A 264083-nucleotide genomic window follows, 5' to 3' on the forward strand; every position below is an offset into this window, starting at 1 on the left:
GGGGTTTAGACTCCTTTAATGACTTTCCAAACAATCTCTCTTAAGCTGGGAAACATAACAAAACCAGCATTGCCCAGTGTCATGTATGTAAGCCAACTAAAACTTGAACATAAGCAAAATAGTGTCAGCAGAACTGGGGTTTTGGAAGCCAAAGGCCAAATTAGCTCAGGTGAGCTAGGAGACTTGATAACAAATACAATGCAAACCAGTTTTCAGGTGATCTGTTTTGACAAGGAAGACTCCTGTTGTTTCTCAACCAGGAAGGAGGGCAATAAACCTCTTGCTGTGCCAGTTCGTTAGGACTGGAATGCATTGTGATTAAGTAAAGGAAAAGCTGCTCTGACAGATGCAACTGAGGATTTGTTAATGGAAATTGCTCTTTCGACTTTAAAACGTTCAATAGATGTGTTGGGTGTGCAGGGCAGAGTGAAGGTTGCTTCATAATTGTAAAGAGATTGCAATATAAATGCAGACGAAGTTATGCGAAACCAGGAGAATGTGATAGGCAGAGTTAGTATGGAGTTATAGATAACTGCAGACATATAGGTATCTAATGAATATGGGAACTGGCTGATTTGGAGACGTGTGAGGGTGTTAAAAAATTGTTCCTTGGAGCTCCTTCTCAGGATCATGTTTTGACACTTCTTCTTCACCTTGTGTCTGCCATGACAAGCTTCCCCTAGGAAATCATATGATTTCTGCATTCTTAGCACTGGTTTTAATTTTAGTAATAGAGTTCATTTGAATTTTGTCTGGCTTCTGCTGTGCTAAAACACAGCCACGTGAAACCGACAGTTTTTAGTGGAGGAACCGAACAAAAAAAGATCAGCATTTCAAATATTGACATTTATAACGTTTTTAACATTTACAAGAAGTAGTGCAGAAACTTCAGCAAATATTCATCATTCTGCTCGTGATTATCTCAACAGTGAGTCTTCTGAATTAAAGCAGACAAGGAAGGAACCCTGAAGTAGCTGATGTCCATGACTTTGAAGAGCGATTAAAAATCTACTTGCCATCTAAAGTCCCTCTGAGTTTTATCCTTATTTTGTACAATCCAGTTTCTTAATTTGCATGGTAAAACCTACCTGAAGAAATAAAACATACAGGGGATAAATCGCTCTATATCCTAATGCTGAACTGGACTTAAAATCTCTGTGTTGAACTACTAAAGAGGTTTCTGTAAGACTGATGTTTCCCACCTCTGCTGACTGCTGTGGGTGCCGCCAGCCCGAGGGACATCTGCTCCAACTCCTGTGCCATAGGAGGGAACCAGTGGTAACCTTTGTTTCATGCAGCATTTTCCTTTATAGACAGGGCTTGCACAAGATGCAATGAAATGCTCTTGCAGCATAACACACTTGCCCACGGTTAGGAGAGGCAGTGAGCACCTCAGCAGGAGAGGAGGGGGGTCTGTATGTTAGAACAGAGGACAAACTGCCCTTTGACACAGCATGTAGAGAGCATGTAGCTGCCAAACTACCTGCCCTGAGGTGTCCAGAGCGAGTCCAAATGAAACGGTCACTTGTGGAGAGCTTGTGTGTCATGCTGGAGCATGTTCAAAGGGGAGGCTGAGGTGGCCCACCTGAAGCACAGCTTGGCCACTGCTTGGGGCTCATTGAACCGCTGCCACCAGGCAGTCCCATGGATGCTGCCTGCTCCCCTAGCCCCAAAGGAGCCCTGCAGTCCCACTGTGAAGAGGGGCGCCAGTGTCTACAACCTCGATGCAGCAGGAGGGCACAGTTGTAGTATGCATTTGGGGAACAAAAGTTTCCTTATACCTTGACAGCAGGGCTGCCTTCAAAGCCCTTGTTCAAATAGAGCTCTGTTTATCAAATTCCTCTGCACTGACTGTATACATGCCTGAGATTTTAATTCCTTTGAAACTGTTAAGCACTCAGTGATGTTTCTATCTGGGGCATCAAAGATGGGAATTACTAGATATTTGTGCAACTTTTGGACTGGGTGGATCAAGATTGGGCAAAAATCAAGTATGTGGGACTTCAGAGGCTCCCCAGGCAGAAGCTCAGGAGGAGGGAAATCTTCTGTCCCTAGTGGCCTGTTCTGTGACAAAGTGTGTCATAAAATTGCAGACACAGAATAGAGAAGCCCACATATTGCTTTTGATAACTACTCACCCCGAGGCTTTCTGAACAGATGGGAGCACTAAACACCAAAATTCTTCAGCTTACAAACTGGCAAAAGGCCCGGCAGTGCTGCTAACAGAAGGAGCTGTACGAGCTCTTCATTATTTACAAATTGAAATTCTTCTGGAAAGAATTACTGTAATATGTAGGACATGATCGCAGGGTTTTGGCAAAATGTATTAGAAACATGAGCTATTGATCCTAGGAATTAAATTAGATCTTGGAAGGTTAAAGTGTGATGTTGTCTAATGTACCGTGAGCATTACCTCTAATGGGAAGTTGTTTACACCTGTTGCGAGTGCTGCAGTTAGTGCATGGAATAGGTCTGAGCTTTGGGATCAGGCAGGCTGCAAGTCAGGCACGCATGGAGCCCGCTGGGGGTGTGTCAGTGATACCACTAATGGGATGTGAAGCCACTCTGTGGCTTAGGTTTTGTCAAACACAAGCTTCGGGTCTCCAGTATCTCACTGTGGAAAACTACTGCAAATAATTCAGAACCTAGAATGTCTGTATTAAGAAACAAAAACCAGAACAAAACAAAACCCTCTGTTTTTGCTTCCAAAATAGATTCCTATTTAGGATTCAAACATATCGAGTCTAACAGTCAACCAGCCACATAGCCAGATGGAAATAACATGGTGGTTAAATGGGGCTTAGTTACACTGAGTGGATCCTGTACCTTCAGAAGTCTCAGGGCCCTGGGCCCTACAGTGGATAAGAAGTGGGTCTTGCTGCTATGAGGTGAGGCAGGGGAGAGAGCTGCAGGACAGGGGCTGGATGCATCTTGTTTATTGAGAGGCAGCCATCTCCTGGTCCCCAAAGAGAAACTGCCAGCACATGGTGTCTCTGGCTCAGAGGGGAGGGTTCCATCTGGCAGGCCAGCTGAAAGCAGCACGCTCTGGGTGCGAGGCCTATGTGCAGAGTGAGCCAGGGGCAGCCTTGTCAGAAGGGAGACCCGTGCCACTTGTCAGTAACAGCCTCACCATGGGTCCTGAAGCAGATGGGTCTCTCTCTGAAATACCTTCCTCGTTCAACTTTCACCCCGACTCGTGTTGTTTCCTTTACATGTTTGGGTGTTGACGTGATGTTTTGTTGAATAATTCCAGTCCAGCTCTACTCAGTATCCTTTCCTTCATTGGGCTGTCAGCACTCTTTGATTTGCCAGGCTTATGGCAGTCACATCACAAGAAAGCTTGTGATCTGAATCAGTGATGTATAAGTGCTTCCCAGAGGATGCACATGATGGAAATCCCAGTTATTGGTTATTATTGGACCGGTGGGAGCTTGGGACTGGGAAAGAGATCATCTTACAAGTCTCACTGTAGTAAGAAGAGCCCCTTTTTTGTTCCCCTGAAGTCACTAATTGCAATGGCAGTGCTGTTCAGGCCCCAAGTTTGAAACCAACCGTAGAGAGCAGAGTAGCCTGTCTGAGTCATTTGCACTCTTCCGCAGGCTCAATTCTTTTTTTCCTGAGCTTTGGTTCTTTTTTTGGAGTATGAAACAAGGTCTCCAGGAGGCACTCAGGATAAGGTTATTTCTGCAATGCAATTCAGGAATATCCAAACCAGCTCTAGCTCTGCAAGGGTTGTGCAAGCTTCAGCCCAAGCCTGCTGTCACTGCTCTGTGCTCTGAAAGCAGCAGAGAAAGGAGGCTCAGGCACCACATCGCGGGACTGCAGCACAGGCGGAGTATTTGTGCAGCTGTGCATATGAAGGTGGGCAGGCTCTTCCCCCCTCTGAGGAGCTTAGTAGCTCTCTCACTGTTTTATTCTCTTCACTACAGAACACTACGCTGCATTTTTCTGCAGGAAATCTTACATTCCTGCTCCCACCAGCTTGCCTGTGTGGGGCATCAATAAAAAGCGGCTGCCTGAAACCTTCCATGCCTTTGCATTTTCACTTCTGTCAGATTGTGTCTAAAAAACATAGCCATGTTTGACCAGTGCTCTAACTGGGTGAAACCAGTTGTCTTCATTTGGCATAAACTCCTATGGTACACAAAACTCCAGCTACAGGCAGTTGGGCTGAGTTACCACCTCCTCCCCGCCGCCTTCTTCATTAGCTTACTTCTTTAAATATTGTTCTTTCCCACCGTAGTGAATGCAGTTGTCAATCACTTGCCAAGAGGCTTAGCAACCTGAACCTGCTTCCTGAGACCTGTGAAAGCTGAAGGTGCTGGCCCAGCTTGCCTTTACACCTGCTGCATGTGAGCACGTGAGAAACAATGCAAACAGAGAGGTCTTTATTAAGGAAAAGGGGATTTAGTAATTGGTCTGGGAAAACACAACATTGATTACATCTGCAAAGAGAGCCAAGTGCCTGTGCTTCCTTTCCAGTAACTGCAGTGTTCTCCCAGCTCCCACGGCTCTCATGGGCAATCTGCTCCTTGGACACAAGCAGCAATGACCCCACGTGGCATTAGCCAGCCTGATAGTAATCAGTTCGTGCAGACAAAACCCCATAGCAGCACCTCTCTGGGGAAAGAAAAAGAAGTGTTAAAGAGAGTGATTGGATTTCCAGAGCAACATCGATATTTCTGGAACAGGATTTGAGTATTTTTGGAAGGTGTTTTTCGCCTGCTGTGGAGCAGACACTCAAGTGCTTCATGTTCTCTGAAAGGAGACGCAGCTGTGGGTGCACACTGGGGGCATCCTGCAGCTGGCAGAGCAGGGCACACACGTACCAACGCACACATCAGCAGCAGGCTGATGGAGCTTCCTCTGAACTGTTCTGCAGAGTGTTTGAATTCCTGCAGCCCGACACATTCCAGCCATTTAATGAGAATCTGGGGACTTTTACTGAGATTGCATTTAGGGACTCGAGAAGAATATTTCCTGTGGGAACATCGGTCCTGTACCGTGCACAGAAATGGCACGAAGCCACCCTCCATTCACTTACTCTTTAAAATCCTGGATTTTGGAGAACACGGGGAAGTGAAACAAGGTGATAAATAACCAGGGGGAGAAAAGAAAGTGAAATTCTTTTCAAAGGCTTGACATCGAAACGCGTGCCTGACGCTCACTGTTGCGTGAGCTAATATCAAGAAGTTAAAAGCAAGTGGCTATGAATAGAGGCAAATTTCTCTTTGAAATATAAAGTCCACTCTACAATCAAGAACAGCTCTGTGAAGTTATTTGTCAGACTCTCTCACTGCTGGGGTATCATAAATTGATCTCAGGCAGAGGATCTGTGAAATTGTATCTGATCTGGCCAGATTCCAGTACCATTCAAGAAGTTACGATTTCCAGGAAGAAGTTATGAAATGCAGAATGAGAACACGTTCTCTGTCACCTGCAGAACCACGAATTCTAGGCCAGCAGCTCCCGACTGTTTCATAAGAGAGGCTCACCGGAGAAAACTGCTAATCATATATGCATGTACCACCACCACCACCCCTATCCTGCTGCTTTTTCCCCTTCCACTCACCCTGACTGCTGCTGTCGCTGCCTACCCTTCCCTCCCCTCCTCTGGTCACCCCCCACACCCCCCTCTCCCCAGCTTTTGTCACCACTGCTCTGTCCTCCATCCTGCTGTCACCTGCTGCTGGTGACTTCACAGCACTGCATCTTCTCTGTGCACCTGAAGTCACAGTGAAATGCTGATGGGCTTTTTCAGTAAGTAGGTGTGTGAGTTGAGATGCAGGCTTTTCCCGTGTAAGTAAATATGCACTTCCTTAACCACCGAGGGCTGCAAATAACATCTCTCAAGTGGGAATGTATCACTGTACAGCTGGGATTGCGCTGTATTGACACATACAGCCCTTCTTGACGTAACAAAATCACCAAAATAGTGAGGACAACGTGAGGAAGCAGGCTAAGAAAATCTGCAATCGATTAAAAAAAATCCGAACCAGCACTTTCCTGGTGACCACGAAGGAGCTGTTTGAAGTAATCCATGAGCTTTGAAATAGGATTAGTCGATCATTTCATCCCACTAACATTCTTTATGGGTTTGTATAATAGTGGAGTCGCATAGCTTATTTTCAATGGCTTCATCTGAAATCATATCATAAGAACCCGTATTTTTTTTTAACCCTTTTTATAAGTCCTACGAAGTTTATGAAATACCTCTTAAAATTCTTTTTTACATCCTTTTATTATTAATTCCACTCATCTATCACTTGCACACTTTAATAAAAAGTCACTCCTTTGTGCAGGAACATCTTGACTGCAGCTGAACGGAGCCCCGTTGGCGATGGCAAGAAGGTTATTGCACAAACCTTTGGACGGCAGGCAGCCCCGCAAGTGCAGCGCCACGGGCCGGGCTGTAACGATGAGTGCTGGTAAAGTTACTCTCCCCTATTTGCCGAATTGCTTCTGTCAACTGAATGGGTAGCGGCACCAAGTGGCTAAAATACAGACTGCAAGTATCACCGGATTTCCCAGCTGCGCGGTACCTGGCACGGCCGGATAGAAAGCCCGGCCTGCCCTCCTTGACTTAGATCCATCTTAGCAAGTTCCCCTCCTAGCCTGCTTCCAATCCATGAGAAAGAAAAGAATCTGGCATTTGGGTATCCGATTACCCTTGGAATATTCCCCCCCCTTTTTTTTTCTTCATTGAAACAGCTCTACATACATATTTTCCCAACATTATTTTCCTGTGCAACTGCTGCTGTTGCCATGGAAGTTATATAATTGTTTGTGGGAAGAGATGTGATCCACGTAATTACAAATAGGAAGCAAAATGTCTACAGCGAGCTCCTGCCTATGTACAGCATGTGCTGTAAAACAGGAGAAGCTCTGACATGACATGTATGCATTTATACATGCGTTTATGTTATTTATATTTATATATATGTGCACACATGCACTAACAGCATGTTGTGGGTGAACAAGCAAGCATATCCAGAATGCCTGGAGTCCAGTATCCATTGACCCACGTTGTGCAGTATTTAAAAGCTAGCATGGAGCCGTGTCGCGTTAGCATGCACTCAGAATGGTAGAATCACAGACTCTCCCAAGTTGGAAGGCGGCCTACTAGGATCACCGAGTCCTGCTCCTGGCTCCACACCAGACCACATGAACTTTAAGCTGTTATTCTGAGTGTGTTTGTGGAAGAAAGCTCCCTAAAACACACCCCCACACACAGGCATGAGGTGAGCTGATGCTCACACACCCTGCAGGCTCCATCCCTGGTCTGGGTATCAGCAGCAGTGTGGCTGCAATGGTGTGGGCTGAGAGCCAGGTCATCCAGAGATATGCAAAGCCTCCCTTAAGCACAGGTAGGAAGGCATCCACTGTTCTTCTGCTGGTACAACTCCCACAGAATTTCCTGATACATGGGTTTCTTGCTGCATGTTCTCAGCCCTTCAGACTCAGGGTTGAACAAATAAGGCAGACTACAGGTGCTTGTCCATAGAGGGGAGCGCATCTGCAGTACTACAGAGAGAGAACCTGTGTGTGGGAAGCAGGGAAACAGCAGGAGAAGGCATGTGCTGCTTAAAAACAGGAAATACTGATGGAGATGGGAAGAGAGAGAGCACCCACTGAGGGCTCCCCACAGGCCAGGCCTCGCCTGCCAACTTGTGCCCACAGCTACACATCACTGCTCCCCTCACTAAGGCAGTTGCCAAACACAGCCTACAGAGCTTAAAGTCAAGCTGCTCCATCCTTTATCCTCCATGACAGAAGGACTGGAGGGACAGCTTCAAAACCTGATTTCCTTTCTGCTTCCTTTCTCCTACCATACCAGACTTCAAGCACTGGGGAGAAGCAAACCTAAAGCTTAACTGGTTACAGACCCTCACTTTGTGGCATTGATCTTCATTTGGGAATGCTGGCCAAGAGGACATCCTGCTACATGAATGCTCACTTCTGAAAGGAAGATGCTGTCTCCAGCCCCCATCCCTCCAACAGTGTTTCCTCTACCGATAGCAGAAGTCATTTGTCTCAGCCACCTACCCTCATGGGTTCACAGCTTAGATAGTGAGTGTGGTGCTCTGGGGCTTTCTCCATATTAGCTCTCCAGCTGCTGGGCAGACACCTCAAACAAGACAGATCAGAAAAAAAGTTAACAGTCATTTCCCAGATAGCCAGAGAAAATCTGACAGATCTTACCCATGTGGGGTCAGTCCTTACAGTTAACAAAGTACAGGAGGCGGAGGACTCTCCATCACTGATGACTCTTACAAATTGGAGAGACAAAAAACTCTTGAGAATTATTTTCTCGGGGCTGTTCCTCCACTATGAGAGTGGGAAGGTGGACTAGAGGACCTCTTGAGGTACTGTTCAGCCTTATTTTCTATGATTTCTAGTTGTGGCTTAAATTTTCAATCTCTAGAGATCTCTGACTGATGTGAAGGGACTTTCTGCACTGATTGCAATACCTAACCAAAAAAAAAAAAAAAAAAAAAAACCACCCAAAAACCCAAAATAGAGCACAAAAGCTGCAGTATTTAAGGGCAGTGTTACTTCTCTGTAGTAAAAGTAAAATCCTATTCTGCCTTAAGCCCATTTAGAAATACTTTCTGATTAGTTTTGGCCAATTAATAACATTCTGATTAATGAACAATATATTGTGTATTATGAATTGTGCAAGCATTGTAAGTCTGCATTACATTTAAGCTTGTACTTGTAAACAGAATCAACATCCTTTTTTCATGCTTCAGTCGTTGCTGTCTCTCACATCTGAGATAATTCTTCTGTGTTTAATAACTGTTTATCAGTGAGATATTTTCTCCTCAGTTTTCCCAGTCTACACTTTGAAAACATTTGGTCTGCAAAATCTTGGTCTCCTTTTGCCTTGCTCAAGGCCTTTGCAGCCTTCATGTTGTTGGAGGCCTTCCCTTTTTCACAGCAATAATGAAGATGTCAGCAGGAGAAGGCTGGGAGGGGATCTCATCACTGTTTATAAATATCTAAAGAGTGGGAGTGAAGTGGATGGGGCCAGGCTCTTTTCAGTGGTGCCCAGCAACAGGACAATGGGCAATGAGCAAAAACTGCAGTGTAGGAAGTTTCATGCAAATGCAAGGAAGAACTTCTTTACTGTGAGGGTGTCAGAGCACTGGATTAGGCTGTCCAGAGAAGTTGTGGAATCCCCTTCTCTGGAGGTATTCAAAATCTACCTGGACGCTTTACTGTGCAACCTACTGCAGGGAACCTGCTTTAGCAGAGGAGTTGGACTTGATCATCTCCAGACATCCTTTTCAACCCCAATGATTCTGTGATTTCATGACTGCAAGAGCTCTTTCTTGTAAATCCCTGTAAAATGCAGGGTGTTCTAATAGGATGAGAGTGTGAGAGTCCCCTTCTCTATTCCTCCCCAGTCAAAAGCAATTTGAAGGAGGAGAAGAAGTAATGAATTCAAGAACAGATAAAACATGAGAGAGAAGCAAATAATATCCTAACATCTTATAGAATGTCACTAGTCTGATGTTGGGGTGTAGACACCAAACATGAATGCAGAATACACCTTCCCCAATACATAATGCCATCCCTATTCACATATGTCTCCTTCTTTCAGCTACTCATTGCTTCAGCTCCAGTTATTTTCAGCAAAAATGGAGTCAGGACATTAATCTGATTTGGTGGGATCCTGCAGAAAGTATCTTCTGCAAGGCAAGACCAACTCTGTCTTTCCTTACCACGATTTACTTTCTTAAATACTTCTACTGGTTGATGCTATGAAACTTCTCTTTATTAACGTTTCCTAATGTCAGACTCGAATCTTACAGGCGATAGTTTTCCTCTGAAGCAATCAACCACAGACATGGGGAACAAACAGTTTCCTTTCCTGTTGCATTGTTGAAGATCCATGCAACCCCTCCCAGCTTACCCTTTTCTATTACTCTCTGGAGAAAAATCAGTCCAAAACAGTTCTAACTTACCCAGTCCTGTTTTCAAAGGCCCATTGTCAATTGTGTGGTTCCTCTCCTCCTTGAAGGGTGATGCCCCAAAACTGGAGGCAAGCCTTCAGCTGCTGCCTCGCCACTGCTGAGTGGGGCGGAAGGATTACTTCATTCTCTTGCAGGCACTATTCCTGCTTGTGTCGAATTTTCCTCTCCAAGTGATTTTTCTCAAAAGCATGATGATGTTGACGCAAGTTCCAGCTTGTGATATGATACTCCATGAATCCTATCCTGTCAAACCTCGTTTCTCCCAACCTTGTTTCTAAAGTACTGGTTGTTTCACTTGAAAGTGGTCTGTTTTACTTTCAAGGAACTTGCTTCATCTTTCAAGCCATGGGTATTACAGCCAAACAAATTATGTGGGTTTTTCCCCCCTACTGAATTTCATCCTATTATTCCCCCAGGGTACTTCTCCAATTTGTGAAGATCATTTTGATTTATAATCCTGTCCTCCAAAATGCTTGAAGCCCCTCCCAGCCCAGTGCCTGCCAAAGCTCACTGCAAACAACAACCCCAGGAGACTTTTGAACACAGCTGTTAAATGTTGACTTTTATGCTGAGCTGCATCACCTTGGGGCAGTTTCTAAAAGTATTTCACCTTAGCAGATTAAGAGGCTTTAAGAACACTGAAAAAGGAGAGAGTTTATTTACTGCTTCTCTTCAAAGGGAGACTAATCTGGGCAAGCAAACCATGGTAATCCAGAGCAGTCCTGGCTAGACTGTATTTCTTGCCACTCATCCCTGTGTAAAAAAGCAAACTTCTCACTTTGCTCTTTGAGCTATTGTCTGGCTTCCACATAGTTCTGTAAAAGATGTAATTCTTGAACTGTCTTTCTGAATCCAGGCCTAACTGTGTATACCTTGTCTTCTAATTTATTATTATTTTTTTAACATAATGATGATTCAAAGGCTTTTTGTGCATGTTAGATGTTCTTAGAAATACTTAACAGAGGTGTGCCTGCAGAAAACTTGTACTTAGCAGTGGAAATGAGATAAAATGATACGCAGACAGAGCATATTGAAACAGAGAGAGCACTAGAATCTTTCAGGCACTGATTCTGCAGACAAAAAGAAAATGTTTTTGTTGTTTTTTGTTTTTTTTTTTTAATTCAGACTAGAATACTATAAGAATACTAGAAGCAATATACTGGTCCTCTCCCGGAAGACAAACATATCTGGTACCCTTTCATGCAGTCTAGGTCATGGAAGATTTTAATCACAGAGGTTGGAAAAGACCACTAAGCTCATCTAGTTGATACATCAGCCCATCCCCACCATGCCCACTGACCATGTTCCTCAGTGCCACATCCACACTGTTATTAAACACCTCCAGGGACAGTGACTCCACCACCTCCCCGGGCAGCCTGTGCCAGTGCCTCACCAGAGGTATGCTGTGAGAACATATTGTGGCTCAGTAATTAAAGTTCCTACAGCCTGTACAGGGAATATTTCATTCCATATAAGCGGTGTCATTATAACACTTAGAGAGTTGTTTACATCAGAGGTCATCTATTAGATTACCTGGCAGATTACTGAAGTTAGAGCATACGGAGAACATAGGTCATCCCTATGCATTCATGGACAATAGAAAAAGCCAAAGGTATTTGTAGCAAGACAAAAAAGAAATAAGGTACTTCTGCACATAGTAGTTAAGTTCAGTGTCTTTTGCAGTGGGGAAGCTGAGTGACCTGATGTACCCCAGATTTTCTTGCTTCCACTGATCTTCGTTCAGGATAAGAATCTCGTATTACCACTTTTCTCTTATACGCTCTGACTTCACATTCACAATGTGAGTTTCATTCAAGAAACATGAAAAATAGGAAATACAGCAAGGAACTGTTGCTCAGACCTTGCACTGAACAACATCCCAGATGAAAAGGAGAGGAATGGAGGAGGAAAATGTTCATTTGTTGGGGTATAAGCCACATCCACAGGAAGGGGTATTTATAAAGAAGCATAGAAGGAAGGAGGGGAGGCAGAAAGGGAGGGAGGGAGAGAGAGGGAGGAGGATGAAAAAGAAAAAGAGAAAAAAGGAGGGAGAGAAGGAGGAAGGAAGCATGGAAAGGAAGAAAGGTGGGAGTAGGGAAGGTCAAAACAAAGGGACATAGAGTAATCTGACTAGTAGGTTTGTCATTGCAAATGTGGACACAGTGAAAAGACTGGAAACTGGCTTTCAAAATGGTATTCCAGTTTGCCGTACTTGGAGTACATGCAGAAACTGCAGTCTCTTCTGGGTGAATTTGTTGCTGAACCATCAGAGAGAACATCAATTCAGGTTCTTCTCAGAATTAACACAGTGAATAGAAACAGGAGAAGAAAAATCTGCGTATTTCAAGCAAAATCCTTACAAATTAGGGGGATTGCCTCTGCTTCTTCAGAGCCACCGCTGTTTAATAGCATCCAAGAAAAGGCAAGCGCTTGTATTCAGTGCATGGAACTAATGAAAAACAATTAAAATCGTAATTAAAATGATTGATTCCACTGTTCTCAGGTGGCAATGTTATTGCACATCTTGGGTCTTTCTATCAGCCCAGAGGGGAAGTATTGAGGAGATAATTCAGCCAAAACTGTCTTTGTAGTCTCTGGACACAGACCTGAAAGTTGTCTTTGTTATTCACTAGGTTAATTAACTTGACTAACTTAATTAAACAGTTTTTTCATTAAAATGAATGAAAAGACAACTAAGTGCACCTTGTCACATCGACTTTGTTTTTTAAAAAACATCTGGTGGAAGACTGTTGATACTGAACATGAAAATACTAAGTAACATTCTCTATAGAAATTGCTTTTCTTCTTTTTTTTTTTTCAACATGACAAGTTTGTCTTTCCCTGTGTTGTCTGTTTGACTCCTCTTAGATTACAATAGAAGCAAAAAGTAGCAGCTCGCAAAGTGCAGTCCTTGTGCACCAATTACCCTGCAGCGCTGCACCAGTTTGTCAGCCCCTGACATCCTGTTTCCACGGGAAAGTCTCCAGGACACAAACAAAGAGGAAATGAGAGAGATGATAAGCAATCACAAGAACGATGACTAAGGAGGTAAGCTTGGGTCAGCTTTCACCTTTCCTGAAAGATGCGTTTCCGAAGACCAGCCATGGAGGCAGAGAGGTGAGAATGTCTATGGAAAGGTGCAGCAGGTCTATGGAAAGGTCCAGCACTGAGGGTGAGAGATCAAGGCTGGACTGAACGCCAGAAAATGTTCAGGTTACCCTCTGAGTGGAGCTGGCAGCTCTCATTGCCTTCCTACGCACAGCCAGTTGCAAAGTTATTCCTGATGCCATTTTTTTTTATGGTGAGTCGTAACTACGGTGAAACAGATCTTTAACTTTGAGAAATGATATCGTTGTTCTTCTTTCAGCAACAATACTTCAGAATTCCAAGGTCAGTACAGGAGGAGAGGCATGCATACCTAAACAGGCACTTGTACAGGAGGAGAGGTATACATACCTAAACAGGCACTTAGATACACAGACCCTTAAAAGAACAAGCATTTGTAAAAAAAAACATTTTGTTTTCGATGATGAAATCAACTTTAATTCCACATGTCTCCATGTATTAGTTTATCTAGCACTAGTGTATTGCTTACATGTTTAATTACAAAAGCCCAAGATGCTCTTTTGCAGACATGTTGAGTTTCTCTCTAACATAGATAAGAGTCTGTGGAGGCTGTTTTTCCAAGTGTCCTGGAGAAGCAGGACTAGTGTGCTGTCATCTCTGTGTCCACACACATTAAAGCATGTGATGTCAGTGTTACAGCGCAGAAGTGAGTACGTGGAATGTAATTGGAGGTTGATAGATCCAACTGATGTCAGTGTGTCTACCAGCAAGCAAAAGTAACAGCTCCTGTCATCCATGAATGTCAGGGTAAGCGAAGGAGCACTTGCACTCTTTGGAAACTATAAATAATTAAGGTCTGTTGCTTCGTGTGTAACAGCCATCGGCAACTTTCTCTTCAGGCTAATTCCTGTCTGCTACAGCAGAATATTTCTATAACCTGATGCAATTTCCAAGTGACATCTTCGTCAAATTACAAAATTCTGGCTGCGACCAGATTAGCAATTGCAACCAAGAGCCAGAGTTATAAATAAAAGCCAGCATGTTTACACACATCGGCAGCGGGGCTGCAAAAAAATTGATATCATTTGGAGAAATCAGATAGAAGAGCAGTGAGCATAAATAGTACTTGACCGGTTCAGAACAGGTTCTGAACCCTGAGCAGTTCCAGGTGTGGAAATGCTATTATGGCTCTTGCACCAACCCTGTAATTAAAGTGAAGATGACAGTTCTTTAAAGCAGCCGTTCATTTTGCTTGCTTCTGAGGAAGATTATAACAGCAGAGTGGCGCAGCGGAAGCGTGCTGGGCCCATAACCCAGAGGTCGATGGATCGAAACCATCCTCTGCTAGGGTGTATTTTTTGGGCAGTAAACTGGCTGGACTGATTAGCAATGCTATAAACAAGATTTAGTGGAAGAAGGGGGTGTACTTCTAAGTAACAGAGAAGAGACAGAGAACGCTGTCACTTTAGGAAGCAGCGGGGAAAACCTCAAAGCAGTTCCAAAGGAATTAGGGAGTGCTCCTCTACAAAGATAACACAGCTATCAGCATTCAATCACCGATGCTATGAGAGTGTAATTCTGAAGTGGCTCTACACCAGTGCACACAGCATGGGACAGAAGCAGAAGGAGTAGGAAACCACGGTGCAATTTGAAAGTTGTGACCTAATTGCTATCATGAAAATGTGGTGGGATGAATAGCACAACTGTAACACTTCAATCAAGGGCTAGAAGGCTTGTACAAGCAGTAGGCAAGGAAAAGAATGGGAGGGAAAAGTTGCCCTCTGTGTTAGGAAATGGGTTGCAAAATGCTGCCTCTGAGAAGCTGCTCCAAATGTGTTGAGAGCCTGTGGATTAAAATCAAGGATCAACCCAGTAAAGGGCATCTGGTGGCGGGAGGTCTACTACCCAACCAGGGGGAGCCTGTGGATGGAGGCCATCTTGCTTCATCTACAAGAAGCCTTGTGCTCTCATGCTGATGGGGGATTTCAACCACCCCAGATGTCTACTGGAAAAACAATGTGGTGGGCTGCAAGCAACCCAGGAGACTCCTGGATTCCATTGAGCATTAATTCCTGGTCCAGGTATTGCGCTGACTAATCAGAGGTGAATCGTTTCTGGACCTGGTGCTCAGCAATGTAGAGGAGATCAGCAAGGAGGTTATATTTGGGTGCAGTCAGTGCTGTAGTGACCAAATCTGGTTGATTTTGTGATCTTGAGGAATATGGCATCTTAAGACTTTTCCAGGACTTGAAGGTTCTTACTAATGGAATGATCCAGGCTTTTCAAATGCAACCAGATGAAATCTCTTTTAGTTCAGGTGCAAAATCTATATTTCTAAAAAGGTTTTGCTAGACTTATCTATCGAAGATTGTCTGTAAATCAGTTAAATCTGTAAGATTTGTTAGAAACTAATAGGTGAGGACAAAAGAGAGTGAGGAAAGCAAGTCAGAGGTTGGGAAATATTAAGGAATTAGGCAGACAGTCACTCTGCAAATATCTGTGCAGATGGAAAGCAGCTGTTATTGTGCTTCTGTGATGGGGCACTCAACAAAAGCTGAATGAGTCTTTAATATGAAGATAAATTAAGAAACAAGCAAGGCGCCTGTGAAATGGATATGCGTATTTCACTCAGCCTCCTTTCACATCAACCAGCATTACCAAAGTCCTATCTACAGTCTTTGGGGACGGTCACCATTTCCTTTACCACTTCTAGGCCCATACCATAGCTGTTACCACCACAACTGTCAGCCTGAGTTTATTAGCCCTCAAGATCTAGCAGCAGAAAAACTTGCAAAATCTCTCTTGTATCTGTCTCATGTGAATGGATGTGAATGGATCAGACTGATAATAAATAAAATTAAAAGAAAACACTTTCTAGATAAAACACAACTGTTGATATATATCAGCTAAGCAGAAAGCCCATTAAGTTATTTTCACTTGTGATGCTATCTGTATTGCATGTGTGCCCTTTCTGTAATCCCGTAATTTTATTTCCCGTGTATATAGTGCCTTTATTGGTGTTGACACACACAGCTTCCTTGAGAACTATCTGATTTTATTTATCTCATAATCACAGGAGACATACATGGAGTTCAGAGATGTTTCTGTTGTCCAATGTTCCATAGGAAGGTTGTGGCACAGATCACCCAGATTTGTGTTTCTGGCACAAAATCTACCTTGTCAGTGTCACTTTAATTTAGATTATAAGTAATTTTCAATGTAGAGAAGAGCAAACTGTATTTTCCCTGTGCGTATTTCCTATTGATTTTTTTCTCTGTATCATTGCTACTCTATCTCAAAGTACATTTGAAAAGAAAGAAAATAATGTGATATATTTTAAAAATAATAATAAATAAATAAAATCATTTTATTTATGTTGTAATTGCTTCTTGATTTCTTATCCAAAATGTTATAGTATTTGTAATGGAGACAGGATGAGAACATCCTTCCTTGCTTGCTTCCTTCTTCCTTCCCTCTCTCCTCCCCTTCTTCCCTCATTCCTTCCTTCCCTCCCCCTCCCACAGTACAGAAAGCATTAGCACCTGGGAATATTTCAACGTAGGCAAATACAAGTCATGAATTCAGGGCAATCTCCTCTACCTTCCTCTGTTTTATTTGCAGACCTGTCAGAGTTGATTGCTCATTTTTTGCAGTAGTGATTGGAATTTCCTCTTAAGGGTCACAAAGGAGCTGTTCATGCAAAAAAGCATTTCACCACCATGAAGACCATCAGCAAATGCAGAAGAGTCAGTAATTTTTAGATTAAACCATGCATAAAAACAAAACAAAACAAAATGGTCAGAACTGAAATCCAAAATTGCAAACTGAGTTTCAGTATTCAAATGCAGTCACTTTGCAAGGAAAAGAATCTCTCTCAGAAGAACTTTTCTTTTGCAAATCTGCTCAGCATTTCCTCTTTACTTAGTCAACATTCGGTTACACTGCAAAACTGACTTAACTATGCAAAGAGAAATGCAGCTATTTCAAGTATTACACCAAGGATGAAGTGCTTGTTAACAGTAACACTACCTGCTATTGCTTCATAAGCAGGTTATGTGTTTGCCCTTAGAGAAAAATCATTTCAGAACCAAGCTACGGTGACCCCATGTGTTAAACAGATCAAACCAAATCTTAATTGGGCTCTGAGTCCCGAAATAGAAAAAAAAAAACTATCAAAGTTAAGCTAAATAAATTAAACATAGAAAACCACGTTTCATTTATTGACTAATATTTTGTCAGGTCCTCTACAGAGTCATCCATTCTGAGAAGCTCAGCATGCAGATGAGAATAAGGGGGGAGGCAGGCAGCTGAGCCACAGTGGGAGAGGCAATCAGAAGTTAATTCAGGATGTGTTCTGCTAATATTGATGAAGATTTAAAAGAGAGCTCATTAACTCGTACACGTAGATCCAAGCCCTGGTGTGATTCATGTTCTAACTTCAGATCTCACGCGCCCCACTGAAATCAATAAAGCTTGCTTCAGAATGCCACTGTGCTCCCCCAGCTTTTTAGGAATGTCGGTTGGGGTGCAGTGTGAGGCAGTGGGCAGACACCTAAGTTTTCCATGTCTGTAGTGCCTGAAAAAGAAAACATAGACAACAGCAGTATAGAATTGCCAAATATGGGACTGGTGACCAAGACAGCACAATGCAATGTCTTTCCTTCTGCTTAGTTTTTATAAGAGTATCTCAAAATGATTGCACCATTTTCCGGTCTTCTGTATTAATAGTGAATGTTAGCAGCATTACAAAATACACCCGCAGCCTTGCTTTCTATTTCCATGACATCAGTAGAAATTCGTTTCTGCTGGTATCCTGCTGGCTGCCTCTAGAAGAATGGATCGAGGACAAAAGCTCCTGTTTACTTTGGGGGCTTGGAAAGAAATCGAGCAGATTTTGCTGCTTCAAGAACTGGGCTACTTATGGGCAATATTCCATGAACTGCTTCCCAGAGCACAGCTGCTTCAGTGGCTCTCTGAAGTGTACACAATATTCAGTGCTGCAAGATAAGGACCTGCTCCTAGATACTGCTTCCCTGGGAAGAGAGAGAGGGCAGAAATAGGAAAGTGCTGCATGTGGGGATGAGTCCAATTGCTCTGGGAACAGGTGGTGCCTCCTGCCCAGCCTTGGGAGCTCCTGTACCCCACACAGCTGGGCTCCTTCCTTATGCATGTGTGTACCTTATGTACTCAGATGCAACCTGTTTTTCCTGGGTCCTTTGCTGGGTGCTAGAATAAGCAAATGTGGAAGAAGAATGTTGCTGTTTGAGCAGATGGGGGAGTCTACAGAAGCCATCACTGTTGTCTAAGACCAGAATAAGCCTGGCATCACCCACTTCAGCGAATCAATCACTCAGTGATGTAAACATGACATATTCTAAACAAAATCCCAAAGAAACAGGTCGATTGATCAGTACTGAACCAAGCTCAGCAAATGCTGAAGTCCATGGTTTTGTGATGGGAGGGCTGTCCACAGAATAAATCACAACGGGATGTGTTCTGTGCTCTGTGCCCAGTACCAGGGATGTCTTGAAGGAAGGAAGCTGATTGGCTTTCCCCACAGCCTGAGCAAGATGTGGATCACTGGGAGCTTTGTATTTGCACTTAAAGAGCAACTAGAAGTCAAGGTGGAAGTCAAGGAGCTGCAGTCAGTGCTTGTTAGTAGTGCATCTTTGCATCTGTTAAGAATAAAGACCTGTGCAAGGATTCTCTCTACTTTTTCTGCTACACTGGGGAGATTTTGTAGTCACTGTATGTGAGATAAGCAGATGAGTTGTGCAGGGTTTTGAATGTTACGGTACTGTGTGTCCTGGGCCCTGATGGGTGCAAGACGGTACAATATTTTTGCTGACCGGAGCAACAGCACTTCTTGCACAATGACTGCTGCTGCGTGAAGCAATGGAGAAGGATAATACAAATTTGCTGACAAATTGTGCTTCCTTCTTGGAAATACTCTGCTCAACCCAGATACAGACACTACTTTTGTTCTAGCTTTTACCATTCCACTTAGCCCTGCCGTAAGGACACTTTACAGTAAAAGCAGTGCAAATGGAGGGTCGGCGTTAGAGAAACTGGCGTCAGTTTTGAACATTACACTCACTTCCTAGTAAGAGCGGCCACGGGCGCTGCGCCATCCTCATCCAGATGTACCAGAGACACCTGATAGAGAACACTAAAATGCATCTTTGCTACCTTTCACAATCCCGCTTTTCATTTAAAAGTCAGCAAAAAGATCACACTAGCCGAGCGTGCAGTCCACAGGTCTCATTTTGGCCAGTCCATCCCAGAAACGAGAGAGCCGAAGAGTGGGGGGGAGGGCGTGATGAAGGGGGAAAAAGGGCATCGGGTTGGAACTGGATAGATCTTTCATGTCCCTTCCTAGCAGTGCCATTCTATGGTGCTACTCTCCGACCGGCCATGCCCTCGGCGCCCGATCCTCGCTCCTCGGGATGAAAGCCAGCCTCCTCGAGGCAGCAGGGCCGCGCAAAGGAAGGGACACAAGGCAGGCTCTTTGTTCCACCTCAGTCAGGACCGCGAGGTTGTAAACAGAGCTCTGACATCTTGCTCCCAGCGGCAGCGGCCGCCTGGCTTACTGGTGTTGCTGTAACGCAGAGCGTGGTAACGGGCGGCGGAGTCCCGCGGGGCAGCCCGCAGGGAGGGCGCTGCGAGAGCTGCCCCTCCGCCGGTTCCGCTCTCCCCGCGGACGCTGAAAGCCCGGCGGCTGCACCCCACGCCCATCCCGCGCTATTCTCCGCTGTGATCGCCTGCAGCCGAGGCGGCGGCACGGCACTGCACGGCACGGCACGGCACGGCACGCCTTCCACCCGGCGCGCTGCCGGGGCTCGCCGCGCCCGCGGGGCGCTCGGGCTGCGGTCGCTCGGGACCCGCGGCCGGACACCTCCGCAGGGGCCGCACCCGCAGCGGGCGCCCGCTTGAGGCGAGGCAGCGGCGGCGAGGCCCGGCGCCACGCCTCGCCCCCTCGGCGGCCCCGTCCCGGCCCCCCGCAGCCCGGCGGCGGTGCCGCCTCCCGCCCCTCGTCCGCGGCGAGGCGAGGCGGGCCGGGCGGGGGAGCGGCGGCGCGCGTCGGCGAGGTGCCTGAGCTGTCCTCCCGGAGGAGCCCGGCCCACCTCTCCTCCCGCACAGGCACCCCCCCCTCCCCGCCCCGAACGAGGAACTGCCCGCCCGCGCGCAGCCCGGCCGCGGCGGAGAAGGGAGCGGCGGCGGCGGCAGAGGCGGCGGCGCCCGGCCCCTGGGCGCAGCATGGCGCAGCGGCGCCCGCCGCCCGCCGCCACCTAAAGCGCCCCGCGGCGCCGAGCGGAGCCCGCGCCCATGGCGGCGCCGCCCGCGCTCAGCTGGGCGCTGCCCCTCCTGGCGGCGCTGGCGGGCGCCGGCGGCCACCGCTCCTTCGAGCTGCCGGGGGCCCCCATCGACAACATCGAGGTGAGCGGTCGCTTCGTGCTGGTGGCGGGAGGCGGATGCCTCTACGAGGTGCGGTCCGACCTTTCGCGGGCTCGCCGCGTGGTGCCGCCGGGCGGGCCGGGCTGCGGGGAGCCCTCGGGCGTGCGGAGCAAGCTGCTGCTGCGGACCTACGCCGAGGACGGAGACGACGGAGAGCTGCTGGCCGGCTGGACGCAGGGGCATGGCAGCTGTGAGGTGTGGCGGCTACCGGACTACAGCCTGGTCCTCAACCGCACGGAGGTGGTCAGCTGCCTGCCCCGCGGCTCCACGGCCGGCGTGGTCTTTCGGCAGGAGGACGACTGGTACCTGGCGGTGGCGGCCACCTACTCCAATGGCAGGCTAGTGCCCCCCGCGGGCTGCGAGCCGTCGAAGTCGAGTCTGACGGTGGCGATTACCGTGCGCCCCGTAAAGACCCTGAAGCCTCACGGAGAGTCGGACATCATCAAGTACAACGAGGAGCCTTTGCATTTCGTGGACGCGCTGTGGTGGGGTGGTCGCCTCTTCTTTCCCTACTACCAGCTGAAGGCTGAGCTGGGCAAGGACCCGGAGCTGCCAAGCATGGTGGTCATGCACCAGCCGCATCGCACAGAGCACAGCTTTGGCCTACAAGGCCAAGTGTACCTGGACTGTGGTTGCAGGAGCCTCCTCATCTCCTCCAGCCTCGTCCGCCACGGAGAGCGGGGCTGGTGGGTGGGCGTCTTCCGCCACAACCATGGTGACAGGGCCTGGGACTCCACCGCCGTCTGCATCTTCGGAATGGAGGAGCTGCAGGATCCAACCTGTGTGTACGTCGCACACTTCTACGCGGGGATCAACTGCGTAAGTCTGGGCGTCATTTTGCTAGCCTTTCATTCCGCACGCCATTGCTGTTGTTTTGGTGCTCTTGTGCACGATTCACAGCGTGTCCCTGGCAGACAGACACAAAGCACGTGGAGTTCAGGAGAGCTGAAGAGCTGGGCCAGGCTCTGAGCATCAGCGTGTGCTCCATCAGCCCTGTGGGCCTGTGCAGTGCTTCCTGTTCCTCAGGAGCTGATCCCTTAATGGATCTTGGAGTGTGCGTTCCATCTATGTCATGGGAAAGACGTGTCTGAGGGAGCACCTGAGGGCATCCTGGGTCATGCCCCAGTCTCGGGTTTTTCACTCCACGCACCCCTTTTCTGCCAAGGATCATCCATCCTTCATTGTATTTCCCACAGAGCATCTCCTACATCATTCTGTGCATTCACATCTCATGTCATTGCAGCTACATCAGGAATGAAAAAAAAAGCCCATCAAGCCGACTCCTGTGCACTGGGCTGTGCGCGTTGCTCTGCCTGCTGCTCACGAGTTATTTATGGTTGCTTGTTCGGTGGTGGGTTGTTCTTCAGCCCTGCTGTGACTGGCCGTGTTCAGGAGGGCTCAAAGCCCCCAGCCGTGCTGCAGCAGGCTGCGATAGCCCTAGATCTTTGTTTTTGCAGTGGTTACATTTTCACAGGCAGCCATATCCCTTGGAGATCCCCTGGTCACCCACTTCTGCAACAGTGTTTCTTTGCTCCTTTTTACTTGCTTGTTCGTGGGGAGCGAGGCAAGGCTACCTGCTTCACCACAGCTTCTGCAGCTGGGCAAGAAATGGGGGGAAAAAGGAAATTCAGAAGGCATTTGGGACAAACAGGTGCTATTGCAAGGCCCATGCATGCTTTCAAGTCACCCTCAGAAATCTTTTCAGAGTTGTGGTAAAAGGAACAATGCTGAAAAGTCATGACCTATTGCAGCTTCCCCTGTGTCCACGGGGTCTGCAGCTTAACCCCTGGCTCCTTTCTCTCTTGTGGCAGGAGTTTGCTGAAAACTCCTTCAAGTGTTTTACCATCTCCTTGGCGACAAAATCTAGCTCACAGCAGAGCAGAGTGCTGAGATTCTCCCAGATAAATACCTGAGGGCACATGTGATTCAGTCTGCTCTTTTCCCTGCTGAACTGCAAAACCATGGCCAGGGTTAGAGAGATGTTAGAGTTATGAACAAAAACCTCATATGTGGATGAAATAAGTGTGCTGAAGTACATTGTGAAACTGTCACAACAGTGCCAGAGCCAGATTGTTGGTACCCAGTGCCAGTGTGTAACTTACTGCATGGCGGTGATGCTTTCACAAGGCCAACTTGCTGAATGAATGCAAAACCTTGTCCTCCTCCCAAAACATCTGGCTGCTAGTTGCATTTGTATTGCTTATTTCTAATTAACTATGGGATTTTTTCACAAGGTTCTTTCTGAGCCAGCAAAAGCAGAAAGAGAAACTTTCCTGGGCTGCAGATACTTGATAAACACTTTTCCAAGCCCCACAGTAGGAATTCTGGAAGAGTCTCTGGGAGTTCACAGAGTAAGGAGATGCATGTCAGGTGAGGCCAGTGTCTGTCTGACCTGTGTCCCTCTCTCCATTGCATCCAAGTGGCCAAACACAAAAAATGAACAACCTACATCTTGAAGGATTCATAGAATCGTAGAATGGCCTGGGTTGAAAAGGACCACAATGATTATCTGGTTTCATCTCCCTGCTGTGTGCAGGGCTGCCAACCACTGGACCAGGCTGCCCAGAGCCACATCCAGCCTGACCTCAAATGCCTCCATGGATGGGGCATCCACAACCTCCTTGGGCAACCTGTTCCAGTGTGAAAAACTTCCTCCTAATATCTAACCTAAACCTCCCCTGTCTCAGTTTAAAGCCATTCCCCCTTGTCCTACCACCACCCACCCTCGTAAACAGCAATTCCCCCTCCTGTTTATACGCTCCCTTCAAGTACTGGAAAGCCACAATGAGGTCTCCCTGGAGCCTTCTCCAAGCTAAACAAGCCCAGTTCCCTCAGCCTTTCTTCATAGAAGAGGTGCTTTAGCCCTCTGATCATCGTAGTGGCTCTCCTCTGGACTGTTCCAAGAGGACTGATTCAGATCAGACTCCTGTTACTCCAAGGTTACTATCCCAAAGGGTCTATCTTTCTCCTGGGAAAGCAGGTTATATTTGGGCACCAGGCTAAAGAATCTCAACATTAAAAATGATCAAAGAGGCTATTGGCTTAACACTGTGTCCCTGACTACAGTCAGATCATTAATTGTGGTGTTTTGGCACAACAGTAAATACAGTTTACCACCGATGAGAAGATGGTATTTTAATACTTTGTGAGATAGCGGGACATCACAGTGTTGTGTAATACTGTGACCTGTGACATTATATGACTAATTATATTCCCTATTTAAGCTAATGATATGTGCTCTTAGTTTATAAACACAGAAATAAAAGCTTCTAGTTCAGCTTTAATATGTTTTTTATAGTACGGAAGGTTAGGCGAGGCCGATGCAGAGTAATTTTGGAGATGACAGGCCCATATGCTGCTGCTTCTGGGTTGTTTTAGCCCAGATCCTTCTACCGTCTCTCACCAAATCATAAGTCCTTACAAAGCGGAACATACCCTTCTGTGACTCAGAAGCGTGCAGAGCCCAGAGCTGGCAGGCAGACAGTGTGCAGCACGGTATGCAGAAACGTGTGTGCCACAGCTGGCAGGGGATCTGGCCAGAAAGGAGTGCCTTGTAGCACAGTTTTAGAACAGCAGCAAGCACCAGTGCTTCTGTGTGCCTTAAGTCCAGACTTTTACAGAGGGTGTTTATACTGAGCAAATGAACATGTTGTGATGTTAGGATTGCCTGGAATGCAAGACCTATACAGTGTTTGTGACTGGTGGACTTTGTCCAACACAAGCCTTGAAGATGTCGTGTCTGTAGGGTGCTTCATGTCTTAGTCATCTTTGCCAGGTGCACTTGAGTTGCAGAGGTGAGACAAGATGTGATGAGGTATATGTGCACAAACGTGTCCTGACAGTTTGTGGAGGAACTGCAAATGCCATTTATTCACTGCAGAAATGAGGTTTATGGTAAGAGTATATGTTAGGGATTAGTGGCAGTTTGATTTCCTTCTGATTCTGTTATATTCTTCACGTTTTTGTAACTATTCTGATTACTTTTAGGAAAGATATTTAACTTGCCACACAGCTGCTTGTGCTTGCACTGTGTTGGCACTGTGGCTCTCAGTAGTATGCTCAAGGCTTACCTGAGGTATCTGTGCTCCTGAATTCCTTGCTTTGTGGTATCTGTGCTCACGAATTTCCTGCCCTGTTATTGGTTCATGTTTCACTGTGAGCTTGTTCCTATAAGGTACCAAGCTTTCTGGCCCTAGCCCAGTAAAGCACTTAAGGGCATATTTAATATTAGGCATGTAAGTACTTCCATCATCTTCAGGGCAGATGCCTATGCATTTAAAGTTAAGCGTGAACTGGAGTACCTTACTGGATTGGAGCCAAATTGCCTACCATCCTTTAGGATCTCATTGTAGGTGTGTAATCTCTTTGGTCTCGCATCAGTTCTCAGGCCAGTGCTGACATTTGCAGTAAGGTTTAATGCTGGATTTGAGTCTGTCATTCAGAATGAGTAATCTTTAAAATCCTTGCTTACTAGCTTTATCAAAAAGTACGTGACTGCTAAAAACCCTTTGGAATCTCTGCTCTTAAGGAGAAGCTAAATTTGCTTTCATTTCAGTAGTATGCACAAAGCATTTTGTCACAGTTGGCAGTATTTATTCTGGAGGTATACAATACTGTATTGCAGACGTGATCCATAACCAACAAGAGACAACAGAACTTGTGACCCTTTGAAAACCTTTTCCTCTGATCCATACATCTCTTCATTTTGTATACATCTACTTACACACACTGTTGATGTGTTAATGGTCTTGATTACATAAACTACATGTATGTAAGCACGTCGTCTTCAGGATTTCTGTACTTACTAAATCTGAATTAGCCAAATCTTTTTCTCAGTTTCTTTTCAGAAACTTGGCTGAGCACTAACAAACTTTTTTGGTGATTACCATTATAAAATAGAAGGTTCTTAGCCAGGACATGTGAGGCTTGCTGGAATCTGTCACAGATTTCTTCCAGTAGTTTGTGAGCTTTTAGAAAACCATTCCTTCTGCTCTGTAGCTGACCGGGAGCTACAAGAATATCAGATCTCTCCCGGAGATCCCAGGATCCAGTGGATCACAGATAAGCAGATGCATTGGAAAAGTGTTCAAGTGAGAGAATGAAGACAGAAGAGGGTTGTAGGAAATTACCTACCCACAATGAGAAATCTGAACATTAGGTTTGCTGTTGAAAAGTCTGCATGGGAAATGAAAGGCTTTACAATATCTGAGAGAGAAGATCCCCCTCCCTCCCCCCAGAAAAAGGCAAAGTGGCTGTGATAACTACCAAATGATAGCTCTGCTGAATTCTCATCTGCTCTTTGGAGCATGCAGATACATAACAGCCTGTTCACTGATTTTTTGTGTTGCTCGGTGGATGATAAACGTGTGAATTGATATATGCTACGTAATTTATCAAGCTTAGTTTAGAGTCTTGGGACAAATATTATCTGGTGGAAGATTGACTGAAATCAGGTTTTGAAGTCAACAGTTGCATCAGTTTAATCATGGCCATTAATTTGCAGAAATTATATTTGAAATTGTACAGCAACTCACTCCAAAATGATTAATGATCTTTTATTTAGGGAGAGATTTACAGACTTCTAAATATCATTTGATATCTAAATTGATGCTGCAATTAATTTTCCAGTAGTTAAGTCGTCTCCCATGTATTTCACCTGATGTTTGACAGACTTCTCAAATCAACATTTCTAGAGTTAATACTTTTGTTCAATTACAGTGAATTTTCATTTTCAGTGCCCATATTTGGTGTTGGAAATAAGTCACATGAAACCTGTGAGTTCTCACAGTATCTGTAAGCAGAGATGCCTTTAATCATCTGGCTTCCACAGATGTTCTTAATGGAAACTTTTGAGAGCCTGGGGACTCAAGCAGAGGATTTTCTTCCTTGGGACCACAGAGTCATTTAGGTTGAAAGGAGCATCAGAGGAGGTCTCCATTCAGCCTCCTGAATGCAGGGGGGTGAGCTCTGAGCTCAGACAGGGTTGCTCTGGGCTTGGTACTATTGGATCTCAAAACCTTCATGGATGGAAACTTCACAACTTCTCTGAACAACCTATTCTGCTTAATTGTTCCCATCATGATTTTTTAAAAGCGTCATGTTCACTTGAAACATCCCCTTTTTCATTCTGTGGACAGAATAGAAGCTCTTCTTGTTGCCCATAATATCTCTTGCCATTTTCAACACAAGGTGAGCACTGGCTTTGCTAGCTCCTGCTAGCATCTCCTTGCATCTCCTGCTATGCCTGCTTGTTTTCCTAAGTTTCGTGCTTGGAGAAGGTTATCTTGAAGGCCCTGCCCTTCAAAGCTGCCTCTTGGGGGATCCCACTAACCACTTCCCTGGACTAGCTGTAGCCTGGAGGTGCAGGATCTGTACACTGTTGTTGTTTCCTCGCTGCCCTCAAGATTCTGAACTCAGGGATTTCATAAATACTACAGAGAAGACTGCCATTGATTATCACATGTCCAGTCAGTTCTTCCTTGTTCATGAGTAGCAAATCCAGGACAGCATAGCATCACCTTTCATTGATGCTGTAGAACTGAGACCTGGACTCCTCCCTCCTCCAGAGCTCTGGTGTCCTCATTTTTTCTAGGCAGTATGTTAGATGTCCACGTGGGTGTGCAGTATTGCATGGAAGTCCAAGGGATGGAACATCATTGGCAATCTCTCTGCAAGAAACCTAAGAAAAGAAACCTGTTTTAACAGCATGACTGTTTAACAGATGTGTGCCTTCATCTCTCACAGAAGGGAATCTCCAGCCACTGTCACCCACCACTTCCTCTTGCTCTTTCTGTTACTATTCATTTCAAGCCCAGTTGCTTTTCAAGCCTTCCTTAATAGTGCTTGATTTCCCTCCTCATTGGTTGTTAGGGCACCTTACTGATCCTGTAAATTCAGATATGGGGGCAGAGGAGGAGCATTTCTTCTGCTACAAGAAGCTTCTAGCATCCCACATCTCAGGAGCCTCAATCAGCCTTTTCCTCAGGTCTAGCCTATGAGTGTCTCTCCTGCCTTGCATTGTGAAGGTCAGGATCTTGTGTCTACAGGGTCTCTGGTTAGACCCTCATTTCCTATTGTCCTCCCCGATGTTCTGCAGTCTGCTCACCTGGGATGGCTTGTTCTCCTAGCATTGCTACACTGTACACAAATTAAAAAAAAAAAAAAAAAAAGCAAACTGATGGAAATCCGATTTTGGAATGGATCAGCTCCTCATTCTTTAGCCATAACAAAGGCTCACAACATGCACCGATATATAAGTTTGTTACCCTCTGATGTCATAAAAACTGATGGAAGAGGTTGAAGGGCGGTCCCAGAATGAGGTCCCAGGAGATTTCTCCCACTGGGGAAGGTATTTATGTGTTGTTGCCGAGTTTACTGTTGCTGTACAGAGTTTACAAGTTTTGTGTCCTCTTGTATAGTTGCTTCCATTTGTTCACACTGAGTTCTCAAATCCTTGCTTTTTACTTTTTGGCCAGCTGCAATATGTTGAGTGCTGGTTGAGCTAGAGTGCTGCCCTTCCCTCTGAGGTGAGAGAAGCAAGAGGAAACTGAGACAGAAAGACGAGTGTGAATATGGTTGCTGCAGCTGGAATCATACGGAGAGAAAACTGAAAATGAGATGCAAAATATGAAAGGAATAAAAATAACTTTAATGCCAATAACCAAACAGCATAGAAAGCTTGATTTTGAAGGCAAAATGTAAATTTATTCAGGAAATCTGTAGGCTTACCTATGAATGTGAAGATTCTGGGGAACAATAGATTAAAATAGAAGAGTGCAACTGAAGAATTAAAAAGAAACCCAAAATGTTCTATAGCAGTATTTGTTGCCTTTTTATTTGCATTTCTTGTTTCTGTATGAGCCTGGAAGTGTTACAGGATAGATGATTGTGAAGATGAATGGCTCTTCAAATGTAAAAGAAGTTTTGACCGTAAATGTGTTTTAGGGCTGGGTTTAGCTGTGAAAGAGAAAAGCTTGGGAAGGCCCTACAGTGCTGTAACCCCATTAGTTACACTGGAAGAAGTAAAAGGGCTTGTTAAAAAAATAAGTGCACGTGGAAAAGGGATGACAGAAGGGTGAAAGCAGCAGCTGCACCCTGGAGGGAATGGACAAGCTGGAGAAATAGGTTGCAAAAGAGAGAAGACAATCTTTGTTGTGATTGCCCACTGTCTAAATTCCTCCTTATCTATATGATCTCAATGTCGCATTGACCCTCCCTCTAGCAAGCGGAGTGAGGGGAGGAGGCTTCCACACTTGTCAGTACTGGTTCCTCAGTCAGATGAGGAGGATGCACTGATATGACACTAGTTATTTTACTTGTATGTGGGTCAAAATAAAATCTGGCAGCAAAGCTTTTCAGAGACTGGGTGAGTCCTCCCCTTTTCTGTGATCCTATTGTACAGAGTCTGCAGGAAACCTGGGGTGGTTTGTCTTCCTAACACTGCTATACAGAGCACTGAGAGAAAGAAATCCTAATTCTCTTGGTAATCAAAGGCTGGAACACTTCATCTCCTCACTCCTTGGTCTGAGCAAGGGCTCATTGTGTGCACCAGTGCTGGAGTTTGTTACCCTCTGATGCATGCAATCACTTTTCCTTCCCTATATATAAAAGAGACCTCTGCGATACTGGAATCTTATGCCAAAGTGGGTTTTACTGAAATCCTGTGCCAGTACATGGCAGTTCCTATGTTTTCTTCCTGCTGCATGAAAAAAAAAAAAAGGAAAAAAAAAAAAGATCTTTAAATATGAAAGTTAATCAAGTCTTCTTTTACTCCAAATGGCTGTTCTTGCGAGCTAATTAAAATAATTCAGATGACTGAAAAAGATTTTAATTGACTTAGGATTGCAGTTCAGAAAAAATGTGTTTCTATGTGGAAAGGCTTTTGGGTTAAGCCAGCATTCAGGCATGCAGGAGTTGGATTCGGCTGTTACCATGTTATAGATCTGTTTCTTTTTTATCTGTTGTTGTTGCAAAACAAAGTCTTTTGTTGACTTCATAAGTTTAAGAAATGCCTTCACCTTTCTGCAAAATATGGATTTTAATAGTCCATTCTTACGCTTGGCCTAGTGCATTAATGCAGAATAGGTTCTTGCACTCAGGGTGTTCCTGTAGTTTTAGGAACCTGCCATTGTGGCTGAGATTCTGGGCATTTTAAACTGACCTATGGTGCTTATTCTCAAAGGCCTGGTCCTGCTTGAGCTCTTCGCCCAGCTTCTCACACAGGAGGGACTTCCTTTTAATGCTTGGCTTTCTGCAGTGAAGATCTGGGTTGTCTGCTATGGGATTTTTTTGTTGTTGTTGTTCCACAAGATGTAGGGATTTCCTACACAATGTTTTTCTTTCGTGAGCTTCTTACATGCATTTGTCTCTAAACTTTATCCAGCTCGGACAGAGAATTGTAGCTAACATTTGGTTTTGAAGTTTGTGCAAGTACATTTATGTCCTCCCTGATATGAACTTTATGCTGCTTTATATCATTTTTATGTTTATGTAGTATGCAGGTCTCAACTTCCTTTTAGCGTAAAGCAGGAAACCATACCAAGGGAGGATGAAGCTCTGCATTTTCTGGTGAGAGAAAAGAGTCTGAGTGTTTGAAGTACATCCTTTCTCCAGAACATTTGCATATCTTTTCATGTGGTTGCTGAGTGTATCTGTAGCCCTTATGGTAGGTGCTGTCAGGTGATGGAAAGAAAATGGTTGCATTGAGAAGTACTGGCAGTCCAGAACAGTTTCCGAGCATTATGTCCCAGAGAAGAGAAATTATATTGAAAATTAGCATGCAGCTTTTAGACCAAGTCTGTGTCCCACTGAGACCAGTGGTTTATCAGCAGTAGATGTATTCTCTATCATGGATGTGGCCAATCGCCCTGTACGTAAAAAAGGAGTTTCATGTGCCATCTCTAGTGATGTGTTGCTCTGAAGTATTGCCAGAATAAAAACTTTACCCACGCTATTTTCAACAGATGAGTTCTCTGAGAATCTGCCCAGGGATTCTTCTTTTTATAAACACTTTGTAGTACAGGTGAATAACTTTGTAATGATTTTCTCTTATATCTGATTTTCAGAAGGTACAATCAATCAAGAAATCACCCACCTTGATTCACTCTGGATTAGTGGCTGTTTATGGCACAGTTGTTTTAAATCAGATCGTTCTCTTTCTGGGAACGGATGATGGACAGTTACTGAAGGTAAGTAGAGCATGGGACTTCCTCCCTTCTGCATCGACTACTACTGTGTTCAAATATATATGTGTTTCGTATGGTTTAGGCACTGCATTATGAGCAGATATACCACCTGGAATCTCCCTCTCTTTTTTGTTTGTTTATGAAGTAATTGCTGCATTGCTACTTGAAGAATAAGATAACTTTCAAAAGCAATTATGTGTCCTGCTTAAAGTGCAGGGAAACATTTCATTAATCCGCTAATGCCCTCAGTAATCAATTTATGGACTGTGGAGTTCTCAGTTACTTTGTCTTTTGTTTATTACCCTGTTTTGATTTTCTGTTAAGTGAGGTAAAAAGGATGTCTGCCTTCTCTGGTCACTCCAGCCCAAGTTCACTCCTGTTTGACTGCTGGGGCCCTGCCCAATGCCTGGGGACCCAAGGGTCTCTGCCCGGATTGGGATGTGGCTGCTGCTTTCCCCTTTTCTGGTCCAACCATCAGTAAAGCCGAGTACATATCCCAGAGAGAGACAGACACTCCCAGAGACAGGACATTGACATGACCAGCAATGGGAAGCACAGAGTCATGGAATATCCTGAGTTAGAAGGGACCCATAAGGATTACTGAGTCCAAATCCTGACTCCACACAGGACCACCCAAAAGTTAGGTAATGCATCTGAGAGTGTTGTCCATACACAGTCCCCATCCAACTATTGCACCCACCTCATAACACCAGTCCCCCTCAGCAGCTGGTTTGGGAACACACAGTGTTCCTGCCCCATGGCATACATGTGAGAGAGTAAATATGCAGGGACAGCGTTAAGGCAACATTTGATGAGAACATGTGAGAAGACAGGGAGGGCTGCAGTGATCAGGCACAGGGCCTGGTCAGACAAGTGCCCTGATGGTCTCTGATTTACCCATGACCAGCCATTTCATCCCTTTTCTACTCTTTCCTACCTATTCCTCTTACTCCCTCTTTATCCCTTTTAGTCCCCTTCCTGTGTGCAGCCCCATGGGTTTGCAAAGCTTTGTAGTTTCTGCACTTTCCCAGTCCAGGGTCCCCTGGTTCACATCCTATGTGTAGTAAACACATTTTATAGCCCCTGACTGGGAGGTTTGTGTCTTGTGGTTGTCTCTGAGCTTAGAAGTCCTCCATCAGATAACCCAGCTGAATGATAATAATGGAAAAGGTCCTTTACCCTGTACCCTTAAAGGAGCAGACACTCTCCTTCTGAATTCCTTTACATTTTCCAATGGAAATACTCAATATTGGTAGATTTGAGGAGCACTGGAAGGCAGCACATTTATTGGTTTCTTAGCCTGTTTCATGTGAATAGTTTTCATTAGAAAATTCAAGGCCTGTCTTGCCTTGGTTTCTGAATAATCGACCTAGCTATCTTAAATCAGTCACACAGAAGTGAAAGTCATGTTATCTCACTCTCAGACTTCTTAACCATTCAGCAAAACATCTTTTATGCTATAATTTCTTGTGAGTTTTGCTATAATGTGTATTTCCTGTCTATGTTGCAAAAGATGGCTCTAATTTTATGAGGATTTTTTTGGGAGGGGAGTTGCGTGGGTTTTTTTTTCAGGCAGTTGAAAAGGAGTATAATAGCTTGAAAAGCTTTTGTCCATTTGATAAAGCTGTGCTTTTGATATTGAAAAATAAAGTCTTTCATCTCTCCTTAGCACAGTGATGATGGTGAACATGACCCTATTTAGTCATGTTTATGGAAAACAAAACTTGTATTTGTGTTAGTGTGCTTATTAACTTGCAAATTAAAGTTTCTGTGATCTCTGATTGCCTTGAATTTGGTGAGGAGGGTGATAGAAAACTAAGGTTGGGCAAGATATGATGGAACACCACCTTATATGTATACTCAAAAAAGCCATGAAGAAACTTCTGTTGAAGACAGTTGTCACTTACTAGCATAGAACCACAATTACATTTTTGGTGCCTAGATGTTCTTTTTTTTTTTTTCTTCAGAACAATAGCATTCTTCTCCACTCATAGAGGTAGGGAGGTGGTGGAGTCGCCAACCCTGGCAGTGTTTGAGAGGCATCTGGGTGAGGAGCTCCAAGATATGATTTAGTGGCTTGTGGTAACAGCAGTAATGGGAGGACAGTTGGATTAGATGATCTTGTAGGTCCTTTCCAACCTTGTGATTCTCTGATTTTGTGGTTCTGCCTAACACAATATGTCTCTGAGATATAGGTGTGTCTTCCACATTCAGTTTCTGCACCAATCTTGAACATACTCAGTGAGTGGGATGTTTCATACACTAAAGCAGTGACAGGTTCCATGCAAAATTTGTCTGCCATTTATGTTGTAGAAATTCTGTTCTGATGGTCTTTTCCTCTTTCTTTCTGCAGCGTGAGAGCCAGTGCAGTGCATGAACTGTATCAGGGCACAGTAAATCATCTCAGAGACTCTGATGTTGTTAGTGAAAGAAGAGAAATTAGGTTTTGGGTTAAAATACTAACACATCGACAAGAGGGTTTGTGAATAATTTCCTTCCATGTGTTTTAGGCTATTCTTAATGAGGATATGAAATCTAACTGCCCAGAGATTTTGTATGAGATTGAGGAAGAAACCTCTATTTTTCCCAAACTTCGACTTGATCCAGTAGATAGTAACTACATCTATCTGTCCTCTGCCAATAAGGTAAGCACAGCACTATAAAAATAAATAAATCCAAATGAACTGCTGCTTTAAGGACTTCTGCCATTTATAGATGAAGCATCAGTTTGGATCAGTCAGAGTCCAAACTGCAGTTACCAGCTTTATGCTTTAGATCGGGTTATGCTCTCTAAGTTCTGGTTGCACTTCTGCAGAGCAGAGCTCAAAAGAGCTTCTGTTTCCATGGTGCTGCCCACTCTAGCTCTGATCCAGCAAGGCTCTTAATCCTTTGATTATTTAATGCCATGCAGTCAAGAGAGTCAATTTTTTTTTTCTTCTTTTTTTTTCCTGGAGTCTGGCATTATACAGAATCAAGCCTGAAGGTAGCACACAAAACTAGATTCTTTGGAGACAGCTCCTCTGAAGTAATAATTCAGGTATTGGTAGGCTAGAGCTTGTTATTCCACTGGGGATTTTCTGATATGGAGAGATCTCTTAACTTGAGAGGTAGCTTAGAATTTTTATTATTGACTTCCCGCCAAAGTCAATAATAAAGTTGTCGTTATCTTCAAGTAGGCCTAGACTTAACAAATGAGCAAACAGATAAACAAACGAACAAAAGAACAACTGCATGATTAGAATCGTTTAACATAGTGAGGCTGTGCCATCCTGTAAACTTTTGCACATGGGCACTCACTTCAGAGCCGCATCCCAAGCCAAGAGCAGCTCCCAGTAGCTTGCACAGTCGTTGCAGCACATCCTGCAGCAGGGCTGCTGAGAATTAACTCAGCAAACTCTGTTGTCTCACCAGTAGCTGGGAAAATGTCAGGAAAAATGTAAGGGCCATCTGAACAGGATGGGATTTTACCCCAGCTCATGGCTACTTTATTCACAGTAAGATCACTTCTCCAACAGTGAACATAAATGTAAGCCTGCCGTCTGAGGGAGTGGGTAAGTTGGTGGGAGAACGCCTAACTGATACAAGCCATATATCACATACACAGAAACAGTTTTTAGGAGTACATGCTTCTCTAGTCATCTCCTGCAGTTTAAATAAGACATCTATGCTGTCTTTTTTTTTCTACTTGCTAGTTGTCTAAGATGTTGGCTAGTTTCTGAGTGTAGTATCTCACACACCTTCAGATAAATTGAATTGTACAGTTTGTGGTTGGAAAAAGGTAAATATCTGTATACATACCTGCTACATATCCTTGTTTCTGTTCACAAAACATAGGAACTTACAAATTTGTAAACAAATGGTTTGAATCAGGAATATTTTTCTTATTAATATTATTAATTAACATTGTTATTAATAACATTATTGTATTTGTAAACAGCTTTCTCTTTTTCTTTTTCCTTTCCTTTTCTGAAAATGGCTGACTAGGATATTCAAGCTGAATGTACAAGTATAGATACATACAATATAGCCACAATTATCTATATTTGCTTATTGAAATAGCATTTGCTTGCATGCATGCTGAGTAGTTGCATGCGCTTGTTCCAGTGTGCACATGCAGTTACCTGACATGTTGATGTAAACACAGAAGCATTTTGTTTTGAGCATGCATTTTTGAATGCACCTTCATCAATCATTTAAAAATTTCAGTTTTGATGAGAGGAAAATTATGCTGCTAAGCAGAGCATTGTTCATAATATAAACCTCCTTTCTATTGTTGCCTATAACTCACTGTGCTAATCAGACTTTACTGCATTACTCTGTCCATGCTGGCCTTTGAGTAGTAGAACCAAATTGTCATTGTCAGAGGAGTTTCACCATCTGATGGCAAAATGAAGCGTGTGTAAAATAGGCCACATATTTCTATCCAAAGGTCTTCTGGCAGAGGGGAGTCCATAAGGAAACTTCTCTGAAGGGATCGTGCTTGACTGATGTCAGAATTTTTATGGTAACCCTCAATTTCCTTGTTTCTGGAGGCTATTTTAATTCGGTGTATTATTGCATTCTTTGGTTTTAGGTGAGAAGAATACCAGTTGCAAATTGTGGTAGATATGTTTCCGAGCAAGAATGCTTATCTGCAAAGGATCCCTACTGTGGGTGGTGTTCTTTGAATCAAAGGTATTTTCTGGTGTTTTAGCCTTGCGTATAAAAGCAATGCATTATTACTCAGTGTATATTTTTACAGCCTTGGGGGTATTCAGCATCAGAATTCTATCTACTGAATTTTTATGAAATCAAATCATAGTCGTAAATGTGAGACGCTTTATTGTTATGTGAAAAGGAACTCTGCACCTCTTAAAGCATGTGTTAGCCCTCAGATTTTTGAGTTCTACTCATAAAATGTATGTTAAGCTAAAAAGAAGAAATATTCGGGTTTTAGAACACGTTTTCTCTTGCCGCTTGCATAGGAGAACAGGGAAAGAGTGCTCAGTTGCCTTCAGTATTCATAGTGCTTTGGAATCACTGTCTTTCATTTAGGCTAGAGGAGAATTAGTTTCTAGATGCTTAATCCTTGCATTTCAGTGATTAGTTTTGCTTATTTCTTGGAATCAAGTTTGAAAGCTACTGTGTGTCTTTGCCCTGGATTTAAGGAGCTCCAGGGTCTTCAAGCCAAGTCTTGACAGCTGCAAGAAATCATGTAAACCCACCCTCATCAAGCTCCATCTTAAATTTACATAGGGCCTTTTGTTCTTCCTGCTTTGACTGTGTGACTCTCCAAGAGTTTCATTTTTCTCCTGGTTAAAATTTCTCAGCTCATTTTCATCAGACACATATTGGTGGTTGGATTACTTGCCTGTTCTGTTGCCCACTCTGCTTTGGCTTCAGTAGGTTTTCTTTGTTCCTCACATTTATCTTCTCACTGTTTTTTTGAAAACAGTTCCCTTCTTCACTTTCATTTTGCTGTAAGGAAACAGCTAACTTTACTAAGCTGCTTTCATATAACTCTGTTGAAGTTCACCCTCTGTGAAGTTTTTGTGCATCCTTTTCAAATAAGGATGGCCAAAGCTATCAAACTATTCCACAGGAGATTTCATCTGTACGTAGCTCAGTGGTCGTCAATCCCTCCCAGTCTGACCAGGAAGCACCTTACTTAGTGTGTCCTGGGATCAAAAACGTCTTTTTCATGACTGCATTGCATTGATGGGCCACATTCATCCATGATCAAATAAAGCCCTCAGGCCCTTCTCTTTCTCTGTTTTCTTTCCAGCTGATGAGTTTCCAGTCTATAGCACATATGGGTTGTGAGATTTTTATTGCTGTAGGTACATGTTCTTGTACTTCATGCTTCAAAATGTCATCCCATTTCAAAGTTATCCAAGTTTTTCTGTGTAATAGTCTCATCCTACTCTGCACGGTAATGTTCCCAACATCATCAGCTGCTATCAGTATAGAACTACTTTTTATACCAGTTCATCACTGGTTAAAACATTAAAGAAAACTGATTATGAGATTGATTTGTTTTACCACGTTACCATGGTTTTTCTGAAGAACTGCTCCTTTGTGTTTCTAAAGGTGGTGATCAAAAGAGAGTAGGTGTTTATTCTGTAGTGGTTAGGTTGTTTTTTTTTTTTCCCCCAAAATCTCTTTCTCTCTTTTGCTACCTTGTTAGACTGTATGAATTAGTGTTAAGCTTCTCAGGCTTTTAGTTATCTTACAAAGATAACAGTTATCAGTCAGTAAATCCCCTCCTTATGAGGAGAATCACCATAAGTTTCCACCTAGTTGAAACAGAAATACCTTGAAGAAAAAATGGATTACTGTCATATGATTCCTCTTCAGCGCCTACGTATTTTCTTCATTGCTAGCACTTAGCATCATTAAATGCCTGTCTTTTTGGAGAGAGCTCTGATTTTATCAAGGTCCATACATGTCCACTAAAGCTATATATTACATAATATTTTTTTTAAGACAATGTGAACTCAATCCAGATTGATGAGAAATATGAACATCATCTTATTATTAGTGAAAACAAAATAAAGCAAGATGTTGCTACTCTGTTTCTGCTCTGTCTTCCATAGGGGCAAATATATACATATTCCTCTTTTCCCTTAAAATCATTCAAAACAATTAGTCATACAACAGCGTGATTTCTCTTAATGTTTGCCTATTTTCTAGATGAACCAGATTTATCCAAAGTGTGTTACAGTTATTCCAGTAGAAGGCACTGATGTTTTACCTGTATTTTCAATATGGAAATAACACAGTATGTCTGTGTGCCTGTAATTTGATCCTGAAGTTTATGGGGGTGTTGAAAGCAGAAAGTGCCCCTTTGGCTTCTATGAGGCAGTTGTGAGCTTTTGTGATGAGGGAAATCAGATCCTTTACTTCCCCATGTGGCTGTTTCCTATGGAATGACCATTCTCCATTGCACATTTTTGAATGTTACAGATCATCCTTTAGAGCATAAAAGACAAATTTTCCTTGACTTGAAGACAGGTACGGCCCTTGGTAATAAGTGATAGTACATTTTTGCCATGAAGCTCCTAAATTCTTCACTGTAAATGGGAAACTGGCTCACTTTTGGCAGCCTAAGAATATAGGTATCTTTGTACTAGGACAGTTTTGATTTTTCAGTTTTATCAACTGTTTCCTTATTTAATATTTTAGTATTAATGCCACTGAAATGCATGTCTTTATTTAGTGCCAAGTATGACAAGCATGTTGTCTTGTATGTTCAACAGTGTGATCCTCAGCCTATCAGAAACTATTAGATGTCTCTCTCCCATTCCTCATTGCCAGTTAGACCTACTTAACTACGTATAGCTGAGCATCTGGTTCATGGGCATCTGTTGATGACAGATCCCATCCATCCTTTGTGGTTCTAAAACAGTGCTGATGGACCTTTGCGATCTCAGTAAAGTGAAGAAAGATCTAAATGAGACTGAAATTTGTCCTGGTGAAGTCAGTTTGAAATATGTCAGACATACTCTCAGTAGTGTAGTTATGATCTGAATGCGTTCAGATGCAAGGCTCCACATGCTTCCTATGTAGCTGTTTCCTCAGTTAAACCACAAAGGAAGTGACCTTGTGTTTAAGTGCGTTGCTGTTACCAACATCTTGATGTGAAGAGAAGATGGCTTTATGGCTTGTATGGTTTGTGGGGTTATTCTGGGCATTTTCAAAAGTGATGGATGTTTTTTTGTTAAGTCTTTCAAGTGTCATCCTTCTGGAGGGTAAACACATTGTTCATGAAGTACCTTTGTGCAGTAAGCTCCAAGTGCAAACACTATATCAAGATCTACATGTTTCAAGAATGTCCACATTTCTAGTTTTTAGCAAAAGAACAGTTCCCTGAGGCACATGTCACTGTCACGTGATTGAAGCTAAACATGCTTCTACTTCTGTAGAAAAGTGTTGTTATTAAAACATTAATATTAAATACCACTTCTATTTATGAATATTCACTTTTAATATTAAGATATGTGCATTTAGAAATAACTTTACTTGCTTGCTTTAGAAAATTACTTGAAGTTAATCCATGAATTGTTCATTAGCTGTTCACACCAGGTAGTATTTTAGGGATTCATTTCTCAGACTCGGTGATCATCCATCTAATTTTTATGTCAGCGTCCTCCACTCCTTACTGCATTTTTTCATTTATAGTATTTACAGTACTTATATATCCTGGTGTTTCCTCACTCTTTCTTAATTTTGTGCTGTCACATAGTTTCTCCGTCCTACAATTTGGGATCTGTTACATTTTCATTTTCCTTTTTACCATCCTACTTCTGAAATTAATTTCATTATTGTAGATTGAGATATATTTTCTGAATTACCTTTGCAAAACAGGTGTTTATAACCAAAAGCAAAGATTACCATTCATATCAGTGGACAACAGAGTTGACTGGAAAGAAGGATTAATTCACCTTGGCTTTACATTTGAAGTGTAGCTCCACATCTGAGCTTCACCCCCATCTTCTCTTATTTACCTTGGAGAGAAACTGCAGCTTTCATAATGTGGTTCATTTCATTTTTGCATTAATGTCTAAAATAGGTTAGGATAACTTGACCCTGAAAGAGCGTATTGGGCATAGAAGGAAATGGGGGAGGTCAGATTCAGAGCTGTACAATGAAGCAGTCAAAAGTTGGGGTAATGAAATCTGTCCCTGGCTACTAAGTCTGCTGTTACTTACCAAGCATCTAACATTTGCTTGAGTCTCATTGACTTAATTAGATCCCTAGAGCATATATCAATGCATTGTAATTTATTTTGATAAGCAAAAGATTTTACTGATTGTTTCCCTGGAGCTTTTTGCAGTTATAACCATATTCCCTGTAAAAAATCAATAGCGTTCCTGTAAAAATCAATGGCATACTAAATAAGTTGAAGTAGAGTGTCTGAAATCAAAGCCACCGTAAGGAAGCCAGTATAATCTTATGTATAATTTTAGGTGCACATTAAAAGAAAATTGTACACGTTCAAACAGCACAAAGGGTTGGTTAAACATTTCACATGCACCTGATAAAGATCTGAAAATCCTGCTAAGGTTCCCTGCCAGATATCAGGTATGTACACCTAGTTTTATGCATGTTTATTTTCTGTGCCTTGAAATGTGTCATGTTGTTACTTATTGCAGCTTCCCTTCTTTGGTTGTGATGTTCCATCTATTAATCCCTCTTACCTCAACAACTGGCAAATGTATTGGAAAACTCTGTGAGTTGAATATATAGATCAGACAGATGTTCTCTTTCTCTCCTATAAAATATGTCTTGAAGCAATACTTCATGTTGTTGACTCAAAAATGTGCTATGCTGATAGAGACAACTTTTCCATCGTATCACTGTCTTGGCTATCTTCCTATTTCCATTGACTATGTATTGAGTTAGTTATGTAAGTTCTGAGCTCTGTAACAAGTTGTTAAGCATTCACTGGGACACATAGACTAGCACAAATGCGTCTTTAAGTGCTTGATATTACTGTTTGCTCAGTATCTGTTCTCAGCAAACATAGCCTTGAGCATTTGATTATCAAGTATTGTGACTGGCCACTTAATCTGCATGCTATTGTTTCTGGTTTCCTGATTGAATGCATTAATGTGCTCGTATTTGTAAAGCACTCTCAGCCAGAAACAAAGAATAATTAATTACAAGACAAATTCTGTTTCATAATTAAGTGCATTTTAGATACGGTTGCAAACGTTGGCTCTTTGTGAGGATTTATAATTCTTACTCAAATATTTTGAAGGAACTATAACAGCATGTAATAGTGCTACAACAAAATTCTTGTTTTAAAATCCCAAATAGTTTCGATTGCTCCCCTCACTTGCATTAGAGATCCATTTAATTTGTGCGAGTAAGCCATGCTGTTCCTTTCAGGACTCTTTGTATTGTTTCTCCAGTTGGGAGAGGTCTCCTTTGAGAAGATGCCCAAGGCATTGTATGCTGCTGCCACAGAAGATTATGTTTCTACATTTCATAGTTTGAAGTTTTCTATAAAGGCAAGGGGGCAATTTAACAACTACTACAAGATATCTATTGAATGTTTATGTTCTTACTGTTTTATAGATTTCTGTGTCTGCAAGTATAAGCAAAACCCTTACTTCCTGTACAATAAAAATTGTAAAACCTATTGAAATGCCTCATGAAAATGTAGTGCTGAAAAACTCGTCCTGTGTCTGCAGTCTGTCTACTCCAGTGACACTGGATAATGGTATGTTTTAATATTACATTTATTTAATGCTTATTCGCTGTCATTTATCACTAAGGAGAACTGTGCATAAATAGAAATCTTAGAACAGTAGGTAATACTTCATATTAAATGTCATTAAAAAAATTATTCCTGTTTTGTCAAGTGATTTTGAGTATACTTACAGTACTCTTGATCATTAACAATTTGTTATTATGGAGTCCCCTCTAGAAGTAATAAAACACATTAACCTGTAACTAGAAGCAGCTCCTTCAAATCAGCCTGTAGCAATGCAGTGTCTCAGCTTTGGGGGGTACATTTACGTGGTGCAGTTAGCAGATGTATAAGGAAACTTAGGGAAGCTGCAAGGACAGTCAGGCTGGCTGGAGCCATAGAAGCAGTGCTGGTGCAGCGCTCTGCTTTGACAGATTAACCCATTTTAGCCTTTTCTCACCTGCAGACAGAATTTGTTTTCAAAGCAAGCTGTACCAGCATAAAGATGAGGAAAATCTCAATGTCAATGCCTGTATAAAAAATGATCTCAACATTCAGTGAACTCTTTCAGCCTTGCTTAGACACCTTTGAGAAAGTTATTTTCTTTTAAAAGAGCAATTTCACTGATGTATCTGTCTGTATTTGACTGGATTTCTTACATCTTTATGAATTAATGGTTGAATCCTGTTGCAGTAGTTCTTGTGCTACATTGTTTACATGTTCTCAGAATTAGAGATCTGAGCTCTGATGGCTCAACTGTGGCTGCCTGGGCCACCGAGGAGGTTTACATTTTTTCAATGGGACTATGTAGTCTTCTAGATTCCACGTGTTGTGGAATCTGTTCTATGTGTCTAACTCCTTCCCTTTTAGGCGAGCATTGGAATCTCTGACTGTTTGGTAACTGTTTCTATAGTTGTAATAAGACCTGATTAGGCTGCCCACCAATCTTTTGAAATTGAACTCCTGCTCTAATCAGGTCATACAACATCTGTTTTCTTGAGACCCTGATGGGCCCAGATTGAATTATCTTAGGGGCAGGTCTCCTAGGCTGTGGTGTTGGATAGATGTCTGACTTTTCTACCACCATTCAGACACTGTACTCTGTGTCCCCCAGATCTGCCACCAATTGGGCAGCCTGTTGTATTATGTCCTCTGAGGCCACTAGGGGATCCAGTATGGATACCAAAGTACCATACTGATGTGCTGGAACTTGCTGCAGGATGAGGTTCCTCATTCCTGCTGAAAACTTAATCATGTCTGGGCTCTCAGAATCCTCCTCATAGATTGCCTCCTTCATGCCTAATTCTCAAATGTAGTTTTGCAAGTTCTCCATAGAGGACAATAGGCCAGTATTTAATAGTATTTCACTCTTGTTTGTCCATGTTGCACAGCATGCGGCCATTAACCATGTAATCAAGGAATGATTTTTGTCATTGTGTTGGATGGCTGCATATAGTCTTTGCCTGAGTACCACTTACCAGGGTGAGTGGTAATGGATGCCAGTTTTGAAATTCCAGTCCATTAACCACAAGGCTCTCTGTCCCCATGCCCTACAATCGCAGCAGCCATGCTGGCACCCTCTCTCTTGGTTTTTCTCTAAACCACTGAACTAAATCCATTAGTTCAGCTGCCGTGTATAGGCGAGCTGTTACATGCAATGTGCTCTGGGCAGGGGGCCACAGGTCAGGGGGCAGCTCTGCTGGCCTATCCTGTGGGGTTTTTTTGTTTGGTTTTTTTTTTTTGAGTTAGAACTGGTTGTATCTCAAAGGGATGTAGCTCTAGTGGGGCCTCAAGATCTGACCTTTTAGTACTTTCATTTACAGAGTCCATATTCTGTGGATTCTCTTGTACAGGGTCCCCAGTAATTTATAGAGATATTCTGGATTTTTATTTATTTATTTATTTATTTTTGGTAGGAGAATGATAGAATTAGGTTTTTTCCCCTCTCAAAATTGCAACCCAACTTTCCAGTTCTTCAATACAGTCACATAATAGTTGATTTTCATCAGTGAGAGCTGCTTCAGTTATATTTAGCTGGCTCAAGGCCATCAGCAGTGACCACGCCACTGTGGAGGCAGCTAACCATCCTTCTTGAGTAGTGAGTACATTTTTGTTTAGACTATTGAAATACTCAGCCAAGCGGGCTCGGGACTCCTGAACATTTCCTCCATCCCACAGGGGGCCCCATTTTTCAACCATGCAAACCATCCCATGATATGGGGATCCTAGGAATCCTGGGATGTGCTCTGGCAAAATTTCACTCATAGGGCTCGTCTTTCCCCATGCAAACCATCCCATTATATTGTTCAAAAATGTCATGGTAATTATTTAGGGTGCTGATAATTGGGTACCTGCAAAAATATTTGGCTATCTGGATAGCCAAAATGTAGAGCAAATGAGGGTAATGGTGGAGCCTTTATTTGAGAAATAGGCTCTATAGGAAAAGATATCAAAAGGAATCAACTCACCCCTCCTGGTAACAGTTAGGAGAAAGGGACAAGCTGAGGAATGTGACTCTTCCCCATTCATACAGCCGTGCAGAAGAGAAGTGTGGGGGAAAGAGGGAACCCACGCAGATTCAGATTGCATGGAATTAGTATGGCTTCAGACCCCCCTGCCACTCCAGGTGCTCAGTACTCATATAGCTCACCCACTGATTCAGTCTGAGGTCCTGGAATTTCACTATGCACAGTTAGCTGATCTTTAGAGTATATAGTATTATGGAACCTTGCTTACCTTGCCTGTGCTTTGTGCCAAAGATGAGCCCTTTTACTGTGTTATGCAGAAGGCTGCATGCTTCACTTGTGCCTGACAGTAGTACCACCTGCCACTCATGTGCTCCTATGACTTATGTTAGTGGATAATAGAAATATAGGAGTTATGTTGACTGTTATGGTGCCTCCTGTAAAGTGGCCTCAGTCTCACCTGAACATGAATTGCAAAACTCCTTCAGGTCTCATTTCCAGAAAGAAAAAAACAACAAAAAACCCAAACTAAGAAATATCTGCTATCTGCTATTCATTGCAGTCTGGTGGATTTCAAAAGGTCAGCCCAGGCCATGCAGAAAGCAGTGAGTTTGTTTTCTGTAAATTTCAATGTAGACAAATTCAGGAAACCATTTTGGACAATATTCTTTCTAAAGTATTTAGATAAACTTAGAAGAAAGCATTGCCAGAAACCGATACATTTCAAGCTTTTACTTATTACCCCTAGTAAAATACTGCATTTCAGTAGCTCGTGGTTTGAGCTCTCATATGATAAACTAGAGAAGTCATTTAGGCAATTTGCTGCCCAGCATGCCAGGTTTCTGCAGACATGTAGATTTCTGAAGAAAAAAAAATGGGTGTTTGGTGGAGGATTTCATAGTGTCTGTACATGCTCATCTGCATCTTCAGTTACTGAAATAACTTTAAAGTCAGACTCTTTGCTTTCCATTTAGTAAGGTATTTAAGCACACCAACAGTCCCAAGGGTTGTTTCTAACAAGCTGTCAGGTAGCCTTTGCAGTAAGCGCCCAAGTGCCATGCTGGCATGTGGAGCTAGCAGATACTACTTATTTAGCAATTTAAATGCAGCCAAAGCTGGTTTTCATCTGAACAAGCCAGCCTGGGATAAAGGCAAAGCTTTCTCTACCTTTGCAAGGTGAATATAGTTGAAATCTGTGTAGCTTTCCTGTATTAAAAAGCTATCTGCTTCTTAGCATAGGAAAGCTAGGAAGGTCTGCACACGTGGGTTTCATTTGATCTCAGACAGTCATTCATTTTGCAGACGTACACATCTGCAGGCACACAGATGAAAGAGACCATGGCTTAAGTGGTATATATCTAACTCTGTTTTTCGATGTGGTATTCTGCTCATGGGAGATCTTTCATTCCACAGCTGCCAGCGAATTGTCGGTGTAGTAATTACTAGCTGAAATAATAGCAAATTGACTCATGCAATCATAAAAGATTTAAATAGGATGAAAATTGCTACTGCATAGATTACAAAAGAAGACTCTGAACCCAAGTGAGACAGAAAGAGATAGAAGTACAGTATGTCAGGGTCTCCTGCATATGAACAGTCTGTTCTCTTGTGCTGGAAAGCTTGAATTCAGGGTCTGGTTGTGCCACAAGAAGCTTTTCAGGAGATGATTTTACATCCTTACTTCGTGGTGACATTTCCTTATCTGTATCTTGTCAGTAACATTACTTGTCTATATCATGCATAGGTGGTATCTAGCTCAATTAATGTGTGTGTAGTGTCTGAATAACTCAGCAGAGGGGTGCTATGGAAGGACAAAGTCTAGTTATTTTTATTAGACAGAAATGTGAGGAATATGTGTGTGAGGGATAGTGAGTACCCTGTAGAGAACAACTGAATGCATGCAAGTCTGCAGGCCAGTTATTTTTAACAAGTATTTTTTGTAATATTCAGCATTTGTCTAACACTCATATTTTTCCAGATTGTTTGGTCCTTGAAGCCTCGCTGTCCTCAAGCTCTTGGAATATCACAGAAACATTTCAGTTGAAAAAGTAAGAACCTGGTTCCTACTGCAGTTCTTTGGGGGGCTTAGTGTGTTTGCACTGGAAGTATGATCATTCTTTTTTTGTTATTTATTAAGGAAAAGCATTTCATTAAAGATAGCTGAATGCCTTTTCTTGGCCTGTTTCCTCCTTCTCTTTCTTCATTGCCTTTAGAAAGCTACTTCTTCTGATGACTCTTTTATTTAAGGGGACCCTGGCAGCTGTAGGAGAGGCATTACAATGACTGAATGATAAGTGCCTGAAGAGATAATAAAGGATGTCATAATGACACTAAAATCCTTTTTGTTCTTATGAAAAAGGTGGGTTCTGGTATTCAGGATGAGACCTAGGTCAGAGAAATCAAGAGAATCTGTGAAAGTCACCTTATGGAGCTGTTCTTTAACTGAGCAGGGTGTGATTCAAATGTGGTACATGGATAACATGAATACATTTTAACCAGAAAAAAAAAAGCATCTAATCTGTTAACAACAACAAATACCCATTGTTCTGTACATATATGTACTCAACTCATCATGTACTCATATATGTACTCTCACTCGTTGTTGAGAGCTTGCAGTAGAAATCATTTGTGTCCAGTACATGGCCAAAACCTTCATGATATGTGGTTGTTAAAATCTAGATCTGACTAACATATAATCTAGGTAGTTATAGTATTTCCCTTCAGAAAGCATCTCTTCTTTATGAGGAGGCTAATTCATAGGCACCTCGCATGAAACTGAACACCTGCTTTTTGGAAATAGGTCCCTGGAGTAGCATAGGGAAGAACCCTTTCCTCTAAGGCATAGCATTTCTCAGCATGCATCGAGCTGAGAAGAGCACACTGCTCTTGGCCATCCTCTACACTGATCAGTGCATCAGCTATGAGCTGGTCGTCTTCAATAGGCCTATTTTTTGGTAAGGAGAGGCAACAACAAACCAGCAATGCTTGCTAACACTTATGCGCACAGAGTAGAAGTTTGGAAGTTTGCCCTTTTCAGGATAGAATGTACTAACTGGCCACTTACATACCAGAGAAGATCAGAGTAAAATAAAATATCAAGTGCTCTGTCTGCTTCTTCTTTTTGGAAATGTATGGCATGCAGCATCTTAGCACGGATTCTATTTCATACTCAATTTGTCCTCAGAATAAGCAGAACAGAGCAGTATGTTTGGAGGGTAGGCTCAGGTTATGTTTTACGTATTTCATTACACGCTTGCCAGGTTTTCCTGTTGGATTTGTGCTTTTTTTTCCTGTCACTTGAAATTTCACATTCATGACTGAATCTAGATTGAGTCCCTTGGTCTTACAAAAACTCTTGTTCTGTGTATTAACAGCTGTTCACGGTGCATACACGACGGTGAGTGTGCCAGCTGTAATTGGACACGTGTCTCTCCTGCCACTGCCTGCCAGGTGAAGTTTGTTGAGGAGAGCTGGAATCCCCTGTGATACCTTTTTGTTGTATTCTTTACATCTGAGCAGTAATCTGTCTCTTTCTTGTTCTGACATGAAGAAATGCTGATTTTTTTTTCAGGATATTTGCAGTGTCCAAAATGCTTCCAAGGATATCACCACAGCACGGAAATCAGAGGTTAGTTAGTATTTTGAGATCAGCATTATTGAAGTCCTGTGGGTGGGGGGAGAAATTTTTGCAAAACGAGAGGACTTTGCAGAAGAACTCTGTTATGGATGAAGAACATAGAAAATTAATGCGTATATCAGATTAAAAGTGTTTCTCTTACTGTTTGGTTGATGTTTAAAGGTACCAGCAAAGTTTTGGGTTTCGGATCCAGGCATTGAGACAATAAGCACTGCAAATATCACATGCCTACCTCTAGATGCAGTATTTGCAGAATTACCTTAAATTCCATGTTTGCTGTTTTTAGGCACTTCACAAAAGCTTGTGGGCAGATGAAACTAACCTCCATCTATCCCAATCAAACTGGATCACCAGAAAAGAAATGTTACTGGTGGCACAGTACCTGTCTGAATCTGGTTGTTCAGTTCTCTCCTGAAATCACTTACCCTTTTTTCCTCATAGAACAGCCTGTTAACCACAAGGTTATCTCTTTATGCTCAAGTGGTTTTATTTTTTTCATAAAACTGAGCAATCTTGTCATCAGTGGTTGCTTATGACATGCAGGTACTAGGAGAGGAATGAGTAGTGAAGAAAAATTTGACTGATGAGTAAGTACATAGAGATTTTCTGCCTACCCATTTTGCTTTCTGCTTTTCTGTGAATGATAGCATGGTTGGTATAAATGGGCACTGTGTTCTGATCTCTAAATGTTTCATTAGAACTACACAAACTTTTACCTGTGGAGACAGGAATTATCTCCTAAATCCAGCCATTCAGCTGAGGCATCTTAAACAAGATCACAAAATTTGTTTTATTTTCCACAGAGTGTGATTTCAGTACTTGTGCTTCCGAACATTAATATTCTGGATTTGGTGTGAATACGAAGCATTATTGCTGGTGAAAGAACAGAGGAAATTCTTTGCTCTGCTTCCGAGCGCATTAATTTGACATTGGTAAATAGTTAGAATTCTTTGGGAGATGGCTTTCTTCCACATACCTTATCTGGAAAAGACAGTGATGGACAAGACTGTGAAAGCATGAGAGGCAGCCCCAAGACAGATGTTTATTTGGACATGATTGATCCTTTCAAAGGGCTTGAAATTGCATTTGAAATCCTGTTTTCCTTTGACTACTTGGGGCTTTAAGGAGAACATATTGGAGGGCTGAGAAAGAGGATTTGTGTCTTCCCGCAACCCCAGCACAGCATTTGTATTAATATACTTTCTTTTGGTGATGGGAGCTCCAGCCCTCCTCCTGATTCCAGCTGCTAGTTTCCATGCCTGCACCCTCCTCCCCTTCCACCACAACGACAGCAGGAGTGATTGTGCACGTGCATTTGACAGGGGAAATGATTTGGCTGGAGATCAATGTTTTCTTTCAGCAGATTGTTTTTCAGCTGGGTCGGCTGCATGATGCAGGTCTCCGTGTGGCCTTGGAGTCCTGTGCCAACACAGGGGAAAGAGTACAGGGACAGGCATGGCTCCCCGGGGAGGCAAAGGCTGATTAAATCAGGCCATTGCTGAGCATCTCACTGTGACCTGCAGCCGCTCTAACTGCAGCTCTGAGGATGTGGCTGTCACTGTTTACACAGCCCCAGGGAAGTGCTATGCTGTCCACGCAGGGGCTAGGTCTCCAAGCTCCAAGCTCTATTGGAGATGACAGGGCAGTGCTGATTTACATCACCTGAGGACCTGCTGCGCCCTTTCTGTGTGCCTCTCTTTCGTCACCATGGCATCAGCATGCCTCACAACTTCTGGTTTTTATAAATGACTTTCTGCCTCTGCTGTTTCCTTCCCTCTCACTTGCAGGGGCCTCTTCTGGCTGAGCAAGGGCTGTGTGTGTGTGCAGGAACTGAGGGGCAGCGGGTCCCTTGCTCAGAGGAAATAAGGACCGCCAAGCTAGCTGGACTGCAAGAAAGCCTTGCCTTTCCTGCTTTCAGCTTCTTTGCTGCTGAGGAAAGTGCTGCAGATTGCCACAGGCAGGTCTGAAGTCTGGCTCTCCAGCAGTGGAGGCAAGCTGGCCCCAGAGTTGCCCCTATGTGCCTGACACCATGCAGCACGGCAGGGTGCAGTGAGGAGGCCTGTGTCACAGCTCTGTGGTGAAAGCTCAGCTGGAGGTGAAGCTTCTCCTCACCCTTATTTCCACTTAGCTTAAAAACAGGGAAGAAGGCAAGCAAAGCATTCTGTGCAACAACCACACCATCTTTCTTTCTTTGCTTAGACACCCAGTGGCTGTGAGCTGCAGGGTGAAGAGGACTCATTTCCTGCCTGCACCCCTGGGCACCCTATGTTTCTGTCTGGTGCTTGCTGTCTTAGTGTAGCCGTGTGGGTCTTCATGTGCTTCTGTGATACTATATGATCCTTCTGGTTGCCTGTGGGAGCCCTAAGCATTTTTGGCTTCCTTTACATAGTGTTTGGCTGGTGGCTGTGTGTGACACCAGGACACAAGTGGAGGGACAGGGCAGGATGTAGCTGCAGTAAGGCACTGCTGTTTCGAGGGCTTCAGGCTCTCAAATTTCTGCCTCATTCATCTTCCTCACTTAGCAAGGGTTAATCTGATCCCCAAGTCAGGGTGGGACTGAACTTTCCCCTTCAGCGGTTTGTCAGGCATTTCCTTTGCCCTCCTCCATTATTCCTACCAAAAGTCACCTTGGAGCAAAGGAAATTCATTAACAAATTCCTTGCTTTTGCAAGCCCTTTGGCCCTGGCCTTTGCCCTCCATTGCTCATTCCTAAGGCACAGACTGTGGCTTTTAGTCAGCTGTGACAGGTCTCATGTTTGTTCTGCTTTGCTTAGACGTTTGATGGTAGCGTGTGGTGAAAATGCACTTTCTGAAGCAGGCAGCGGCTGTATTTTTAGACAACTGGAGATGGGACCCACATCATCCCCTCAGAAAATGAGCCCAAAGTCTTGATGCTATCTGTGTACACGAAAAGATTGGCAGGGAGAAAACTGCTGTGGCATCATCTCTAGCTTTCCTAAGAGGTTTTGCATTAGCTCTCTTAGTATCAGGGGCTGAACTTACCCAAGAATACATCCACAGGCAGACGTAGCAGAAATCAGGATAATCACAAAACTCTAAAAACTGAATTGAAACTGGTTGTACAGGCAATCTAAAGCCAAGCCAGAAGTCATTTGCCTGAGAAGGTTTCAAACACTTTGTGGTTTCACGTGTATTTTCCTGGTTTATCGAATGCTTACAGTTTTCTTTTGATGTCTGAAAGATGCATGGAGAGGAACCTGACACTGATTATCAAAATAGGGAAGCATCAAAACTGAGTAAACATGAGATGCTGTCAATCACATCAAGTAAATATGCTAGGAAAAAAAAATCTCTTGGTGGTGTTAGTAAGTAGGAGTAAATAAATGGAAAGATGCACAAAGAAAAACACATAGAAAAGCCCAGTCTAAAAACTAAGCACACTTATGGCAGTCTAACAGCATCAGCACAGACTAGGGTTATTCTTAAATGTGTGGAGATAGACTTGTGAGCTTCTTTGCGTCAAAATGGAATACCAAAAGATTTCTGCAGTTGTGCTTCAGGTAGTAAAGCTCATTCTGGACTATTTCTTGACTTTTCATTCTGGGATTTGACTCTGCTTTCACTTTTCAGGTCATGAGAAAAAGTATCTTCATTTGTTTCTCCAATCTCTTATAGTGACAGCACTGTGTTTTTTGTCTTGTGTTGTTTTGAAGTTCTTCAAGAGTCATGCAAAATGTATCATTTCAAACTGGGTTTTTATGATACGTACCTTCCAGCATGTCAGACTGTGATTCCTTTTGGCAGATTTTTTATGAGATAAATTGAAGTATAAATTATGTAGGTAAAAATAGTTGGCTTGTAAAGAAGTTGTGATTGACAGTACTTCCTTGGATCAAACTTAACGAGATTTGAAATTAATAAGAAAAATGTATCTCGGTGCCATCAAACCCACATTTCTGAGCGGTGGTTGTTTTTGTGCTGCTGTCTAACTGCCTAGCCTTTTTATAAACAGATTTTGTTTTGCTTTGTTTTCTAATAGCATATCAACATTCATTCCATCAAGCCTTTGTGGATTTCTACGTTGGGCAAAAGTGAAATAACAGTCAAAGGAGAAAACTTTACACATGAATCAGGCATAAAACTGATACTGACAGGAAGCAGTGGCTGTAAACAAGAAATGTGAGTTAGCACAACTCTGAAAAGTAATACTGTTTATTTTGCATGGTATAAATTGTTTGTTTATACCCCAAACCCAATTTTTCCTTAGCAGCAGTGTTGTATGAACAGCTGTCCTCAGCAAAGGGGGATGCCGTGCACTCCTTCTGATCTTCTGCATAATATTCACAAAGGATGGAAATGAGCGTGGTGTTTGGGTAGAGTACAAGGTGTGGGGTGGGTAGGTGGGCATTCTTCTCAACATTAGTTAGGGCATTTAGTTAGGGCATGTCTGTACGCGTGACCCTTTGGTTCTTGCATCAGGCAACAAGAAATTAGGTCACAGGAAAACCAAAAACCTCAGCTTTTGTTTGGCTCTCCTCTGCTTCAGATTATTCCCCACATATTCTAGGATTTGGCTTTTGAAGGCATAGACAAGACGCCAGGGAAGGAAATCTCTCATGCAACAACTTGTACTTTTCTCTATTGATGATTGCACAGTGTAAAACCCTAGGTAATTAGGCTATCTTATTCTCAATCAGTCATTTTCAGGAGCAGCTGCAATGGCTGCCTGTGATTACCAAGTCCTTTTTATATAGCTTGCACTTGAGCAAGTATTCGTATGGTACTGTTCAATTTTTACTTCAACCATGAATTTTCTGAGAAGCATGAAAAACAAAAGAGGAGAGAGGGAGGGAAGAACAGAGAGACAGAATAAGAGAGAGAAGAAAGAGAAGGAAGACAAGTGCAGGAAGGGAGGAGGGAGAAGGGGAAAGAAGAGAAGGAAAGGAGAGAAAGAGGCGAAAAAAGAGGAAGGGGAAATGGAAGGGAAGAAAGAAAGGAGAGAAAGAGAGGGAAGAGCAAAAGACAAAGAACAAAATGAGGAAAGAGTGAAAAAGAAGAGTAATCTGAAGATTGTCATTCTTGACTAGCTTTTGAACCATTTTGGTTGAACAACATATGAAATAACAGGAAAATCATTCACTGCATTACATAGCCTTGTCCCAAGGCCTCAAGACCAATATCTGTACCATACTGTGACACATCGTAGCAACTTCACTCAAAAGAAGCCCCACTTCCTCTTTTCCATTCCCTGCTCTGTCTCTTCACCTCCATCTGGCAGCTCAAAGATTCATTCCTTTCCTCCCTTCATCCTTTGCGCTAGGTTATGGGCTTCGTGTAGTAACACCAAATGAGTGACATAATGACATCTGTGTGAATGACATAAACAGCATCTGTGACTGTTTTCTTTCTCCTCCAGCATTAAAGTTAGAAATGTGATAAATGATACACAAATGACATTTGCTCTCCCACCAACGCGTAAAGAGGCCAAAAGTGTATGTGTACAGGCTGATGGGAGAAAATGTTCACCACCAGTCACCCTGCATTATGTTTCACTGCCGGCATGTTTTGGAATCACACCAAATACCTCCTGGATCAGGTAAAATGAGGCTTTCTATACTTTTTATTTATTTGTTAAAACGTAGTTCCACGTAGCCAATATAAGTGAGCATTCTCCCTTGGCCAGACTGCAGCTAATATGAACATGGATGACTGCAGTAATGTGTCATGGAGGATGAATTTCTGCCAGTGAACTGATGTAACATTTAAGGCACAGATAGGGTCACAATAGCTGCAAGAATGATTCTGTGACTTGTAGGATTCCATAAACTCCTTACTGCCTGTCTTAAGTCTCCATAGTAGAAGTTAAAAGTCATCTCTTTGTGCTAAAGTTAAATCCAAACTTTGCTAGCACATGCAAATTCAAACTTCAGTTAACTTTCTTTCAGACTCCAATGAATTTCTTGGTGGTCATATACATTTCATCTTTGAAACAATATAAAGTGTCTGTGAATTGAAAGGGAAAATACCCAGCACTGAAGTGGTAGGTGCAGGCTTGCCTTAGGGCGGGGTTCTTTAAAGCCAGAAGAGCTCCTTTCAAGCCTCTGCTGTGTTCTGCAGGAAGCTCTCAGCTCTGGTGTCAGACTTGCAAGGTGGTTTGAGACATTCTCAGGCACAGCTTTCCACCTGTCCATCTGCCTGTGCAGCAGAGTAGCAGAAGGGATTTTACTCGCTTTCATGTTCTCAAGCTGACATCTTGGCATCAAGCACTGCCAAGTGTGGGTTTGAGGTAATGCATTGGGCTGGCAGCTGCAGCAGCTGAGCAGCTATAGGATGTGTGTGCTTGCCTCCAGGTGAGGCACAGCACAGACAGCTGGAAATTAATAATACCTTAAACCACTCCAACTGTGTTCAGCAGAGATGATGAGCCAGACCTCGTACACAAGCACCATTGTGTGTGATGAGACAGATGGTTTGAACATTGACGAGCATGTTCCCTGCGAGGTGCCTGGCACCACTGGTTTGTCCTGAGGAAGGCGTGAATTAAGCATAGGCAGAGCTGCTTGAGGATAGAGAAATGCCATAATGTTCTTTCCTCAAGACAGAATATTAACTTGCACTCTAGTTCTTAGGCTGTGTGAAAACACAATAAGAGGGTTTTTTTGAAAAAGAGTATGTGTTCATATGCTTTCAAGCCATTTGTGTGCAAAAGCATTTATCATAACATTATGAAGAAAGGATGGCATTATGCTATATAACTCAAATTATCTTGTCCTGCATGTTGACTCTATTTCATAAGCTGCTACCAACGGAAAATGCATGAGTAATTCATTCACAGCTAAAGCTTTAATAGGGAGTTTATCTGTGGGAAAAGAGGTAATTTTAACGTTGCCTTCACCCACCTTTCCTTTTTTTCTTTCTTTTTTTTTTTTTTTTTAACAGTGGTGGTCGCAGAATAACTACAACTGGTAGAAATTTGAACGTGGTGGACAAAGTGATTATTTCAGATGACCAGAGATCAAACCTCACCGTAAGTCTTAATCTCCTTTACAATACCAAATGGAGGTCCTTTAAGGGATTACGTTTTGTTCCTAAGGTTTTAGGAGGATCTCAGCATTTTTCAAATGCTTACACATACTTAACATCAGTCATTCTCCTAAAACAAACATGACCACTTGTAGGATTATGGCAGCATATATCCTCAGTACAGGATCATGTATAAACTCAAGCTACTCTCCTGCATGATTCTCCGTGATGTTTTCTATGCTCCAGAGACTTGTTCCAAAACTGTCCTTTCTTGAGCATCCCCTCAAGCTCCAGATGTGGTTCAGTTGAAGGAGGGGGTCTTGTATGTCTCTCTGGCACCCACACAGTTCCATTGCCTCAGCAAACAGGAGGAGGTGAGGTAACATTGAGGTGAAAACCTTCTTCCAAGGCTGTGAGGAGCTGTGCCTCCTGTTGCCCCCAGAATTTGTAGCACAAAGACCAGAAAACAGCAGCACCACCCCATGGATTTGCACATGGGATGGATGTCTGGAACAAACTCCACTTTAACAAGTGCAGGAATTGAGAGAGGCAGTGCCCAAGGGTGTTGAAAAGCTTGTTCTGCTTGTCTCATAGGACCTGCATTGAAGGGAAGGAGGGAGAATTCATCGTCACTATTCCCATCTCACTGCAGGAAATAGCTGCCTTTACAGTGTTCAGTCAGCCTTAAAACAGCACAGAGAGAGTGTGGTAAATGTGCTTAAAGGTAGACACAGTCTCAGCAACAAAGAATCTTTCTCAGGTGCTCTTGCATGCATCTGTGATGGTAGAGAAGACATTTACCAGTTATCTGTGTAAAGTCAGGAAGGCTTTAAAATTACTTTGATTGCTTCTGTTTGTAGTTGTACACACTGTTGAGTACTTAATGACTGTTGCAGCTTTGCTATTGCTTTTCTAGATCTCTGAGTGTCCTCAAAATAAATCTGAGTACCATTACTTATCGCCAAGTCTGAGCCATGCAACGGAGGGTAAAGTTGTTGATATGATATTTAAAGTGGAAACTACCTTTATACCATGTGTCAAATTGCACTATCACCCTGACCCAGTGTTCATTAACTATCAGCTGCACACTGAGCTGGATCCTGATCTGGAATTAAAAATATATGTAAGTTTGAAAGTAATATACTGCGATTACTTATTTAAAACAGTCATTGGAGTTTCTGTTACATCTTACCATATTTAGTGACTGCTTATTATCTTCAATTTTTTCCCTGTAGAAAGAAAATGACAACTTGAATATCTCTAAAACTGAGGTAGAAGTATATCTGTTGTATATGAACGGTTCACAGACTGCAAAGATATACTTCAGTGTCCAAAATATTACTGAAAAACCAGACCGCAGCACCATACTGTGCAAATTCAAAAGGGAAGGAACAGAAAAGATTGACTTCTCCACTGTGAAAGTTTTTGTAAGTAGAATTTCCATTTATGCAATTTAACCCCCCTATTTAACTTCAGCATAGGAAGTTCCACACGAATGTGCACAAGAACTTCTTTACAGTGAGGGTGACGGAGCACTGGAACAGGCTGCACAGGGAGGTGGTGGAGTCTCCTTCTCTGCAGATATTCAAGACCCACCTGGACACCTACCTGTGTGACGTGGTGTAGGGAGCCTGCTTTGGCAGGGGGGTTGGACTCAATCATCTCTAGAGGTCCCTTCCAACCCCTACAATTCTGTGATTCTGTGATTCTGTAATTTAACATTGGTTATTTATACAAGTGTTGTAGAATGTACCAGCATGTTCTGATAATGAATATTCCCTTAGAGGGAAGAATTGGATGCATTTTCCACTCTCCTGGTACTTGGTGGTCTGGTTATATTCCTCACATCTAAGCATGCCTCCCCAGCATAGGTATCACTAGCAGTACTGAGTTCTTCTCCAGCCTGGTTGCCATCCTAATGTAAGAAGTGGTCTGTGCAGCCCAAACTGAGCTTCCTCCTTCTGAGCTCCAGGAGAGTAGTAGCTTGTCACACCTTTGGCTGCAGCACAGAAATTAATAAAAAAGGAGTGCCAGGATCTGTAAGTAATCTGCTGCTGCAGTGTGACCGAGAAGAAAGGATTCTGTCCTCCTGTTCACTTTTCCCCTGTAAAACTAGTTAAGTGTCTTGATCGCTAAGTGATCAAGTGCATAATGGTCACTACAAGAGAAAGCATTTCTGAATGAAAAAAGAGGTAAAATTCAACATGCACTGAAGAGACCAAATTATGAATATATGGCACAAAGCCAGGCCCAAATATGAGAATATCAGCATGGATTTCAAGGGTAAGTTACATGTTAAGATATTTGCTTCACAAGTAAGATGAAGATATATATATATATATTTAAAGTGGTTATCACCATTCTTAAGGAAGAAAAATGATACCAGACTCTTTCTGTGGTGTATGCTGGTGTAAAACTGGTATAAAGCAGAAATAACTGTACTGACTTCAAGGCATATGGCACATAGTAAAGATTAACGAAGCTATTCTCAATTTCATATCACTGTTAACTGGTCTCCCATCTGTGGATTCTGGCCATCTGAGCCACTTACAGCATGGAAAAGTCTTTCTGAGATGGGTGTTGCATTTAAATATTAACATTGCCTTACAATATCACATGGCCACCCTGCAAGCTTCATAGGAACAACTGTCGCTGAAAGGTCACCACCTTGCTAGGGCAAATCAAATGCAATAGTTAATAATGTTACATTTTACTTCTGGTGCTTAATTTTTATTTCTTTTTTTTCCCAGCATGAAAAATGTGAAAACAGAGTGTCATCGTGTTTTTTATCTATCATGTAAATAAATAACTGTAGGAAAGTAGAGCCTCTATGAAGAAAAGATAATCTGGGTGCTAAGGATAAGATAATCATGGCTTATGAATAGATGTCTCTCTTGCCTCAGTTTTCAGTAAGATAAAGGGTGTCACAGAAGGGCTCAAAGACAGGATGATCAGTCTGCAAAGAAGAAAATGTCATTTTCTTTGCCAATTTTTTGACAGAAGTGAGATTCAGACAGATCAGGGGGCTCCAGACAGGAAGAGTGGGAGAGGTACTGTATGACTGGAGAGCACTAAGTATACAACCAATATTTAAAAAGCAAATAAACCAGAACTCAACAAATGTAGGTTTGCTGATTTAATCCTAACTCTGTCTATGGCTTTATAATGAGGTTTGAATGAGGGGCTCTCAGAAGACCTGGAAATAAATGGAAAATGGGATAATTGCCAACTTCTTGTTAATAAAAGCAGATTATATCTGTTCACTTGGTAAGATGAGTGATTTTCTCAACAGCAAACAACAGTAGTTTGCATGTACCTGGAAGTCATTCAGTGAACTACTTAACGTGGTCATTATGAAGATGCTAGGAAGTAAAACAACTGAATGCTGTGTATTGGAAGCTGTCTCTGGGCAGTGTTGATTTTTATATAGATATTATTTAATATCACCAGTGACTTGAGCGCAAAAATAAAGTATGCGCTAATAACATTTGCTGATGCCGTGAAGTTTGGAGGTGTTACTGATCTAGAGGAAATTTCCAAATACCATGTAGGAAGAATTGAATGAACATAGGAATAGAAGTGAGATGATTTCAGGTTTTAATCTGATTCATAAGCAAAATAAATAGAAGGAAAGAAATGGGGCTGCAGACTAGGAAGGTTGTGATGAAGATTAAAGATGTTCTAAGCGTGACCTGAAAATTAAATGAATGCTTTGCCTCAGCTTTCAGTAAACAGGGATGAGTAACAGAAATTTCTGCTTCTGGAACACTTTGGTTGGACATAACAAGAAGAGAAGGGCAGATACATACATTAGTCAAGTTTTGCTATCAATGCATTCCAGCCTTGGAGAAAGCAAATGAGATCCTAGGAAGGTTCAGACTAAGAGTACTTTGTATAAAAACATGAAAGCATGTAAACAATAAAGGAAAAAATACATTTGTTGGAGGAAATAGGCCTGCTTTTTCTTCTATTTTTTTCAGCCCCAAAAGTATGAAGGCTGTATCCTTCCAGCCCTATGAGTTTTCTTTGCCAGCTCATGTCAGTATAGCTGCAGTGTGACCATCCAGTTGGCAGTCTGCAGCTGCCCTGACTGCTCACCTCCTGTGAAAAGCCAGCGATTGAATCACCAGATCTTTGCCTTCCCTGCTGTAACCCAAAATAATTTCAGCCCAACTCTCCCTTTCAATTATCTGAGGCTCATTCCTATCCCCAGCACTTGGTGGTATTCTTTTTCTGTATCAAAGTGTATTTTTACTTCTAGTCTGTTTATAGTCTTAGCTACCCTTTATTTATGTGTTTTCACAGTCCTCTTGGAGGTCCTCCTTTGCAAAATTTCTTCTGCCATAATCAGCAGTGGTCAGTGCCTCAGTTCACTGTCTGACAGGCTTCAGAACTTTGGTGTATTCCTAAGAACTAACGTCCGTCCTGCCTTTGGCATACCACTGCCTGTGGACAGTGTTGTACATGCTGTGTATGCTCTATTTGTTCTGAAGCTGACCTTTGGGAGCACCCAGCAGTCCTACATGAAGAGGTTGAAACATCTGCAAAGAAAAGGGGAAGAGGACAATGGGCCGGGGTCTCTATTGCAAATGTTACTTCCCTCATTATCTGTTGGAGTTTCACCTTGCTTTTCTGCTCAGCATATAAGCACTGTGTGTGCAGAGAAATGTATTTAACTATGGCCTTCTTCGCTTCAAACGTGCTTCAAATAATTTTTTAATATATATGAAATGCCATTTTAAGTATTGCTGAAACACTTGTCCTCTATTAACACAGCCATTACTTTTCTTCAGGTCAAACTAGGAAATTTTGAGCTTGAAGTCAAACCAACGTCATCATACATATATTTATATGTCCTCATTTTGGTACCTATTGTAGTGGGTGTCATAATAGGTAAGTACTATTGTATCTTTTCAGGTTTTGATTTGCTGTAGATAAACACTCACAAAGAAACACCTAAAAAGAAACCCAAACAAACAAAAGAGCGAAACCTCAAATTTATTATTATACACTGAAATTCATCAAAAATATACAAATATATGCGTAAGACAAACTTTCTTGTGTAAGACACTTGCAATATAGTGTTTTTCCCTTGTTCCCAGTAAGAGCAGACAAAGTTAAACCTGGTCTGGTGGTGCAGTCCCATCTTGCTAGATGACTTATCTGCATTATCTTTACAAGAACAAAATCTAGCACCTTTTCTCTGTCAAAATAAGCTTTGGAGAGGCTTAGAAGCTTAGAAGTCTAGAAGTAGATTTCCTATTCAAAACTGCTTTTCCTGTTTAATCGTTGCGACTTTAAGTAGGTCGTTAGTAGTAGAAGTGGTTGTTAGATGCTGTACCTCCCTGCACAGGTTGTATGTAGCAGTATGCTGTACATTCAGATAAGGCTGGATTCAGAATTCCAAGATGTCATTACAGGGGATGTTTTCTGTTAAATATGGTTTTAGATCCAGATATCTGGGGCTCATAACTACTATCACACTGATTGTGGTAGAAGCATTAATCCATCTAAAGACTGCAATTGTATATTAATCTTCATACTACATTATATTCTTAATATTAAAATATGGCCTTTAGTGGAGTTGTATGTTCTGCAGTTTCTGTACTCAGAGCCTGTTTTCCTTCCCTTTTAGTGGCATTCATAGTTACTAGATACAAGTCCAAAGAGTTAACTCGTAAACAGAGTCAGCAACTTGAACTGTTGGAGTATGAGATTCGGAAAGAAATACGCGAGGGTAAGTGGAAAGAGCTTTGTAGTGCTTAAGTGTACAATAGAATTTCTGATCTGAAACTGTCAAGAAGAAGCTCACATTATATAAACACTTTAATTTAATGCTGCTAAGTTATTTTTGTGTTGCATGAGAGTTCCTCTTTAATGTTAGTCTGCTCCTCAGTAGCAGATAGCACTAAGCTAATAGGATTGCATGTAATAATTTCTGTCAACAAGTGAAAATAAAAACAAATAGGTACTTTCCACCCCTTAATTGCTTCAGAAAAGCAAACCCTCTTGACTGCAAACTGCTTTTTAAGGAACATGTATTGGGTCCAAGTTTAAATTGTAGAGATGATTTTGTGTCAAGTAAACTAACTCTCTGGGTGGGGAGGGGGGTGTTTTTACAGGATTTGCTGAACTGCAGATGGATGAATTAGATGTGGTGGATAGTTTTGGAACTGTTCCTTTCCTTGACTACAAACACTTTGCTATTAGAACTTTCTTTCCAGAGGTAAATATTTACAAGCCTTTCACTTGTCAGCCCTGTACAGTAATGAAAAAGCTAGAAAGATAAGGATCAAATAACAAAGTACTACCACAGTCATTGCACATTGTTTTTATAAGAAACACTTCCTAAATCAACAGCTACCAAAGAGCACTTTAAGGCCGTGCATCTCTATATTTAACCAAGCCTAAGTGCTGTAGTTAAAGCATCGCTGTTGAATTTTCAAGGGTTGTGTATACATCAATTTCTTTTTGCCCAGTCTCACCTTTCAGGCCATTCTAACAAAACTATAATTTATCCATTGCTTTTTTGTTCTCATGTATTCGTTTCCTATGCTATAGCTAATTAAAGGTACAGTCAGGCTAGCTAACAGGCTAGCTATCATCATGACATTTCCTAATTAGACTTTTAGAATGAGGAGATGGCCCTCAGGTTGTGCCAACTGCCCACTTCAAGCCGCTGACAGAAATGATCAGACCTTGATTCAAAGGAATACAGATCGAATTCTTAAAAATTACATGAGTACTTAAATGCCATCCTGTTTGGAAGTGGATATTTTCGTTGGTCTTTGGCGCGGCACAATGAAAGGACTGGAGAGGCCTTCTCTTGAAGGTTTCTTTTGTATATATATATGTATAAATATATGTATTTATAATTTTTTGTTTATGTGGCACATTGCTGTGCTGGTAAGTGCATTTACCACAGCTTTCAAAATTACACTGTGATGCTAAACAGTGCTGACTGGCCTTTACTAATTGGCAAAAGCTCTGGTCTCAGCTGTTAATATTTTCTTGTGTAACTGATGCCAATGAGTGGAAATGTTTGCTTAGTACGGTGGTGTTTTAAGTTATAGCTGGTAACTACTTGTTTAGCTACATGCTGCTTGGCACATGTCACTCATCACTGCTGTGATCTAGCCCTGCAATGTTGTCTGCACACTGCTTTACTTTATTGCTGAGTGTAAGCCCGCAAAAAGCTCATCATGATAAAGTTAAACCCATGTGATGTGACAAATGCAGAATTGAAGCTCCTGCTGGTACAGTGCCAAATAGCAGTTACTAAATCAGATTCATGTTTAACATAGTACATAAGCATAATCTTTATATGCTTGAGTCCAGTTCTCACACTGCAGGAAGTTGCAGTATCTCTCCTTGCCTTGCTATGATGCTGCCAGTCTAATTTGTATGGGGTGACTGGGAGGTTTGAATTCAGTGGGCCAACAAAACCTGCTTTCTGTCTTTTATCATTTCAGCTTGTTTTACTGGGTGGAAGTGTTCACTTTGTGTAAAGAAAATGAAAAGGGGAAAAACAGTACAAAGTATGTCACTCTATTGCATTACGTAAGACCAGAAAGAGACAGACTCCTTTTTTTTTTTTGCACTGGGGCAAAATGCACTTTGTATGTTACCTTGCAGCTCTGAAGTGTTTCCAGTGAGAACTTTGCCTTAGTTTGAAATACCTATAAATGGAGGAAGTGAACTTCCCTGTTAGCTCTCTGCAGACATGTAGTGTCAGGCAAGTTATTAAATGCCATATGTATCAATCTTTCCTGCTAAGTGGTTATCATTTACATTGCGGGAGTGTTCAAATATACCTTGTGCAGTGGGGATGTGGCAGGAGAGAAATGCTGTATTAAGCAAATATTACAGATAAGCAGAAAAGACGTAGTAGATTGCAACCTCGTGTCAAAAAGGTCAAAGTAAGATAAACCACCACTTCCCCTGCTAACTTGATGTGTTCAAATGATATCTACGTTGTGCTCATTCTGCCTTCCAGTGTGTTCAGTGGGTTTTGTCTCATATAATCTAAACTGCTTGAACATGAAAATCAAAGCTGTTCACTGAGCACCTTCTGTAGTTGATGTAAGGAGAGACAGCTCAACATGATTCATCCTACTTGCCTGAGACATCTGTCTCAGAATGAGATTAGTTGCTGAAGGAGGGAATCAGATGCCTAAAATTAAGAGTGATGCACTCCATCTTCATTCTGAGCTTCTAGCTTCCTGCTGCTCCAGTTTTCTATATTTAGTCCAGCTTGGTAGCTTTTGTTTTGAGCTTAATGCTTGTAGGTGTTAAATTAAACGGATGTTACAGCTATTCTTAAAGTATTCATTATGTTCAGACTGATTTTCACTTTTCTTGTGAAACTGGGTTTATTACCTCTGTTCTCCCTCCATTTTCCACATTGTTTGGCTTAATGCTAATGTTCGTGTTCCCTGTTTGCAACTATTTTTAACCTTCTCTGTGGTTCTGGTTGCATCACAGATATTGGGGGAGTAGAGAGAGGAAATATTACTGGTAGGTGCTGTTAGGGATGCTGAACGAGTTCTGAAAAAGATGAGAATACCCAGTAGAGGAAGAGGAGGATAGAAAAGAAGAAAATCTGAGACATGTAGAAAGGGGGGGATTAAGAAACGAGGGGCTGCCAGCATCACAGATAAAACATTTGCAATAGTGAATATTACTAGCGTGAATTTGGTGCTCAAGAATGCTGCACTTGCAGGCAGTGAGAGTCAGACAAGGAGCATGTGCAAGGTGTCAGAGAATTGGGGGCGTCCCTGTGTTGTCATAGCCTTCACTAGGGCTGGGTGTGCGGTGGCACCTGTGCCTCTGACAGCATGGACCTCCTGGAGGGTTCATTTGGGAACATTCAGAAAGTGCTTTGAAATGAATGGAGGCAGATGAACTCAAGTGTCACTGTGTTATGAAAACCCTATCATTGCTTTCCAGCAGGATGCAGTCGGAAGTAACCCTTGCTCATTTGGAGATGAGGGTAATGAACAGTCTTTCCTGCAGAGCATTATTTCACTGCTGTGCTAGCACAGCTCAGCAGCATAGAGTAACACACAACAGCACTGAAATCAATACCAGGTCATCTTCTGGAGTTTACTTTTTGGTGAACCTGGAAGAAGTCATTGTGTAAAGGCCAGGATTTCCATCGTTTTATTTCAAGTTGTTTGCCATCGGGGAACATGCTTGGCATGTTTAATGTGAAACTTTTTGTATACATCACAATGATCTATATCACCTGTCTTATATTTTAGTCAGGAGGTTTTGCGTCCATCTTCAGTGAAGACATGCCACAGGTAAGTCGATGTAGTGTGATACGTCTCAATAAATATTTTTTCACAAGCGATTGTGTCCCTTAAGGCTGTGTTGTCCTCTAACACATCAAACCTCATTTTCTGTATGTTCTTTTTCCCTATGGGGGAGGTTACATGGATTTACGTGTAAAAGGAATTTGATATGTAAGATTCTGTTACCCAGCGTATATTTGAATAACATGAACAGGATCTAGTCATGGCAGATAACAGGCAAACTTAGCTGTTGGCATTACTTTGGGGACATGCCAGAAAACGTACGCTCTTTCTGTGTGCGCTCCGTGTTGTACACAAATTCATCTTAAGTAAAATCCTGAGACCCATGAAATGCAAAGTTCCCGCTGATTGAAATGAGGCCAGGATCTTATCCCGTATGTTGCTTGCCATCATTCTGAACATTAAGAATCCATGGTAGCCAAACTACAGTTTGCTTATTTTTCTTTAACTGTTACAGAGCAGAGACCAAACACGCAAGGATGAAAGCTTCAACATGTTGCATGCTTTAATTTGTAACAAGAACTTTCTTGTTACTCTCATTCACACTCTTGAAAAGCAGAAAAATTTCTCTGTGAAAGACAGGTATAGTATGATTTTGCTTATCATCTTCAAGACAGAGAATTAACAGGAAAAGTCAACATAGATTGTAGCATCCAAATGTAATTTCCACTTCTTACAAAACAAACTTGCATTTCTCCAGAGCGTTTTTCCGTCTTCTCCATCTGCACGCACTGAGGAGGGAAAAACATTGCGGTTAAACAAACCATTACGGAGAAATCAGAATGTTTGTAGATGTAAACAAAGAGGGAAAGGAGCAGGAAAGCTCACATCAAAACTGTAAATACTTCCTGCAGTTACATCAACAGTTTTACACTTCAGAAATGTTCTGTCACCAAAGCAGTTGTAATTCTGCAGAATTAAATGTAGATACAAGTCGTATGTTTAAAAAATAATCTCAAGAGCAGATGGACTTGCATTTTTTATGTTCTTGTAGACATCGGTGGGCAGATCCAATGCCTAAAGATTAAAAACTTAAGATAGAAACTGTGCTGAGGAGTGTTTCTTTTATTAAAGGTATTTTTTTGGAAGAGAAATTTCAGATATTACAGCATTCTCTTTTGTTGTTTGCTTTTTTCTTTGAACAGGTGCTTGTTTGCATCCTTCTTGACTATTGCACTACAAACTAAGCTAGTTTATCTAACCCATATTTTGGAAGTGTTGACAAAGGACTTGATGGAACAGTCAAGCAACGTGCAGCCTAAACTCCTGCTTAGACGAACTGAATCTGTGGTAGAAAAATTGCTGACAAACTGGATGTCTGTCTGCCTTTCTGGGTTTCTCCGGGTATGGGTACATCTTTTCACCGCATCACATAGAAAAAACAGTATTTTAACTGATTTCTTCCATATTGGGATCTGTATAAATCATTGCTTAACACATTACTGAAGTGCCCTCTTCTAGTTTAGTTGACATATCAACAAGAGGATGTAGGAAAATAGATAGACTGCAAGAAATTGTTGTTCCACTGATTTGGATGAGATTTGGATAGTTTTGCAACTGTAGAGTATTTTTTCCTCACATCAGCCATTATTTCATGTTAAACTGCAGTTTGTACCTGCCTGTACAAGCTGTTGGAGAGCTGCTGTGTAGGTGAAGGCTTAAGGAAAACTATCTCTCGGAAAACTAAACTTCTTTCCAGGGTTTTTAACCTCCAAACAGCATTGTAAATTTCAATAACTATAACTTCAAGTGGAAACAAGATAAGCTTTTTTTTTTTTTTTTTCTTTCACAAGAAAGCTTTCACAAGCTTTCTTTCTGTTTATTTGAGCCCTCTTGGTAGCATTTTGTTCTTGCTTTCAGAGCTTGGTTGTTTCCTGTCTCACTCAAAAGCATGATGGTATCACTCATATCAGTCCTGCTTGTATCTCACTCGCGAGCATGATGGTATCACTTGTATCAGTCCCACCTATAGCACTGATACAGCAGCAGAACTGCTTGGGGTTCAGCAATTTAAACAGTTTTCCTGAAACGCCACGAAAGAGACAAGGAGTTGTCAGAGAGGTTTATTCCTGATACAACAGTTGACTTTATGGAGCTCTGCTAGTAAAATGCCTTAGCTGGGCTGCAGGAATGGTGCTGCATGGAGCCAAAGAGCCATCCTTTTTTCAAGTGCTTGCCTGTGTACTGGGGTTGAGGTTGGAAAGGGAAGCTCAATACCATCCACTCTCACTGATAAACTGTTGTATGCGCCATCACTTTTCTCCCAAGGATTTTTTCAGAAACCACAACAGGAGAAGTAAGTTAAAAGGAAACCAGCTACTGCTTTGTTTTCTCACAAAACTGAAAAGGAAGAAGTAGCTAAAGTATGCACATGAACACAAGCACCTCTCCCCTCAACAGGAGCAGTCTGGTGGAACTAGGAAGCATGTGCCAGATTGAGAAGGAGCAGCTTGTCTGTAGTGTACTTGTGCACAGCAAGGGGCTGTGAGCTATTTTGCCACACACTCCAGCTGTCTCTTACTATTTGCATGAGTCTTTCACACTGGAAAGCAAAGACAAAGCATGGAGGTTAAACAAATAAGTAGATATTGCTCAGAGTGATTTTTTTTCTTAATTGCAAGATAACAAGTTAATTTAAAGGAAATGTTTGTTACACCTGACTTATTTTTTTTAGTTATTCATGCCTGTTTAGTGACTGCAAAAATGAACACGTTTGTTGTGTTTGTTCCACGTCCTAGGAGACAATTGGTGAACCTTTCTATTTGCTAGTGACAACCCTCAATCAGAAGATAAACAAAGGACCTGTTGACGCAATAACTTGCAAAGCCCTGTACACACTAAACGAAGATTGGCTGCTGTGGCAAGTGTCTGAATTCAAAACAGTGGTATGTTTGGCAGTTTACATTCTGAAAACAGACAACTACAATGTTTTGTTTTTTTTCTCATAAGGTAAATGAAGGCTCTTAGACACAAAGGCGGTGGTTAAGTTCCCAGATAGAGAAGAACAAAATTACTATTGCTCACAAAGTTTCAAAATCCAATGGAGTTTAACGAGATGGTGTTTCACCAATATACATTCTAAAAACAGGTGTCACCTTTTGCTTTACGGTGTGCTTTAATTGCCTACGGTTAGGTTTAGTAAAGTCTCGGTGTATTGAAATTCCTTTTTGAAATTGCACTTCTGCAGTGAATGAAAGAATGAAATGCAGAGGTTCCATTTTTCTATTGTGTCGTCTTGTGACAAATCTTCTGACAGCAATAATTTGCTATGGGATTCCATGTTGTTAGCTCCCCATTAGCAAGGTTACAGTGTAATGCATTTGGATAGGTTGCTTGGTTAGGACTAAGCTATCTGGGAAACTTAGTTGGGTTTCTGAAAGTAGATCTCTTGTCTTTCCCAAAGCAACAGCAAAATGCTTCCTATTTCACAGTTACACACAGAATTCTTTGAAAACTGGACTTCCCTGACTGTCATTCTGAAACTGTGAGGAGAATAGACAGCAAAGATTATTGCATTTTTGAGCATGTAAAAATAGTGACTTTTTGAGAAGAAGATCTGAAAAAAGGCTTTCAGATTAAGTGGAACTCATTTTTCCCCAGAATTTCTAAATGATTTTGAGTCGGAGAACTTTAAAATCTGCATTTCCAGTCATTCCATGACTTTCTTGCTTCTCAACTCTTGACTTACTGTTGTAGTTACCAGACATACTTAGGAGTAGGGTCATAGAATCAGTTGAGTTGGAAGGGACCTTCAGTGGTCATCTAGTCCAACTCCCCTGTAATGAAGCTGGGCGACACCTGCAGCTCAGACTGCTCAGAGCCTGGTCCAGCCTGACCCTGAATGTCTCCAGAGCCTGGGAAGTGTGACCGAAAGGTAGGCTTCAGAACCTGGGAGCAGAAATGACCAGAGCAGCAGCTACCGTGGCAATGACTGTGCAAGTACCAGTGGCTCTGGAGGAAAAATCAGGTCTTTCCATAGTCCATACACTGAGGCAGGGCTTCAGTTTCCAGGTCTGCATGTCCACCATCTTTGGATCTGGAGGTCCTAAGATGCCTTGTATGGGAGTAAAGTCATGACCTTGGAAATTTTGGCTGGCCAGCAGCCCATTGGATTAGGTAGATCAAAAGTTGGGTCATATAGGAAGCTCACTGAAGTAATAACTTTCCTGTGACATCTTTCTAAATTTTCATTTTTGCTGAAAACTCTGACAAAATTACAGTCAAATCTTCTTAGAGCTCAATGTGCTTGTTGCTAATACATAGCACAGGAACATCTGGTCTTGTGGAATTGATTGGCTTTTCTTATTTATAGCACAAATTTACACTGAGAGGTACCTTGGGGGATAGCTGATTCTGATCTTACTGAACACTGCCTTAAATTCTTATTCCATTTCTGTGCATGCAGTTGCTGATAGGGTCTTGTGGGTGGCTTGCAGTGAAGAGAGGGGAAGTGGTTTGAAGGACTTAGTATTTTTGGGGAAGGCCGTCTGGGGATGGATGAAGAAGTGAGAGCAAAAAGCCTTTCTCAAATATTTGCCGACTTGTACTTTCTGTATTCTCGCTTTTAAATGGTGCTGCTTTTATAATTTATACAGTTAGAAGCTTAGTGAAGTTGCTTCCTCTTCCAAGGTCCTGTGGTGTATTGGACTCAGGTGAGAAGTGGCTGAATATTCCATTTAAAACTATCAAAAGAGGAGAGAGGATCCTGCACTGGAATTGTGGAGATGGAGTGTTAAGGTCCGGCTCTGGCTGGATGGGGAGCAAGTTTTTTGTGTGTGTTTAAGTTTTATACTGGAAACTAAACTGTGTTGTGAAATAGATTTGGGTGAAACAGGCTTTCTGGGTGATGAAGCAGGGCCGGCTGTGCAGGTTTTCTCCTCAAGAGCAGCATTTAACAGGATGTTAAAGGAGAATGAGACAGCTTTTCTTCTATTTCTAACACCATAGGACATAACGAGACCTGACTCTACAGGGCGGGAACCACAACTGTGTGGAGAGGGAGTAATGTTTCTCCTTTCTTTAGAAGCAAATTACTGTCTAAAGGACTGCATTTTTGTTTTCTATATCAAATAAACTCTGAGCTGAGTTTTCAAGTGCCTTTGCACATTTGGTCGCTGCAGTTGCATTCTGAGCCTTGCAATCTTTTGTAGGTATTTTAATTTTCCCCTTTTGAAGGCCCTGCAAAAGTGACATGCTAAAGCATGCTTGTTCTGAGCAAAGCATAAAAAACAGCCCAAAAGAGGGTGTCAGGAAGTTACAGCAGCACATCTGGAGACAGCCAGTGTCCAGAGTGTTGTGGCACATAGATGCTTGAAGATGCGGGGAGGCATCTAGTACAGAGCAGAGCTCTGAAGTCAGTGGCAGGGCCCTACAAACAAGTATAGGCAAATTATGTGCATATCCTTAATTCAGAAGCGAGACTTCCATTCCAAACCATTGAAAGCAGGATACAGCCAAACCAAAAATCAAAAGAAGCTCCATAGGTCCTTCCTAAACATACCAATAAGCAGATAGGCCCATGGGCATGAGAAGGAAGAAGTACTGGGCATTCAGAAAGATGGGCAGGGGAGATTTTCTAAAAATCAGGCCATTTGTAATAGGAGATAATAAAGAAAAAGGAGAGAGAACTAAGAATTATGGTGGTTTTGAATTTCATTAGAGCCAGCCCTTGGCAAAGCTGTGTGCATTTGTTAAAAAGGGCACAGACCTTGGGACCAGCTAACCCCCTACAGTTACCACTCTCTGCTGGAAAGGGCCAGATACTGAATGGGAATGAGCTTCTGAAGTCAATATTCAAGCAGAGGGATTGAAAGAAAGATGCTTTTAAAAGCAATGGTCCGGTACAAGCTGAGAAGCCATGTGGGTTTCATGCTGTGTTTGTGTTTGAGTACTGAGAAATAAAACTGCCTTGAAAGAGATGTGGATGCCTCACAGAGCCTTTCAGAAGCAGAGGAAGCAAGCCTGTTTTCTCACAGGCAAGGCAAGCAGCTGCACCTCTCAGTAGATTATTTGCTCAATGGCTGATGAAAAACAAAAACCTGTGCCCAGCTGAGTGTTACCATTTGGCTGAAGTGATTGGTTTTAAATAGAAAAGCTACAGGGTGTGGGCCTGACCTGGGAGAAATTCTTGGTGGGATTTCTCCTGTGGAAAATCAGGAGAGGATCTGATCATGTGGTAGAATTGGTGCTTGGGCACTTAAGAGCTGCAAGCTTATCTTGAGTTTTCAGAAGGGATTTGGGCTGTTGAATTCTCTCTGCCAAAATAAGTAAGTTTGTATTCTTAGATGAGAAGAAATGATTTAATTCAGCTAACAGTCATTTGTTGAAAGTGAAGCAAAGTTGTGTGGTTGTAGGAAGTTATTAAAGTGTTGAACTGCTTTACTAGTTAAAAGAAGGGTGTTGAAGTGGTAGGAGGGATGTGAGGGAGTGAAATAGAGGCAGAAGCTGATTTCCTACTAAGATGCAATGGATGTGGTCTTACTAGTCAGATTTGTGAGAGATAAGGAAACTGTTACAAGTGTGTGATGTCTGGAGACTTTCATCAGCAGAAAGGGACACAGTAGCCATTGCAAGGAAGTCAGCAATGCCTAACATTTTCTATGCCAGTTTCTTGGCTTTACTATAACCTCATGTCAGACAGCTGTTCTGTCTGCTTCAGGAGGATCTTGTGATCAATCTACTTTTTCCTGTTTCTGGTATTTTGAAAGATAAGGGAATAGGCTTAAGGCAGTATCTTTGTTTGCACATCTTGGTGCTGTCTCCTTTACTGCTTGAAAGGTTTTCTTGCTTTCTTAGTCTGTCTCATAAAAGGCCATATATGTTGTTCGGATGCAAAGCTGAATAGAGAACAGGGTAATGAATAAGAGCCCTTGAATTTCCTGGATGAATTTTCTTTACATCTAATAAAAGAAATGGTATTGTGGCATTTCTTTATTGAACCACATCCCACTTATTATCTGCTATGGATATTAATAGCTTTACTGAATAATTCATTGTTTGAGATTCATTTTCAGGAAAACTACTAATCTGAAAAGTCATCTGTAAACATTGTCTTCAAATGTCGTTATTACTGTCAGTGCATGAGTGAAAAAAAAAAGGTTTTTAATTTATTTTTCCTGTCTTTTAGCTGGGCTCCAAGCTGGTTTCCAAACAAGAAGTTCCAGACGCTTGCTGCCTTCTCCTCAAATAGCCCTAACAATTCTTGCAACGTCTGTTAAGCTGAAGAGCACTGTGACTTCTTGTTTCTAACCACTAATTTTAAGTGCACAGAATCCCAGCTCTACATACTACTAAGTTACACTAAATGTCCTGTAATTTCCTCCTGAGTCTTTCTCCAAGTTAACTTGTGCTGGTTTTTTGTTTGTTTGTTTCCTTTGCAAAGTCTTAGAAATAGGGCCTAATAGTATTACCTCAGGATGCCCAGGTGTCCTCCTGCAATTTTTCATGGTGTTTTCTGACCCTCGTGGTTCATCATAGAAGGCTTCCTTAATTCCACAGTCAGTTCCACGCTTTGTGTCTAAATGCAGTGATTGTGACTGTCAACTTCTGATTAATGGTTTCTAAAGATGGGGATTGTGCTGTCAGACAGGTTGGATGTTATTTGTGAAAACTTCAGCTGCAGAGAGAAGACAATCATAATTGGCTTTCTAGCTCCTCATCAATTGCTTCATCTCTTAAGATTTACTTCTGCAGGAAATCGTATCTGCAAAACTGTCTGGCTCCCCTGGTTTAGAGACTTTATGTTCAAATATTTATTTGAGTCACAGAGTGCCATTTTCCTTGCATAATGGAAACTTTAGATTAAGGAATCCCTAAATGACTTATATTCCACCTACATAAGGAACTACCTTCCTCTTTTTACAGTCCTGTTACCCTACAGTGAGTTGAGCAGGCCTAGGAGGACACTTGTGCTCCTAAGTGAGGAGGCTGCACACTTACGAGCAATCTGTGCTGAAAAGGAATAGAAGAAGAGTATAGGACTGTTTCTCTTGACAGTCCAAAAGGAAAAAAAAATGCAGTGTAGGAGCAAGGTTCAATTAAAGGAAGGAGCTTTTCCAAGAATGTAAGGACAAATCGGCATCAGTTGAAGAGTGAGCAGCTACTCCTGAAAGATCAGGTTGACAATGACTGATTCAGATGTAGAGATCTCCAGAGACAAAATACAGCTAGTCTCTGTCCACTGTTTTATCCCACAAGATCATGACCTCAGTGAAGTCAAAGTCAAGGACAGTACTGTTGTCTGTTCAGTTGGTCTGTAGGCCTGACCAAGCATGACTCCCTCATTCTTGTGCCAGTGTATTTTTTACTAATTTTCTGCATGAAGTCCCTACCTGAGGCACGGCATCCAGTCTGTTTCTCCTTCTGCAGGCACCATTCCCACACCTCCTCCTCTTCTGTTCTGTCTGTCCTTCTGGTGGACTCATTTTCCTCACAATTAAGCCTCTCCATGTCCTGATGATGAAGTTATTCTCTGTTACTCTAGTTACGTCCTAGTCTTCATTAAACCCTGATCTTCATAACTGCGTGACCCTGTTTTAATAATTCTTCTGCTTCTATAGAAGCAGTGAAATTCATTAATATCTTATTGGACTACTTTCTATACCAGCAGCGTCTGGTAATTTCTACACTTGCTGGGTAGCAGAGCAGAAAAGAGCACTTCAGAGCTATTAATAACTATTCCTTTTCTCAGAAGAGACAAAGCCTGTTCCTGCAGCAACCTGGACAGAAGTTCTTTCCTTCACATGACAGCAGGAAGAAAATAAACACTTATAGTTGCTTCCTCTTTTAACAGTCACTCCTTTATTGAGTTGTACCTGCAGTCCCCACGTTTCAGTCACAAGACAGTCGTTATAGCAGAGGTGTCCAACAGTCAGAATGATTCAAGTAGGTCGATTTTTCCTTTGCAGACACCTAGAGTGCTTGCTGTAATTCTGTCTGGGGACATCACCAGCAGAACATCTGCATGCATGCAGCTGAACAGTGATGTCTCTGTGGGCAGTAAGCTGTGGCACTAGGAGGGATTGCTCTTATCACCACGCAGTAGCTATCCCAGCATCATCCGTTTTTCCCTTCCTTTTGGAAAAAGCTGATCTGCCTGACCTGACCTGCCCAGAAGTAGAACCTGACTGGGAAAAAAGAGCAGAGATGTTCACCCAGTCTCAGTAAGACATCCCCTTGACCCGTACACACCTTGTGTGCAGTCTAGCAGACAAGTTGTTTTCCAGCTAAAAGCTGTTATGAGCTGAAGGGCAGAGGTGCTACAACTATAGGATCTGTTGAGTTGTTTGACTGGAGTAACACAGCATAGGTTAAATTACACTTTTCTGTGCAGATCTGGATCAGAACTTTGGGTTCTGATTCCTGCAATGTGTGTTTCCCTTCCATTGCTTCTGCAGCTGTCCATGACAGCCCTGCCTTTAGGGATGTGGCTGTGTATAGACAGACGTTGATGTCTCCAAGGGAGGTGTATTTTGTTTTTTGTATGATATGGTTACTCAGTGTAATCCTCTGGTGTAAATATGTATTTTAACACTGCTTCCTATCTGCTCAAAATCAATCACGTTTACCATGACGACTTACTTAGCAACCTTATCTCTGGTCACTTACAGTTTTCGCTTTTAAGACATTCATTTTAAAGGAAAAAACTGTTTTGGGGTCTGTTTGTTTTGGTGTCGTTGGGGTGGTTTTTTTTTTCAGAACATGTATTGTAATTTTTCCTGGCCTTTTGTTGTAGTTCATTTAAAAAGGTTTGCGCAAAAGCAGGATACAAAAAGCACTTTTGGAAAGACATAGCTATGTGTCTTTGAATCTTCAGACATAAGGAGTTCTAAATGCTTCATTGTTTAGTCTGTTCTAATAATCCTTATTCAGTGTAGCTTAATAAAACGTGTCAGGTTTTCTAATAGGAGGCTGCTGTAGGTTTCCCATGCCAGATATTCCCTTAAAGTCAGAATAACTTGTGTTTCTTCCCCCAGACTGTGAATGTTATCTTTGAAAAAATCCCAGAGAATGAGAGTGGAGATGCCTGTCAAACTATTCCAGTTAATGTGCTGGATTGTGACACCATAGGCCAAACCAAGGAGAAGAGCCTTCAAGCTTTCCTTAATAAGAACGGCTTTCCCTATGGTCTTCACCTGGATGAGATTGGTCTTGGTAAGAGCATGTCGCTGTGTTACATTTTCATCACATTCACTGATCTGTCAGTGGAGTTTTCATTCTAGGAATTCCTGCATTTGGCTTTGATATATTTGTATTTTAACTTTTAGGCAGAACATTATCTATTACAAGGTATTTCTAGGGAAGCACAACATGATTTATAGTACCAGTTAGAACAGCAGAACTGCATCTGTTTCACTTCTGCAGGGACTTTGGTATGCATTAACAGTAAACATGTTACCCTTTGCGTCTTCTAGTCCTAATATAACCATAGCACCAGGGCACACTTGTGCAAAAGAATAGCAGGTGATAGCACCTCTGAAAACTCTCTCTCAATCAACACAAAATAGCTTCAGGGAATGGAAGCCATCCTGACTGTCTCTCTATAAGAATGATCTGTAGTGTGGGATTGCAAAACCACTCCCATGTGAACTTGCAGAGGGACAGAAAGGAGCAGAGCTTCGTTGGGAGCCACTTGTACAAAAATAATTAGGCGGTGTTCTTCTTTAGATCTGGCTGTATGGTGAGAATGCGGTTGAGATGTAATCGATTTCTGTTGCTGTCATACTGCAGAACTTGTGTCTGAGGAGCAGCAAAGAGAATTGTTAGATATTGATGGTACCTCTGAGATGATGGAGGATGGGATAACGAAGCTAAATACCATTGCTCATTACAAGGTAAGCAGGAAAACCAATGAATAATAAATAGCAATGAATTGAGAAGCAGTTTCCCCCCCAATTCTAAATGCTGTCTGCACAGAAATATCTTGATTGATTAAAGTCTTGGAGATGCAGCTGAGCGTGACCAACAGAAGGAAAGAAATGTGACCCGCGGTGTTATTGCCAATGAGTCACATTTTCTACTGCTTTTCAGAGAGTTTTGCTCGTTGCAGGGCTCCTTGCAGAGAAACGGTTACTTTAGTCAGACTATTCAGATAAAAGATCATCTGATTTCCAGCTATGATCTCTGTCTTGAGCCTCTTCTATTCTTTGCTGCTGAGTTTTTGTCTCACCGTAAGCAGCTGTGAACCTCTTCCCACCTCATTTTTTCCTTGTCTGAACTTTTGTGGAAGCTCATTGAGAGTCAGAATAAAATGGCTGCTGAGATGAGTTTGATTTTTATTCTTTCCCTTTTTCTCTGTTTTTGCTTCCATCTGTATTACCAGTTATACCCTAATTTTTCCCCTCTGCTTCCAATTGCAACCATTTTTTAAGCAGTCCTTTTTAAAGCTGCATCATTGCAACAACACAGAGGCCCACATTTAGGGACAGAACCCTTTTGGGAGTAGCACATTGCAAAAGCATAGCAAGCAGCATTGTCTGTTAAGGAGTTGCCTTTGATGGTAGATGTCCTGGAGGGCAAGAGGCTGAAGTAAGGTGTGCAGCAGATGGCTGGCCTCAGCTGATATGGTAGCTCACATTTTGATGCTCACTGATAGATGCTGGAAATGAAGTTTGTGTGCTGAGTACTTTTAGGGAGCTTTCTTCATGCCTCATTGTTGCAAGTCTGGCTAGAGCCATGATAGCCAACTTTGATTTAGGTAAGCTTTGCTAATGAGCATAAGTCTGTGTCATGCAATGTGGTGTAGTTCTCTGAGACCAGAGCCAACCCTGAACAGGTTGCTGTCTGCAAGTACAGCACCATCCAGAGACAGGAACAAGGACTCCCAGCAGTATTGATTGTAGCCTGGGTGCAGCATAAGGCTGCTTGGGTCTGAAACAAGCTCCTTTGGAGTGACTTCATAGTTTTCTGTAGGTATTTGTTGCTCTCCTTCCACCCTAGGAAGACAGAGGTGAACCAGACATCCTGAGTCCCAGTCCAGTGTCTTAGAGATTTTCCTGTGCTTCTCTTGAATCTGGTCTGTACGTCAGCATGGGACCTCCCTCCACTCTAGCAGAGATTTTGTACAAATAAGGACATTGCTGTGTTGCAGTCAGTATCTATGCAGTAAAGGTCAGTGTAGGTTTGAATCTGATAAATTATCTAAACTTGTGCCTCATATGATAGTACCAACCCTTTTTACTGCAGGTAGCTGTTACAAGTGCTGCCTCACTTTACAGGGCAGCTTTTTACGCTCCCTGAGCTCGTGGTGTGCTGTGGCTCATGGCTACCGTACCTCGTGGCAAATAGGTTTGCTCCAGTTGATCACTGCCATCCCTGGGTGGCTTTGTCCCAGGCTTTGTTTTTGTCTGTGGTTTCTGCAGGCAGATGCAAGTTAGATGGGAGGTTTGTTCTTTTCTACAAAGCTGTAACTATACTAATTATAGCTTAGCAGCTGCCCCATGGAAATAGTGCTGGGTATATCTGTTAGATATTTCAGTCTGTTTGTTTCTGACCTTGCGAAGATACTGTACATTTTAGGCAGAGCTGACTGGCATTTTAGGCAGCATCTTAGTAGCAGATATCAGGAATTAGCTTACCCAGTTTATCTTCTTGCATGTACACTGGTACAAAAAGGAACATAAAGACAAGCAAAGCAAGAAGAGGAAACTTTGCATGAACTGTGTGAGGGTAGTAATGTTGCCTGAGCTTACCATCCCAATAGTACCTGGAGTTCTGTGGCAAGCCAGATCTTTTCTGTTTGCCTTCCACCCTTAAACTCTACAAACTAATCAAACAGCTGGAACTGAGAAGTGCCTCCAAGTCCTTTTTAAGATTCTCAAGCATGAATTTTGCACTGTAAAGGCCCTACACACACCAACCACTCTTGAAAAAACGGGCAGTTTTGACATTAAAAATGCAGAAGTGGGGGGTGCTGGTGTTTTGGTGTGTCTGAAGAGACAGATATCTTTGTGTTTCTTCCTTGTGTGTTCCTTCTTTTGTAAGTTTGCGATCTTGGTAGGGACAGTGATGTGACTATTTATGAGGTCTGCACCATTGCTTGCATGAGTATAACTACAAGCCTTGGCAAGAAAGCTGCTGATTATCATGAAGTCTTATTTCCCATGCAAGAAGAGAACTAGAGAACCACTTTCAGATCTACTGTCCAGTCATGGATCTCTATTTCTCAGGCTGTAGTGGCATCACACTCTCTAGGAACCAACACAGACCTTGAAAATAATTATTACAGGGAGGGCAGGAGGCCTGGAGAGCAGTGCAGAGGCACAGAGGAACACTGCATCTTCTGTTTGGCAGAGCTGCTTTACACCGCATTGTATGGATCTGTGCAGATCACCCCTCTTTGTTCCTTCAGTGACACACCCAGCTAACAAAAAGTCAGGCAGTTGGACCCCAAGATAAGGGTTTACACCGTGGGGTTTTTTTATAGATCAGACTAAAAGAAATTGTAAGTATGGCCACTGCAGCAATAGTAAAGAAGGGGAAGCATATTTCATTCAGTTCTAAGAGCAGCTCTTGCCCCAGAAGTAAAAGCTGAAGCGGGAGCTCAGGTCCTGGTTGTGCTGCAGCAGCACCTCCGCTCCTGGGGAGCAAGCAGAGTTCTCTCCTGAGCCCTCCTTTTCCCTCAGGGCAGGAGCTGCCATCCCAGCACTGAGATGCTCTTTTGCTCCTCAGGGAAGGACTGCCAGCAGCATGTGACCCACGCTGCTCAGGGACTGTTTGCCTGTCTTCAGGGACAAGGAGGAGGATTCTTGTTCTCTCTGGGTGTTTGTCATGTCAAGAGATAGCCTTAGAGCGGATTCTCACTCGTGCCAAGTTTTAAAGTGCTCTGTGTTATCTGAAGAGTTCTGAAATGCTGCACAATAAGGGGAAACGCTGCAAAAAATAAGGCTTATAAAACAGATTATATTTACTTTCTGGGAGCAAGTGGAAGTGCATAATTCTTTGGTGCAAGACACAGCTTTTGATGGAGTGTATCTTAATGTTTTAACTGCTTTCTCACACTGGATTGGCTGCCAAGGCTTAAAAGACACTTGAAATATTTTGGCATGTTTCCCTTCTTAGAACTGGCCAGTTGTTTTTGTAATTATAGAGTGAAGTAAACTAGCACTTGGCAAAAGGCAGTGTTTGACAGCAGAGCGGTGGTGTAGTTCTCAGTGTGAGCCATGTTGGACTTGTTCTCTGACAATAAAAGCATGAGTTGTACTTTCATTTAAAGATAACAGTCACTGTTCTGACAGGACTATAAATTCAGGCAAGGAGAGGGGAGATCTTTCTAAAACTCACAAGGTAACTAGATATGCATCTTGACCTTACATTCCATGGGGCATAAACGAGTTGGCGGCTTTGGGAATGATGTTTGAAAATAGCTCTGGGGGTCACTGGTTTGGACCTTCAGTGTGACCTATTTCAGCTAGATCTGTTTGGATTTGCTTTCAGATTGCAAATGGGGCGACTGTAAGAGTCTTGAAAAAGAAGAGAAGTACCCGATCAGGTAAGAAATGAACTGCAATCTATTTGATCTTTTGTGGAGAAGGCGCTGGGGATGCAGAGAGCTGAGCTTACACAGGTTGTGTCTCAGTCAGTAGCAGCTCAGAAAAATTGGCACTTCAGCAGAACCGAGCCAGATGAAAAGCCATGTCACCTTGGCTGTGGGCTTCTGGCAGGCACGGTGGGCCCAGGAAGAAGAAAGAAAGCAAAGAAAAGAGAGGCAGGACTTACAGTTTGTGGCTGCTGAATGATTCAAGGTACAAACTTGTAGGCAGGAAAGCAGGGAAGCCCAGGTAATAGCACAAACGGATGAGACCAGCACAGGAAACCTGTGTCAGCCCCTGGGGAGAAATGCACACGTGGTGTGTGACTGTGACTCACCGTGCCATCAAAGTGGGCATCCGAAGTCAGAAGATGTGCCCCTGGGGAGTCAGTTGTGAGGTGGCATTGCCTTTTCCCTCATCAAGAGCAGAGTCAAGAGCAGAGTTGCCCATTCCCAGCCGTTGCTTTCAAACCTGACCTCAGCCTGCCCACACCAAAGGCTCTTACCGGGGATGAAACTGTGCAGTCATCTCCCCTGCTGCTGATCACCCTCCTCAGACAGCTGTGATTTGCAGCCAGCTCAGTCCAGCAGCAGCTGATGACTGTCTTGGTGGGACAAGTTGGAACTTGGAGGTGACCCAGAACTGGTGCCATTCTGGGATTTCCCCCACCCTGCAGGCAAGAAAACTTGACACTGAGCTGCTTGCTCAGCACCCTGACGCATCACAGCACAGAGTTCACAGCTGGTAGCTATGTGTTTCATTAATACCTACTTGCTCTTTGCTTTCTGTTGTTTAGATATGGACTACTCCGACGAGCACTGTCATTTGGTGAGTTCAGTCATTGCACTGTTGCACAGTAGAGGTAGTACCAAACTGTATTTCTGTCTGTGTAATCTCTCTAATCTTATCGTGACAGATTTTACCAGACTCTGAAGCAAATAAAGACCTGAAAGGATCGGGTCACAAAGGAAAGCAAAAATTCAAAGTGAAAGAAATGTATCTGACAAAGCTGCTGTCAACCAAGGTGAGCTGTGAAGGTCGTGTTTGGGGGCTGGTGTTGGGCTTGGCAAGTTTTGCACAACAGAAATAGAAATTTAAGCAGAAATGATGCAAGCTTCCTGTGCATTATCAAATACTAAATAAAAGGCCTGGAAAAATCACTCTGCTAACTACTGACTGTGACCACTTGCAAAGATAGCCACACTTCAGGTTTGCTAATGCTAGAGTTCTAAAATACTCCTATTCACACTTATGTCACATGCTCCATCACCCCAAGAAGTGCAGCTTTTTTATTTAACTGGGGCTATAGAAATTGAGTTTTGCCACTGAGCTTCGCAGAGCAAGAACAGTCCCTTTCAGTCAGCAATTCTCTTGCTCTCTAGTAGAGTTTGCCCAGCTCGGAGACAACTTCTGATGTTCCAGTGCCTGAGTTTCAGCAAATGCTGCCCGTGAAATGAAATAATCTTTTTAGGGTCTCAAATGACGCATCCAAAATAACTAGATGTATTTTTAAAAACAGGGTCCTTGGGATTAGTAATATAATTACTTAATATGGACAGTTCACATCCCTTGGGAATAAGCCACATTTATTCCCTCCAGTAATGTCATCTTGTTTCTGACACTCTCAGATGGGATATAAAATTCATTGAGCAGCGCATTACTTAAAATATTAATCAGTGCGCCGAGCTGAGAGCTGTGAGATACAAGGGGCCCAAAGGGATAATGATGACGATCGCCTTCTTGCATTTAAAAAACTATCAATCATCATTTAATTAGACTGTTGATAGCATCTGAGGCAATTTGGGACGCTACGTGAAGTGAGAGTGAAGACCGGTCACTTCTCATTAGGCGTGGAAACTTTCATCAGCCCTTAGGAATTGCTGGGGTAAACCATTAGTGAACATGTCAGTGGGTCCATCGGCAGCCTGGGCCTTGCTTTTGTCAGCCAAACAGCTTCACTTCTGGATCAGAAATACCCAGCTTTCAGTTTTTCATCTTTGTATGCCACCCAAAGCTACTATCCTAGAATTAGATCAGCAGTCACGGTGCCTTGGCTGAGAGGTGCTATCGGTGAGAGCAGCTCACATTCTATCTGTAGTGGCAGCTTGAAGGCTCATGCCCTGGAGGGCTGGTTAAACTTCAGTTCCTCACCTCCCTCTTGTTGCAGCCACATGTTTCAGATGCCTTCAGCAGAGGTGTGAACGGTGTCTGAAGAGCTTCTGTGCATTGTTCAGGAAATGCCGCCAGCGATTCCTTTCACGTACCATTTGTCACTTGTTTCCCGTGGGCAGAGCAGTAGTGATGTGTGAAAGCGGCTCGTTATGGTGTGGTTGTAGTTTCAGTTTTGTTACTGACTGTTGGTTGCCGATAGCCCGTGGCCCAGGTGTTTGCCACAAACACATTGTAATTTCTGTGCATGGTTCTCCTGGGCACACTCGGCTCTCAGCGATGACAAATCTTGTTTTTCACCTTTGTGACGGTAGCGCTCCTCGCTTCCTTACTTCTCAGGTTGCAATTCATTCCGTTGTCGAAAATCTCTTCCGGAGTATTTGGAGTTTACCTAACAATAAAGCACCTGTTGCCATCAAGTACTTTTTTGACTTTCTGGATGCCCAGGCTGAGAGCAAAAGAATCACTGACCCTGATGTGGTTCACATATGGAAAACCAACAGGTACGCCCATGTGACAGCACGGGAGTGTATGTGGTCTTCAAAAGTGTAGTTGCCAAGATGGATGGTCATCCATAATCCAAAGAATAAGATTTTGATAGGTCAGGGTGAAGGTGTGGTGTGGCTCTGTGGGTCCCCATAATGTGAGGACATGGATTGGGTACTGCTAAAAGCCCCAGAGCTCCCAGGACTTCGGAGTATGCTCACTGACTTCAGAGCCAGAAAGAGACTGAGAGTGGTATTTGTAGTTGGAGGGGGGACCGACTGATGGGTTTGCTCTGTAGCCTCTTTTCCCCAGTCCCTCTTGGAACAGCAAGCAGCACAACAACCTGCTTCCTTCCATGAGGGCAGGGTGATTAAAGTACCCTTGCAAAGCAGTTGTGTGGCCTGAGGTAAATCTTCAAGGTGCTTGTTCTTTCTCTGTCTAGCCTTCCTCTGCGCTTCTGGGTGAACATACTGAAGAATCCTCAATTTGTCTTTGATGTTAAGAAGACGTCACATATAGATGGCTGTTTGTCTGTCATCGCACAAGCTTTCATGGATGCCTTTTCTCTAGCAGAACAGACAATGGGGAAGGTAATGCCGCCCTGTGCAACTTCTCAACCAGTGATGGTTTTTTTTCCGACTACTTAATGAACCTACTGAAGCTGAGGGCTGAGGGTGGTGTCATTAAGCCAGGCTTCCATTTCTTGTTGCACCATGTTACAAGACTCTGGAGAGTTCATTGGAGTAGACAGATACAGCAGGAAAAAGGTTACGTGTATGGTTAACTGCTGCTTATCTTCATAGCATCATAGAATGGCTTGGGTTGGAAGGGACCTCAAGGAGAACTTGAGAGCTGAGAACGCTTCATCACACAGTGGAAACAGGGGAGGCGAAGTGTCACATGGCCATGCCATTTAGTCCCCAGAATTCAAATTCGAGCAGTTAGTTACAGGAAATTACCAGCCCCCGCGTTTGCATGTTGAAGTCGTGGTTTCCAGATGGGGCTTTGGCTCCTACCAAACACCAGCACTTATTTCCTCAGCTGAGTCAAAAGCTGCCTGGTCAGCAGCGCTCACCTGGACTGCTCAAGTCCTGGGGAAAGAAAGAAGTCCCTTCAGCTGTGCTTGACTGGCAGTCAGCTCTGCACACTCTTAAAGCCCCAAGAGGGGAAGGTATGGCATGGAATAGTGTTCTAGGGAAGCTCTACCAGCACAGCGGTCAGAGGGCCCTCTGGCATGTTGCCCAAGGGGAACTTGTGTGCTGCCAACAGGCTCAAGGGATGGGATGGCATCCAGAGAGACTCAGACAGCCTCATGCCGTGGGCCCAGGAGCACCTCATGAGGTTCGCCAAAACCAAGTGCAAGGTCTGGCATCTGGGTGGTGGCAGTCCTTGTTATCAGTGCAAGCTGAGGGATGAAAGTAGGCACAGCCCTGCCAAAAAGAACTTGGAGGTACTGGTGGATGGCAAGATGGACATGAGCCAGCAGTGTGCCCTTGCAGCCCAGAAAGGCAGCTGTACTCCAGGCTGCATCAGAAGCAGCGTGGCCAGCAGGGTGAGGGAGGTGATCCTGCCCCTCTGCTCTGTGCTGGTGAGACCTCACCTGGAGTACTGCGTCCACATGGGGAGTCCTCAGCACAGGAGAGACGTGGGCTGTTGGAGAGCATCTAGAGGAGGGACACAGAAATGATCCAAGGGATGGAACATCTTCCTGTGAGGACAGGCTGAGAGAGCTGGGGCTGTTCAGCCTGGAGAAGGGAATACTCTAGGGAGACCTGGGAGTGGCCTCTCAGTATCTAAAGGGGGGTTACAAGAAAGGAGAGACTCTTTAGCAGAGTCTGTTGTAATAGGACAAGTGGAGATGATTTCAGACTAGAAGAGGGGAGGTTTAGATGGAATGTAAGGAAAAAGTGTTTTGCAGTGAGGGTGGTGAAGCACCGGCACAGGTTGTCCAGAGAGGTGGTGGATGACCCATTCCTGGAGACATCCAAGGTTGGGCTGGAGGGGCTGTGAGCACCCTGATCAGCTGTAGGTGTCCCTGCTCAGTGCAGGGAAGTTGTACTGGGTGACCTTTGAAGGTCCCTTCCAACTCCAAAGATTGTATGAACTTTCTACAGCTCTGCTGCATCTGCTGTCCCTGTAGCCCTGTGCTTCAGCTCTGACAATTGTTCAGGTCCAGAGAGGAACAGAGAAAAGATTAGAAAGAAAAATGTCTGAGAGACAAATGATCAGCACTGCCAATGCCATTGAAAATAATTACATGGCAGCCGGCACAAAACACATTGAGCACCCATGTCTGTTCTTCATCTTTCTTTTGTGACCTTGATTGCTTGCATGGAACCGCTGCAAAGAGAAGTGAGTCACACAGAGACACAATTAGCTGCAATTAACTGTGTGGAGGTGGAACCTCTGGAAATGCGTGCTGTGAAAATTGACAATGCTTCCAATGTTTTCTCTTAAGGAAGCACCAACAAACAAGCTTCTCTACGCTAAGGACATTCCGCTCTACAAGAAGGAGGTGAAGGCGTACTACAAAGCCATCAGGGATCTGCCTCCCTTGACCACTTCAGAGGTTGAAGAATTTCTAACTCAGGAATCTAAGGTGCGGTTGAGCAGCGCCAGCTTCATTTGCTTTCCTTTTTGTTTTTTTTAGAAAACGAGAACTATCTGACCAGAGCTGTTCTTCTGTTTTAGAAACATGAAAATGAATTTAACGAGGAAGTGGCCTTGATGGAAATCTACAGATACATCGTGAAGTATTACGATGAGGTAAGCGCACACTGGGCCCAGCACACTCACCCGGCCAGGCCTCTCTCCCTGCTGGGTGCCACCCAGGTGGTGTTGCTGCCATCCCCTCTGCACGTGGGGTCACCAGCCCAGGGCATGATGCACCCTGGTTTCACACTGCTTCACCACACCCTCCCTGCAGCTTTTGGGAGAGTAGCCCGTGCTTTTTATCTTAGTGTCCACAGTGTCCCTTAGTGCCTGCCACAGCTCCTGTGCTTGCTCTCCTTTTCTCTGGGGAGTGAGAAAACAGATTAGGATGCAGCACCAGGGATCTTAACAGTTGGCACGAACCCCTCAGCTGAGCACTCAGCCCTGCAGCAAGACATGTCTGCTCTTTTCCCATCACAGCCCTCTGCTCCAACAGCCTTTCCTTTCAGGAAAAGAAGCTATAGTGCTATTACTAGCAAAGAACCTTTTGTCACCTGAGTGCACTCAGCCACTGGCTGCCTCCAGGCCGCCCTGTGAGGAGCTCCCTGCCCTCGCTTTGCCCCAGGGGGGTTCTCGTTTCAATCTGCTCAGCTCTTCATGAGAAGCTGCAGTATTTGCAGCTGCAGAGACAAGTGAGGTGCAGTGCCAGGGCCTCTCAGCAGCACAGTGGCAGCCTGGCTGCAGTGCCCAGCTGCCGGGCACCCGGTGGCTCCTATTTCTGGTCTCCAGCATCTCAAGTTATCTGGCTTTGGCATCAGACTTCTCTTAAAAAAAACCTTGATGTGATAATCAAAAAAAGCAGGACAGTTTATTAAGCTTATTAGAATTGCTGACACAGAAGAGTTCAAGATAGATTCCAACCTTAATGCCAATTTTTGCTCTTTGGAAGGCATAAAACTCACTACACCTACCCCCGTCCTTAGGACACTTCCTCATGCTTCCCCAAGGCACTTGGGGGGTGGGGAGGGGGAGCAGCTATACCTCTGCCATTGCTCTTGGCCCCTCTGTAGCAGTGCCAGCAGCATTCTCTGACACAGCAGTGCTCAGTGCTGCTTCCGAATGCCTGTTGGATGCCAAAGGGGAGCTGCAGGGCGGTAGCTCCTTGCCCTCAGCTCGTGGGCAGAGGGGAAATAGTCGAAGTGCAGCTCTGCACTGGGGTAAAACCACCCCTCCTACTCCAGCAGCTGAATGTGGAGGGGATTCATCTGCTTCTTAGCTTGGCTCCGTCGTTCTTCCTTGTGTAGAAGCGTTACAAATGCTGTAATTATAATGACTTGAAAGGAAAGCTACCAAAATGAAGTGCTGAAGTCAGACGAGAATGTTTACATACAGACGGGCATTCAGATGAGTTCTTCTGCCAGTGGCTGCTGGAAAGCAGACAAGCAGGCTTTAAAGAGCAGCAAATCAAAGAAACGCTAACAAAATGATTCTCCTTTTTGCTAATTGTTAACAGATTGTCAGCAAACTCGAGCGAGAACGGGGGTTTGAAGATGTCCAGAAACAGCTCCAGCAAGTAAAAGCCTTATTTGATGAAAAGAAGAAATGCAAATGGGTTTGAGCAGAGCACTGCCTCACAGCTTCACTGCGGGGAACTTGAAATAAGCGCTGCTGCTCCCCAGGCAGTTCTGAATGACTCTGTACAGGGCTCGAGATACTTGGACACTGCTTCACTCTGACCATTCCATACCCGAGTTTGGGAACGAAGGGTGCGCAGGGCTGGATATTGGACATGCCAATGTGACGGTGCAGCTGAGGCTGGCACTGGCAGCCCGGAGGTTTTAGGTACTTGAACCCAGGTACCTTTTTGGTTCAAAGCTACTGCCTCAGTAAGCTTCCCACAGACTGAAAAGCAACTTGTAGGAGCTGCACGCTGCGAGCTCAGAGTTGCCCACGTGAACCTTTACGTTGCTTTGCTCTGTTTTGAAGAGAGAAAGCTGATGTTTCACCACACCCTTCCCACAGCCCCGGCACTCTGCAGACAGGCTGTGGGGTCAGCACGCTGGCCAGATGCAGGCTCCTTCCTTCCAGACAAATGTAGGCTGGCTCCTGTTGCAATGAAAACCAGCGCCCAGTGACACTTAGGGGAAGCTTGCTTAGCAAGGGGGTGGGGCTGAGCTTTGAAGTGCAAATACCACACCGCAGGAGTTTAGAAATGGCTTTGCAGGAGGAGCCAACCACTGAACAGGGCTTTAGAGGAAGGGCCTGCACTGGCATCAGTCTGTGTTTACATTTCTGCCTCTCTGTCCTTACGCAAGCTGTGAAACCCCTGTGAGCAGCTTCACAGGTGTAATCTCTGCAGCCGCGCTGTCTCAGAACAGGCAGCTGCGATGGCTGTGCTCAGAGCACAGCTCCTGGCTGCCAGCTCTGTCAGCCTCACCACCAGTGTGCAGGTGGCTCACAGACCCGATGCCAGCATCTCATTTTAGTTTTCCATGTCCAAACAAAGGTTTTGTCAAAACAAGGTTAGTTGGGCCGGGGGCGGCCTGCCCTCATCCTGCTGGGGTGGTTTGTGAGGTGTGGATGTCTTCAAAGACCAGGGAAGAAGGAGCACTGCATTTGTGGCTGCCACCCAAATGGAAGAGCTGTGGTGCTGCTTTGCTGCCACACGGCTACACTCCCACAAACCACAACAAAGCTGCAAGGTTTGGTCACTGTGGGCTCTGCTTTGGTTGCCACAATGGCTCATAGTAAGGTTTCAGCCAGCAGCCAGGTTTCAGGCCGGGCTTTGATTAGCGGCATCTCCTCTACAAAGAGGGAAAAGGCCCAAAAAGCATTGCCTCAAGGCTCCTGAGGGCCCCGCCACTGCAGGCAGCGCAGCAGCCCTGTGCTGTCCCCTGCCTTGGTACGAGCAGTTCACACTTGGAGTAGGCAGCACCTGCTGGGCCTTGGGATGAGGCAGAGATGCGGCATGTGGCTTCCAGGCAGCTGAGCGCTCCAGACAGGCGTTCCCGTGCAGCACTGCCTTGGTGAGGCCCAGAGGCCGCAGCACACCAGCAGAGCGGAGCTGGCCAGGCTGGCTGTGCATGGCCGGCCAGCAGCAGGGAGGGCAAACAGCCACACCTGGGCAGAAGGAAGGGCACCTGTGATCACGGGAAGAACAAAACAAAAAGTACGTTGCCTGCTGGTCCTTCCCCTCCCTGCTGTAGGATTGCACAAATTACTCCTCTTGCTTATCAGAGAGGGGAGCCGCCAGTCCATACTGTGAGGGCTTTGTTTTAATTCAAGTCTTATACTTGCTGTTAAGTTTACACTTTATACTTGATGGAATGTATGGTTTGTTCAGGAAGCTGCACTACAACGTTGCAGTGCTTTCAGCAGTTCTCTCCTCTGCCAGGCACAACACGGCCTGATCAGTTTCATTTTAATGGAAAAGAGCCGAACCAGTTCTAACCTATCGTGCCCTCTGTCCCAAAGCAGTGGACTGCGGCTTGAGTAGCACAAAAACGCAGATCGGCTGAACTGAAGGGCTGTGATTTTTAATATTGTTAACCTGAGCTTTTTAAAGCAGCATCAAACTAATCAATAATAAAGCACAGTAACTACCACTGAAGGACAGGCATCGGCGGTTTGCTGGCTGCAGTCAGACAGACGTCTCGCGAGTTGAGCTCCATTTCGGTTGTTGGCTGGAAGTGCATTAGAAGGAAACGCGATCGTTTTGTTCAACAGTGACCTTCTGTACAGGCAGAAGCACAACTCACTACTTCTGCTTGGAAAGCTGTAAAATAGAATCTGTTTGCGTGGGTCTGATCCTGTGAACCTCACTCTGTGTGTTGATATGATGAGAAAACTGAAACCAGTCCTATTCTGTATTTGTACTACTGCTTGTTTGCTGCAATGGCGTTAATGATTTCTAGAGATTAAGTATGTGTCGAAGCAGGCCCTGTAGCTTTACCTACGGCCTGGAATAGGATTCTTGCCTTGTATCGGAGCCTCCTAACCAGCTTCACTCTGTTGTAGCCCATTTAAAGTCATGCTGGGACTTTGTAACCCATGAAGTGGATCTCACAAAGTGACGTGAAGTATAATGAAGTGATTGTAGCTCTTGTGGTAGGTTTGGGACCTCACAAAACATAGGCACAACTCCCACCGTCGCAGTCTGCTGTTACTCGGACAAAACAAGGTATGACTAAAGCTGCCTTCTGGCAACCCAACAAATGCAGTCGCATTCTCTGAAATGAAAGCAAACCTCTCTCGAACTGATTCCCACATGTTTACAGGCAAACTGCTATCGCAAACAGCTTATTTTCTAACACTAGCTTACAGAGCATTATTTTGCAGTCATTTAAAGTCAAATGCTACTAATGTGTAAAGTAATTCCTGTTGTACAGAAGTTAACCTGTTGTTTAAAATGAATGGTTTGAAAAACGTGCAAAACGACAAATACATGTTGGTGTTTGTATGGGTTTATCTCGAATAAAATGCGTTTGAAGGCTGGTTAGATTGCTCTGTGTGTTTTAAAACGGTTAAGAGAGCAAACAGCTCGATAGCAGTGCCCGGGCCCTGGTAGGAGAGGGGAGGGCAAGATGCAGTAAAATCAGCTCCCATTGCTTCCAGCAGTTACAGGTTGCATACATTGCTTTCCTTGGAGAGCACTCAGGAAACCGTAATACAGCACTTATATTTACCTGCGGCACAGAAAGGAAAACACACTGGAGAGCGAAGCGGAATCCGTGACAACGTCAGTCACCATCTGCAGCTCATTCCTCAGCTGTCTGTTCCTACAGCCTACCAACAGCATGCGATTAAGTATTAAACACTTTTCATTAAGGAATTTGCTTTGGAGTATCCTGAAAAATAAACAAATAGCAAGAAAAGTCACCCCCACACTTTCAAGTTTCACTATCAAATTATCAAAAAGTAATTGATTGTCCACAGGTGCCACTGAACTGATAATGAAAGAAAATGATTTAAACAAGCCTTAAATAAATAGATTTTATTGTGGCAACAAATACAAACTTCTCCTTTTCATCACACGAAGGCAATTTGTTGTACTTCATCTCTACGACATCACTTTAAAAAAAATCTGATCTCTGCTTCTTCCCGTTACAAAAGCAAGAGGCACATTGACAAGAGCAAAGGCAGGAGCACCCATTTCACCCCGTCTGTCCACATGGGAACTTCAGAGTATCACTCCAGGTGTGGATTCCAGCAGCTGGTTTCCAATCCAAACCTTGACTCTGCAGAGCTCCGCTCTGCCAAAGCCCAACAGTGGGCAAAGTAAGGGAGTACTATCAAAAAAGTAGTTTATTTCATGTCCCGACTTCCAAATATTTGTATACTGTTTTCTATAAAGACATTTCCAAAATGCGGTGGTAATGCTTTCATAATGCTTTCACATAGAGACTGTTCCGTTTGCTAACGGATGGCAGCCTATCAAAAATAAACACAAAACCCGCATCTCGGCGCACGCAGCCGTGCTTTGGAGGATATCAAGAGCACATATCCAGAAGCGTCTGCAAACAGCACCTCCAGTTCACACACTTTATGTGGAGTCCTCACTCTGCACAGCAGCTCCCTCTGCTCCCCTGCTGGATGCCAGCTCCCTGCGTGCTCCTGCTGTGAGCCGCTCCCCAGCCGGCCCAAGCTCCTGCAGCTGCTTTCTCTGTGTGGTTTCGAGATCTTCCAGCCGCTTGCGAAGCAGGGAGAGCTCTCTCTGATGCTGCTCCTCCTAGAAATTAATAGAAGTGGCTCTGTTACATTTTGCATACCTTCAAGGCAACAAAACGAGCAGTCATTTCATTTTTTCAAGTAATGATTTTGAAACAAAAACTGTGACGCTCGGAATGTTGTTATTCATTACATTCCAGCCCGCAACACCCCCTAGTTCTAGCACGTCTCGCTCTGACACTCATGGCAAACAACAGCAGCACGAGATGGGAGTGCAGCACTGCTGCTCTCAGATGAGGACGCACAGCAGCTGAGGCCTCGCCTCAGGGACAGCAATCAGCAGTGCTGGCTGGGCCAACCTCAAAGAGATTATCGCCCTCAGAAGCACTCTGGGGTAACACAGAATGCTTTTAAGCCCACAAGAAATAAGAGCAGCAAAACTGTTTTGTAATTATGGAGTCCTGATGTGACGGAAAACATTATGGCACTTCTTGTCCAGAAGGAGCCATTTAAAGCCTGGGAATAAGCACAGAGAGCAGAGAACTGTGTTGTAAAATGCCTTGTCTCTCAAGAACTCTTCCCATTAATAGGAAGGGAACATAAAAGGAATTCTTCCCTCTTTTTAAAGATCTTGTGCTCCTCCCTTCCTTGCCACTAAGGCCCCAAACCCTTCTGATACATTACTGCCACATGCTGTGACACAGTACCTGGAGGAGGAGGAAGGACAGGTCAGGCCCAGGAGGCGGGACAGACGCTGATGTTACACTGACTGGGTTCAGGGGTGGGATGCCAGGATTCAAAATCAAACTCCGGAATTCGTTGTGTCTGCGCTGCAAGTCCTTCAGCCTCTTCTGGAGACGAGCATGTTCTTCATAGGAAACATTCTGCCTATGAAATCACATTTCTTGGTGCTCTAAATACTTAGATTCCAACACAGTAGCACACCTCTCTGTGCTGCTTGCTGTCTGTGCAAGAAAGCTACCATGAACTACCATGGAGACGTGAAGGCAGACAACCCGTGCATATTTCTCTGTCTAAATGGCTGGGAGTGCCACTACGCAGTAACCTACAGCAGGATTCGATTTTACATGGAATAAACTACGCTGCTAATAGCGCTCACAGTAGTGAGCCACAGAAGCACCATTAAATTCATTATTTGAATCAAGCCATCCATATGGCTCAATGAAGAGAAAAAGAAGCTGGTCCCTCCAAGAGGGCATTATGTCTGTTTCCTTTATCATTCTGAAGTCAGTTTTCTTTCCCGTCTTCCATTTCCACATACCGTGCTTTCAACTCCAGCACTGCCTCACTCACATCTTTTTTCTTTTTCATCAAATGAATTCCTTCTTGTGAAGGGATTCCTGCAACCACCTCTATGCAGTTTTCACATGGTTTTCCTCCATCTCCCCAAGACAGCTCCGCAGTTGTCTCAGAAACTCACAGCTGTCCACACCAACACAGCCATCAGAAATGGACTCCACTCACAGAATTCCTATGTGGACAACACCATTAGGTTGCACTCCAGTTGCCACACTAACTGGCACGCATCTTCAAAAGCCCTTCATATTTCTGAGTCACATTTGGAGTGCATATCATTTTTCAAGCTAAGAAAAAGCGATTATTTATTTATTACCTATTTAACACCTGGTTTTCTTTCTCTAGTTCTTCTATCTTGGCTTCCAAAAGTTGTAGTTTCTCTTGCATCCTCCTTTGTTTATTATCATTGAGAGTCTTTCTCTGCCAAAGAGACATTTCAAACAAAGCAAAGTAACACCTTGCTATATCAGTTCCTGTGAAATCAAACCCACCCTGCACACGGCTTAATGCTCTGACACTTCAGGGTCACTCTAGGGTTTGTGTTTCTCTAGGAGAAGTGCTGTGCTTTTGGAAGGTTCTGAGTCTGTGTGACGTGGAACAAAAGAGATGAGAAATGATCCGGAGCTGAGACTGCCAAATGCCCAGTAACCCTCTTGTTGCTTGATGACTGTGTGTATTACCAAGCACTAACTGTACAAACAAAGTTAGAAATCCTTTCTCTAAATAGATGACCCCATATAAATATAATCAAAAACTGTACATTTTATCCTGTGACCTTTTCTTTTTTGCTCATGTTGAACCCATCTTTTAACAACCTTAGAAACTAGTTAGTTTCATGACCACTGTATGTCCTACGTATCAAACTGTCAATTAATCCTGAGCTTTTGCAAACAATCAGCTTTTCCTTTCAAGCCATTGTGTAAAATACAAGCTTAAGAGAAGATATTAAATTCTAATACTCCGGGGAGTGAGGCACAATGCAACACAGAATACCGATGGGGAATGCATAATCAAGGAAAACGAGAACATCATCTGTCTGATACCTGAATCATCACCCTTAATAATCAAGGAGTCCACCTCTTAAAAGCATGGAAATACACACAGAAAGAAACCCTCACCAAATGGTTGCTGGCATTAAAACAAAGTTGCCAGCTGTAAGATTCTTGCGTGCATCACTTTAGCATTCTCTGCTAAGAACTGCATGTACTTTGTCATTATATACAGCAGATTGCAAATCAACTCTTAATATTAAAACAATTCTGGTCTGGAAAGCTGAACTTTTCATAAATAGGATCATTTACAAAGGAAGAGCCAACGTGCCTTTTTTTGAGCAACTGCAGCTCGACACAGCTTGTTCTTCACCTCGTTGTACTTCTCTTCCCTCTCTGAGATGCGCTGAGTAAGCAGATGCTTCTCCTCCAGCCACTCTATGCGCTTGTATTCTAAAGTCCTTCAAAACAACGGGTTCAAAGGGTAAGGAGCGACACAGATGAAGCAGTGCTTTGGATGAATGCCTGAAGGCTCTTAAAATAAACACTTCTTTTCACAGCTCCCACCTTTACAGACATGAATCGGTACAGACATTCTGATCTGAACATGAATGTGCTCAAGATGCATCATATTTGAACCCATGCATTGACATAACCTTAGAGGTTTTACATGCTGAATACTAAATCCAGTAACTAGTTAATTGCAGGCCGCTTCTTAGTTGGTGTGCTGTCAAACTGTCCAGAGAACAACTCTAAATTCCAATCAAATCATCACCCTGGAACACAACACGAAACAATTGTGCTGAGCACCTGCTGTCAGAAGGGCTGATAACTGCTCTCTGTGCTCGAGAGGTGAGGCACAGCAGTGGCTTGCTGCCCCGTGTGCTGCACTAATCCTTTCTAATAGAGAACTTCAGACTTGACTACTACATGCTCCCAAGCAGAACAAACACCAGCAGGATAAGAAGCTCCCACAGATACGCTTCAAGACAGCATCCCAGCTGAATTCACTCCACTGCCAACATCTATTCTTTGTTTAGAACTTTGCATGGTTATAACATACTAAAATTGGGCTGTAATCTCTTACAGCAGACAGGGAAAGGAGGGTTTCCCTGCTGGATTTTTTGTTGCAGCTATCTCAAAGCAGAGAGGAACTAACTGCCTATTTAACTACATTGTTACCAAAAAAATCAAGTCAAGTGGTGAGATTCTGTCCGGCAGTTTTTAAGAAATACAGACAGGTGTCAATGCATCTGTATCACTTTAGACTCGGGCTGACACAGTTTCCCTGATGGGAGTCTCAAAGATTCTCCATAAAGCTCTCATCGAACACCCTTTCCCCTCCCCACAGTGTTAACATCACTCAAATCAGAACTAGGATCCTGGCCTACCTGAAATCCTTAAAAGCTCTTTTAGTTGATGGCAAAAAAACTTTTAGTACCCCACGAACCAAAGAGAAATGTGCTGCTTAACAGCAAAACTTCAGCTGAGACACTGGTTAAAAACCTCACAACAGTTTTATTAAGTATTTTAAGGAAATTCCACTAACATTGTTCCTGAAATGTTTAATAAGTGCCTCCTTGAGCTCATCTCTCATCTTCATCAGTTTATCAGGCTCATGGTTGGCCTTTGGCTCTATTTTTCATTCCACTCTTTTATTTCCAAGCTTCAGCCAGACAGCAAAACTCTTTGCCTACTTTTGCTGTTAGCCCAAATACCATTAGCTAAACTTATCTGAAACTGATTACCTCAGGCTCTCTTATCTTTTGGTCCTTTTTTTCGCTTCTCTTTAAGCTGTATTGCTTTGGTGCTCCTTAATATTTTTGGAGTTCAAGCTCAAAAGACTCACTGAACCAAGGAAAAAAGTCATATCAGCCACAGAGTCGGGAATAAAAAGGGAAACACCCCAAGACTTCTGTGGTGAGAGAAGGTCAGACTGGGAGGACTCGCAGGTAGGCTGCAAAGCTTCTTAGTTTCTGCAGTAATAGTCTTGGTGCATCTCCTATTATCTATAGACTTATAAAATTCTCTTGGCCTCATATCAGCTAAAAGGAAGTGGTGGAAGAAGTAAGAAGGACACACATATAGGCCGGCTCCCCGAAATCTTATCAAAGCACAATAATACAGTCACTTGTTCCACTTTTCATGCTTCAGCACCCTTTAACACTCAAACACTGTGTGAAATTCCAGATCCACTCTCCATGTGAGCTTTATGTTCACTTTAAAAGAAACAATCTCATTTTATAAAATTGCTGCATTTCATTAGTCGGTAATTAATCATAACAGATATGAATGGAATCAAACTCCTACTCCTGAAGTTATCAGGAGCAAAGTTTTTATATATGCTGCGTAACAGAAGGCATGGCTTTTATTTTTTGTCAGCACAATTGTTCAGTCTTTCCTGCTGACATTTAATCACAGAATTATTTGAGTCTGAAGGGACCTTTAAAGGTCATCTGCTCCAACTCCCCTGCACTGAGCAGGGACACCACAGCTACTTCAGGTTAATTTCAGACATTTTCAGAACCTACATTCCATACCAAACAGCCCATGTGAAAGCAATACAGGCAACGCGAAAACAAAAAGTAAAACCAAAGAAGAATAAAATTTACTTCTCTGTTTCCAGTTGGGCTTTTTCTGCTTGAGTTCTTGCATTTTGACATTCTTGTCTTAATCTTTCAACTGTTTCCTTCAACTTCTGATTATATTCCAGCAAATCATTTTCTGACTGAGAAAGTGAAGCGACCTGGAGTTGCATGTCTTGAATTTGCTATTAAAAAAAAAATGAAGTATTTCCATTTGAGAAGATACACAAATATCTACATCAATTTTGAGATACTGCACATGTCAGCTGGCTGCAGTCATTTATCATAAACCTTTCTTACTTGTTCCCTTCCTCCTTACTCAACAGCTTATCAAGCAGTTTTACAGTAAACTACTACTAGACAAGAAGAACTTTCCTATTGTTGTTGAAATAAGAAAAGAAAGGAGAGGAAGGAATCCACTCTGAGTCCCCTGTAACTCAGTGAATCTGACATTATGCTATAAAGCTGAACAGAACATCAGAGCATCACACAACAGTGAGCTGAGCTTTGGAGCTATGCAGACTCTTCTCTCTCTCCATTACAGCCCTCAGTGGCTGCACCAACCAGTTCACAAAAGCAAGTAGAGAGTGTGAAAAGTCCAATCCCTGCAGTCAGCACATAAAAAGGATGGTTATTTTTCTCTCCCTAATTACATGCTCATAGATACCCTAATTTCCACAGGAAAAAAAATATTGCCTTAGCTCCAGGAGCACACAGCTTCCAGATTTCATTAATGCACAGCCATATTTATATCTACCAAGGAATAGTACGGATGAGCAGGAGTTAAAAGAATTAGGTTTTATTTGCATTACTGCCATCAATTCATCTTGCAATAGAAATATATCTCTTTACACCAGTTTATTCGTTTATGAAACATCTGTTAAGCACTTGAAGAACCTCAGATGAGAGATGCAGTGTAAAAGCAGAGCATTACCTAGAAACAATTTATAGTTTCCATGGAAACTGAATCTCCAGTTAAATAGTGCATAACCATATTCAATATAGCGGCCTATAAGCATTCCATTTTGAAATCATTGATACCTGCAAAATGCATGAGGCAGAGAGCTGGAATCCATTTATGAAGGCCCAGGAAAGCAGGGCTGATTCCTGAACACTCGATTTAAAGAACCGTTTCATGCATTTTGTCCCTCAGGAAAAAAAAAAATCCTTAAAAATCCAATCTGATCTTCAGACACTGGACATGGTAACTGCAGGAAGGACCGTGTTTCTCTCTGAAATGTTACCAAAACCCTTACCTGTTTTAGCTCATCTCTTTCACGTTTCTGTTCTTCGAGCTCCTCTGTCTGAATAGCTTGCTGTTGAATTTTTAATCTAAAATTGTTTAAGATACTCTTATTTTTATCTCATTAAAATATAGATGTTAGATGCTAGTACAAATCAACCTGACAATAGAACATGTTGCATACATATTTCAGTCTTACAAATTAACTACACAATGTGTAAAAATCTGTTTTTATTGATGACTACATATGTTGGTTTGATGGCTTTTGAAGTAAGAATTTTGCTGGTTTTATCATACTGCCCTTCACACAAATACTACAGCAGACCAACTTTGCTGACAGTTATAATAAAAAGCTCAGAGATATTGTATTGTCCCAGTTTGCCACTTGCTGACATGATGCCAGTGGCCAACGTGGTCCAAATTTCAACACAGCTGATAATGAAGTTTACTTATTAAAAACATTCATTAAAGTTGCAGTGTTTTTAAGGTTCGGATGAAAAACATTAGCTTTTGATCAACAGCACATCTTTTTCTTCTGCCATCTTTTTACACACTGCACAAGATAACTTTGTTTCATTTCACATCATGAACACCTACGTGCCAACAAACAGAAAACCTGCCTAATGACAAGTGCAAAGTAATTAGGGAAAAAATGAGACATTTGCTTTAGAAAAGGCCCTACCGCAGACACTGCAGCTCCCTTTTGCTAGATTCTTCTGCCAGCTGTACAACACGTAGCTTCTCTTCATACTGATCCTTTTCAGTTTGTCTCCAGGCATCCTGTTCCAACTTTACCTTCTCCAAATGAGCTAATCTACTCTCGAGTTCCAACCTGAAACATGATTCAATATTTAGAGAAGAACCGCAACAAAGCGCTAAGAGATTATTACTAAAAATGACATTTAATAAGTTACCCACACACCCTTCCCAGGACTTTTAGAAGCTGAGCAGTAAATCAACACATACTTTTCATCCTGTAAGGCTGCAATTTTTCCAAAAACTTCCTCTTTGGCAGCTTGCACTTTACGAACCAGCTCTTGATCCTTTTCTACTAAAAGCACTTTATGACGCTCAACAGCTTCCTTAAGAACTTCTTTGTCTGACAGCAATCCTGCATTATACATTAAAAAAAAAGTTAAAATGCCTTTATTGATGTCAACCTGATGAAATTCATTATTAGCATCACTTTATCAATAGCAAAAAGGGAGCTAAAGATCCGAGTTCACAGGACCGAATGTGAATGAACGAAAAAAATAAAAGAAGAAAGACAAAAGAGATCATCACAGAATGGCTTGGGTTCAAAGGAACCTCTAAGATCATCAAGCTCCAACCCCCCTGCTGCATGCAGGACCGCCAACCTCAGTGTCTAATACTAGACCAGGGCCCCATCCAACCTGGCCTTGAACACCTCCAGGGATGGGGCATCCACAGCCTCTCTGGGCAGCCTGTTCCAGCACCTCACCACTGCCTCTGTAAAGAACTTCCTCCTCCTGATATCCAAATCTTCCCTCCTTCAACTTAAAACCATTTCCCCTTGTCCTGCCATTATCTACTTTGTAAAGAGTTGACTCCCCTCCCATTTATAGGCTCCATTAACGTATTAAAAGGTAACCCTGCAGCCTACTCTTCTCCAGGCTGAACAAGCCCAGCTCCCTCAGCCTATCTTCGTAGGGGAGGTGCTCTAGCCCTCTGATCATCCTCCAGACCCTCTCCAACAGCTTCCTGTCTTTCTTGTCTTGGGGGCCTCAGACTTGGAAGCAGTACTCCAGATGGGGCCTCACGATGGCAGAGTAGAAAGGGACAATCACCTGCCTCTCCCTCCTGGCCACCCTTCTTCTGATGAAGACCAGGATGAAGCCTGCCATATTCTAAGGGCAATGTTTTAGAAAACTTCGGAAGATTAACCATCACACTGCAATCTGTGTCTAACAAGGGCTTATTACTTTAACATGTAAATGTAATTTAACAGTTGTTATTATCATAAATTTAAATTCCAAAGTTACTTCTGCTTTGCAGCTATGCGTAGTTATAAAAAGTGTTCCAGAATAGCTACAAAGAGGACAAGTAAGAGGAGGAGTTATTCTCACGGAGGACATTAAGTTCAGAGAAACCAATAAGGGGTTATCAGTGAAACAGCAGTAACCTTGCTAAAGCAAATCTCTCATTTTAATGCAGTTGTATTAGCAAGTGAGGCAATTCAATAACTGCGATGCTACAAGAACAAAGGACACACATGAAAAACTTGTAACCAAGACAGAAACAACCATTCCAGGCAGATGAAGGTTATGGCAAACCTGTGAAGTCAGTCCAATAAAAGCTGGGTGGTGATTTACATCATCAGCAAATAGTCCTTGAAAGCTTTGGCCTTAAAATACAGGAGACTATTTCACACTGCCAACAGGCTCAGCTGTTATCTGGTTGCTTAGACCATTGCCCGTTTTGCTCAAAGAATAAGCTAGAAAGTATATTCTGTTCCACATAAACATTTAACCCATATTTGTTTTGTTTTGTGGGTTTTGGTTTTTTTCCCCTCAATTGCATGGATACAGAATTGGAAAACATATAAAACTCTGAAGTCTTATAGTACGTTAAGGTTTCAAGCAAGTTGCAAATAGCTGCAAATTTGGCAGTTAATAAAAAGGCCAAACCCTAGGAAGTAGATGATTTGAAAGAGATTATGCTCAACTTGTATCACAAACCGATTCATTTACAAAGGCTGCCCTGTAAGTCCTTCATAACCTAGGAGATCAACTGATAAGGTACAGTTATTTCAGACACCGAAATGAATTTTCTGATCTATCACTTAGACCAGAAGCAGAAAGAGAAGATTGCCAGGGAACATTTGGAGGAAAAATAATTAAAGTGCTCTAAGTGAAAGTTATCAAAGAAACCACCAGAAATTAATTTCACTAGAAATTTATTGTGTATTTTACCATCCATTTCACTTTGAATCTTGTTTCTCTCTCTTTCTACTTCATTCTTAGTTCTTGCTGCCTCCAGCTTGACATTTGTTACTTCTAATTTGTGTGACTGTTTGAGTTCTTCTACCTATGAATTAGAGAAATAACAAATCCACTGAAAATAAATCCATACGTATTCACAGCTTCCCCGTTTTCCAGGCAATACTTTGCTAACAAGAAAATCTGTCAAATAATGACTATTAGGCTTATTTTAAATATCTTCATAAATATATATATATATATTATCCACAGCTTTCCACAAAGTCATACCACAAATACCACAATATCCAGATTTGTAGATAATTTTAATGGTGATTCTATAGGTACTGTAACACTCAGTCTATCAACATGTTTTATTACTTCAAGTCAGACACTGAAAATTCATGAATGTATTGTCATATTCATCTTAAAACACAAGGTTTGTATGTTCCCTAATGAAGACAAAGTGCCCGAATACCCCCATAAGTTCCAAGAACCAAGCTGTCTGACAATGGGCACAGATTTCATCTTTAACCAGACAGTTACTACAATTTATAGCGTAGGAAATACACTTTAAGATTTGGTGATACATGCAAAAACTTGCAGGATTACCTGTAAAAACTCTGTTTCTCAGAAAATATCATGTATTTTAGAAACAAGCTTCCAAACACTGGAATAGTTCTGAAAAGATTGCTTATTTGAACTGCCTTGCTGGGACACTGATCCAATAGTGCAGAAGACCCCGGCACCTCACAAAACATTAGCAGGTCAGCTTGCACATACCCCACTTCTGACTAAAAAATTCTGCAGAGTCAAGCTAAAATATAAGTTCAGTGTAATCTCCCTAGAGTAAAACAAAACAGTGATATGCAAAACCAGGGTACCCACTGCTCCCCCGAAGTCATTTCAATGTGATGATCACATCCCTTTCATCACCCTTGACCTCCTGGAGCACTACACTACTTTCCAAATCCAAGTCTTCATAGATGTAAAATGCATTTTAAATCAAACACTTCTCTCCAGCTGTGACACACACATCAAACAGCCTCTTAAAAGCAGAAGTCTTAAGAATATCAAATCATCAAAGACAATTACTGCTTGCACAGAAACTTTTTATAGTTTAGGCATTTGTACACAGTAATTACACGGTCAATGAGAATTAAATACCTAGAGGAAAGCACTCATATCGAGAATCCATTCACAGTGACAAATGTAATTACAACCTGCTAGCACAAGCAAGTGGCAAAAGGTTAAGAATGACACAGTCGCTTATTAAGTAACTACATTAGTGGATTTGGTTGCTTAAATATGAAGCTGAGAACATTTCAGGGTAATTTGCAAAGATTTAAGGTGGCTTTTCTAAGGCACAAGATTCAGAAGTCCATCTTTGTTCTGGAATAAGTTTGATTAGGTGTAGAAGTGTTGGGGGCTGGGGGGTAGTACTTCATTTCCACCAACTTCTGGAGGTGAGCAGAGAACAGTGGCTGATACAAAAAGTAAAGACTGCGACCACCTTCTTTATATTCTGAGAGGCTATTGATTAAAAAAATGTTTCATGAAAGTTTCTTCCTCCAATTTATCATTCCTGTTCAAAAAGTATGACGCATTATATAAACATTATATTTAAAACTGGGATATGTCCTTTTCATATGGTAAGAAAAAGCTTTCGGATTAAGGACCAAAACTCAACGCTTCACAGTCATAAATGTAGGATTGCAAAAGAGCAATTATGGAAGAAGTTGAAGATTTTTTTTCCTGCGTTGCATCCCTTTTTGAGGCATACTCCAATATTAACTGTCACACCCATACAAGTGTCAGTGTTACTTTGAAGAGTAGATTTAGAAACGCTGGATAGCTTTAGGTCAACACAGTGCTTAAGAGAATTCAACTGGAGGTACAAGACCAAAATTACCAGCTTTACAGTTAGTTCAGAAATAATTAAATCCTTTTCAAAGGAGCAAGAAGACAAGATGAAGTTTGTTACCAATAACTGACAAATGTGCTAAAAGCTATCACCAGTATTTTCTCCAGCAAGGGAGGAATAAGGAACAACAGAATGCCAGTATTTGCGAACTGGGTACTTATTTCATCAGAACTAGTATGATGGCTCAGATTTACATAAAGCAACGTAACTATTCAACAACATTTGAGGTTAAAATAAATTAATAAATAAATTGCTAGCTTCTAGTTTGCTTCCTTATTCAAATACCCACATAGAGAATTGCATAAAAATCTGTCCGCAATTTAAGTGCTTGAGGAGAAGCTGCAGCCAGATGAAGCTCTGAACCTGCCATCCATGCTGATCTAATTATTCTGAAACACTGAATAGTGGCACCGAGTTTCTCAATAAGCACTTTTAGGTTTTCCTATAATGGAAGCCTTTTGATTTTTTTTTTTTTTCCACCTAAGGATTTTTCTAAGACATTCTCTAGATTCCTAAGATACAGAGCCAACCCAACATGTAAGACACTCAAACACACTGTTAGACTACTGTCTACTTAAAGTGATGGAATGCAATGCTGTACAGAAACTTTTCTGCACAAGCTATACTGGCATGAGCCCAAGAGTGATGCTGTAGTAACACTACTGTCTTGTCTCACATGCAACTTAGATCTCAGCAGGTGATTCCAATGCAAATAACTCAAGAAAGAAAGAAAAACCATCTATGTTCTACGGCACTTTACACAGTTTATGAGAAAAGAAGGCTTTCTGCCATTAGGACAGGCTGACTATCCTCATGAACACTAAAAACATGGAGTTGTCTTTTTGTGCACTATTACATTTAGGAAAAAAAAAAAGATCTCTAAAATGAACAAAAAAAGTGCATAACATCAATTTTGGAGAAATTCAAGTACTTTTAGGGATGAAGTTTTTCCTGTGAAGTCACATACTCTATTTATACCTTCTGTTTCAATCTGGGAAGAAAACCCAAACCTACTTTAAGTCACAGAAGAAAATATGACCTTATTCTTAATGTAAAATATAAACAGAAAAACTTATATATGTCATATGAACAACAGTTTTAGATATCATAAAAGCACTTACTTTAGCAGCCAAGGAATTGACTTCTTGCTCAGATTTGTGAAGTTTGCTAGTTAAAAGAAAGTTCTGCTCACGACACACCTGCAGTTCTTCCTCAATCCGACCAACATGTTGTTCAGCTGACTTCTTTTCTGCCTTGAATAAAAGAGGTATCTGTGAGGTTTTTGGAGCAGGGCTGTCTCTTGTTATTCCCCTGTACAGTTCAATAGATCTTCAAATATTACTGACCTTTTATACAATAACTATACACAAAGATACATAAACTTTGGTTAACAACGTGTTCCGGATACAATAAGGGTCTCATACTTCACTCAGAAACACTAATTATTTTGATTAACACTGTCTGCACAGAACCATGCACATTTGCAATCCTACTTCAAAAGGCGGAGATAATCTGACTTAGTTACAAGGCAGCACCTATTGCTACCAGTCAATTACTCAGCTCTAAATACAGGAATCACCAGTATTCTAGGCCGAAGACGAGAGATTCATTTTAGCATCAAAAAAGCGATTAAACCCAGGTTTTCACCTTATTTTTTCCAATTGCGTACCTCCAGCAGGATTTTTATATATATATATATATATTTTTTTTTAAGTTTCCTAAATTAAGAATATTATGATCCTCTTTAAACTGGGATCAGAGCACTTGGCAGAAATCCACAGCACCTTGTGACAAAGTTATATAACAGTTATAAAAGTGAAAAGGAAAGTAAACCATATATCCATATCTTGCAGCTACTTGAGAAGTCTACATGAAAAGACCCACTAGCTAGGCAGATAGCAAGAACTGAAAGCAAGGAATGAATAGGAACACTAAGACAGGTCAGAAATAAAAGTTCTTTATAGAGTGAACAAAAGCCACTAAGTAGATAGTCATGGTAATGTATTGAAGAACAAAGATACAAAGATAGAAAGGATTAAAAACAAAGTTTTCCAAAAGAATTACAATTTTACAATAGCAGGTTAACATATGGATGTCAGTTTCTAACAGCAACTCAGCAACAACTGCTGACACGAGCATCTTATTGACTGTGAGCGTCATATCACTCCCAAGGACAAAAGATGACAAAACAAAGTAGACTCTTACCTCTAGAGACCTTGCCAGACTCTGCAGCTCAGCTAACTGCCGGACTTGCACCCTCTGAACATTTTCTGCTTGTACACCACAATTGTCTCTTTCCGCTCTTAGTTCTGCTACTTCTGCTTCTAAGCCTTTTAATTTCTGATGCAGTTGTGCTTTTTCTCTGGAGAGGACCTCCACACGTTTACTATCCCTCGTGGGATCAACACTAACCAGCCGATTATGGAGTTCTTCTTTATCTTTCTCCAGCCTCGCAATCTGATGGTTGTTCATTGGAAAAATACAAGCCTTTAGATTGATGAGGTGTAACACAGCAATAAATACAGGGGTATTGGAGAGCATGGAGAGAAAAGGCTCTGGAATAATTACTGTTTGCTATGACGACCCTTTAAGAAGAGACAGAGAAGATGGATCTAGAATCTTCTCAAAGGTGCATGGTGATAGGAAGAGAGGCAACAAATACAAGATGGAATAAGAAAAATTTCAAATAAATAACAGGAAAAAAATGTTTACCATGAAGGTGGCTGAATATTGGAATACTTTGCCCAGAAAAGCTGTGGAGTCTCCATCCTTGCAGATGTTCAAGACTCAGCTGAGCCTAGTGCTGAGCAATCCACTCTCATTATATCATCATTTAAGCAGAGAATTAGGCAAAACTGGTTCAACTAGGAGGAGGTCTCCTCCAACCTACCATTTGATTCTATAATTCTGTAACCACAGTATAACTAGCACACTAGTAACTGAAGACAGTCAACATGACTTGGCCTGTCAGACAGAAAACAAAGCAAGTTTCCAAGGCTGTACAAATAGATACAAACTCATCTTGAGACTATAACAAACACACACACATAGATTCTAGTACTTAAAAAGAAGTTACATGGACCGAATGTATTGCGAAGACAGAGAACAAAAGAGTCAGAAAGTAAGCTCTGAAAGAACTTTCTCCATATTTGAAGACAATATTCCAAACCCTGCTTGGCAGCAGCGCTTTTACAAGTTCCATCAGTAACTTCTACAGAGCAAAGCCAAAATCTGCAGCAGTTGCCCTCTAAATCCCTTTCATGAGAAGATTCAAGTCATACCGCATGACATGCCTGAGGCAGCATTTAGGAATTAGGATGTTTTTGTAGCCTTCTTGCAATAAATAATGTGGGAGATCAAAAAGGTTCTAAATAAGAGAAATAAACTAGACTATATTTTGCCCTGGGCTGAAGGTAATCCCATTCTCTCTAAGTGCGCTAATTAGTTGCAGCACTAGCACCAACCCAACAAGCCCAGAAGATGGGCAGGCTGTAAAGCAGCATGTGCAGTCAGCTCTAGGAAGGACAAGTGTTCTGTTTTTAATGCTTTTCATTTCTGAATTTGGACTGATTTTGAAAGCAGTGATTGCCTTTGATTCGTGCCTCATGTTTGGACTAATGCATTCAAATCTGGCATCTTCTGATATGCTCCCAGACAAATACTTAAATGAATATGCAAATGACACATACAACACTCATTTACACTGCTGTGTGTATTTAAAAGATGAATAAGATGCCAATTTATTTAGCCACACTTTTGAAAGTCCAGTTCTGAAACAAACAAATTATGGATTGCTTATTCAAGAGCTGACACAACTGAAATCAAGTTACCAGAGTTTTGAGTATCATGTCAGTATCATTTTTACCACTACTGTCATAACCCAACCTAATTTCAAGACACACACCCTTGCCTGGTAGCAACGATATCTTCTGAACTTCTTTAATTGGTTACCACATAATAATTTAAATTATTTTTTTTAATCACTTGCTCATATAACTTCTTAATTTTCAGATTAGTGTAACGTCTCACATCCTATCAAAAATATGATTTCCAAAAAGCATTTAGGCAGAGCTACTAGTTGACACTCATTAGAAGGAAAGTCTACGCTTTCTTATGATAGCACATATGATATTGCAACACATCACTGAATAAGCCTACAGAGACAGCCTGAGGCTAAGTAATAAGAGTGTTTTGAGAATTATGAGAGCAGAAACAAATATTGCATTATGAAATTATGTCAAACTGACAACCCATCAAAGTACCAACATTTTCACAGCACTCACACAGCTTTACCAGATACAACTTAAGCTAATGTACCTCTGCCTCATATTTTATTTTCTCCTCCTCTAAAGCATGTTCATGTTCTTCTTTTTGATGCTCAAATTCTGATTTCAGGAAAGTATGTTCGTAACGAAGCTTGTTATATTCTGTTCTATATTTTTCCATTTCCTAAATCAGACAAATGAAACATTCAGTATGAAGTTTGCAGATTTATCTCCAGCTTCAAACATCCACGCAACGTTTCAGTCATTTCATAAGGGATTTTTGTAGAAATGGATCCCTCCCTCTTTTAGGGTCTCAGCCTTCACCACCTGGGCTAGCAGTACTGAACAATACCAGACAAAGCAAAGTCACACACATTGACTGCCCCTGTTTCAGTTCCCTGAGGTTTTTAGGAACAGCTACAAATTGGCAGCCACCACTCTAAAAGAAACTAAATTAAACAGTACTTACATTTTCTAGTTTCCGATAACGTTCTGTCATTGGAGATTCCAATTCCTGTTGTATTTGTGCTTTTAGCAGCTCTAATTTTTGAGGAGTCAGCACCTTCAGACAGAGAGGTATTCACATTTGTTTATGCAAATTGCGACAGCCCAAATATCCATAAATAAAGTATTTCAAGGACAGCTTCAGTATTTTAAGGTAAGTTCTAAAGTCTTCCAAGTTCTGCTTAATTTTCTATGTTTTTCTAAGGAATTTTTCAAATGGTAATTACAGAAGCAAATAAATATTATATTAATGAACTAAAAATATTCTGGGAAGATAACAGGTTTTAAATGTCAGTATTCACTGGAAGAAGCAGTACAAATGTCAGTCAGCGTCTGGGGATCCTCTGTTAGATGCTGTATTTGTTTCCTAGGAGCTATGCCTCACATTACTTTAAGGAAACAAGTAACAACAGAAAATGTCATGGAACTGGACTTAAATGTTTTTGGTGTTGCTTGCTTGTTTGTCTATATAATTAGGAAAGTTGCCATCATGAAGAGAAACAAACATCTACTCTTGCAATCACCAGGGCAGATGATTCTCCTCATCACTGGACAACACACAAGGACAGAAACTGAGACTCGGACTGAGGCTCTCCCTATTAATGTAGTACATGATAGAAGAATTTGGAAGACTTTGTTAAATAACAAAACAATAATCTCATGCCATAGTCACTCCAAGAAACACTACTGAGCTTCACTAGGTTCTGAGATACCTGAAATAGATCCAAGCCAAGTGCACACATGTTACAAACAAGTAAAACATGACCCTGTTACAGGATTCAAGTCTATGTTACACTCTGCCAGTAAATTACCTCACCTGCATTTTCAGTTTTTCCAGCTCTTGTGTTTTGCCCAGCAACTCCTCTCTGTATTCTGCAAGAAGAAGCTGGAATTTGTCATGTACAGTCTGCTTTTCAACTAGCAACCGCTTCAGTTCATCTTGAGATTTTGTATACTCTTCCTGTAACCTGTAAGAGAAAACTACTTTCTTTTACAGCTACTCTCCAAATTAAAGCTTGGAAAGCCCATCTTCAGAAACAAAAATAAAAATATCAAGATTGAATTAAGCTTTTGATATCGTGTAATATATTGAAAACTTATTTCCCACTTATAATGTCTTAAGGAATTCTGAATTATTTTCTGCAGTAAGCAATGCTGAAAAATGGCCTTAAATAGAAAAATAGCCAACACACACACAAAACCCCTTCCACCCAACACCGAGCTCCATCTTTTAACAGATCAAATGAAGAAATCTATTCAAATTCATGTACCTCATATGTTCTGCCTTTATAGTTTGATAATTTGCTTTATGGTGTTCACAGCGCATTTTTTCATCAATCAGAAGTTTTTGTAATTCTTGTGAATTGGCCACATCACTGTTTCCAACCACGGGAGGAAGGAGACCGCCCAGAGTATCCATTTTATGATGACCGTTCACAATGGCTACTGAGAGGACAAAGTGAAAAATAACTTTAGAACAAATGTACACCAACATCCACTTTTTTGGCTGCCATCCCAGAAGGTAGGTTTACCTGGCACATATACAAGCAGATGTGATTAGCAACCAAGGACACACTGCTCAAGGACTGCACATGCCACTTTTACTTTCAATACAGAAGAATCCCAGCTCCACTGTAACTCAGGTTAGAAACTTCCTGCTGAAAAAGGCAGCTCTTCTCTGCTCTCTCAGGGACACATAATTAACTTCAACATGGAGATTATTTGAGTCAATGCAAAACAAATACAAGCGTCTTGCCAGTGCCAGACCATATAAGATGTTCTTTTTACTTGTTCCGTATGCTGAGAATCCAACTATGGAGTTAATTTTGTCCTGTTAACTATGGTTCAAGAGGAGTACACAGACATAGGATACAAATAGCTTTTGCTTATCACGGTCACAGTCTTTCATACTGTCTAACACATCACGCTGCTCAGCACGCCATTACATCAGCCAGAAGAACGGGGACAATCCCCACTGCTGAGGTCCTACCAAGCCCCTTCTGGAAAAGAGAGATGGTTTCATGGGCACCCATCTTCCACACTACACAAAGTTCAGCTCCAACACGTATCACCAACACATGTTACTTCCTTGTTTTTTGAAGATTCACATGGTGGGTTTTTGTGAACTTTCCAACAAGAGTTTTGCTAAACATGACAATCTCAGGGGGATGTGAGAAAGCTGCAAATCATCAGATGCTGAGAAATGAGGAAGTATTATAACATACCTCAACAATTTTTCTTGATATTCGGAGCAAGATACTGCCTTAGACTGATCATTGCTGCAGCTTCTAGAAGCTGTGGGGGAAGGAGGGCCATAACGGAATTTTAGGGAAGTTATAAGATTTGCTACCAACTGCTCTGCCATTTTAGCTTTCAGCATAACTGACTGGTGCCTAAGAACTCCACACTGGCATGGTGAATAAAACAGCTTTCTTCTCCAGCATCAGTAAGTACCTCACCTTCTTCACATGTGGAGCTGGACACATCACATTCTCCTGCAATCTACTCCCCAAATCTTCCAGGGAACCTACCTTAAATGCTCAGCATTTGATTCTAGAAAGCCCCAAACTGCAAACAAGATGAAAACTATCTGCCAGATCGGAAAAAAACCCCATGCGTTAGTGCCCAACTTCTTCCTCTGTCACTATACAGGAACAGGTGAGAGCAGAGCCTACCGGTGCTCTAGTACCAGCACATGGTGACAACAGCAACTGCTTTCATTCTGCTCTGCCCAAATCTGCTGAGGGTAAGGAGGAAGAAATTGGAATAAAGAACGTTCTCCTCAATGGCTGCGCTATATGCACACATTGCACATTCTGTACATGAACAGAACAAATTCTGAAGAACCTTCTCAACAAACGAGGACGTATTTCTCATTTCTGGCTTTTGTTGGGTTTTGAGAAACAAAGCACAGTAGCCATTTCCAGACTCAAAATTTTAACATTTGTTTTTGTTCAAGCAACAGCCAAGTGGGAAAAACTGCTCAGAATCCCTAAGGACAATAAGCTGTGTGAGAGGACAAAGAGAACTCCAGGCAGCATGCTCCTTAGAATTTCTAAGCATATCAACAAGGTTAATCGTGACCGCCATAAAAAAGCAAGCAACAGGACTTCTCTTCATCTCTCTGGTTCCATAAGCTGCAGTGCCAAACATGAATATACAGCTGTATGACAAACTGCAGAATTAGGAGCACAGAGCTTGAGCCTGAGCCCTATGACTTACACGAGCAAGAAGTGCTTCTGAAGTAGTATGACATACAAATTCAATATCACCACAGAACCATGGAGTTTTCTGACTAAAAGAGAGAAATGGAAATGCAGCCCTTTGTGCTTTCAGTTCCAAGCCTTCACATGCACTCTCACAGCTTTCACTACTATCAGAAACTGCAAAGATTAGAAAGCAACACACAAGCAGTTATTCATTCATCTGCCTAAAGGCTGCGGGTAGAAGAAAGGAGGAAAGAAGAAAGGGGAAAAAAAACAGAAGCGCAGAAAACCATTTCACACCCTCAAAAACCCAGGCGGGACGTACTGGAGGCAACAGAGCTATTTTGGCTTGCAGGGACATCTAGTGGCAAACTTCGCTATTTGCAACCCGCAGAGACAGATTTCTTGAGGTAGCCCTTGAAATCATTGACAGCAACTCGTAATATTTAAACAACTTGCTTTCTTACTTTCTTTTTTCCCAAAACAAAGTAGAATCATAGAAATCCTCCGGTTGGAAAAGACCTTAAAGATAATAAGTCCAACCACAACCCAACCGTACTAGCCTCACTAACAACTCACCCCTAAATCACTGTCGCTGAGCACCACATCTAAATGGTTTTTATACACATGCCGGGACGGTGACTCAAGCACCCCCCTGGGGAGCCTATCGCAGTGCTTAACCACCTTTTATGTAAAGAAGCTTTTCCTGATAGACAACCTAAACTTCCCCTGGTGCAACTTGAGGCCAATCAGTAATTACTGATAGGGTTGCTTATAGTCACATGTCATGTTTCAGTCATGGCAAAACCCAGCCAGGAGCAGAATGGGTGCTTGCAGGCAACTGGTACTGGCTGGCATGAAGGAACAATGAGCCGAATAAGGAGGCAGAGAGAGTGACAAAACTTTCTCTTTGCAGGCACAGAGAACAGCTGCACCACTACTTTAGATGCTCATGTAATCACAGCCTTACACTAGGCGCTTGGTTTTCAGACACAGTTAGGTTACATTAGCCCTACCTGACATGCCTATGCAGCACAGCAGGGATCATCAGACTTCCCACCAACGCCACAGCGAATGAAAATTAACACAAAACCGGGCATAATTAGAGAAACACGGAAGTCCAGCACTCTTCTGACCCCTGAACTTCGGCCCCTAGGCAAGTTCAGACCCGCCGGCCCCACACGGGACACGAGACCGACACAAGCGCTCTTTGAGACGCGCTGCCGGCTCTTCCTCGCTTTACAGACCCCTGCACGGTAACGACGCTCCCGAGCGAGGAGAGAGAAGCCAGGGGGGCTGGATACACGCCGCAGAGCGGAGCCCCAAACAGAAAGACCCCTCCAACCCCCCACACACCCAACCCGCCCGGCCGCCGCCACCAGGAATTTAAAAATGGCGCCCCTCCTCGCCTCACCTCGCCGCCCGCTCGCGCCGCCGCCCGCCGCCCCGCAGGGTATCCTGGGAACACCGGGACGGGCCGCGCCGAGGGGGCGGGGCGGCGTTGCCGGGGTAACGGGCTCACGCTGCCTCCCCGCTCCCGTTTGCGCATGCGCCGCCGGCCCTTGCACCGCCCACACGCGACGGGGGCGGATCCCGGCGGTAACGGCCGAGCGGCGCCGTGTCTAAAGGTGGCGTGCTGGCCAACCAGCTGGTAACAGCAGTGGGAAAGCTTGAGTCCAAGTAGAGGTTTCTCTTACACAGATAGTCTCTCTGGAGGAAGATGGACACTGTTTAAGTTTGGTCCTAAAACGCCCCGGTGAGTTTGAAGGCTCACTAGGCTTCCCTGGTGTCGATGCTAGATTAGATAAATCCTCCAGCTCCTGTAACCCAGGGGCGTATTTTTAGCGAAGCACATTGCTGTTATGCACACATGCTGCTGCTCATACCTGCGGTTTAATCCCCGCTTAGCTTATGTCACCTTGACCTGAATCCAGCCTGTCGGGATGGTGGCCAAAAGGGGCTGCTGGGGGTACTGCTGGCAGAGCAGCATCCCTCTGCAACGGTCAGCAGAGTCTGAAAGCACGTGAGTGCCATCGTCATCTGCAACAGCAGAGCTACTTGGAACTGAGCAGCAACTTGACAGGCCCACCTCCAAGGGGTCACAGTCAGGTGGATCAACATCCATTAGCTCAGGTTCACTGCTGCTCCCCTGAAGCAGAAGCTTCTTTGGCCTGCACCGGGTGGGAAGGGACTTTAAATTGTTCCTTGTGACAAATAACTGCACAAGTATGTTAGAAACTGGTGTTCTGTTGTCAGAGTCACTGTATTTATAGTGGTTGTGTTTATCAGGAGGTGGCTTGTGATCAAGCCATGGCAGTATGACCCTAAGAATGTCCCATGAGAACCAAAACACGGCTGTGTTGGACAAAGGGAGGCTGTAGCCTGAGAGTTGCCCTAGTTGACACTAGTGGGATTCCACAGGGCTCCATTTTTGAACCAGTTCTCTTTAACATTTTCATCAACTACTCCAGTAAAGATCTGAAATTTATATTAAGTAAATTTGTAGATGATGCTAAATTGGGAGTTGTGTTGACTCCCTTGAGGGCAGAGAGGCCTTACACCAAGATCTTGACAAATTAGAGGGTGGCCCCCATCTGCATGAAGAAGAGCAAGTGCTGTGATGGGGCAGCCCTGGCGCTGTGTACAGACTGGGGGATGAGGAGCTGGACTGCAGCTCTTTGGGAAGGGATCTGGGGTTTCTGGTGGATGGCAAATTGAATGTGAGGCACTGGTGTACCATGGCAGCCAGAACTCTGGGTGCATCAGGCCCAGCACTGCCAGCTGTTGAGGGAAGGGCTTGTCCTGCTTTGCTCTGTGTGACATCACCTCAAGCACTGGGTGCAGGTCTGGGCACCACAGCATCAGAAGGACGTAAAACTATTAGAGAACATCCAAAGGAGGACAATAAAGATGATGAATCTGATGGCAAGGGTACGAGGAGTGGCTGAGGGCCCTGGTTTGCTCAGCGCAGAGGAGCTGAGGGGAGGCCTGATGGTGGCTGCAGCTCCTCACAGGGAGCGGAGGGGCAGAGAATGGAACAGGATCCCCAGGGCAGTGGTCATTCCCCCAAGCTCCTGGGGTTCAAGAAGTGTTTAGACAACACTCACAGACTTAGGGTTTAATTTTGATCCTTGTGGGTCCCTTCCAACTCCGGATATTCTGTGATTCTGTGAAAACACTGGTCAAGGTGTGCTGTGCACTCTTCAAAACCAGAGAAACGAGCAGCTCAGAATGGATGATGAGTGAGAAACCATTTTTATGTCTGGTTTGTTGGTGTGTTAGCAGGGGCTATTCAGCTCATCTCAGAAAAGGGCAGAAGTTATTAGCGGCTGGGGGGGATCCTGCTGTTTGTGAATTGAGTTAGTCTTAATATAGAAGTTGAGTTCCAGGCATCTGTGTGAGACTCAGCATGATAAGACCAGTCTGCAGGTGACGTAGGAGCAACTGAATGGGAGGAATAGGAGGATATAGGAAGTACAGCATGAGTCCAAAGCAAAACGCTGTTACTGCACTGTTCCTTCTCCATTCATGGTGTAAAAATAAGATCATTGCTACTGGCTGCCAGTGCCAGATGACAGAAACTCTGCTTTGTGAAAAAGAAATATAACTGCTTTGCTTCATGTCAGCTACGTCAGCTATTAGGCACATCCCATATTAGATTTTGTGGCACGTGACCAAGATTTATGACAGCATAAAAAAAAAATTCACTTTGGTTTCAAATTCTGTTTTCCAAAAAAGTAATCCAAAGTGAGTCCAGCTGCTTGGCACAATAACATCATGTTTGCAGAGCAGGATCACGCAGGCTTTGAGAATAGCAGGATGATGTCTCCTTTGATGTTTGCAGATCTACTGTGACACAGCTGTAAATACAATTCAGATGACCAGTTGGATCAGAACTGCAACAGAGCACAATGCTCAGATTCTTCAGTACTTTAAAGCTTTCTTTCAGTTCAATAGCACTGCTATTGAGACAGAGAGGCCAGTATGGGTTGGAGTGATCAGACAGTAAGCTTAAGAGACAACTTCCATCATCAAATAAATGTAAATATGTTTTATTTAAAAAAAAATTCAGTGGCACCTTAGAGGCGGTCATGACTACACAACTAAATGTACAAAAATTACATTTTTATAGTTGCATCTTTCCACAGTGGTGCACAACATGAATACGCTGTGAGAAACGTTGGAGATTGCACATTGAGACTATTCACTCTAGTCAATTAAAACAGACAATTTCTGGTACAGGTTAGTATTAACAGCTTTTTGGGGGGTGGGGGAAGGAAAGAAGGAAAAGAAAGGAAGGGTGGCTTTGTGCAAAACTTTCCAACTACAGTGTAACTTCATATGCTACACATAAAGCCAATCAGTGGTACAAGATCATTTAACAGTCCTTATGCAGCCTTTACACACAGCATGAACTCCATGTGGTTTTTTTTTTTAGGGACAATACACAACTCCATTAGCTAATATTAGAATTTTCCTCGTCTTTCACTGCTGCGGTGTGCAGTGATCTGATTCTTTCTCCTGGATTCTATGCAGCATCAGAGACCATTCAAATTTCATTTGAAAACAAGGCCCTCATCATCATCTATTGCTTTTTAAAAGGGAACAATATAATTAATTACAGGCCAAATTTTGGCTTGACAGTAAATGGGAAAAAAAAAAAAATAAAGAAAATCACACAAAAACACCCGCAGACCATTAACAGATATTTGCTTGATTAAAAAAGAGGAGAGTAAACTTGCCTGATTGCAGCTCCTAGCTGGACTTTTGGAAGTGATTAAATTCTGTTATCCAAATTAAAATGTTTAATTACGTTAATCTCTGTTTACCTTCTGCTGCACCACTGAATCCAGGAGTAATATATCTCTATCACAGTAGAAATGGGCTTGGCTTCCAAAATCCCACACCAACTAAATGAACCACAAGCTTCTATTTTGTTTTGTTTTCCCAGATTCTCTCTCATTCATCGATTTTATCTCCAGAAAGCACCAGCTTTGTTTATGTAGCTGACTTTGGATCAAGCATAAGCCTGGACCGATTCCTCCTTGAATAACACCATTCAACTTGAGCTTAAAATATTTGCGTCCTTGCCTAAGTTATTCTGTAGCTAACAATCAGCTCATAACTCTTGGCTATCACTAACCTATGTTTACACTGGATTTGTACATTGGATTTGCCCAGCTTCAACTTCCAGTCATTGTATCTCTCCTACAGCAAGTTGGCTTTGCCTATTCTGTTTCTAGTCCCCAGATAAACATTTGTGGTTTTGTTCAAAGGAAAACACTGGCTTTCAAAGATCCTCCATATACAGCAGGTACCAGGTCCAAGTGCAATGGTCCTGCAGCAGGGACACTGCCAAACACAGGTGTTTTGAAATTAAACCATAAGGACAGGCATTAAAAATTAACTGGAGGACATTTCATTTAGAGAATGACATCAAAGGGAAGTGAAATAATTGACTACCCAGGCAGCATCAGGTACAAAAGGCATAGGCAATTTTTTGTAGAATGGGAGTGTATGAGAGACTCACAATGAGTAAGTACAAAAATATACTAAGGATAACATTTAGTGTGTTGTAGGAGAACAGAAAAGCTCACACTGTCCCAACAGAACGTGGATTGAGAAGTTAAAGTCCTCTGCAAAACACAGCCATATCAGCATGAGGTAAGAAATGGGTGAATGCAGGAGGGGGGGCTTCCCTCCCTTTTAGGTGGAAACAAACTTGGCAGAGCTCCTCACACTGCAGCCTGTCTTTTGCCCTTCACATCTTGCTTGATTTCTTGATGCATGTCACATCACCCAGCAATTTAAATACAGCAGGGAAATAACCCAGAGAAGCGCTGTGCCCGTTTATCCATTAAGGCTGTTTAATTTGCGTAAGTAACATTACTCAGAGCTTTTTCTGCGTCCTCTGTCAGATAAAGCCAATATGGAAATGCAAGGCCCTTCTGCTTCCAATTTGGCCCAAGATACTTTATCAGGACAGCGAACAATCTTTCATAGGCCCATTGATTTTATGTTCTACCTTCATTTTGCACAGAGGACATCTTCCAGTGTTGTAAAGGGATGACCTTGGAGCAAAAAGCTTTGCATCCTCAGGATGTACCAACTGCCTCCTGATACCAACTGCCTTTGTTACAAGAAGCGGTGGCTACCTGGTGTTTCATTTTTAACTACATACACCAGCACGGGGAGTTTCATCCCTTTAAAAACTAGTCGTGCATCAGGCAAAGGAGTTTTTAAGTAAAACAAACAATGCATGGTATGACTTCCTTCTGCATGTACCCTTACGAACCCATGTAACAAAATGCTGGACAGCGGTTTCTTGAGGGGCCCAAGCAGAAGGCAGCTGCTGTGCAACCAAGCAGAAGGAGACGGATTGTAATAAGGAAGGCAAAAGAGCAACATCAAGAGTCATGCATTTCTCAGGATCACCTCCAGGATTCTCATATTTTAATTGTTGTTGGGATTGGGTTTTTTTTGGAGCAAATGGAGATGCTCATGGTCTGGTGAAATGAGAACAGAATGTGATAGGGATTGTTTGTTGTTTAGCAAATGGCTTCAGAAAGCAATGGGCGCTGACTAGAAGCACGTGCATTATCTAAAGAAATGAAAAGTACAAATTAAAAATATAGCATATGCCTTCTTAAAAATGAATATTGAAAGAGTAAAGACCAAGGAAGTCTCACGCACATCAAAAGGGCATAAAAAGAAATCCTTTCTTGTGATGTAAGGGCCAGAAAAGAGCTACTTCTTTTTTCCTCTTTCTAATCTTTATAAAATTGTAAACAGACTTTCCTGTGAAGATAAGTCTACGAGCTGCATCAGTGGAGGCAATCTCGGTTGATCAGCTGGCTGAGAAAGGAGGCCAAGTGCAGATACTTAGAATGGGGGGCTGCAGGCCTGCTGCTGCGTACAGTGCCAAAACAGGTTAAGAGAAGTGGGAAGAAGGGCCTTATTGCAGCAGCAGGAGGAGCACATGCAGCAATTAAGGCAGAGAAGGTTTATGTGTAACATAACTGACATGTTCCTCTTCAGGGAATACAGAGGTAAAGGCAAAGAGGAAGAAGAAAAAATAAGGAATCTAATAATAAAATCTATCTAATAATTCATCCAGCCACAGCGGAGACCGCCGGTACATCTGGGCTTTAGGATGTGATGCCACTTGCAGCAGGACTTCTGCTTTCCACTCCACCTTCCTCAGAAGATCAGGCAGGGTGAGGTTATGAACATGGGCGTGCCTGATCTGATCCATTACCAGTGCCTGCAGGCCAGGTGCCATCCTTCCTGGTATCTTTTCAGAGCTGTTGCACGTACAAAAAAAATTTAATGATCTTTATAGTGCTTTATTTTTTTTTAATGCCAAGTCATATCATTACTTATGCAGTTAATTCTGTCCTTTGCTCAGTCCCTGAAGATACAAAAGGTAACTGTAGTCACTGATAATCCAGCAGCCATAAAATGTCAAAGCTCTTCCACTGCCTCCCTATTCCTCAGGATAAAGATTCCTGAATTTCTACATCGACTTTTATGATTAAAAGTGGTTCCCTTTCTACCCCTTCTGTAAAGACAGCATAACAAATACAACTGGAAAAGAAATCATAATTTAAACGTGACACTGGACATCACATAACTAGAGACACTCCCCTTCCCCCCACCCCCACTTAATACAGAGGAGAATGTTGTTGTTTCTAGATTTTTTATTAAAGATCTGGTTCCACACGATGGCTGAGAGCCAAGCAGATTTCAAGGATTTTTTTTTTACTCAAGTTCCTAAACAAAATAATTTCTAATAAGAAAACAAACCCATCCCTGTCTCCTAGTTGTGGTACTGTATGATAATACATTAGTTTCAGGAATGTTTGTTAAGAGAGTCTGCACAGTGTTTGTCTATTTACAGAAGTTTAACTCCCTGCTCCCCTAAGGATCAGTTCCCTCGTGCTTCTGCTGCATTGTTTAATCTGACATAAGGGAAAAAAATCCACTGTACCCAGAGTCCCAGTATATATTTGCTCTGCATTCAGTTAGGAAACCCCAACAATTCAGTGCTAGCAAAGGCTATTCTAAATGTTGCCATTCTCAGTGCCTGAAGTAAGTGAGCACTTTTCTTTACATGGAAAAATACCCACGAATGACACTTGCTCCCTCACTCCTTTATGAAGTGACCTGGAGATCTTATTTAATTCAGTTCTTCATCTTTGGAAGCTTTGTGCCACATTCATGTTTTTCTTGAGCGTGATAAGGGACAACGGAACAACTGCTAATTGTGGTCATTAGTCATCAGCGGTCTACTTATTGAACAAGGAACTCTTTGTGCAAAGGATTACTAGCAGAAGCATCACGGGTTTTGCTGGTCCTGAAAACTCCAAATATCATTACACATTGATTTAGAAACCAGAATTATTAATACTGTACAGTTTGGCTTACAGCAGCTGGATTCAGAGAGAAAATGATTTATCTGAAAGGACTGATAGACACTGTGATGCGCTTCCTTGTGATCACACTCCTTGCATTCCAGTCCAGTGAAAAGAACACCTCACACTTGCAGTGGCTTGGATTCCTCCCATAGCATCTCACTGTCTTCTGTGGTCACAGGCTTGTAGAGTGGACAACCGGTTGGCTTAAGGCAGAAGACTGACACAAGAGAGCGGCTTATCACAGACACGGCCAGTTCAACACAACCTGACTGAACAGCCCACTGACTGCCAACAAGTACACATTTACATATTTACACCTTACGGTCTGGGAGTCTTTGTAGGCTTCTTCATTCAGTCTGCACATTTAAACTGACAAAAAAGAAACTGTAAACACACAGCACTTAAAAACAGAGAGGAAGAGAAAAAAACAACAGCTAGACCAGCAGCTTCATCTCGGTATAATCATCCTTTCTATGGCACAAATGATATGATCCCAGTTCTTACAAAATATTGCCAGCAGTGTCACTGCAAAGAAAGTGCAGATGATATGAAAACGGCTCTTCATCATAGGAGCAATGAACTTTGCAATAGTAGAAACACACACTAAGATGACAGTCATGAAGGCCAAGATAACATTTATGCATTTCCCCAGGAGCACTTTGGCATTAACTGTTTCAGTTTGCTGTGCTTGCTGTTCCTGCTGATGGAGCTCCAGCTTTGAAACCCGGGTCTGGCACGATTCCAAGGCTTCCTAGAGATAGAAAACAAGAATCAGGGCAGCTCTATCCCTACACAGCACTTCATGTTTTAGCAGCAAGTCCATCCATCAGTTAGAATAGAAAGCGTCATCTATAATGGACAGCTAAAACATGAATGAAACACCAGCTCTTTTAAAAATAAACATACGCATTTATCTACTTTTATGTATCACTGCCTGCTTGGGCATAATTAAGTCTGACAACACTGTCCAAAATACAGTATTTCCATTTTTCATGCCTGAGAAATATTATCATGGCTCTAATGTTCATGATAACGTGTCCTGTATATACTGATGAGAGAAAGTACTGGGAAAGTTGTTGCCATGGCAACTGACACTGCATTAAAACAGTGTCAAAGTGAGTTTCTTTGCACACGCTACAGAAAACATTATGGTAGTAATGACTTACTCTGATACTAATTAAATTACTGCGTAACATGTACCATTTGACTTAGGCCACCTCTCTGGTGTACAATACTTTTGTCCTCAAAGCCACCAACTGCAGAGTGTTGGGCCTGAGTTCTCAGTATCTTAACTGATTCCTCACTCCATCACAGTGTCAAGGCTCATTCATCCACACCTCAAGGGAACAACATGCAGTGGAGACATCTGTAGCGATGCCTGCACAGCATTCTCTCTCTGTCTTTCTCTCATGATACATTCCACTTCACAATTTGTTCTAAAGAAAGTAGATTTTGCTCTTCTGCTTGGGAGTGGACTAAAAATGGTCTTAGAGTCAAATGGCTGCTGAATCAGTCACCCACACGCAAAACTTCTCATGGAAACACTACGGGGGCCATCGTAACAATAGGCTAAAATTCTTACATTATAATGGCAAATCTACAAATCAATCAGTTCTCACTTTAAACTCAATTTATTATAAACATTGTCATGTAATACAAGTACGTCTTGGAAAAGGTCTGAGCAAGAGGCTTGTGTTAAGACTCTGTCAATGGACTCAAATCCTTCCTCCTTTGGTGGAACAAATTAAAACACTGTCCATTCTTCATCCATAAGTCTGCCTATATTATAACCTCAATTCCAGCAGGTAAAATACTGGGTCTATGGTAACAAGCGGAGACTGCATCACTAATTGAAAGGTGCTGAGGTTTCATCTTAAAATGCAAAACACAGGCTCAAGTGTTTCCTCACAATTTTGCATATAAGGATGGAGAACGATGCAAATGCTTTACAGTACAAGATTTACAGAAGACGGTGTAAGTTTGATAAGCATAAAAAAGTACCTGAACATCTCGTGATCGCTCATACGCCTGGTACGCCACTTTCTCCTCTATGCTGGCTAACTCCTGTTTCAAGTTTGCTGTCTCGTGTTGATGAAGATCAGTGAGATCATTTAGTTGGTCTTCCAATCTTTCATATCTTTTCAGGAAAAAAGGTCTAAATTTAGTGCTTTCTATTCAAGTAATGCTAAATCCAGAAAACAATCACATGTTTTTAAAAGTAATTTCTCAGTAGTATTGATTCATCTAATTGGCATCAGGAAGCACTAGAGAAATCAGTAGCATTATTGGAAACACTTCACAAGCATTTACTCAACAAACCAAAAGCCTTTTGTGAGTGTTCCATTGCTGGTGGCACATATTAAAGAACAAATATCTGCATATCAATATATCATATAACAATAAACCAGAGGCTGAAAGCATCCAATTCACGTTTCTCACTGTTCATTAAGACATGAAAATATGGTTTCTTAAGCAAGTGTGAGCCAGCTAACAACTCACCAGCAGTGAGAGGAAAGACACATTTCCCTGGATTTCCCCCTCAATCACAGCTGTAAAGTCCTATAGTTCACATACAGCCCGATCTGGCACACATCTCTACACGGTAAATCAACTAAACCAGCAGAAAGCTAAACCTTTTTTGTCAGTTGGTAACCTGGTTTAGCATACAAACAGGCAAATACTTCCGCTGGCACAAATGGCATGTAGATAAAGTGAGTGCAGACCCTCTGCAAAACGTGCCATACTTCCCATAGTGACAAAGGAGTTAATTACAGGTAGCAAATGCAAAGGGAGGTTGTGCTACAGTAGTTAAAATCACACCACACCTGTGTAAACTGTGTCCTTGTGTCCCCCAGATAGCATTGTGCCTGAGAAGTGTTTGCACAAGGTACTCAGCACTGAAGATGCTACAGCTGTAAGGCAGCTGTCAGTTTCAGTAAGGCAGTTACTGGGAGGCGTGGAACATTTTAGTACTAGATATCAGTTGGAATTACTTTTTCCTTTTACTTCTGAAGTATCACATACACACACACAAGCACACAGTTTCCAAATAGTTTCTATGTCCATAAAACTCATTTTGAGAGAACAATTAAAAGAAAATACCTATATCTTTCCTCCTGTAACATTTGAGTAATAAAGCCATAGTCTCTCTTAAACTGTGTTTTTAAATTCTCTATGTCATCAGCTAATTGAGACTGTGTTTCCTTGATTTCCCTTAGCTCCTCCAAAATCATGGAAATCTTTCCTTGGCTGTCCAGGGCACCTGCTGTTGCAGGACCAAATGAAGTATTTCCATTGCTGTCTGCTGAGCCGGAGGTCCCACTTGAGCATTCATCGTCACTAACGTATTTTGGTTTGGCAACAATGGTGGCACTGCCTCCATAGGTTCTAGAGCTTGTTTCTGGCCGAAATTCCTCCAGGGTGTTCTTGAGATGAGCGATGTTGTCTGCACTACCAAACTTGTTTCGGATCAGATTTGCAAACTCTCTTGACTTGCTAAAAACAAAGACAGGTGGTGTCAAGGATACACCTGGCACACTCGACTTGTTGCTCTCTGTTCCATGCCCAGAGGTACGAGGCTTTCCGTGCTGAATATCTTTCAGATTGTCTTTGGAAGTATCCTTAGTACTTTTGGAAGATCCATTTTGTTCAATATCCTTGAGCTTTTTGTGGTATTGCTCTAACTTCTTCTGCAGCTGGGCAATGGAGTGGGCAGATTTCTGGTTCTTTTTCTCAAAGACTTGTTTAATGCGTCCAGCCTGTTGCTTGTCTGCACTGTTTACCAGTTTCAAGTACTCAGCCACATTTCCATCTCGAGCTGTTTGTTCGACTTTGATTTGTTCCGTAACCTTGAGGATTTTCTGTTTCAAGCTATCTGCACTGAGTTTGACTTTGTGAAACTCCAGGACTCCATCTGGTACATCGAAGTTCAGATTGGTGTCAGAGCCTCCACGGCGAATGTTAAGCGGCAAACTGAGAGTATTCATGTCATGTCTTTCCACCTGAGGAGAGAGAAAAGAGACAAACAGAATGTGAGCTTTATCTTTGAAATCCCACTTTCCATTTTTGTGTGTAATTATAAAAAGCAGAGAATGCAAGGTTGCTTACTGTAGCAAGTTTCATTGAAATCAGAAGCATTTTTCTCTGCCTCACTGAAAAACAGAACAAGGAACTGCCTCATCTCCATTAAAAAAAGCAAGGGAGACAAATTAGAGCAAAAATTATGCAAGTTTCATTCTCCAGAATCATTTACAGTTCACTACAAAATTAGAACAATGCCTGGTTAGGAAGAGATCCTAAATACTAACATTAAGAACCTCAGAGAGATCACAACTGATAATCACAGAATCACCAAGGTTGGAAAAGACCTAAAAGATCATCCAGTCCAACTGCTCACCTATTACCAACAGCTCCCACTAAACCATGTCCCTCAACACAACATCCAGTCATTCCTTGAACACCCCCAGGGTTGGTGATTCCACCACCTCCCTGGGCAGTCCAATCCATTATGTGACCACCCTTTCTGAGAAATAATGTTTCCTAATGTCCAGCCTGAATCTCCCCTGCTGCAGCTTGAAACCATTCAAGTAACCACTCTAGTCCTAGAGGGACTAATAATAATAATTGCTCTATTGTTCTCATAGAAATGGTCAAATACTGATAGAGTTGGTAAGCAAATCTTTCATTCTACAGGGAACAGTATATTTTATTAGGAGAAAGCCTCTTTTTGGCAAATACTCCTCCCATTCAAGATCATCACACTCAGAAGTTTTTGCACACCTGGCTGAACACCTGGAAACGTACTGCATGCTTCAGCAGAGAGCAGCTATTAGCTTGTAGTGCAGACATCACAGAGATGGAACTGGCCCACAGTTGACTTCCCGTGCTTGATGAAGATGCCTAACAACGTGATTGGTTTTGATATCAAACTCACCAAGTGGGATTTCCCAAAACAAACTCAGGAAAGAAAACTGCACTCACTCAACTGTAGGATCCACACACCTTAACAGCGTTTCCAGGACATGTAACCAAAACAATCAGGCAACACGGTCACAACATCAGCACAATGGATTATTCACATTTCTCATAAAGAAAGGCAAGATGGTCTGATCAAAAACATACGGAGTATCTCCTCCTTTAAACTCAAAGCCACAGAGGAGCCAACGAGACAAGAATGACCTGACCAGAATGGTTTCATCTCTGTTATCTTCTCATATAAGCCTCTCTGACAAAGTAGGTGCATTTCACTCAAGTTGCCACAACACTTCAGCTGTAGAGACTGCTTAACAAAGGCTCTGGCCATAATTTGTTTTAAGAGCTTTAACATCAGAGGGAACTTATGCAGTTGTTTGGGCAAGACCATTGCAGAGACAGAACAGAAGCCTGTATTAAAGCACACCTTTTAAAGATGCATTGGTGAAATACTGCTGAACGTTTGACTATGCATTGCTTCAAAAGGCCTAACATACTGAATTAAAGGTCAACTTCCAACACACTACTTAGTGTTGTTTGTAACACTGAGGAATTCCTTTTAGCAAGACCTCTGCATGCATATCTATCCAGTCATCACCACTCAACTTACTTTCTTGAATGAAACTAAAACCATCATTAAACACTGCTGTAAGGCTTGTTTTCCCAACCTTGGACACTATTGGTAGACCTCCTGGGAATTCGCTCCAGCATTCCTCTGCTGCCCTTAAAAGAGACTCAGGAACAAGACATGGTACCCCACTGAGGGACACACGTCACACACAGATTGACCACAAGAGTTAACCTCACCCTGTGCCCACTGTGCTGAGTTACAAACACAGAGGAAGTAACACAGCCATGAAATTGGATCTGTCCCTGAACATTTCAGAGACGAGATCATCTCTGCTTCTGCTTTATATTCTTACCCTTCTATTACTGAGGATTACAGAGGATTACAGGGTTGGTTGGTTTAGTTGTGTTTGGGTTGTCTTTTTTTTTTTTTTTTTCTTTGCTACTGCACTGCTCAGAGTCATCATAACAGGATAACATAACATAAGGAAATGGTGTGTAGACAGTGATACGAGAAGGAAGAATGGATTTAAACTAAAAGAGGGGAAATTTAGATTGGATTAGAAATTCCTTATTCAGAGGGAGGCGAGGCAGTGGCACAGGCTGCCTAAGGAAGCTGTGGATGCCCCCATCCCTGGAGGTGTTCAAGGCCAGGTTGGATGGGGCCCAGGGCAACCTGGTCTAGTGCCCAATTTAGTCAGTGGTGACCCTTCCCGTGGCAGGAGGGCTAGAACTAGATGATCTTTGAGGTCCCTTCCAACCCAAGCCATTCTATGATTCTATGATCATTAACAAGCTGCTTACAATGGCCTGAAAGTCCATCAATCTTCTTTCCCTAATGTTTCTTTTTTTCCCCCACAAATTGCTCCCTCAGGAAAGCAGCACGATGCCAAGCTGGCCACAGGCAACAGCATCCGCTTCACAAATAAAAAGCACTTCATCAAAACTTGCACAAGAAACTAATAAAGCCCACAGGATGTTTCCCACCCCAACCAAACGTGATGTGTTTACTTCATATGCTGATGAGGCTTTTAAATTCCATTTTCATAAAAACTTACAAAAAACTGGCAGGCTCCTGGAAGGAAAGTATAATTTGTTGTGATAACACAAGGTCTAATGCCAGCAGCCTTCCTGGCTAAGACTCTACCACTTGAATTTATTAGGCTAGAACAGCCTGCCCACCTATGTCTTTCCAACCATGATATTGTAGATGTGAAAACATCCCTAGCCGAGCTGGGATCTGGCAGTGGTAAAAAGAAGGTAAAGTAGAAGTTCACATTTCCTGACCTCCAAAATAAATGGATGCTTGGAAGAAACGCTGACTGAACAGCTCTGGGTTTGGCAGTTTCTTCAGGAGAATATTGGCTAATGGTGACACTCCAATAGACTTGAAGTCTTTTCCAAGGATCAAACCAGTACTGTAGCCTAATAGCTCTGCATTTTACCACTTTGTTTAAAATAATTAATTAAAATACTCAATGTGCTTAATTATTGAAAAGGGACACAAGTTGTTTGTAGATATACAAACATATAATTTAACATCATGTCGTATGCATTTGAGAAAAGAAATAAGTTTCAGTGATACCATCTCATTTTTGTATTTAGCACAGATGGAACACATGGATGGGACGGCATTTCATATTTATTACTACAACATCTAATTTGAAAGGTGACAGAAGTGATTATTTAACAAGTCTTAGAAATATAACTATAGTGGGGAAAAAAACAGTTACCATTTTTGAAGTGGTAATACTCATAATACCATTATGTTAGCTAAAATATGCACTTAAATTACACAAAAATAGATTCACACAGGACACTGGGATCTTTCCAAAGACTCACACGGGAAAGAAGAGCAACCAAGGCAAACAGCTGAAAAACTGCTTGATACTAGATCTGTATCCCACATTGCAGATAGAGCTTTGAATACATTTACTGGGTCTGAACAAATTCAGCAAAGAGAAAAAGCTGAGCACAAAACAATAGTTTCCTGAAACAACCAAAGACATTTTTGAGTAAGCTTTGGCACAAAAGCATGCTATAATAAATCACTGACTTGCTAACACACACAAGGCAGATCCATCGCTGATATTACTGAGGACAAGCTGTACGTATTTCCAAGAATGGGTGGGTCCATCTCTAACCTCTACACAGCAATGAATGTTTACTTCCTGAGTTCAAAATACTCTAAAAATACACTGTAATAACTGGATATATGCCCAATCAGATCCCTTCTCCCTCATGTCCTCTCCCTCACTGGAGTTTCCAGCGGTCAGCAAGGTCTGCCTTCGTCCCTGCGCCTTCCTGGAACCTCAAGGTCATAACAATAGGGAAAGAAAAACAAGAGTGTCAAGGGATTACATCAGCTGACAGACTCATTGCTTTTGCATGCAGGAAAAGGTAGAGCTGAAGAATCAATTAGCACGTGGTAAATTACTTCTGAAATGAGCAAACCAATTGTAGGGTCAGTTTAAATTCAGCGAAGTTTAGAATAGTCTAGATTCCCAAATAAAATGCCAGAAGAATTATTTTCCTATCTTAAGATAGGACCAAGAGTTCACCAAGGGCACAGCAGAGCTGTAACTAAGCCATTCCCCTGAGCACATGGGGTCAAAGCAGCAGTTGGATGAAAGGCAACCTGCCATTCATGAAGAAGCATTCAGAGCACAACAGTGCTTTAAAAACACAAGCACAGAAGAAAGGGTAGGGACTGTATCAGCATTTTGATGATACACCAGTTTTCTCATTCGCCACCTGCAAAAGTAACCAAAGCTCACAGGCGCAGGCCATGTTAACCATGCTAAAGGACCCACGTGCCCAAATGTCATGGGTAAGATTGTAAACCCATAGGTTTCTGTGGGAAAAGATACCGTGAGGATGGGAACTGCAGAAAGCACACACCTGCGGGTCCCCTCACTAACAGAAGCGAGCCATGAAGACACCAAGCGGTAGTCTTATTCATCCAGTTTAAAGGTTTGGTTTTGTTCACATGTTGTATTTATTGCCACGCAGCCTTGTCACCAGCCATAGCTGTGCAAGCTAAGCAAAAGCTTAGATGACAACTTAAGGCTGTTAGAGAACTTTACAGGAATATCTGATCAGCACTTAGAATAAAAAAGTCTGCTAGAAACACGCAAAATAGGATAAGAGCAGCTCTAAAGCTTTTCAGGCTTTGGCAACAGCAGCAAAGATGATGAGGACTAATTCTTCATTCCTTTTCTTGTCAGGAAACATCCACACACCAGAAGAAAAGTGGTTCTGATGGGTAAAAGAACATGCAGTTGAACTTTTCTTAATTGTCAGCATAGTCTCAAAGCAGAAGAGCGTTTGGGGAGGCAATTTTACCAATGCTTACAAAAACTCAGCTCTCCTTCTAAAACCCACAGTAGAATTCTTCATGGAAGTCTCAAACTGGTGCTTGATTATCAAAGGTTTTTATTTATATAAAAATCGGTGCAAAAATTATTGCTGTGCAGTATTCTCACCACAAAACACCCGCTTCATTGTTTGTTTCTTAAAAAGCTGCTTAATTCATCCGGAAGTAGCTGCACTCAATATATCATTACAACAAGACACATAGAGTTAAGAATGCAGGAATGAGGGCAGACAGTAAATGCTGCTTCCATTCTTTCCTAGGGAAACCAGAGATCCAGGTTAAATGACTGGTCTGAGACCACCCAAAAATGCTGGAGTCAATATGAAAGACGATCCCTCACCATCAACAGTTTCTTTACTGCCTGTCAAAATACAAACATTAAAGCTGTATGGAGCTCGCACCAAAACACAGGGGGTTTATTTCAGGTCACAGTCAAAGACTGGCTCCTGCCCAACAGCCCCAGTCCCATCAACATTTTGAACTGAAACAAAGTTCTGCGTAGCCTGTGTACAACTTCTTTTTAAAGACTAAAACTGATGAAGAGAGGGACGCAGAATACTGGGCTAATACCAAATTCACCACTGGCACAAAATGACAGTTCCTAGAAAGCCAGTGTCATTACCAGAGGGGGTCGGTTATTTGTTTTTCTTCCACTTCCAATCCATAGCTGCAGCAATGAAATTGTGAAGGCAGCCCCAAATACCCTTGTGCAGATATTTGGGCTTCAGTATTCAAAAGCTGGGGAGCTCCAAGGCCATTTCACAAGCAGGCATCACACAGAAGCACACTAGCCAGCAGCCTTGAACACTTACTGAAAGTATGAAATAACCTCTCATCCAATTTCTCATTAAAGGAAAGAACTAAGGCCAAATTAGCTGGGTCACTGCTCGTCTGAGTTAAGCATTTAGATGTAGTATTGCTTCAGATTAAATCGACAGTAGGAGAACAATGGAGGGAAGAAGCAGTTTTCTGCTTAATTACTAACACCAAATCCTTCAAAACACAACATCTACTGAGAAGTCCCCTCAGTCATGACCCACCATGAGCCCCATTCCAGGTTGTTCCACAACACAAAGCCGACACAAGCAAACCAGCTCCAGTACAAACAACTTCTGTGCTCAGACAAACTCAACAAACCAGTCACCCTCTACGTACTGTGTAGCAGCCAATGCCAAATCACCGCAGTGAAAAAGATCAACAAAACAGAGATGAAGTAACACTCACAGTTACTATGCTAGTAAGTTTCCTAAGAGGGTAAGAGGTGAGTTCCACATGACATAATTAACTGTTTTGCTTCAAGTCAGTCCCACTGTTTAGATGAGCACCATTAACAAATGTTCATTAAGATTCTCTCTCCTAGCTTCCTAAATAAAAATAAACATCACTTTTGTGTCTAAGCTCCTTTTATCTCAGATTTCCATAGCAATAGAAGGAAAGGCACAGGGGTCCCACAGCCCCGGATGCCACAGTGGTGCTTGTGAGACTCCTGCTCCTCTTGCAGGAGAGCACCTTTCACCTGACACAAATCCCTCAAAACATGGCTGGTATGAAGCAGCACAGAGATGGCAGATCTTTGAAGAAGGATGCAAGGCGGTCAGCACATCTTTCCAATTCATTATTCATCTCAGTGTTTCTAACAAATGCTCCCTTCCATCCCAGCACCACTATAACTCTCACAGATTTTCCTCCTCTCCCATTCAAGGAGAGCCTTTTTTTATTCGTCATGCATTCAAACAGGTGGCAAGAATGAAAATATCCAGAACAGCATGAAATACCCTGGAGATCCTTCTCCATACATGCTCAATTATTAAATGCCTTTCTATAAATGAGAATTTCTTAACGATCCAGTCTTGTCTTTGCCGTGACCACCACTTCTCATAGTGAAGCATCTCCTCCTGATTTCCCCCCATTAGGGATGTAGGGTGCGCTTTCCTACATATCACCCCATTGTCCAGCTTTGTACCACAGATGATCTAGTCAGCGTTAATTAAGCTACAACAGGCCACCTGCATCCCCCAACCCAGACCTTTCTCTTTCACAATCAATTCTTGCTTTAATTGCCAGTCAGGCTCTCCTGAGATCCCAGCTCCTGGAAACATCCAAGCATGTGGGATGTTCTCAGGGAACACTACTAAAAGCTTCTGATCATAGGTTGGAGGGAGAAAAATATCTTCCACATCTAACTTCATAGTCAACAACCAATGAAGTCCTCCTTCCCCCAGAGCATATACAGTGATATGGATATTTTTGTAAGTATGATTAAAAAGTACAATCCACAGAACTACAAATCAGAACCTGACATTCATGACTTTTTCATTGCTTTGAACCAGTAACACTTACATAAAACCTACTTTGTTACAGGAACATTACGGCTAAACAAAATGTTGGAGACAAATACTTCAAATCCAGGCAGTGACCCTCGTGTACAAAAGACCCAACACACGGGTATTTTGTTTGCTTTAACTGCTGCAAAACTTCCATTTATAAACAACAGAACAATAGCTCCATCGCGCATAGGATCTTTTCATTTGCGTTAATGTTGTGGCAGCACATCCTGAGCGCATAAACAATCACATCTTGTCCTGTACACGAACTGAGCCGCTCACTCAAGCAGCCTGCTTCTTCTTCCTTTTTATTTTTGCCCCTCTTCCTTCTCAGTACACTGGGCTGATAAAGGAGAAGCTCAGAACCCTCCTGTTACATCAGCAGCTCACTGTCTATACAGCAGACTTTCAGTTCATTTCCATACAAAAGCCTCAGAAGATACAGTCAGCTTCACTATGCAGTGTGACTAGCAGCCATGTACTGCCTGAAAATGAGAGCAGATGCCAGCTTACACCACACAAAGGGAACTCCTGGGAACTTACGGTTTTGGCTTGGATCCCTCTTTAAGAAGAGTTCACACATCTGTTAGTTGCACCTCTGACTTTCAGACATTAAAGGCTCAAGCAGTGCACGTCCATTTGGTTCAGAAACCCAGCCGCCCTCCTGCCAGGTATCAGCAGCAATCAGATATGCTATGCTGCTCTAAGCACTTTAAGGTCCCTGCTTTCTACCCTTGTCCTTATGCTTTAATCTACCCTGTTCTGAAGAGCCTTCTGTTGACTTCTCCACAGCAACTACTGCGTATCTTCACAAATAACCTCGTTTTACAAAGGTTATTTGCTCATACACACGAGCAAGTGCTCACTATTTGTCACATCACACATACATGAAGTACATTGTTTTCAGTTGTGTTCCTATACCCGATATCAAAGGCTTGATACCAATAGCATCGGTGAGACCAAAGGCAGAGAACTGCAGAGACATAGCTGATTAACAGTACTCCAAATAAACTCCAGAGAGAAAAAATCTTAATCGCAGTGCAGTAAGTGCCAAAACTCTCTGCAAAGTCAATGGATTTAATCTTATGTCTCTTAAAGATCACAATAACAGAACCTTAAAGCATTTCCTTGTTTAATTATTTTTTAAGACAAAATCTTTCTTATTTTATTTATTTTTAACTGATGAAGCAACATAAAACACAGTGCTGACATTTTTCAGCCAATAGATGATTCTATTTTAGGGGATTGGGCTAGAAATCATCCTGCTCACATTATAGAGGCTGACAAAGGGTCAATACAACCATGAGAACATTCCAGTTCATATACAGGCCACAATTAGCTGTGTGTCAATTGGTGTATTTGCTGCACTAATCACCTATTTGTTAGTTGCAGGGGAAGAAAAACCTTATGGAAGCTGACAACAAATTTTAAACGAACTCTTTGGTTAAGCGTCCTGAAGGAACCATATATTATTTTGCTATTTTTAAGCCATACTTTTTCATTTCTAACATAGATTACAGAGGATATCTCAATACAGACAAACCGTATTGTAGAGAATTCTCACATGCCAGTAAGATAACATCAATTAATTAAAAAACTGAAATGCAGAAAGCTCATCCAGCTGAACAGGAAATCAAAGAGATTCACTCAATTAGAGAGGAATAAAACCCCGCAGCAAAGCGTTTATCTAACCTCAGAAATATTCCTATCCTTGGAGGACACATCCCCAATTAGCGAGATGTATTAACCTGAATTAATTTGAGATAGCAATTCAGACCATTTCGGAAGATAAACTGAGCTGAATTATACTTATGTCACCACGTAGCTTGGAACAAAAGTGTTAATCACGGGTTTTGAAGTTTCAGGGACAGAGGAAGAAACTATTGTTTAAACAACAGGGAGTCACAAGTCTGGAGAACGTCGTACAAAACCTCTGATGTCATTCCCAACAAACCTGAGTGGTAAGAGTTGGGCACTGCTTGAGTAGTGCTGGCAAACCGAGACAGATCACAGTTTGCAAAGAGAAAATACATCCATCTGTTCGGCCAGAGCTCAAATGCCAAATGTGGAACCAACTCCTGCCACTTCTGAAGGCTCGTTACAAAGCTCACTGCCTACTACGCCAGCTGCAAGGCACATTTAACAAGCATCCCTCTATGCAACGTAAGCACATAGAATGCACATTTGGCACAAAACTTAGGCACGAATACAGTGCTCAGGAACTAAGTAGAAAAAACAGACAAAACCAAACACAAAAATCATTCCCAAACACAGGACAGTGAGTTTAGAATGAGGTGTGAAGCAGCAGTGACTTTGCCTAACAGCCTGCTGGGAAGGGCTCAAACTACCATCACATAGTGCACAAAACTGCAGAGAGCGCGATAGGAAAGGCAGAAGGAAAGCTGCATCCAAATTCATCCATCCTAATCTGCTCAAACCATGCTGCTAATCTAAAAGTCAGCTAATGCAGTGAAATTAAAAACCACTTACAGCAGATACGGTACTTGTGAAGGACAATACAATATTTAGATTAATGTTATGGAATTTCCTTGCTATGTTAAACAGGTTTAAGCAAAACTGTGCTCAGTGCAGAATGTAACTAGTCAAGAGTTATTACGGTAGACAGCAGGGCCAAAAAGACAACGGCAGTAACGTGACAGTAGCACTACGAGTCACAGAAGAAAAGGATGCAAGGAGGGCTTCACAGCCTGTGCTGTGCTCTCTCTGGCTTCATATTAACAGGGACCAATCAAATAGGTTTTCTGGAAGAGAAAACCCCAGTACCTGTCATTAGACTACTGCAGTACAGCCAGCTTTATGTAAAAATAAGTACAGCTGGCTCCAGAAATAATAATATCCACACTGACAGCGATGTGCTTATTCATGCTGAGTTGGTGTATTTTTCCTCTTGGTTATCTTTCCTCTTATCTAGCTTTTGCTCTAATATTTGCAGTCCCATCTTTTTATCTGATGTGGGTTTCATCATACTGTTTTTATCCGGGATCCGTTTTACCTGGCACAATGTTTGCCTGAAGTTACAAAAACTGCCAAAGTACGCATTGATGTTTCTTAAGAGCTTTATGGGAGCAGATACAGGAAATGAAGACCAGCACTGAATAGTCCTAAGTTCTGGTTTACCCCAACAATCTCTCCCAGCACCAGAGGTAAGATCTGTTTGGTACTAAGAAGCATAAAGTTATAACTACATTGTCTTAGTAGAAATGGCCATAGGAGCGATTCATATTACATCTAACAAAAACCTGACGAAGCAAAAGGCTACTTCAGATTCTCATGCAGCCATACCCTCGGTTAACTAGAGCAGGCAAACACACGCTTCTGCCACAAGAGCGGACGCTATTGCTTTTCCGCTTGGCCAACTTGTGGCACAGATGCTCACCGTCTGCGGCTTACACCTTCTAGGAACTGAGTCACAGGGCGCCCTGAGCATCTGCTCTGAGACACGGATGAAAACAACAGAAGATGCTCAGGGTTCTCTTAATAGCTCATTTGCATGTTATTGGAAGTCTCCCTGACCTAACCACAGAGAATCAGGAGAGCCTCATTCCAGCCGCCGTCACAGATTAATGTAATACAGCACAACAGTTGCACTCACCCAATTGTAACATTCCAGCAGGAAGCCAGAGGCTATCCAGCCCAGGGAATTTTGTTGCCCCTGTTCTTCAGCAATTACAGCACAACAGAACCATTTAAAGCAGGATACAAGAAGTTCAGTTGTAAGACTCCCTACCTGCCCTCCCAATATAATTTTATTAAGCTGCAGAATACTGCAATAAGCCTGATGGTCTTTTTAAAGCAGCTCGTAATCTCAATTCAGAGCATTCAACACAAATTATCAACAGAAAATGACAAGTGTTCAGCATCCATTCGAGCTAAACATAGAGTGCTGAGAAGCGCTCTACAGACATAAACACTGGTTTCCAAAATGCTGGCTCCTAGCATTAAACTTATATTAGATTTTTCTTCTTTTAGAGCTACGGAGATGTCAGCTGCCTATTCACTGATAAGATTTGATTAGAAATGAAGCCACAATCAATATTCCATTCCTAGCCTGCCTGCATCCCTTTCCTTTGAACTTTCTGAACAGATTCATTTTTTCCTCTCTCAAGCTGCTATTCAGCCGGACTAAAAGGATATGCTTTATCACATGGTTGGCTTTGGTGTAAAAGATTTATAAACATATTACCATATTCAGTCATAGCAACAGCACAGAAAAATAAGGGACAAAGCGCAGCACAGCAGGAAAGGAAGCAGACAAGAGCCCTGCTGTCCTTGGAGCCTGAGCACGGCTCCTGGCAGCCCCGTACCTGTGTGGGGAGCCCTGCGGCAGCCTGCAGTAAGCAGCTGGGAGCTCCCAACAGGACACCGAGCACTGCTCAAAGTGGGAAAGCACAAAAACCCCAAAGCACAGCACTGGTTTTAAAAGATCAAGGCATTAGGAAATTGCCTCAGTGGTTTTTTTTCTTCCCCTCATCTCTCATTTGGTCACATCCTTGGAGTAATTTAACCAGCATAAAGCACAGTCTATAAATCAGATATTTAGCGCTCTCAACAGGCAGATGAAGCTCTGTTTCCACCATTACACCCTCAAACGCACGCTTCCTGTGAGACGAGCCAGACGGTCCCAAACTAATTACAGCTTCCACCCCGTGAGTTAATACTCTACACTGTGCTACACGCTGAAAAACACATCCTCCAGCCAGACCTCCCAAAGAAGCAGGCTGACAAATCCCCTCACTTGCTGCAGACAGTTACTTGGCAAGTTGGAGAAGCGCACAAATGGCACCACAGCTCTTTCACAGAGTCAGTGCTGCTGAAAAGTCCCTCAAGCAAATCCCACTCTTCCCTTCAACTGCTGCTCTTTGCTCACCCATGTAGTCAGTCATGCTTCGACTTCAGTTCAAAATCATCTGTAAGGAGCATTTTTACCAATTACGTCACTGAAAATCCCACAGCGTATGTCCAGGTTTCACGAGTCCTGCCATGAAATGAAGCCAGAAACTCAGGAGCCCTGTGGATCGAGGGTATGTTCCATCTCAGAGACCTTCCCAGAAAAAACCCACACTCGCTGCTGTGTTAAGAAGTTGCTACAGGCACAACAACAAATTCAGGGAAATAGAGGGCTGTCCAAGAACATGTAGTGGAGGCAACACTAGAAGCTGCTTCGGCTGCTGCCTTTCAGTTCCTGGTCCATGTTACAGTGCCAGCACACTGCTAGCAGGTAAGCAAGCAGAGGGGCCCCACTCTGCATGCAGGAGTCTTAACATGCAGCTGCCTGGCTGCAGCTCAGATTTTGGTTCCAGATTATCAATTGCTTTTCAAAGCTAAGAAAAGTACTCACCGTCAGCATTAAGTCTGAACAGAGTCATGCTTTAAAAAATTGTTCCAGTTTACTTAAATTAGCACTGCTTCTAAAGAAAAGCGGGTCGTAAGCTAAGCTTAAGAACACCTGATGTTTCAGCTACTCTCAGAGCATCACGGCTTGTATTCTGTCTCAGCTAGGGTGGAAGCCCGTAGATTTGCAAACAATCATCAAACTCTTTGGGAGCTGCAATTCCTTGCACAGGCCAAAACCTTTCCTGCAACATAAAAAAGAAAACCACCAACACAAGGAAACCTCCCCACCATCTCAAAAGGGAAACAAACAAAAAGGCACAAATCAGAAGTGTCTGTACACGAGATGCTGGTACCAACAAGGAAACACCACAATATCTTTGCTTCATGGAATAAGCTGAAGCAGTAAATCATTTGTCCCATTTAGTCTGTGGGCTTTTTACTTGCTTTTCATTATCTTCCTTGTTCATTGACTGTTTTAACAAGGCTGTCATAAAAAGAAAGATCAGTACAGATATAAATACACCAGGTGTTATGCTCCTTTGTGTAATGTTAAAAGATTTAGACAGCAGCAGTACAGCCTGGAAACAAAATGACTGCAAAAGTTTGCTGAGCCCTTCTGCTAGCTGAAAGCCAAAGATTTACCCACACTGAAAAAAGCTGCATGTCCAAACAGTTTTAGATTTGCCAAGTCATAAACGCCAGGGCCACCACCATGCAGAGCACCCACATAATGACACTCAAGTACATTTAAAGTCAATTAGAACAGATCAGTAAAACAGCCAGTTCTTATTTATTTACCTATTTATTGAAAAGCTGCTTCCCTCCCACTCACTGCAAAGCTGGTGATGTATAGTTTCTGGTGTTGACTTCACAATACAGTTTTTAAAAGGATTTTGCACAGTGTTGTGCATAAAATGGTGTTCAGCACGCAGAGCTGGGGCTGCAGGTCAGCAGAGCGTTAATAAATTAATAGACTTATGACGTGGAATAATAAAACATTTATTAGCATTTTACCACTGCTTCTCAAATCTTCTAGATGGCTCCGGGGTCACATGAGGTAACAGATGAGAAGAAAAGGTCTCACCATGTTTACAATACAATACTGTGATATTTGATTACCTAAAGTACAGGGCTTGAAACTCGCACCAGAACTGACTTCATATTTTCTTAGAGTTCTACCATTGAGGAGTCTTCCTAGAAACACATCCTAGAAAGATCACTGTTCCAAGAGGTACGATTTCATTACACACAGCAAAAACCTCACAGACTGTGTGAATTTTAACCCAATCTTTAAGCTTTCATTGCCAGCTGCAATGTGGAGACCCACCCAGGAGCAGATAAAATCTCACACAGCAATTAACAGAAAATCTAACGGCTCTAGTCGATGCTACTGGTTCTATAAGAGATTGCTGGATGTGAATGTACACGTCACCACTGACAGACCTGGCAGCCTTACCAGCATTCCTAAGAGTGAATAGATCCAGCCCAGTCAAAATGTTTTCAGAGCAGAAGAATTATCAGAGTTGGAGTATTATGCCTTATAGTCACCTTATTAGATGTTCTCATTATCATTGGCAGAAGGTAAAAGTTGCATGCAGTAGTTCTAGATATCTGCCTCTGGACTATAACCTGCTGGAATGGTTTGAGCAGTATTTTTTACAAGCAAAAGGGCAAATTTCGGAAGAACCTCACTAGACATAAGAGCAGTTCCAGTGACAAATTCCATCTCAAAGCTTACATTGAGATGGTCGTGCCGGATTTAATCAATGATCTGTTCCGGAGGAATTTGTTTTTCCCCCTCCCTTCAAAGCATACAGACACTAAGATAAGAAATATGAGCCTGAAATGAAAAGAACAAAAACGAATCACCTTCAAACCAGCCACAGGTTCCAAGCATTAAAACATGATCTATTTATTTCTCTTTTTGTTAGTGTTGCCTTCAGAACCCGCTCAGCATGAACTTATAGGATGAAAATGTTGTGATCTCCTGCCCACAGAAGATCAAATGTCACAACTGCTTTCACTGCTGAAACATTCAAGGATTGCTGTCAGGCCAAAAGTAAACAAAGCACGGCTTTGACAACCAGACACTTGATCTGTACTTAGATTTAGAAGGCACATAGCTCCTGAAGCCACCTCAGATGAAATTTCATCCTCAAACTGTTACCACAGGCACCTGGTATCTTGCACATCATAATGCTGCTACCTGCAAATCAGTACCTCTAGACTCATAAGTTTGTTTATACAGTTATATAGTTTGTTTAGACTCGTAAGTTTATCTTATCCATGGCTTGGATGGCATTCACAAGTGACAATGGCACCCACTTTGGAAGGGAAGCTGAATCAGTTGCTACTCTGGGTAAAACAGCAAGGCCTGGAACGTTTCACTGTTAAGCTCTGGAAAGACACTGCGGGGTGTTTTGGTGCTTCCTGGCATACAGAAAGATGCCTCACACAAGGACTTCAAATCACAGCTTACTAGTTAAATACAACTTCATGAGCTTATACCTCATGTGAGCTCAAGCTTTTCCCTTTACTTCCTTCCAGGCCTCCTTCTCTCTTTAATTTTTTGTGAGCTCTTTGGTTCTCAGTTCCTACCCAGTTACTACTTCCCTCCCACTTTTCTGTCTACTCACCGTGTCATCATTGGGTATCTTCCCCATAACTACGGGATTAACCAACTCCCCAAAATTTCCTGACTTGATTTAGATTTTACTCATCTCTGTGCCAAGAGGTGTTGACGCTAGGACCTAGCTTTATAACATTAACAACAGTAACATACAACTTGTCATAAGCTGTACAACTTCCTGTAAATCACACTAGTATCCACCCCATTTTTATTGCTGAAAAAAATCTCCCTCTATCCAAGAGTGAACTTTCTAATGGGTCATTCCTAGTCTCTAGAAATGCTTTATCAAATGTACACATCTTCTTAAACTTGCATAACTTTACAAGAAAAGCCCCAGCAGCTTTAATTCTATAAGAGTAACAGCGAGTTAACAGCAGCAATATGATGAAGCTGTAGAGCTTTGACACAACATACATGTGGGAATGACAGGCTTCGTAAGGCACATAACAAGTGCTGATGCTCACTCAGCCTTCCCCCATCAGCCTGCCTGGAATTAAACTTCCCTCTCTTGTGTCAGAAGACTGAAGACTCTTATCAGAAGACTGAGAGGGATCACAGATTTTATAAACAAACAAACAGTACTCACAGAAAACCTTGCCAACAAAGCTTAAGCACTGAGGTATTAAACACCACCATCTACTCACACAGCTCTCCAGGCTGCCGTTTGCCTGTCAAACAAAAACAACACCTGCTTTAAAACCTACCTTTGCGCTGTCCTGCAGACACTGTGGGAGGCAGAGACAATTTCAGTTGCACAAGAAAATCTACTTTCCATCTCTTTTAGCCATTTTTCCTCAACTTGCAGCAATTAAACGAACAAATTAAGCCATTTGGTACCTGCACAATAAAAAGTAATTAGCATCTTTTTGTCTCTCCGTGCCACTCAAATAACAAGGTCTGGAAGGATGGTATGCAACAGTTGAAAAGTAGTTTTAGATGAGCGGAACAGAGCTGTAATTCTAACAGCCTACATGTAGGCCATCTGTAGACTCCATACTTCAGGCAAACATTGCCATTTGAAATGATCACTTAACCAACTGTTTCCTAAATTCTTTTTCCAGTTATTTCACATGCTTGAAAGACTTTATATGAAGAGTGAAGAGTATACTCTCTCCTTTTTCTCTGTAATTTCTTCCTACTAGTCGTCTACTAGCTGAGGTCTTGATATCACACCCTGTTGCCAGGTAAATCAGTTCAGATGCAAAAGTACCATGACATCACTGTAGAAATCAATGGGAAAGAAACAGTCCATCAAAGATGAGTCATTTGTTTTGCCATAAATGTTTTCAGTGATAAGCATGGTGGAGAAGGGAGGATGGGAAATAATCAGTGGCTTCCTTATCAGTCAAGATGACTGAATCAGCAAGTAACAGTTGGGTTCTAGGTGCTCTTCAGCTTCAGACATTTCAAACTCACAGGTTTGAAGAAGATGCCCCAGGCACCAAACTGACAATGGTGGCATTCCTCTCCCTCTCCAAAGTGAGCCCTGACAGCTGCAACCTGAGGTCTATGGGGAGATTGCAGAAGCGAGTAAGGCAGTAGCTCAGCAGTGAGGACGTGCTTGGTAAGATGAAAACTGTGCTCACACAACAGATGTGTTTGGAAGAAATGTGCTGCTGAAAGAGGGCACTCTTACCAAAAAACACACCCATCACTACCTGATATATTGACAGGAATAAATTGAAGGCTTGGATCTTGATTTCCATACACTGGTTTTTTTTACTTCTCCAGTAAATGCACTATACAAATTACACCATCCAGTTACTTCTAAAATGTTATGCTTGAATTGACTTATACCTTTCAATAATTCACTGCTGAGGAGTGCTGATTGCACTCCAGTTTGAAATCAAGCAGCAAGGGTTTGTCACTGCTGACATATTTCCTGACTTAAGAACCCCAGGCTCCTTGGCTGCAGGAACTTCAACTGTTATGACTCTGCAGCCCATGATGCTTTAAAACACAGTTATTTTTTGTTTTCCAATAAATATATTCATGAATGGTTTTCTTCAGCTAGTCAGAGAACAGCAAGTGCCAGCACAAAATAGCTTACATCCTTTGGAACACTTCCTTGGATAATTCTGCTTTATATATTAGATATTAGAAAAGGTAATAGACTCAAAAACAAAGTTTCAGTATCACCTTAAGCAATAGCTCTCATATTATGAGTATTAATACAGAGGACTAAAGTTTGGCAAGGAAAAACTGAATCTCAATTTAAAAGTTACCTGCAGTATCCAACATTGTATGCAGCAAAAAGCAACTCTTATTAAAAGTGAGAAATTATCCTTTAATGAAAGTGCGCTACATGTTGACAAGTCATTGAGTACTTGAACACTTGCTAAGACTCTGTTAATATTTTTATTAAGTTAATGGTCTTCTTGCTTCAGTGCTCATAAAATAAAAACAGTCGTGCCATGCACATGGTACGATACACAGTGAAAACTCCAAGAACCCTGCCAAGGAACCCGGATCCAGAAGTTCAGAAGCAGCCACCAGAGGTACATAAATAAGGACTGTTTCCTCCATACTATATGGCAGCTAAGCAGTGTGGAAAGGAATTGCAAATATTTGACTTTTTGCTTTTTTGGTTCTCAAGCATCAACAAAAACAAATTCTCAAAAACTTATTCAAAACATCACTATAAGGTGCACCTGAAGACAGAGAAACAGTCAAGAATAATTAAGCGTATGGACAAAATGGACAAACCAACAACAGAAAACACAGCAGAAAGCAACAAGAGAGAGAAAAAGAACCCAGAACGTAGATTGCTAAGACGTCCTGTATATCCCCCTTTATGTAAAGCAGATGCTCAAATGTAGTTAACAGTAGTCTTCTGTGTAGTTTCAGTAGTCTTATATAACTCATGAAATGTACGATAATAAATTAGATCAACAAATGATTAGAACTAAAATTTTAGTTTCCAACAACAAATATAAGCATAGGAAAGGTCAAAAAGAAAATAAAAGTGAACTTGCTGCCTTCTAACATTTTGGTGACTCATTCTTTATGTATCAGCACAAATGCAGAACCCTTTTCCTACAGCACCTGCTCTTAGTGAAGTGAGTGGTGGTGCTATAAGAAATGGACACACCAAAACGTGGATGTAAGAATAATTGCACCTAATTTGTGGTGTCAAGCTCTTTGGCTGAGGAACACCAACCATCACACCAGAACAAAGCGTTCTGATGTCAGTTTCTGCTTCTTTACTCAGCACATGTCACCCTTCCAGAGGAGCACCATCTCATTTTGGTGGCTGAGTCACCACCCCTCAATGTGTTTAAAAACCATTTGGATGTGGTGCTCGGGGACATGATTTAGCAGAGGGTTGTTACAGTTAGGGTAGTATGGTTAGGCCATGGTTGGACTTGGTGATCTCGAAGGTCTTTTCCAACCTGAGCAGTTCTGTGATCCTGTGATTTTGACTTAGTCTAACCTTAATTCAGCACAGTGCCTTTCTCTGGCATCCTATCCACCACTAAGAGGATGACAGTTGACTGTGAGGTTGTCTCTCAGTCTTTGCAATGTTTCTGCAGAGATCTCTCTGGCAAGCCTACTTCTCTTTCTGTTCTCCAAGAAGACATACTGAAGACATTAGAATGCATTCACCCAAGCATTAAAACCAGAATATTAACACAGCTTTCACCATTAACACTCTTCGTCAGTTCTTCATGACTCAATTGATACAATAGCCTCATTCAAATCAGCTGCCTATCATGGGAGCACTCCATGGCACCAGCACAGTCACTGACAGAGGTGACTTGCTGCACCTGACCATTAGCTGAATAAGCACCAGCACTTTGTGCACTTAACATTTGACAGACAACTTGACCCAAATTAACTCTGTGCTCCTCCTGAAGGGAGCTGTTAGCAATGCAATGCAAATTAGGCCACAGATGATTAAAAATTGGTTTCCATGAAGAACTCTTCTGCAAGGCTGGTTACATGCAAACTGATGGTCAAAGGAAAGGCAACAACATCAGGCTGTACTCAGAACCAGCACACAGGCATCTACCTTTAAGGTTACTGAAGCAGCTAAATAGGAAACCCTGTACCTAAGCTTAGCCTGTGCACTAAAGCAGACTGTCTACAGTTCAAAAGCAAATATCAGTAACTGCTTTAAAGACAAGAGCAACATAGCTCTCTCACAGCTGACAACTGACAGATAAACAAGTTGTATGCATTTTCCACTAAGCATCTCTAAATCACTGCTATAAACTACATATGCCCACAATGTCTTGCCAACATTTTGTTTTTCTTTTGCTTTGTTTTTTAAACAAAAATATATTGGATGCTCTGGAACATATAACTTCTGTTATACTGACTTAATTCACTGGTGAGGGTAAGAACCATTTGTGCTATAGTATTTTTTCAGCAGTAATTTGCTGTTGCCTTCAATTACTGAGACTACAACCTCCAGAAAAATACTGCCCATCCAGTGCACATGGAAGGTATCAACACCAGCAGATAATACAGTGCTACAGTGAGCATATTTGAGTTTAACACACAAGCAAAATTACGGCTTACCTATCACTAAATGGACTGGATGGCTAACTAAGTCGTTTAACATAGTAATTTCTTTTTATCAGGCAAACATAAATATTCTCTGTGTCTGGAAAAGAGTGTGAAAGAGGAGACACGACAGTTCTCTACCGCAAATAATTCTTCAGTTTTCCACAATCCAAACCTATCCACTACCTCTCAGAGAAACGAGCCTTTGTTCAGCATGAATAACAGCATGGAATAGTGCTGTACTGCCCTGAAACATTCAAACTGATAGAGAAGCAGCAGGGACAGCCTCCGTATAAACCCCCACAGTTCAGCAGAAACATGAGTTCAGCAAAACACAGTGGAATATGGTATCATATGGACCTTAAACTCATTTCCTGCAGTGACACCACCAGTAATATCTTTCCAGATCAGCTCCTCAGGTCCCATCCACACATCACAATTGCTTCAGATTCTCTTATGCCCCTAAATTTCTATAGCACACATTCTGCTTCCCTCTGTATCCTTGTCATTAATCATAGCTCCAACTTTGTTAGTGTTCCTACCATAATCTTTCATAGAATCTCAGAATTATTTGAATTGGAAGGGACCTTTGACGGCCATCCAGTCCAGCTCCCCTGCAATGAACAGAGACACCCACAGCTGATCAGTGTGCTCAAAGCCCCCACAACCTGACTTTGGATGTCTTCAGAGACAGGGCATCCACCACCTCTCCAGGCAAACTGTACCAGTGCCTCACCTAGCAGTGCCTGGTTTAGCAGATGAGCATGTTCTATGGATAATCTTAAGGTTATCTATCTGCTGACCAGCCAGCACACCAACAAGTAGAAAATGGGAAAAATCTCTCTACGTTTAACTTCCTAGAAGAACAGCCAGGCTCCTGGTGAAGAGACAAAACCTATTTTCACATGATGTCTTCACTCATTACACTTGAAGGCAGAAAATGCTCAGCTTCAATGCATCTGAATAACGCAAAACCCTCAGGAAATAAGAACAAATATTTCCAGCAAAGAAACAAAGGACTTAAAGGAATTTCCTGGCTTCTAACAATGAAAAATTACACTCATAAGCTTATCAGGCTTTCTTTAAAAGAAGTCATGCATTTTTCTTGCTACTTATGTTAGGAAAGTAACTTCCGAACACCATTATTCCCATGGGTTAAAGTTTTTTCATCTCAATTTCTAGTCTTGCTTTACTCACATTCTTCTTTTCTATGCCCAAATCCATTTCAAACGCCCATCCTTGTTACTGGTGCAAAGGTGCAAGTGACATACATTAATAAACTTCCTCTTTGCTTAAATTGGAATTATACCAGAAGCTTTGCAAGACTTCGCCATCTCTAACTCCATCTCTTCTATCCCTTCTCCTTCGTAACGTCCCCAGCTTCACAACCTGTTTATCATGTGGCACCATAGCAACTGTTCAACCCAGGACTACAGCCGTATTCTAAGAAAAAGGAACTCAGCATACATGGTATTCACCTTTGCTAAGATATCATGCCACACCAGCTGGCAAGATCCACCACTGGTTAACCCAAAAGTTACATTTATTTCATCTTTTATTCACCCCCAAGACTTCGGCTAAGCCTTTAATTACTCTCTCTTTGAAAATTTGCTCAGGGATACACAAGTGCATCAAGCCTCCCACGTCACTTAAGAATACTCCAAATAAAAGCCTTGGTATAACCTTTCTCTGTTACAAAGAGGTCCTGTGTTCACTGTTCTCCTGCAGGAGGCCAGTCCTGCTGACTTCTTACAGCAGCTGAAGCTCTCCATGCTTTATTTTCACTTGCATTATGAGTGCCTCTCATCTCTTCGCATTCACTCTCATTATCCACTCTGCCTCCACTCTTACACTAAACAAACACGACTAAGTTAACAGTTTAAGTTCTATGCATATACTTAAACAGGCTAATTTCATTCTCAGTTCATTTCCCTTGGGGGATTCATCTATTCTCTTTCTACTTACATAGTGGAACACACTGCTTATAGTTCCAAGGCATTTAAAAAAAGAAAAAAAAATGCTGTGAAAACAAGTACCTGAACCTCTTAATGAACAATGCGTATGTAGCCAAGAGAGGCAAAACCTAATGAGAACAAAGAGCTAAAAAATGCATTAGTTCAAGATGAGATGACATGGATACAGAGGGAAGAGAATGATCAGCATAGGGGGCAATAGGTAACCTGTGTGACTCGGAATGAGGAAAAACAAATCAGAAAAATCTGAAAAAAAGATGCATCAATTTATAAAAGCTCTGTACAGGACTTAGAGCTGTGATGTGAGTATCTTCTTTAGAGGGTTTCTAGATTTTCTTTAATGCTACAAAATCTACAGTGATCCGATAGCACAGCAAGTACTGCCAACACCACAACCACCAGAGGGAATTCCGCTTCTTGGTTTCCAGCTGAAGTCGCAGTAACACACACAAGAGCAGGCAAAAGGAAAAACAACATATTCCGTGTGCTTTACAAGGTCAAACTTTACCAATATGCTTTCACAAACAAAACACTGGAGGCAAAGACCAGCCAGATTTTGTAACAAAAAGACAGTACTCATCCTTCAACCTGCTTCAGTCATTTTTCTAAAAGGAAAAACAGGTTAAAAACATGAAGTACATAAAATATACATTCACACATAGATATGCACATGCGTGTATCATATAAAATAAAATACGCACTGGCAGATTTTAAGGCGGTAAGGCCGCGTTCTTGTCCTCTTTTCTTCTCTCACAATACACAGACTGCTGAAAATAGGTAATTGGTACAAGCTGGTCATTTTAATCCCTGTCTAGTCGTTCAGTAGCACCCGCAAGAGTAATATCTAACATACTAACAACACAGAGATGGGAGTCCAATTTAAAGAAAGTCATCTTGTGTGCCACGTGCCATAACCAGCGTAGTTTGGCAGAGAAGAGTTTTATCCAGTATAGAGACAGTCCCTTACTTTGGTGGGAATAGGAGGAGAACTCGACATAATTCTCAATAAGGAGGATAGTCGTAGATATGCAACTTGTGGGATGCTCAGCTTGCAGAACGTGGCAATATTTTCACACTGTCCGTTTGTTCACTCCTGGAGAGAAGCGTGCAGGAATGCTGCATAATGTAACACTATTTCAAATAATGCAGGAACATCATCTTTCCTTGTTCTCCCTTTCTCAAAGGGCAGAAGGGCTGCGTAAACAATCCACAGCTTACTCAGGGAGAAGAAAGCTGAGCACAGCGTAAGCCTGAAGGATTACTTCTGAACATCCAACATGCAAAAAGCAAGTGTATGTGCTGAGGTTTTCTGCATTCAGAAATGAGCCGCTGAGCTGAGTACACCTCATACCTTCGGTAGCGCAACTGCCTCTAAACCTTACTGCTACTGCACAGATAATGACAGCAGATAGACCCGTCTGCCCCAGGAGGAAAAGACATTTCAGAGAATGATGCAACTTGCTCACAGAAGTCTGGGAGCAGTTGGGGTGACTCTTCCCAGTAGGTAAATTGCTGCAGTGGGTGGTGCCAGGCACCGCTGCTCTTCTAAAATCAAAGTTCTCCCAGATTTAGCAGAGTAACTGCTACAAAAAGATAAAGATATCACTTTGTACACTTGCTTACAAAATATATGGCAAGCTCACCACGACTTAGATGTAAATTCAAAGAACTCAGTTCAAATGCAGCGCTTTGAATTCCAATTCCAGCATTAAAACTCAGCAATATGAGGATTCTGTTTATTAATACATAGCACTGTTCTAAATCATATTGGAATACGAATTTCTTTCCATTCCTACTCCATCACCCCTACAATAATAAATCAAACAGCAACGCCACAAGCAACATATGTGACCCTATATGGAGACACACAGCGATCAATTTTATCCAGGTATTCAGACACAGCTATTAAAACTTTGTCTCACTAAACCATGAGGAGTTCACACCCCTAAAATTAGCAAGCTACACTGGGTGTAATCAGAGATCAAAATGATGTAAACAGAGACCAAAATTTCTTCTTAAAAATAGACATTAAGAGTTACTGCGGTTTGCAAGGGTTAGTAATGAAATAAATGTAACTCTGCATGACTTTTTAAAACTGTCTTACTGGGCAGCCTTCAAATCAACTGTAGCCCTTCATTCTCCTAGAACCACTCACAAATGTATATTAAAAAAACAAAACAACAAAAGAAAAGCAACACAAAAACTCAAGTTCTCATTTAAGAATTCCGTTTCCATATTAACAAGTTATTTCAATCAGTTTCTGTAGAAACAGAATAAGCACGAACAACTTTGTCTTCACACTGCTGAGGAAAGAAAAAGTGAGGGACAGACTCACAGAATGGCCCGGGTTGGAAGGGACATCAAGCATTACAAATCTCCAACCCTTCTGCCACAGGCAAGACCACCAACCTCCCCATTTAATACTAGACCAAGCTAAGGTGCGTGTGGCCGCAGGAACAGCACTGCAGCTCCCAGCAAGCTGTCCATCACAGCCACAAGCCAGCAGGCAGAACGCAGCCACCAACATTACCTGCACATCTATACTTGAAGGACAATGAGCATCAGACCCAAATTTCCTTCACTCACAAATACTGATTTAAGCCTCAGTGCCGCAGATGAAGTGCAGTAAGCTCCTCTTTTCCTCCTTCACTCTTTTGTTTTCAAATTGAAAAGGTGCATTCACAGACAGCAAAATCAATTACATTCTGAAGTTGGCAGGGCACATTCCAAAAAGAAGACTGTAGTTTTGGGAATTAACTGACAGCTCATGCTGAAAAAGCGCTCACAAGGAGAACTGTTGCATTCTTACTCTGAGGATTAGATATTAGAATTTCTTGTGTTTGTTATAAAAACTAAAGGTTTCAGGGGAATTAGGACACATCTTCTGAAGGTGAGGACTTATGCAAGTGAAGTTACATCTCTCTTTAGGTAGCCTCTATTTTCAGACCTCCATAGAATCAATTAATTATAAATCCTCTACGTTCTTCAATACGACAGCAGAACTCCAACAATCTGTCCACCTCCAACCTCAGCCTTTTGTCCTCTTTGGGCCAGATCTACCTTATGGAGCAAACATGACAGCACTAACGCTCACCAGAGGTCGGGCAGAGAGCAGTCCCATATGAGCAACATGTAACGGTGACAATGAAAAATGTGCCCCACAGCACTTCTTTCTAAGATCAAAAGACCTGCATATGCTCATCTGCTTTACATCTTCACAGCATATACTTTGGAAACTAGATTAGAGGTATGCTCCTTTGGGAGGATTCATTTTAATTGGTGGAACTTGCCTACAAGGTTACAGGTCTGTCTGACATATGGATGAGGAGCAACCAACACACCCTACCATCAAATTTCAAGCTCAGAATAGCCCTGTACATACACACAAAGCAGCAATATTCACTCCAGTTTTACAAAGCCACTTTTTAACAACTCCTAAAGAAATTTTCCAAGGTTCAGAAACTCAAAACCTGTTAGAGAGATGAATTTTACTGAGCCAAAACAGAGAGAGGAGGAGAAAAGGAGTGGCAACGTCCTGTACTGCCAAACGCCTGAGCACCCAGAGACCAATAGTTCTTTATGCATAATGGCAGAGCTGGCAAAATACAGAGATCAAGGGGAAAAAGGTTTCCTAAAACAGAGGAATTATGCATAAGTGAAATGAAGAGGGAGAGCCAGAAAAACGTTCTGTTCATTGGACTAACAGACAGTGCCTTTAGAACTCTCCCAACTCAAGAATCAAGCTGTTTTGGCATATATGCCTCGATGTTCAGTACAGACATCTCATTCTGCAACACAAGAAAAAGTATAAAACTTGCATCTTTTCTGCAGTGCCTGAAATATCTACTGCCACACAGCTGCTTTGAGGGGATTCAATCTAAACCTCATTCTGGTGCCCACCTCTGTGTAATTCAGTTCAAGCTCCTCCCAAATCAGAGATCAAACCCTCAGGAACTGGGCCTCTCTCTCAGCTACAGAAGTGTTCCACACAACCAGCCTGGGAGCAGATGGACGATTTAAAGCAATTACACAAGGCTTATACTGTTTTGGGGAAAGAAGCATCTGTAACAGATAGTCTCCTTGAAGTCTGCCTGATGTGGAGAGCAGGAAGCTGCATGTACTGCATATTTCTGGAGCATCAAATAGGTCCGTTTTTTGGATTTGTTCTGGTTTTGATGTTCAGTTGAACTTATTTATTTTTAAACATATCCATCCAGATGACTAATGGCTCTGAGATGTGCAGCTCACTGCAGTTATACGCTGTGCATGCTTGGAGAAATCGCATCGGCTTTGCGGAGGTGAAGCATCTTCCATCTTCACCCAAGGGCTGAGAGCTGTCCCAGTACTATGAACCCATGTCTGCAGAGCCTTAGGCTAATATTGTCCCCTCTGCTCTAGACTTTGTTTCAAAACATAAATTACCTTCACAAAAATCACTTCAGCCTTCTCTGACGTTAACAGCCACACCACAAAACGGCACAAAGCACACAGGCTGGCCTATTCACTCAAGTACAAACAAGAACAACTGAAACAAGGGCTTGGCTATTTGTTTCTAAACACTGCAGATGGGTGTATCTTCATTGCAAGAGTACTTCTTCAAAAGTAAAGAGCAATTTACATACATGTTTCAGCAAAACCCTTGCATTCGTTAGTAAATGAGAAATCCCACCTCAAGTTTGACTTGTGTTGCCACTTTGCATGCAAAATGTTTCGTGAAAGAACAGCTTGCAAACTACTGCACTCAACCCCCAAGGCCCAGTTTCCTAAATCTGAAGGAATAAAGATATCACAGCTTCTGGCATCAACAGATCACAAACAAAAGCCTGATAGCAAGTTTTAGGAATCAGATGTCACTAGAGAAGCCAGTTGATGACTTTCAGACTGAGCTTTGGCAGTTTCTTATCCACCCTCCTGAATATTTGCATGTGATTCAAGACTTTCCAGTTCTTTGGTATGTTTGAAGCAAAAAGTTTTTCCTTGGAGGCACAAAACAAGCACAAAGAAAGACACATCTGTTTATCTTTTTTTTTCCCTCTACATTAAGTGGGCACAATCATGTTCCTGAGGTAAAAACCATAGGAAGCTGTTTTCAGAAATGGCAGAAATAGATCTGCTTACTAGCTCTGAAGAGAGAGAAGACTGTGGGAGTTAACATGGGAAAGATACAACAGAAGAATGTGATAACAAGGCCCATGCTTTACTAGCAGCAGGAAGCAGCCAGCTCTTCAAGACAGCAATGCTCCCTGGTACTCTCCAAGGCAAATCACTCAGTACTACATCCATACAATTTATGGGAACAAAACGTGCAGGTGTCAACCAGGAGACACAGAATTTGCTGGATACACCTACTGGAAACAGAAAAGAAACTCTTGCTGATTGTCAAAGACCTTCTGCCTTCAGTCTTCTCCTTTTCTTAACCCTTCCTCAGATCTTGTTAAGAACTGCCTTTGCTCCCCCACATCCCCCAGCCTTCCCAAGTTCCTGAGATGCCAGACTCAGTGCACTGGCAAATGGCAGAAGGAGGTTTCCCAAGCACGGCAAGCTGCCCCGCTGGTGCTGATGGCACATCTCAGAAGGGGCAGAGATCACTCATTGCATCAATCTGTGGCTGAAGAAATGGTTCCGCTGCAGAGATGGTCACAAAAAGCTGAGAGGAAAACATGTCAGGAGTACGGCAAACACACTGTGAACCTTCTGGACCCATTTTAGCTCCACAGGTGCCTGGCAGCAACTGAATCGGTCTGCTGCCATTTACTGCCTGGCTTTAAAAGACACTCCTAAGAGTTAAAGAGATATTCTTAGGAGCAGGCTGTCGTTCTCCCTCTGTTCATCAAAACTGAGATAGTGTGATTTGCTCCAAAAAGAAGACTGACAAAACGTAGCCAGATTTCTTTCTTGAGTAATAGGGAAAACTGAACAAAGATAGCCTCTCTTTATGTACATAGTAGGAAAGGGGGAAGAAAGAAATCAGAAACCTGACAAGTGGGTGGAGAGATACTGTGCAGACCTGGCAATAAATATCAGAGACAATCATGACACAGAATTGTGTTACTGCTGCCAAAGCTTCCAGTAAAACAAAGATTCCTAACATAGTAAGAGCCATGCACACCCATATTATGTGCACACATCGATAACTGCAGCAGTAAGAAGTATTGAAGGGCTCCAAAAGCTGACATTTAACAAAACTTTCCCGTAACTAAATGCCCAAGCAAAAAGATGCATCTTGGGGGCAACACATATTTCTTAACCTTTCTATTGTATTAAGTCACTCTGACACTAACAAATGCTATTTCATTACCTTTTTTCCCCACTTCTTTGGTTGTGTGTGTCCCACACTCAACACAAAGAAGCATTTTTCCTGTTTCCTACTGTCATTTTCAGACAGTGATTCATGTGTCTTCTAGACTTAAGTAAAAGGCTGGTAATTCAACATCCACACACAGCACTAACAGCAGTGTGGACTCAGAGGCTGTAAGCACAGTATGACCACAGTGGGGTGAAGGAGCCCCATGCTGTGGTGTCATGTATGGACTTGGTATAAATAGCACACCAGCTTGGGGGAAGCTGGCAGGGTGAAAGTAGCAATGTGCAAAGCTGCAGACTGGAGGAGAAGAGGTAGGTGCACACAGCCAGAAGTCTTCCTTGGTCCTCCTTAAGGAAGAAGGCGTCTCAGATTTGATCTAGGCAACTCTCACTCAAAGAGCTCTGTTTGTCTAGTTTTACTAACACTAGATGTCTCTTTGAGACTACCACTGGGTTTGATCCTGCTGTGTTTCAAAGCTCCCACCTTCCTGCAAACCAAACCCTTCAACCAAAGCTTCTTGCCTGCTGTAATCCAAACACAGTCAGTGGCCACTAGAGCCCAAACAACAGCTACTTCCCATCTGATTTTAGTCCCCTAGAAAGCAAAGGCAAAAACAATGAATTTTTAGCACACTTACTGGATAAATGTTAGGAGTCAATTCCAACAGGTCTGCCAGTTGGATCTTTGGATGTCACTCTCCTGTCCAGGCATGGTGGTATAACACAGCTTAATTTCTGCATATTTTAATCATTTTGCATTTGAATAATAACTACTGGCTTAATTGCAATTTCTATATTAAATGGACTGGAATAACTCAGAATAAAAGGAAAATTGAATGCTGTAAAACCAGAGAAAGTTTCTACATCAACTTCCCTTACAGGGCTTCTCTTCCTGTCACAGTATTTCTTGTAGTATTTCTTCTGTAAGGCTGCTCCAGTCCATCTCAGATTGGATCCACAGGCCACTGTTGTCAATGGAAACTCTCAGACTTCAGAATTACTTTCACCACATTTCGATTTTAATTCAGTAGCGCAATTCTTGGCCCCTCCCTATTACTGCTTCACTCAGAGCTACTGAAACAAAACCCTATCAGGGAAGGTAACAGTTACCAAGCCCTATACAAATAGGTAAAGCATGGAAGAGGCAGCTACTACACAAACTATTAACAAAAACATGCCAAATTTCTACTATCAGAGGTCCATTAAAACTCACTGTAGCATCACTGTACCAATTTTTACCCTCTTGAATTTTACACACACGCAACACCAAAACATGACAATAATAAAGTGGGCCATGTCTCCATGTCATGAAGCTCCCGATTTGTAGCTATTAATTACACCTCAGCTAGGAGGCTCTTCCCCTTCCGAGGCCCTCCTCTTCCATTCTTGCCCCTAAACTAAAGCTTAGACCATGTAGCACAGTGTAAAAACTGCCTCAGAGGAGTTCTCACTTGGCTGAGAGAGCCTGCAGAAGGTTAGCTGCACAGGCACAAGCCACCCTGGTTGCATACCAGATCCCATATGTCAAGGTTTTAGAACAGCAGGTTTATTTTTGGCTTTGTATATTAATACTCCATTCCTCCTTTGGACTTGAGGAAAAACTGAAAATTTCAATAGTTAAAAAAAAAAAAAGCAATCCTCATTAGTGATAATGCAGATGTTCTTCAGCAGTTATTCCACCTGAATATATAACAGGAAAAAGGATTGCTATGTAGTACCACACCCCAACACTGTATAGAATCTCATCTCATACCCACATCTTTCCCAAAACCGCATTCAGCTCTAGGGGCAAAGATAAAAGCTGCACACTTTCTCCTGGTGCCAAAAGCCCTAGAACTGGACAGCAGGCAGTGAGAGCAGTCCCAGCCAGCCAAATCCTTACAGGCACAGCCTTGATGTGGACACTGTGCCAGGTGGCACATGGCTACAGCCTCACTGATGGACATGATGACAGTAAGCAAGTTATGGATCTAGAACTGCTTGTAGCCCCCTGCATCAGCACTGGCAATCTGACAGGAGGGCAATCACACGTCCTTCAAAACAAGCAAACTGAAAGGATGGAGACTTCCTCCAGTGGCTATGGCTTTGTGTTGCTCTTAATACACCTAACGTTTAAAGAGCTGCAAGCAGATGCCCCAGTCCTGAAAGCAACATCACCCACTGCAGTAAGGAGGAGCCAAAAGCACAGCCAAGGAAAGGAGACATTAAGTTCCCAGGCGGTGAGACCAAAAGGTATGAAATGTTTAAGTACAAAACTTCCTAACGTAAAAATCATCTGAAACCTTGGTAAGAACACAAATCCCCACCCCTAAGAAACAAGAAAGAAAAGAAGACAGCAGCAGCTTTGTAAACTTCCTCACAGCTCTTTGTGGCACTGGAAAAATATGAAGAGGTTACTGTTCCCAAATAGTTCTGCAGTGACTAAATAATCAAAACTGGATCCGAGTTCTACATGAACAAACCAGGCTCTTCCTTCAGTTCTACATGGCTAATCTGTCTTTTGGAGGTCCTACCTCAATTGTGGCTTCCTTCTTTTACCCCCACCACTCCTGCATCACGTAACCTACTGTCTGACAGGTTTCACACATGTCTAGATACGTCATGGATTTAAAGCTAATGCTTGGAGGTCTCAACAACATTCTGTCTCTTCAAATTATCTTCACCTTACACCAAAAAAACTGAGGAAACTGGGAAAAGCAAACATAAGTTCTTTAAGCACAAAATATCTGCAGGTTTGGTTACAAACTCCAGAAGCCCAGAACAAGCATTGCCCCATATTGAAAGCAACACCAGAAACATCAGATAAATCCCTGTTCCTCCTGAAACCGTGGTGTTTTAGTTTTGTGTGTGCTGTTTTGGTTTTTTTCTTCTATGTGTATTTTTGTTGTTTAAAATAAAAATAATAACCTCTTCTAAGCCCCTTTATGTTATTTCCTCTAAACACACTGAAGATTACACGAAATAAAGGGAATCCTAGGACAGATGATGAAAGTGATTACAGGCTTAGAAAGACTTCCATATGAGGTGAGATTATGAAGAAGTCTGCCTTGCTTATAGACAAGATGAATGGGAGGGATCACAAGAGAGACATGAAGGAAAAAGAAGAGACATTCAGAGGACATTTTTTAATCACTAGAATGTGAGAAAAGAAGTGGAAACCTGTACTTTTTTAACTGGTTTTCTAATATAAGCCTTTTATTGGTGCACATACGCAAGAATCAGTTCATCTCCCAAACACTGAATCTACTGCTGTTCTCACTGAGGCTGAAAACACAAGACTGAAAGTAAGGATACCCATTTGTTAACAAAAAAAACTCCCACAGTCACATTTGCTCCAGGTGAGACTCTTGTATTTAGGTTTTTTCTCAAATGAAGTAGTATTTATTACTGTTTCAAATATAAAACTACCGCTACCGAGGGAGAGTTCTGAACAGGATCCAATGTAGCATGCATTACACAACCAGGGCTTCCTGCATCTCTGTCTAATGTATCTGGTGCTGGTTAAAAGCAGGATGCACCACTGCATAGGCTTGCAATGGGGATGCAGTACAGAAACTCGTGTTCCAGTTGTCCTAGAAGAGGATTTTTATTCTATGAGGCCACACATATAAACTGATAATCCTGATGCACTGCAGAGGACACCTGTTCTGAAAAGCTTCAGGGACTGAGACTGAAGAGCTCTGATCAGCAGCGAAAAAGTATACACAGGCTTCTGAGGTCTAAACAGGACAACCTGGTGAACACTCAGAGGTGAGAGATTTAACAGGGCCTTGACAGGCATTCCTGAAGCACACCATAACATGAGGCATAAATTAGCAGACTGAAGTGGTTTTATGCCCTACTTGTTGCTGCCACACGCAACACCCCAACAACTTGGCCAAGGAGGGGAGAAGAATCCCAACCTCTCCCTCAAAGCTCTTGGCCTCCTCAGGCAGCAGTAATCCTCTATATGTTAAGAATGACACAGCTGTTCCTCATTAAAGCATCTTCTCTCTTTCAGGCTCTGAGATCTTAGCACAAAATGTAACACAGCCCATTGGAGAGCTGTTAGCAAAGCCCAGGAAATCATACTTCAAGTGGTCTCAAACAAGAAGGCACTGAACAGAGCCGGTGCCTTACACTGAAGGAGCTTTAGACCAGCAGCAGGAATGACAAGACCCCTTCTTCCCCTCAGAAGGCTGTAGTCATGGTAGGTCGCTCTAGCAGTTCTACTAACTGAATTTGCTGATGCCTTTCTCCATCATACATAGTAGCAGTTTTGGACAGCCTTCTTCAACATCCATAGAGCCGGCTTTGCTTTCTCGTATGAAAAATCCTTAGATGGGCACAAAAGACACGAGCAGCAACTCATAGGACTGGCTAAGTCCTCCAAAACCTACCCTCCCAAAAACCAGACTCACTATCCTATTTTATGCCGACTAAGAGGTCCAGCAGCCTCCTCTTTTCCTCAAGCTACATTAAACACACCTAACCCTATTTACTACACACTGTCTCCACTGTGCTGATAGAAGCAGCTCCAAGGCTGCTTCACACAAGCACTGCCTGGACTCTCAGAGCACCCTCCCACTGCTGCTGTGTTCATTCCCTGTGTTGTTTTTCTCCATGAATGTTTGAGAACTGCAGCTTCAACTCCAGCTGCTCTGACGCTCTTTGTTCAGTCTCTAAGAGAGAAACAGCATCCTTCTTTCTTGCTTCTTTCCTACATAATAGCACCAATTGTTGCTGCTCCAGTGCCTGGCCATTTCTGCCCCTCTGGTTAAATCAGCAAGAGGAATGATGAAGTTACTCAGGAAAACATCCTATTTGTCCCTAATAAACACAAACGTACTTAACACCAGCACTAGCCATCATCTAGAGTACAAAGCCTGCTGCTTCCATCTCTGCCAATTACATTACAAGTTCCATGGAGCCTACAGAACTCTTACAGCACAGACTCTGGAACAATGTAATTCCATGGGACTCTAGGAACTTGCTAAAGGGTTACATTTTCGATTCCCATGGTTGCAGGAAGGAAAGGAGAGGTTAAGCCTGATGAAATGAAACTCAAAGTCAGACCAAAGCCCAATGCATTCATGAAATTGTCTTAAGAGTGAGATTTAGTTTTAACCATTATTTTTCCATATACAGGTATAATGCACCGTACCACATTTGCCAGGATACTTATGCTTTAAAGCAGATCAGCTGGACTACAGAGTGGGAACTCCCATTTTAGCTCTTACACGTGCCCCAAATTAGCCTTGAAGGTATGCAGTTTTCTTCCTTGGCCACACTAAGTTAGATAGCATGCTATTCATTCAGCAAGAACAAGGAAAAAAAACTAACTAGTTCAGCTCATAGAGAGAAAAAGAAAGGAAATACACACCGTTTGTAACCAGGTTATGAGGAGCACACGCTGTGCTTGCAGTATGAAGAGCATTCTAGACTTCAGGAGCAAAGCTACAGTGTATAGGCTTCCTTATCTTAAAACATTTCACTACGCAGCAACAATGAGCAGCACACCTTTCCAGCACTTTTAATTCGTGGGTTGGGAGGGGATGGAGAGAACACCACGGACAGAAGAGAGAAAAAACCAAGTCCTGTAGCGTGCAGCAAGAAGCAGTGTGTGCCTTACACCTGTTGGAGCCGAGCCTTGGGGGAAGAACCCGAACCCGCACAGACCCCCCGAGAGCCACCTGCCCTCACCACAGCAGGCGGTTGTCACTACAGGTAGCATACGTTACGTGAATTAAACAATAATAATAATACTAAAATAAAGCTCAACTCGCCAGCAGACCATAAGGAAAAACTATCCCACGCAGCGGCACATCGGCAGCGCACTTAGCGTGCTCCATCACCCAGGGCACACAGATACACCTTTGTGTCCGCCTCAGGGCAGAGTCCGGCCCTCCCGCAGGCTCCAAAGCAGGGCAGCCGCCGTGCTGTGCGGATGGATGGACTCACCGGCCCACAGGTCAGCGACCAGGAGCGGCGCGGCGCCAGCCCGAGCCGGGGGATCCACAGACGGAGCTCCCGAAATCACCAACGCTGGTGCTGCCGGTAAGTTCTCTCCCTCCCACCTCCCACTAGTTTCTATCGCGTGTCGGTTTCTATTATGCCAACAGCCGGTTTCTTTCCATCTTGTACTGACAAGCGAGCGCTCAGGATTAAGAGCGCGGCACAGAAGCGCACACTAAAAGCCCACATCCCTCGAGCTCCGGCACGGCGCAACGTGAGCGGGGACCCCCTGGCAGCAGCTGCGGGTCGGGACGGTTCCTCATAGCCCGGCACGGCGGCACAAAACTTCCCGAGCTCGGCCCCGAACCCCCACGCGCGTTACCCGCGTCTTGCGGCGCCGGTGCCGCTCCGGGTCCGAGTACGTTCTGTCCACGGCCAGCGCCGTGTCGCTGCCCGGCATCGCGCCGCGGGGCCGCCTCCTCCTCCTGCTGCTGCTGCTGCTGCTCCGTCCGAGCACGGCTCCGGGCACAAGTCCCGCCAGCGGCCGCCCAGCGCCGGCACTGAGGACTCGGTGCCGCTGCCGCCGCCGTGCGGGAGGGACGGGCACGCCTCGGGGCGGCACACCCGGATTAACCCCTCGGCGGCCCGGCGCGACGGAGAGGCGGCGCCTCAGAGAGCGGGGCCCTCCCAGCCTCGGGTGGAGAAACGCGGAGGCCGGAGGGGAGAAGGTGGGGCGGCACCGGCGGCGTTGTTTGGCGATGCGTCGTAGCGCCAAGTCCCCGGGTACGGCTGGGCGACTAAATAGCCCGCGTTCGGCTTTCCGAAGTGCTGGACTGCAGCGACCGGTGACGTTTCGGTCCCCGTTATACACAGGAGATAAATCCTTCAGCGTTCAACTGTATGGCAGCCTCGGGCCACACCTGCGTGCAGCACACCTCCCCCGGGGAAATGCCTCCCAGGGCAGGAGCCCGTGCTTAAATTCCAGAGGGCTGAGAAGAAACTCTTTACTGTGAGGGTGGTGAGAGACGGGAACAGGCTGCCCAGTGAGGCTGTGGATGCTCCCACCCTGGAGGCATTCGAGTCCAAGTGGATGGGGCTATAGCAGGGGGTTGGAACTAGATGATTTTAAAGCTCCCTTCCTACCCAAACTATTACCTGAACTTCAGAATAGCTACACGAGGAATATACTTAAATGCATTATATTTAACGCATTTTAAACTACAGAAAAGTGTAAGCAGAATACTCTTCTTATAATCACTCAGAAAATTGTGCTGAGGAAGCCTTTATTTTTCTGGACTAAGCAGAATACTTGTCACCACCTCTATGTTGTCACACAAAGCAATCCTGGATCTCCATCAGATAGATCCAGCAGGACCTCACCCTCAGCTGTTGGGATGTTCAGTGTGAGTCATGCTGCTTGCCTTCTCCAGCTGGAGGCAGCAACAGTCCCAAGGCATGTACATACATAGACACACATATATGGACACAGCTAACGGCACTGGAGGGGATTGCTGCCTTTATGAATATCTCTCCCTGCTGATATTTACTTGTATTTTTCATTTGAGTCCTGTGTCCCATGAGATAATCTACTATCAAAGGTAAATTATCTGACATTATTATCTGACATATTATTGCTGTTTTCATTGTGTGAGGCCCTCAAAAATGTAAGACCTGATATTCCAAAGGTAAAAAAAAAAAATGCATCCTAGAAATAACCTTGGCAGCTGTTTCTTCTTCAACTCCAGCACTGGTTTGTTCAAAGTCATTCAAAATCCAGAGACCAACCAAGCAGTTGGTGAGTATGCAGCGGGAAGCAGCACTTTCCCTGTACAGTAATCATGCAAGCAAACCCACACAAGCTACCTGCACACACGTGACGACTTGTCATTCTTCCTATACTTCTTCCAGTGCTAACGAGAACGGCTGAGCTTGGAAGGCTGTCAGGAAAAAGCTTTCGAGTGGGAACTGGGTTTGTTCAGTCCCTCAGCTCAGACATGACATTTTAATTCATGACTCCAAATATGGCAGAGGGTTGGGAACTCGGGAGATGAAGGTCAGTAGGAAATGAAACAAGCAAATGTGGTGGGTTTGGGGTTTAAACTGAAGTGATAATTGCCATTTCCAAACGGGACTGTGTGGTTCCCAGCACATGGGATGAAACACCCTTATTACCTCAGAAACCTTCAGGACTTTTGTTTAAGCCTTGGCACATGCAGTTGATCAAAGCATGGAGAGGATAAGTTGGATAAAGGATATGTAAAGGGCTCCAGATGCTTGGCTTTTTAGCAATACAGATCTTCCTATAAATCACAGTTGATTCAAAAATTGAGTTTTACTTCAATAATGTCAGCTTTATTTAAATAATACCAGCAGGCTACCAACAAAATGAGGAAACACCTCTTCAAGAGGAAGAGAGCTAGGAGCTTCTAACATATAGTTAGGAGAATACTGTGCGTGCTTGGTCACAGCAGTATTAACATGGATACAAACATATATGCAAAGAAAGCACTCTTGATGTAACTTCTAGGAAGAGGTTTGTTCAGCCAAGCACAAGCAGCTTCCCCTCCTCTCACACACACAGCTGGTTTGCATGGCTCTTCTTCCCCACTCCAAAGCAGACAGAACTGCCTGCAGAACTGCCCAACAAAGTACTTCCTCAGCCTCAACAGACACTTCCTCTCACTCATTTTCCAAAGCCCGCAGACTTGGATAAATGTTCTTCCCACACACTGCACCTATTCCCCACTGAACCTTCCATCCACTAGAGCAAACACTTCCAAACATGGGCAGGAACCAGAGCTCAAAGTGACACAGATACAAGTGGTTGCCTATAGGGAGAATTCTCTCACCGCTTTGTTCTTCTGACAAAGTCGTTTTGATATTCATGTCTACGGTTTAAGTTAATGATCGAACTGTTAAATCATCCCAGCCATCCACTGTGCCAATTTAGAGTTCAGATCTCTCAAAATGGTTCACAGACCAACTGCCCAGCTGTCCTTATAGGCACGGCATTCATTCATCCTCTTCCAATGCTTCTCCTTGCATCAGGACACCAGCACTACTCACAGCGATTAACTCTTGATATTTACTTTATTTTCCCGGCCTTGTTAAAGAAGTGACCTTTTAAAAATCATGCAAGTTAGGAATGGAAGGTCTGTTTAAACTTAGGATGACAGAACAAGGGCATATAGCACCATAGGTGGCACACAGCAGAGCAGACATCAGTGCTGCATTTGACCACGTTGTTCTGTTTCGGGAAAACAAAGTCTCTGGGGGGTGATCAGAGGCAGTGACCAAAGCATGAGACATCCACCTTGCTCCCCCTGTACGAGCTGCATCCTTGCCATCCATTTCCTGCCGCATGACCCCACGCAACAGACCAACAGACGCAGCCATTCCGTCTGGGAGACACTGATAAGATGGACCGACTTACGCATAGGCCCCCGAGGGAGAAGAAGTGGCAGTGGTGACAGAGGGATTACTGAGCTAAGCCCAGCTCCTCACAGAGCAGTCTGATAGATGGGGTTCTGCATGCACGGGGAAGTAAGTATCACAGGAAAGGAAACCCTTAGGGAGATGAAAGGCACCACAGTCCTATCAGTTAGGAGACTGGCTGGAGGTTTGGCCCTGTTCTTTATCCAGCTTTATCACGAACCTTGGCAGCTTACCTCTCTGGGCTTCCACTGCCTCATTTGTAACAGGAAAACCACAGTACTTTTCTTCTGTGCAGAACCTTGAGGACCCCAGAATTAAAAATGCTATGATTAAATGTTGTGTTCTAATTATGTTGGGACGAATTTTACATAAAGTGCTAAATACAAGCTGGCAAAGGCACATTCAGGAAGAAGGAGAAGGTCCCTTTTATCACAACAACATCTGTACACTTAAACAGGATAGCGGGGGCTTCTTACAAGAGACTTTCCAACACTGTCTCCAAAACATTTTCCAAAGGCTTATCACAGCCAGTCTCCAGGGAGAAGTCCGATGTGATGAGAGCCTGCCATTGCCATTTCTAAATCTGACAGCAAACGGGACAGTGCTGAGTAGCGTAGGTTATCCATTAGCGTCACCACTCCCAGTGCTGCTGCCAAAGCATGAGCCTCACACCCACAGGAAAGGAGGTACTCAGTCTGCCTGTAACAACATGAACCTGCAAGGGATCACGCTGTGACTGACAGGCTGTTTTGCCAACCTGAACATCACTCGGAAGCTCTACAATGACAAGCATTCAGATATCTATCAAAAATTTCCAATCAGATCCCCTCCCCCTCTCCTCTCCTCTCCTCTCCTCTCCTCTCCTCTCCTCTCCTCTCCTCTCCTCTCCTCTCCTCTCCTCTCCTCTCCTCTCCTCTTCTCTCCTCATACAGACCTTTTTTTAACGCACTTTCAGGGTCTAACAGCCATGTATACTCCAAGAGTATCCATTTTGTATACCCAGAAACTCCCAACCTAGGACTATCTCCGTGTATCACTATGAAGTACAGATAGAGGATTAAGGATAGATAAGAGCATGAAAAATTCCAGCTGAGGGCAGCAGAAGTCCTCCCCCTTCCTTCTTCACCCTGCCCTTGTACAGACAAGGAAATTGTTGCTATATAACTTTCCTCTGCTGCTGCTGACAGCACTAGTGCAAACTACCTACAGGATGGTGGCAGTGTTTTGCATGTTAAATGCTATCTCCAAGAGCCACCTTTTTAGCTAACTGAAATAACAGCTCTTCTCTATAGCCAAGAAATTACCTGGCATCCAGCTATTTACAGCATAGATGACCCATGTTGCACAGGCAGCGTGGTACAGAATTCTCCCTTGGGCAAAGGAAATGGTTGCTGCTTGTCAGTGTACAAATTTCGGCTTCACAATATCTTTTTCAGAGCTCACTTGGGAATGAGCATATCCAACCTGCACGTCCCAGATCAGCCACCTTAACACTGCCATGGGGTACGCAGGACTGACAGCCACAGCTGGCTGCCACATACAGGTACACACCCTTCCAAAATGTGAATCATGTGAACTTGTACTCAAAGCACTGAGTCAGAGGCTGTGCCAGTGAGATCTTCTATCCCAAACTGAAACCAGCAAGCCAAGAACTTAGACATAGCCCATGATAGTAACAGTTGCTCAGGGCACACCACCCCCTCCTCCATTCGGAGAAGAGCATGCAACCCACCAAAGCGTTTGCAGCTGGGTAGCTGACACCTGAGCTAAAGGCACTGCAAGTGAATACAATAGCACCACAGCTTCCACCATACTGCTGTTTGGCTGCAGCTTCAGACACCCTAACTTTGTTTATGGTTGATGATTGCACACAGATTGTACATTGCACTGGACATGAACCTGCCAATTCTATTTGCCTATGAAGTGCTTTGCCTGTCTGTGACCCCGTACACATTAAGTCATGCTAAATGTGTGGTATCAATTATTTCCATATCAACAGACAATGTCAAATGCTGGATCAGGACTTCTTTGCCAGTCAGCCAGAAAATACAGATGAGTTATCAGAGGACAGAAAAATTAATAATTAGACAAGTACGCCTACACTTCTTCCTTGTGAGCCTTGTTACAACATGGAAACTGCCACAGCCCTCCAGGTTTCACTACAGTCATTCTCCGTTTACAGACATGCAAATGATGGGAGGACAAAGTTCAGGTTCTCTCTCCACCATCAGGCGACCACCCACCTACACTTCATCTAGCTGTAGTCCTGCTAACTCTAGTTCATTTCAGCATCAAAGCTCTTCTTTAAAACTACATGTGTAGAGACCTGTGTTAAGCACGTTGTCTGGTGCGTTATTGGGCATTAATACAAGCTGTTAGATAAATATGATTGAGAGCCCATTTTAAATGAGCATAATGAAAACAGAAAGCTCCTTCCAGTTTACTTCACCGTGTGCCAGACCTAAACATATGACATTTAGCTCCGATTTGGGTGACAGTGACTTGAAATAGCCTCAACTAAGCAGAAAGCCAAAATGTCATTCTGTTTAATTGGCATACATTTTCCGAGCGCCTGGTTTTCACAACAAATGTCTTAAAGGCAGCTAATAACAAAATAACAACCAACCAGACAGACACACAAAAGCCCTACAGCACAACACAGACAGTATGCTCTAGGCTAAGTAAACTGCTACAACTCATCATTCATAGGTATGGACCAGTACTCTCCCTTCACTCACCTGAATACAGTAATTTATCAAGGAATGGGTTCTGGGGTGTTACCACAAATTGCTACATAATTCTACAGAAGAGTTTCCATAAAATAAAGTATTTGCTGTAATTGCTCCTCAGCTGTATTGCAGACAGGTACTAAATCCATTTTACTTTCATTTTATAATGCCTCTTGTGGATAAAACTCAGACCTGCCATCCAAAGTTTTGCCAGTTGCTTCATTACACAAAGCTTTAACCACACATTGCTGCATATTTCACAGCAAATTCACTTGCTACCAATGTTCCAAAGATAGCTGTACATCTTCATAACTTCTTGCATGTAAGTATTCATTCTTAACAAGATCAAATTGCAACACCGGCACACTCATATACTTTCCTGAATCAGAATGATATAGTTTTGACTACTGGAATAATTAGATTAAGATACAGCAAGATTTCTGTTTTTAAATCTCATCTGGCAGATGCTGAAGAACAGAATGTGAAATACTATATTTTAAGCAGTAAAAAATAAAACTGAATTTTTAACATATATGCATGTCCTTATAGACCTTTGGAAAGTCAAAAATCCATAAGCTATTATTCATTGTGAAATTGGCAGCCCTGCTCATGGCAGGGGGTTGGAACCAGATGAGCTTTGAGGTCCCTTCCAACCCCTGCGGTTCTGTGATTCAATGAAGTCTGAGAAGTCAGAGATTTAAGTCTTCTATTTTGTTCTTCTACAAGCAATAAAATGTAAGAGATATCACACAGTTTTATGGTTGTTGTTGTTTTTTCATCCCTGAGAGCTGAGTTTCAGCAGGAATTTAAGAGCAGTAGTACATTTTACAATTATTTTGGTAACTGTAGCAACATGAGTTGCAATCACAGAATCACAGAATCGCAGAGGTTAGAGGGGACCTCAAGTCCAACCCACTGCTAAAGCAGGTACCCAAAAATAGAGCACACAGGTGGGTGTCCAGACAGGTTTGAATATCTCCATAGGAGACTTCATAGCCACTCTGGGCAACCTGTTCCAGTGCTCTGTCACCCTTATTGTAAAGAAATTCTTCCACATGTTAGTACAGAACTTCCTATGTACAAGTTTTAGGCCATTACTCGTTGTTTTATCACTACATACCACTGAGAAGTGCCTGACCTCATCCATTTGCTTCCTACTCCCCTTTAGATATTCATAAACATTTATCAGATACCGCCTCAGCCTTCTTTTCCTCAGGCTGAACAGAACCAGGTTACTCAGTCTTTCCTCATATGGGAGATGCTCCAGGCCCGCCCATCGTCATCTTTGTTTCCCAAAGACATCCCAGCATTTCAGGGAGTTTCTCCTTTAAGGTCCATGAAAGGAAAATGTTACAGCACCAGATCACTAGAAAGTGGAATGGTGGAGATGCAACGTTGGCCAAGAAGAACTTCTGTGCTGCCATATAGGAATATGCTTTCCTGGAACAAAACTAAGATATGTTTTCCCAGTGTAATTGTAACTCAGCTTTTCTTACTCAAGTTAAATCCATGAAGCATGGGCCTCCTTTTTCTTTACCTCCTTATCTGGTAGAGCCATGTTGACAAAGCATGTCCGTGACAGTGAGAGTGTTCTATGGCAGCAGCAGCACAGGCAGCCTAGGTGCCAAGCAGTCCAGCACCACTGAAGGGCTCTACAGAAGATGCCCTCAGCACCCTCTGCCTTCCTGGGGCATGCAGAGCTGCAGCCCTGACCCACACCAGCCAGCCTCAAGATGAAGTCTCCTCCTATCTGGATTATAGCAGAAGTGCTGGGGTCGGTCTGATCCAGAACAGTGGCAGGGAGTTACCTCTGCTCGAACTACAAGCAGCTCTCACTTCTTTTTTGTAAGCACCTCCGGCCAACAATTTTACAGATGTCAAATAGATTTTAGAAGCTCGGTATAAAGGCGTGCCATTATCAACAGGAATCACAGAATCACAGAATTGTAGGGGTTGGAAGGGACCTCTAGAGATCATTGAGTCCAACCCCCCTGCCAAAGCAGGCTCCCTACACCACGTCGCACAGGTAGGCGTCCAGGCGGGTCTTGAATACCTCCAGAGAAGGAGACTCCACCACCTCACTAGTCAAATCAGAATCTCACTAGTCAAAACAGAGAAGAAAATGGTAATAATTACAGGCTTAATAGCAAAGCTGCTCTTTTTCAACATTCCTTTGAATTTCTGTTTGTGTGTTTCACACGCACGCACAACCTTATAAACAATTTCATTTGAAGTGTTATAAGGGGAGAAATTGAATACTCCAACTTTCCAATTCAGCTAATAAAGATTAATTATGACACGTAGGCTTTGAAACATTTGCAATCAGGAGTCATATTAGAAAGCACCAAGGCAATATATAAACTCTAATAGCAGCATAAAATCACTAACAACAAGGTGGCATGCATCATAAAGGATTAAGCCTTCCAGTGAGCAGACACATAAAAGTCAAGATGAGGTAAGGCAGTTTGTTAGCCAGCAGCTTTAGCTGAGGAGAAGGCACGCTGCACTAATGCATCTAAACCAGTCAGCAGCAGCCAGTGCTACACAGGTTGTGATAGGAAGGGAAAGCACACAGCTCACCACTGCTCTGACACTCAATGGATCCAGCGATGATCAGCACCTCAGACAAACAGGTCTGGTACAACTACGAAACAGAGGAGCACAATTTTCACCGACACTCATTAAAATCATTCCCACGGGAGGTTGCTTTTTTCCTACACAAAGTGGTTCCTCGTGTTTTCTGTCTTTTGAACAAACGCATCCCAAGCTTTACACCGTTTGAAAACTTAACAGCAAAGAGAAAAAAGCCACGTTTTTCATTGTCATCACAAGTCGTCATGAACAGAACCTACAGCTTCCACCAGTTCTGTCCTGTGCTGTTGAAATTCTAAGTATGGTTGGAGGATTTGCTTAAGCTGAAGGGAACCCTTCCGCCTTGGCTATGAAGCAAAGTAATTGTGGGGAACATACCTGCAGTGTCACGGGAGCTGCACGGAGAGCACTAACATGCAGCTGCCAGCGGGCTCACCCTATATGTGCCGCCCCATGCAGATAAAGGCGGGCTGTGCAGGGCCAGCAGAGCTGCAGGTGGGTGCTCCCAGCAGCATGACGTCAATGGCCCTGAAGCCGCAGGCACAGGATGGCACCGGGGCCATAAACACAAACAGCCCATTATGGTTATGAACCTGGAAGCAACCCATGCAGACTGCCCTCAAGCAATAACACAGGCGGGGGAGCGTTTATGTCACGCTTCTAAGCTGCAACACAAAACAATGACTGCTGGGGTACGCCTGCTTCAGAATTAGTGTGTAGAACTGATTGAGTTGGTACCCTGTAATGCTATGTATGTATGCATTATCATAGCAGAGAAATATACATCTAATGCTTGTGTTTGGTCTAACATTTTACTCTTGAGTTTGGGCTGTAATTTGGATGCAAGCGTGGTTGAGCTGGTCAGGAAACTGTTACAGGTGACAACTACCTCTGTTAAAAGAAAATACATGATAGGATAGCAATGGAGAGACGGGTTTGTTTTACACAGCTTTTCATGCAACAGGCCTGATTTGGCCTTGGGCAGGGAGATACCAAGGTCCTGCAGAAGACAGGAGTAAGGACTTTGATCAGGAATTCACATTCTTAGTTGCCATGGGTTTTGTTGTGTCACAGCATGTTGGGTACACTTGTACCCAGACTCTTAACATCAACAGGCAAACTGATCTGTGATGCAGATCTTTATAGAAGTTAATTATCCTTGTGAAAGGTAAGGAATGAGGATAGAGACAAGCGGTAAGCCAGCTAACATCTATGTATTGACAGCCATAGAAGCATGGGCACGTCAAAATGATTCCCTTCAAAATGAACCATTTACCCCTTTCCTAAGAGAACTTCAAAAGTAGTGCACTTCCATTAGGACCTTGGAAAGAAAACAAGCTTCACCCAAGCAAAAACCTAGCAGGAAGCATCAGAGTGACTCTTCTATTGAACTTGAGATCAGCAATTATATCTGGAAAAGTCAGCTCTTGGGGACTGCAATGCCAGCTGCTGAAATTATGATGAGGGAGAGATGAAAACTAATAGGGCTGCCTGAAGGACCGAGGAAAATGCAAATGTGGCATTAGAACATCTGTGGAAATAAAGAGTCTGAGGTAACAGTTCAAACAATTATCTGATCTGCTAGGAAGGGAAAAACATTTATACATAACCAATATAACTGACCCAGAAGGAAAACTATGGCCCCGTGTTCTCTAAGAATATGTCATTTTCAGGGGCTGCTTCACTACATCTATCTAAATTTTCCTCATGCTACTGGTATGGAAATTTCCTCTCATTATCTGGACTTTGCCTGGTCAGACCCTCAAACCATAATGGATTTATTTTTCTAAGGCATCCAGTAGTAAGAAATAAGGGTACATCTGCACACAACTCAGCTTCACTGATGCAGAAAAGAAGTAGATGAGCTCAGTGAAACCAGCAGAGATGTCTTGCATTCCTGTGTAGTGAATGTAGACAAGAAGCAGAGTAAACATTTAAAAGTTAAACAATATCCCCAAGCATTTTGAAGTGAATACTTTTAAGTGAATCCTCTTCTTAGGATGAGAATAAAAACAAACAATTACTAAGTAATGGCTCTCAGCAAGACTCTTCAACCCATCCATCAAAATCACATAAGTCACTTTAAACCAGAGGAGATTACAGACCCTAAAACATCAGGTTGCAAGCACAGAGCTTTCAGTAGCTTGTTTGCACAGTGACAAGCCCTGCTTTAACTTCACACCCCTCCACCAACACTTCTTGCTGCTGCCCTCTCTTTTCCTTCTGTACCACTGGATCTGCATGCATCTACATGTGCAGCAAGCACATGCAGGTTAAAACATGCACATCAGCATCTCCCTCTCCCCTGGTTTTTCACTAGGAAGGACACAGCTTCTGAATTAGCATATGAAAACCTGCTGCCAGGTCTTCATATCACACTGTAATTGCAGAAATAAGACAGAAAGCTGTTAGAAGTTAAAAATACGTTGCTCAAGCTATCACTTCTTTGCTCATTAGCCATTCTACAGGCATACGCACCAAAAATGCGCATCATTTCTTTATGCCTCTCCAGCGCTTCCAGCATTTTTTAGGCAGAGCAAGCAGTTCAGCTGTGGCACAGGGCAGCATGCAGGGCAACACTCCGGTCACATCTTCCTATTGGTCTGCCATAAGCCTGAGCCGTTCTCAAGCAGTCACTGCATTACATGAAAAGTAAGAAACAAAACAGGGCAGGGGGAAGAAAGTGAGCAATTTGAGAGGGATGTAGCAGTCTCAAAGAGACCCCAAATAATTAGTAGGCTTTTTCTTCAGGGTACGTGTTGGCTGTAAGGGTTTCTGGGCTGATTTTTTGTAATTGGGACAAAGCCGTTGACTTCTGAGACCATTGCCAATTTCCAGCAGCTAAGGATCCTCTCAGATCTTTTCTGTTTTTGATGATAGGCTTCAGTTCAGTAAACTGTAAAGAACCATTAAAGTAGGGGGAAAAAAATCAGCCCCGTAATTGGAACAAGTTTCTCATGGTCTGCAGAACCATTCAAGTAAGAAGCAGTGTCAGTGTCTGTGGCTGATTACAGCCCAGCTGGGGGCATGCAGTCAAACCTTGCATTTTGTCACTATTAAACTGGAAAGCAAGTCTTTTCACCACAAGTTCTGTGATGTGTGGCTACCTTTAACCATTGGATAGACTCTCCAGTCACACTTAATAATGCAAATCTCTGTATCTCAAGCAAAATATGCAGAAATACATATATTTGTATTGTTTCCCAAATCACAAGTATGAGATGCTCTATGAAAACTTGCAGTTCTTGCACTGAGCGGCTGCAGTATTTTCTTACTAATAGGTGGGCTGCAAGCTGGCAGGCAGTCTTTCAAGAGGAGGAAAGAAATACATTGCATCTCTTAGCTGGCTTTTCCTGATTTCATTTACTAGGATTTAATTGAATGAGTGCAGAAGAGCTACCTAAAGGCCGTACATGTGACAGCAGTTGGTTGCTCATGAGAAATTTCAGAAACATATCTTGGTTTTCTGGATGCACGTTTTCCCTCTGGTACCAATCTAATGATAGTAATTAAAGTGATCCTGACTGTCAGAGATTTGATCAGCAGACTGGTGCTGCTGCTTAGATCTGCAGGGAGTCCTGCACATGAGAAGTCCCAGTTGTTAGACTTTGTGGATCACACTGCCTGCACTGCTCAGCACCAGCCCCTGCTGCAGCCACTGCCTGCAGGTGGGACATCAGCAGCAGTGGGTGCTCAGGGCTAATTCTGTGCACTCACATTTCACAGCATTTTGCAAAGATACTGATATGTCATGTAAGTACTTTAAAGAATATGCCAACCTCGCTAGATCTTGAGGCACCTGAGAGAGACCTCTCTGCTTTTCAGGCGCTCAAAGTGTGCACATACAAGCTGTTGATTTAACTGATGGCCAATTCCTCTTTTGTGATACTATTTCAAGGGCTATAGCACGCAAATCACTTGATAAAACTTAATCATCACTGGATAATCCGTTTGGCCTTTTTACTTCATCACTTACCTGTCTTTCCTTACAAAAGAGCTGCTGAGGACTGAGGTGAGGCACCAATACAAACCAAAATGGGGAAAAAAAACCCCACAGTGTTAACTTGCAGACACGGCCCCAGCACTGACACTGCTGCCCAGGGAGCCCGAAAGCCCCCACGCTGCTTTCATTAATATTCTACCTTTCTGCATCCTTGGATTTTGTGGCTCGCTTGAAAGACTTGACACATACAGGACCCTCCATATACCAGCCTGAGGGGTATTTTTAGTTGATATATGCATGTATATGTAAGCTGTTTACATTCATTGTGCTTTAATACAGCATAGATAAAGATACACAAGCAGAATATAGATGACAGTGTTCCAAGAACAGAAGCCCTCTGCGGCTCTCTCCCACTGGGTTCTATGCTCTGTGCCAGCGCAGAATGAATTTCAGCCCTCAGACAGTTTCCAAGTAATCTCATTTCTGTCATCCTCTCTGAAAGATGGGAGACAGCGGATGGATGCCTCAGACGAATCTGAAATAAACTGTAAGGGAGACAGATAGATGCTGTTATCTGGGTCTCCTCTGCTGCTGAAGGCTGAAGCCTCAACTGTGTTCAGGTGGAAAATTTTTGTCAGCACAGATGGTTTGTTTTGATCACGCTATGTCATTTAAATGTTATAATAATAACAGAAATCGGGTTATTTTGTGGCAGCAGCCACTTTTCAAGGGAAGCTAAAAGCAGGTGGGCATCAAGTTATAGCTAACATTAAGCATGGCAGCAACACCCAGCAATCTACTGTGTAGGTGATGCTGTGAGACGTGCCATAGCTTGCCTGAGACGATCCACTGCATCTGTCAGCACATTGTAATGCAGCGATACCAGGTTTTAATTCTGCCCTGGAGTAAAGAATTCAACATAAACAACCTGCTTATATATGTCAAGTCTTATCTTTAAATGTATATTGGTAACTGGAAGCCTAAGAAAGGCATCAACATCGTGCACTGCAGGTGTTTTACCTCTAGCCTCATTAAGAACAGAGCTTTCCTGCAGCAGGCCAAGGCTGCGAGCACTCTTTTCATCATCCCTGGCCTCCTGGCACCAGAGTAGCATACTGGCCCCTCACTGCCTCAACAGCCATCACTCACCATGTCCTTGGGAAACAGGCATGCAGGTATGTCCTGCCCTGCCATGTCTGCCACATGGCTAGTCCTGGGGGTGAGGGCAGGGAAATGGGGGCCAGCAGCTGAAGGTTGCTTTGGTAGCCCCCAGGAAGCAGAGAAGAATGCCAAGTGAGGAGATGATAGAAGCCAAGAGAGCTGGTGGCATTTGTTGTCTGACGTGCTCAGAGTGGAACAAGGATGGAAGCTACCTAACACATGGACAAAGCCTCCCCACTCCACAGGCAGCCTGTCGAACCAGCTGCTACCTCTGCCTCCGTGCATTCATCCCAAGAGTCAAAATAAAACGCACAGCAAAAGAAACAGAAATCTGCAGTAATCTTACAATTCCCAGGAGCATGCACAAACACTTAAGGATGCCATAAAAATTTTATGTAACCTGAAATGCCTGTGTAGCCTGCAATGAAGTCTCAGCTCAGCTGAAAGTTGAAGACATTACTGAAACTGTGAACCATAAAACCATTTCTATTGATATTTGTTTCCTCTGCTGTTGCTGTAAACACACTTCACATTGAAGAAGGCATCACCATCACCAGGCTCTCCACATCCCACGCACACCATAGGAACACTAGTACAGGCTGTGGTGCCCATCAGATACTGAAAGCAGTTTGAGAAGGTGCCAGGTGGGACACAGGAAAAAGGTGCTGAGGGGCTAAGGTCAGACTAAACCTGCCATGCCCTCTGACAGACATCACACACCACAGGCCACGCTCCATCCCTCTGTTAAGCTGGAGCAGGGCCAGAGCAAGCAAGTTGGCTGCCCCAAGTCCCATGCCTACTGTGGCCCAGCACCAACCTCCACTCTGAAGGCTGCTGCAGCACAGGGCAGCAACAAACCCAGGAATGGCACCACAGGAAGCATAAATGGCATGATGTCACCCACGAATCCAGCAGCAGATACTTGGGATCTGCCCATGTTGTAAAACTGAGAAACTGCAATATTTTTAGAACATTACAGCCGGCTGTAAACCCTTGATCTATATTGTCTAGCACAATCACCAGAGGCTGAGTGGCCCCTGCGCTCCTCAGAAGCTAATTAACCTACACAGTCAAGTCTTAAGTTTTCTCACAACCTCTTTAAAATATCATTAAGAAAGAAAACACAGAGAGATCTGAAGCATACACGCAAAATAAAACCTTCAACTTCCCTGCTACCCAGTAGCTTCCCTGCCCAGCACTTATACAAGAACAGCAAAGGCAGTATTTCTGAGCCTCTCCCTTTCTTTTTATGATCATTATACAACAAGATAATTAAGTTCAGCTGAGGTCATCGTGCTTTCATTGAGTTCCCAGTCCTGACAATGGAAACCTGTGTCTGATATCTGGTTCACAGAAAGATTTTTAACCTTGTTTCCGCCCCCACTACTGTTATAAAACTCTAATCTGTGTTGGCTGCTTATTTTTCTTAACCTTTAGAGTCTGTAATGTTGTTCCTTTGCAAGCTTTAAGGCTGCAAAGAAAGCAGGCATATGTTACTACATAGTTCAAACAACTTTGAATCAATAATGAAAGACAAGATCTAAGTATACCAGTTCCAAGCTTAGTCTTAAATACAACTTTTCTGATATTTCACCAATGAATCCTACCAGCATGAAAGTTTCCTTAGAGGTCTGAACTATATGAAGCTTCAGAGCACAAGGAAATGAAAAGGAGCAATAAAATACTCGAATGAGAACAACACACTAACCTTCAGCTGAAAGGATAACAAGTCCAGTCAGGCACAGTGAATCACAGCGATAAATCACAGCTGTGTGTGAAACTGCCATCACAGGCCTTTCTACAAGTGTGTGGGCAACAACATCGACAGATGTGGAATTCTGAGTTTCGGCTACCAGGAGAACTACCACCGCTGACAAAGCAGTGCTGCAGAAGTCATTGCCCCACCTGCTGCTCCCAGGGGCTTCAGCTTCACATTACTTTGGCACTTGCATGTCTTTCAAATAATGTCAAAGAATTTCAGATAACTCTCCAACGTTTTGCACTGAGCTTACTTCACCTTGTTCGTTTTAGTCTGTTAATTCAGGTGTGCAACAAATAGTCCTGGGTTTTGAGCTGATTACAGAAGAACCTTAATTAAAATGCCAGTTAAAATGATAGTGCAATTACAGGGATGTAGGCATTGACAGGTTTCCCTGAGCAATGGGCTTTTACAGCTAAAGGTAATGATTACATTTCTAAGGAAAAAGATCTTTATTGTGAACTACCGTCAGCCAGCAAAGTACTTGGAATGCATACATCAGACTCCCCCAGAAAATAATATTCTGGGCAAATGGTTCTTCCAGGGGCAGCCAGAACTCTGAGCTGGATGTCGCTTCCTCACGTTGTGGAATTGAAGGCAAATGCCACCATTGACCTGAGACCATAAAGAGAGCTTTGATTTTTCTGTTCAGATAACATTGCCTCATTTAAAGCACAACATTCATGTTAATGTAATTTTTAGTAGGCATTTAAATAACCTACCAAGTACCGATAACAGTGCAGAAGAAATACTGATACAGGCTGCAAACTAAGAACTCTGCATTACTTTGCATCTGGGCACTGTACTTCTGCACTGTTGGCCTTTAACCAACACAGAGATAAATCCAAGGCATCATCGTGCAATGATCAAGTAAATTAGTAACTGCTGATGCTTTAGATGTGATGCTGATCACGGAGTGTATTCCAAAAGATGCTGAACAACCCATGTGAAACCACCAGTCCCCTCATTGCTGGCCCTTGGCAGCATCACTGCTTGTTCTCCCATCATAACTTTGCCCTTGGCCACCTCATAAAACTGTACAGGTGTGGTTCTGCTGCCCGCATACCATCAGTACCCACCTGCACCACATGTTCATCCTGGAAGAGCACCCACAGGCTGGAACGTGGGTCTATCAACTTCATCTAAGGCCATCCGTGAATCTGCCTAAGCTGGGGTCAGTGGAGAACCTGGCACTTTACATCTTGGAATCCAGTGTTAGAGACCACAGTGAATGAAACAGCAGAAAATGCATTTGAAGGCAAACTACTAATTAAAAGAACAGGCACATGGCTACAGCTACTGTGCTATTGCCACCTACAGGTATTCTTCTCTTCCTTAGTTACAAAGAGTAACAAAGGGAAACACTCTGCCCTGACACTCTGATAAGCGCTGCTGTTCCCATGTAACTCACTGAAGATGCAACATCATCAACTCTCCAGCTACAGGCTACAGTTGAACATCTACTGCCAAATTCAGTAAATTGCTCCTTAACTAAATGTGGAAAATCTTTGAAAAGTTACGTGGAAAAAAAGGGTAAAAATAAAACTTCTCTTTTGCTAGAGAAAGAAAAAGGAAAAGCCTCTCTTTCTATTGGTAGTGATCAGACAGAATCTCCATATTTAGGTAGCTCCCACTGGCAGTCAAGGACACGCAGCAGCACCCTGCCAGCAGCCAGGCATGCCAACAAGGTGGCAGAAACCCTGAAGCTGAAGCTAGCTGCTGCTCTGCTCAGTGAGCAACTGAAGGGTTGGGTAGCTTCAAGCCCCAGCTCAGAACACCAAGTGTGCAGCTGCCGCAGTGCCTTCCTTTGCTGCTTCGCCTAAGAGGGGGAGCAGCACTCTGTCTCTTTTTAAGAGAACACGCACTTGCATGGTGCGGGGTGCCATACAGAAGTGGTGAGCAACCTCTGAAAATGTGGAACTTCCTTCTCTTCAGGGAATTTTTCTTTTCTTTTTTCTTTCTCTTAAAAATAGGCAGTCCCAGTCTGTAGTGGTGACTATAGAGCCTGCTGAGGGAAGAATAGCTACGAATATGTCAATCACAAAGGTTTCTGAATGCAATCCTTAAGCTTATCTGAACTCCTATCTTTGCTACCAGCGCTGTCATTTCCAGATATGCTTCCTATCTGCAAATGTCACAGGAAAAATAAAAGAAGCTGTGAGTGCCAGCTGTGTTATGAAAAGCTGAAGAAACCAAAATATCAATAGAAGTGCATAGTCAGAGTAATAAAATAAAATGCTTGTGACACATTCTGGTCTTATCATTAAGCACAGAACTGAAATGTGTTGAGAGTGCAAAGGCACCACGGCATGTGTGGATGGGCATGATAGCTGGAACAGAAGAGCTTGAAAACTAGAGAAAACTGCTTTCTTGTTTTAGGAGGCCACTTTTAAAAAGTGGTTTTCACTGAAAATAAGGATCCAATTGTAACAGGGCTTCCTGGCTTTACATGAGTAGATAGGTGCCAGTACTGCCAGACAGACGAGTGCTGCTATTTGGAGGGGCAGACACTCAGCACAGATAAGACTCAACTTCAACTTCAGCTATAGCTGCCCCACACCATGTTAATATTCTGTATATTCACGACATTACCAGCAGAGCTCAATCACTGTGACTAACACCTCGGTTATAGCTGAGGCTTGTAATTATTTCAGAGCCAAAGAGCCGTGATGTATCTATTCTGAAAACAAAATTAGTTAACATATGCATGTATACAGAATACAAATGATGCTGATATCTCTGTCTTTCATATTAGTTAATCATTCTGGTCCAAATGTAGATATTCCTTTTGGCATGTCTTTTGTCATGTGTACGTGCATAAGAAGAATTATGAGCTGACAAATGAAACATGAACACCACTTAAACACCACATAGTGGATAATCCCAACTGGGTGTGAAGCGCAGCGCAATAACTAGGGTACAAAATACACCTTTTCCTACAGTGGACATCTGCAAAGCACTACCAATTCAGCAGAGAAGCAAGCTCCAATTATGCAAAGAAAAATTAAAGAAATTTCTTGCTGCAAGGACCTGGGCTTTCCCCTACATTCTCTAGTATTATAATAGAGATGTTTCTTGTCATTTAGGCAGATAAAATCTTAACAACACATCCTTCATTCTTATGAGAAAAAAGTAGAACATTAACCTTTAACGCAGTTTCACTTCCATGTTTCTTCAAAAATATTAAGCCTTTAACCTTCAAAATAATTTAATTATAGCTGTGAATCATAAGCAGCCCATGAGCTTGGTGCGTGCACTCCTGGTGATCAAGAACATTTTCTAGAGATTGTGTCAGAGCTGTGTGCATGGAATTACAGCCTTTTAGATACAACACTGCATGAGTCTAAGAGAGTTAGGAGCTTCAATCCTATCATCAAGATATCTTAGGAATTTAAGGGCTGGATTTGTAGAGATTCACCAACACAAAGCCATCACAAAGTATCTGTTTAATTCATTAGGCATTGGGGCTTTGGCTCATTAGTAGTGATAGCTCAGCTTAGAAGAATTCTCTGCTCCAGCCATCTGCCCCTTTCGGATACCATCCTCCCTCCTAGCAGAGCTAGCTCAGCATCTGGCAAGGGAGATGCCCTCTCACTTGGGTGTGCTCACTCACCACGGTGTCAGTCTGGGCCCCTTCCAGTGCATCCAGATACAATTTAAGAAGATACATGAAAGCTGTATGATTTGCCAAGCAATCCCCTCTGCAGCGGCAGGAATCTCTGAAACAGAGCTGAGTGAAATGCTCGGGGCCAGGGTCACTAACAAAGCCTTCCCATAAGCTATTCCTATTTGCAATCTGAGGTCTCAGTGGCACTCAGATAGGAGCACAAGTTCAGTTGCAATTAACAGGGACCTACACTCCCTGTTATCTATGTCATTGTCAAATATGAGAATTAATAACAGCTGAAGTAAAGTTCCCTCGACCTTGTCAGCCAATGCAGACATGACCTGCACTTCTAATTCACAGTTGTTTGTTTTACTGCAGGTCATTATTCTCATTAATAGCCGAGCTGCTGGCAGATTCCTTGACATTTTGGATGAAAGATCAATCTGGATTTAATAAAGTGATCAAGAAGGAAGAGGTTATAATTCCTTTTCTAAAAAGTCTGCCAAATCAACGGCGTTGTGCAGACTGACATCATGATAAGCGGCAGCTTATTGATACAGCAGTCCGTTTGTTAATCAGGGTGACATAATGCAGATCCTGTCTGGCAAGGCCAAATGGTGCTGCAGGTCTACCGGCAGGAGTCCAGCACAGCGTCCTTTCAGCCAGAAGCTCAAGGTAGGCACATTTTAAAGTGATGTTGAAGAAAGGGGTGAGGGGACTTGCATGGGTTTATTTTCAACTGTGGACAGAAAGGTTCTGGTTTGATTAACATGTCCAGCAGGCAGGACTAAAGACAATATAAGCAGCCAGGTTCAGAGAGCAGAGCTCAGATCTGCCCCTCCGCTTCCTGTGAGGAGCTACAGCTGCCATGAAGCCTCCCCTCAGCTCCTCTGCTCTGATCTGAGCAAACCAGTTTTGAAGTTTTGCCTTTCCTTTGTTTCTCCCATCCTCTGACACACACGTACCACTCCACATTCATGCAATAAATGCTGAATAAATTCCACATTTTGCTCCGGGCACATCTGATCGAACCCAATGCCGCAGCAGGCACACCGCTTTCTGTGGCATAGTGCAATCGTGCAGGGCACCCCGGGCACCCACTGGCACTGCCAAGAGCAGCCTTTGGCTTGAGAGCTGAGTTCAGTCCCTGAATGGGCCACATCCAGTGGTGGAAACATCATCTAGCTTAAGCCCAGGCTGAACTGAAGAAAAGTGACAAAAAGAGTGACAGAAGGACAACTCACCTTCAGGAAACCTGGGCCCAGGGCTGAGCCGTTTGGGCAGCTGACTGATGGAAACCAAGGCTCTGTACAAAGCCCAGTGGGCACAGTTGGCAAAGCCGGTCTCAGAGTGCTCAGGGTCAGGCCTCTGCACCCTGCTTTAGAAGCTCACCTGGAAGGGCATGAGTGAGAACACACCATGCACCCAGAGCAGGAATCACACTGGTAAAGGGAGAGCATTTCAGCACAGCACAACCAATGCTGAGGCAGTGCTTAAGTACATGCAAGGAGGAGATAATGGGAAACTGCTGAAAACTGTTTTTCAGATAACGTTTCCTCTGTGACCTCTCAAAAAGTGAACTTTTGCTGAACTAGTAACTGCCTTTACCCGTTGCTAGCTCACCAGACTGAATCAATTGTGGGTCGCTCCAAGTAACTGAATATTTATCAAGAATGAAATTAGAAGTAAACACAGTAGATCTGTAGTTTCCAAAGCCCATAACATTCACACTGGAGTGTATTGAGAATTTTTAAATTTAGCACGTGAATTTTGTGGGAACGTCTGCTGAAACTGTACATTTGAAGGTAGCAGCAAGATGCATTAGCACACAGTAAGGCATGAAATTGCCTCATAAAGGAAATTGCTTTTGAGAAACACAGTCATAAACATCACAGTGAAATTACAGATAATGATTGGTATTTTTGTGCTACTTCACACAGCCTGTTCTGACACTTGTGTTGAGCAAATGAGTAATGAACTTGACTCCAACTGCTGAAACTGAGAAGAAAGGAAGTGCTGCATTATCCTAGTTTGTCATGCCTTGGTACAAGCAGAGATGAAGTGTGTGCCATTTTGGGGTACACCTAAACTGAACAAGTTGGTCCCTTCTTCAGAAAAAGGCTCTCTGCAGCCTGCAGCACTGCAATACCTGCAATAGGTAAGCAACCAATCACCCTATCATGTCTGTTCACTACTGGTTGAAAAAGCTTCCTACTGAGTGTGACACATAGTGATTTTTTTTAACCTAAACCTATTTACTGACTAAGACCCTCATCCCTCAACTGCATGAAATGGGACAGTCACTCCATCAAACAAAATGGGGATTTAAAGTGCAACTATGACCAAATATGTTTGGTCTAGGAACATCTGAGCTATTTCCTCAGCTGAGTCAGATGAGTTCGAACTTGAGTCACTCTCAAGAACTCACAAGTGGATCAAACGGGAGCAAACAGCAACTTAAGCACAGTTATGGCTGGAAAAATTGTTCTCTGTGTAGAGGTTATAATAAAGCTTGATTTGGTTTAGTTTGGGACAGTGGAGTTGCAGTGGTGGAAAGTGCAATTAAATAATGCTCATTAGCCATCTAACAAGCGCTCTACACCTGCAAAGAGCTCTTCAGTAGTTAGATACAGAGTATCATTCTACACAATAGTCCTGTGTCATATGCATTAGTCTCATTTTCTTGGCAGTGGAAATTGAGGCCTTCAGATGAGATATCTCAAATTACAGTCAATTATCTTCTTTGCAGATGGCTTACCAATAGGCATGTGATGAGCCAACGACAAAATTCAGCTGCAATTCCTTGAGTCTGTGACTTGGGCTCATCTTGTAAAAAATCCCTCCCATGGATTAGGAAATCCAGGAAGAAAGAAATCGATACATTTTCAGGGAGAGGCTGGAGATTTATCTGAAGTCAGCAAAGCAGCCTTTTGCAAATAGTGTGCTCGTGGGACTCCCAGCCATATGTTAAAGCTCCCACACAAAGGAGTTTCCTTGATCTGAACTGCCAAAGAAAATGCAAACACACATATAAAGTTCTGAAGAGTTGCAAGCCAACCTCAAACAGCCCCATCTGAACCACTGTTCAGAAAAAGACAAATGGCTGCAGCAGGGTGACCAAGAGCTAAACTCTCCTTCAGCCTCTTTGAGCTGACAAATGAATGGGATCACTCACAGCCTCCAGCTACTTTTCTTCCATATGCTTGTGTGCTGCCAGTGCAAGAGGCAGACCTGACACCTGAGCAGCCCAATGTCACCTATGAAAGAATGCTCTGAGGCATGTAGAGCCCATCTGGCTCAGATCACCATGGGAAACTTCAACATAAATTATTCTAGTCATAAGTGAAATCTAAATTGCTAAAATGTCTGTTCCCATCAACCAGCCATTTGTCAGGATTCTTGAAATCAGATATGGGGACAGAGAGAAGCACATTCCTTCACCTGCACACAGTTATTACAGCCCCTTCCCAAGGTCTTCGTTTGGTGAAGACCATACATTTCACACAGAGGGTTGCCCAAGGAGGTTGTGGATGCCCCATCCCTGCAGGCATTCAAGGCCAGGCTGGATGTGGCTCTGGGCAGCCTGGTCTGGTGGTTGACAATCCTGCACATAGCAGGGAGTTGAAACTGGATGATCATTGTGGTCCTTTTCAACCCAGGCCATTCTATGATTCTGTGATTCTATATCTATCATTTACCCCTCTGGCAAAATAACCAGCCTCAGGGATGGTACTTGCTCTTTACAAGATTAAATACAAAAAAGAGAAATGACCAATTACTGTCCCATTAAAACAACAGTTACACAAACGTCATCAGCTATACCCAATTTTCAACAAAACTCAGAGAAAACGATTTTTGCTAACTAAAGCTCAAAGGCCTGTCTTATAAACAATGCATATGTGAATGGAGAATACTAGTACATTCAAGACAATTTGACATATAAATATATATATATATACCAAAAAAAGAACAATTTGGGGATCTTCAATACTTTAAAATACCCAGAAAAAAGTCAAGTCCTATTACTCTTACCAGCCTTGGTAGCCAGTGACTAAGTTCTACTGAGAATTGAGAACAGAGGTGATTTTACCAGCCACATTAAAAAAACAAAACAAAACAAAAAACCCACATGAGTTATAACATCAAAAGCAAAGTTACCTGTAGCAGGTTTGGTTCCTGTTTTTTCTCAAGATAGTTCAGTTTTCAAGAAAAAAAAAGAGGCTCTCTGCAGCCTGCCAGGCTTCCCGCTGTTTTGCCAGATTCTCCCGTTTTTGCTCTGAAATTCTTTTAGTCTTCTGAAATCAGATTATGCCCTCCATGCTGCAGGATTCATACTGGGTTCAGGGAGAAATACATACAACTGACCACTTAGAGATTCCTCAAGACTAAACGTGATAACATTAAATGATACCTACTGCAGATCTCAGCATAGGTTCAGATCTTAATTCCTCCACATTAAAGCTGTCACTGCCCTAGCTATCTAAATCTTGCACATCTGATCAGAATCCTCAGGTGGAACAGAAGCAGGAGAGCTTGATGACCGCCTCTTCCTTTCAAGCCCTCTTTGCACACTGCATGTGGTTTGTGCGTCCTGTCCTTGGCAACCTTCCTTCCAGCCTACCCACTTCCACCAGAGCCACGCAGCAGCTGGTGGTAAGCACGCAGGCTGCTGATGGAGTGTCACAGGAACAGCACACACACGTGTATAAATAAGCAAGAGAGCTGATACAAAGTGAAAGTGTCATCGGGGGTGGGGAAATCAAGTTTTCTGTAGAGTCAACGTATCTTGCTCTAAATATTCACTTCTCAGCTTCCCCCAGTTCCAGAAGAGAACTTGTGGCCTTCACATGGCTGGAAGGATCAAGAGCATGTGTACATCGCACCCGAAATGCCTAAGCTACCAGATGCTTGGCTGAGTTTTTTGTTTGTTCTCTTAACAGATTTCACCACGTCTTAGCTTGGTTCCTTGATTGAAAGGAATATATTTGAGGAGTGTTGCATGCAAAGCTGCCACCTTTCACTTGTTCACATCCAGAAAAAAGGAAGTAAGACTGTAATACAAACTGAAAGGAAATGGTTTTATCACAGACGTGCTCTTTTGACCACTGCCTTTAGATTTCCCACAGGGTGGGAGCACACCACACAGCATAACGGTACAGAAAAAGATTTCAGCAAAGAGTCAGGCTAAGTAACTCGACACGGTAATACTGCGTGGATCTTCAAGGACTCGATCTAGACTGCAGTTTATCAACAAATACCGTAATAGAGTTCTTGCACATAATTACACTGCTGAGTTTCTAATATATGCTATTCCTCATCCTTAGCCTAATGACTTTCAGCAGAACAGAAGCAGCTTCCAAAATGTGCGTCACTCAGATAATGTACAAATCTTCCCTAGGATAAAATAATCAGGTTTTAAATCAGAGAAATATTTTCTCGATTTACTTAAATCATGATGGTAAAAAAATCAATATAGAACGTGATGCAAACAGGTAGGAAATTAGAAAGATAATTGCATTTCACTTTATTTCTGTAAAATACAGGAGTAATTTCTCTCTTGACATTCTCTCCAATCATTCTTCTATTTGGCCGTTGCAGAGAAATTCCCCAGGGTTACCAGAACCCTTCTGTGCTGGATTACTTACTGGAGCCAGCTACAGAATCTCAGGGGGTCGGAATATACAACTGCAAACCACTGCTGCTAATTTTAGGATTTGCTCCCATGCCCTTCTGCAGGCTGCAGTCACTTTGACAAACAGTTGGAAAGCGGCTCTGAATGCAGTAAAGAGCTCTGTCTTGTAAACACTGCTTTTCTTACATTGCACAGTTGTTGATGAAGAGCAAGTAAATCCCTGCACGAACAACCAGACAGTAAATTCAAGTTATTACTTTATTTTCTCTTCAAGAACAGATTAACACTGCACCGCTGTCATGAGAGATAAATTAGGTTGGACCATGACCTTCCCTACACCAAGAATAACAGTTCTCATGGTACATCACAAAAACAGGTAATGACCATCTCTACAGTACACAGGGGCCAAATAATTTTGGTCAGGGACTGAGTAGAGCTGAGGAAGAGGTAGTGTCTGCAGATCCTCACCAAATACAGGTGTCAATACAACAGACATAGGCAAGATGTGGCTGCGATCCTGCACAGTCCTCCAAAGGGGACTATGCTGTTGCTCTGTGGTTCTTTACTGTCATTTACTTGTCACTCACTCCTGTGTTGTGTCCTACCACAATAACAAGTCCTGTCCTCATGGGGAAGAGTAAACCCAGGCTTCAAAAAGGCCACTTGCAGTAACTTTGCTCTTCTCTTGTCCAAGAGGGTCCTTGGGCCAGCAGGTCCTGACCTCTTGATGTCACTGGAGAGAGCTCCCTTGGCAGTCCTGTCAGCTCCCATCAGTTTATCCAGATTTCCTGTGGTTTACAGTTTCTCAAAACTCCCAATCCTGAAGGGGTAAAACTGAGATTCTCAACTTTCATATTTTCCAATAGTGCAAATCTACGATTACAAAGAAGAGCTAAAAAAATGTGTCAAGTGTCACCTGGCAACTCATAAAACAGATGGCAAAGAGAAGAAGTCACTGCTTGCAATCTCGTTACTTTGGGAGGTCTGACTCATCTCTGCTAAGTACAGGAGTTGGCAGGTGGGATGCAGACCACCTCATAGCTGCCACAAACAATTGTGTATTCTGCTCCCAAAACCTGATGTAGCAAAATAACTAATATTGTGGAGTGGGTTGGCAGAAACAATTCACTCATGTTACAAAGTTCAGCTTAGCTAGGAGCTGGGTTCTTTCTGCTGTTGCCCAAGGAGATCACTGTCTCAGCAGTTGATGAAAAGGAGTAACAGATGAGGCTCTTCAAAAGCAAAACTACTTGATTGCTTTCCTATTTTCTGACTCTGATTCTGTGAAAAAACAAACAAAATGATGAAGTTGCTGAAAACCGAGCAATAGAAAAGCCAAGCCGAGGGGCAATTAATCCCAGACATTGCTGCAACTGCTTGCATGGTTCCCCAGCACTCCCTTGCTTCCAGCAATCGGATAGTGACAACTTGCATAAAAATGTATTGAAATAATTCATTATTAACAGTCCAAGTCAACTGTAGTTTTGGCACAGTTCAGTGTTAAGCTTCCAATTAGAAGATGCCAAATATAGCTAGGTCCTTGAAGTATCTGTGAATTACATGTGTTTGGGTTATGTATTAGAGGCACTTTGGTTTGGTTTCATTGTTCTTCAGTCATGATATAACTGTCTCATTTAACACCATTTAAATGGCAATGTATTTTGGGATCTTTTATTAACACCAAAATAGACACTAGAAAACACCTTTATCAAAGATAGAAAGTGCTTCTTGTATATTTAGGAAGTAAAGGGATTTAAGACATTGTAAGCCACAATTCTGTGATACAATAATTCTAAAAAGATGGCCTTTCAGAGACTTCCCCATCTGGGAAACAGCATCAAACTACTCTATTTAACGGGTCCAGAGGAGGGCCACTAAGATGATCATAAGGCTGGATCACCTCTCCTATAAAGAAAGGTTGAGGGAACTGGGCTTGTTTAGTTCGAAGGAGGCTCTGGGTACACCTCATTGTGGCCTTCCAGTACTTGAAGAGAGAGTATAAACAGGAGGGGGAATGGCTGTTTATGAGGGTGGATGGTGATAGGACAAGGGGGAATGGTTTTAAACTGAGGCAGGGGAGGTTTAGGTTAGATATTAGGAGGAAGTTTTTCACACAGAGGGTGGTGACGCACTGGAACAGGTTGCCCAAGGAGGTTGTGGATGCCCCATCCCTGCAGGCATTCAAGGCCAGGCTGGATGTGGCTCTGGGCAGCCTGGTCCAGTGGTTGACAATCCTGCACACAGCAGAGAGTTGAAACTGGATGATCATTGTGGTCCTTTTCAACCCAGGCCATTCTATGATTCTATGATTCTACTTCCACTGGGGAAAGAAATAAGAGGAAAGATCCAGCACGCCCCAGTTAAATTAATCTTCCTGTGAGAGGTCCCGAATTTTCTAATGAGTGACACAGATCTGCTTGACCTGATGACACTCAGCCTTTCCATTCAAATTGAAACTCACAGACACACGCACTTCCCAAAAGGACACGGGAAACATGCTTATTTTATCACGGTAGAGCTGGTTTCAGCAGCAGACCTTCATGAAATGCTGGGTCAGTATGGTGACATGCAGTTAATTTGCAGGAAAACAGTGCACTTTCCATCGCCCTGGGGAAAGCTGCAAGTCAGCCAGAATTCACGTGCAAAGTTTGGGTTGAAATTAATAAGGTCAAGTACTTCTAAAACAATAAGTTGAACGTATTTGTGTCCAGGAGTGTTTGTTCTTCCAGCTAAGTTCATAAGAAAGTTACACAGCTTCCACAAAACTACCGAGGGTGGTGGTGGTATCAGACCCCCTTATTGGCAAGCAGCTAGTTAGTCTCCTAAAGGAGCTAAAAGAAAAAGCACAATCCACAGAAGCCTAGCAGACAATAGGAGGGAGATGAAAAGCAACAACTATGGTCCTGCCCTGGGGACCTGCCAGCTACATAGTGCTTAGTGGCCAGCTGCTGGCAGGAGCACACGTGTTCACCTCCCAAACCAGAAAAAGGCCAAAGGCTGCTGGGCTCTGGGCTTGAAGCAGAGAAGGAAACATTTGGTCAGAAATGTGCATGTGAGTGAGTGACAGCTCAGAAAGAGCTGCCTGGAGCAATGTTTGTGTCAGAAGCCCATGTGGACACAGCAGGAGGTGACTGAGGTGGCTTTTGGTGCTGGGGTGGAAGTGAAGATAAGTTTTCACAACTGAGGAGCAGGAACAGCAGCAAACAGAAGAAGGTTAGGGTGGAGACAAGTTGTAAAGTACACCATATGCCACATTATGTTGCATGTTGCTCTGGCGCACCTAGCTGCAATGACAACCACAGCTGTGACCTACTGCTGCGATCCATAGTGGAAATTCCTGTGTGCCATTATGTAGTCTGCTTCCTTTATTAGATAGAAGCAATTAAACAGAAAAATAAACCTAAGCAAATCGAAACCCAAAAATATATGCAGACAGCAATGCTGTCGTTTGTTTGCATGCCGTATGCACCTCAGACTGTAATTCAGTTCTCTTAAAACAAACCAACCAGCCTAACAAATCGCTATCACGTCACCTCTTATACGCCTATTGACCTGCCAAAGTACAAAGGTAAAACCTTTCTGCTTGCTGAAAAGCACACCTCCTGCAGCACAGATTGTGGGCATTTCTTAATTCTTAATTGCTAAATGAAGTTAGGGAAAAAATACAGCATTTAAAAATATTCGCTTGGCACAAACATTTCGAAACACGGATATACTCATGTAAAGAAGCTTCATACTATTAAGAATGAGTAAATACAGTCCAACACACTGCAAAAAACTAGGTTCAGCAGCATGGCCTTGCTTCTGCCAAGTCCATCTAAGATAATGAACATTAACTTTCCTTTTCTGTGCAAAGTCCTCCAATGTCATGGTGTCCAGTCAAAACAAACTCACTACAAGGAACAACTGTCAATGAGGCATTTTCTAATCTAGCAATCAGCACATTATAAGAAGTCAGCAGATGTGAGGCTCTGCAAGGATGACAAAGTGCCTCACTCACTGAGAAGTACCATATCTGGCCCTGCTCTGGCTGCTGAGCCCTGCACCCAACACAGTCAGAGACGAGGTGCACGGACAAGGAACCCAAGGAGCTCGAGCACTCACTTGTACCTTCTCAGCTGTGGCTATATGGCCTGAGATTGGATTTCTCTCTTAAGCATGAATATCCCAATCCACTTAGGTTTAACAGCAGTATTTTCTACTGAGTATTCAATACTCTATTCAAAGAGTATTCAATACAAAACCAAAACATACTGTACTATCGTTGAAGTGAGATACTCAGTTCTTTAATGGAGCAACTTAGAAGCAACTCAGAATATTATTCATCATAAACACTATTAATACAGAAGTAATAGTGCATGGCGATAAATAAAACAGGTACCACAACCTACTGCATGCTGATTCTTCGCTGTACCTGGGAGTCTAACTGGAGTCACCAAGGGCAGATGGGTGCTACCACTGCCTCACAGTAAAGGGGACAGACATATTCTGGGTATTTCTTCCAAGCTTGTTTTATCTGCACCAAGCCAGCTCACTCTCTAGTCTTCACATAATATTGAAATTTGTTCTACTGCATATTAGCCATAAGGCACACCTCTTAATGCAGAAAGTGACACACCTTTTAATGCAGATATTGATAAGTGAAAACCCATTCAGAGAGGACTCATACATACATCAATCACACAGCACTCTAAGAGAAGGAAAACAACTTTCTGGTTCCCTCCTCAGTATCTCTGAATAGATTAGTAGAAATTGCTTGTGAGCGTTCCCTCCAGTACTCATGCTCCACAAGAATGTCAATAAAGCCTGAGGAGTAATGGTTTGAAAAGCAAATACAGGCATTGGAGGCAACATATGGGCAATTGGTCGTGGTGCATCACCAGGAAACGAGAGTATGAGTCAATGCAACCGGCAATACAGCAGTATTGCAAGCTGGCAACTAGACAGATGAGCTCCCAGAGAGGAAATGAGAAACAGCTGGAGTTGTCTCACTGCACCACATCAATCCCCAAGCTAGACTGTCTCCAAACAAAGGTATACTGGTTTGTCAGTGCCCTGCATTCAATTCTAGAGCCTGAAGCACCCAAACGGAGTCAGCAGCCTTTCCTTCACTTAAGACACCCTAAAGCTCTTTTTTTGCCTCAGGTACAGCACCTTCCTATGGAATTCCAATGGCTAGGAAAGAATCCAAATGGCAAAGTCTGCCAAAAAATGAACAGCCTCTCAAGACAAAGCCATAGCATGGGCTCTGTCTTGGATAGAACAGATAGCACAGAATGGGGCAGGATGAGTGTTTGCCCTGGGCACCTCCTAGAGTACTAGAAAACAGAGAAGAGAGACATTGGGCTCAGGGAGGCCTGGAAATATGTATGCATGTACGCATCTAGAAAAGAAATGCTAAAAAGAGCTGATATTCTTCAGCAGCATCGCCTGGTAAGGTTAATAAAGATATACCAAAGATAAAAGAGATTTTCAGAACTAAACAAACAAACAAAAATTTAAAACAAAGAAAAAAAAAAGAGAGAGAGAAAAAACTCCTAGATTTCAATTTAATAACCACAGTTTTAAGAGGGTTTCTCTTCTGCTTTCCTCTGGATGACATATGCCTTGGTAACCAGAGAGGAAAACTGCCTTGAGAAATACTGCTGTCCTGTTAGCAGCAGTCTCATGTTTAAGTGAAGCAGTTTTTCGTTCCAGTGAACAGCCACGTTAGCATCTCCTATGACTACATGAGTGTCTACATGATAGTTTAACCGGTGCTATTAATTTCTCATGCTTGCCTACAAAAGAGGCCCAGTTAGAAGAATGAGGCTATGTTTGCTTCAGTTGAAGCCCAAGAATATCCATCTCGATTTTCCCCAGACTGATAACACCCCTTTGGTTTTTGTGGCTGAACGTCACAACAATCAGTCACTCCAGGCATGAGGTCTCCTCTCTTCTGACATCTGGATATGGAGTACCAAAGAAGGGCTGACACATCCTGCCTCCATCTGCACAACGTGCTCGTGTCTCCTCTAGTCCCCCAGACCACAGGGTCATGGCTTTGGAAGCACTGTCCCACCTGTCCTCTGCTTGTGACACCCACTGGTTTCAGCTCTGGTCGGCCGTATCTCAGAATGTGTTTCTCTCATTTGAAATGAGGGTTACAATGCCTCTATACAGAAATGTGATGGTTGTAACTACCGCTAAATTTCCTTCTGAAACACAGTGTGAAAGACTGGAGCAGCGTACACATCTGAAACTGAACATATGCACATTTTCATAACATACACTGGAACACATGTCGAAGAGATTTGTCAGCTAACAAAATCCAGAAATAGCACTAAAATGTAAGAGCTAAATTACCATGATTTTTACATCCCTGCCATTTTTAGTGCAAAGCACCACAGCTCTGTAAAGACACCAGTGAATTAAGCTTCATAAAAATCACGAGATGTACACAATAATTAGCCAGCCGGTATAGATAAAACAATGATAAGTTATGTAGAAAAAAATCACACACTGATATGATTTTGGTATCTCTGAGCGCTACCAAATGACACAGAATAATGAATGCTATTTGCAGTGCCGTAATTGATTAACTGCACACTCTCACGCCTGAGATTTTTTCATAATTGATCCTTGCAAACCTTTCTCCTTCTAAGAAAACTTCCCCCCCAGATCTGGCTTTTTGAAGGCCGACTCTCCTTTTGTTTTCTGACTCCATTTCCCTGTTTCTCTGCCATGATTTGCTCAGCGTGCACAGAAAGTGAACATCCACATTGGAGGCAGACTCCTGATTTCTGTTTGTCTAATTCTGTGCTCTGATATCTTCCTTCCTAATGTAAATATTTTCTAGGACTCCATAATCACAGATGGAAACTGCCTGTTTCTTATTTAGCTTTAATTACCCCTCATTCAGTCTAAGCCTTTATGCAGGCTGGTCTTGTTCTCTGCAGTATTATAGTCTTAAGTGTCTCTCCTGCGGAATCAAGGACTGTGTCTTCAGTAGCTGTATAGATTCCTTTCCAAACCAGGCTCAGTGGGTTTCAAATGGAGCATCTCCTGGTCTTGATTTAGAAGTGTAAAAGAAAGCAAGTACTCTTTTAACAGCAGCACTGAGAAAGAAAATGAGAATGCAAATGTACTTGTGAACACAACCTTAGGGCATTCAAAGAAGATTTCCGAAATACGCAACTGCTACTCATTTAGAAAAGCTACGTAATCTCTGATTAATACCAACTGCAACCCAGAGAGGCTACAGCCACTGGAGGGCTTTTACTGTTCATAGGGAAGATGCAAGCTGAGACGACTCAGACATTAGCTACAGGGTACAAACACCATACATGTCAACACTTACCCAAACAAAATAGGGTCTCCTGTTGTCAGTCCTCCATAAGCATAAACCTGTCATTCCCAATAGGATATGAGTAGTATTTTACTTCTTGACAGTGAGTTCACTTTTTTAGTTACAGTAAACATTGCCTACATGACCTGTGTATATTCTGCCTGGTTTCTAAGCATAAACCCAGCCAACCATCTGGCCAACTAGTAAGGCAGATATGCAGTTATTTCAAGCCATCAGAAGAGAATACAGACCCCATGCCCCTCAGCCTAGGACTGGACCATGTTTGTGTAAATACTGTTTAAGATGTATCTGCTTAAGTTGGTACTGCTCCTAAAAAACAGTGTTGTTGTACTCAGAGGCCTGCTGATTCATAATGAGAGAAACAAGCTATGCAACAAAAAACCTGAACGTCATATCCAAAAATAGCCAGGAGTTCAGACCAGTGCAGTAATAGCACTGAAATATTGGTACTAATTACAGGCCAACAATTGCAGACCTCAGAGCTAAGAGTAGATTTCTGAAGCAAGCCAGAACAAGATGTACTCATAAAGACAAAGCACTGTGGGATGCTATCATGAAAATGGCTGCATCAGATCAGCCTCACACCGAGACACGAAGGAGAACCTCTTAAATCATTAGTAAGCTGCAGTATGTCATTATTTTAAATAGCTCTTGAAATGAACACCAGAGCAAAAGCACCTACAAGTATCCCTCCTCAGTAATCTCTAGGGTTCAACCCTCGGCTCTATGAAGCCAGAGCATCTTTTACAGTATTAGGCAGGCTAAAGCCAGGCACAATTAATAACTCATGGAACACCTTCCTTGGCTTTGCCTGCTCTATCTGGATCGATGCTTCCGGGGCTGTCACTGTCTCTCCTCAGTGTTATATTGCCAGCTCTTTTGCTCCATGTCTCCTACTTAACAAGAGGTTCAGCACGCACATGCCAGCAAAACGCAGTGCTTTCAGCAGTGCTGCTGCATCACCATCCCCTGGTCCATGGCAGGGACACAGCACGCAGAGGGGTGGCTTGCAGTGCTGGTTAGCACTGCATGAATGAGGGGAGGAGAGCTGGGAGCATTGTGGGCAGGCAGAGAACCAGCCAGGGAAGAGGAGGAAGGAAAAGGGAGATTGAAGCAGATCAAGTGTAATGGAAGATGGAAGAAAAAGACAGGGTGTGTTTGCCAGGGCACTGCAGAAAGAGGATGGTCTCAAAACACAGAAGTGGCGGCACTCTTGGAGGATCTAGGAAGAATAAAATCACAGGCTGAATTAGAAGGAAATAAGAAATCATGTCCTGAAACAGGGCGGCTTCTTCTGTGCATGGCTGCTCTCATCTCGCTAACCAGGAGGCAGTGTCAGGCACAGATGCCAGACACAACAGTCTCATCTGAAGCTCCACAGTGCCAGGGGAACACAAATGACTTTCCAGCTTCACCATTCCCAGGGCAAAGCACACCTGCTCACACACATGCCTTCTGGTTGCCTCACATCTCACTCCCATCCTGTCCGGAGCAGCCAGATACAGGCCTTCTTAAAGACCCACATGCATGAGCCTGAGCATCAGGGCCTGCTACACTCTGCCTCTTCCCAGGATGGGCAAACGTGCATCTGGCACCTGCCTGGGACATCAACCTGTCCCTTGGGGAGCTCGGTCACAGCACAGCCCAGCAGTACCTCCACAGACACCAAGGGGCAGGGAAATACAGACAGTGATAAAACAAAATGATTGCATCTTTCATCTGAATGAAGAAAATGACATCCATTGCTGGTATTCATCTGCCAATCTAACTGTGGTTTTTTTCCTTCTCTCATAAGGTCACTACAGCTCCTGTGCACTGCCTTCCTCCAGTGGCAGTAATGTGGGCATTACAGCAGACTCACTGAGTTCTCAAAATTCGCAGAACTGTTCCAAATGTATTAGAAAGAAACCGGGTCTGAATTTACAGAAGGTAAGATGAGACATAAATACCACTGCCATCATATCCACCAATTTTGGTTTCATTCCACACAGACCTTAGTGCTTTTACAGCACTTACTACGTGAGTCCAAAGCGCATCTCTAATTGATGCAGTCTTCAGTTGGATCACTCAGTTCTACCAACCTTCAAGGGGGACAGAAAGTCCTCTGGGCAGCAGGACTAAGGTCTGGCTTCCTGAACTGGTGTCTGTTTGGCAGCCCTGAATTAAGCTTCTCACAGAATTAGGACTCCCACTTGCCTGCTTTTTGGGGACAAAAGTGGTCACTATGCCTGCATGAAAACAAGAAAGTCCTTGTCCTTCTCCTTCCAGGTTAGACACCAGTATGTTGTACTGTATCCCACAGCCCTCTCAGAACATGCTTAGCTGCCTCCAGTGGGAGATTAACTGAGCAGCACAAGACAGGGCTCTCCTTAACCCTTAGGTCAGCACAGGGCAAGGGATGGCATGGCTACTTCTGCATCAAGGCTTGTACATCGAAGCAGAGGGTCTGAAAGACCACCAAACAGACAACAGCCAACCATCCTCCTTAATCTTGTTCTCAAAATAAATGATTGACGTTCTTTCTCTCAACTTCTAGACAAAGTATTCAGAACAACTCAGACACCCAGCATCGTGATCTCTATTCAAACACATAAAGGACTGCAAAGTTACTGGCACGAATCCCACACTAGTGCTGAAGAACCCAGTTCCTGGGTCCATGTTCCCATATCAGCTGTCAGCACAAAAAAAACCCCAATACAGCACTTCAAAGTTTTTAGCTCTTCTAAAGGAAAAGGAAAATGTGATCTCAGCACATCTGAAGGCCCAGAAATCATAAGATGAAAGAAGCAAGACTGCTGGGTTTTGTTGGTGTTTTGGTCAGTCTCCTGGTCTGGGAACAACAGCTAAGCCAGCATTTTTTCTTAACACGTTACATTAGCAGTTCTGCTATTTGCCCCCAAACACCACTTCTTCAGATTCTAATTATAGTGGCACCCCGTAAAGTAAAATGACAAACAGCTTAAAATAAGAGCTGGTCCTAACATGAAGAAGTAGATAAATACTGAATAAATGCTGCTTTTATTTCCCTCTCAGTACCCACTAAAATTTGAATATGAAAAAATGGTATGTTCTGTGTCACAGTTAATAGCCATTTTTCCACTACAAGGGTTTCTAACAGCACATTTGAATCCTGCTTGTGGAAAGTTCTGTCCCATCACCAAGCACAGAGGTACCTACTGAAGACAAAACCAGAAGTTGCCATTTCAATTCAGGACCTTTTTGTCTACAACTTCAGATATTTTCAGCCTGCATATGGGGCCAGAACCATTTTCTTTTTAAGCAAGGCCCTGCAAACACTCTTGCAGCTGCATAACTTCATTTGCATGAATTTGCCGTGGTACTTCTGGTAAGAAGTTACTTACTTGCTGAGACAGATGTGAAATCTGTTCCTTGGACAGTGAGGAGCACAGCGTGTGCATTCAATCGACACCAATAAAAAGAAACTGCTACATCAATATTTGTGGCACAGAATGTTTTCTGGGAACATTCATTCCAGAGGGAGCGGAGCTCCCTTCTGCCTGCCCAGCAAGGGCTGCTGCACTACCAGAGGCTGAGCTGGGCATCAGGGGACCAGAGTCCTCCTGTTTCTAGCTGAGAAATGAACTACAACCTTAGGTGAAGCTTTCCAGAACATTTGGTTTCTTGCTCCCTGAATAGGTTTCCTATTAAATAGCATTTTTAAAAGTTCTTTTTTGTGGGCAGATTTCTTGAAATAAACTGTTCCCCAAATGCTTGATTTACGGCAAATCTCAATTTGAGATAAAAGCCATTAGGAATGTTCAGTTTTGACTATTACAGGAACTCCTTACCTTCTCTATATGTCCAAATTTGAGTTAGCTTACGCTACAGAGTTAAGAAAGCAAAAGAAGAGGTCAAAAGAAAGTGACACTTCTATCAGTCTGACCTGAACCCTCTCTCCAAGAATGACGTCTGGCTGACATCCCAAAACATTAAAACACCGTTCAAAGTTAACCCTTTTAAAACTGGCATTTCAGTTCATTTGGGGAGTTCTGGCTCAGCTGGGGCTCGGGGGACACTTTTGCAGCAAACAGTAAAACCGATTTTGGCCCAAGGAAATTCATAATCTGTTGGGTCCTACCAAATGTCTTTGGTTTCCCTCTGAATGTGCTGGGCTTTATTCAGCATGGTTTGAGAAGTCACACATCTGACCACTAGAAAGACACTCACTAGGCCAGAACTCTGCTCTACCCTGGCCAAGGTGGCTGTGGCAGAGGACACCCAGGGACCTGTGATGACACAGGGCCTGCTGCGAACACCCAACCCCAGCTCATTCACCTCATCCCCACCAACCCACACAGCGTGAGTCATACCCTCAGGTAAGGAAATGAGCAAATCAAATCTGAAACATCATGCAAAGGGGAGTGCTTGGCCCCTGATGGCTTGCAAAACAGATCTTCTCTAAAGTGCCAGAGAGCCGGCCTGGGATGGGACACTGTCGACCTGCATTTACTGGATGGTGTAAGCCAAAAGGTCCTCCAGTGGAAAGGGGCTGGGGCCCAGCTGTCAGGTGGGGATGAGTGTAGAGAAAACAAGCCTCTAGTTTTGTGTCCTAGTAGTGCAGGTAACCTTCCTACATGCTAGCAGGCTGAAATCTGAGCGCTGTCATGGTGTCACGAATGTCACAGCACTGTTGCTGCAAACACAGGCAGGAAATAAATGCCGTGTTTCATCTCTTGTACGCCAGAAGCCATTCGTGAGCATGTAGGCACTAAGGGCTGAGGCTGTGGCCTTGCCTTGCCCGCAGAAATCACCGCAGGGGAAAGACGCAGAGCCAGACGGGCAGTGGGAAGCGGCAGGTGAAAAAAATGCCGTGCTATCCGTCTTTCAGGGAGAGAATCAGGCTGCGGCAACAGCATTCATTCACTGCAATTAGTACAAGCGGAGCGACGCCAATCCGTGACTGGCACGAGAGACGAAATCTGCCCTGGAAAACACGCTGAGAAAAGCGGCACTGTGAGATGTCCCCACAGAGCAGGAGTCGTACAAGCCGCTCCAGGCAGCAATACTGTCAGGCAGCACGACCGTCCCCACGCCACCCGTCCGCCCTCCTCCCCCTCCCCGCACCCTCCCGCGGGTGCCCGGGCGCGGCCGAGGCGGGGCGGGCCGGCCGTGACGCGTTTCCACCGCGACCGCTGGCAGCCGCGCGGCGGCCTGCAGGCCCGATGGCGGCGGAGGGGATCGAGTACGAGGCGGGGGAGCCGCACACCCGCGTCTTCCGCGTGGGCTCGCTGGGCAGCGGCTGGCGGCAGTGCCTGCAGCCCCGAGACCTCTCGCTGGCGGAGGAGGAGGAGGAGGAAGAGGCGGCCGGCGCCGTGGCGGAGGAGCTGGGCTGCACGGCAGAGACGGCGGCCGAGCTGCGGGCCCTGTGCAATGTTGATACGTTAGTATCTGCTGATAGAGAGAGGGACCCAGAAGCGATTCCTGAAGACAGCGGGCTGGAAACTCTTCGGTTTAGGAAGAAGGCGCTGCGGAAGCGAGAAGAAAGGATCGTTGTGGATCGGGCTTGCAGACAGGAAACGCTCACTTACGAGATGGAGTCGCACGCCATTGGGAAGAGGCCGGAGGACGCGGCAGACCTGGTGGAGGAGGGAGAGCTGCTTCTAACTCTGAACGTCTTCTATCCCGTCATCTTCCAGAAGCACAAGGAGCACAAACCCTACCAGACAGTCCTGGTGCTGGGCAGCCAGAGGCTCACTGAACTCAGAGACTCCTTGTCCTGCGTCAGCGACCTGCAGATCGGCGGGGAGTTCAGCAGTGAGCCAGACCGAGCACCGGAGCACATCAGCAAGGACATCTACAAGTCTGCCTTCTTTTACTTCGAAGGCATCTTTTATAACGATAGCAGGTACCCAGAGTGCAGAGATCTGAGCAGAACCATTATTGAGTGGTCAGAATCTCGTGACAGAGGCTATGGAAATCTTCAGTCTGTCAAAATGGAGGACTACACATTCAATGACTTGTCCCTCAGAATTGGCTATCCGTACCTCTTCTGCCACCAAGGGGACTGTGAGCACATCATTATCGTCACAGACATACGACTTATTCATCACGAGGACTGCCTGGACAGGAACCTCTATCCACTGTTAATCAAAAAACACTGGTTATGTACCAGAAAATGTTTTGTGTGCAAAATGTATACAGCCAGGTGGGTGACTAACAAGGACAGCCTGGCACCAGAGGATCCTTGTTTCTTCTGTGATGTTTGTTTCCGAATGCTCCATTATGATGCAGAAGGCAATAAGCTGGGAGACTTTCTTGCATATCCCTATGTCGATCCTGGGATTTTCAACTAAAACGGAGCCAGAATGGATTCAATGGACTGCACTGATGAAATTGTTGCTCCAGCTGTTAAAACCACCAAACAGCTTGAGCATTGGCCATCCCATAGGGTTTGGGGTTAGGCCTTTACTATTCTCCTCTGAGAAGGAAGGAGCCCTTTGCATTTAAAGTGTTTCTGGTGTGCTTTCACAGTCGCAGATATAAGCTAGCATGGAAAAAAATATACTCAGATGTGTATTTTAATAAAGTACATTTTTCTAATATATTTCAACTACAATACAGTAATTTGGAGATTAGACTAAAAATCTTGATGCTTTGAAAAGAGAATTGTCCAGGGGGGTTGTGGAGTCTCCTTGTCTGGAGATATTCAAGGCCCGCCTGTATGTCTACCTGTGCCTACACCTGTGGTGTAGGGAACCTGCTTTGGCAGGGGGGTTGGACTCCATGATCTCTGGAGGTCCCTTCCAACCCCTATGATTCTGTGATTCAGTGAATCCCCTTACAAAAGCAGACGGTTGTTGTTTGGTGGGTTTGGGTTTATTGTTCTTGAGAAATCTTAGCATCCAAGGCTCTGTTAAATTTAGAAAGATGAAAAGATGATCTTCGGGCATCTTACCTGGAAAACTGGCAGTTATCTCTGAACAAGGTGAGAAAATCAGTGCAGTGATTAGCCTGCCTATGGCAAAGGGTTGGAATTAGGTTATCTTTAATGTCCCTTCCAACCAAAACCATCCTTTGTTTCCAAAAGAAAACACTTGTGGGAAGAAACTGGGCAAGGTGGAGAGAAACTGGTATTTTCAGGGTGCTCTGGAAACTATGAGAGAAGCAACGTGTCTGAAGCATCACCACAGTCTATGGCAGAATGAGGAGTAAAGTTATCGTTTTCGGATGAGCACCAGGCTCTGCTCAGCTCTAAAACCAATGTGTCCCTCAATTCTGGAGCATTCTCCCAGGAATGCCCATGCCCATCTGGACAGGCCAGCTGCTCCATCATGGGGATGTGGGCTATGAAACCCCAACACTGGAAACCCCAACCACATAACTGCATTTGTCTCCAAAGCACTGGAAGATGCCCAAAGCAAGAGCACCGTCTTATTTGCCTTATTTCTTATATTTTTTAGAACATTCCAGTCTTCAGCTCAGTACAAAGATGCAGAAAAGCCTCCTCCCTAATGGAAATGCAGAGCTGAACAATATGTTTGTCAACGAGCAAATCCCCCAGTAAAAGGTCTGACTCATAAAGTAATGAAACAATTACTGTTAGATGCTATTATTTATTAGTTATAGCACAGTAGCGCTTACAGGCTAGGACAAGCTCCCACTGTGCCTGGCACAACACAAACACTGAGCTGAATACGTAATCCAAGTGTTCTTATTTGCAGAGCCACTGCTTTATGCCCAATTTTAGTCTCTTAAAAATGCAAACAAATGGTATTCCCATCAGCACCAATACCAGCAACACTTATTCGTGCTGTCAAGAGGAAGGCAGCCTGCCAGGAAGGAATGCCATCCCTTCTCTCCATGGCATTTCCAGCAGTTCACACTGACCCAGTATGAGACCCTCACTGAGAGAGCAACCCAGGTGGGAAGCACCAGTGTTAGTATGCAGGCTTTTGCCTTGGCAGGTATCTCTGGAAAAGCAAATTAAAATGCAGAGGTAACCCCTGATGAGTGGCAACCTGAGAGGGGAGAGGATAACACTTAGATGCAAACATGCTGATAGGCAGCAACCCTCAGGTTGTCTTCTAAGGCAATCTCAGGTTCTCCAGGTGAGATGCTGCATGATCCGTCAGCTGGGATATGATTGAAGGCAATGGTTTTGGCTGTGGGAAGGAGAATGGATGCTGAGAATTGAGGAAGTCAGCTCTGTCATGCTGAGGGATGTTCTCTGACAGCTGGAAGAAACTTCACTGCTGAAGTGATTTACAGTCAGATGAAAAGAACGGCATAAATACCCCTGGGAAATTCATGGAGAATGATGAAGAATATGATCCAACAGGCTTTACCTCTCCCTTAATTTACTGTTTCTATTACTTTTTTATTTAGCCTCAGCCTGTGTTTTCTGAAGATACCATTGTGATCCAAAGCCTGCTGAGCTCTCCAGAAAGGCTCAGTTCACCTGGACTTGAAATGAACCCATAAATTTGAGGGAGGGGGCCTGGCTGGTTTGGGGTTTGTTTTTCCTTTTTTCCTTGTCTAAACTTTGAAAAACTTAGTGTGGATTTTGCCAGCAGATTTTGTGGGTGTGTTGCAACCACGATGCATTGCCATCAATCCCAGCATATTCCTACAAGCCAGGTGCTGGAAAGTTTGTGCTCTTTTGTTCTGAAAATCTGGGGCATATCCAAGTGTGCCATCAATAATACAGTCACTCTGCAATGTCACACAAAGGGGACAAGAAACCTTGTTAATGGTCTGAAAGGATTGCAGCAGACCATAAATTGTTTCCATTCTGCTCACTAGTGAAAACTACACAGATATTTCCAGTGACATGGAATGCAAACCCTATAACTAGTGGCATCAGCTAAATTCTGTATCTCCAAAAAGCACCCACTGTCCCATCTTCTGTATTTCTTCTCCTTCGAACTTCTAGTTTTCTGCCTCTCATTTAGTAAGGGCCTGGGTTAGTTGGCCAAGTCATCCTGACTAAATGCAACTAAGATCCTCCAGAAAGCAAGAGGAAAACAGGTTGGTTGGTTGGTTGGTTTTTACAGCTCAAGGCTGGTGAAAATTGGTCAGACTTGAGCAGGTGACAGTTTGTGAGCCATTCAATGTTATGCTTTTACTTTTCCAGAAGAGGGCTATAAGCGTACATGGGTGTCAAGTAGAAAATTCATCATTTCAATCATCTTCCTTATCTGCACTTTTCCAGTCCTAGTGGAAAACAGCCCATGACAGAGGTGCAGGGCCACCTGCACTGATGGCCTCAGGAGGACAGACACCAGCTGGGCAACAGTCACCTAGGGGCTCTTCCTGACAACCACTCCAGATAGCTGAAGTCAAGGCTGTCAGAAAAGCTGCTGAAGTGAAAGCCGTACTTAAGTTCTTCTTATCTGCTAGGAGAGTCTTTCCTTTTATTCCTGAGTACTTTCTTATGAGGCTAAAAATACTTTAGTGGTGAAAGGCCTTACGGGAGATAAGGTGACACCACACCAAATCCTGTAATGCGGGAACTGTTTGAAGGAGTAAAGGCAACACAAAGGTCAAGTTAACATCATATCCCTTGTTCACTCAAAACAGCACCTAAGTTAACACATCAAATAATGGTTTGAGTTAAGCACAGTGTTGAAGAAGTCTCTTGGCTTTCTTTACGTAGAACTGCACGTTTTCACTGGTTCACATAAGCAAAGGCATTTCAGAGCAGCAAAGACTGCAGTGTGCTACTCTGATGTGCTGCACCACACCGGGCACAGAAACCACCCAGGAACCCCCATGGCATGATATGAGTTCTCCTGAGCCTCCTGACTGACTGCTGACCTCAGCTCACTGGTACTTACAGAAATCTCCTGGCATAAGGGATTCACAGCAAGACCAGCCTACCTCCACTCCAAGCACCTTCACCCTGCTGGCACAAACTGGAGGTGCTAGAGAAGAAACAAGAGGGAAACCCTGTGCTTCTTGGGCAAGTGTTCCATGCTTTGTGTCTCAACCTCTGACTTCCATAAACTGTGTCACTCCTTAACACAGATTCTCCAAGGTGCAAAAATTGGAGGAGAAGCAATCTGTTGTTACTGCTGACTTAAACCACTATGTGAATCTCAACCTGGAGCAGTAGCAGGCTGGAGAATAACACAGCGTACCTCTAGCCCCAGGAATGAAAACAATTCATGCATGGTTTCATGGGCTTAGCTCCAAAGCGAGAGGGGAGCTGCTGCGTTTCAAACAAAACTGGACGGAAATGGATGCAACCACTACAGACTCCTTCTTCCCATAGGAACGACACTAGGTCAGAGGAAGCCAAGAGCAACTGCACACTGATATTTGCAATAACACCATTACAAAATCCAAGCACAAATCAGGCCAGTTTCTCCCCTTTGACTTAATAGCCTTCTTTTACCTATATGTTTATGGCACTAATTACTACTGAAAATTATCCCTTCTGGGAGGGTAGGATCCCCTTTCTTAAGTATGCTGCTGCTAAGAAAAGTACTGGATAACTTAAGGCAGTGCTGAGATCTTGCAGCTTTCCTTCTCGCAGTCAGGCAAGTACCATCGTGGTTTTCTTTCTGCTATCCACAGCATCAGACAGTCCTTCCTCATAATCTTGCCTGACTGCTGTATCTATCACCCATGAAATTTCACTTGTACTCATCCAGGTCACTGAAGCAAACTCCAAGCAAACAAGCATGCCCTATAGAAATAAAGACAGATTACTGATGCTTATCCAGTAGCACTGACAGTGCAGAAACCAAAGCAGCTTTGCTGTATGCCATCTGTATGGTGCAGCCTGTATAACCTTTCCCAATGAAAGGAAAATTGCAAGGTTTGTGAAGCCAATCTGCTGTATTCTCCTGTAAGGGCTACACAGCTGACAGTTATACTATTAACCTATTTTCTGATCTTTCATGAACATCAAAAGTGCGGCAAAACCCATAAATGTTGGTATTATCACATACAGTTCATGTCATACCATTAATCACTGGTAGCATTACTGCCAAGTACCTGACAGTCAGGATGCAAACACAGCCCATCCCACGTAGCAGCCACCTCTGCGGGCTGAATGCTGCTTGTGGAGAATCACAGAAACACAGAATCTTTAAGGCTGGAAAAGGTCACTAAGATCATCCAGTCCAACCATCAGCCCATCCTCACCATGCCCACTGACCATGTCCCTCAGTGCAACATCCACACAGTTCTTGAACACTTCCAGAGATGGTGACTCCATCTCTTCCCTGGGCAGCCTGTGCCAGTTCCTATCCACTGTTTCTGAGAATACATTTTTCCTGATATCCACCCTGAACTTCCCCTGACACAACCTGAGGCCATTCCCTCTCATCCTATCACTAGTTACACTGGAGAAGAGGCCAAACTCCACCTCACTGCAACCTCCTTTCAGGTCACTGTAGAGAGTGATAAGGTCTTCTCTGAGCCTTCTCTTCTCCAGACTAAACAACCCCAGTTCCCTCAGCTGTTCTCCACCAGACCTGTGCTCCAGATCCCTCACAGTTATGTTGTCTGGACACACTCCAGGACCTCCATGTCTTGTAGTGAGGGGGCCAAAACTAAACACAGCTCTTAAGGTGAGCCCTCAGCAGAGCTGAGTACAGAGAGAAGATCACCTCCCTATTCATGCTGGCAACACTACTTCTGATACAAGCCAGGATGCCATTGGCCTTCTTGGTTACCTGGGCACACTGCTGGCTCATGTTCAGCCAGCTGTCAGGCAACACCCCCAGATCCTTTTCTGCTCCACAGATTTCCAGCTGCTCTGTCCCACACCTGCAGCATTGCATGGGGTTGTGACCAAAATACATGACTCAGCACTTGGTCTTGTAGAACCTCATCCAATTGGCCTCAGTCTATCAAGATCCCCCTGTAGGGCCTTGCTAGCTGTGGGCAGTTCTACACTTTCTCCCACCTTGGCCAGCTTCCCTGCTGAGAAGCAAGCTTCTCTGAAGTACAACCCCTAGCTTGCCTTTTCTTCTTTTTTTATAATGCTATTTTTTTACCAGAATATTCTAGATCTTACATTCCCATCCAGATCAGTCCTGCTGCCTGCATCTGCCGCATCTCAGAGCAATCTCCACACAGCACTCCTACCTTTTCTTGTGTCCTCAGGTGGACATGCTGAGCAACCTGCATCCACAAAGGGAAAATGCACGCTGCCTTGACAGGAGCATCAGACAGAGTTAGTCGCTCACCCAGAATTTAATCACCACTGCTACATCCAATTGCAACCATTCCAGCCCCATAGCTGAGCTGTATGGCTGTCCTTTATCAACTAAAAACTGCAGAGAAAGCGTAGGCAGGTGGATGGTCCAGCCTGCCCTTTGGAGAGTGGAGAGAAGCTTCTTCAGAGGTCACACCTGAATACTTTGCATAGACAAAACGAAAACTCCAGAGCACACGTAAAAAAAGAGGGGGAGGGTGGCTTTTTATTTAAATAGTCTCTAACATCCAAAAGGAATTAGATAACAGCTATAATGGACTCACCTACTCTTGATCCTTTCTGCTGCCAGAATGTTTGGTGTAATAAATCATAAGAGTGCTACATTACCCTGAAGCTAAAAATGGAGCAGAGTCAGGAGGTGACACAGAGCTCTGCACTCAGAATACAGAACTGTATTCACAACATCTGCATTTGCTCTGATTTTAAGCTTCCTCGGGTGGGACAGTGAGCCCAAATGAGAGGGGAAAGGTTCACGAGGTGGATACTGCACAGGCTGGCATTTAAGTCTTTCTCCTTTCAGCTTCACTCTCATCACATTTTGATTTAGGTTGGACTAGCTCCTGGAAAGGAGCTTAGCAGAAGGCTGCAGAAATTATTTACATTTCCCCATAGCTGTGGCATCTTCTGAAGAGAGAGAGAGCACAGCTGAATGGCAGGACAATGGCAGGATGCAATACTACCTTTCCTCGGTTCAGAGGTGTAAGATCAAACAGTTCCCTCCAGACCTGGAGAGGCAGATTCTGAGGAACTGGTGCCTCTGGCTGCACAGGGGCTCACATACTGACTCAGCATTGACAAGATACATTTATCAAAGCAATGCACTTGATGGAGCATCTTTACCTTGCAGAATGCTGACACTGTTCCAACTGCACCCCAAAGCCCAAGCACCCTGTTGCAGATGATGCCCACTTGGACGCAGCAATATGCCAAAATCTTTTCAGACTTACTGATTCTATGGCAGGCCAATGGAACCTGCTGAACTCCTGCCATAGGAGCAGCTAAATTAAACTACCTCAAGTGCCTGTTAGTTTTAGTGTCTGCCAGGACAAGTTTGGGGAATGGTTTAAGTCTTTAAGCTTTAATAAGAGTTTTACTTTAAAAGCTGGATTTAGTAGATGTCTAAAATATCATGCCTGAATACTAGCACTCACTTGAATTTGAATGAAGCAGCATGTTTCAGCTGTCGTCAGTATCACTGCCTTCAGGACAGATTCCTACCAGAGAACCAAAAGTAATAAATGAAATGAGGTCTTTTTTTTAAGTAGTTTTACCATCTAGAAACTGAGAGAACATTTGTGGGGAGATAATGGAAGTACAGCTGCGGGCTGTTAGTTCTGGGACTTCAAACACCCACAGCTCCTTTGGAGTGCAAGGAGCTGCTGTCAATCCCTGGCAGTCAGCACTACAACATGTTTACCACATAACTAGCTTTGTGCGACACAAAAACATCTGAAGAGCTCTGCCTGTGTCCATATGGCATTGCTCTTTCTAGCCCAGTCTAACAGATGTCTGATCTTAGGGTGCCCTGGCAGGCTACTTGGATCTTCCACACAGGTGTCTCCACGGTTTCTTCTATGACTGATTTAATGGAACAGGAGAAAACAAAAAGCAAAACCCAGAACTGCTTCTTGCAGCTGTATGCAAACTGCAGTTATGCAAAGAAATCCTCCTCATTAACAACAGATGAAAAATGTGAGTGTCTCTTCTAAAAAAAAAAGACTAAAAAGATGAGCAGTTAATGACTGATGTGATCTGAATTAGCAGTTACTAAGTCCAGCAAGACTACTGCACTCATGAGGTGGGTTGATCTGCATTAACCTAGCCCTGGGAAGCCTCGGGATTCTTCCATTTCCCCTGAATTATATTTAAGTCTACACCGAGTAGTTCATTAAGCACATGCTGTATTAGAAATCAAAAAAACCTTCAACTTTTATAAAGCTATAAATGGACTTTTACTTCAGATCCCAAGTTCCTCATTTTAAACCATAAAGCCACTTTTTTTTCAGCTCGAGAACAAATGAAAACTCCAGGATCCAGGCAGTCACACCCAGCTAGTACAACACCAGCTAGGATGCTGCACAGATTTAGGGAGATACACCAGTGCAGAGGAGCAACAGAAAGCACGGTGTTGGGGAGGCTGCTGCCTGCCTCCCTGCTCCCTTCCTCTGCTGTTTGTCACCAGATGTCTGAATACAGCAGAGGCTCTTTCCCTCATCCTGCACAATTCCAGACTCGTTAGTTACAAGGGATCTGACCAAGGGAGATGGTTCTGTTGCTCACACCTGGTACTTTCTGCATGATGTAAATCCAGCAGACTCACAAGGGATCCAATCTGCTTGGCATTCTGGCCACAAACCAGCACCAAAATGTATTCCCCACTGAGGAAAATCTGAGTGACAGCTAAAACACACCAACAGGACTTAGCTCGCTTCAACCTGGTTCCTGCTCAACTACATTTCCCTTTTTAGAAGTAATTTTAACTCTACTTCCTGTAAACACATTCCCTGCACTGTTTTCTATCAGGCTTCTTAATTAGATTTTTACTCCACAGTGATATAATGATCTAAGTGCAGCATGTATTCTCCAGCCATGGACCATCCTGCTACCTACTTCAGCCCCAACAAAGCGTATTAACATTGCAGAGTACTCTCTCACTTCAGCACTTAACACATAACTGCCATCTAATGCTAAATCCCGGGGGCCTATTTTTGTTTACTTGTACAGAGTTCACGTCAACATGTCTATCTATTCCCAGCAGAACTCCTTATCAAATGTAACTGAAAAACAAAACAAAACAAGCAATGCACAAAGAAGGCAAAACTAGAGGCTATTTTTCACTCCTAAGACAAAGCAATTTCTCCCCTCCTCTAGCAAATCAGAATCATCAGCTCAGTCCTCTTCCTTCAGTCACTGATCATCTTTGTAGCTCATTGCCAAGCTACTGTGCCACCAAATGCTATTTCTCCTGCAGACCTGGCTGTGAGGACTACACAAAGCCCTGCAGATGCTGCAGTCTTCACTCACAGAGGATGGAAGAGCTCCATACCTACCAAACCACACCGGGATGACCTGGGAATACAAACTTCCCAGATCATCCCCAGTTTTGCATACAGTTTCCAGGGTAAAAACCTACAGAAATGGTTAATTTCTTGAGCTAGGCTCCAAAGACTTTCAAATGTATTTACAGCGCAGCTGTAGAAGAACAAGTGAGAAAAGAGCTAAAAGCTGGAGCTGAGGGAGGAAGGCGGGAGTTCTGTAAGGCCAAGGTCTTTGTAGGCTTTAAAAAAAGTTCATTAACTGAGTTCTGGTGCAGGAAGAACATGCTGAGCCTATAATTTGGTCTCTGCTGGAAGAGATGCATTGCTCCTAACGTTTTTCCTGTCAGGAAATACTTGGAGTTTTTTTTTCCTGTACTTTTTCGTTCATAATAGGATCTTTAACTCCCTAAGGCATTACTTTAATTAAGAGCTGAGCTCTGCGATCTGAGGACACTGCATCATGCATCACCACTGCTTTAAACAGTGTTGGAACATGAGCTACATCAGGTATGTAAAACTAAGATTAAACACCATCAGCATTAAGATATGTTTTGCAAAGCACCTTCTACTGATGATGTGCCTTGATTAAAACCTGACTGTTACCTGCATGCTGTGGACATCTGGTCTATCATTCTAAGAACAATTGAACAATTTTTCTTCATAAAGTTTAATTTTATAAAGTGACTGCAAAGCAATGTAAAATATTCTTAAGCACCTTATGAGGACTGCGGGCTAATATTAGCGCTGCCAACTTACTCAATGAGAGATTAAGCTTGTTGTCTTAATTGCACTTGTATAATCAATTTATTTGGATACTGTAGAACAGAACAAAGTGGTGCTGTCATTTAATTTAAACACCAGCAAGAAATTACCATTTGGACTGCTAGCTAAGCAGCCATAAATTTCTTCCACTGCTCACAGTGCAGTGCTCATATTTTTGCTAGGCGTATGTAGCTTAATGACATTCAAACAAACGAATCAGTCAAAACAGTGAAACAGAATGAAAATCAGTCTTAATACTCTTGCCCCTTTGCCGTGCCAAAAGTTAATTAGTAGTATTAACATTTGAGTTTTGAGGCTCCAACCAAGGTTTGTTTCAGCTGCTCTAGACAGTGGGGGGCTACAGAGCAAGGCTGGTCAATGTAGGATCGCAGTATTTTAAGAAAAGGCTGAGATTCAAGACCTGTGTTTAGAAAACATTCTGGAGACTTTAGATTATACACTTCCAATGTTTTTGTCTTTTGAATAATGAGTCTTTTCATTCTTATTTTCCCAGCTTTCTCCTGTATCTTGAGAAACTACACTTGGTATTTGAAGGTGAGAACTGAGCACGGGCATTCCAAAAAGAAGTCATTTTGAAACCAGCACAGTGCAATGAGTGTCCCCGTAAGTGCATGCTTCTTACAATAGAAGGAATCTGTTCGACCAATATTATATTTAATCTTCATTGTGCTCAGTGAGTAAAAACAAACAAAACAAAACAAAACAAAAAATTTAATCTTGTAATACAGTTACTGCATCTAATGTTTCCCATAACATGATGTGCATGATTTACTGATGCATCTCAAGGAGGCCGTAAGAAGAAAAAGCAGGCTCAGTCCCTCCAGGTGCAAACCACAACCTTACAGACAGGGAGGGGGAAAAGGAGGCAGCTGCCTGCAGTCCCACCTCAGCAAAATGAGACTAAGCCTCAAGAAATGAGGAAGGTAAATCTTGAAAGAGGCAAGTCCATGCCAGCCCTGACTGGGTTGGAACAGAAGAGGAGTCATCTATAATTCTGCAACTACAATGTGCTGTTCCTCTGGGCTTTCTGATCCCCTCAAACTGATTTTCACAGCAGCAGCAAGTATGGAAGCTATCACGACAGCAGGGATGGAGACTACTATCACAGCCAACTTCATTTCCAAATGTTCACTGAAAGGCAATCAGAGGTGATGTCCTCCCTCCTGCCTGCGTGTAGACAGGCCTTCTGCTGAGCCAATGTCAACTACACACAGAGGAAGCACCACAGTGGCTGGATCAAAGTAAAGAAAAACTCAGCAGCCAGCTCAGTGAGCTCCACATCCATCACAGTCTCCTGCAGGTTTTCTTCACTGATCCAAATGAACAACCCTAGAAGGCAACTTCTGAGGCAGCCAAAGAGAAGAATTATAATCAGGAAAAACAAAAACAAAAAAAACCCAAAAAAGCATAATGGTAAATAAAGCAATCAAGTTGAGATTGGGTTTTCACCTTGCTTGAAAAACTCCAACAAGACCACAGACCGTGACTATGCATTAGTCAGCTCCTAACTGAGGCTGCCAAGAGTGCTGGGACACAGTATGTGTTTGCACAGACTGTCTGTCTGGGCCTCTTCACAACTACAAATGCCTGCTTCTTGCTAGAAGAAACCGGGGATACTCATGCATGCACTGAGGTCACAGCAAGGTCGTTCTTTCAGAGTTCTGTTTTGGATATCATCTGCTCAACAGAGCTCTGTTTAGGCCAAACCATGGGACAGGCTGTCCAGAAAGTCAGTGCCATCTCCATTCTTAGAGATATTCAGAACTCCGCTGCAGAGTACCTGAGCAATCTGCGCTATCCAGATCCACCTTGCGCTGAAGGAAGGAACAGAGTCATCCATCAGTCCCGTCCAACCTGCTTGATTCTGTGATTCACCTTCCTCCTAAGACTAGTGAGCTGAAATTCTGTGAGATGTTAATGTTCAAAAAAATAACCAAGGTAAAAGTTGAAGGAGGCCATATTTGCTAGTGTTATTATATGGAAGGAATCCTAAGCTGAACATTTTGAGGAGAGACATGAACAGAGTAAGATTTCGTTAACTTCTGCTGCAAACCAGCCCAGTGATTTCAAGCTCACCATAGGCAAATGCTATTTTAAGAAAGAGAACTGAAACTTTTAAACTAAATATAACTTCTGTACAGCCATAAAAATATTCCGAAGTGCTTTTTTTCTTTGCGAATTCCTTTAACAATTATAGCTCAATCCAACTTTTATGAGGTCGCTATCCATCCATTAATTTTAGTGCAATTTGGATCACAACCTAAATTAGTTGGCTGATCAGCCTGTCTTCTTAGCCTGAGCATTTTGGATAGCCACAGCCATTATATTTTTGGCCAAAGCTCATTACAGATAGAGTCTCTCTCAGACCTTTCTAATCTTAGTGAGGTCTCTGCATTTTTTTTCCAGAATGTTAAGTGATTGCAACGATGCATGCAGTAAATCATTGACTTCAAAATGCATTTACTTGCTCTCTGTAGCCCAAGTTCACCCTGATAACTTGTTTTATTTTACTGTAGGACTCAAATTGGTATAGAACAGTTCTCTATACTCTATGCAAAGAGAAAGGAGTTAGCATTTAAGCTTCAAACTATGTGGGATGAATTTGGGCCGATGTATGTAGAAGTCCCAGTAGTAACAGCTACCGACATATAAATCCTTTCACGTCAGCGGTAGGACTCTGCTTTCTAACTCCCACTGTTTTGAAAAGTAGACTGCCACATCTGTCAGTGCCATAATAACTCGCTAAATAAAGGACACTGTTTTCAATGGTGGTTACTGGATGTAAGCTTGCCAGGAATCTTCTGTCAAAAATATAGATGGAAAGCACAGCTTCAGTAAAAATGCAGATCATTGTGGCTTTCTGCTGTGAAAATCAAAATGAAACGGATTGCTCGTTAACTCTACCTAAGAATTGGGTGGGCTGTGCTCTGAAATTTCTAGTCAGCACAAAACTTACTGTCTTTCTGAGAACAACGAATATTCCAACTGATCAGCAGCTTCCTGGCCTCGCTCAGCTTCAGAGGAAACATAGAGACAGCAGAGGAAATGAGTTCTTTTTTGCAAGCACCTGGAAGGTTGTACAGTGTTAGGAAAAAGATCATGCAAATTTATCAGAGAGAGTTTCAGTCTTCTATCTACGGCTTGATAAACGCCCTTCTGGATAAAACAGAAAGTGGAGATTCTCTGCATGTTCAGTTAATATACAACTTTTCTATTCTCTTTCACAATACAAACCTCCAGCTAGGAAGTACTTCTCAATGTTTCACTGCTAAACAGGAATGGAGTTTCATGCGATGTTCTCTTAGGTCTCCAACATGGATAGGGAAATAGAGTATATGTACTTCCTATGCACAATACAGACAGCATCTGGAAGGTGCTGTGAGTACATGGGAAGGCAGAATTAGGATTTAAAAGGATCTGAGAAATCAGAACAGACTTCCACGGATTCCACAATACAATCCTATACAGTATGAACAAATAAAGAAGAGTACACTTGTTATCAGCTGCACAAATACAATATGGATAATGGATACTTGTTTCACCAGAAAGAATGTGTCTGTATAGATAATGTCACAGTCATGTCATGCTGTTGCAAAACCAGACAACCAACTGATGACCCTAAAATACACTTTACTTTGAAATCTTCTGTTTCAGCTGTAGATGTTAATGCTTCAGCGAGAGCATTGTACATGGCCTGGGCACCACACTTCTCACACAGGAGAGACTACCACAGGGTGGCCGAAGAAGGCCCAGGGCTCAGATCATCCCAGACAAAGCACAGCTTATTTCCTTTCTAGTTTACATCCTTTGTTGCAACCTTAGAGCCAGAGCAAAGGTGAGGCTATAATATTGAGCTGTTCTCTGTCCCAGATGAATTGATTGACACAGAGAGGACGGAGGCACAGCAGTAGCTGAGTGACATTACAGCTTCTACTGAAAAGTGACAGGGAGAAAAAATATTCAAATGACAAAGCAGAAGAGGAATGAAGCTGACATACTTCCAGAGACAAAGCAAACAAGCCAGTGGAGAGCTGCTGCTAATTGGAGAAGTCCCTGCATGTGACAGTCCTCCAGAGTCCAAGTACTCTCACTGGCTATTCTAGCACCAAATGAGCTCCAAAATAAATACAACAGTATCTCTTTTAGTGTCAATTAATATCAATCAAACATAGGAAAATCAAAGGCAACAGATGCGCTAGAAGCAGCAAGGGACTTCACAGGGATCCGTGCTTGTTTGTGAACCTGCACTGGCAAATGAAAAACAGAGATTCATCACTTGGCTTTGACATTTCCCCATTGTAAGATGCTGCAGATACGCTGTGTTTTCAGCTCACGAAATGCCTGGGAAACACCAAACCTCTCATACTTGTACCCTCCTCACGTCAATTGCTGATTCAGGAATCTCAGCTCCACAGCAGTTAAGTTTTGGGAATATCTAGAGAATATATGTTTCTCTCAAACAGAGAAGCTAAACCAACATCATTTCAATATTACAATGCCTGCAGGAAGCTAAGGCTACGCTGCACTGTCTCTGCAAACGTTTTATATTTACTGCTTTCAGGAAAACATGAAGCAATTTTGACGTGGGCAAGCTCATCCTGACGGTGGCAGCCTGCTGGGAGCTGTGGGGCTGACTGTGCTCCCAGACCTGGGGCAGAGAAGCAGAGAGGGAAGGCTCCAAAGAAAGCTCCTGGTCCCTGCCAGTTCCCACTGCCACCCTCAATCTGTGCTTGTTGGGTGAAGAGTGCGCTGCTCCCGCCTCGCTGCCCTCCCTGCCTTACATAAGCAAAGGTAATCCAGAGGCCACAGCAATTTCAGTATGAATACGTGTCATACAAGATATCTGCTGGTCCTTTTTGTTTGCTTCAGATACCGCTGCCCAATAAGGAAAGCAGTACCACTTTGGCCTTGAGGAAGGGTTGTGCTTACAAAGGCATCTCCATCTTCCAGTCCTTGCTGACACACTCCTGGCCTGAAGGACAAACACAGGCCCTCCTGCAGTTCGCCACAGGCACCAAAGGAGAGGGCTTCAACCTTCAGCATAAAGCAGAACATTTAGTACATAGTTGCCATCGGTGCACTTCTGACCTACTATGCAAAATTGCTTAATTACTGGCATGCTGTTTTAAAGACAAATGAGAGATAAGCCAAGAAAAAATAAAAGTGGACGCTGATGCATATTAAAAACAACATGGTGTTTTCCAGTTTACTGCACTAGCATATGAAGCTTTTATGGCTACAGGCTGAATATCTGCTCACAGGGCCGAGGTATGGGGGGCCACGTGGCCCTTTGCCCTTTCCTCTGCTCTCCTTTGTCCTCTTCTCTCCATCCATCAGTGTGCTGCTGGCTGGTATCAGAGCTGCATGGTGATAAGTGTTAGGGAGGAAGGTTTGGGACATTACAGGCAGAAAGATAAAAGTACAGAATCTGCTGGGATGAAAAGAAACTCAGCAATAATCTGCAGAGAGCGCACAGATTCACTGCAACGAGATTGTGTGCTGTCATTTTCCATCAGTACTCTCAACTGATTGCAGCGTTTGATTTATGCAAGCAAGATTCTCAGATGACGGCAGATGAACACAACTCATTTCTTCCATCATTTGAAAGTCATTAGGATTAGAGTGCTGCATGCACCAGAAGCATCAAATTAAACACCCTTCACAAGACCAATCCCCATCATCCCCCAGGTTTTTGCAAATTAACACTGCAAATTAATTATTTTAGTGAAAGAACTTTTAATTTGTTTTCTCGGTTACCAATGATTTAATTATGCCTACTTTTAAAGCACAAGATGATCATGTTCTGTTTTTTGAGGAGCCAGCAAAACTATAGCTAGTGTTTTACCACTCTGTGTTACAACTGCACAATTAGGATGTGAAGTGAATGAAGGCTTATGAGAGAATGTTCAGTCTGCACCTTGTTCTTATGGGCTCTAACAGGGAAGGAATCAACAGATTCAGACAGAAAACAAACCAGCCTACAGAAGTCAGGCTTTGGAGGTAACAAGCACATACAGCATCTATTGGTTGTTGATTGGTTGATGATGTTATTTTGTGGCACTACACTTAAAGGAACTGGAATTCAAATTAAAACTCATACTTCTATTGTCTGTTACTAAATCTGTTGATTTAATACACTTGCATTGCTAAGGATTAGTAGACACACTAGGAAGGTACAGTTGTTAAACAATAAAAAGCAGCAGGAAAGTGGGAAAAAAATGCAATAGAACCAACTTTCAAATCAGTTTATCCACCTGTACTGTCAGTCAAGCGATTCTCTAACAACAGGCTCACAGCCAAGCAAGCACTGCACATGTTGTGAGATAAGAGCACTCGGAAGTGGTGTGAACAAGCTTTTACCATATTTTGATTTGTTGGGCAAAGACAGATAACCTGTGGCAGACACATACCATAAAGCATGGGATAAAAAGGACCTGCACGTCTGCTGGTTCACTTGACTATCTTCATCATCTGTAACGTAAAATGTAATCAAATTCTGGCTTCAGCTTGCTGAACTTATTTATCAAGTAAGGCAATTAACAGCGGGAATAGAAATCTGGGGAATAAGTCTCCTAGTTCAGTATGCCTCAGAAAGACTGTGAATCTTTTCAGAGCATTACCGCGTACAGGAAAGTACACAGAACGACAAGCAGAGGAAGTAGAAAAACAGCCCACAGCATATGATTTATGTAAATTGAAACCGAAGACTGTATAAGGAAAATGAGAACAAAATGTAACATTTATTGGAGTCTATTCACTGGAAGCACCAAGCCAGAATTAGAATAGTAGGAGTTCTCAGATATGTTTGAATGCCAGGAAATTACTCCAGTATAATTTTGGACTACTCCAAAGTACGTGTTAGTAATTTAGCTAAGAAGTGGTGTTAGCATTTCTAGATTCCCCAGGTCTGTTCATTCTTCCAGTTCAGTTTATCTTTTGCTTCCATTCCACACAGTGTCTTTTATGCAGCATGCCACAAAGAGTCGAAAACTGCTAATATAAATGGATAAAATTAAATCTTTTAAATGGGGGTTCTTTCTCTGTGTGTTATTAGGGATTAACACTACACCCCTCAAAACAAGAGTAAAAAGAGGGAAGGCAGATGTAAAAGATTTCCACAGAGGACTGAAGTAGTTTCTCTCTGTGCATAAAGTACACAAGCAGTACTGAAAACAGAATTACATGCTGTAAGTCCCCTTGCATCCCATTCTGTGCAGAGCAAATGGTGCTCCCTCTTTCTCAGCTGCAGATGATAGATGATCTCAAAGCAGCTGGCTGTGCTGATCCGTTTGGAACGAGGTTTAGTAAGTCCTATCTGAACTGTTATTTTACTTCTGAGCAGTTGCAGCCCCAATTAGGTAAGATGCTTACATCTGTAGTCCCTGAAGACCACTGAAAAACAAGTGAGCCAATATACATATACACCTCATCTCTTATTGACTTTGAAATGTAGAAGAAATTACTATTTCATACAATTATACAGATGTGCAAAAAAACTTACAACGCCACAAGCCCTGCGCACTGCCCTAATTACTTCAAGGGAATTCAATTCAGTTCTATAATTCTGAGCCAAATAATGTTTTATTTTTTCTTTTAAGTAGGAAATCGGGACTTTGATGCAGTGTGTGCAGATGTGCATATCCAAGTGCGTGCATTTGCTTATGTATACATTCATGCTTCGTAAACCTTCTGCTGAGATTTAATTCTCACTGAATCATATATATGTTCCAAAGAAGATTAAACTCAGAGGATTTTCATGGAGCAAACACTTTAAACCTCCAAGTTGGATTTGATTTCCTGTTGTTATGCAAGCAGTTTAAAGCAGTGAAACACACTCTGGAACTAACAAATGCAAGCCCTGAGACTTGTCACGTTGTGACTGATGTCTCTGCTTGCCAACCTGATCACAGGTACCCATTTCAGCCAAGGACTGCATATACTTAACATCTACCACAGCCCTTTTTTTTTCCAGACTGTGGGCCAGACATGGATTCCTTCCAATCTGCAATCAGACTTCTATAGAAATGGCTCGTTGCGAATCAGTATTCCCCAACAAAACATCTCCCTCAGGGAAGATGAGCCAACAGTCCTGGCCATCTGATCTTCCTGGAGGGATGAGGACAGCTTTAGATCTGCTTTGCACTCCTTCACAGCAGACTGCTGAAAAATTCTGGTAGCTATGCACCAGTCTCGCCTTTCTTCCAAACAGGGCTGTCCCCCTTGGGTGGCTCTAGCAGAGGAAATTTATTGAATCTTGAAGCACTGTGACAGCATTTACAACCACCAAAAGCTGCTGTAAATCCAGTGAACTTGCAATGAATTCAAGCCTGAATCCAACTCTGCAATTGTTAGTTGTAGGACCTCTCACTAAGGAGACAGATCTCTACAAGAATATGTTGCACAACTGAGTCACCAGTTTAAGCTCGTTTCATTCCACAAGTACTTTCAGCAAGTTTGCCTCTGTCCATTTGCAGTCCCAGGGTCAAAACTCAGAAGTAAAAATAGCAGCAGATTAATTCCGAGCACTAAGTGAGGCTGAAAGGTAATACAAGAATGTGATTCCAGTGGAAAGCAGGTATCTTGACTCTGAGAAGTTTGTAAGCAAAAGATAAGAATCTTGCTTTAACTAAAAGATCCAGTGGTACTTCCCCACACTGCACATGCAGTGAAGAGCAAACAGCTTGCATTTCAGCTGGCAAAACCAACAAATAAAAGTTATTCCATAAGAATATAAAGTTGTTATCTTCTCTACATGCTGATAAGGTATTCGCCCTTCATTTTATATACATCTCTGGACCTACATACAGCTGAGCAAACTCAGTGAGAGTCAGAAAGCCCAAAGACTCACACCTCTGAAACACACATGAAGACATATCTCTAGGAAGGGTGCAAGGATCCCAATGTCCATCATCACTCTAGTGCCTACACGCCTTGGTGTCAATCTGACAGCTCTCAGGCCCCATCTGCAACAGCACCAGCTCTGAGCTCCTTGCTCACAGTCAGCACAGCCAAGTAGGAGGGCCAGTGCTGTGCCTGGGCAGAAAGCTAGTAGGAAAGGAAGCAGTTTTGGGGGGCCAGGAAAGACATCCAGCAGGTAGCACAGACCCACACAATCTGACCTAGCACCTACTGTCATGAGGAACATACAGTGGGTCATGCTATGGCCATGATTCTGTTATAATTAATAACGTTTCTTTTCATGGCTCCTGCACACTTAGGGCTGCCCTCGAAGCAGTCTGTGCCAGACAGAAGGACACCAGAGGACTGGCAAGGAAGGGGCAGCTAATGGCTTGCCAGCTGCTGATGCATCAGGAATGGTTTAAGGCACGCTGCCACCTTGCTGTGGTTTAGAGAGATGACAGCGAGCAGTCCTTCCACCTTCCACTTCATTCACCCTGGCAGCAGGTGAATGATGTAGAGATCAGGAAGGTTACCTGCCAGGAAGACAAGTGCTGTCTTTGTTATTGCAGTGGAGATTCAGATGATGCAGGTGCTGGCAATGTGGGGAGTCCTGCAGGATACTCCTGTTCTACCTGGGAGCAACAAAAAAATGCAGTCCTTATGCTACCAGTGTACTTGGAAAGCATGTATCATTGGATGGGTTCTAGTTTGTCTAAACCAGTATGTGCTTGCCCAAGCACAGGGAAAATGTTAGTACCACATGGGATAATTCAGATTGCCAGTAGGTTTAACTGCCTTGGGACTCTGACTTTCTCACACTTCACTACAAATCAGCTTCCCCTTCCCCATCCCTTTTCAAAGACAGTATCTTAGTCCAGCCTAGAAACTAAACTGGGGAGATATGGTCTGGATGGGAAATGTAAAGTCTGAAGGCACACACTGAAAATGATGTGTGAGCTTGTTAGAAGATAAATGTCAAGAGCTGCAGTATTGGAGGCTTCATGGACTGCAAATTGCTCTAAGTAAATTCAGTACACAGCAATGTCTTTCCTTTCACAACAGTTGTGAAAAGGAATGTACAGGATGCAAAGGAGAGAGACATCAGGTTCTATGGGTGCCCCGTTGACATTTCAGCCTATTTAAGGCATCCTCTGTACATATCTTGAAGCTTGCCTACACACAAGTCTAATGGATTCAACTTAAAATAGCTATGTTAAGAGCTGATGGACATTCTTGATCTGAAAACGGCTTTACTGCCTTTACTTGAAGCTGCACTTTTACCCACATAACACTGGCTAAAAGTGGTTTGAAAGCACACAGTCAGTCACACAGCTGTATCACCACCCATACAGAAACATTCCCTTCAACTGGCACAGGTCTGTATCACGGTCAGCAGTCACTGTGCTCCTCCCCAAATTACTGGTTGAAGAGCTTGGTTTGTTTTTACTATTTCCTGCAGGTGCCTGTAGAACTTATTCCAAGAATCTGGGACCAATTATCATGAGACAGCTGTAGCAAAAGGGTAAAGTTAAATAATTAGCACAAGACTGAAATCAAACAGCCTTGTTTCTTTGCCTCGGGACAGGATTTTAGATGTTCCCTAGGCAAATGTAAGAAAAGCAATGGCAGTAAGACTTCAGGAAGTACATCTTTTCACTAATGGCTCAAAAGCTCTACATTCTGGAACCGAGAACGCTACAATTCCAATTGAAAAAGGTTTAAAGCAATAAGGGGCTACAGGTGAGCGCGGCTTTTTAACTTAATTCATTTAAAATACAGAACTCACAGAATGTGTTTAAGCAGACAAAACGATCTGTTCCAGACCTTTCTTGATCTCTTTTATTTTACAGCTGTCACCAAGAAGCAAATAGTGCCTTATGTCATACAGTCTCTCACAGTGAGAGATGACGGTGGTGTTTTTCCCATCCTTTCTTTCCTTCGTCTTAATTAAAGACTGAACGTTTGTGGCTCCCAACACACAGGAGATATGTAAACTGTGAAGAAAATGCACTTGAGGTTGTGCCTGAGTGTGCTGCACAACAGATGTAGCTCCTCAGTTACAGCACTTCTACGGCACGTTAGGCTGTACTGAGCAACACAGCACAGCAAAAGCTATTTATGAGCTCTCACATCTGTGCACGCAGTGACAACGAAAACAAGACAGTAGTAACTAGGAACATTTTTGTACAACGTTTTTTTCTAAAGGAAACCTTATTTCCTTAATTTCCAGAGGAAAACACTGAGACCTGCATTTAAATACTGATGAGAGACCAAAAGCAGGTATTCAAAAGCACAACAAGACTCATCTTTGAAGATGAAAAGTGGCTTTGGATGCACATTTAAAATTACATTTAATTGGTTTGGATGTCGCTTGCATGACAGAAACAGCAGCCTCTGAGCTAAACGTTCAGCAAAAGGAAACAAAGTCATTATCACAATATGAAGAGCTCAAAACAAGCACGTATTGATGCAGCTAACTTGGTTAGTTCACAAACAGTGTATGTCTTTACTTTCTTAGGCGTCAACCAAATGTCCTCCAGAAACTGGGCATCATTCTTGACAAATCCAACCCTGTGTTCTAGTCCATAAGGACTCTGAGACACTCTATCTGTCATATAATCTGCTAAAATTTGGCTGCTAGTTCTTGGATAACACGAGCACATCTAGGTGCTGGCTTCTGCCACTGGAACAAGTGAAAAGAAAGCTATCCTCCCCATAGCAATTGATGCTGTTTTAATGACAAACTGATTCATATTCTACTTTTTTCTTACTTTCTTTTTTACTCAGAAGATGATTTCGATGTTACGAGGTAACGAGCACTTTCTAAACTCCTAGCAAAAGAAAACGTCAAAGTTTTCTCACATTCCACAAAACGATAAATGCTTAAAAAACTCTAATTTCATTTAAAATTTCAAAATGGTGATTCCATAGCAAAGCTCACCTCCCCCAGCCTCTGTCCCCACAGCAGAGCAGTTCTGCCTGGGCACAGTTCCCACAGGTGTGCTCAATGCTGCCATCAGACACTGGCAGAAGGCTCAGCACGGCCTGCAGTCCGAGGCCTGGGTGGCAATATGTTCCCCTGGGAGCCCTGTCTGAGCAGCTGTGTTGGTTCCTATGGCTGGAGAGTCTGCAGGGGACAGAGGACAAGGCTTTCTGCTGGGAGGAGGCCATGCCCGGAGCTGCTTGCAAGTAGCACCCAACTGGACTCTGCACAATTAGACACCCATCTCTACTTTCTTGTTGCCAGCTCAACCATAGAACAGTTTAATTTGATGGGATCTTCTTCTTTTCAGACTGTGCAAAAGCCTTGCTAGCTATAAGAAACAACAGACTGAAATCGAAATCACCTGTGACCCACAAAACAGTAAATAAATCAAAGGGCTGAGATCCAGATCTGCACTGCTGTCCTGTAGTTCAGAAAAATCATTTGGCAGTGTACATGTCGCTGAGTTGTTTATTAGCACATCGCATCAAATCCATACATACCCTAAGCAGCCCGTTGCTAGGTGCTGCTTTATTTGATAGCTTAACAGCTTCTGAACATTCTTCCAGAAAGGAATGCAATACCTGAAAATGTTGTTGCTACTTTGTTCAAAGAGAGCAATAACAGATGAAAAAAACCCTCACATTAGTCCAAAAAAATAACTCTGCATGCTGGCAGACCTTGAAATCAAATCAAACAGCAACTGTGAAACTGCCTCTTTTGAGCTGCAAGAGAAGGTGAAAAGAATTATTTAACCTTGTGCTTTTAAATTGAGATCAGATCCACAACTTGAGGAGATTGGTTCAAAACCAACCCAAGTCAACAAAGCTTTTCCGAGACGCATAATGTTCCAAATAAAAGGAATCGTATTCAAACCAGCTATCTATCTTGGCACTTTTATTCTTTCATATTTTCGGTTCTGCTACAAAAGACCATCAATTTTGCATTATAAGTGAGATGCAAACGACTGGCTAAGCTTTCAGCTGCAGCTAAAGTAAACAGATCTTTCATTTCTGCAGATTGTTTTGCATTAAGGACATCGACATACACTGCAAAGCCAATGAAACTGCTTCCTGGAAGCTCCAGTATGGCGGCACTCAGACAAGCCCCATTCTCATCCCCGGGGCTTAAGGAGGAGGCTGAGGGCTGCCATGACCCCAGGATGTCTGCTCCTCTTCACAGATTGAGGACAAGAGCTGGGGAAATGTGTCTGTTTTAATGAAGCAGGCTTACAACTTCTGCGATTACATGCAAGCGAAATGCCTGGGCCAGGCGAGAATACAATGGCTCCTTGGGAACTGCAACAGAACCAGAAAAATGGAATCCAGAAATTGACTTCAGAGCTCCTCCTGACTTCACCACATGGGAGAAACTGCCTAAGAAGGGCAGGAAGACTCTGTCTGATGCACTGGGCACCCATGGGACAACAAAAGCGGACAGGAAGTCAAAAAGTTCCTTTCCTCCTCGCCTCACCAAGGCCCTGAAGCCACAGACCCATGCTTAGCAGAGCACAGGGGACGCAGCAGCAGCTGCTGTCTGAACTCGCATAGCTGCTGGGAGATGCCTCCTGGAGGATGCTCACTGTGGCCTCCCCTCGCTTCCATGGGCATCTCCTTAAAGCCGCAGGGCTCAGAGATAGCCCAGGCCATGGGGCACAGCTGCTGTGGAGCCCATATAGCAGCAGGCACGTGGCACTGTGCAGCTGGGACTGGTGGGCCTCAGCATGGCTGCCCACACAGCTGCTACCTTCCCCCATGGCTGGCTTGAAGTGTTCAGGCCAAGTGGCTGTAAATCCTAGCTATGAGCTCAGAGAAGCAAATAAAACTGGAGTCCAAGCTTTCACTGAAAAACACCGAGCCAGGCTCACATCTCACCACAGGATCTGAAGCCTACTCATACAGCCTTTATTATGGAGATCTCCCTGTGGACCTGAACAGAGCAGCACTGAGAATCCAGTATTATCCCACTGCCAAAGCCATCAAATGGCACTGTGTTTCCTCATAAATCTTTGCTTTTTTATGTGATACCAGAGGAGTGTTTGAGCAAGAGTAAAATGAATACTTGCTGCCTTGCTGATCTCAGGACATTAGCTAAAGGACAAATCACAGCTGACAGCTCACTGCCACGCCAGCTCTTCAGAACCTGACAGATGCTTACAGTGAGAGATGTTACTCTCCAATCCCACTTTACAAGCTCAATATATGGGTTTCTTGTCTGTGAGTACTTATTGTTGAATCAAGTAAACACAATTCTATTATTTTTACTAAATAAATAACAAATGAATTTATGAGTCCATAGAATTTTGAAATAGAAACCAGTATTCACATATCTCAGAACATGGCTACCCACTCCTGAAGGCAGGCCCAGTGTGTGCTGGTAAAAGCAACACAGTGTGTAAAGGCAGAATGGACACACTGCAGGAACCTGAGTGAGATTTTCTGGCCAGCAAGACAACAGCACCTGCAAGAACTGACTGTGGCTGAGGGAGACACAACCATGTATTGGCCCTGAAGGCCAGACAGGAGGTCTCCCACCTTCCCACTCCTTTCTCCCAGCCTCCAGCAGCCTCTCCTGCCTCACAGTGTGCTTGGACCTGTGCTCCCAGCTAGCTGCTGCAGCCTGGTGAAGGCCCAACCCTCCCAACAATCACTACTTTTTTGTATTAGAGAAGGCAGAAAAATTACTCCATTTGACTTCAGTGTTTGACTGAGTAACCAAGGTCTTACTGTCACTGTATATACATTTATACATGATGTATGCTATATATATGTGTTTGTGTGTGTGTGTATATATATATATGTATATATATATGAGACAGGCTGCCCAGAGAGGCTGTGGATGCCCTGGAGGTGTTCAAGACCAGGTTGCATGGGGCCCTAGGCAACCCAGTCTAGTACCAGATCTGGAGGTTGGTGGCCCTGCTGCAGCAGGGGGCTTGGAACTTGATCCTGGATCCTTCCAACCCAAGCCATTCTATGATTCTATGTAGAAAGCACAAAGTCATATCACATTCTCCTACTACAGACTAGTTTAGGTATGAAATCACATCCTTTAATCTGAGGGAAGGCAGTAACTTTCAGAATACATGATGAAAAAGATGTCGTAAGTTGTACCTTGCATAGAGATCCTGCTGATTTACCTATTTCAAAACTCCTCCTAATTTTTTGGTCCTCTGAAAGGCACCAGTGCTCACTAAAGTCACTGGGTACCTCATGGATTTCTTGTAAGCCTTGGAACTGAAGAGCAACATCTGCACAGAACCTAAGCTTCTGAAAACAGTACAGAGGAACAAGTGAGACTGACTGCATCAGCAGCAGAGCTCATGAGAGCTTAAAGTCATTTTGTATAAAAGGATTTTAGGATGCAGGAAGCACATGCTTGGTTTCTGCAAGGAGATGGGGTTAACTTGTCTCTTGCAGGGAACCTTGCTCCTGTTACGATCTCTCATAAATAATACTCTTTCTCTTGCAATGCTCTGTTAGAAGGACACGAAAGAACAGGGGGCTGAAACCTCAGCTACCTAAAGAGCTGGGCACCTAAGAAAGAGGAAATGGAGTGAAGAGTATTCAGGCAGTAGTTACTGCAGAGTTTAGAAAAGCAAACAGAAAGACAGAGTTTATACTGCATCTTAGGCCCCTAAACCTGGCACTTTCACTTCATTGGCTGAGCTTCTCACATCAACATCTCATGTTCACCCTGCAGCAGGATCCAGGCAAGCACGAAGTCCTGCCTCACAGTTGTTACCCCATATTCTTTAGCAGCACTACTTCTCCCACAGCTTGCAGCATCTGTTATAATTTTCCAGGGGATACAACAAATGATGTAACTGAAACAAAATGTCCTCACACAAGAAGTATCCACAAACCACCATTCTGTGCACTGAATGCTTAATCACTGCACACAAACGTTTGTATGTTTGTACATCTGTGAGGTAAAGAAAGAGAAAGGCTTGATTCTTTTATGGTATAATTTTCCAAAACCAACTTTTTCCTTGCTAAGAACATGAGAAAAATACAAAGGCTTCGAATGCCTTGAAAATAAACAGCATAAAAATAAGCCATGAATATTTTCCAGCAGTGCTAGAAGCAGATCATAGTTCAGATGTCACAAGTGAGAGTGCTCTGACAAATTTAAATAACACCTGCAAGACACAGCATGGTTTTCAGTCTTCTTCAACAAAGCTGAGATGTTTTCTAACGCAGAGGATTAAAAATATGCAACTACACATACAGCAATGAGACCTTGTACGAGAGTTAAAGCAAGAATTCATGACTAGAAAACTGGAGATACTCTAAGCTTGCAGATACTGCTGGAGGCAACTGAAGACCTGCACATCTTTAAATCCAGCCACAAATACTAACCAGAGGGTTTGAAAGCTGGTGTCTCACCACTTCACACCTAAAACCACACCTGCCATGGAAAGTTAAAGCAAACAACAGTGATGAAAAGAATCACCAGTGTTGGAAAGGCCCTCCAAGATCAGCCAGTCCAACAGTCCACCTACCATTCCCCACTAAACCATGTCCCCCAGTACCACATCCACATGGCTGTGGAACACCTCCAGGAATGGTGATCCCACCACCTCCCTGGGCAGCTTGTTCCAATGCAGAACCTCTCTTTTGGAGACAAAATGTTTCCTAATATCCAACCTGAACCTCCCCTAGTGCAACCTGAGGCCATTCCCTTTTGTCCTACTGCTAAATATCTAACTGTTTGGGTGACACCCATAAACCCATCATGTATCCAAATGAGAATACACTTCATGAACAGAAAATACTGTTGCAAGATTATGTTGAGGACAAAGATAAGCACGTAAAGTTCCTTGACAGCGAGTTCTCTCATTTAGAATAAACCTTTTTTAAAACAGATATAATCACTATTTGATTAAAAAGAAGAAAGAAAAAAAGTGTATTACAATGAAAGGGGAACATAAACTACACAGAAAAAAATGTCAAGCAGAAGTCTTATAGAAAGGCCTGCCAAACCGTAATTGAAATTGCCATGGATGCCCCAGGGCAGCGTAGCACTGTTCTTCTGAAGTGATACAGGATGTGGTGGGAATTCTATACTATATGTGGTAAGAACAGAAAATAAAAGTATAATTTAATTTTCGAAAGTCTGCAAGTGAATGTGCACGAGACCATAAGAAACCAAGATTAATTAGCTCCCCTGCTCAGGAACAACTTCACGTTTACCTTTAATGGTCAAAGAGAATGTGATTTACTGTCTGTTGACTTCACAGCTCTCTGTAGCCCCAGGACATAACACACGCACCTCTGTGAACAAGCTACATTCATAACAGTAGCTATATTTAATCTAACATTTCTGATGAGATATTTGTTTTCAGATTCTACTGTCATCCACAATAAATGGGACTGCTGCTGGAATCTGAGGGAATTTAGCAGTCCATCTCTGTACAGCACTTGGGGAAGCTACAGTGCGCTGTGGGTACTAAAACAAAGAAGAAAGGACTGCATACAAATAACGTGGTCCAACAGAATGAGGTGAAGCCAGCTAATGGCTTGCATTTCATTTTATCCACACTGAAACCAATGGCAGATCAACCCTGACAACAGCAGGGTGCTGCTGGCTAACAAACTGCACTGAGCAGCACTACAGCAGTGGTTAACATGAGTCCCACCTGCTCTGGCCAGAGGTCTGTGCTCCTTCCCAATATCAAACAGTATTTCCTACATGAAATAGAATTCCTCTTCATTCAGCGAGGCAGCTAGGAATCCTTTCTTCCTTAATTCCCTTTCTGTGCTTTTTGCATTGAAGTTGTTGAAAGGAACTGTTACCTTTAAATCTAGGATTTAGTTAGTGTCCCTAGCACTTTTCTTTGGTCATTCAGTGACCCTTCTCTCTCCAGCTAACCACAATCATAGAAGTTATTATGGCTACTGCATGCAGGAGAGGTCTCCAAGCTGTACCAGTAGCTGTAATTAACGCATGAGCATACATTAATTTGAAATTGATTTCACAGGGAATTCAGTGCAGCCACACGACCAGACAGCTTTGACAAGCTTCTGGCATCCAGGCAGCTGCTTATCATGTCAGAACTGGAATGAGAGCAAAAACAGAATGATTTTTCTCCTGCAAGGATTTTTCTGAGATCATCTTCCCTTGGTGCACCATCACATCCAAGCCTGTGAAGCCATTGCTGCTTAGGGATCAGGGATGTTGGCACCAGTGAGCAGCAGGGTTGCAGTACTTCAAAACCTTTCCTCCCACTCTTGGCCAGTCAACAACTCTTTACTGTGGTGTGAACAACAGGACTGTGGGGTAGGTATGATGCATACAGGCTGCAGCTGGATTTGGGGAGTTTCCCTGTCCCAGCTGGAGTGCTGGCAGAAGCTGCATGACCAGAGCAGGCACAGGATGGTGCAGCAGGCATGTGGGATGCTGTCACATGAGTAACAAGGAGCTGACATAAAATTCACCCTTTACATTAGAATTGCTTTGGAAAAACGTTCCTATGGGAGTATTATTCAGAAAGGTATGCTAAATGTAAACCAGAGTATTTCTTTGGTTTTACATAAGGACAAATATAGGCAGTAAAGATGAGCAGAAAGGAAAAACAGAAGTAAAGACAACAGTGAGAACAACACTAAAATACTGCTTCAGTCTGTCAGCATTTTTCCTGTTTGTTCACAAAGCGTAGCCAGTGGGAATATGAGTTTAGTTTCAGGAATGCTGAAGTGAAGAGCAGCAAGCTGAAGAGCTTGAGATCTTTAAGACCAGTCAAGTCTATGTGTGTTTTCCGAGGAGAAATACTCATGGAGCATGTTTTTCCAGTAACACTCCCTTCCTAGGCTACATAAGGTACTGCTGTGTCTCTGATCTTATCAGCCTCTGGCTGGCAGCTCCCTGATTACAGCAGCCATTTCTGCAGCCTGCAAGCTGCCCTCCTTCATCCCAGCTACAGAAGCTACCTCCACTTCAGACCGCCAATCTCACTGGGAGGTGTTTTTGCACTCTTCCTACTCTATGTTTGCTAGGTATGGCTGGGCTAGAAAGCCCACAGTACCTGGTGGCACAAAACAGAGCCTGCAGAAAGTGGAGTTATTTGTTCGGTTTCCACAGCCTGCAAGACTTCGCTTTTGGGAAGACAGCCTCACAGCTGCTTCCCTCAACAGCAAAACTGTGTGGAGATGATAAGTTATGTATCCATCTTGTCCCTTTTCTCTTTGCTGTAGGTCCTTAAGCACAAGGAAACATCTTGTTTCCCTAGAACTTCTGCAACAAGTAGCTGGTTGCTGTAGACTGTCAGTCAAGTGATTTTGGCTTTTAGATTGTGACCCTGGGTTGGAACTAAATGTCACAGCAGGAATGGAAGCCCTAAACATTAACTGCACCTCTGCGAGCAGTGTGCGAAGGAGGAACCCGGAGGCAGGATGTAATGGTTAATTGTACAGAGGGAATGTCTGCCCTTTGAGAAGAAGGCTAATGATTGTATTTGTTGCCCTACAGTTAGTCCTAATAGGGACGGGCACAGGTCACACTATGATCAGGACTCCTATGGAAACACAGAAAAGTGACTATTTAAGGAAGCCAAAGAGCCCAGCTGTATAGAGGCTATGTTTTGAATGAATGAAAGACACCTATTTCTATTCTGAAACGCACCATTAGGTGGCACTGCTTAGAAATGTTATCTCCGAGTATTCCCCCTGATTTGCCATTATTTGTACTCCACAAGCACACGGTGCCCACTGAAACCAAATGAGCAGAGTCATCCTTCTGATCAGTACAGTGGTCATTAACATCGCTGGTGTGCATACATTCACATGCAATTTTTACTCTTAAAGTGCTAAGTTCTGTCCTGAAAAACTAAATGTCTTGAATACCTTAGCTCAAATACCTCCAATTTGAAGATGTGTTTTCAAAGTTTGCCTGAGTAACAGCATTCCCCCCACCGCCTGCTTTGTACCACTGACTGTCCTCTGGCAAGCAGGACAATAAAGATTCTGTTCTTTTTCTGTGCCACGTTAACATCCAACAAAGACACTTTGATAAGTAATTTTCTCTTTCATATCTCATGTAGGACAAGACTGGCACAGTTTTTGGGAAAGCTGGCTTTGAGAAGGGAATCAGCTAGTGGAAGTTACTGGAAATGAACAGTGGCTATGCTAAAATGAAATACAGAGACTCCCTGTGGCTACTGATGTGCTATTGTGAAGTAGCGCAGTAAAGCAGGCACCATTTTAAATGGATGATGAAAGAGACCTAAAGGCAGGTATGAGAAGGAAGGAGATGATGACAGTCTAGGACACAATAGTCTGTCACTTTTAACACATCTCAAATGCAAAGATAAGGACCCTGCCCAAACAGCTCCTATCTGCCAAATATCCTGTGCACATACAGAGGATGAGACGTTGGCTGCATTTCAGAGTACAGTGCCAATTATGTGGAGTGCAATGAAAAGGAATGGGTCAGAAGATAAATGAAGAACCAACTGAAGAACCTTCTGAAGGACTGTCATGTAAGAAACCGACTGATCTCAAAACATCAAGGCCACGAGTTCAGGTGTCCCTTGACCTTCTGCATCCAGCTGATCACTTGCACTGCAAAGAACACCTCCGCTTTCAGGCTGCTCTTCACTACGAACATGCAAGTTTCTGAACAAGTTATTTTTGCATTCAGTCACAAAGCATGGCTTGTCCACCTCCAGCTACCACATGCTATGTAGAAGAATATCAGGGGCAGACAGCATAACTACCTGAGCCTAGACTTTGACATTTTCTTTCCCACAAGTACTTCTGATCTAGCATTACGTCCCAGTAGTGACGTACTGGCATCCTTTCTGACCGTGGTTTTAAGTGTCCAAAAAGCCAATGGGACCATGGACAGCAAAACACCTTTTTCCAGGTGCAGCGGGTGGTGGAGTAATGGAGCAGTATCAGCTTCAGAATGTCTTCAGGAGACTGCAATTGACAATGAACTGACCCAGGCTGTCTTTAGCAGAAAAACAGCATCCATTCATTCTCTCATCTGTCTGTTTGTATATAATAATCTGTTCACTGCCAATGGAGCAGGTTACACTTATACACAGCCCGGCAGTAATGCAAATCAGCTGTAAAGTCACCAGTATGCTCTAACTTTACAGTGAGGGTGGTGAGGCCCTGGAACAGGTTGCCTAGAGATGTGTTTGATGCCCTGTTCCCAAAGGCTTTCAAGGTGAGGCTGGATCAGGCCCTGGGCAACCTGATTTAGCTGTGCGTTTCCCCGTTCCCAGGGGAGTAAGACTAGATGGCCATCAGAGGTCCCTTCAACTCTAAGGATTCTCTGATTCTAACTATATAAACAAAAGGATGACTTAATTTACTCTGAGTTTCAAACAGGAGAATATGTTAATCCATACCAAGAACGCAAATAGTTCTCTCTTCAGCGTGTACCACTTCAGCTAATTTTTACCTAATCTCTACCATTCTGGTGAAGCAATGAGAAAGCTACTGACATCTGAGCAGCCCAAAGAACCTTCCGTGGATTAAAAAAAACAACAGGTGGTGATAGTGGGAGGCAGAAGGATGGCAGGAACTTGTGAGTATCAGCATGTAGAACTGATAACATTCTAACTGCAAGATTTGTGACGACTTTTAGTCTACTTCTTAGAATCCAATGCAAAAGCACTTCAATCAACCAAGCCTTGCTCTGCCCCACATGAGGTTGTGATTCTTAATTCTTCTCATGTTGAATATTCCCTCCATCTTCTGAAAGCTTAAGAATCAGAATTATTATTTGTCCCTTGTGGCATATGGGTAATTGAGGTTTATAAATTTCATGCAAAATAGGTTTTGTACCTCATTAAACAGATCCATCTGTATTTCTACAATGTAATTCTCTAGCATAATCTGTGCAGTTTATACACTGATGCCTGGACAGCATGATTATGCTAACTATAATGTAAACTGCTTTATGTCTGAAACTGCTAGAAAACAACATATCAAGTGGCAGTGCTCCAGCTTTGAAGCAGATTGATATTCTGTGCTCTGAATAAGCACGCAGAATGGCACCATTTGCTACATTTTCCAAGTTGCTGAGCTGAACAGCATTTTACTAACGTCTAACTTACACAAGCACTGATTATCAGCTGGTTTTAGGAGGAGTGAGAGCCCAGAAGGCAATCAGTTCGATTAGTTTAAACTAGTACTACAAAATGTGACACGAAGTTAACCAGTCCTTAGTCTCTTGTAACAATGCAATGCAAGATACTCAGGCAAAGTGAGCACAGCATATGTCTTCCCATAGCCTGGGAAGATCAGCTGCACAGAGCAATCAATTCCCTTATGTTTATCTCAAATACAGAAGCACACAGTTACTACGACATCACACTCACTAATCATCCTTGCTAGTACCTGCCTGGCATTCTTGGGAAAGGAAACAAAACCACAGGACACACAATTAAAGAAACAGAGCGCTTCGCTCATCAGTCACTGTTTTCTCAGGAAAGGGTGGTCCAGATGCAAAAGCATCACAGGAACCTGGTTCTTGGGTACCAGCACATCCTGCTGGTTACCAGAAAGTCTGAAAATAGATCATGAGCAAAAATCAGGGCATCAGTTCCTGCTCTGTTTTCAGGAAGGCAGGTTTACAGGTGATACATGAATCTAAGTCAGTTCTTAGCGGTTAGAAGATTTTAAGTAAGTTGTTTAGCTCTTTCCTAGCCCATTATCTGAAAAGCATCCGAACAGTGTATTCTATCTCAGAGACAGACACACAAGGCACTAGTCACAGGGCCTTTGCTCCCTCCCCTGGCTCTCAGTGCTGCTCCATCTTCTCTGCAGCCACTGGGCTGCAATGGATAGTGGATGTTTCTCACCCTCACTCTTTTCATTAAATCCCATTTCTTTCATGAATGACCCTTCAGACTCAGTGCCTTTGCACAGTGTGGCAGAAAGCAGAATAAAACATCTCCAGCTTTGGTTGATAACCCATCAGACAGATGTCCTTTCCTGCCTTGTATGCAGAGATCCAGCCCACATATGGTCCCTGCAAATGGCCCTCAAACTGGAAATAGTGGCTCCGTGGGTGACTGCCCTCCCAGCTCAGGAGCAGACAGACCTTCTCATCTTTGCCCCCATGCTGCAGCCCAATAGGGAGCCAAGTAGTGCTAAGATCTGTCTGGATGATGCTGGCACTGCCTGAAGCCCCTGAAGAAGTTCAGCCTGGCCACAGTATTATGGCTGCACATGGAAAGACTGAGGGCAGCTGTGAACAGGCCAAGTGCAGGCAGCTCTGCTCGCAGGGGGCAGGGGTGGGCAAAGGAGAGGAACAAAAGGCTTATGTGTGCTGATGGACACTGGGGCTGAGTGCTACTGTACAGCAGTGAGGATTTCCAAAGCTCAAAGAACTAGTGAAGAGAATCTGTCTGTTAGTCAGTGTGATTACTAGTTTGCCACAAGAGATTTGATTTGATTTCTATGATTCTAGGAAGGTATGAGCATTTCTTTAATGAAAACATTCTGTCACCACCTGTCAGAAATAAATTCAGGCTAAGAAAACAAGACAATATTGAACTAGAAGGCAGAATCTTGCAAAACACCAGAACTGATTCATCCTTCCCCATTCCTGCCCCCCCATCCTACTGTGGGCACCATGCCTAGAACGGAACTTAACCCACCCAAGGATTTACATTAGCTTGCCAGCCGCTGCCAGTGATTCTAGACTCCACCATTCTCCAGCACTGTATTTCTGCAAGAGACATACTGAATGAAAGTAACTTTATCTTTTTCTTTCATTATTTCAATTTCTGTAGTGTCTGTCAGCAGAGATGCCAAATACATAAGTCTTGACTACCTGCTTTCACCTCTGGAAGTGGCAAGACAGGCAACTGAGATATAAATATGTATTCTTCTCCAAGCAAGTGTGAATTATCAGTGAATCAGTTAGGTAGATACATGTCCTCAGCTGCTAAAGCTGCACCCCTACTTTTTAATATCTGAAAATGGCAATTGAAAAAACTCACCTGCTGTAGGGCTAAGTTAAAATATCCTCTTGCAACACATTAGAAGTAGGAGGGATAGCTAATTATCTGGCAGGACAATGTGCCTTCTGTTATCAACCAAGCTGGGGACATTTCATTCTGCAGCAGCAGCACCTCTGTTGGGACCAGATCAAATAAAAAAACTTGGAAAACATGCCCTAATTCTTTCTTATTAAAGACCAGAGGGAACCCGTTTGCTATGCAGGTATCACCAATCTATACAATTAGCACTGCTTTCAACAAAATAATATGAATTAGCCCTAAAATCTAAGTTGCAGGAAGATAAGAATGAAGTGAATCTAAGTGGTAAAAAGCAGAGGAAGGAGTATCCAAAGAGATGTCTCTTTGGGCTTCTTTTACACATCAAATAGCAAGGAAAAGGTCAAAAATCCTCTTTTAATTTTGAGCAAGTCAATACGTATTATACATCCATTTGCAATCATTAACTAAAGTTGGCCAGCACCAAAGAACTGCCGCTAGGGGATATTTCATTCTGAAACAGTTAATGGAGTTTTAATTGTGTTACCTGAAAATATATCTTGGCACAAAGTAAAATGTATTAAGAAGTGTACTTATTCATCTCTCCAGAAATAAGCAGAAAGACCGAAAAAAAAAAGATGAAGAGAACATCTAATGGGATAGTTTTTAGTGCTTCTGGAAAAGACAGAGAACTACAGAAGGATCTGCCAATTCAGTTACTGGTACAAATAATGACATGATAGTGAATGTCCAAGATAAATATTAACAAAACAGAAAAAAAACAGATGGAAAGGGTTATTTACAAAACAGAATACCCGAATCAAATTAACAAGTATTATTACTATTATTGCCATTGGGGAAAAATATGTATTTTCCCCTTCGGGAAAAGATTTTGATTCTCCTCTATGAATAAAGAGCTTTAAGTTATTTTTCAACTGTATTTTCAGAGAGAATTCAGTATGTTCAGCAGCAGTACATTTTCTGCAGAGTTGGGATATTTTTGTTGTTGTTGTTTTCTTGATTGGTTTTTTAACATCAAAACTCTGCTTTCTATTAAAACATCTTTGGCAAAAATAACGTGGGGTAGTGAGAGAAATTACCTTCTTGAATGGCAAGGAAGAGATACCTTGAATGCTTAGCACTGTTTGCAAAACATAGCCAAGGCCACAGAAAAATGGTGCACAGAACAGAAGAACACGGCAGTTTCCAACTGAAAATCAATCAGTACAGGTTTAGAGAGGCTCACGGCTCACAATAATCCCCTGGTCTGAAACACGTGGGATATATGGCCAAGAAGTCCTACCACAGAGTGGTAGTGTGCATCTGTAAGCTGGATATTTCAACTCAAGAAGACCTCAGTTCCAATCAAATTACATGAAATTCAGTATCAAGTGATCTGGTCATTCTTACAGCATTCCATGAAATGCACAGATTTGCTCAACCTCGGCTGAGTTATTAAGGAGGGGTGTTAATGATCAGAGTTCTGGGCAGAAACAGCAGGCAGCACTCTCACCAGAGCAGGAGTCATTTCTTCTCTACGAGGAAACAGGCAGCCTTGGAGGCAAAAAAACAAGCCATCAGTGCCAATTTCTGCTATGTGTTAGAGAGGCAGACTGAAGAAATCCATTTTTGCACAGACAGGACTGACAGGAAAACATAGCGACACGTGGCTTGTTCATCAAAAACTCATCCCACGGCGAACCTATTAATTCTATTTACTTGGCCACTCAATCCAGCACAGCCGTATCCCCAAGCAATGAAAACAAACAAACAACAACAAGAAAAAAATATTTTGATATAGTGGTTTTATCACTGGGCAGACCAATTTATCGTTACCTTTGTTAGAGGAAGCAAAATTCCCTCCCTCTGTGCCCAAGCAAAAAGGTGAATCAGCACATCTGTGCCTTTTTTTTTTCCACATCTGCTTGGAGACTTTTGACATATACATACATACATATATTTATTTATTTGATTAATTAATTTTTAAATTAGTATTTTATTGTTTTCTCGGTAGGACAATATTCTAGCAGTAGAGAATGTACAGAGGAAGAGGTATTAACTGCCCTCTTCCGTATCTTTTGTGTTAAGTTCTGCTTTATCACAAGCTTACAGCATGAGGCCAGGGAGATCTTGGTGAGGACAGCCAATGGCAAAGCCTGGAAACAGTCACTCTGACCTCCATGGCCCTGAGCAGGAGTCAGGGCCGGGTCACTAACACAAGAAATGACTTGCTAAAAATCCTACTGCTTTTAGATCAATAAAGTCAACACGCATAGGAGATTTTAATCTTCCTCTATTTGTTCTCACACTGCTTCAGTCATAAGTTATGTGAACACTCTCAGCTTAGACTCATAAAACATTTCTCAGATGACCTGCTTAGCCGAGTGTGTGACTCTAACAGGTTCAGTGTCTCACAAACAAACTCAGGGAAAACAGGGCTCCATTCTGTGGCGATGGCCTTTATGGAATGTGTTGGATCACACTACCTCCACGCCTGTATCTTGGCTGAAGAAGTGGCCAATGGCAGATGCTAAGGGAGAACTCTAGGCACAAGATAATCATGGAATTATGCTCTCTAGAAAACCTTCCAGCTGCTAGGGATCTGCAGGCCAAGGGCTTTCTGAGCCTCTTTCTTGCCTCAAGGGCTTTTTAAGACGAGGATTTCTCAATGCATGCAAGCACGTTCATATTTGCCTCACACACTGTTGGCATAGATGGATCAGCTGAGTCACAGTAAAACACACACAAACCAACAGCAGAAGCAGTGATGGGAAAACGGAACTCTTTAGCTAACAGGAGTACTTAAGGCAAAAGCTGGGAATCCTCTTATCTTTCATGCTTTCAAACCAGCACCAATATCCCACTGAAACCCTCACTCACACACCCTGTGATCTTTTAGGCCCTTAAACTCCTCCAGGCGGCTGTATTTTCACTGTGAGAATTGCCAAAACCCTCCCAGTGACAGCCTGCCCAAGCTCTAGCAGAAATCTCCATTCCCTGTTTGTCCCATTTCTCTCCACAGCCCAGTGGGAATGCAGGAGACCTGTATTCAAATATCACTGCTGTGTCTGGAGCAAGAATTCACTCAATTCAGGATGGCCTGTGTCTTATCCAGCTAAATTGCCTACGTGTTAGCTCAGCTAGATTACTGTTAAAGTAAGAAGTAAGTTATCTGTTGTCGAGCATCTGACTGCTGACACATTTTATATTCCTGGAGGGCAGCCAACATAGTAGAGCCTCTGAAATCGCTGAATAAGGAAAATCTCTTTATTACCTCAGACCTGAAGTGTCATTTTTGACTGACTGTGCTACAAAGACAATCTCTGAGTAACTTAAAATACCAAAGGGGCACTTCCCTCCGCTGCAGAGCTACAGTGCCACCCACTCCCCTTATCCCACTATGTACAGTTTCTGCACTACAAGTTGTAGGGAACAGAGAAAGACAACTTGTTTAAAAATAAATCCTTCATTCTGCTCGAATACATTGTGATTACAGCTTACAGCAAGATGTAGCGCCGTACCTGTCAAGATATGTATGTCCCTCCTAACTGCCTTATGAATTAAACACAGCGTTACCAAGCAGGCTGTTTTCTTCCCCTCATTTTTATCTATAACCGTAAATACTGATTACTGAGAATCAGAGCATTAACAAATCTAAGAACATTAAATTACTTATAATAAAAACTGAAGTAACACACAATTTCATCTTCATTATGCATTTTATTTAGACCAGCCTGGATTTTCAGTATATTCCCAGTATAGTGATTTCTTCCTTTTGCTGTCTCCAGATACTGTTATAATTTGTTGTTGATGTGTTTGAGTTCTGCTAATTTCCCACGGGTACGTCTTGCCTGAAAATATAACTCCAGCAGAATTTGACATGTGAATTGGGCTTCCGTGTTCCCTGGTGAAGATGAGCAAGATACACAGTGGTGAGAATAAAATCAGCCAGTGCGAATTTATGTCTAATACGCACTTCAGTGATCTGCTGAACGACTGTCTAGGCTGAATAAATGACCCTCTGTTATGGTAGATGAAGACACATACAGCTGGCAAAAGAGGATGAAAGCAACAAGTTCAAAGAGGTAAGAACGCTAAGGTTGAAGAACTGGTTTGCTTCTCATTGCTTAGGAATGTAGTCACTTCTCTCTTAACTCTGTCACCACCTCCCCACCCTGCCTAGCAGACAGTGCCCCTATTAACAAAAATACCAATCTGTTTCATTTGAATGGTGGGGAGGGAAATGTGTAAAAAGAGGAGAGAACAAAAAACAACACAAAACCAACCTCAGGGTTTTTCTTCCTGCTTATATATGCATTCACACTTTCATACTGATATGAAACTGAGTGAAATGTTGTCTTAGTTTCAGCTGGGATGGAATTGTTTTCTTCACAGTGTCTGGTATGATGCTGTGTTTTGGTTCTAGGAGAAGAACAATGTCGATAACACACCGGTGTTTATAACCACTGCTAAGCAGTCTTACACAAAGCCAAGGCTGCTCCAGTTTTCTCAGCTCATACTAACAAAGGGCTGGAAGGGGACAGAATAAAGACAGATGACTTAAACTGGCCAAAAAGATATTCCATGCCATATGACATCCTGTGCAAGGAGAGTTTTGAAGGGAGTGGGAGTTCATCCCACTCTCTCCTGCTCTCTCTCTGAGGGGCCAGCTCAGCATCAGTCATCGGGTGGCGAGCAATTGCTTGTATGTCACTTGTTATATACACTCATATATATATATATATATATGTATGTATGTAGTCATAACTATTATCCTTTTCATTTCCTCTATCTTAGTAAATAATTTTAACTCAATCCATGAGTTCTGCTTCGGTGTTTTTTTTTTTTTCAGTTCTCTTTCCCCATCCCACTGAAAAGCAGAGAAGTGAGCTAAGGACTGCGTGGTGCTCAGCCACCTGCCCGGTTAAACCACAACAAAAGGGAAGGGCACGTGGAAGAAAAAGAATCAGGTTTTTCAACCACAATCAGGTCAAGTGGACCAACCTCAGCTGAGGTTAGCTATTAAGCACATGTACCTGGAAGTAGCAGAATGAGGTGGGCAGCAGGCAGAGTGGTCTCAGCTGCTCCCTGTCTGGAGCACACAGCGAGAGCTGTTTCAGCTAAGTTCCAAGCTCAGCAGAAAGCCCTAAAACCACATCAGCAGTGTCGTGCTACTGCCTGTCCTTCTCCATGCTGTTCTCTCCTCCTAAACGCATAGCTCTCCACTGCACACTGCACCACATCTCACTTAGCCTAAGCTACTCTGCTTTTCCACCACAGAGCACAGCAAGAACTTGAGGAACACAAGGAGGGTCCTCTGCCTAAAACATACCTCTGTGCTGCTGAGCAGAAGTGCAGAAGCAGACATAGAGCCCTACTGTGTCACTCTGTAAGCTACATGACTGCCTGCACCTGCACACTACAGCTGAGATCAGGTCACCCCTGTCTGAAGGGCTCTGTTCTGCTTCGGTGACTGAAGCCCATTGAGCAGGTGGGCTCCTCGGGAGATCAGCTCAGCTGAGGGTGAGGGGAAAGGTAACCCCACACACAACAGTGGCCCCATCAAGACTGACTTCAAGATGTCACCAACACCACCCGTTCTGATAGGCCCATCTGCTCCACGTTAGAGACAAAACTCAGTACATCCTCAGAGGGTTTTATTACACTTTCTGAGGTGTTCGAAATGATTCTTCTTTATTGCTCCTTTATGAGCACAGACGGTGCTTGAAAACTGGAAGTGTGAAATGAACACTGAGCTGCTCACCATACTAAACCCAATGCAAGCATTTCAGCTCTGTGTCTCGTTGGCCCAGTTCTCTCCGGCTTATTTTTGAAGTAATCAATTTTTGAAGTAATCAATGAAGCATCAAGTGCATGTAGGGACACCGAAGTCAGACAGCTCCCAAATGTCAGCCTTCCTCTTGTTACCATAAAATCAAGCAGCAGAAGGAAGAATAAAAAAACAGGGTTTTTACCTTCCCAACAGATATAAAAGCAAAAAGAAGATGCTAAGTCACAAGTGAAAGACCCTCCTCTGGAACCACAGAGAATGAAAAGGAGACAAAAAGCCGACGCAGAGGTTTCATACTTTAGACCAGAGAGCCATGGCATTAAACTAATTTTATCTGTTGGATACTGCATGACTACTGATTTACTAAGACATGTGAAGGACCTGATCCACAAACTCAGTAGGAATGTTCTCCATTGAGATGGCTAAAACAAAACTGTGGATTGGGCACTTGTGATCCAAAGCGAGGTGTACAGCTGCTCTTTTTATTTATTGCTACCTTTCCTAAAGGGAGCCTCCCTCACTTAGAAGGTTCCTTCCGCAGCCTTCATTAGCCCTGAGGTGTTCTCTAAGAATTAGGGATAACTATTTTTAACACTTCTGAGCTAAACTTAGCTTAGTGCAACTTCTCTTTGTGCTGTGCTACTTCTGGTACAACAGAGGAACATGGCGAGTGGCCTAGAATTCACACAGAGGTTATTCTGGAAAAGGCAGGTTGCTGAATATGCAGCACAGAACAGGCTGCCAGGGCAGGGCAACCCTCAAAGTTAGACTCACCCCCAGGCAGCCTGTGAATTAAGCATGCAAGTGAAACATGGCTCAGATACCTTACATCCTCTCAGATCTTGATAATCTCCGCGCTGCTCCCGGTAGGCAAAGGAGTGCCATAGGTGCAAAACGACACAGTTATGCGAGTTGTTCTTTAGCTAATGCTTCTGCTCCGCCATCAGCACCCCGTTACAGCCTGTTCCCAGCTGGTGGGAACCAGCCCAGATCCACCTGGAACTAGAGACTTGGAAGGACTAGTGAGGACCGGGCTGGGAGCTGGAAGCTCTGAACGCACATCCTTATAGGTCAGGGAAAAGATAACTACTGCCTTTAACAGCTGTATGCTGCAGCTCCACGGCAGCTCCGATGCTGCTACGCAACCCCCGTCCTCTCCGCTCAGCCCTTCGGGGCAGATTTCTACAGCTCTCAGCGGCGCCTTAGCCAGTCACCGCAGCCTCGAGTTCACCTCCACACAACACAGCGCTGCCGCCGCGTGGAACGCGGAACCGTTCCTCTTGCTCAAGCCAGCTCCTGCGTGCGAAGCGGCAACGGAGGCGGGCAGGGACACCTTCCTCGCTCCCCGCCCTCGAGTACGCGTGCCGCGGGCCGACTCGCGCCTCCACCGGCTGCAACGCGAGCGCCCACGGCAACTGCAGCCCGGGAGCGGCCCGCTGGGAGCCGAAGTTTTCCCGTCCGCACCATGGACAGCGCCGTGCCGACAGCGCCGTGCCCGCACACCCGGACACGGCCAACGCCGCCTCCCTCGCGCCCCGCCGCTGGCGCTGTGGCGCCCCCTGCCGGCCGCCCCGCCCCGCGCCCCGCCGCCTCCCGGGGCTCCGGTCGCGCCGCTTACCTTACGCAGCATGCCGGCCGCCCGGCGCTCAGCGCTCCCCGCCGCGGCGCCGCGCTCTCCCGGCCCTCACGGCGCGGCCATGCAGGAGAGGCGGCGCGGCTGCGGCGGGGCGCGCGGCTTTACGCGGCTTTACGCGGCTCGGCTCGGCACGGCCGCCAGACGCCCGGAGTCCCTCCGCGCGCCGCCCGCACTGAGCGGCGGAGCGACGGCACGAGGCTCCCGCCCCCTCGCCCGGCCCCCTCCGGCCCCCTCCCGCCGGTCGGTGCGGGCAGCGGCTGAGGGGCGGGTTCCCGCCGCGGGGAGGGGGAGGCCGGGCCGAATGGCCCCGCGGCCGTGACCGGATCCGGCACCGGGAGCGACGCCGATCGGCTGCTTCAGCTCCCAGCGCGGTGCTTGTGTACCTGTAGCAGCTTCCTGTAACGAAACGGGGCTGTCCCGAAGCAGGTAACGTCTGTCCCAGCAGAGATTCACTCTCCCTACAAGCTGTAGCGCGCTGTTAACTACTGCTGTTACGGGCGGCTCTCAGATGAAAACAGCACCTGATCTCGAAGGCTGTTCAGTGCTCACGATGACGAGCTCCCTAATGATAGCGTTAATCACGAGCCCCGGGCTCCTGCCTCTGCACCTGGAGGCAGAGGAGCAGCAAGCCCAGGGTGTCTGACCCTGCAGGGTGCTCCTTTCTGCGCCTTACCCCATGGCAAACCATTGCCGTGAGCTTTGTGTACCACTGTGCGGACAGACTCAGATTTGCTGCCTTCTTTGGTATTGCATCTGGTGCTAAAATGGAGGGGGACACCGGAGCTGAACCTCTGAAAAACTGTATGACCCAGAGAAGTACGAACATCAGCAATAATCCTGGGCTGTAGGTATTTGCGTAACCAACCATTCTGAGTGCTTGGTTTGCTTTGTCTGCAGTCACACTCATTAAAAGATGTGTGGCCTCCATTTCTACTATGAAGACCTTTGAGTATAATTAAAAGAGAGCCGGAACTCCGAAGTGTAGGTGTTGCAATGCTTAACTTACAGGTGTGTGGTTCTTAGCATACCCAAACCACACTCCTCAGCTTTTTACCTGGTGGGAGAGTTCCACATCTTAGAGCAGGTTTCATAGCGGTTTGTTCTTCCTGACGGTCCAGAGGCAATCTAAGGTCAGTTCCCAAACATGGTTCCCTCCGAGCAGCCCCAGTGGCCTCCAATGACAGGCTCCCCACTCCAGGGCCCAAGCTTTTGTCCCCTCAAAGTGCAGGCCCGACTGGAGATAGACCCTGACGTCTGTGTCTTTCAAAGCTGCATTGGATCACTCACCCCATCACTCAATCACTCACCGTAGGCTGTGTTTTCATTTGTTGTCTCATAACAGCAGGAATGCTGCTGTCTCCTTCCTATTGTAGATATCTCTTTTTTCTTCTTCTTTTTTTTTTTTCTTTTAACAGAAGTTTAAGTCCATCCCTTTATTGGGAATACTCAAGTATTTGACAGAAGATGAAAAGTCTGGATTGCAGACCTGCAGAGCAATGCAGTGGGCAGAGGACTTCTGATAAAACTCCAGGGCCATCTGACCAACCAGCAGCAAATAATTAACTTTGCAGACTTGCCTTGTCTTGCCTGTGATAACATAACATCCTTTCAGCGCTTCAGCACTGCTTTTGTTTCCACTCTTTCACCCCATTGCTATCGTCTTTGTATGAGCTCTGTCAATTCTCTTGGCACCCAGTTTCATCTCGTTTATCATTCTCGTGCAATACGGGGCCTCTTCAGAGGAGCTCTGGGCATGAAGCAGTGTGTGATTGGGTGACTTTGATCCCAGGCCTCCAGGAATAGACCTTTGATTGGTTTCTCTGTACACAGATGTACCCCCTCCCCCAAAATTCACACTACGCTGTTCTTTTTGAGCTTGTTCTGGCAAAGCCATCCTAGTTTGCTGGTCTTTAGAGAGTTTTCCTTATGTGTGATAGTGCCACTTGATCACAAACTATAACCAGGCACTCCATCCTGGGTCAGCTCAGATAAACTCAGATTGAGGCTGACAGAAAAGCAACAGCATTCAGCAGGACCTTGTCTGCTTCCGCTTCTTCCCTCTGACCTCTTAAAGTGTCTTCCTTCTGATACCTGGCAGTAAATTCAGAGCCTTCAGCAATTACATCAAACTCTTCAGCAAACTGACATTCCCTCTTGGGAAGGTTTTTGTTCTTAGTTAAGCAGGACATCTGGAGCCTAAAAGCAGACTGTCAACATTCCACCAGCCTTGAGGAGGTACAATATACCCTGCTAGGGTGGATGATAGGCACCATAACAAGGTCAAAGTGCTTATTAAAACCTTATGTCAACAACCACTTCTGAAACCACTCTGCTTTTGTTTTCCTCCCTCCAAAAACTTTGGGTAGCAACTGACTGCCTTCTAATACTGGGGCTATTTTACAGCTTTATGTTACCAATGAGCGATGTTACAATACGTGGTGCTCTTTCAATTTGTTTCCTCTTGTGTACGCACCAATAACACTGATATTCTTCATGTCTTTGTTTTGCCTATTGGTGTGCCAAAGTAGGCACAGAATTCAGTGAACTGAAAAGCTGGTGAACGAATTTCCCTTTAAATATCACCATATATGAACAATATAATTCATAAAATGCCATAACGCTGATTCTATTCCACTTGTGGTTCTGTGTTCTCGGTTGACATCACGTTTTCCTGGACAAAGCTACTGTGCTGACATGCTGACATGCACACTGTGCCTCTGATCTGTGTCCCTCCCAGAATGAAATCCAGGATAAATGTGTGGAATTTTCCAGCTCTGTCTGAACAGGACTTGTGGTGAGTGAGAGTGTTTGGCTGACAAAGCACAGAGAGATGGAAGGACTGGCTTATTCATCCTCCCTTAAAGACCCCTTTGAATTCGTTGTGTCCCATCCTTCCCACCCAACATGTTGCAAAAAAATAAAAATAAATATGCTGAAGTTAAATTTGTTCCTCGTCTTGTTCCTCTGTTGTCACCAAAGTTCAGTTCATTCTTCTATAGCCACAAACACCACCCCTGTTAATGCATGGTCAGACTTTGCCCTGTGAAGTGCAAACACCTGAGCCTAGTCTGGATTTGTCCCCCACTCCTTTTCCATTGGTGTCTTCTTTCAGCACCAGCCTGAACTGGGAAAGACTTTTTCCTCCATCCCATCTCACCACCGTGGAAGCACTTGGCAGCCCTTCCCCTGTTGCTGTCCTGTACCTCTGACACAGCTCCTCACCACTTCCCTCCACACAGTGTTTTCACAACACCGCGTTCAGTGCTGCCTCAGATGGAGGCGGGAGAAAAACTCTGTGCAAAGGTGACACCAAAGCTTTGGACTGATTGCTACCTGAAGCTGTGATGTCTATTCAACAGCCAATAGTGAAGCTTCAAGGTTCTTCCCTGCGTGCATATTCCAAGAAGAGTTCAACTGATGCTCCACAGCACATCTAGTATCAGCAGGCTTAAGTTTAATGTATTGGGTTTTAGAGGCTTTTCTTTTTGTTTCCCTGTTGTTGGCTAAGTAATTGTCATCAACAAAAACACATTGTAGAGCGCAAGCAGCTCTTTAAATGCAGCATGTTTGACATGCCTCCAGGCAGCCTCATTTCTGCAGGCTCAGTGCTAAACGTTACTATGGGAACAAAACCTTCCCTCCACCCAATCAGCCAAACCGAGAGGATTTGTTTTTTAAATACAAAGATTGTCTGTATCTGGACTTCACCTGATCAGTCAGCATGAAACAGAGAATAACCCGGTTCACAGTCAAACTGTGGAAAGATACAGCTTGTTTGTTCACTGTCTGCCTGTGTCCCCCCCCAAAACTACAACAACAAAACCATAAAAGAGCCTTTGAGGGACAGGAGATTTCTATCTTACTGTAGAACATGAACAGGCAATAACTGACAAATGAATCCTACTTGACAACAAAATCAAGGAAACAAATGGGCATGAGGCTGTTCAAACCACAAATTGTACAAACGAAACCAAATCTTTACATAAGAAAGAAAGCATGTGCTTGAAGAGGTGCCCAAAGAATTCGGAAGAGGAGTAGTTCTAAGAGGACGAGACTCAGCGTGGTTCTGTGATTGCTTCATTTATCCTGCATACATACAGAGATGGCTTCAGGTGGCAACTCTTTCCCATGAGCTGGCTCCATGCGCCCTGAGCTGCCTCCCGTGCACTGCAGGGGTGATGGGCTGCTCTCACACACATACAACCAGCTGTACAGTGGAAGCAGAGGGCACCATTGGCTTCCCTCTACGGCTGGTGCTGTGCACTGCTGCGAACTGGCCCAGCCTCCAGCAACCTGCAAAACTACAGCAAACGTGTCAGATGGTGAAAGAAAATGTATTTTCTAAAGGGAAAAAGGAAAAAAAAAAGATACATAGCAGTGACTTTGTGGTATTTTTCAGGCTAATTAAAGTTCTGTTTATTGACTGAGATTTTTCTACACTGTCAAGTAAGGGGAAAGTACTTGGCCAAACTTTAATAATAATAATAGTATCCTTCAAAGCTGTTTTTAATTGACTAACACATTCATGAATGAGAATACAGCAAGTCTTCATTAATGAGTAATTGAACTGTCAATCTTCATTCTTTCTCAGTCATTATAATGACTGAATGCACACCTGTATCACGCTTGGATTCGATATACATGTCACAAGCTGTCTCTCTCCTCCCGGAGCTGTCAATTTAAAGTTATGAAGCAGTGCAAAGGAGAAAGGAAGTAACAGTGCAATCATGAGGCCCATGATACAAATAAAATAACACTATGCAGAGGTACAAACTAAAACTTGAGCACCATTCTAGTTCTTTTCTTTGTAACTAATATAAAAGAGCGATCTGTTTTTTATGGTTCTTACTGGTTTATAGGAAATTATAGTGACATAACTTATTAGATTACAGATCAGCCTACATTCACATCTAATATAAGCATTATTTAACCTGTTTATTTATTTATTTATTTAACTTAGTCAACAGTGGGATTTAAAGCAGGAAGTGGTGATGGCCTGCGTTATGGTAACCCCTCAGTGTTTCTCATGCTGTCAGACACAGGGCTAACTCAGAACCAGGGGCACACTCCAGCCCCCAGCCAAGCTCAGTCCTGGCTTGAGAAGGGTTCTGAGCACTCAAGTGAGCTGAGCTTGCAAAGTGAATTTAACTGTCACGTGCTCAGGGTGATGGTGGGGCACTTCATGTTCTTGCTTTTCAGATGGCTACTTGATTGGTTTTGCCTAATAATTCTACATACACAGAGCCAAATCCTGATACTGTGTACATACATTTGTCCCCATTGAGGGCAATCCAAAGATTCTTAACTACATGACATTATGCTGATAGCGTTGGCTGAGGCAGATCCAAAGTTAAGAATGGTTTTAAGATCTTGTTTGTTCCCAGGGCACCTGAAGTCAGAACACAATTGCTGTATTTTAAAGAGAAATAAATCGTGTCTTTCCTCTTTGCATAAGAGAGAAATACTACAGTATATTCTTCCCAGCTTCTGTACCACAGGGCATGCAAACTCCTAACAGCTCCATAACAGATGCCTTGTGCACTCCTTAGTCATCATAAAGCAAATCATCCATCCAAAAACATATGCTCATTCACCTATGAACTCCAGATCAAGTGGCCATCGGCAGACGGTAGGGTAAGCTATGTAGTCCCATGAGTGCCAGCCAGATTGACTGAGCTAATGAAGTGTGCATAAACAGCAAACATCCATCATCATGGATCATCCTCAAACTCCCCTTTCAAACACAGACATCCCCTCGCATCTAATGCTTCTCAGACAACCTGTGGCATCTGTGGCCTGGATCCTACAAATGACTAGGCTGGGTAGGAAAAGTGCTCTGTAAACATGTTGTTCATTACAGCTATTTTACCTACTGCCAGATGGATTGATTTGAAATGGTTTATTGCTTACTCATCCTTTTGCGTACTTGAACTAAATGAGTTAACCTAACAGCTAGGAATCAAGTGCTTCAGTCAGGCAGAAAATTTGAAACTGCTCTTTCTTTTCTTCCTCCATTGAAAGTTGCAGGAGAGTGGGAAATGTTACATGGGAACGTTTTTTATTTGAGCTGTTGTAAGACGCAAGAGATCAGCACTGGGATAGAAGCATCACATTTAAAATAGGACTTGTACATCCAGCCTTTTCACAGGAGGAACAAATATAAAATATCATACCTTAATAATTGGTTACACTATTGTTATTTCGATATGTTTTTAATAACAGATAGATAGACAGGTCTAGATGGATATGTCGAATCTAGAAGGAATGTAAAAGAACTGATATTAAAAAGATAACTTCTCCCAGAACGGAAAAGACAAAGGAGTTATAATGAACGTATATGTGTTCAGTGTCACTTTTTCAATATCATCAGAGCTGAGATGAAAATTAGTACACGGATAGCATTGCTACCAGTATCTAGCATTTATTATTAAAGCAAATACAGACTAGTCAAGCCATGTAAGCCAGTATTTTGCAGCACTTGAGTAGTCTCAAGGGCTAGAAATGTACTGAAAGAAACAAAATATTCCAGTCAGGCTGAACAGACCAGAATTAAAAGAAATATTTTATGCTGTGGCTGAGGAAACAAGCTCAGCTCATCCATCTCAGGAGGATGCTCTTCTCCAGTACTTGCATAGCAAGACGGCAGGTAGCTACCCTGCTCTCTGTGAGAGTATCTATGAGTGTGATTTGGCTGAACCCAGCACATCCAGCTGCACTGGCAACAATTCCAGTAGGTGCCATTCTGCTTCAAGCCTGTAGACTTTCTGAAAGATACAAAAATATTTTTGTACTGGGCTTCACCTTCTCTATAGATAAAATACTTCTCCCCCAGCTGCTGCAAAGATAAGCCAAACCTTTGGCAGGGCTGGCTAATTCACATATGGTGCCACTGCAAGGAAATATTTTGCATCTCCTGACTGATGCTGACATTTGAGAGTGGCTGCCCTCTGGAGGGCTGTCTGGGCTGTAGATCACTCATCAAAGTGGGTTTTGACTTCAGTTTTGCATCCTGCCTCTGCTGACAGAGTTCTGAATTTTATTTAAACCATCAGATATTGGTTCTGAGTCAGGAAAGTATTTAACAGTGTATCTCAGTCTCTTCAGCCCTTGCTTAAAGTGCTTTAAGTTTAGTACTTGTTGAAAAGATTTCTTGAGCTTATACCCACACAGCACTAGACTGTCCTGAAGTTACATTACCTTAATGCTGCTTTCCACTGCCTCTGTAGAAGATACGTAGGTTTAGAAATATTACTGCACTTCCTTCCTTCGCATTCCACTGCCAATACCTTCCCTGCATGGAGGGTAACGCTGGGGAGAAGACACTCTCTTGGGAATTATCAGAAAAGGCCTAATGCTGAACAGGTGTAAACATCCACACAAAACTGTAAATGTAGGTAACTCTGTGTATGTAAAGCACCGTGGGATGCTGCAGAGTTCTAGTAATGACCTACTTTTGTTAGCAGCAAGGATCTGAAAGCGCAGTCAGCTAGACGAAATGGGGAAGTATGTATCTGCCGTGACCCGTTTGTGTATTTCTTGGTGGGTATTCACATGACAGATGCTAAGAGTCTAGCTCAGATGTTGGGAAGTTGTTTACTTCTGCCTTGCTCTTATGGAGACTTTTTATATGGCAAAAACATGTAGGGGCATCATAGGCGGTGCTAATATCCCCCTCACCATATCGAGGTAACATAGGCAGTGCTAATATCACCTTCAATGAGCCTCTCACCCCAAGCCAATAATTGTAGCCAGTTTCTTTCTTGTTGAACAGAGAACACTTTAAACAATAGGAATAATGAGAGAATAAATGACAAATTTGGCAAAGAAAATGTAACATTTTCCAGAGCCATTTGGACATCAAATTGGGCCCCTTAATTACCAGGTACAAATAAAGCTGTCAAGCATCTACTTGACAGGTTTTTTAAGTGATTTTTAGCTCACAGCATGGAATAAAAAATATAAGTTAGCGTGCAGTGTCAGATCAAACAGTTTGTCTGCTGTAGAATAGAATGAAAGAACATATTAAATCTTGGGATAACATCTGGTATTTCTATTCAAAAATGGAATTTCTCAGACTTGGACAGATTTTCACCAAGAAAACTTCCCTTTAAAGCTGAGCAACATAAACTGTGACCAGATCGAAGCCCTCAAGAACTTTTGGAAACGAGACATGCAAAAGCTGACTTTCATTAGCTGGCATTTTCCTATCTGTTAACGTTGTATGCTGCAAGTGGAATTTGGGCTGTGCAGAGCAACATGGGAAGCAGTGGATGGCTGTAATGATTTAGCTGAAGAAGGCAAGTATGTGTTATGAGTTTTAGGAAATAGGAAACATTAGATGTAACCACGCAAAAACCATTTCTCATACAGAAGATGTTTGCGTATGTTCAGACTGCTGAATGGTAAAGCAAACTATTGAAGCAAACTATATTGAGCTACAAGTTCAATATGTAATGTATCCTTATGTATGACTTTTTTGTTTGCCTGTTTTTAGCAGTTTCTGTATCCAGTAGACTACATTTTCTTGTTCACGGCCATGGCACTGCTGCCTGTGGGTGAGGAGTTTAATTTAATTCAATCTCCTTCACCCAAGTGTCACTATGTACAAATCTCACAGAGGCTTGACATCCCTGCTACCTGCACATCTCACTTCCTGCTTGGTAGCGTATCTTTATTCTCTGTGAAGCAGCAGCAGACCTGGCATCTTCAAAGCAAAAAATGCAGCCTTGTAGTGACACCACATATTTCATAGGGTGCATGTGTGAGGAAGCCAGTGATTCAGGAAGCATTGGTGGTGATAAAAAATCCTAATGTGCAGCACATTTTGAAACAGGGGAAGTGTAGTTCAGTTTCATAGAATCATAGAACCACAGAATGGTCTGGGCTGAAAAGGAACACAGTGATCAGCCAGTTTCAACCCCCTGCTATGTGCAGGGTTGTCAACCACCAGACCAGGCTGCCCAGAGCCACATCCAGCCTGGCCTTGAATGCCTCCAGGGATGGGGCATCCACAGCCTCCTTGGGTAACCTGTTCCAGTGTGTCACCACCCTCTGTGTGAAAAACTTCCTCCTAATATCTAACCTGAACCTCCCCTGTCTCAGTTTAAAACTATTCCCCCTTGTCCTATCACTATCCACCCTCATAAACAGCCATAACCCCTCCTGTTTATACTCTCCCTTCAAGTACTGGAAGGCTGCAATGAGGTCTCCCCAGAGCCTTCTCCAAACTAAACAAGCCCAGTTCCCTCAAGCTTTCTTCATAGGAGAGGAGCTCCAGTCCTATGATCAGAAAGTCCTGAATGACAGACTGGACTTAGAATAACAGAACCAAAGAAGAGCTGGTGTTACTGAGGAGGCGAAGCCCAACACACTAGGTACAACATACAGAGCACACTATTGTAACCTATCTATCTGGGAATTGTGAGAAGCAGCAATAAAGCACCGTGTCCCTAGACTCCCATGCTCTAAATGCCAAGTGTGGCCATCAAGCTGGGGTCACCTGGGAGCTGCAGCCCTAAGCAGGCACAGAGGGTGCATCCCCAGGTCTGCCTGCAGGAGCCATGCACACAATCCGCAGCAAAATGCACCAGGGTGTCTGGAGCCAGCTGGGTAATTGTGCACTAAATAGACAAACAAGGCGTAATTTTAGCTTTCCCTGCTTCCTACACTCTAGTTTTGCTATAGCCTTGCAACGCAGAAAAAAACAGACCTGCATTCTCTTGAAATGTCTCTGACACCAGTCAGAGGTAAAGCAATTGAAAGGACTGACACAAAACATATGCAGAAGGAAAAAACAATCTCTATTTAAATGAAACCTGAAATACGTTGAATATCACAAGAAGCAGAATGCAGTGAGAAGCCTGGCTTTGATATTTTGTTGTTGTTGCTTTGTTTAAATGCTTATTTCCCATTTGATTGTAATGGATGGTGATCAGGGCAATGACAGTCCTCTCAGATGATCAGGGAACACAGTCCTAGTGCAGCACTGGTGTTGGTAGAAATGGAGAGAGTCAGGAACACTCGGCAACTGAAAGCACAGCAGGAGCTTCCAGCGCTCTTTAAAACCCCGCTGCTCATTGGGTGTGTGTATGAGCCAGTATGCAGTTCTGGGGGTCTGAGGCAAAGCCAGCTTGGGCAGGCAGCTCCTGGCCCTCCTGCCCAGGTAGTGCTGAGCCTTGGGGTTTTGCCTTTGCCTGTGAGCGCTCCCTGTTTCAGAAGGTGAGCACACTGTTGTGGGTCACACTGCCCCCTGAACACCAGCCTGACAGAGCTCTTTGGTCAGCAGTCTCTAAACATTGCTCATGGGATTGATTTTAGACCGAGGCAGAGCACCATGAGCTGATGCACATCAGGCACTCAGCAATCATATGGAAAGGCACGCTGCGCCAATCAGAATGCGGGGCAGGTTGCACTCACCCTGAGAAAAGCACTTATCCTTGCCAGATAGAGCACTGTTAGTCATCAACCATTTTAAAACTCACATTAGCTTGTAAGCAGGTTATCATCAGCAAAATGATTAACAGCCATCAGCAATGGGTAGGGAACAAAAGCTGCTCCATGGCCTGCTCGTCCCTGCAGCTGTCATCGGCCTCACTGCACCTCTGAGGGAGGAGCTGCCCACTCGTCTGGTGCAGCAACATGAGGAACACAAACACTGATGTGCCTAAACGTCACACTGTGATGCTGACGCTAACAGCAGAAGTCTGTGAAGAGCAAAGCATCTTAGAAAAGCAGATGGATCAGAACTGCAAGGCAGAAGAGCCAATAAAAACAGAGCAGCTTAATGTTATTTGTTTTGTATCTAGAAAGAAGTAGGATTATTTGTTCATATCAAGTAGAGAGGAATTGGTCTTTGATGGTAACTGAGGAAGGTGGTTGAGACTGATGCTACTAACCTGACATTTTGAGATGTGCCGGTGGACCCCAAGCGTGCTGGAGGAGTTGGCTGAGGATCCTCCTTTTTCACAGGCCTGGGTTGTGAAGGCACTGGTGGAATTCCAGAAGACTGGAAAAGCACTTATGTTACCCTAGTATATAAAACAGGTAAATACACACTAATTCTGATGGGGAAAATGGAAAGAACTTCCAGTGTAGACAAGAGGGGGTGACAGCACTGACAGAGCTGATGGTAGGCACACAGTGTCTCACTGCGGTTTTCTGAGAATTGCCAAAGAAATCTTATTTCATCATTTTGGACTGCAGGTTCGTACAGGTAAACGTGGAGATGTAACACACCTGGATAATTGCAAGGGGTTTAATTCTGTACTAAGTAAAACATGATGAAAAGTGTGTGATGTGCCATGTTGGAAAACACTTGCTAAGAGGTTTAAGAACTGGTTAGTTCAGCAGCTCGCGTGAATACATTTTGTATTTGGCTATTCCCTCACAATGGTATGTCCCAGCCTGTCCTCGCTCTCAGGGCCTGCTAACAAATAATGCAGCTGCTCTTAAACCAGCTGTGTCTGAGAGCGGAGCTGGAGTAGCACCCAACAGCACGGGGGTGGGGGGATGGAAGGGTCAAAAGGTAGATCTTGGGCACAGAGTGAGCAGTGCCCAGCAATGAAGCAAGAGGAGCCCCTGGCATGAGAGCTGCCAAACTCCAGCAAAGTCTGTCAGATGGGACCTGCTCACCCGCGGCTTTTAGGACGTGTTTTCTGCTTCCCAGCTGGGAAGCAAGTGGACAAGTCAGCAGACTTCACAGTGCAATTGCAAAGGGGGAGAGTCAGTGCCAAAGGGACAAGTTTCCTACGGGCCATGTGGTAGCTCCGTCTGGGACAGTCTGTAAGCTGGGTCCTGAGCAAGGACCAGCGTGAAGAGTCAGAAGTCAACGTGCCCCTACAGAAAGTGCAGGCTGTGCTACAAAATGGCAGCAAGCAGCGACTCACGGAGGGACACGGTGGGTTTTGATGGAACACGTCTCCTTGTGTAATCCTGCAGATAAAAGCAGAAAGAAAAAAGGTTGAACGCCCTTGACCTCTTGCCACACATGAGGGAATAAAGCAAGCAGGAGGAGAAAGACCATTTTTACAGTCCATTTTTACACTTTGTGTGCAGGCTTGGTATAGCAGATAATCCTCATTCTGAAGAGCCTGATGAAAATTGAGGAGTGTAGAGGATCACACAAATGACACAAGAAAAGTGCTTTTCAGTGATAGATGTACAATCCTGCCTGTTTGGCTTGTCAGCTAGAGAAGTGAGAGATTACTTGATTCCAGCGTACGTGTGCTTTGCAGTCAGAAAATGCTGGGCGTCTCAGTTTGCAGAGCAACACAACAGGATCCAGCGGCTGAAAGCTGCAGACAGGCTAATTAAATTAGAAATTAGCTCTGTAACAGTGCAGGCAATTGGTCATTACAGATTATGGCCAAGGATAGATGCCTCTGCAGAGCCAGCCAGGATGCTTCACAAGAAGATGTACTTTAGCCAAATCTGTTTCATACGACCCTGAGAGACTGAATACTCAAATACTTTGTTTAGGAAAAAAAAAATCTTTCTGTTTCAAAGCGCTTATTAGCTTATTTTGCTCAGCTCATGGCTGTCCATCTGATTAAGGGAACAAGGTGAAATCTTCCCAGTTGCTGTGGACCGCAAAGGAACCATGCATATATGGTTATGAATGATGAAAGTAGAAACCTCACATCTTCTACTCAGTTCCTCTGTAGTAATAAGTTACCATTCAGCCTCTGGTGGGATGTTTCAGAAAAGAAGATGGGAGGCCAGCTTTAGAGAGAACTGGATTGAATCAATTGCACTAAGCACTCAGTTCCATGGGTGATGAGCACAGTATTATAATGTGGGGAAGGAGAAACCTGCAGAATTAGACAGGGAAGGAGAAAGGCGCAGGGGTGGCACAGGACCCCTAAGCTCTGGGTGAGGGGAGATGGATATAAGGCAGTGCAGAGAGTCAATCACAGGTACAAAATACATGTGCTCCCAGCTTCCACTGCCTGCTGCAGTCATCCCTGTAGAGCTGGAGAGAAGCTGTGATGTGGTGCATAGGTGGCTCCCGTGTCCCAGAGGTGAAAGCTGCAGTGCTCTCAGCTGCTCTTCAAACAATCCAGCACAGCAAATGAAGAGCTTTTCAGTGCTCTTTGCAATTTCACTGCAATGTAGGGGCAAAACACACATCCTCCAGGCTTCAGCTCTCTTGACTCGCTGCAGCACAGCATTTGGGGAGCACACAGAATTGCTCAGGTTGGAACAGACCTTAAAGATCATTGAGTCCAACCGCAACCCAACCCTACCACTCTCACTAACAACCCTCTGCTAAATCATGTCCCTGAGCACCACATCCAAGTGGTTTTTAAACACAACCAGGGATGGTGACTCAACCACCTCCCTGGGAAGGGATGAAGAGAATTGGGAGCTGCAGGCAGTGTTGGAGGTGGGAGCAGGTCCCCTATGGATGAAATGTGTAGCTACCAAAAGAAATTGGAGGTTCAAGCAGCTCAGGTGTTAAGCACAAACATTCCATTTGTGTGTATAAAGGTATGTGTGTTTATTAATCTCTGCTTAGGATGTCAGTCTCTTTCCTGGGAGAGTGTATTTTTCTTTTCTTAATGGAGACACAGAGGAAGAGCAGTAAGGAGAGCAGGGTGGTGGTACCCATTGACTTACTGCCCCCTGTTAGCCCTGGAAAGCTGCTCAGGAGTTATATTGCCCAGCTGCCTGCAAAATGCCATCCTTTCTGACCGACCCACATGAATTACAGTGCACCACAGCTAATCTTCAGCAGCTTTTAAGTGTCTGATGCTAGGCAGCATATGGTAGGTGATAAAAGTTGTTTGTTTCCTTGACGTATTTCAGTATCAAGATGCTATTTTGTTAATTGCAGCACATGAAGTCAATTATACTGTATAATTACGCATTGTGACATGAGGGAATGACTAGCTGAGCATCATTTTGCCCAACACAGCATCAGACGAATGGGCAGCGGTCTCCTTGCTGCCATCAGGCCTGATACTGCCATCGCTGTCAGCCTCCACTTGTGTTTTCCCATTGCTCAGTACAATAGCAATTACAATCCCTGCTAATAGGAGCTACACAGAGATGATTCCACTCAGGTTTTAGAAGAAACAGAAGGTTACCCAACATAATTTGACAGCTGCTACAGCTCAGATTAATTGCTGCTCACCACTTTGCTTTTGTAGGCAGGTAATTGTGCTCGCAGCTTGGATTTGGAGAATCTGGTCTGTGCTTGGCTGTGACAGAGACGTGACTGTTTCAGTGTTAATTTTTGGATGCAAGTTTCCATTGGCCTGTAGCACGGGTGGGTGACAGGGAAACCATCAGCCCACTGCAGCTCTGGAGAGGCCGTGGCTGCAAAGTAGCTGTTGTGGTGTGCATTGTACAGTTGTTACTTGTTGCATTTGGGCTTCATCTCTGTGCCTGGCTTTTGTTTATTAGAGAGACAAACAGCTGTAAGTTCCTGCAGCAGTGGGCAGCACGGAGGTGGTGCAGGGCAGCACTGTGCATGGGCCAGGCACCCACCGCAGCTCCCATGGCTCCCAATGCAGAGTGTGATGTGCAGGACAGCACAGAACTCAAGAGGGCAGAAATTAATTCAGCACAAATTGCTTTTTGCTGCTACCGACCATCAGAGTTGACTGAAGAACTGTATTAAGCATGGTTTCTTTTTGCAGTGTTTGAAGTGATTCTGCCATGACGCATTTTGCCTTTGCTGCTGCTTTTCCAAACTGTAAACTTTAATGGCCAAATCAGGCTTTAAAACCAACAGATGGGTAAGGCAGTTTTTTTTTGAAGAAGAAAAAGCCGTCAGAAAATATCCATCAGCAATCATTTGAAGTCCCTCAGAAATCATCTGAAGCTGAGAAAGCACAAGTTAACCCCCCCTGTTGGTTCTACAGCAACAGCACGGCGAGCTGGAGAGCTCCAAATTGGGACTGCACATTCACAGGGATGAAACCAGATCCTGCTGTGGGGGGGAATGCAAGTTAAAGAGCAAGAACTGAGATAGCAAAACTCACTTGTTGACTTTTGTTCCTATTTTCAGAATCACTTTTCTGAATAGATTCGCATTATCAATGGGCTCTCTGGGCACAGACACCTGGATATTAAGCTCTGACATATCCCAATGCTGGTGGGATTCAGCACCTTACCCAGACCCAAACCAATGAGGTCCACTCAGAAGTGGAGGTGACCTTCCCCAGCATAGGTGAGAGGTCTCCATCTCACCCTGCCCAGTCCCTTGGCTGGGCCCAGGAAGCCACAGAGATCAGGCAGGAGGTGCTGAAGGGGAGAGGTGCCAAATAACAGTAACTTCTTACTTGTTCCAGTAGTGGTCTTATGGCTCTATGGGCAAATGGCATGTAACCACAGACCACGCTCTGAAAACCTGTCCCTTTCCTTTCCAAAGAAGAAAGCTAAGTGGCCCCATGAACTCCCAAATACCCACAGTAAACAAATCCTCTTCTCTTTTTTAACAGCTGCCTCAAATTAAAACCCATTAGGGTTTTCTTGCTTTCTCTGGACATTGTTTTGCCGCAAGGCAGGAGGGAAGTGCCACATGGACAGATATTGCTGAATTCGGTTTTGCCTCATTGAATTTTTATGGATGATTACCCTCAAAAAACAAACTATTAATAGGCCCGTGTCTGAATGCTCAGCCACACGAGACCGCATCTGTTACGTACAGGCTGTGTTTTGATGGATCGCTGTTCCATCAACTGAAAATCCTTCGGGCATTGCAGGAAATAGAACGGCCCTGCAAACACTTAATCTAAAACTAATATTTAAAAGATAAATTGCAGGTTAAAATGAAGTCATCCATTAGAGGGGTGGAAAATAAATTACCCCATAGAAAAAGAGAAACAAATAGGTATAATATTGCAGGAATATAAATCAGGGTAAAGCAGAAGTCTCTTGAGTGGCAGTTTGCAGAAGCGATGCTAACAGCAGTACAGATTATTTCCACAGCTTCTGTGTTATTATAGAGATTGAATTACACCAAGCACTTAGTGTGGTGGTTTGTGAGTAATTTACATAAGGTACAAGATGGACTCCTAGCATTTTAGTTTGCTGCATAATCCTACACAATTGAAACAAAGTCCAAAGACCTCTGGATTTTAGGAACACTCTAATGAGCACAAAAGAAGATCTTTGGTTGCAGTGCCAATGCCTTCTGCCTTTTTGTAGTGCAGAGTCAACTGATTTAAATGAAGTGATCCCTGATTTCAGTAACAAGCATTTTACTTGTTTTATAAATCTTCATAATCTGATGAAGAAAGTTGAGCATTATTTGTTGGAAACTTTGTAATATAAATTGGCAACTAGCTGCAGTCTCTATGCTAAATGTAGCACTCACTACTCCTAGTTCAAACGTACCTATGCACATCTGTGTGTGCAGTTGCTGCTTAGCACACGTGTATTCATGTTCTGATTTTATTTTAGTCTGCTGACATTTAATAGGAGAAAAATCCTGAACCACAACCTCTAAGTGAAATGCTTAAAACAGGTTATAAATGTGGGTCTCAAAGGGTTTATTTAAAAAATCCCGTAGGCAATTACTTCATTTATAAACTGCCTTTTTCTCAGAATGCTGCTTTGAGTCTGTCTGCCCTCTGTGTTCATCTCATATGGCCAATTAGCATTCCTGAGCATCTGCAAAATCTTCCACTCTGAGCAAGGATGTTGTGTGGGTGCGAGAGATGTGAAACAGCAGCAGAAGGAAATGGCCAGGCCCAGGGAGAGGCATGGTGCCAATGGATGCCATCAGTGAAGCCCTCTTGAAATGGTAACACTGTGCTAACCCAGCCTGCTTGGCTACCAGGGCCGTGGTGAGCTCTGCAGGCAGTCACCTCTATGGAGGGGACAGGGCTGGTGTCCTGCTGTACTGCTCCAGTCAGTGCAGTGGGCCTTGGATATGGCATACAGGAGGTGCACATGGCACTGCTTTAAGGCCTGTCTGGTCTCCTAAAGCCCCTTCTCAGCCATTTTTCTCCAGGCTGAAAACAGGGCAGAGGGTGCAGTCCAGGCAGCCACAAGGGAGGAAGCAGTGCTCAGTTGCAGGAAGGGCCAGCCAAGACCACGGGGATGTGCAAAGGAACTCCCAAAGACACAACTTTAAAATAAAAGCAGGCTTCAGCACTGTGCTACAGCTGGAGGCGTGAGCTGTCTTCTTAATGGGAGATGGTTTATGTGTCTGATAGTTGCTCCTTTTAAAGTCACATTTAGAAGAATATTTCTGTCATTGCTTCAGTTGCACTTGGTTGAAGACGCCATCTGCTGCAGCACTCAGCTGGCTTGGCACTTAAAGTGTCATTTAGATCAGAAAGCAATTGAGCATCCTCCATCTACTGAGGCAGATGTCATCAGCAAAGGTGAACTTCCACAAGTGAAGGATGTTGCTGACACACTGAGCTGAATCACAGCAGTGTTTGCAGAGAGCCTTGTGAAAGACCGCAGGTGTTCCTTCACATGCTCACCTTATTTCCTGTACACACCTCCTGCAACCTACCTGAGGAAACAGTGTTAGAGATGCTATCAGTGCAATTCTGCTTTTGAAGTCCAGCGCATGTGGCCCCTGCAGCTTAGGGAAGGATGAGCGAGTTTGGATGCTCTTCAGAGATGGGACTGACAGTATTTTCAGCTGTTGAAGCCTAGGCTCGCTTCAGCTCCATGGGGCAGGAGGAAGAGCCATTTTCCTGCCTTCCTCTGAGATGCTGCCACACACAAATCTGCATAAAACTCTGTGGTGAAACGTGTTCAAGCTGCAGTCCAAAACACCCATGTGACAGAGCAGGAAGAAGCATGAAATTAGGTAAAAACACATCAAAAAAGTCGAGGCTAATAAGAGTTCTTATTGTTATAATTGTTCTACCCTGGTTTGTGCCTGTAGGGCAAGCACAGAAGCAGGTTGGCAGTGAGGCTCTTCAGCAGCTCAGGGAAATCTCTTCAGGTTCTAAAGGTCTGCGCATCTGCCAAGAGGAGGTCAGAAAAACCCCTCCCACACCTGCTGCTCATTAGTACACAATTCACTTTTCAGCTCTGCTCTGTGCTTTTGTTACCTTAATGCAGATTAAATATGATCCTTTTAAATTAGGTTTGGAGAGCTCAGCTACTTCCTACTAAGAGAAGTGCTGTGACTGCTTCACAGCACTGAAGGGAAGGAAGGCCATGTACAGCGTGTAGATGCACTGGCACTATCAGAGGCCTGCAGGGCTCTCTGTGAGGAAAGGCCCCGCCAGGGCACGTCTGGGCCCCACAGACAAAATGGGGGCACCTCTGTGGTGGCACACAAGAAGGAACAAAGACAGGAGAGGACAAACAGGGAGGTCAGTGAAGGAGGTGCTCCAGGTGCTGAAGGAGATTCCTCCACAGACTGAGGGGAGCCCATGGAGCAGAGCAGGGTTATGCCAAAGAACTATAGCCTGTGGAGGAGACCCACACCGGAGCAGGGGAAATGTGTGAGGAGAAAGGAGCATCTGAGGCTTCTTTTTTCTACCTCATTGCCACTGACATGAAATAAACAACGTTGAGTAACAATCGGAGTGCTGTATCAGAATCACAGAATGGCTTGGGGTTGGAAGGGACCCCAAGGATCATCAAGTTCCAAGCCCCTTGCCGCAGCAGGGCCATCAGCCTCCAGATCTGGTTGGGCTACATGCAACCTGGTCTTGAACACCTCCAGAGATGGGGCATCTACTCCCTCCCTGGGCAGCCTGTTCCAGTGCTCTGTCACTCTGACAGTAAAGCAGCTCTTTCTTATGTTAGACTGGAACTTTCTGCATTCCAGGTTCTGCCTGTTGCCTGTTGTTCTATTGCTGTTTACCACCAGGATTTGTCCACCCATCACTGACTTGATTCCGGCACTTCAGATATAAACAGTTATGAGAACAGTTATTAATAGAATTTTGTATTTCAAACTTACATTTGTACTCTTTTGAATGGTACAACTGCAAGAAATGACTGCCACAGGAACGATTACTGTGCTAAAAGAAGTGAGGCTTGCTTATGTAAAGATGAGAGCCACTAATAAAGTGACAAAAAGCCAAGCATCTAGCAAAAGACTTGCCGTGTATTCTGTCCGCTACTTCTTCCCAGTGTTTTCTCACGTGGTTTCCCCCCCAGCTCAATAAACGAAACTACAGCATTCAGAGGAAGCTTTTATTTTAAATAAAACTAGTGAAGATACAATTTACACTGAAAGCCAAAGTGGAGGCAAATCACCTTTTGCATTGTTTTGGCTGTTATTTGCTAGCTGTTGTAGGTGGGATCCACTCTTGAATCTTCTTGCGCGTAGTAGAGTAAGGGACGTACTGCCCAGGAGTACCACTCAGGTTGAACTTATGGTTCTCCCAGATAAATTTACGAGCAACTGGAGGATGAGTAGTTGGAGGGTCATCCGTCATTGAGTGAAGCCAGCGATGCCTTAAGAGACAAAAAAGGCATATTGTTAAGGCATATTAAGGAGCATTACGTGATCTATAGTGAGCGAGAAGTCAGGCAGGAACAATGGCCCAGTAAAAACTTGTGGGTTTTTGTGTTGTTTTTTTCTGTTTGTTTTTTAATCACCAGAAAATTGTGCTGCACAACAATATTTCAACAGCCACCTCTAAAGCCTTCGTGAAGCTGCCACCTGGGATATGGAATAATGATTTAAGTTCACCTAAGCAATCACATAAATGTTTACTGGCTCCACGATAAAGTGATTGATACCAGTCAGTAACGGAGTAATTAACAAGTGAGTACAGCCATTACCTTTTACCCATGAACTGAATGTCAGCCCTACCCCCTGCAAATAGCATTAATGCTCAAGGAAAGCATTTTCCATAATAATTTACAGAAACACATCAGCAGGGATAAACGGAATTGATTTTATCCCATTTCTATTCCAGTGCCCAAAGCAACTTTCAAAACGGAATCATTTTTGTTATAAGCCAGTTAACTGTGCGTGAAGCATGATGTACATGTAATGAGACAGAAGTGAGGCTTTTTGCAAGCCTATGGATATTTATACTGAGATGGGATTAAAAGAGGCTTCTGCTTATCAGCTTTTGTCAAAGACTTCACCTAAAAATATTAAGTTCTCTGTTATTAGTGGTTATTAGAAAGCCTGAAAATTACATCTTCGTCCTTTAGCAATGACTCCTGCAGACTGCACTGATACAGCAACACAAGACCACAATACAAGTAGTACGACATAGATGCATCTCTCTGACTGATGAGTATACTCTAAAGAGTTCTACAGGAAGTTGGACACTTTTTCAGTTGAGTAGCTCCTAGGCAGTTAGTTAGAAAGAAAGCAAAACTTTGGAGATTTAAAATATATATATATATATATCATTTAAAAATATAGAATCACAGAATGGCTTAGGCTGGAAAGGATCTTAAAGATCACTGAGTTCCAACTCCCAGTCATGGGCAGGGCTGTCACACATCAAATCAGGCTGCCCAGAGCTCCATCCAACCTGGCCCTGAATGCCTGAAGAGATGGGGCATCCATAACCTGCCTATGCAGCCTGTGTCAGCGCCTCCACCACCCAATGAGTAAATAGTTTCTTCCTAACATCTAACCTAAATCTCCCCTCTTTTAGTTTAAAACCGTTCCCCTCCTTCCTAACACTATCAGTCCATGTAAAAAGTCAGAAGATTTCTGTCTGGGATATAAGGAGATGCCATAGCACCTTGCTTCAAAAGAAGGTGAGTTGGGTGAGATGGGGTCATATACTCAATAATCCAGTCTCCCATTGCTAATACAAATGCAATGCAATTGTCACCATACCGTAGCAGCCTCCCATGTCTCCTGCCCCCCTAGAAATCAATACACATCGAGAGGGGAAAAAAAGTGTTTTCTTTGCTAGAAATGCAATTACAAAAGCCCTGTCAGAAAAGCTGGAGCAGATGGAGCACAAGAAATACATCAAAGCTCAGTTAAAACTGACTACATTTCAAGCTTACACAATGCCTCGCATCTTTCTTTAGAAGTGTATATACACTCACTGCCTGAAATGTGAAATTATTATAATATTATTTACTCATTTAACTCCGAAGACAGAAAACAGAATAGTTTTATTCCTCACTGTAGATTGTATAGCTTTGCAGTCTCTCTTAGACTAAATCCATGAAGTTTTCCAAAACAGAGTGTTCTGCAGTAATGCTCTGTTTGCTTTCAGGACTTTCTGGTACAACAACATCAATACAAAATTGAGCTCAAATTTCAATGCATCAGCCAAAAAAAGAAAGCCCCATTCAGTCACATTCTCTCACCGAAAGCAGAAATAAAATTGCTCAGCACGTGTCCTGAAATAATTCTCTCCAGGAGATATTTACAACATTTGTGGTCCCTTCCCCACTTAAAACACACAAAAACTGAAAACTTTGCTTTGGAAAGACTTTCCCGTTGGCAACATCCCTCAGACAGTCCGCTGAAGCCTTGGTGTCTCAGACTTTACTCCCAGATGCTCAAGAAAAGCTCTTCATGCATTAGACTGAACTGCAGAAGTAAAGGGATTTGACATCTTGCAGATGGCCACGTTTCTGTATAAACTCTGCCTATAAATCCATGCATAAAAAAATAGGATTCAAAAGCAAGTAATGACTTAGAACCCGAGAAGGAGCAGATGGCTCTTACAAAGCAAAGAACATGAGGGCAGCAGCAGCACGGAAGAGGCTGAAGCAGTTTCCTGAGATGCAGAGCAGCACTACCAATGCTGAGGCAGATAAAGCCTCCAAACTTCTGCCTGCATAAGGAGACAGGAGACACCATAAAATACCTTCAAGTGCATTGAAGACCACGTAGGATGTTCTCCCCATTCTTAGACAAATATTTAAAAGCAAAGTGATTTCAAAGTGAAGCTACAAAGGACTGGAGCCAATTAGATGATGTACGAACTGTCAAACAAGAACTGGTGCAACACAGACTCCAGAGCTACTAGTGTATGTGCATCTGCAAGGTTCAGTCACTGGCTATGCAAGTTCAGGCTACTTGCCAACTTCCTAACATCCACGTATCTTTTCCCTAACAAGCTAACCATGCTGCAAAAAGAAAGGTGAATGTGTGCACTATGGTCAGTGCTGTCCCAAGCACTTTAAGTCAGCACAAAAGCAGGGATTTAACTTTGAGGTAGATACAATCACCTTGGTTCTGATGATAAGAAAACCTAATAAGTAATAAGGAGGTTAAATAAGGTAATTTAAATTACAATAAACCAGAAGCTACGGCACCTTCTTAAAACAGCTGCAGCCCCAATTCCCTGCATAGCACACATATGTCAAAACAGCTCTTGATTTCCTTCACGCTGTGATTTCAGTGCATCCATTGTCAAAAAGACATCACACCAATGATTTCAGAATGCTGGAAATGCAGCATAGTTTGCAGAAATGGTGCTGTGCTACATTACTGCACGAGGCGTTCTTCCTTGCTGCTTTGTCCTCTTCTCCACTACCTGTTAGGCAGCTAAAGCTGACTACATTCATTCCTATTTCATTTTTTTTTTCCTCAGACAGTCGTTTTCAGAATCTTCCAACATGCCAAAGTGTTTTTCCCCCAGTTCATCATGCATGAAACACGAGGTACACCCAACCACAGCTCCTCAGTCCACAGCATTCCACAGTCCTGAATACACACACTGCTCACACAGTTATCCTTTAAGATCAACAACCAGAAACATGGAGCTTGCTCAGCTTGAGTGAACAATCCCGCTTCCCTCAGCTGCTCCCCATCAGACCTGTGCTGCAATTAAAAAGACCAAAACATAACAAGGCCAACAGAAGGCCCAGCAGAGTACTGCACAACTAAACTTCCTGACAAAATATCCGTGAGTGTGGGACTGTTTGACTTTTCATGTCTCGTTGCACCGATCAGTGTTGATAATAACGACAAGTCTGCTGGTTCTTCTACAATAACAGGAAAGCTTTTCACCTCGCTGCTTTATGGGATGTAAACAAGCTGTTCTACCTAGAAACATGACTGATACTCAGAAATAAACTTTGTAAAATATGGTAAGGACACACAGCTAGTGACACATAAGCACGAGCAAAGAAGGAAAACGCTGCCTCAAAGAATCATCTTGAAAATAGTCACAGCCTTATAATGAAAAGGATAAAAACTGCAATCAAACAACGGTTATTATGCAGCCAGTAAGGACCAGCCCTGCACTGCCATTAAAATGCTGGTCGTGGAGACTTCAGACATGAATGTCTCTGCTAAAAACCTGTGCCATAAAGCTCATACTGGAGATGAAAGAGAAAGCATTAACTGCGTTAAACATCATTTGAAGACAGAGAGTTTGAAGCAAAACTGACTGCCTAGACAGCCTACCCACGCACTGCTCGGATGTTCTAATAAGAGCCACGTCACTCTGTCTCCCATGCCCACATGCTTTAAACCTATTCCATACATCTATGCATATATACAACTTTTTACATTTCAGTTGCACAGTGTCTGAAAGCTGCACTGTTTGTTTGGTTTGGGTTGGTTTTTTTTTTTGCTGGAGTACACACAAATGAAAGAGCCGGGCCTTGCTGCTTCCCAGTGCCCAAAGCATGACCTGCCCATCCCGCCATCCTGTGGCTGTTCCGACAGTCATTTCTGAATACTGAGCACATTTTTTTAATCTTCTGCTTTGTAATACAAGAACACTACATGCAATTACACAATGTATTCAAATCGCTAAGTTAAATGGCTTACCATTCGGGGGGCACCATACTTCCATCAACTTCCCAAAATGTATTTTTGCCATTCATTTCGCTAGTATATATGACCCATCTGTGTCGACCTTGATTAAACGAACACAAACACTGTATGAGCTTAAGAAATTATTTTCACGTAAAGTAGAAAACTCATGAAAACACAAGGAAAACTATCTGCTATTATGGGCCCTCACCGCAAGACAAGTACAGCTATGGCTAGGAAGCAAACCAGGCTTTGGGGTTTTTTTGAGTTTTCTGCATTTCTACTGTCACCGTAGTCTTACATAGTGCTCTCACACAAGCAAAGAGCAAGGAAGGTGAGCAGGCAATAAATCCTAATTCACTAGCAGGAGAGCCGGGCTGCCATTCAGGAGGTGGTCACACGTACCAAAGAAGTTTCTTTTGTCTTCATAGTACTTGTTTCCATATTTGTCAACTCCTACCAGCGTACCAGTCTTCAAGTCGTTGACCCTGTGAATTCCCAGGACAACAGCTTTAATTACCTTCACGTTGGAGTGAAATTGCAATAGATTTTTAGAGGTTGGCAAAAATCTGTAGTTAAAACTCAAACACGTGTAATGTAAAGCTTATGTAAATCATGTAAAGTTTCAGCTGCCTGCGGTGCTCTGGGCACTCTCCATCCAGTGCCAGAACACATGTGTATGCCCATGCTTCCTTGGCTGGTGTTCACCTATCACATAAAGCACTCAGACCCACCCGTTATTTAAGCCTGAGTAACTAACTTCAGAAGAAGGGATGTTTCATCACTGCTCTCCCTTACTTCTTCCCTTCCCCTCCTTGTAAGGGTTGTTGTGCCTTGTCCTGGTGTTCGTGCCCTGAGCACTGACACCAAACACTAAGAGTAAATTTCGAGCCTGCAAAGGCCGTTTCTCAGACAATTTCAGTGAGCCCCAACTGATGGAAACCGGGCAGGTGAGACACCACTGGGATCGCACTGAGCGCGAAGGGGCCCCGCTACGTTAGATGACGCCGGGCCAGAGCCACCGGGCAGCCAGGCTGGGCGCAGCGAGAGGGCTGCGGCCACAGCGAGATGCCGCAGCCGGGCACGGCGGCGTACAGGCAGACATTCAGGGCCCGCTGCTGCGGCCTGGACTCGGTACGGCCGCCAAGGTGACCCCACGGGACGGGACGGGGCGGCGAGGCAAGAGCCGGGAGCCACCTGCTGCCCGCTCCGGGCGCGCCGCGCCGCACTCCCCGTTACCTCAGCAGCTGCAAAATGGCGCCGCGGACGCCGCCGTGGCCGCCGAGGTGCTTGAAGGCCCGCTTCACCAACTGCACGTACTCCGCCATCTTGGGACGGCGCCGCAGCGGCTCCGGCACCGCCCCGCGCTGGGATTGGTGCGCCCGGGGCGGGGCGGCCGTGACGGGCCCGGAGGGCCGGCGGGCTGTGAGGCTGCGCGGTGCTCGTTCGCTAGTTCGTGAACTTCACGAACCGTTGTTTTGCTATAAACTACTTAAGAAAAAAGATCCGTGAAAAAGATATTTTTATAAAGAGGCCAGCCAACGTTTGGATCGCTAAACGGCTCCAACTCCCACACCAGTTTCTAAGGCTGTTCATGAAACTGGGACCATCTTCACTGACAATCTAATTCTGCGAACACTTTTTTCTGCTGGCAGTGGTCTGACCAGGTTTGTTGGTATATTTTTTTCCCCTGAGAGTTACAATGGACAAGCTTTGGGTCATGTAATGGATCCATGTGGCACCATATGTCCTTGTAGCTAGACTGAGGCTTCTGTGGAGGATGGCACTTTGTAACTCAAAGCTGGGAGAAGGGATTACCTCAGGCCTCATCTGGAGCCCCTGGTACAAAAAAGACAGGGATATTCTGGAAGGAGTCCAGCAGAGGACCACAAAGATGATTAAGGGCCTGGAGCATCTCCGCTGTGAGGAAAGGCTGAGTGAACTGGGTCTCTTCAGCTTTGAGAAGACTGAGAGGCGATCTGATTAATGTTTATAAATACCTTACATGTGGGAGTCAAGAGACATGGCCAACCTCTTTTCAGTGGTCTGTGGGGACAGAACAAGGGGAAATGTCATAGGAAGTTCCATACCAATATGATAAGGAACTTCTTCACGGTAAGTGTGACGGAGCACTGGAATGGGCTGCCCAGGGGGGTTGTGGATTCTCCTTCTCTGGAGATATTCAGGACCTGCCTGGCTGCCTACCTGTGCAACCTGCTGTAGGGGACCTGCTTTGCCAGGGGGTGTTGGACTCAGTGTTCTCTGGATGTCCCTTCCAGCCCCTACAGTTCTGTGATTCTGTGATTAGCATCATAATGTGACTTTAATCCTACAGCTTTTCTTACAGCTTATTGAAGCTTTTAAAGAAAAACATTGATAGAAAAACAACTTTTACAGCATCTTTACATTACATGCTGATTTTTCCTCAAGCCAAGTAAGTCTCCACCAAGAATTTCATTGCCATTAGCCCAACTGCTCAAGTCCTGCTGCACCTCCTGACAATGCTTTCACTAACATCTGGTCACCACTCATGAAAACCCATCTTCCTGCTCTGTTCAACATTATCCTCAAACTCTGTGCAGATACCATCACTGAATAATGTGCAATGCAAACACAAGTGTAGTGCTTTCCTAAGAATTTATCAGGGCACCTTTGGGAGACAGCATTCACTTGACTGTAAAACTCATGGTCCCGTAAATAATTCTTTATTCCCAGTTTCTAAGATTAGATGCTAAGTCTCTGTTAGATATGCTGTGCCCCAAAAGTTTTGATTATTGAACCTCACTGTCTTAAAAACTCTGCCCAACCACATTTAATGCTCTCTTCTTTTATTTCCTGTGGTCCCAACAAGTCGCACAGACGTAGTGACAGAGCAGCATTCTACACAGGCCCTGAACACATCAGTTAGCTCTTTCTTTTCTAATACGGAATCACGGTGTAGTACACAAGAACGTGTTTTGAAGATAAATCCGTTTCCTGAACGACTCAATGACTGTACAGAGGACTCTCATTAAATCCTACATTTTATTTTTTTTTTTCAAAGAGCTTTATTCAGTGAGAAATTGATTTTGAGAAACCTAAGTTCAAGTATTTCACAGAAAGTGTAAAAAAACAACCCACAGAGCAATTCAGTATTTACATTTTACCTTACGATATATATATATATATATTTATTGTTTCTCTATTCCACTGCATTTCCCTCTATTCTTTGTACGGGAAGTCATATAAGTTTGTGCTGCAATGATTTCACAACTAAGGAGCATACATTTGCGTAATTAATTGGAATTCCTTTTGCAATTAAAATAGTAAATCCAACATACAACGGATCCAGCTATGTAGATTTTGAGAATCTGCCCCATCCTTCTAAAACTGCTGAGTCTCAGAAGCAATGTTGAATTCACATCACCATTCTTTACACTTTGTTAGTCCAGCTTCTAACTGTAGTTTCTCTCACTGGTCTGAACAGTGCAATCTCTGACGCTTTCCCTCTTGGATTTGTAGCCATCCTATAACACACACTTCCAAAAGCATGACCAGAAAAGGTTTTTCACTTGTCCTCAGCTGCTGTAAAAGATTGATTCATGGTCTGTAGCCAAGGCGCGAGGTGCAGTGTTACTGAAGAACGGAGGTATTCTGTGACTTTCAAAAACCCCCACAAGCATTCTGGTGACAGAAGCATACTTCTGTGACAATACTAAGACACTCAAAAACTACTGTGCTGGCACAAGGTGAAGCAGGGCTCTATAGTGGAGCTTATTTATATGTTCAGTATCAGCAGCCACAGAAACCCCATGTATCCAGGAGTGACCACTTCAAACAGAGGTCAGTTCCAATGCCGTGACTCAGGTCACATTCAGTTCCTACACCAGAGCCAAAACGCACAACCCTGAGTTCTGATAAGAGATTCTTGTAGCAGAAAACTGTGTTACATATTAGCAGTTACACATCAGGGTGAGGGCAGCACTTAACGCAATGCAGAGCAGAGGGTAAAAGGAAGACTGAGGTGGCTGAACAGGGCTGCTTACAGGCATGGGTTAATGCCTGGGCTTTGTCCATGGGAACAAAGGAAAAGCAGAGCTCAGGAGAGGGGGGATCATATGATGAACCAGAAACTTATTTCAAACAGAAGTATGAGGAGGAAGGACGGGGCTGTTAGAGATTTTGGTTGGAGATGCTGCTGAGTAACCCCGTTGGAGAGTTTCTAGAGTTCTGTTATTTATCAGAAGAGCTCTTCTTCCTAGAGAGCTCTTCCTTTTTGCCTTCAGAGCTGACCAAAAGGCTGTGGAATAACCCTGCTATGGGAAGGAGCAGGTAGTAGATTAGCAGTCTGACAGAGCACAGGGCTCTGTGGAAGTATGGGGAAGGGTAAGCTTTTAAAACAGAAGCAATAGAGAAACTGGAGTATTTGCTAACAGAAGGGGAAGAGAGTCCAACTGTTTATTCCTTGCTCTCATCAGCGTTACCCAAACTTTCCTTCTTGTCCTACAAAGCTTTCCTCTACAATGCACCATCTACTCCACAACGCTCCATTTGCTTCAGGATGAATACATGCCAGAATGTAAGCATGGAGAGGATGGTAGCTCATTTCTCATCTGTTCTGGCTATCTGCACATTCATGCAAACACCGCCATCACTTGTAATAGAAGGCTGAAAAAAACACAGACAACTTTTCAATTGTCAATGAGAAATGTGTTCTGGAAAGGACCCAAACTTGTCATCATTTCACAATTCATAATGAATGGAATAAGCTTCTCCAAAAATAACTGCTGCTTTACTTGGCATGGAGATCTGTGATCAGATTCATTATGTCAATGTCTGTATGTAGTGCTTTAAAAAGAAAAAAAATGTTGCTAAATTACAATTTATAATAAATCATTACTTTTCAATATAGTCAAACTGCCAGGACAGAAAGGAGCAGTAAGCACAAAGAGTTCATAGCAACAGGGGCAGAGAACAGCAAGATACCGCAGTGGTCACAAATCACAGGGAATGAATCTACTGACAACACAACATCGTACAGTAAAGTGAGATATCCACGGATTCTTTGGAATCATACACACTGCTCCAGGGCTGTAAGACAACCTGTGCGGAACACTAACAGATAGGTGATGACCATTGCTTTCTCTAATAGAAAGTTACCGTTTATTTTTAAAAATACAGCCAAAATAGACTTTACAAATTCAGGTTTCAAGAGTTTTACAATGAATTTTCACACCACAGCGGAACAGGTACAGCGACGTTCTAATGCCTGTGCTGGGAAACCACAGCTGCTGAACATAGTAACAGAGCAGTGACTTTCACTGACGCCAATGAAGAGAGGTACCAACAGGTCACATTTATAAGTGCAGAAGGTACTGCAGTGAAGGTGCTTTTGAAGGAAGTTTAACAATTGTTTGTACCAGGAACTCTACCAGCACGGAACAAGCCCCCTAAACTCATGTATATACTCACAACATACACTTCCAAACTAGTTCTGTGTATCACTGCTCCCACCTGAAGGGACAGGATTCCAAATGTATCATTTTTCCATTCATGTGATTGATACAGAAATGCATTTTCTTAACATGGAACATTTGAAAGCTATCAGAACAGAGCCTGTTCTTTCACTGGCACAGCCAATTATTAGCAGTAAGTGCTGCAGATTAGCTGTATTCTGACGACGTATGGAAAGTTTCAGATCAGAAAGCTTAAAAAAATAAAACATAAGGGAGAAAATAAGAGGCCACAAAAATAATGAGGTACTTTAACATCCCCAGTGAAGTGAGGCTTACCGCTCACATCTGTGTCAGCTGAACAAGTGTGACTGAACGGCATGAAAGGCAGCCCATTCCTGAGAAAGCGCATTTGTGCCTCCCTCCTCACCAAGAGCATGAACTTACAGTACAGAAGAACCCAAAACGATATATGGAAAATCTTGGTAAGAGAAGTGAATAATGCAAATGCAACCACCTGCACTATGGGATCCACCTTCTTGATCATCAAGAAGACAGGAGAGAATACTCGCCAGGCAGCACAGAGCAGCCCGCACCCTGCCTTTAAATCAGTACTGAACTCACACTGAATGCTTATGAGGAAAAAGTGTAAGAAACTTTGGGGAGAAGGTTACTTACCAGAAGGCAGCCCTTTTTGCAGTGCGTTGTGTATCTGCACATTCACTCTATAGAAGTTCAAACATTGGAGCTATCCAAGATTATGTTTTTTGGGGGAGGCCCTTACAATACTTCAGGTGTATACACATCTGTCTCCCTCTTTTGTTTCACCTGGCAGTCGGTATGGAGCTTACATTTGGTTAGCCACACACAGCAGGGGGAAGGAAGGGCATATGGTTATCACACAGATGGACAGCAGAAGTAACTGGAACCTTTTAGAGATAAGTACCTTTTCTTTTTGGATGGATACACACATAGCCACACAGTACATAAAGCGTATGCAGCTTCTTGGCAATTTGAAGATCTCTTGAACTAGTTCTCCATTTGGTAATACTACTATATGGATACTGAGCAAAGCCCCAAACGCAGCCTGGGAACTACTAGAGTATATCCTGATTACTGACAGTGACTCAGCCATACTGCTCTCAGAAGAGGTAATAGAGTCCATAACTGAGATGGGAGATGGGCATCCTGTTTGACTTCTCACCTGACTGAGAAAACTAGATTCTACTATATCTGCTAGTTTCTGTCACATGAAAGGGTGTGACACATGTCTCTTGCTTCCCAGCACACAATGGGTAGTCTCACATCTGGAAACACTGGACTTAAAAACATGGTTGGGTTGAATTCTTGATTTAAGCGACCTGGCAAAAATCCCAGATGAAGTGCAAGCAATTTTGCCAGGGAAGTAACAGTAAGAGATGTGGGAATGGGA

General features: G+C 43.3%; 5 protein-coding genes and 1 non-coding gene across 19 annotated transcripts; 3 read left to right on the forward strand and 3 right to left on the reverse strand.

Annotated features, from left to right (window-relative positions):
- Positions 1–14321: 14321 nt before the first annotated feature.
- On the forward strand, positions 14322–14393 carry TRNAM-CAU (transfer RNA methionine (anticodon CAU)). Its single transcript has one exon. It is a non-coding gene; the product is annotated as a tRNA-Met (tRNA).
- A 5720-nt stretch (positions 14394–20113) lies between these two features.
- Positions 20114–87597, forward strand: PLXNC1 (plexin C1). Its single transcript, XM_072342299.1, has 31 exons — positions 20114–21320; positions 30566–30688; positions 33196–33330; positions 35259–35359; positions 39634–39748; positions 40748–40892; positions 45306–45375; positions 46702–46777; positions 46899–46955; positions 50965–51104; positions 52342–52521; positions 53865–53952; positions 54865–55071; positions 55184–55375; positions 58742–58841; positions 59584–59685; positions 60071–60174; positions 63212–63253; positions 63723–63847; positions 64411–64609; positions 66004–66150; positions 73240–73417; positions 73994–74097; positions 77699–77753; positions 78590–78621; positions 78710–78817; positions 80302–80465; positions 80891–81038; positions 82907–83047; positions 83140–83214; positions 84614–87597. Exons 1-31 carry the CDS (start codon positions 20373–20375, stop codon positions 84716–84718), a joined length of 4506 nt encoding a protein of 1501 aa, XP_072198400.1. The 5' UTR covers positions 20114–20372; the 3' UTR covers positions 84719–87597.
- A 483-nt stretch (positions 87598–88080) lies between these two features.
- On the reverse strand, positions 88081–109224 carry CEP83 (centrosomal protein 83). Of its 7 annotated transcripts, XM_072337994.1 has the most exons (17): positions 109154–109199; positions 108756–108791; positions 105805–105979; positions 105351–105501; positions 104499–104591; positions 104082–104213; positions 101970–102221; positions 100886–101017; positions 97835–97949; positions 95868–96012; positions 95584–95733; positions 94915–94990; positions 93686–93843; positions 91405–91534; positions 90401–90504; positions 89475–89655; positions 88081–88828 (listed from the first exon to the last, which is right to left on the reverse strand). In XM_072337994.1, the coding sequence occupies exons 2-17, from the start codon at positions 108760–108762 to the stop codon at positions 88643–88645; spliced, it is 2187 nt and encodes a 728-aa protein (XP_072194095.1). In that variant the 5' UTR covers positions 108763–108791; positions 109154–109199; the 3' UTR covers positions 88081–88642. The 7 variants fall into 7 exon arrangements, with proteins under 7 accessions (XP_072194095.1, XP_072194123.1, XP_072194142.1 ...); XM_072338022.1 differs by lacking the exon at positions 108756–108791 and having other exon boundaries at positions 109154–109224; XM_072338041.1 differs by lacking the exon at positions 108756–108791 and having other exon boundaries at positions 105805–105976.
- Positions 109225–111849: 2625 nt separating this feature from the next.
- TMCC3 (transmembrane and coiled-coil domain family 3) lies at positions 111850–234025 on the reverse strand. 8 transcript variants are annotated; one of them, XM_072359278.1, is made up of 5 exons: positions 177482–177570; positions 162842–162905; positions 119259–120157; positions 118158–118293; positions 111850–116907 (listed from the first exon to the last, which is right to left on the reverse strand). In XM_072359278.1, exons 3-5 carry the CDS (start codon positions 120140–120142, stop codon positions 116605–116607), a joined length of 1323 nt encoding a protein of 440 aa, XP_072215379.1. In that variant the 5' UTR covers positions 120143–120157; positions 162842–162905; positions 177482–177570; the 3' UTR covers positions 111850–116604. The 8 variants fall into 8 exon arrangements, with proteins under 8 accessions (XP_072215379.1, XP_072215370.1, XP_072215344.1 ...); XM_072359269.1 differs by lacking the exons at positions 162842–162905; positions 177482–177570 and adding an exon at positions 233968–234025; XM_072359243.1 differs by lacking the exons at positions 162842–162905; positions 177482–177570 and adding an exon at positions 233567–233747.
- Positions 191455–192842, forward strand: SNAPC3 (small nuclear RNA activating complex polypeptide 3). The gene has a single exon (XM_072349485.1). The coding sequence runs from the start codon at positions 191487–191489 to the stop codon at positions 192615–192617; it is 1131 nt and encodes a 376-aa protein (XP_072205586.1). The 5' UTR covers positions 191455–191486; the 3' UTR covers positions 192618–192842.
- An 18670-nt stretch (positions 234026–252695) lies between the features above and the next one.
- Positions 252696–258617, reverse strand: NDUFA12 (NADH:ubiquinone oxidoreductase subunit A12). Its single transcript, XM_072341979.1, has 4 exons — positions 258459–258617; positions 257625–257707; positions 257235–257322; positions 252696–252973 (listed from the first exon to the last, which is right to left on the reverse strand). Exons 1-4 carry the CDS (start codon positions 258545–258547, stop codon positions 252793–252795), a joined length of 441 nt encoding a protein of 146 aa, XP_072198080.1. The 5' UTR covers positions 258548–258617; the 3' UTR covers positions 252696–252792.
- Positions 258618–264083: the final 5466 nt, after the last annotated feature.

This window comes from Excalfactoria chinensis, chromosome 1 (assembly GCF_039878825.1).
Source record: "Excalfactoria chinensis isolate bCotChi1 chromosome 1, bCotChi1.hap2, whole genome shotgun sequence".
NCBI lineage: Eukaryota > Metazoa > Chordata > Aves > Galliformes > Phasianidae > Excalfactoria > Excalfactoria chinensis.

Coding starts and splice junctions, on each gene's coding strand:
- PLXNC1 (XM_072342299.1), top strand. CDS start 20,373: ATGGCGGCGCCGCCCGCGCTCAGCTGGGCGCTGCCCCTCCTGGCGGCG. Junction 35,360..39,633: donor TGGTGTTCTTTGAATCAAAG/GTATTTTCTGGT, acceptor GTATAATTTTAG/GTGCACATTAAAAGAAAATT. Junction 52,522..53,864: donor CCAAATACCTCCTGGATCAG/GTAAAATGAGGC, acceptor TTTTTTTAACAG/TGGTGGTCGCAGAATAACTA.
- CEP83 (XM_072337994.1), bottom strand. Junction 96,013..97,834: donor GATTCAAAGTGAAATGGATG/GTAAAATACACA, acceptor TGTATAATGCAG/GATTGCTGTCAGACAAAGAA. Junction 90,505..91,404: donor CTGCAGTTGCTCAAAAAAAG/GCACGTTGGCTC, acceptor TCTCTTTGGCAG/AGAAAGACTCTCAATGATAA.
- TMCC3 (XM_072359225.1), bottom strand. CDS start 126,959: ATGCTTCACTATGAGAAGTGGTGGTCACGGCAAAGACAAGACTGGATC. Junction 120,158..126,845: donor TATGGAGAAGGATCTCCAGG/GTATTTCATGCT, acceptor CTCTCTCCTCAG/GTGGAAAGACATGACATGAA. Junction 118,294..119,258: donor TTACAGGAGGAAAGATATAG/GTATTTTCTTTT, acceptor TTTCCTGAAAAG/ATATGAAAGATTGGAAGACC.
- SNAPC3 (XM_072349485.1), top strand. CDS start 191,487: ATGGCGGCGGAGGGGATCGAGTACGAGGCGGGGGAGCCGCACACCCGC.
- NDUFA12 (XM_072341979.1), bottom strand. CDS start 258,547: ATGGCGGAGTACGTGCAGTTGGTGAAGCGGGCCTTCAAGCACCTCGGC. Junction 257,708..258,458: donor GCCATTTTGCAGCTGCTGAG/GTAACGGGGAGT, acceptor GGGAATTCACAG/GGTCAACGACTTGAAGACTG. Junction 252,974..257,234: donor AGTATGGTGCCCCCCGAATG/GTAAGCCATTTA, acceptor TTGTCTCTTAAG/GCATCGCTGGCTTCACTCAA.